The sequence below is a fragment of the Tetrao urogallus genome (assembly GCF_951394365.1).
Source record: "Tetrao urogallus genome assembly, chromosome: 2".
NCBI classification, from domain to species: Eukaryota; Metazoa; Chordata; class Aves; order Galliformes; family Phasianidae; genus Tetrao; species Tetrao urogallus.
In genome coordinates, this window is record NC_136814.1 from 30903486 (window position 1) to 31191843 (window position 288358).

The 288358-nt window shown below is 37.7% G+C and overlaps 2 protein-coding genes across 2 annotated transcripts; both read right to left on the minus strand.

Annotated features, from left to right (window-relative positions):
- Positions 1-23137: 23137 nt before the first annotated feature.
- On the minus strand, positions 23138-192824 carry BIRC6 (baculoviral IAP repeat containing 6; the record flags this gene model as incomplete). The annotated part of the gene is made up of 74 exons (XM_079532802.1): positions 23138-23314; positions 23846-23980; positions 27698-27886; positions 34662-34739; positions 36628-36789; positions 37400-37617; positions 38807-38917; positions 40431-40576; positions 48371-48581; positions 76741-76909; positions 78751-78915; positions 80583-80800; positions 83374-83674; positions 85249-85445; positions 86377-86550; positions 87780-87947; positions 90206-90337; positions 93609-93738; positions 95115-95258; positions 96174-96954; positions 98894-99115; positions 99613-99721; positions 100965-101221; positions 103086-103365; positions 104001-104201; positions 106735-106929; positions 107110-107206; positions 107688-107863; positions 110593-111155; positions 115728-115855; positions 116667-116800; positions 119799-119909; positions 120670-120796; positions 121950-122104; positions 122849-122965; positions 123689-123842; positions 124852-124985; positions 125322-125477; positions 125869-126052; positions 128878-129093; positions 130949-131080; positions 131687-131814; positions 132558-132695; positions 135289-135422; positions 136351-136570; positions 137423-137769; positions 138070-138278; positions 138466-138680; positions 139169-139268; positions 139673-139990; positions 140651-140838; positions 141315-141461; positions 142595-142728; positions 144103-144250; positions 146845-146942; positions 147209-147340; positions 147444-147605; positions 149780-149910; positions 150546-150724; positions 150988-151119; positions 152859-152990; positions 153681-153841; positions 157919-158144; positions 159238-159387; positions 165766-167154; positions 167867-167925; positions 169586-169746; positions 169837-170059; positions 171206-171288; positions 172391-172502; positions 174427-174620; positions 174960-175097; positions 177698-177879; positions 192569-192824. 74 exons carry the CDS (start codon positions 192822-192824, stop codon positions 23138-23140), a joined length of 14580 nt encoding a protein of 4859 aa, XP_079388928.1.
- A 3355-nt stretch (positions 192825-196179) lies between these two features.
- Positions 196180-207500, minus strand: YIPF4 (Yip1 domain family member 4; the record flags this gene model as incomplete). Its single annotated transcript, XM_079550053.1, has 6 exons — positions 196180-196317; positions 198566-198679; positions 200229-200306; positions 201985-202156; positions 204306-204459; positions 207404-207500. 6 exons carry the CDS (start codon positions 207498-207500, stop codon positions 196180-196182), a joined length of 753 nt encoding a protein of 250 aa, XP_079406179.1.
- Between the last annotated feature and the right edge of the window lie 80858 nt (positions 207501-288358).

Genomic DNA, 288358 nt, shown 5'->3' on the forward strand with positions numbered 1-288358 from the left:
GTGGAGGGAGTATTCATAGTTAAAATACCACTAGTTCCAATTGGCCTCTACCAGCCTAAAATTTGCATTAAATAAATTTTCATATTCTCCTCAGTTACTCTCTCCCTAAATCTTTGAAAGTACCAGCTTCTTTTGCTATCTCTCCCAGGAGGAATGAAAGCAAGGTGTACATTCTCTTTGAAAACCTTCTTCAAAATGCCTGTCAATGTTTACTATATATTTGTAAAGTGACACAGTGAAAGATTTATGTGATCATTAACAGAAGTAGGATGACTCATTTCCCTGTCCTTCATGACTGTTTTTGCTAAGCCTTTTGTTTCCCCTGGCTGCCTGAAGGAGAAATTCTGACAATGCTGGCATGTTCTGAACAGACTTCCAAGGAGCTGGAGGAAACTGACCCTTTTGTTTACAGTCCCCCAAAGTGACCTAAGGATTCTTCACATCTCATAAATTTTCTGTGTAGTAACAGTACCTGTGATGCCCTCGACATTTTTTCATTCCTTCTGCACTGTTGTACATTTGTGTCGCCCTCAACCTGTCCTCTTGACAAAGCAGTTGCTTTATAATTATTTTGCGTTTTGGAGGAAGATGTTGAATTGTTCATGTTAAATGAAAAAATGATTAAAGGCAAATGGCTAAACAAGAGGTTTTTTTGCTTAGTTTTTTGTTGTTTTGTCCTTATATAGACTTGTGTCTTGATTTTAGGAATTTTGTCTGAATTGCCTAAGGTTATATTGGCGAAGCAGTACCTGTAGCTTTACTGATAAAAAGTGGCCTGAAACAAATATGGATGCTTTACTAAGAATCAGGTGTTGGCTAAAATAGATATACAGTTGATGTAATGAATTTCGGGGGGGGGAGGAAGGGGTGAAGGAAAAAAACCCTAATCAGAAAGTTATTAGACACATGGAAGTCTATTAAGACCTGGAGAATACTTTCTGCTTTTTTGTGGATTCACACAAAGCAAAAAATATGTTGGTGGCCTGACATCCCAAAGTGGCTTTGAATTGTCTGAATCACAGAGCTACATCATGGTGACTCATTCTCATTGCACAGTGACATCCCTGCTGGGAAAGAACTGCTGTATCTATCTCCCTATTAGCAATTTCACTTTGTGCGTTTCTGCTTTTTTCTGCCACTGAAGTTTTTGTTTCTTCAGTTGTAGTCTGTCATTTATTTCTGTATTAGAAGCAAGTGCTTACTCCTCCAAATGGAAAAGGAATATAAAATCCTCTGCAGACTCCCTAGGAGTTTTGACAGAACTGAAGTCCTTCCCCCATCAATACACAAGAGGACAGAACATGCACCAGTTTCAAAGTTACAGTTTGCGTACAACTTACTTTCCTGTGCTTAACACCTAAGCCCTTCACAATGAAGATACTCATCTTTACAAAGCAAGTAAGTAAGCAGCCACTGAAAGAAAAACATTTCTAAAATTAGATAATCAGCTAGTGACATGAATTCTTCGCAGTCAGTTTCACCCAACTCAGAACTATCCTACCAAGGATGAAATGATATACTTCCATTGCTTTTCCCCCTTTGTAGATCAGTCCTAGAAAGAGTGAAGCAAGGAATGGCACTTGGAGAGTAGATGTTTCACTAACCGTATGTTCTTCTGGCCTCTTTGGTTATAGATGAGACACTGAGTTTTTAGGGCAGACTTCCAAATCTATGTGGGTGGAGGGAATGAAGGGGGAAAACAAAACATCCTTTTGTCCAGAAATTTTGATCCCCCGTCCCCTCCCCTCACAAGTACGCTCTTATCATCTTCTGTAACCTTGGTGACACAGTGGGTGATCTGTTCTTCTACTAAGTCATTAGAATTGTCACTCATTGCATTTTTCACAAGGACTTTTCAGGTATATTTTAGTATAACTGCCAAATTCTTGTCATCGCGCTCAGGCTAGGAGCACATGACTGTTCATCTCTGACAAAAGTCCTATAGGATTTGCTTCTGAAATTGAAAAGCTTGCACAAGATGAGAAGAGATTAGGCCAAAGAAACACAGTGATAGTACTCTCCTGAATAAAACATTCTTTCTTAGAATTTCAAGGGAATATCTGTTGGGTCTCTGCTATTATCTATGTCTTGATAATAATATTTCTCAGATCTTCTTGTACAGAATTCTTTTTTTAAAACTTCATGAACCAACGCATTACCTTTTCTTATCGAGAAAATTGAGGCTTAAGTTACGCGATGCAAGTTTTCCTCAAGAGTTGTCATTAAATGTGAGGCTGAGGGCCAATTCCCATGCTGCATGCTCTCATTTCAACCTCTAGTTCAGTTAAACTTTGTAAAACAGTATAGCTAGCTTTTTCCTTATTGGCAAATAATCCTTCTTAGAATCTATTTGCGAGTTTTTTTTTTCAATAAGAGCTTTTTGGAGAGGTGAAAATGCATTTAAATTTTACATTTAAGTAGTAGCATATTATTACAGAAATCAAGGGTGATAACCTACAATTTTCTCTACGAAATTAAATGAACATGGTATCACAGGGTATCTGAATGTTCAGAGATAAATTCAGATTTCTTGAGACTTCAGGACAGAATTTTTTATTTGATTGTTTTGTTAATTTGTGTGTGTGTGTGTTCCTGTTTTCTTTTGTTTTCTGACAGTGGCCAGAGTTAGAAAACCAGAAGATTACATCAATTTCTTAGGTTTATTTCTTCCATTAACCAGTGATTTTGAATTTGTCTCTGGTTTCTTTCTCAAGTTTTACTCTTTTCTGTATCAACTACTGTATAAGAAAAGATAGGACAGTATTTAGTCACAACAAACAGACATGAAAAACCTTAGGGAGTTCATAATGGTTTTCTCATACATAAAAGCTGCTGTAAGAGATAAACATTCAGGCTTTTGTGGTCTTCTGAAGGTAAGAATTTTGACTGTGCCTTGATGAAGCTTAGTCCTTGTAATGTCTTTTCTTGAGTTTTAATCTGAACCTGTATCAGTATTGAATGATTGCAGTCACATTTAGAGGCTATGAAATAAGGTTTGAAGCTCTACTGGTGTACAAATGGCTTCTGTGAGTAAGGTGCTTTACTGGTCTACTCTTTTGAAGGTGTAGTCAGGAAATTAGAGATGAGATCTCTCAACTGATGATGACCTGATAATAAGAGTGTGTTGTCTAAAATTCTATATTCTAGTTGCAGATTTTTTTTCAAATTATTTCAAAAATATTATTATATAAAAAGACAAATGATTCAAAGCATCCCTTAAATGTTTCTCAGAAAAAAAAGGCAGACAGAACAAACAACAAGATAATCATTCTCTCACTTCCCACTTTGCACACAGGCACAACCCCCAGATGAATCAAGTCATTGTGGAGACGACACCTGAGTGACCTTTAAAAGCCTAGGTAGAATGACAGCTTTGATTGGGAATCTCTTCTTTATTATTGGTGTATATTAAAGTTTTGTATTAGTCAGTCTTGATTACACTAGTTGCTTCATCTACTAAAATAATGTTTTATTACTTTTCTGTTAACTTAAACTGGTTTTTAACAACTGTATGTTGCTTTCCTTCTTTTCTATATGTAAGTTTATTTTATTTATAGCTCAACTTAGATTGCTGAGGCATTATTAAGACTTACTGGCACGGAGCCAGATTCTGATAGCATCACAGTGGTATAGGTCAAGACTTAATTTAGTCTGGCTTCTGATGTGAACAGATTCTCCTTAAATGTCATCTCTTTGTTCTTGACATAGAATAATTGCTATTTCTATTTACATCTCATTTTCAAGCTGTAACATTTCAGTGCTAGTACTGAAAAAAGATGGAAAGGCATAGGATAAAGATAGCATCCTTGCTGTTGAATTTTAATCAAAGAACAGAAGTAGGTGTTGGTGACTTGATTTTCATCTTTTTCTCTTAAAAATGAATAAAGAAAAGTAAGATAAGGTATTTATCTTCTATTAATTGCCTCCTTAGCTTAGCAATATAGGTTGGTGTAAACTTTAGTAGTATCAGTATTTATGTTTCTCTGCATGGCCATGGAAACAGATCTGGACAATCTCAAAAGACAAAAATACAAGAATAATGACTTAAATGAAAAATTACTTGGATCAAAATGTACTTCTATCAAACTTAGAGTTTATCACATAGTATTACACATGAGAAATAAACAATAAGTTGTTCTTCCCCTTTTCAACTGTTTCAAAATTTAGCTGTTATTTATCTTCATAGACTTTAAAGTAATCTTCAGCTTCTCTCAGCAGAATTGCTTCTTTTTCAAAGTAACATGCTTCAGTAAAATTGAATGACTTCACGTGCTTTCCTGATATAAGAAAAATCTTTTGTTTTGTTTTGTTTATCAATTAGCTCTTTAAAGCTGCATTCTTCTCCTGATAGTCTCTTCTGTGTAGCTTGACAAACAAGTTATGTGATTTAATGAATTTTGAAACTTTGGACAAGATGAAATGCATCCATGGACAAACATAAGTTTGAAGGGATCTGTGAATCACATTGCTTCTTGTTCTTTAGTTATGAGCCTCAGAGAAGAGTCTGGTTCCACATTTTCTATAAGTCTATTCTAGTTATTGGGAAAGGCTGCAGTTACTTCTCTTTTGCAGGCATAACAAGCATGGTGCCCTCAGCTTCCCCTTGTCTTTAACTCCTTTAGTCCTCCTCAATATACCTGTAACTACTTTAGTCGTCCTCAAGTAAAATCTCTCGTTAGTCTCCTCTCTTCTTCTCTTAGCAAGGGACCCAAAACTAGATTGTGCCTTAGATGCAGCTTTATTCTTATAAATGTATGTATGTTTCTATTAAAAGTAAATTGTAAAGAGTACATTACTAATATATTATTGTATTTGTGAAGCCCTCCAGTTTCCAACTTTATGAATCTACTTCAGAGATTTAGTATACAAAACCTGAGTTTTGCAGAGACTGTAAATCCTTGGTAGAGAAGTTATACCTAGCTTGCAGTCATAAATAATATTGTCTTGATCTTTTTGTTTTTAAGCATCTACTAGAATCAATAATTTTTCCATCTTTTTCTAGTTTCTTACTTTTCTTTTCAATAGTTTTTTCTTTGAAGTCTTTCTCTACAAAGGCATAAAATGTACACAATTCTCCCTCCCTCTTTCCATCCTCCCCTTTCCCCACATCTCCCCCAGCAGTCAAATTTCTGTTCTTTCCAGGTTTTCAGTCAGTTATTTGGGATGTCTGATGCTGATTTTGTTTAGTAGCATTTGTATCATCTTCTCCTTACTGCTTTGAGGTTTATATGCACAAAAACTTTAATGAGAATTTTTTAGGCATGTTAACATTTTGAATTATTTAAGCAGATGAAAAAGATCAATAGGTAAGGTCTTAAACATTCTTGATAGCCAGATGCTCCTGTATTTCATATGCAGAAATCTTTCAGCTGCTGCCAGGTTGACAAATGAACTGAGTTTTGAATGCGTCCCCTGTTTACTTTAATGACTAAGAGTTCAGGCATTCCAAACCCCTTGTTCTGTCTCTGTATTCAAGTACATAGGCCTAATAGCAGGCAAGCTTCATATTTATTAGTTATGTATGTAGTATGTCTCTAATTTAGAACAGTCAGAAATAATTAATTTTAAATGTTTGTAACTATATTCAGGCTTGAACTCCAAACACAGTATCTTTTAACTGCTTCAGTCTTGCACAGTTGCACCTGGGGGAAGAGCAGCTAATTTAAACAGATTTCCTTGGAACCATGGAATAGAAATACAATTCTTTATCGCCTTTGTTACCTAGAGTTACTTCTTGAATTTGCTATTAAGTTACTATAAATAAAACTTCAGCTTGTCTTGCCTCAGCTTGTACTGAGACAGCTCAGCTGGTTTTAGATATTACATTATTCTAGCCTTTGCAAATAAACTAAAAAAAACCCTGAAGCAATTACTATAATCTCAGCTGTTATTTATGGTAAGGACAGCTATTATAACACACATACACTCGTACTGTAGGAAACCTTCACACTCAGAATTTATGGAGTATCTGTTGTGACAATGTAAAGCCTCGATATCTCTGACACACTAGTTGATTGATAATGCAGTATAAAGGAGCAAAATTTAAATGACTTCATAATGGTATAATCACTATTTAAATAATTTATCTGAAATTCAAAACATTAGTTGTCAAGATTTTATTGTTGTGTAATCACTTAGGAATACAACAAGAGGGAAACACCATGAGTCTAAGAACAGCCAAAATCTCTGCCAAAGTATAGTTTGGAAAGGAGCCATTTAACCTCGGGGAAAAGATCCTGCCAGAAACTTGGACTAATAACAGTGTGTTCAGACTCACTGCCTAAATAAATAGACCTTATCGTTTATTGGATGATGATATATAAAAACATATTAAGAAATCCCAATAATGGGATAATACCAACATCTCAGACCTGTACAAGCTTGAAAATAAACAGCTCACCTAATATAAATGAGCACAAACAGTCTATCCCCATTTCTGTTCTTGCTAGCCTTATTTCTCAGGAAAATGTATTTATGCAGTCTTGTCTTGTTGACTCTCCCCATTTAGCATATTCAGAACCTACTGGCCTTGTTCAGAAAAACTTACAGGCATAACTTGTCTCTAAGGTCATTACACTTTTCGTGATTTTATGAAAATGGGGATAGGAGAAAAATATGACGCCTACAGTTGTGTTCTGCATGAGAACTTCTGTGGTATCGTATAAGAGAGAACAACCTGGGGTGCAGGAGAGATGAAGTAAAGAGCAGGAGAAACTCCAATTCAGTTCTGTGGTCAGCTGAGGTAAAAATCAGTGGGAATCCAGATCTCGCTAATCCTTGTGTTTGCAAAACTCCTGATTTAGTTTTATCACCAGAATCCTTAAAACTTCACTCGCATAACATAAATTTGAAAACTTTTTACTTTTCCCAGAATGCTTTTGCGTCCCTTAATTTCTCTTTGTATTATATGACTTTTTGCACTTAAATTTATTACTAGTTTTCCAGTGCCATAGTATTGTGTATTTCTAGGTTAAATTCTGCTTTGACTGGTGATACAAGTCACTGTCACAGTTCACCTTTAGTTCTGTATCACAATTAGTGTTATAATTTTTATCAATAAAAACGCGTGGCCTAGAATCTCCAGATTTCAGTTCTGAGGTAGAACTAATGACTCTAACTCACACTGATGTCTTCTAGGAAAGGATGAGGAAGATTGGATTCTTACGCACAGTGACTTGTCTGGCCCTAGGATTGTGGAATAACAATACACGTTGCTGTATGTGTTCCTGTTGCTGCATGCCTAGAATTATTCATCTGAATTTGCTATGAGGTCAAGAAAGTCTTTCCACCTTTAGTAGAGTCCATTAAATAGAGGGAACTTTGGGTCAGACTTGTTTCAGACTATCCAGTTTTTCTTTGCTTTCTTTGGCTTCTTTTGGAAAATGTTTCTCTAACAAACTTATTAATCCTACGTTTTGTGTTTTTTTTTTCTTCCTTAAGTTTTACATAATTTTAAATTCCCTCACTAGCCATCTGCATTCAGCTGTGGTAATTTAATCTATTTCTCTCTTTTCTTGTTTTAAATTTTAAGCCTTTTTTATCTTTATTTATTTGAATCTAAGAACATTCTACTTAAATGCTTTAGAGTTACATGATTGGCTCAGCTCATACCAGAAGGAAGCTGTCATACTTGTTTGACCCTCGTACGTTCTGGGGCATTGTACTGTCAGTTAACATCATTATCTTTTGAAGCTAAATTTCTAAAGACACATTTACGTTTCTCCATGTGTTTCTTTAATTAGACAGCCATCATCTGTCTTCAGGCAGCATGCTGAGTAAGAGACTTACTAGGATTTAGTTATGAACAGGTGGAATACATCCTCAAGAAATCCAGTTTTTGAAGTTTATTGCTTCATAGTGGTTGTCTTCATCACTGCTGAAACATGTTTAGCTCTTAGATGTGTGTCATAAATAATTAGTTTCACTCCGGTAAACCTGTTCTCTTTCTATTGAGGGCTATTTGCTTTGTAGAGATTTTGTGTGTCTGTCACTGTATTGCTTGTTGCCACCAATGTGGTCGAGTTTCCAAGATGGAGGATGTTGCTTTGGTTCAGGTACTAGCACAGTCTTGAACAGAAGTTTCTTAAGAAAATACCAGCCAGAGAGAAAGGAGTTAAAAAGGGGAAGGCTTTTTTTTTTTTTTTAGTGTTTTCTACATTGAATTAGATCTGCCAGAATCCTTGGATTGCAAAACTGATCATGATATTCTTTGGACATCTCTTTAATTTCTCCTGGGACACTTTGTACAATCTTAGTGAAACCTCTCTGTTAGCAGAGAGTAAGAGGAATTTAAGAGCAAGTTAGACTCGTACAAATTATCATTTAAGCAGTAAAAAAAAAAAAAAAAAAAAAAAAAAAAGTTGGGAGAAGTATGGGTTGTGGTCAGGTTCATCCTGCATGCTCATGGTGGTGCAGAAGGTCCAAGGTCAAGCCTGGAAGTCAGCTCAGGTCTTCAGCATGGAGACCAATGTGGCAACTCCTGGGCTCATGGATAAAGATGTGTGTGGAGACCCCAGCTGAGTCTGGTCAGGGTTGTTAAGGCCTGTTAGTGACTAAACAGCCTGACAGAAACTCTTTTGGTGTTTTACATGGGAATATAGAATGTTTAGAAGGTGAACCTAGAGATACTGAGGAGGGCTAATGCATTATGTGGCAGATAAAGTGTTCTCATAAACCAGCTATATAAATGGCTAAATCATGTCTGATTTTACTTTATTATTTCTAATTAAAGAATCTAAATGCTATGTAAATAATGGAGATCATGACAAATCTTCCATCTACGTACAGCCAGTATGTTGCAGGAGCTGTATAGTGGATACTGAAAATGGATGAGAAAGTATAGAAAAGTGGCATTACGAAGAAGCCTGGAAGGAGTGTCTTTCAGTTTGTCCATAATGCAGAGCAAAAGGTAGCATGAATGCGTTTGGGGAAGAAAGGGTAAATAAGTAGTAGAAGTAGATGTTATTAGCTGAGTGAAGGACTGGGATGCATCAAGTTATATATATGTATACTGAGAGCTCTAGTATCTTCTTACAGATTTAGAAGGTCTGATAGATATGTTACTGTTACTGACAAGAAAAATAATAATTAAGTGTAGTATTTTTTGCAGAGAGCCAGGTATCAACAAAAGCAGCCTGATAAGTTGTGGCAGTATTTATGGTTGAGGTTAAACATCTGGAGAAGATACTGACCCAGGCAGTATATTTACTTTTCTATTTTGAAGCTTACTTTGTTTCACTGGAATACAGTAAAGCCTTCCAAATGAAGCCTAGTCACACCCTATATACCCCTATGCACATCCAGCCTTATCCAGAAACGTTTAAGCAGATGACTGTGGTGGAATAAAGATCATTTTAGCCTCATAATTCAAGTACATCTACAAGCCATTTCAGAATTTAAATAAGGTGCCAGTCACAGGTGATAACATGCAGATAAGTGCACTGGTTAGAGCAGCTCCGCAGTGCAGACATTGGGGTGGCAGAAACAGAGGAAGGAGAAATTTTGCTTTAGCAGATGCTGCATACATTTGATGTGAAATTGTGTTAATGCTGGGAGCTTAAGAAAAAAAAACCTGTAATTGGTTTCAGCATGTAGTAGGCTGAGGGAATTAGAAAGAGTTTAATACACCCAGGGCTGACAGGCTTAATTTGTCAGCTTTTAGCAATAGGTTTACATGATAACGGGCCTCAGTACAAACGTTAAAAATATACTGCCTTTATCAATGTCAAGGAGTAAAGAAGTATAAATACCCAGTTTTCTTAAAGTAAAAGCAATACAGAGTTGTCATCTGCAATCTAGTCTTGAACTGAATGCAGTATACAAAATGTGAATACACCGCCTTCTTCATTTATGTTAGTTTCATCTCTATCATTTAAGCATCACGTTAGCATAGCTTTGGAATGAATGATTGTTTCCCAATTACTGAATTCTAGGTTACATTCCTCTCTTCAGAGGAGAAGAGAGGCAAAGAGCTTGAAAAATAGTTTATATATTTGTAGTGCAGTGAGAAGTGCAACAATGACAGCAGAGCAGCAAGGTCCCAGGCCACAGTGAATTACGATTCACTCAAACACACAAAAAAAAAACCCACAAAAAAACACAAAAGCAGAAGGCACAGAAATAAAGGAAAGAAGCTGCTTACCTTCAGAATGCCTCAAGCACACAAGAGTATCCAGAAAAATACCCTTGCCTCCACTGCCAGCCCTTAAATGAGGTCTGGGAAGGGATCCTGGCTCCACTCCTTCTGGTCATTCAGGGGCATTACATGCACCTGGGCTCCCCAGGTGCTCCATCACTGGTTCAAGCCATGACTTAGCATTTCCACTATGCTATTGGAAAAGATTTATTTAGGGTACTTTTTTAAAGAAAATAATGCAATTGTTACCATTAACCAAGAAAATCCTGTGGAAACTAAAAGAAGTAGATAGCATGAAGTAGATAGTAAACAATACTTACATTGTCTGAAGTGAAGGCCTTCACGTTAATGGAAGAGAACTTTTAAAGTAGTTACGCTTGAATGAGCAAGGAAAATATACAAGAGAAAAAATAATGCAAACTCTGGAAAAGTTGGTTACATTTCTTGCAGTGAGAGTGAAGTAAGTTAATGGAAAAATCTATAAATTGATAAAGGAAGTCACATGGAGAAACAGCACTTGAGAACAGCGCTTGAGTTAGTCTTAAATGCATCAGTAAGAGGAATTCATGTGTCTGAGTAACAGAATCGTAGAATTGTAGGGGTTGGAAAGGACCTATAGAGATCATCTAGTCCAGTCCACTGCTAAATCAGGTTCTGTACAGTAGATCTCACAGGAAGGCATCTGGACAGGTCTTGACTATCTCCAGAGAAGGAGACTCCCCAGTGTCTCTGGGCAACCTGTTCCAGTGCTCCGTAATTCTGACGGTAAAGAAAAAACTTCTTCCTTGTTTGAATGGAACTTATTCCATTCCAGTTCTTGCCCATTATCCCTTGTTCTATTGCTGCACACCACTGTTTCAGTGTCTTGGTCCACCCACTTCACTCCCCCACTTTGGATATTTACAAACAGTGATGAGATTCCCTCCTCAACCTTCTCTTCTCCAGGCTGAACAGTCCCAGGGGTCTCAGCTGTTCTTCATACAGGAAGTGCTCCAGTACACTAACTGTCTTTGTGGCCCTCCACTGGGCTCTCTAGAAGATCCTTATTTTTCAGATCTGATGATTTGTTGTGTCTCTTGAGAGTCAGCAGTAAAGACTCAGTTCAGGGGAATTATTCCAGCTAGATCCTGACTACTAGAGTCATTCTCAAGTAAGGGAGCATTCTCCAGGATTTCTTGGAATAGATGAGCAGCTACAGATTATCCAGAATACTAGATATTGCACATGAAATGATTTCCTTTCTTTTCTCCATTATCAGCATCAAGAAATTGATGCAGCATACTAGAATACCTCAGAAGGAAAGACACCATGTCACCCCTATGAAAACAAAGCAGAATTATTTGATTTTACTTTTCTGTCATGATCAGTGGGCTCTCATACACATACAACTATAGAAATACAAAGAGCGATGTACATGTCTTTCTTAGTGGTAGAAAAAATGATTTAAAAGATTCTATTTCCCTGAGTTGTCATTTTTGTTGTGGTCGTTGTTGTACCACGTGACAGCATGCAGACTCACGGAAAAAGGCATCTTTATCTTTCTTTCCTGTGAGTATTTAGGAAATGCTCTACTGATGATGGATGCATTGTTTTGGTGTTTTGTTTTTCCTGCACTATGTACTAAGGTTTTCCCGGTGCAAGGGCACGTTAGTGATACATCTTATCCAAATAGATGTTTTGGAGCATGTTTAGAGGAATCTAAAATTAGTCTACTTATCAAGCTGAATAAAAATAAATAAATGTCACTGCTGAAGAGATTACACTCAATACACTGAGAAACTCATTTCAAATTACCTAATAGATTTGTTAAAATCCATAAACAAACTATTGTTATGTTTTACAGAGACGCAAACTGCCATTTACGGTGTCAGTTTAAAAGTTAGGAAGGTGGAAGAGCTGATGCTGCACCTGTGTGAGCACCTGAGCTGGTCAAACACCTAACTGCACCAGAAAATAGGAGCTCTCACTGCCCTTCCCTCCTGCCATTCTTCCATCTACCTTGCCTTGCCCCTTCTGTGGTGATTGCTCTGATGCTGAGGAACATTTCCCTTAGCAGCTTCCAGGTCCTGACAGGTTTCTCTTTTACAGACAGTTTCTTGTTGGATTGGATGGCACTGTGATGGCAATGGTTGGAAATGGCAGCTCAGCTGTAGGAGCGCAGCTCTGAAGTGAGGAAAAGTGGACCTCTCCTGTTCCTGCAGCAGTGATTTGTTAGAATATTTCATGCCGTCTCACACCGCTATCCAGTGTGCTTCAGGTTGAAATGGATGATTAAGGCATCCAAATATCCATCTTGGTTAACAAGCTGCCAGAAGAACTGCCATGACAAAATAGCATCTCCTTGCAGTCAGGTACTGAAGTATAATTTAAACATGAAAATAAACAAATAATGAACAAATCTGTATTTAGTTAATTCTCTTTTACCCAGATTAGGTGTGCTGGACGATGGTATTTGTTTCTTTGAAATATCTAGTTTATAAGAGAAGATGTGCAAACCCTCTCTGCAAAAAGCTGGCTTTAAAGGAGCTGACTGGGAAGGAGAGAGAGCTACAATTACAGAGCTCATTAGAGTCTGTGTCACCATTGTAAGAGCTGGAAAAACTCTGGGGGTTATCCAGCTTTCTGTATTATCTGTATATGAAACAGTTCTTTTAAAGGAGATTTTCTTCTTTCTTTGCAGGCAATCTGTGTGGCTTGTAGCACACATCTCACTAGATCAACTATGTGTGGAAAGAAAAGAATTGCTGTTCTCTACGCAGCAGGGTTGTCATTATTGAGTGTACCCAGTGCTGCAGTAAAGAGTAGGGATTAAGCCTACCTGAAACAGTTTTTCATCTGTAGGTACTCAAATGAAAAAAAGGACAAATAGAAAAAAATAGTTGGAACTAAACCAAAATCAGTAATTTCTTCCAAAGCTTGACTTGGAGAGATCTGATGCAAAGAAATAGGGAGTAACAGCTTTGATTTTTTCTTTTTTTAATGTTTCATCTGAGGCTGTTCATTTTCCATGCTGGCAATATGTATATTTATTCTCCCATGCTGCCGTAGGACTCAGCAAATAGTCACATTTATGTTGAAGTATGAGGTGCAGTTCGATTTTTTTTTTTTTCTTTTTTTTTTTTTCTATTTGTTTTTGGTAGAGGAGTGGGGAATGAAATGCTGTTTTTCTCCATGTTTCTGCATCATTATTGAAACATTTCTGTGCATGCAGTCAAATCAGATGCAGATTTTTTGCAGTTTTTGAATCTACACTTAAATTTTTATCTGTGTTTTATGAGAGGCCACGGCCTAAAAAAAAGTGTTGATCCAAGTGTATGAGTCTGTGAGTACAAATGGTGAATGTGGAGTGCTGAATTATATCAAAAATAGTCCTTAAGCAGATGAATGATGTTAAAAAGCTTGCAAAGTTAAGGTTTTTTTTTTCTATTATCTCTTATACATTTCTGAAAATCTTGCTATTACCTAGAGCTGTATTTTTCTTTTAGAAAGATATTAGTTCTTATTGCTGCAATATTCAGATATATACATTTTCTCAGTCTATAAAAATGCTTTTGTGTAAATGTAGTATTTGGATCTATCTTAAGAAAATTAAAACCAAATCTTTCTTACCAACAGCTGCCATCAATCTTGCCCCTTGTTCCCTGACCCTCCCCGCTCTAACCTTTAGTGCTAAACAATGTTCCTAAAGGAAAATTTATTAGATCAGCTATTTAGACTCTCTGACATCATTCTGTCACGGCAATGGAATGATTTACATGGAAAAATGTATTACCTCTGCATTTAGACAAAATGAGTTTATTATGATTAATGGTTTTACTGCAACCATGACAGAAACTGGAACTGGCTGGACTTTTTAAAGTGCAACATGACCTTTGCTCTGTTTTCTTCCCTATTTTCTTCATCTATTTTAAAATGGTTTGGTTTTTGAGCAAATAAAAATGATCTAGTAATTGAAGTAAGCTATAAATGTAGAGTGTCCATAGTAACGCTGCAGTGTAGCTGGGACTAGAGACAAAAGGGAGAAGGCAATTAGCCTGAAGCAGAGTCCAAACTACCAAAACTGTAGGAGAGACATATTCCACTGACAGCTGCTGGGGAAACTTGATGCTTTGTTTGGGGAAGAGCAGTGATCACCTCCAGATGCCCCTTCACCTCCAGCTGCCCCTTCTGGTCATCATTTCTGTGATTCTATGATACAAGTGACTTTGGGCAGAAGACTTACTACACAGTATGGTTATATGAAGGGCAAAGTCATGTTAATTAAGGAAAGCATATATATGTGCCTTAAAATGACACTTTCAATGTCTCTACTGTCTTCATCCTGAACTGTCTTTTTCCTTAATGCAAGGATCTAAACTAGGATGAGAAAATAACGCTGGTTGAGGAACTCTGGAGGTATTTATAGACTGTCAATTTCTTGGTATTCTCCTGAAAATATTGGCTTCTATTTTATCTGTGCAAATAAATTTATGGCAGCTTTTTTCAACACATTGCTATGGGACTCATAGCCTGAAGATGAGAAGATGTTAACAATTATTATTTCTTGTTTGCTTAAATATGGTGAGTATAGGAGTGTTCACACATACAAAAATATTACTGCAGTTATAGTGGGTGAAGTATTTTGAAGCTGCACAGTGAGTATGCAGTAGTTTTCTTATTTATGGATTCGAAAAATATCGGTCTGTTTCGTAAGCTTTGTGAAGTGCTGGGTTTAGCAGCTTAGCACTGAAGACCACAGTTGTTTCAGTGGTGACACAAGAATCGTGTGATTGGTGATGGGTCTGTTGTTCAGGTTGGGTCAATTTCAAAGTGATTTTTGGTATTTCCACTGGGCGCTTTCCACATTGCTAAATGTGGAAATAAATGACACTAATGGAAACAAATAGGTAAGCCCAGTTTGATTAATGTTTTTGAATCTACACTTAAATTTTTATCTGTGTTTTATGAGAGGCCACGGCCTAAAAATTTCTACAGTTGGTACTTGTTATTTTACCCGGTTTATAGACAGGAATCACAAAAGACCTTCCTGCTTTTTCAGCTGCTAGTAAATTTCTTGATCTTTAATTAACATATTAAAATAACAAAAATATTTTCTTTTCCGTATGAACTAAAACTCAAAGGCCATTAAGGCAAAAAGTTTCGAACCATTTAAATACTTACATTTAGGAAAAATGTCATTTTCTCCAGAAGACCAACAGTATGAATTCAGTCTGATAAAAAGAAGCCAAAGGTTGAGGTAGACACTGCTGGCAATTCAGTCTGCATGGAAACCCTCTGTCACTCACAGGATGCAGTATTTGGTAGGAGGTGTAGAACAACTTGATCTGCCGTACAGATTCTGACCCCAAATTCTGACTGGTGGGGCTTGCAGGCTGCGATGAATACCAGGGCACTGACTGCTGTTCTGGTGTCTCAGTGAAGCTTTGATGCATAAAGCTCAGTATGCTGAAATGTGAAAAATGAGCTACCAGGGGAAAATGAAAACTGGATGAATTTACTGCCATGGTTTGTCCTCGGTGACACTGACTGGGCAACTGTGTTTGAAGGCACACTTGGCAATGTAAAATCACTTGCTGTTGGATTCTGAGCCTGAAAATGCATTAGCAAGTGAAAGAGTATTTTAAGTAATAATTAAAAACCCACTCAAACAAATTAGACTAACATTTTCAGGAAGACAGTGTTATCAGAAACTGTTTGTAACTACAAGGAGCCATAGCAACTGTTATTTTTATTCAGATGATTAATCCATGTCTTGCATTAGGCATACATAGAATCTTGAATAACATAGAATTCTGTTGTAGTTCTCTAAATTCAATCTTGAAATTTCAGCACTGTCTTTCATTGATTTCTGCTAGTAATATGGACTCCTGAGAGCTCTGAGAGATAGAACCATCTTTCCTGAATTGAACAGTTGTTAATCAGGAGCCATGTGCTGTCATTCTCCTCTTCTCTATTAAAATGGCTTGGCTTCTCCTCTGATACTGGTTATTGATGTTTAGTTCCCTGCCGTATGTCATTTGTTCATCTGGCCATTTGTTTTCTAACGTGAATGATTTCCTTAGAGGAACGGCTAGAAAAGAGCTGGAGGAGGTTTAACACATCAGTAGGCCGTGCAGATACAAACAGATATTTTGTTCTCTGGAGTACTTTTGCTTCAGTCTCTATTTGGTGCCATCAACAGCAATTGTTTGTGACTGAGCATGCACTTGTAGGTAGATATTTATTTTTAAGCTAGAGTGAAATCTGTATTGAGCTAAATCATCACTCAGATGTAATTTCCCCCCTCATCTTCCCTGTTGTCATACGGATGAGGTGGTCTCTCATCATGTTGCCAACATTTAAAGCCTCCCAGGGAGTCATATGACAGCAGGTGGTGTTTCGATGTCTGTGCGACCCAGCTGCACGCTCTGCTGCCTTTAGTGACCGTGAGGCAGACAGGAGATGTGTTGAATTGACTCTGGAAAGAGTTTTTCTTTTGCTAGTCTGCGGCTACTGTAAACACTCTGGGACTAATCCAGAATCCCACACAATGGCAAAATTCAGCCAGCCAGATGGTTGCATGATTTCTCTTGTGACTTCTGCTGATCTGGAGGCCAGCCCCTGTGAATTTTACATATCGTGATGAGTTTCACTGATTGAAACCGCCTCAAAACCCTGTTGAGATTTGCACTGACAGCCTGGCAGTAGAGAGGATCGGCCCAGTTGGCAGATCTACCATTTCCTTTTCAGCAATCCTGCTGTTGGCTATTAGTTTTTGTTCTGCCATGTCATATAATCACAGAATCATAGAACGGCCTGGGTTGAAAAGGACCAAAATGATAATGTCACTTCTGTCCCCTCTTGAATCACTGCCGCAGTTCATTGCCAGCAAACATTTGCAAGGTTTTTGGGACAGCCTGAACTGTAGCTACAGCCAGAATGAAGGCTGTGACTTGCATCCTGGAGAATGCTTCCTAACCATGTGCATAGGGATCTGGCTTCCTGACTTCCATAATGTGACGATGCCCATGCTTGGCTAGGCTGATTGTGTGTATGTAATGAATTAAGGCCTCGTTACTTTCTAAATAAACTGCACTTGTACCTCTCATGCAGTGTTAAAAGATGTGTCCTCATACTCAGCTTAGAACTGTGCTGCTCTGGGCTTCAGGCAGGACTGTTGTATGGCAGTGTGATGTCCAGCTCATTGCCACCTCCTTAGGACCTGTTTAAAATGGTAACTGTAGAAATAACATCATTATTGCTAGCAGTTTCAAAGGAGGATTGACAGACATGAAGTGTGCTGTCCTGGAAGTCGGCTTTGATACAGTTGTGGTTAACTTGCATAAGGAGAAAGGAGCTGGTGACTGAAAATAAGCTTTTAAACTTGTGGTGAAAGAACAGGACTTCTGGAAACTTCTAAACCATTACTTAGGAGTAAGTTAAAGAAGGCTGTTGCCTTCACCCTCATAGCCAACTTTCCCCTTCCAAATAACAAACTTGTTTAAGCATCTGAAAGGAAATGGAAAAGAGAAAAAAGGCTGTGTTTTGCTCTGGTAAATAAGAAAATATTTAATAAAACAATAGAGGTAGTCTATAATAATGACAAATAGTCTTTTTTTTGGTTTGTTTTTAAATCTGTGGTTTTAGTTTTCTTTAGTTTCCTGGTTGGAAAATACTTTTATTTTTTTTAAATGTATTCCTCAGTTTGCTATTGAGGAACTGGGATGTGGTTGCTTTATCCTAAGAGCTTTATGCAAAGAGTTTATGAACTGTTGAAGGCTTCGTGCATATGTATCTATGGGGGTGGGTCTGTGAGTGAGGAAGAGAATAATGACTGCAGATGAAGAACAAATGAAAAAAATGCATGAAGTGCATAAGCTGCAAGTATGGAGCACAGCACTGGAAACAGGAAAGCCTCCCAAAGGTTTTTAAAAATAACACTGTGAGTTATGATAATAAATATCCTGCATGGTCAGTGATACAGAATGGATACCTTTCCTTTCTGGACTGTTTACTAAACAAGCTTAAATACAAGATTTTGCTATATGAATTACAGAAACATTTCTACCTCCAGCATTAGCCCCCAGTTCAGAGTTTGGGGCCAGATGGGATATACGTGAGGGTGCCAAGGGAGCTGGTGAGCATAAATGCCAACCTACTTTCCAGCATCCATCAGTGGTCCCGGTTAACCGAAGAGGATCCAGATGACTGAAGGTTTGCTAATGTGATCCCTTCTATAAGAAGGGTTGTAACGATCCAGGGAACTACACGTCTGTCAGCCTGACCTTGCTGGCAAGGAAGGTTATGACATCTTGATCTTGAGTTGAGTGATCTATGACATCAAGATCATCTTCAGTGAGATCACACAGCATGTGCTGGACAACCATGGGATCAGGCCCAGCTAGCCCAGCTAGCCCGGGTTCACAAAAGGCAGGTCCTGCCTGACCAACCTCATCTCTTATGACTGGGTGACCAGCCTGGAGGCTGAAGGAAACGCTGTTGATGTAATGTATGTAGACTTTAGTAAAGCTTTTGACACTGTCTCCCACAGTATTCTGCTAGAGAAGCTGGCAGCCCTGGGGTTGGATAGATGCACTCTGCTGGACAAAGAATTGGCTACAGGGCTGGATCCAGAGAGGTGAATGGAGTGAAATCCAGCTGGTGATTGGTCATGAGTGTTGTTCCACAGGGGTTGGTATTAGGGCCTACCCTATCTTTATTGATCTGAATGAGGGCACTGAGTGCATCCTCATTAAGTTTGTAGATGACACCAAGTTGGGGGAAAGTCTCTATCCAGCTGAGGGCAGGAAGGCCCTACAGAGGGATCTGGACAGGCTGGATAGCTGGGATGAGGCCAGTGGGATGATGTTCAACAAAACGCAATGTCAGTCCTGCACTTTGGCCAAACAACCCCTGGCAATGCTACAAGCTTGAGAAAAAGAGTGGCTGGAAAGCTGCACAGAGGAAAAGGACCTGAGGGTGTTGGTTGATGCTTGGCTGAACATGAGCCAGCACTGTGCCTAGGTGGCCAAGAAGGCCAACAGCATCCTGGCTTGTATAATAAGTAGTGCAGCCAGTAGGAGCAGGGAGATAATCATCCCTTTGTACTCAGTTCTGGTGAGACTCAAATACAGTGTTCAGTTTTGGGCCATTCCCCTACAAGAAAGACACTAAGGGCCTGGAGCGTGTCCAGAGAAGGGCAATGAAACTGTGAGGGGTCTGGAGTACAAGTCATATGGGGAGTGGCTGAGGGAAATGGGATTGTTCAGCCTGGAAAAGAGAAGGCTTAGGGGAGACCTCATTGCTCTCTACAAGTCCCTGAAAGGAGGTTGCAGTGAGGTGGGGGTCAGCCTCTTCCCCCATGTAACAGCAGTAGGTCAGGAGGGTACCTCATGTTGTACCAGGGGAGGTTCAGGTTGGATATTAGGAAGAATTTATTCTCAGGAAGAGTGGAGATGCACTGGAATAGACTGCCCAGAGAGGTGGTGGAGTCACCATCCCTGGAGGTGTTTAAGGAAAGGGTAGATGTACTGAGGGCCATGGTTATTAGTGGTAGGTGGACAGTTGGAATAGATGATCTTAGTATTAAGAATCATTAAGGCTGGAAAAGACCTCTATCTACACAGCTGAGATCATATTATTAAACAATGCGGATAATATAGGTAATTTTCATGTAAAGAAGCAGTCAAGAGACGTAGGAAAAATTATCACCTGTAGACATGAGAGGTCACAATATGCAGAGCCATCTCAGTCAAGATAAAGCGCTGTGTACTGGGATTTGTTTTCTTTGAGCTGTTATTAAAAACAGGCAGTAGTGAGATTATTTTGGAGTTTTACTATAGTAACTCAGTGAGTAGATACTATAATTCCTCTACCTGTATTCCAAAAGAATAAAACAATGGCAACTGCAGGCTCTAGAGAACGAAATGTTTTTACTATTTATTAGTTTTAGAAAATGTTAAGCTTCTTTTACCTATTCAGCTTATTGTACTCCATAGAAAGCTCATGTTTCAATATAAATGCCAACATGCTCTACCTTATGTTAAGAATTTATGGGAAAAGAGAGAAAAAATAGAGCTTGGAAAACTGTTTTTCAAAAAGAAATGACTGCCTGACCTGACCTATTTATTCATATAACTATATACACATGTATATGATAATACGTTGAGAACATGGATTTGGAATGTCTTCTGTGCCTTATTCTTCAGGTTATGATAAGTATAAAAATGCATCACCTTTTCACTGAAAAATCCTTCTAATTTCTGTTTTCTAGATAAAGAGAGCTGACAGTCCAGAGAGATGTCCACATGATGGTGATTGGCTTCTGGGGAAACAAAGAAAGAAATAAAAGAACACTTGCAAAACACACAAATAGTAAGGCATTATGGAGGGAAAAAAATGGAAGACAAGTCAGAGAAACTCCAGGTAAATACCTAAGTCCTGCCTTAAATGTAGGTCAGCTAGATTTTTGTTCAGGTATTTACAGGTAAACAAGGTAAATTAAGTATAGTGTGGTTTACCTATCAATTTCTTTGCCACAGCATATAAAATAGAGCATTTGAGAGCATAAAATAGACCTCAAGGATCATGAATCTCCAACCCCCCTGCCACATGCAGGGCCACTGTTTTGTACAACTATGGTAGTTACAAATGAGCATTAATCCCTACATTTATGCACAGCTTCTACTGAAAGGAAATTTCAAAGGGAACTGATAAATCTTACGGAGGTAACATTCACATTTACATATGGTGAGTATTGCATCTACATTAGCAAAACAGAGTGACTGTTTATGTGTAGAGATTATTGTAATGACTGCTTTGCTCTCATGGAGCACAAGGTCTCATAGATGGCTGCCGAGCCATTCTTTGGTAGCAGGTGTAGATTGAAGCAATCAGAGAAAAACTTGGCATTCTTGTCTGTGAAGCTCCAGGAAATACTACTCACTACATGGGAACACAGTTGCAAGTTGTTAATGATGGAATCACTGCTTTAATTTGTATGATACTGCTCTGTGGTGCTCAAATTGGAGCAAGAAAAGTTGGTATGCATTTACAAATTAGACTTTAATATCCCAGGCAGCTGTTTGCATTTGCTTAATTTAACAGCAGTGACTTCACATTAGCATCATCGTGGTACCATAAATGCACTCTAAGATAAAATGATGCAGCCTTTTAAAGTCAGATAATGCAAGTTAGGTGCTTTGTATTTCAGGTGTGTTTTTTTGTGGATTTTTTTTTTTAAATGGTTAAAAAAATACATTTTTATGTATAAGGTGGATCTTTAGGTCTGATATGTTTCTTTTTGGTACAAGTACCAGGATTTTATAAAAATACTGTGCTCCTGTAGACAGATGGTTTAAACACTAAATTAAGAGCTTTAACAGAAATCACTAACTTAAATGTAGTTGCTACTTTGTGAGCAGTTCTGCTTTTGGAGCCTTTATGAGAATATCAGAGCTTTTTTTGTACAACAGTAAAAAGGTAAGTAAATACCCACCTAGAGAAACACAGTGCTGTTTTAACACAGATAACGATCTAAAACGTTGACTATGGCAGAAACTGTTTTGTACACTTACCTCTGTAACATTGGCACAGAGCTGCTTGCTTCCCTTTTTAAGGGTTTCCTGTAGTAGCACAGAAATGTGTAAACTGATGTTTTGAGAATTATGTAATGCCTGGATGGACCCTGGGATAACACAACGTATCAAAAGAACAGAAAATCTGTACTCTGGACAGAACTATCAATGCCTGTTCACCATCAGCATAAGAACACAACCTCAGTTGGTGCCACTTTTAATGATTAGGAATGATACACTGTAAAACAAGAAGTGAAAAAATTCCAGCGTGATACTTATAAACAAAGAACAAATAGAAAACAAAGTAGAGGATTTTCTTTTTTTTTTTAACCTCACTTGTAGTATTATCAATACAACAGATCATTTAGTCTGAGGTAATGCCACTATTATCTTTTTAGTCCTTCAAGGACTACTTAATGTAAAGTTCATTGCTATCACTTAATTTTTAAAAGCGAGACTTGATAATTAAATCATGGAAATCCCTTTTTAGGTAGAGACTTGTGGCTGCAAGAGTAAAATCAGAACTAAGCCTATGCATCAAGAACTACAGAACATTAAGTGTCCTACATGGCACATCAGTAGCCTGTCAGTACTTAAAGTAGTTATTATTATTATTATTATTATTATTATTATTATTATTATTATTATGTAAAAATCAGACATTTCAACAGAAAACAGACTTTGTTCCACAACAGCCCTTAAGAAATTTAGAACACTGTTAGCTTGCTTAAATTAGCTAAACAAAAGATGAATTCAGAAGTCCAGATTTTGGCATGAGGTAAAACCATGTGCATTTATTTCAACTGCATTTTAGAATTAGTAAGCATAAAATTAAATATGTTGACTGCAATGAATTCAGTCATACAAGTGCAAGCTTTCAGCTATAATGTATTTTATGGCAGTTTATTTAAAAAATGTACCAGTAAATCATAAAAGAGGGATCATGTCCATTTAACTTTTATTGAAGTATACAGGAGGTTTTCTTTAGAATCAAATATGAGCATGAATATATGGCCAAACGTAAAATCTATCAAATTCAGTGAAAATTTTCTGACTTTAAATAGTAGCTGTAAGAATGACCAATATATATTCTTTGTTACAACCGCCCTCACTCTACAAGTAAAAAAAAATAATAAACATTCAGTAAACATTCTTTCCTAAGGTAGTTTTCCCTTATATATCAGTGATTTATCCATTTCTTGTATACATAACTTTTTTAAACATACCAATCAGTGGTTCTCACAATTGAAAAATAAAAGCACAAAAAAGTTTACACTCTTGTACAGGTAAATAAAAGATCATCTTGAATTAAACTGTATATCCGTAAGGGCATAGTATAGTTTCAGTTTCATTGCCTATTACATAATTAGCTTCTTACATACAAATATTGACATATTTGGCTTGTGCTTCAAAGCCTTTGTGTCTAGAAAGTCCATGTCAATGCAACTCATAACTTGAAATCAGTGGGGATATCTTTACTGCTGCTGGGTTTCACCTGTTCGTGCAGCACAGTCTCTTCTGAACTCGTGGCACTGCATTTTTCCACGGAGTCATCAGCGTCTGGATCCAATCCTTCAGGACAGGGAAGTTTCAGAAGTTCTTCTCGCAGCTGAGCTGTATGACGCTAAATAGAAAGAAGTAGTCAGTGCTACAGACCAGAGCTAAAACATAAACTTCTCACAGTTCTAGGGAACAGAAGCCAACAAAGGGAGTAAGTAGCAAAGGTTTTAATGTCTTATTTCGCTGCCAGGATAAAGGTTTCTCACAGTTCACATTTAAGGACTGGTGCTTTCCTTTTAGTGACAGTAATTAGGTGCTACTAACGACAAACTAAAGGCAGTGCATAAAACTGTAGCAAACGAGTGCATCAGTGTAAATGCTGTGCTATTTCTTTTGCATTTGAGATGCATTTATGTTCTCTGATCATGACAGAAACTGTTATAACTGAAATTATATAAATATTTATGGAGAAATTGGCAAGACAAGAACTAAATAAAGATCTTACTTGTAGGAAAAAAACTGAAAAAGTGGCCTGCACTTACACTTCAGCTTTTGACAGTGGTGAAGCCTTGGTTTTCAGACATTGTTAATAGAAAACTCAGCTGTTGTACAATTTAATTGCTACTCGTCATTTCTGGATAAAAGCAAGTCTCACCTTGAGAGCCGCTGCATGATGGGACATAGTTCTGCCTACCCGTTTGTCACTGCTGTACTGTTGTATGTCTGCAATCCACTCCTCACACTGAGCCATGATCTCCACTCTTTTCAAGTAAAAATGTTTGTGGATGACCTGCAAGAAAATATTTGGGATGAAAAAACATGGGTTTTCATCTAAGAACCAATATACTTAAATAATACAAAACGTGCAAGAGCCCTGTGAGTCCAAATGGATAAGGAAAAAAAACCAAAACATTGTAAGGATAATTCAGCACCGAACAATGAGTTGTAAGATGGCAGAACAGCAAAGTGATAGCAGAATGTCAGATATTCTCCAGTCCAAAGGTGATCTTACCATGCAGGCACTATGTATGTGCACTTTCATTAACATATGTGCAAGGACACAAGATAAAATGTTAGGGTTTTCACTGTTGCTTTCACTGCCCTGTTTTATACTTCCCACCTATGCTTCTTCAATAAGTACCTTATCTTCTCTCGTTACTGACTGCTTGCTGGCTGAACAGAAAGCAGATGAGCAGAAACCCTTTGAGCAGTTTAAGCACAGAAAAATAATATGCTTCTGCATAGAGAAGAATTACCAGCTTGTAAGAAAGATAAACAATGAGAGTTACATTCTCTAGGCATGAGCAGCATCATTGAGGACACTATGATTCCCTATCAATAGTATTTGAGCTGCACCCATGTTGTGAGCCAGTATTTGATCACACAGAAACTTTGGTATTTCTAGGTGGAGTTTAAAAAAGAAACAAAATAATAAAAAAAACAACCCCTCCCCAAACTAAAACCTACCACCAACAGAGCATACAAAGTTATGAAACTCTAGTGTTGGCTTTGCCTTAAAAAGATTTTTAAAACTCTGCCTGGTGAAAGAAACAATAATATTACAGAATTTTTTATTGAGCACAGTGAGTTCTTGGCAACACTGCAATATAATTGAGAAAATAATCTCTCCCTCTAGAGGTTAGAGAATATAACTATTCGTCTAAGGAAAAACTGCATACTGAAAGCCTAATAGACTCCAATTCTGGATGCGTTCCTTATATCCATAATGGAGTTTGGGAGAACTCCCAGACTGGCAGTTTAGATCTCTTGGGTCTTCTTGTCATTTCAGACACAGAAGGGAAGACAGCCCAAGACAGAAGGTAGTGCGAGTGGAAGGATGTATATTCTTTCTTAGACTAAGCTTCCAGGTGTTAATGTATTGCTGAATTGTAATTGTTCCAATTATTCTTAACACAACCCTACAAAGTCCTACAGTTCATAACAGCAAGCTGTTCTCTCAGAGAAACGCTCAGATAATCTGCTCTGAGAACTTATTTTCATTTGGACAGGCTACAAACTGAATGTAGCATTCTTCCAATGAACTCAGCTACTGCATCAATGAAAAATGTAATGTTTCTCAGTGCATAATCTCCTTTTGTTTTTGTGCTATGTAAAGAATCATAAACGCCACTTTTCTCAGTGATAGGGGGTATATACTCAAACAAGCACAGAGGGAGTTCTCATAAGTTGGTAAAGCACTAGGTATGACCCCATGCTTAATCGTGTATGATTGCATTTTTAACACACATGCAAGCTATGTTAGCCTCAAACATCTCCTAGAAGCAAGATATCATAGCTTTAGATCTATTCTCACAGTCTTGAGGATTTAATTGTACTATCCTAAAAAATCCTAAAAGCATCTGGAGGAAAAAAAAAAATAACCGAGGAAAACACAGGGAAAAATGAAAATTGTACTTTGGGAAATGTGGGCAGTAATCTAAACCAGAACAAAATAGCTTTGAATCCAAAGCTCTTAAGTGCTAGCCAGCTCTCTTCTCTGCAGCAAAACTGTTATCTGCTCACAGATGGGAGTTTCAAATGTCCAAGATAGCACTGCAAACTGATATCTGCTTCTTAATGTTACTTCACATTTACATTTTGTGTGGTTTAGTTGAACTCAGTCCTAGTGACAAATATTGCATTTAGGAAGCTAGTAGCTTTATTGTTTTCAACATCTGTCTTCTGGTAATGACGTGCTAAGTCCCCTGGTCTCATGGAATGATTGTTTTTCCATTGAAACAACACTGTTTGGGTGCACTTTATTACTTTACCTTCCTGAAGAGCAGCAGGATGTCAGCTTACAAGCTTTTTTTCATAGAAAGCAGTAAAAACCTAAGCTACAAAATAATCATGTAACGTTCTTAAGATTCTTTTCAAAAGTGCTATAGCAGCAAACTGGGGTTCAGTAATCAAATCCTGTAAATTATATATCCTTAATTTCTATTTAGAGGAAGAGAAAGATGTAATGTTCTTGTCAGAGCTCACCAACTCATAACATCTTCATGTAACTTTAAGTGATGACAACTGGAGAAAATTTTTGCAAAAGTGCAATTGTTACATTTAAAAATAAGAAAGTACCTACTAGCAGAAGTTATTTGATTAGGTGTCATGGCACTATCATGGTCTTCAACTTACTGAGTAAAACATACAAGAAATGGCTTAGAATGACAACCATGTTTTTCTGCAATAATACAAAACACCACAGTATATAGCACATCATTTTCCATCTGTAAATGGACAGAACACTTCTTATACAGGTTAAATGTTCATGATTTCTCATTCTATAAGACACTGAGTAATTTAAGTGTGAAAAGCTTTCCGCATTCCAAAGGATGTTTTTATGGATTATAAGGAAGGGATAGGAGACTACCCGCCTACTCAGACGTCACACATACTAATGTGAATAATCCTAAAATAATTATACTTTTTTGGTATGTTAGCATGCAAACAATGGAAAGCACAGGTGATGCTACTACACAGTTTCACACCTCAACTTAGAAGTGGCAAGAATTTCCGTAGTCAAGAGCAAAATACATTTTTTTTCTAACCACTGTCTGGTAGCACTGTGCAAGGACTGTTTGATCAACCATTTTGCATTAGTAGTCATACAGATTCTCTTACTTCATGTAACTTCCATGTTTTTTCTTCTGGAGTTGTTTGCCATGCATGTTGAAACCCCAGCAACCTAAATGGACTCACTTCATGGATGGAATTGGGCGAGGGACAATGAGAGAGGGTCCCTAAAACCTAAGTTATTCTGTGATACTCTGAGTGAGTTTTATTCTATTTTTCAGGCAAGTAAAAAAATTAAACATTTTAGTTCTTTTCAAGGAAGTTTTTAAGGCAGTGTGAAAGGATGAAGGTTAGTACTGTTCTATCAACATCAAGACAGTTCTTTTCAAAGGCAAAAAATTAGGCATTTTTAAATGAATAACGTGAAGGCTGAAATTGGAAGTATTTTTCTAATTTGCACTGTTTTAGTGTATCCAAAACGTTTCCTAATAAATGCTTCACATTCATGTTTCATAGAAAAATACTTCATTGTTACCTAAGCTGATTAACAAAGACTGAACGTCCACTCTAGGGCTGATCAATAGCTGTCACTTGGATGTAAAAGACATCACCTGGCATTAAGAATGAGCCAACCTAGATGAAGCATTCTTTAATCAACCTGAACACCAAACCTGACTTATAGGTCATTTCCAGTTTGTTTATACAGCCCTTTTCCAGAAAGGGATCTGTGAAAGCCAGGTGCATTCTTGTTCTGTTCCGTTTCCAGAGTCAGCTGTGCCAGAGAATAAAAAGAATAAAGCAAAAACCAGACACCTCATGCAAGACATGCTTCCAAGTATTTGCATCACTCTCAACATTGCCACTGAACAGTGGAAAGAGTCACTGAACAGTGATCCTTAGTACTAAAAAGCAGTTGTGAACAGGAACATGTTTACAAGATGAGTTTCCTTGACTATTCTGACACGAAAAAGATATTTAGTTTCACAAAGCCCACCTCCTTAAAACATGGCGATGGATTTCTGATTTGTTCAAGCATTGCCCACTTGACTGTTGCCTGTCGTATATTTCCATCGTATTCTCTGGAGCTCTGGGTACCACTTGGAGTACCTCTTGATCGTTCATAACCAGGTTCATTAAAATATGGTTCTGCTACAAGTATAAGAGATTGGACAGATACTAATACCTGTTAAAAGAAAAAAATATATGTATTAGAACTGCTATTCATGTGCTTTTAAAAATATATGTAATTTTGCTTACTTGTATGTGAAAACACTCATGACAAAGCATTCTTATTTGCAGTACAGACTGTTTGCAAGTAGGGAATGTCAGTGTTTTTAAATGGAAACCATTACTACACATTATAAATATAATGCTTACTTTTCACAAATTTAGTTCAAACACATAGAAAATGTAAAAAAAAAAAAAAGTTAAATGTAAAAAAAAAAGTTAAAAATATATAAAAATAAGCAAAATAAAGCATTTAGAGCAACACATTTCTAATTGCAACCTTTTGCGAAAGAAAGCTAATTTATCAAGTTAAATCAAAGACTCTTGATCCTTTCTTACTACAAGCCTCAGAATGATACTGAGGTGCGAGGTATTGCTGCAGTAGATTAAAAAAAAAAAAAATAAAAGGTCTGTGCAAATGTTCTAGAACTGACTCTCTTCCCAGCCTAGATATAACTTAAAGCTTAGGAGTATCCCCTAATTTAGGAGTCTTGTTTGCGAATCTGTATGAAAGGAGTCACTCTTTTCCTTGGAACATGCAGAACATACAGTTTACATCAGATAGATACCGTGTCAGCAACAAAGAGCTGTTCTCTCAGAAGGCAGTGCCCCAACAACCAGGTAGTTGTGCTCTGTGCTTAGCAGCAGCACTCTCAAATTTTCTCTTGCAGCAACACGAGCAAATAAACGTTTCAGCTTTCCACACTCTCTCTGTCATGTTTATTGACTATAAAGACACAACGTCTGAACAGTAAGTTCTTTCAAAACAACGGCTAAGAAGGAGTTGAATGACCTAAGTTAATCTCACCGCCACCTCATGGAACCATATCCTTAGCTCTTTTGATGCCATGACACTCCCTATTTGTATACTTGATGTGCTCACACTGTAGTACAGACAAGCAATCTAGCCCAGCAAAGCCATGTCACGGTGGACAGAGCACATGCTTGTGTAGTGGGAAATGTAAACTAGAGTTCTCCAGTTTGAGGTGAGGTGGAAAATTAAATATTGCCTCCCTTCCCTGCCATGCATAGAAGAAGTAGCCATGGCTATCTTCCTTTACACTTAAAAGTAAAAATGCAGATAAATACATTAAAATATACAGAATGTTCTGCACAAATGGGATCTCAGCAAGAAAATAGTCATTCATAACACTACATGGGAAAAGAGTGATCTAATTCTGTTCCAACAGCTCAGATACCTAAGGAGTTGTAGTGATTTGTGGATTTCGTGGCCATTGCATGTGTCTGGAAATAATTCAGTTTTTGCTTTTTTGAATTTTATATTTTAAATATATAATTTCTAAATAGCTATGGTAGAGAAATTTGACTATATGCAGCACTGTACTTTCTAGGCCTTAATAAGCATTTGTTACAATGTATAACAATTGTAATGAGTAAAAAACTCTAAACTGATATTCCAGTTTAATTTGGGTCAGAAAAGTCAATTGCTGGAGTGTTTTTGGGTGGTCTGTTAATAGTTCCATCTCTGAGTCAGAAAAAAAACATGCAGTACTTAATTCTTTCCAAGCAATTTATTTCATCCTCCAGCTGTTTTCTATTTAATCTACAAAGTGTTTTTGTCTTGGGGGGAGAAATGACAGAACTTTTTCCAACAACTCCCTTACTACTTTCACAAACTTTAGCTCTAAAAAACTTTAGCATTTTGAACTTAAATGCTGTATGAAATTTCTAGCAACCAAATCTAATAAATTCGTATAAGAAAAAGTACTTCACTGAAAATTAGCTTTCTTAATACTTATCTACATCAATTTTATTGTTATAGTTCAAAACTTCATCTCTTGATTACAAAGTTGGATGTTGGGAAAGATATACCATGTAAAGAACTACAACTTAGACTTCCAAATCATATTTTTCGCTTGTAGAGAGCATTAACATCTCCAAGCATGAAAATTCCGCAGGCTCCCTGGGACGTTTATCCTAGTGTCATCCTCATAATGAAAAAGCTCTTCCTAATATTTTATCAACATTTCCCAAGTGCCATCTTATGTCATTAGATACTTGTCCTGTTGCTCTGCATCTTTAAGAGGTATCTGGCTCCATTTTCTTTATACCTTCCCCATCTCTCTGCCACTAGTTCCGCCACCTTTCTGCCCTATCTTGTAATCCGTATCTCACCTATTTGGCTATAAGGATACTGAAGGAGACTGGAGCAGAGGTTTTGCCAATGTCAAAGTAAACTATGTCTACTGCTCTCCCCTTGTGCAGAGACAGGTATCTCATTGTAGACATCTAGTTGGTTCATTAGGCTCTACCACCCCAGTACATCCATATTAACTACTGTCTTCAAAGTACTTGAAAATAGCTTTCAGGAAGATTTGTTTCATAATTCTCTCAAGGACTCCTGTGTTGCTGAGCAAGCTGTAAGCTCCCCAGACTGTCCTTCTTGCCTATCTTGACAATGGTGTGAGATTTGCCAGTCATCGGGAATCGGCCATGCTAGATGCGACTTCTCAAAGATGAGAGACGACAGATCTGCAACGGCACTGGCTAGCTCCCATGATGATTTGGTTCCATGATCTTGCAGGCCCAGTTACCTTGAATACTTATTTTCTCTGTTGAGGACAATTCCTCTTTCTCACAGACCGAGGGAAGTCATGGAAAAGGGCAGGCAAATTTTAGCCCTAAGGAATGATGAAGAGATTACCTCTGCTTTTTCCATGTCCTCTGTCACTACATTTTCTGATCCACTGAGCAGCAGGACCACAACTTCTCATTGTTTTCTTTTGCTGCCAACATACTTATAGGAAACCATTCTTGATCTTTAGTTCTCTTGTCATTTTCAACACCAGCTAAGCTTTGATTTTTCTGAGCCATTTGGCCAATGCCTTTATATTCCTTACATGAAGCCCATTCCCTCCTATACCTTCTGTGTACTTTCTTTTTGCAGTTGAGCTTAGGCAGGAGTTGTTTATTTACTCATGCTGGCTTTCTGCCACTCTTCTTTGATTTGACACATGGAATACATAATTGCTAAGCTTTTAGGGGACTAATCAACCAGCTCTCCAAAGCCAATTCCAGAACAAGTTGAAATTGCTTCTGCTGAAGAGTTTCAACTTAATATGCTGAAGCACAAAGTGCATAGTACTTTAGAATCTGGAACAGGAAATCTACCTTGTGCTATGAAGTAACAATTCCAAGGAACGAAATGAGAAAGTGCCATGGGAATCCTGAATAAATCATTGCAAGTTGTTATTTTGCATGATGTATGTGCTTATTGCTTAACACATTCCTATGGCAGAAAACTGAAAATGTTAAGGACTGTTTGGACAGTTATCATAACCTAGTATGTCCTGATAAATTCTGGGCTAATTTAATTTATCACTGATTGTCACTAAAGATAGCACAACTATAACTCCTCAGTTTTATTCCTCTACTCAGTTTTCTTGTAGAATTTAGGAATACCTTTACAGTTTTTCACTAGTATACATCAATTGTTCATCTCTTAGAATGTGGAGCTTTGTCATCACCATAAATAGCTTAAGATAAAGACATAATATGAATTCCAGTAGATGATGCCATCTTAAGAGTCTTCTTAAAATAAATAAATAAATAAATAAACCATCCAAGCCAGTCCATGTGGTACTAGGAATGAGCTGCACAAACAGCAACTCTTCAAGACAAGACCAAAAGGAATACTGGTTGGAAACAGCATTTTGAGTAATTTGCCAGTGTTTCTTTTCTAGTGTTCCAGGACTATCCAGAAGCCTTGAACAAAGTGAAATGACCTTTCAGAGCCACAAAAATATCACCTGTAACTCACCCTATATGATTTCCATAATTGATTACCAACACTCATGAATATGTAAGAAAATCAAGCACCAAAGCGAAGACTGGTGGTAGACTATAAATACAGCAGAATATGTTTCAGTTTTGAGCATCTCAAAGCCAGACTGAATTGACTCACTACAGAACACAAAGTCCAACTTCAGTATGTGCACCTCAAGCTCAATTTAAGAAACAAAACCTGAATATTCAATGAAATAATTCAAGAGAACACTTCCTGCTAGTGTAAAAGCCAGCCCTGCCCTCCTACTTTAGAGCCATTCTCCCTCTCTCTCCAAGGTGCCTCTTCTTTCTTTTTGTACCAGCACAAGTATCTTCTGCTGGAAATAGAAGATTTCTGAGAGAATAATTGTTTCTAGTTGGCTGTAGTTGGAGACCCAAGACATACAAAATGAGAATGGACACAAAATTACTTTCAGAACTGAAGACAAACCTGATTTCTCTGAATTCTCTAAGTAACTTAGCAAAGTACTTTTAGAGCTGTCCCAATTCAAGAGTAATTTCAATTAAGACTGTTTTGAAGTATGCAAAAACTTTATTAAAAAAATCCCAGGGTTTAAAAGTTAGTTTCTCATACCAAAATATTACATTACAGAGATAGTAAGGAAGGTAATTTGCACCACGCACATTCTGTCTGTGAAAGCTATCACAATTGGCACTATACTTTGTATTCATTTCCAAATGCTAATTATATGGCTCTGTGGAAAATTACAGCACCCACCAATATTGAAATCAGAGAGCTCACCTCTCCCAAACATTGTTTTTATAGAAAGGTATTATCTAGAACATCAAAACTTAAATGCACATGTAAGGTTTTTTCACACCCTATGCTGCTACCTCACTGCTAACCACAAGCCATTGTTCCTTATAAAAGCATTCAGTCAGAGCAGCCTTTCAAAACATTTTTATAAGGACTGTCTTTATTATATTGAATTTTACTGAAAGATCATACTACAACATGTAAAAAATCCAAGTGTATGGGGAAAGCATATCACATGTCTGAAAGCAGCTTGCTGGTTTTTTATGTATTGTTAGAATAAAAATAGTATCTTCCATTATTTTTACTATTTTAAACTTGGGTAACAACTCCATTGGCCACTTAGGAGAAAATTAAGGGAAGTCTAAAGGTCTAGATTTCTTCATATAATAAATGGGATGTTGCTTCACTTGACAACTATGTAAATCAAATGATTATGAGCCATTAAGATGATAGGTTGCCTGTACACAGCTGAATTAATCTTACTGGCAACTTACTTCTGCACAATCACACTGATAGAGTCTAACACTATGCAGCAGTTCCACTGAGTTTTAAGTAACTTGAAGTGGCTCATCATGCCGGGATTGCATAAAAAGGTACATATTGCATAACAAGGTACCATGCAACCAATTAATATGTACAATAGTTACATGGATCTTATCCACATCATCTTAAGTGGCACAGAAATCCCCACCATAAACTTTTGATCCTATTCACTTAATCACTTGTTGGATCTTTTAGCTTGGAAACTTTCCTCAAAAAAAAAAAAAAAAAAAAAATTCTGCCTGCAATCAAAAGCTTGTAGTTAAGGATCAAGTATGTTAATACTCCAGTTAACCTACAGAAATTAACCAGTAAGACTTGGCATTATGGAATGGTTTATAGCTGAAAAAAGTGAAGTGGTGAAAAAATCTGAGTAAGATAATCTCATAGGTAAGACTCTATGAGGATAGATCTCCACACTTACAAGAGCACCGAAGTACCAAAATAGACAACATGCTCTCAGGCTCCCTTAAAAGTTTAAGTTGGATGCTCTGATACCTTGAAGAAAAGGTGCCCATATGGACTGGGTTACAAGTGTTCAGTCCAGCCAGGTTCAATGTAATTTTCTTGATTTCCACATACAAGTCAAAAAATGTGGAATCAGTTGGAATTGTTTCTAGGCAATCTTTCGAAATCAATAAGATGTAACTCTTTTTGTATTTGACGGATCACACCTATTATGAAAGTTAACTAGTTTTAAGTCATCAGCTATTCATATTTAACTTCTGAGTAAAAGAGGTGAGGATTTGCCAGATAAGACAAGATTGGTTTTTTATTGTAAAGCTGCAACATTTTTCAAAAGTATAATTTGGATTTTTTTTTTTTAATTGCATTAAAGTGATCCTCACATAGGTGAGACAGCTTTTCTCAACCTTGCAGCATTTGCCAATACAAGAAAATATTTGAAGGAAGACAAGATCTGGGAGTTTTGTATTCTGTGAGTTTTCAGTCCAGCTTCTGACAAATTCAAGCAGTTATTTAACTCCATTGTAGCTGCTAAATATGACTGCCTGGGTATACGTAAACAAATATATGCTCCCAGTGCAACAAAAGGATGCATACATGTGAGACTAAAAAAAAATCAGCTTAAAGAGGCACTCCTCAAGAGAAACTGAGAATGGCTTGAGTGCTGGACATTCACAGCATATTAATTTCATCCTTACAATAACACTGAAGTAACAATCAACTGTTATGAACTCCCCCACAGCTCCTTCACCGTGCACTGAAAGACTCATATGTAGATACATCTACCTGCATTCATGAATCTGACCTGAGTTAATTCTCCCATGCTCTGAACTCCTCGGGAATCAGACTGATTGTTGCAGCTTTTTATCTTCTAAATAGCAACACTTACTAATACAGCTTCTCAATTGGACCCTGCTTACTGACCTAATACATAGGCGAACTAAATTCCAGCCTGTTTGCAAAATAATGCTTAGACATTTCAGATGAACAGGTTAGTACCAGTTACAGAACAGGAATGTCACAATAAGACATTTTATGGACGACTATTTTGTTTTTCCTTACTCAAGGAAGAAAATTCCAGAGTAAAATCACAAAGAGAAAGCCTTAAGACTGGCAGACTTACTACTCCGTGACAAACTAAAGAGAAACAAGAAATACTCACCTGCAAAAAACTTGATGTTTGAGGATTCCATTTCTCTTCTGGCCTCCCATGCCATGTGTTAAGAATGCTTAAGCATACCTGAGAAAGTCACATGATTAATACCACAGATAAATACTATAATAAATTTGCTTTGCTTGGGTAGAACAAAATGTTAGCTTCACATTAAGTTCCTTTTTTTTGGGCAAATTTTTGTGTAACTTCATTGCAAAAGACAAGTTTATTTCCCATGAAATTAATTTGAAATGAAAGTGGATAAAAGTAATGAGGATAAGGAAGAAGATCATATGCTGATAAAAGAACAAAACAAACGCATTACTTTCCTTCAAAGAAAACTTACGGATTCTAGTGGCTCCAAAAATGAATGAATCATTAATACCTGATTCTCTATTTTCTTCTTTAAATACTGTTCTAACACTTCTTGTTTTTAAAGAAAATCATTCTGACTAAGCATTTCAGAGGTGCTCTCTGTCACACTAACAAGGAATTGAAAACACTTATCAACTCTTATGACTTATCTGAATTTTTTGTAGTCAAGTGGATAGAGTTCTGGAACCTTATCATGATGAGAATGGAACAATCAGAGAAGGGAATGCAATGAGTCAAAATATAAGAAATCTAGATAAGAGTATTCACCGTGACTTAATGCTAAGCATGAGAAAAAGGACAGACATTCTCAAATTTGAATTACATTCAGTGTCTATGTTAAGAAAAAACTCTGTGTCTAGTACTGGAAAGGAACGTTACAGCTTCTGAAAACAGTAAGCAAGGGGAACCATGAAAGGCAGTGGAAAAAAGTTAAACCATTGGCCATAAACATCTTGCATTAAAGAAGTTGAGTGCCACTCTGGTACAATCAAAGCTTTTTTGTTGGTCTTCAGTGGAGATATACAGATAACCATTTTGGTTGTTCTACACAGAATTTCATATGTGCTTATTTTTGATATATGTGGAAGTTGCATCTCCCTGGCACACACCTGATTTTCTGTGACGTTTTTGGAACCTTCAGAATGAGGTATACCACAACATGGAGACTGGGGGCTAGGAAGAGCTCATCATTTGCTTCATCTTTTAATATAATTTCCAAAAGTTTTAGTATTTTTTAAAGCAAAATGGTTATTCAATCCTTTGTTTAGAGTTGCATTTGCTTTTATAAAGGATAATTTTTCTTCCCTTTAAGAAAAAGCACTTTTGCATGGAGAGAGAGACAAGGTATGGGCAAATGCAACTAGTTGCAACTGATATGAAACACACTTTGTCCATGGAAGGAATCCTGGATCACTTAGCTTAAATAGATCTCTGCCTGACTAATTTAGCAAGGAAAGTGGAAAAGAACATTTCTGCTGATCATTTGATTGTAAAAGGAGAAAAAAAAACAAACCAAGCACCTCTAAATTCAGGGAGTGTGCAATACCTCTCTCAGCTTTTTATACACACTTGAATATTTTAATTAAGAGTCAGTTATGAGCAAATTTTCTTAAGAAAATTTGGAAAAGAAATTGCTATACCACTGAGTAGCAGTAGAACTCAGTACTGTGCAACGTTATAGATGAAGACATGCAGGGTTTTCACGAAGTCATTGGACAAAGTGGTACATTCTTTTCACTAAGGTGCCTGTTAAGCTGCTGATGAACCCTTGCCCTTTTCTTAAACCTTGCTGGCCACGGCTGCATGACAGCAGGACCTGCCTCCACACACACACAATCACGGAGCATCTGAATGAGCAACCTACATTTGGACAAACTACCAGGTTTACCAAACCCAGAATACAAAACATACCACATTCTGGGGGCAAACATGACTGGAAGCAAAGTACTGAGTAAACGAGTACTTTGTAAAAGTACTTTGGCCTCCCATTCATAAACTGTTTAATCTTGGAAGATCAGAATCATCATGCTTAAGACACAAAACCACTAAAGAACTTAAATGGAGAAGTTTCGTCAGTTTCACAAGAGTAAAGTTGACCTACCTTGCCATCATTATAGAGATTTGGATTAAATCTCACACTGTGGCCTCCAGTTGTTTCCAGATTCACAAGTGGAGGGGAGTTAGGATAATCTTGTGGAAAATACACATCAAACTCAAAGCACCCATTTGCATAAGGGGTGTCTGCTGGACCAGTAATGAGAACCTACCAACGTTAAGAAAGCAAAAAGACAGTTTTCAGAAAGAAACCTTATATTTGTCATCCAGTTGAGATTTCTGCAAATTATGGGAATAATTTTTATTTCCAAACACAACTTATCAGAAATTATTATTAAATATCATCCTCACATACAGGCTATCAGTCTGTTCATTTCAGTAGTCTAGATAACTGAAGATCCCCTGCTAATGTCCATTTCTCCTTACAGATTACAAATGGAAAGCAAAACAGAAGGCGCTAACATGTCTGCCTTCTTGCTTCAGGACAAGAGGTGCTCAGTGTATTTCTCCATACCTACCATTTTTAACTGACTTAATAACGTAGTATACAAAGATACACTTTTGACTGCAATGGAGTAGCAAAACTACATTTTTCCTTTCAGAGTAGCTAAAGAACAAACCCTGTCCTATTAAGTCTACTTCACTAACAAAGTCCTCTATTGGCAGACGGATGCCCATCAAGTTCTTGAAAAATCATCAGACTAAAATACCACCAACTATATTAGTTTAGAAGTTGAGATAACAACTAAAGTACAAATGAAATACTTCTGTATCTTCTTATATACTGAGCTGAAAGAGGGAAATAAAAAAAACATTACCTTCATAATGTCAAGCCGCTCCTCATCACAACGTACAAAAACACTGGATGAAGATGAGAGAGGCAGTGATGTAGAAAGAGTCACAGCTTCTTGTGCAAGACGTCGAGCTCTGGCAGCACTGTTGGCATCACTTGCATTTTTTACCTGAGACATGTAGTGGTAATTTACTTTAAAAACCAATTTTCCATCATCATCTTCAGAAACCATTTCAAATGTATCTAGAAGAGAAAAAAAAAAAAAAAAGCCTCAGGAAAACAGTGAAGTTAATAACAGATCAGTCTTGGATGAAGATTCTGAGTTTTAAAATCAGGAAATGTGAATCAAGAAAATGTGCACCTTGGGAATTAACAGTGATCTCAAAAAACAAAGCATTACCAGTTTTGAGTCAAATGAACTCCTGCAGCAAATTTACAAGCTCTCATATGCAACTTGTCCAATGTATGCCACTTCTGATTTGGAAGGCTACCAGCTTCTCCAGGCCAGGAATACAATGGTATTTATGAATACATAATAATGCTACTAGTGCCAACAGCATTTAATTGTGTCGTGGTTGCAAATGTTATTAGAAGATCATACAAAATTACAGTGAGGTTAATTTTCTTTAGTCATTTAATATACAAAATCTGCAGCTTGGCTGACAGAATGAGAAGCTGCCATTACAAACTTTCCTACCTGCCTATTCCTGGCATACATGTGAGGCATACAACTCCACAAACACTTGTGAGGAAAATCCCTTACAAATACAGCAGCAAATAAATGTGACTGCAAATATTGTCACTGCAACTCAAAAAATATTCATAAATATGCGTCTGCAATAATTTTACAGCTCTATTTGGATAAGATGCTATTCTTTATGAATTTCTTCAAACACATTCTCTTATGGCCAAAATGAGCACTGATTCTCCCCGTTTTTTCCAAATGCAACATACTGAGTTTCACAAAGAAGCACAGAATAAAGTTTGCGACAGTTCCATTTTACTCTAACACGTTTTCTTCTGAATTCTATTCCATTTAAAAAATAAAAGCCATATTTTTAAAAAATGTACTTTTAATAAGGCTTGATAAAAGCTTTAAAAAAATTATTTTTATATATGAACTAATGTTGCAATAGAATCTGAGGACTGAAAATCTCACAAATCAGTACTGGAATGAAAATATGAACATCATATCTGAATTTTGTGACTGGTTCCATTCACGTAGTATACAGATAACGTAACACATTTCCTATTTGTTCAATGATCACATTAGCTGGCAGCCTGAGAATACCGACTTGTATAATTTTCCATGTATGAAAAGTATCATTTAAAAATACCTTAAAATTATTTCAAAATATAATTATGGTATCATTGCAACAGATTATTTCTTATGCACACGCTTTCTAAAGTACATTCACACTTCTCAACCTACCAAACTGGAGTTTTTTCATGACAGCCACATACTTTTCTTCAAGAGAGCGTAAAACAGACAATGGTTTGGGCTTCACAGCAGCTTTTTTGGAATATTCAGCCATCTTCTTTTCTGTTAAATAAAATGTGATGATTATTTGTAGTTAATGTAATTCTGGGGCAAATACACCAAACATTTGGGGATTATTTATCTTGAAATGACATTTTATGATTACAGTATCTGCAAAGAATTCTGAATACTGGGGATCACTCACAACATACAGATTTTTTTCACAGTATCACAGAATGGCTTGGATTGGAAGGAATCTCAAAGATCATCCAGTTCCAACTACCCTGCTGTGGGCAGAATTGTCAACCACTAGATCAGACTGCCCATCAAGCCCAGTCTTAGAGCATCCACAGCTTTTCTGGGCAGCCTGTGCCAGTTGCCTCACTACCCTCTGAGTGAAGAATTTCCTCCTAACATCTAACCTAAACTTCCCCTCTTTCAGTTTAAAGCCATTCCCCTTTGTCACTATCTACCTGTGTAAAGAATAAGCCTCCCTCCTGCTTGTAAGCTCCTTCCAATTACTGAAAGATCATGATGAGGTCTCCCTGAAGACTTCTCTTTCCCAAGCTAAACAATCCCAACTCCCTCACCTTTCATCATAGGAGAGAGATGCTCCAGCTACTATTTTTTTTTTCCTTTTCCAGGCAACAGTAGTAATTTAAGGCTTTTACACAGCAACTGGAGTATGGGGAAGGGTTGAGGTCATGGTTCCATGCTCAGCTATGCTGGTTTGCTGCCTCTTCTGTCTCATTTCTTATTCTGGGGGATGGAGAGCTTATGCTATCAGAAACACATTCTTAAAGTGCTGCCAGTTCTGTTCTGTTCCTTTGTCCCTAAGCACATTTCTCTCAAGAGATCTCTTCCAACAATTTCTTCAACAACCTGATGTTTGCTCTACTGAAGATCAGGGTCCTGACTCCAGTCTTTGCCAGGCCTACATTCCTTAAGATCACTAAATGGACCAGAGCATGGTTGCTGCAGGCCAGGCTGCCTCTGATCTTAACCTCTTTAGCCATCTCCACATTTCTCACTCTTACTTTTCATTATCCGAACAGCTAAATAAAGATGGTTATCTCAGCTCAGGAATAATTCAAGACCAGTGCTGCCATGAGTATTCTTTTATCCACTCTCCAATATCAGGAGCTGGTTATAAACTCCTTCACAAAACACATTCTCACTAATTACATCACTTCTCCTTAGTTTTCTTTACTAGACAATCAGGTGGTTGGTTGGCTATATGCGGTTCAATCCACAATTCAGATTTTTGTTCTGCCTATAAACATGCTAATTCACAAGGTTTAGCTTTAATAGCAAAGGCCTTGCTTCTATAGGTTATATCTCCTGTCTTCTAACAGGAAAAACAATGTACTACATAACGGTGCAGAAGGTTATGAGATGTCCTCTAACTCGATTTATTCTATATCCTGATTTTAGAATTTAAGACTAATGCAAAGCTCCAGACAGCTGCACTTGAAAATGTAGCCAGTCACTGCAGCTGGGGGGAAGTCTTTTCTCTTGCTTTTAAACCAATTTTAAATTATCTGTCAATGAACAAATAAAAGAATTTCTATTTTACCTTGGTTTGCCTGGCGTAAACTGGTGGTAGCAGCATAAACTATCTCAGCAGTCTTCTGGATGTCTGGTACCAAAAGTGTCAGTCCCTCTGGTTCTTGATCAGAAGTATCGGGCTTCACCCCTGCTTTAGCCTTGTCTTTTTTAGACCTGTGGATGTACAAACATATTTATATATTTTGATTGTGATAACTCAGTCCTTAGCAGCATACTCAATTACTGAAATGAAGAAGTGATATTTAATATTAACTATGCCTGTTTCAGAATTTAACACTTAAGAGCTGGAATAAATTTACATTGTTATACTGCAAAACTTAGAGATTCTAATGGTAACGAGCACTCCCTGCCCCATTCTCCCAGCTGTCTTCTGTAAATATTTTAATATCACTTACAGATTACCTTGAATTGGAAGGGATCTGTAAGGACCACTGAGTTCAAGTCCTCTTTCTCCTTTATGGCGGACTCTTCTTCAAATATCTCTATACCCACCAGAACACAGAACAACAACTGCAAATTCTCCAACCAGTATCACAAATGCAGAGTTCTGATGCAAGTCACATTAGCTCACTGAATGGAAGGATTTAGGATCCTTGTTCACTGAATGGATAGATTCAAAATCCTCATTCACTAAATGGAAGGATTCAGGGTCCCAGAAAGATCCTTCCTTTGCAATAGCCTATTATCTGAGGTCTGCACTGTGCTGAAGGTTACAACCTTGTGAGTCACCAGAGATGCTTCCCTGCAGAGGTGACGACACCCACAGAGACTCACTGCTCCTGCAGTAGATGATGGCATGGTGCATGTGTAGTGGAGGAAAGAATGCTGTACTGAAAAGATGGTTAATAAAAATGGACACTGACTCAGTTCCATACAGACTCCAAATGTAATCTGAACTGAGTGTTCAGCCTAACCTGCCCTTACAGGAGCAGCCTGGGAAACTACTCTGCATTGCATCACTTAAAATGAACAAAGTTATGGTGAAGATCTAAACAAGATAAACAGCGAAGAAGCAGCAGCTTTCTTTCCCACTACCATACCTAGAAGCAAAACAAAGCTACCTTAGCAAGAAGAATTAGCAATGTAATGCTTTGATGTTCCAAACATATATTTTGATAAATATCAGTTACAATACACTTTATTTTGAACTAGATGTAAATAATGCATAAATAACTAATCTCTAAAGTATTCAAAAGAGATGATTACATCAATAACAAAAGTCTTTGCACCATACCTTATAAAATAAAAACATCCCTGGAGCACATTAATAACAGAATTCATTACTGCAGCATGATACAGTTTCTGTGTTCCAGACTTGATCCAAAGTGATGTTAGCCCATTGATGACTTCAAGCAACTCTGAGCATTCAGATCCTCCAAGTCAGGAGGAACGCACTGAAGGCAAACAGCACAACTCAGAGTTTAAGAAACAGTTTAAAAAACAGCAGCTGCCTCTCCCATTTACACCATCTGAAGTCCTTATCACTGTCTTTTTCCTTGTGGAAATCTAAGCCAAGATTTTTTAAATAGCTCGTGTTAAGGTTTGATGTGTGTATTTGAGTTCATTAAACCCCGGTGATACCTGACATCTCAGACACGCTAGCAGGCAGCAGTTCCAGGAGAGGTGTACACAGTTAGCAGTGCTTGCTGTTGGTGTAGAACTCTTATACTCTTTACTACAAAATCTTGGAGAAAAATTTCTTTCCTCATTTTGCCTTCCTATCCTTACTTGATTCAAATCTATTGGTATCTAGATTAGAATATCAGCTTATTGTGATTAATCCTGCACAGTTGAGGCTGCTTCAGGACTACCTTATATACATATATTCAGTTATTTACACAATTACTTGGAGATATTAACAGTGATTTTTAGGTTTGCAGTTTATTTACAACCAACATATGGTAAATCAAACAATTCCCTAGTCTCCAGATGGGGAAGTCTGTCAAGGATTCCCCAGTGGTATAGACTTTCTGATATACACTGATTACAATTTTTGAAGTTCACAGAGTTTTGTCATCACTTGCCTCCTGAGACAGAAATGAATTTCATTGTCAGTGCACTATTATAGCTGACTTTTAGGTTATTTTACAGCAGAAGATCACAGCAGCCCTTTCAAAAATCACATCCTCATAAAATGGTTCATTATGACTATTTAATGAATGCAATTAAAAAATAGATTAGGTACACTAAAAGGTTAAATCTTGTATGGAAGCTCTGGAACTGCTGCTGGAGGTGTGCATCTGGTCCATGCACCCACCTTAGGTAACAACAAGAATGTTCACACTCCCTGGCGTGGAAAACCCAGGAACATAAACAATTTCCATCCTGAAATGGCTATAAAAGGCATGAAACAAATGTAATGTAAAGCTCAAAATGTGGAAAGTTGAATGGGGTTCACATACAGCTGATGAACGGGGGACTCAGTACACCCAGAAGTAAACACAGAACACCGGAGTACCTTGTGGCCTGCTGAGGCCTAGCGGTCTCCTGCATGGAGCCTGAGAAAGAAATACTTGTAACAAGAGTCTGTTGGGTTTGATGTTGGAGGTCAGAAGCAGGACTTTCAGGGCAGTGCCAACATTGCTCTCAGGACAAATTTACAGCAATACAGAAGACCATTTTTTGGTCCCTAAACCTATATCTTAATATAATCTCAAACACATGATATTATTTTGTGTCCTAACAAAAGAAACCCGCTTAGGTGAAGTATTCTCCCATCTGTGAGCATGTGTAATACGGGCAAAACAAATTATTAGCTGCAGAAACATCGTTCTCCCTTCTTGGTACCATCTCCACTCTATCCTGCTGCTGCAACTCTGCCAGGACTCAGAGCTGCCGCTCTCCATATCGTGTGTCATACACAGGTCTTAGAAGGCCAAAGAGATCCCAGCTGGGGAGGGAGTTGCTAAGAATTGCAGATGCTCTCCCAAAACTATGAATGAGGAGATCATACTGAAATTGAAGTGATAAATACAGCAGGATCCTTCCATCGTTCCTGCACTGTAGCAGCCTGCACATACATTTATGCACACATAAGAACTAGCAGCGTTACCACAATCCTGAGCTCTGAGTTTTTCAGTATTTCAAAGTATCCAAAGAACCAATAATACGAATAATAAACTAAGATAGAAAATACAATCATTTAACTGTTTTGAACTGTATCTTATCTATTTTTAGAAAACATTTAAATGTACAGTTATGCTGTACATTTCTTTCCACCAAGATTTTGTGTATGCAGCAAAATGCATCAATTAATTAATACAGGTCAAACCGTTGTTTAAATGTTACAATTTTCAGAGTCGAGCAAGAGCCAAATATTTAATTAGGACTTAGAAACTTGCCTTGCAGTTTTTCACCCACTGAAGGAAAAGTGGACAATATCCTGTCAACTCATATTTAAAAGGATGACAGTAACTAATACATTTGCTAGAGAAGACAGCAGTGTACATGCTAATAATTTAAGCCATTAATTTAGTTTGTGCTGGAAGATGACATCCTTCTTTTCACACCGTGCTAAATGAATAATGAATGATACACTCCCAAGGCAACTTTAATTTTTAAAGCCAATACTTAGAGTTACTCACTCATGCCAGGTACTTAGAGGTAAACGTGACAATATGGAATGATACATTTATCAAATTACTCACAAAATAAAAGCAGTGAACCATTCTGTACTGCAGAAATGTTGCTTGGAACAGAATTCTACTCCATTTTATACTCATAGACACTTTGTTGTGATTAAATTGCCATGAGATCGGTATCACCCAGCCCTAATGCCAGACACCAAATAGATGCACATTCCTTCCAGTAACCTACAGATTTTTAAACCAATATCCTGAAATGTGGCAAAACAAACAAGGGAACCTGCCTTTGCAAATAGAACTGAGAAAGCCTAGTAGCCTCCTCTGAGATGGCTCCGCACACTCATCCTCAGCTGCTTCAAGCACTGTATTTACAGACTGAGATTTCAACAAGGATTACAGGACTGCTCCCTGCCACCAATCATGAACCCTGAACATGAGAGCTCCCCAGAAAAAACTGGTAGTGGTTTTGTCTCTTAAAAAACAACAATTAAATAATTACACCCAAATTCTTGGGACTTGATTAGAAAGGAAACTGTTATTTGCAGAATGCACCGTTTCATTTAGAAGTTTGTAGAAGATCAGTCAATGCACTGAAAAGCTATAGCAGGGAAAATGCCGCAGGCTCAGCTGATTATATTCTAACTTCTCCGCACAACAAAAAAAACAAAGAGCTCTAACAGCAATGTGACAGGCAGGGTCAGATACTTTCAGAACATTCTGGAACTGTGCTGCATTAACTCTTAGCAGCAGAATGACAAATGACAGCAGTGTATAAGACTAAGCAATTCAGATCTCCCTGAAGCAGTTACCACTTGGGTGGCCTGGGTGTCATGGAAAGTAAAAGCATTTCTATTTAGGAATTTCTAGACATAGGCTTGCTATGTTCCACGTTACACAAATCAGCCATCAGGTTATTTTGTCTAACTGAAGCATTTGCCACAGACTTCATGAAGTAAATGGCTGTTCGTACATGCCTGCTTTGCTGCACAGAGTTCTCTGCAGCAGAGGACAGGAGAAGAACAAATGTCTCAAACTCACCTTCGGGACAACCCTCTCCAAAGCACTGCAGTTAGTGATGGCTTTGCCTCCCTATCAGAGTGGCTGATTCCTAAACATCTTCTCCATTATCCAGAAGGTTCTTGACTTTTCAATTCAGTATTATGGCATTTGAAGATAATGAAACTGAATGCTAACTGGAACCAAAAACCAAACTGTTCACTTTGAATTTTGGATGGAAGTCATGTTCCAACATGGAAGCGACATTTGGTAGACATGCAAGTAGAACTGCTGTTCAGTTAAAGGAAAATGTTGTCTTTGAAAGCAGCTCCCATAATTATGTTGTTCTTATGGCATTTGACCTAAGAAGGGCAACAGATTGTCCCATTTAAGTAATTCATGCCAACACTTGCTTATATTGCTGGCAAACCTTCAGCTAAAAGGCTGAGAACGAAAACCTTCCACTCCAATGATTCCAGGCTGTCCAGGCTGTTGGTATTTTCATTCCAGTTTATATACAGCTATACAGCTTTAAAGACAAACAGTATTATGCTTAAACCAATGAGCAAAAGGCATATAGATAATATAACTGAACCAATTACAATTTAAAAAAAAAATCATCAATTATTAATACTGACAATAATTCTATGCCCAAAGAATTATTCTTCATTTTCAGATCCTAAGATGACACTAAAGAACTATTAGTACCATGTTTTATTTTATCAAAATGAAAAAGAGTTTATGAGAGTAATGGTCAAGTGCTATTCTCACAGAGAATCTTTTTAGACTTCAACTTAGGGAAATAACATGAGAAGGCACAGGTTTCCATGCCCATTATATCTGAGACTACCCAACAGATGCCCAGACTAACAAAACAAGAAAGTATTTATACTGGAAATGAATTACACAGAAGCCAAATACAATTTTCTTTCCTATTTTAAGAGGATTACATAGACTCTGATCTTCCTACGACTGCCACAAAAGTGGGAAGTTCTTGGACAGGTATCGAACAAAAAGTAATATTACTCTCTTTCTCTTGTATTAAGTCAGCAAGAAAATCACACTGTGGTACTACATGCTTGATGCAAGACTAGAAAGCTAAGTCAAAAAGGAGAAGAGAAATTCACAAGAAATTAAGCCCATCAGCAACTACTAGAAATTATTCCAAATAATAGGATTCCTGCTCAAAATTTCAGGTACTAATTGGCATGTGTTCTCAGTTTACAATGGGAGAAAAATATTTTACATACACCTTTTTCAGATATTGTATTTATCTCTGTCTCATGATATTTCAGCATATGCCTAGGGAGGTCATTTCATTTTTTCAGGCAAATATGAATATTGTTTCTTAATGAGCCAACTTCATATTGGAAGCAATTGATGAACCTAAGAAACTTCTTAACTGCTGGTGGCAGAAAATTATGAAGAGATTAAGAATGGGAATCTGAACTGCAGCATTTGCCTTTCAGTTCTCTCACTTCCTTCAGTCAGGGCATAAAAAGCTGATTCAACCATCAAAAAAAACCCCCATACTCAAATCTTCAGCTCTGGAAACCGGAAAGGCTGGAGACATCCCGAAAGAGATGAAAAGTTGGTTGTGAAATCTGTACCAAGTCCAGCACCTGCCAGAGGCACAAGGGATTGGGAAGCATGCAGGAGCTCCTTGCTTCTGTGAGTGCCAGTCCAGTGACTGTTCCCTTCAAGCAACAAACACATGCAGCACCAACTTATTTGGTCCACTGATTTAAACGAAGTCTTCTCACACTTGTCGCTTGCCTGGTGAGCCATAACAAAAGTGCAACCTTTCATGTAAATCAACAGTTAGGTTCAGTGACAGCAGAATTTCAGAAGATAAGCCAGAATTCTGCAGAGTGTGAGAATCAAAGATCAAATTCATCTGATCACTCAGAATTGCTCTGAGAAGATGGCTTGGTCTTTGAAACAGAACAGCCAGAAACCGCAAAGAACCAAAAGACAAAACTAAGTTGTTCGGGCTGTTAGAATTATACAAAATGGCATTATATTTATCCAAAACATGCAGTTTTTCTTTGTCAAAAGAGTGAATTCAGAAAGGGAAAAACAATTTAGCAATACAGGTACTGGTTGTTACTGAACAGAACAGGAAAAAGACTGCTGGTCTAAACCTTACTGTTGTTAAGATCCATGGCCCAACCAGCCTGGGACAGATAATAGGACAAGAATACTAGGTCTGATAAAGCAAAACTGGCATGTAACCATAGAGTAGAACCGTGGAGCAGAATCATCAAGGAAAAATGCAGCTACCAATTAGCCTGAGTTCCCACATTTTGTGGAAAAATCTGTATTTATTACTGGCTTTTTAAAAAGGCAATAATAAAGGGAGGTACCAAGAGACTGGTCTTACTGAAACAAGCTGTCATTTATGACTTGGCTGCATAACTGTCCTTAAGAAGTCCCCTGAACTCTGTATGGTGCACAGAACAAGCCTGTATGGCTTTATACTGCAAGCCTCATGCAGCCGGATAGCATCACTGCAGAGAAGCGATATTTGGACACTTTTCCATTTGTTTGTTAATGGCTCTGTCAGACTGCAGGAGTGTTTGACAAGAACTGTCAAGTGTGGAGTTTCTTGGAAAAGGGTAGAAGACCTTGAAACCTGGCACAGACAGCTTCAGGGCATTCATTTGTAATTTCAAATCATCTTCAGCATACCAGCTCACCTCTAAAGCTCATGTTAATGGAAAGATTAACTGTTGTAGAATAACCATGTGCAGAAGCATTCTTTACATACGTAGTGCCAACAGATAATGCTAGTCAAAAACCTTCAGCTATCTTAGGCTTGCAGTACACAGAATTCTCACTACAAATAACAGCTAAGTCTTATGCCTTCTTAATCTTATGCTTCGTGACAGAACCCAAAAAGGCTTCTCTAGTAACCAGTTAGCCTCTGACAGACAATCCCCTGAGGAATCCTTACTCAACGGGTATCCACTGAGGAATCCTTACTCAATGGATAAAGGAGCACAGTAGCACATACAAGAAACCTGGGATATTTCAGGTAAAAAATATCATCTCGTTTAATCCTCCTCAATCCCACCCTTTACAGAATGGGCATGTTTAAATAGCTTCCAAGGATGCTCCTGCTTTCAGACTGACAGCAGGAAATGTAAAGTCCTCGCTGAAAAAAGAAATTTGAAATTTGAAGCTCCTAGACTCTTAAGCAGCAGTCCTCTTTCCAAAAAAAGTATGAAACCCACCAACTTATTTGTGTCATGGAAAACAAATTCTAGTAAGTAACATAATAAATTAGAATATATACATAGTAAAGACAAAGGTATGTTCTCAGTCTGGACAGTGGCATAACGGCTGTGATAATGAGAACAATTACCTCAATCGGTTGGTATAGGTATCTACACAGGTCTTCATTTTAGCTAACAAGGTCCCAACAGAAGCTTGTGACTCCAACTGTTCTTCTTCCTCTTCGCTATTTTCTCCGGACAGAGGAAGCAGTAATGGCACCATTGACGTGCAAGATGCGATAGCACGGAGTAATTCCAACAGGGCTCGGTAGAGAGGGACGTGTCGGGCCATATCCAAAACTAGGAGGAAAAACAATTCACATTTATTACTAAAACTATATAAAACTAATTAAAATGTTAATGACAGTTATATAACATGGTATTTTGTAACAGCCATTTAAAATTTATGTTAAGTTTTAATTGACTTCTCCGGAATAAATTGGGAAGATACCTAGAAAACAAAGGTTAGCAAAAGACACAAGAGGACAAAAGAAAAAGTGCTAATGAGTACACAGTAGATTACCACACCAACAATTCTTTTCTGGAAGCTTATTACACAAACCTGGCTCATGGTGTATGCTGGCAGAGATGGCAAACAAATATCTATAGGGGAGAAACTCTAACCTTTTACTCCCAGACAAAGTGAAAAGCTATATAGTGTAGCACTGCAGCATTTGGCATTCTAATAGCATAAGCATTAATAAAGAAGGACTTAAGTATCATCCATTTTTATCTATAGTTACATTCTCCTTTGGGAAAATTTGTCTGCATTACTGCAGGAATATTTATAGTCATGAAATAAATTTACCTGCTCAGAGGTCTAGCTTTTCTCCTTTCCAATTAACATCATCTTAAAAAACAATTATGCATTCTTCAGAGCATGCACTATTTGAAAAGGATGCATATTTTATCTGCACACTTGTGAACTACAAACCAAAACGATGAACAAGAATATCTACTAGAAGGCAAAGTTTACAGTTCTAGTGTTGCTCCAATTGATAAGAGTAACCGAGGCAGTACATAGCTATCAGTTCTTCTAAGTAGGAGAGACATGCAGAGACACTCATGATTCTAATGGATTCTCTAGCACCACATTGTTTGTTTTTCTTTTCCACTTGCCTGGACAAATATGCAATGGATGTCATTTCAACTGACTTTATATCATTAATAGAAATCCTGAAAATGTAGCAATACTCAGATACTTTGACACAGCTGCTTCCTCTGTCCCCAGGACATACTATTTTTAACCTAACTGCAGAAAAAAAGCCATTGCTCTAGTTCAAAGTGTTTACAAATGACTGAGTTTGATAAAATACATTTCTGCTTTTTCCAACACACACACACAAAAATTAACTGACAACTTGCATTAGGACAGAATGAAGCACAGAATAACTCTTTAATGTTTCATTTAGCACATCTCACCCTCCAAGCTACAGCATATCACAAACTCTCACGTCCCATTACCAATCCCTTAGCACTAAATGCAGCATGATGGCTCAGGATAAATAGCCAACTAAAATTCAATGAGCAAGTTTATCCAAGTTTTCAGCTGGACGTCTCTCTTCTTTGATCAAAAGTTTGCCATTTGTATTTTGAAACTACTGAAACACCCCAAACACTTAACTGGGCAAAATTTTTTTTGGTTGAACAGGAGGAGGATTTACTGAAACAAAGCATTAATCTGTCAGGTCTGGTATCACAGCTCTGAAAACACCTTGTGCTTAAACATATCATATTTAAATCAAACCCCAATGAATTTAAACATTGGCATTTGAAAAAATCACCTTCCTATTTGCCATAAAATATATATAAAACACACATTCATTCCTTATGCTCACAGCCTACTCTGCAGTGAATAAAGACTGCTCCACTGAAAAATCCCTCAAACGTGTAAAATGCTCAGTAAAGCAACAAGAACAGGTCTGAGGTGAAGAGGTCTGTGAAGGGCTGGTACATCTGGGCTCCTGGAGAAAAAGCGTGAGGGGAAAACAAAGAGATGAGATAAAATGCCCTGGTGTATCCCTCCTCAAAGTCCACCTCCAGCCTGCAGTGCTGAAACCAAACAGCAGTCTGCTGTGAGACAGCTGGGGAAAGGATAAATGCCAACCCTTTGATAGCCACAGCAGTTCACTCCTGGAAAGCTTTGCTCTTTCTTTAATTTAACCAACAAATTTTCACAAGGCCAGAAAACATCATTTCAAATCCTTCAGTGCCTGTTTGCCCTCTCCTCCTTGGCTGGATGGAGAGCTACGTTCAAATTCACTGCTGTGAGAGAAACTGAACTGACATTAACTTTAACACACAAATGTCTTCTAGGAAGAAAGGACAGAATTTATGTTTTTATCAGGTTCAACTAACTTACACTGCTTTGCAATTGTTCCCTTGTGAAGCAAATGAAAACATTTGCTTGGTTTCAATTTAAACACTCTACTTTTAGGGAACAGCTACCATTTTTTAGTTTTATTTTTTACTTTCATGTTTATCACTGTTTTTAAAATACTGCCTTCTAGACTCTTCTATCTCAATTCCTTGTTCTCATTGTGTCTTACTCTACTTTTGTTCATTATACTTAGTAAAGATTATGATCTGTGCAAGTATGCTTGTCCAAAATACCAGAAAAGAATTCCCTGTAGTCCCCAGTGTAAAACCAGAGAGGAAAATTTTCTCTCTTCAGAACTGGATATCTGGGTAAGTATAAAACTTGCTGTAAAGAGCTCAAAATCGGCAAACTGCTGTTTATTATATTTATTGGGCAGTTCTTCTATTCCTTGTGCCTCGTTCACTTACAATTGAAAGAAGATGCCAAACTGACTGCAGCATCTGTTTTCTGAAATAAGATGACTCAAGCATTTTAACAATCTCGACATTGACTTAGAATTAGAAGTTCCCAAGTGGACTATGCTCCATTTTTAAGTCACCATGCTTAAGCCACTAGGAGTACACAATGCTTCTCTGTAAAGGAGCCACCTGGCCCAGCTCTGCTGCTGTGTCCACCCTCTGCTGCCTGGACCAGCAACATGCACTCATGTGGCCCCAGAATCTCCCAGCAGTGACACAGAGCACAGCAAAGCCTCTATGGTCAGCCTGGAGCACCCGGGCTCCAGCATCATCTTCACTGCTCCTAGAGTTTGCAACATACTAAGTTAGCTGGGATCCATGAGATACATGTCTTTCCTTTAGATATCATTAGCTGTGTAGATGGGAGAGTACTTCAGAAATACAAATTATATGGCTCTTTAAAAAAAAAAAAAAAAAAAAAAGAAAGTCATTTAGATCCTGTATTTAAGTCCTTTGAGGGAACCAAAATTAAAAGGAATCAGATTTTCTCCATGTAGTATTGTGGAGAAAAACATACAATGCAAATCTGAAAATTAAGAAATCCCATTTCCATCAAATAGATGCAATGGTACCTTTAGACTTCCATCCTTATGTACCTGTACCTCTCTGTCCATAATCACAGCAATTTGGCTTTTAAGCAAATATAAACACCAGTGAAGAACAAGTATTACAAGTAAGCTGCTGCTGTTGCAGCATGCTGTACCTTGGGAACACATGGAACTTCTCTTCTGTATTACTGAATTGGGCAATACAAGTTTACAGTAACATTTTATTGATGTTAAATACAGCATCTTCTTGTGTTGGATTTTCTTTTCTACATATCAGAAAATAAAAATAAGTAGTTTTGATCTCAGAGATGCTATAATTTGAATAGTATTAGTACATCTTAAATATATCAGAATTATTTTTATATGGTGCTTCAGTTGTATAAGGCAGCACAAACAGCATTTAAGTTACATGGGCACATACACGAGGATACCAAACAGCAAATACACTGCATTCCTAAGAAAATGATAACAGGAGATTGAAATTCTTGGCTTGGTAATAAATGACAGATGGATACATTACCCAGGATTCTCTGCTATTCCAGCACCAAAAATATTATCCAATAATCACAAATATCTGTTAGTCTCCTGCTGCAGTATTTGCAATTTTGAAAGGCAAAGAAGCCTAAAAACAGGTCAAAAATGGCAATTCATAAAACCAAGCTTCCCTCGTACCTCAGCAGTGAGCAGTTCTGACTGGGGGCTGGTGGAGGGGTGAAGAAACTGAAGTGATTTTAAGAAGTCTCCACTGTCAGAAGGTACTGAGCATCTGTCTTTGGAAAACGCCCATCTTTCACAAATACCAAAAGGTTGTGAGATATGAAAGCACCTACCACATCGCTGAAGAGTTCTCAACACAATCCAACTATTCCTGGAAAATAACTGACTTAGGTTCAAAAAAACCTGTGTGTGATTTTAAGAGATTTGGATTGCCTTCCACATGTATTTATGCATCACTGATACAGCTCTACTTCTTAAAAGACCTAAGTCTACCCATATGCAATTATGACCTCAATATATGAAAAAGCACACGAGGACAGGTAGCTTCATAGGATCGAGGTATTGCCTCAAATTATGTAAGTATCTGTAACAAGGTAATGCCCCTGTGGCTCTAATGCATTTGCTTTCTTTTAATATTACACAATATTCAAACAAAGAATAGCCAGGCCTAATGGCCCATTAAATAGATAATACTGAGCAGCAATAAATTTTTCTGCAATTCATTTAACAACCTCAGTACAACTTAACTGGGTATGAGTAAGATTATAAAGCTTATTTCCATTGTAATGGACATTTAAAACATAATACAAAGAATAAACATATTTACTTTATAATAAAAGAAATGATTAGTATAGTACATGCACTATATTAAAAATGTTCACACTTTACAGTAGATTGAAAAAATAGAGAATAATTTCTAAGAAAATGATGACAAGTTGTGCTTTATAGGGATCTAATGTGAACGTATTCCCACTGCGATTCTCACTATGACTAAAACAGGAATTTCTACCCCAAAGTGCCTGTAAGGGTAATGTAAAACAAGGCAAAACAGACGCCTGTGGAACAACCACCACCTAAACAAAACCAAAACCCCTCCAAACTGGTTTTAAGTGCATCACATGATGTACACATTTCTGGCTTCTGTAGCACAAGGAAAGTATATCCTGTTGCCACTGCTGAAGGAAACAAGGCTGTGCTGGCACCAGGCACTCTTTCCAACTTCCTGCAGTTCCTACAGCAGCCATGAGCATACAGCCATGTTTAAAAGGAAACAACAGAAAGGAAAAGGGCATTCTGTACAGAATGCACAGACTAGAAACAAGAAATATGAGGTTAAACCTAAAATTCCTGCAAGTAGTATGGCTTGCATTTAATAGACCAAGAGAGGAGAAAAAACAGATTAAAACTTGAACAAAACGACTTTTATAATCCATGATAAATTTGAATTCTGATTTTTACAGTAATGTTCTCATCTCCCATGCCAAGAACTTTGCTTCTTTCATGGGGCACTTTCCAGAGACCCAAAAACCTCCTCTGTGTCTCATTTCCTCATTTGATTTGGATCTACTTTTCCCCTAAATGATAAAAAAAATTAGACTTCACATCTTCCTAGAAAGACAGAAAGTATTTGTTCTTTACCTTCCTGTCCAGAAACAAAAACTCTGCCTCCATTTCAACTAATATGAAAGAAAGGTACCAATATTTACACAGAACAACTCTATTATCACTCTTCTATTTACATCAGGCATAAAGGCTCAAGGTTTGCTACACTGTATTCAAATCTTCCTGGCAAAAACAAAAGAATCCAATTACCAACAAAACCAAACAACCCAACCACAGAACACTTTTGCACTCGAAGAAACAGATTTTTTTTTTTTTTTTTTAAACAGTAACAAAGTTAAAAAGACATTGGTCTCCTCAATTTAAAAAGATAGAAGTAAATAAGGTTATTGTCATTTCTCTTATTGAAAACCTCGAAGCTCAATGTTAAGATCATAACTGCGGTACAACACACATCTGCCACTGATGTATTTTTATTAACCTTCACATCACTTAGAGATTCTCTCAACTTTATACCATTCCTAAAATATGCCTTATAATTACTGAGGGTGCGCTTAGCAGTTATTCACAAACCTAAAATGCATAGCTGTGTTTAAATTAAGTTTTTCAGGATCTCCTTCTCCTATTAAAGATTTTCAGCAGCAAAAAAATGCCACTCCTCAAAAAAGCCACACAAAAAACCACTGATTTTGTATTTTCAGTTCAAACTGTCATACAGCCTTGCAATCACAGAACTGCCAGACATGCATGTCAGACACGGTGCTTCCAGGAGGGCCCCACTTCCTTTTCCTACAGATTTTACAAGTGCAGGTCCTCCTCATCCCCCTTTGCTGCATCTTTTCAAACATACAATCTATGAATGCAGTCCATGCTGCAGGCAATAGTGTCAGTTCCACGTACATCATGCTCTGCTGCCTCTTCATTTTCTGTTTCACAAGCAACCCAGGGCAAGCCTCTTTTATAATAGGCCTAATTAGCACCCTATGTTCTGTTACATTTTGACAGAAAAAAAGATTGCCTGCAGAATATTTCAAAATCAGATATCTTAAAGGAAACATTAACCTTAGGGCAAAAATAAAAGCTTTCTAAACATTGTCATCTTGTAATCATTTAATTACTCTTATTTTTCTTTGCTTTTCCACGTAGAAGAATGGCATAAACATTTTCATGGTACCATTTTTGATCATCAGAAAAAAAAAAAAAAGGGCATCAGGAGAGATGAGTCCCTTTGCAGCAGCAGGAGGGGGAGAAGCCTCATGCTGGAAACTCAGCTCAGGAGTTACAAACCCTCTATCAGAGCACAGTGAAACAACGCAGTAATGGTGGGTCTCCTAACATATGGAGGCTCCAAGTTCATGATGATGATTATTATTCAAATTCAGCCTTCTTCAAAGCACCTTGTTCCTATGGGGTCAGCAGTAGCAGTCAAAAAAAGAAAAACAAAAAAAAAGAAAAAAAAAAGAAAAGAAAAAAAAGAAAATAAACCAAATATGAGAAAATTGAAAGAAATCAGAAATTACTTATTGAAATTGCATTCAAACAGTAGTGTGACTTCAACAGATGTGCATTTCTCCATTGCCTCAAAAGACAGCATGGAACTGGAAAAGGGATAAAAGGCAACTGAAAAACTGAAGGTGCAGCAGGAGAGCTTCTGCACTACCTTAAATGAAATGAAGACCTTGCAGCCCCAGAGACTAAAGAAGCAAATGATAAAGTTTTTCAAAAGTATCAGTGGTAAAGAAAACGTGAATAGGACCAATCTACACATCGAAAGAACTTGGCATGCCATGAGAAGGCTGCAGATTGTAAAAGAACATCAGGATGTGTTACACAACGCTTCACAGTTAGGCTTTGTAAGAGCTGAGCAGTAAATGCTGGGGCAGAAATATTATTACAGGTTTAGAAGTAATTGGGTAAATTCATGTAAGAATGTAAGAACAGGGCACCGAGGACTCATAAATGAGGTGACACAAGCCCTGGCCACACAACGGCATTAGCAGCACAGCAGTTACAGGTCAGCTCCACTGCTATGCTCTCCCACGGGCAACTGTTACTGCCCACTACCGGTGATAAAAGCACCGGGCCGACAAGCATGGTCTGCCCCAGCATCGCAGCGCTCACACGCCTGCTCTGGGAAACTAGCAAAAAATAACAGGTTCACTGCTGCAGGAAAGGGAAGTTGTGCATTTCAACTCCAAGAAGCAAGATGTATTGTGCAAGCTAGTTGGTCTGTCGATCATCTGGAGTCTGGGCAGGAATGCTACTCAGAGGGCAGCCCAATGCTCTTAAGTTCTGCTTCATTTATTTTTAAAGCATAATTGATTCTGGTGAAGATAGATTTTTTCAGGAAGGTTTTATTTACAAATGAAATTGAATAACATTATTCACTTAAAAATCTTGATATGAATACATCAATGAACGCAGAAAACAAACCTTTGCCAGAAAAGCACGAGGCATTGTTGCATGAAGCCAGTGCGTACAGCTGAGCAAACGCAACTGACAATTTCCTGTTTTGAAAGGGCAAGATATGGCAGACATACAAGGGATACACAACAGATATGAAAGACATACAAGGGAAGCAGCTTTGTAAGCATGATTACCAGAACCACGCGTGGTCCACAACATTAGAAATAGTGCTATTTCCATGTCACACTCATGTCCCTGGGAACAGAATCAATGACAGACACCGTTCTCTGCTATTAGTTAATACTCCAAATAATCATGAATAGGTAGTCAGGTAATAAAGAGAAGTTTCTTGGAGGCAACAAGAACCATCAAATAAGAATAATTAATGAGAACTAAAAATGAAAAATGTCATATTCACTTTTTCTGGTCTTTTTCTGTTTCTGTTTAAATGGTCCAGCAAGTATCAGTGTAGAAAGGATTTAACCAGAGTACTGCACAGAGGAAATTCATACTGCTAATGGATCCAGTCCCACTGCACTTCCAAAAATCTCCCCTCCCAAAGGTCCACGCACTTCCCCCAGTACCAATTCTTTAAAACAATAAAACATGCAGAAAAGTAAGTAACTGATAAGGCTGTAACCAAATGATGTTTACATCCAAACCTAAAAAACAAGTATAAGGAAGCATCACGGTAAAGTTACAGAATCAATATAAAATGATACAAACACAGATAAAGCAAGGAAATACAGGGAAGAAAAAAGAAGAAAATTATACAAAAGACATTCAGAGAATGCATGAGAATTAGGTTTTTATAGCTGGACAGAGGATGAAAGAAGTTTCATTATTAATAGAAAGGCTGCTCCAAAAGTAATGCCTTCCATGTTATTACATTGGCCCACTATGTCAGAAGCTGCTGCTGGTGGTGTGGCTGTAGAGGTTGAACCTTCCCAGCAATATTCAGTTACATTTTGTTGCCATGTGACAGACTGCAGCAGAGGGACAGTCAGACATGATGTGCACATGAACTACAGGCATGTCAATGAATTTCTCTGTTGGGAAAAATGGTGCCCACTGACATTCATCAAGGCTTGCTGAAAGTTTACAGAGACCAAACAGTGGATGTGAGCAGTGAGGTGGTGGGTCGTGTTTCAGCAGTGGTGACAGCGACACAAAAGACACACTGCGTTCCAGATGGCCATGTACAGTTGTCACACTGTAAAATGAAGACTGTCTCAATCAGCTCAGCTGTGCAAACTGGTGGACTATGACCTGGGAACTGTGTACGCAACTGAATATCACCTCCAATGCACTGCAAATGACAGTGGCAACACTGGAATATCTCAAAGTTGGCACCAGATGTGTCCCACAGATGCTCACATAGGAACAGAAAGCACATCATATCCAAGTTTGTCAAGACCTACTTACAATGCTGAAGGTGACAGTTTCTTGGATCCTATCATTACCAATGATGAGACTTGGTGTCACCACTAGGAGCTGAAGTCAAATCAGCAGTGCATGGAGTGGCAACATGTGAACTCCCCATCAAAGAAGTTCAAGACACAGCCCCTCAGCGGGTAAAGTGATGTGCAATGTTGTGTGAGCTAGGAAAGGACTAGGGTCCTTCCAGATTTCCTGAAACCTGGTCAAAGCATCAACTCTGACTGCTGCATTACAACACTGACTAAGCTGAAGTCTCCAACTTCTAGAGTCAGACAAGACAAGATGACAACCTTTATCTTCCAACATAGTAATGCCAGGCCCCATACCAGCTTGCACACTGTGGAGCATGATGCCTGTTTTGGCTGAACTGTCCTACCACAACCATTTTAAGTCCAAATTTGGCACCTTCTGACTTCCCCCTGTGTGGTCTGGTGAAAGATGGACTGCATGGGCAACGTTTTCCTAGCAACTGTCACAGCAGCGGTGAAAGTGGGTCACCTTTGCTGGTGCAAATTTTGATAAGGGCGGCATGCATTCTCTTGTCTATGGCTGGCAAAAATGCATGGCTATTAGTGGTGACAGTGTTAAAAAAGAATGAGTTGTGTTTGTGAATGTGCTCTATCAAAACAGTGTTACTGTGTTCTTTGTATCTGTTGTAGTTCCATGTAAATAAATAGGTGGCACTACTTCTCTTTGCTATGGCATTTAATATGAAAAGAAAATTTCTATTTGAAGTAGATTTAATGAAATTAATCTAATATTAGTTGTAAGCTAAAAATGTCAAATAAATCATCCTCCTAACTGAGAAAGTAAGAAAAATATTCTCCTTAAGAGAAATTCCATTAGTTAAATGGCTGTGGACAAAAATTTTATTGAAAAATAAAATCAAATAGAATCAGGTGCAAGCTTGCATATTGCTATACGTTAAGTGTGCTTACTTTTGGATATGACCAAATTCTTAGATTTACACAGCAACTCTATTTGTCGGCCCATTCATTTGTTGCACACTCACATAGGCATGCTCTAAGTGGATTACTAGAAATCAGAATACATATTTACCCCCTTTTGAATTTCTAAACCATAAAGTATAATTGAAGCTAATTCTCAAGTGCAGGCACTCCACAGAGGTTAAAGGAAATGTATCCCTGCTCTGTGAACACAAAGCAGGATTTTTAAGGAAGTTAATCTGGCTTTCATCATCTCAGCATTGGGAGGGGGAACAATGATTTCACTATTTTTGGCAGGAGGAGTGGGCAAGCAGCCACCTTGCAATGGTCCTCAGCAAGTCATGTTACCCCTTCCAGCCCATAAAACAGTCACTAGTATTTTAAGGCAAGACGGGAATTGAAAATAAGATGGAAATCTGCCATTTCATAGCACATGCTGCAGAAATCAACGTAGAAATTCAAAATTAGATAATGAAGGATTACTTTTTTTTTTTTTTTTTTTTTTTTTTTTTTTTTAAACCATTACTTCAGTAGATGGAAAAAGGCCAAGACTTAGGCTTTTACTTCAAACTCCACACTATCAGCAAAGGACACTCACATTACTATTTGAGTGAATGGACGTGCTTTCACTGTGCTTCAGGGCAAACTTTCCTTTTGTGAGCACACCTACAATACCACACAGAGTCAAGTGACAGAAAGAAGACTATTTTACAAATCTCATTCTGTCTTAAATACCTAACTATTTTGCCTGGTCAACATGACAAATGTACATATGCAAGACAGAACCTTTACCACTTCAGTGTATTTTCTGTTGAACAGCTGATTATTTAAACATCAACGTGGGGTTTTGGTATAAATGGCGCAGGCTGTGGAGAAATTGAAGCCTAACAGCCTTCCTGAACCTACATTATATGAAAGGCAATCCCCTGCACTCAACACATGTTGAGTACCCTAGAGTGCAAGCAGCCATGCGGTAAAATTATCGACCAGCATGTCTGAGCATCATGTATGATGGAAAGAATCATCTCCACACCACAGACATGCAGAACAGGAAAGTTTACAATGCCAGGCAAGCTCCTGTACCACTTCTTAAAATCTGTCATCCACTAGCCCGAGATTAATGCATATCAACAAACTCAAAAAAAAACAGTGCACTGTTTTTAAATGAGTGGTACTAGTGAAGCTGTGCTCTTAAGAGGACAAGAAAATAGAAATACTATTAAAAAACTAGGGTTTGTGTTCTGCAATAAGCTCTTTCCAGACTAACATCTTCAACTGCAGAGACCTGTTTTCTTGTGACCTGCACTCAAAACTCCAAATGCAAAAAAGGAAATATTACAAAAGCATCTGCATAAGAATATGGGATATGCTAGTTTTAACCTTTTATTTTCAAAAGGAAGAGAGAAAACAAGAACACACACACAAAGCAACAGATGAGACAGTGAGACTGCCAAGAATAATCAAGACCTATCACACCATCTAACAAATGAGAGTTCCAAATGATGAAAATTAAAGGCAGTGCTCAATGTTCCATTAAGCTTCTCTTCAAATTCATTCTGATCGTCATGACTCCTAACTGTTATGAAATTTGATCCAGAAGTACAGGGAGCTCCTCCTCAGGAAAGCTGGAGTAAATTATCTAAAACTAATCATGGCAACCTTCTCTGTATATATTTCTTCTTTGCACAAGAAACTCTTAGCATCTTATACAATTACGCAATGTGTCTAAGTCACTAATAGAGGAAAAAGAAAAAAAACACATTGAAAATGCATTATTTACTATTGTAAACTTTTAGGAATCTCTTATGCGCAATAAAATGTTCATGCCCAGCAGTTACAGTACCACTAGCAACAAGGAGCAGTATGGGATAAGAATAGAAGGGCATCAATGTTTCTACAATGTGATATGGAATTACAGGACAGCCAGTGTTAATGTCCTATTATGCTATGATATCATATTCTCTTTTCAAAAAGCTCTGATGCTGTTGGTTATTAATCTGTGAGTGCGTTTGGATCATCTGGTAGATTGCAGAAATCTATTCCGGACACCCACCAGCTATCCAACTACATTTATTAAATCCACATGAAACCATTTGAGATGTACAGTCTAAAGTAAAAATAAGAGAAAATGTGAGTTCCAATAATATTTACCATGGAAATTTTCAAAGATGCAATGTGGTACCTCAAATTTCAAAAGGCCTGTGAAGTGTCTTTACCAACTACGCTGTGAGAGAAAGCTAATTTAGCAGTTAGAGGCTCCCAGTTTGATCCTATTAGCAGAGACGAACCTACCAATTTTGGCTGCCAATTAATGAAATGGGAAACAAACAAACAAACTCCAGGATGAAATACTCATGGACCTTAGCAGTAAGATAACATTGACCAGCAAAGCTTATGTTTAAGCTCTCTTTTCTTTAAAGAAGGCAGAAGCTTTACTGCCATATCCCTTGAACAGTCACACGGCCAAAACCAAATCCTTTTAAAGACAACAGCCCTCACTACCTTTTCTTCTGAAGTAAACAATTAGAAACAAAACCACAGAAACTAACTTCAGTAATAAAATGAATACCAGCTGCATCTCATATATGATGTTAGCTTCTACAAATCCTTGTATATCAAGGAAGCTTATTAAAAAAGATATCTCATCTTTGGAAGGCAAAAGGCAAACACTGCAGTTTAGTTTCCTTTTACATAAAACATATTGCACAGCCGAGTGCAAGGCATCAAAGTCTGCCAGAAAAATATACTTCATGTCAGTACTGGAAGACTGATGTTCAAGCAGATCCAAAGGGGATACCATAAAACAACAGGTTCTTGGCAGACTGATACAGACAGATAAGCAGTCTGTTGCTCCTGCTTCAAAGCAATCATACTATCCTGTAACCACAGAGGTCCAGAACTTCATATTGGTCTTGAGATAAGAAAACAACCTAGTTTCCTTATGCTTTCAAGATAGCCCTGTAAAGAACTTCTGGGGACTCAGTCATAATTTTGGAAAAGTATCTGTAACTTAAAGCTCATATAAACAAACGGACAAAAATATTCCACTCGTTATTCCAGAGATCTGTCCTTCTGAAAAGTACTCCACAGAAATCCAGCAGTACATAGGTGAGCAAAAGCAGAAGGAAGAACAAAGTGTGATGTGAGAAGCCTCACTTAAATCTAGCCCTAACCCTTCTTATCTCTCTCCTGATACTTTTTCAGGTATATTGCCTAAAAAATTCCCTTCCTTATGGGAAATTTACTGCAATCAAGTGAGTGGAGCTAGAGATTGCATGTTAAAGCATGCTCTGTATATGCAGCTCCAAAAGTCATCAGCAGCTGTGTAAATCAGTGAAGAGCTCTCCAGTTAATGGTCTGATGCTCAAAAGCAATCTAAAACAATGTGGAGTACAGAAACAGATGAAGACTGAAGTAGAAGATAAAACCTCTTTGAGAGGTTTTTTGCAAACTAATAACTTGTTGGAGAAAAATAGTTTGTGTGCTTTTGGGAGGTAGAAAATTTTAGTCTAAGTGTCTTATCCGACAGATAATCCAGTATCTAGTTAGAAAAGAAACTCAGGTTGCCTGGTCTTTAATTCTCAAATACCTCAGTAGGGTAATGTTTCAATGCATACTTCATAACAATTCCCTGTAAATTAAAATAACATTCTGCTACAGAGTCAAGTTAGATGTACAAGTTCACAATGAGTTCTTTCGTACACCTTCAATATTATTAAGCACATGTAGATAATCAGTTTTAATATTTTTTTAAAAATCTGTTCATTTAGTTGTTGTACTACAAAAACATCACTAGGAAATACTTCAATACCTTAAACGCTTTTAAAGTATGATAAGCACATCCTCATTCTTTTTGCAATAGAAAATAAAAGACTTCACAAGGAGAATGTCATGGTCTTGCTCCAAAACCATTTCAAAGTAAAGATAAGAAATCAGAAGAAAGTCACAGCAAAAGGTACTAGGATGACAGTTCCTTCTCTGTATTTAAATAAAAGCAGTCATCTGGACTCACTCATACGCACAGAATTTGTTCTTTCTCATCAAGCAAGATGCTTTAAAATCTTTGAAGAAAACGGAATTTGTTTTAGTTCTGTTGTTCACCAAGAGCCACTTTCCTGGACTAGGATCAATGCTCACTACTTTGCCTCTCCAGGCTTGCCCAGGAGAAGGATCCAATATTTGCTTAACAGATAACTCTACCACAATAAAACTTACGAACATGACAGCTCAGAAATTTGATAGTTGAAATTCTCCATCCTCCAGAAGCGTGCAGCTTACATTCAAACCAACTTGAAGAATTAGTCCCGGATACCTTTGGAAGAAAACCTCTTGAGCTATAAAGAATGGCACTGAATCATCACTGAAGCATTTTAAAAATTACCAATCACTTTTCAGAGGTACAACACTCATACAAGAGATTCTCTTTGATACCACAGCAAAAGTAAAAAATGAAGATGCCTGACATCCTATGTGAGACTGCCAAAAGCAATAGCCTTTTTTCCATCATTCCATTCCACGACATACAGTAAGTGACCACAGTTGGAGTCAGCAAGATTCAGCCACCAGCTCCCGAGTAACTTCCATTCATCAAGAGAGCTTAAAATAATTCCCTCCAAGCCAGTATGGGACACATCACTCAACATCCTCCAAAGGCACGCTGAGCTCAGCTATCAAACTTGCCAGTTTTCTTGATTAAATACTGGTATGCATTCCAACCACATGCACAGACAACAAAGCAGTGGTTGATCCTGACTGGTGCTAATGGAAGCTGGCAACAAAAGCAGTGTGGCAGAAAAACTGATATTACTCTCTATGTCAAACTACTCTGGGTGGCACTGATAAAGCTTAAACTGCTTTCTTAATATAGAACTACTATGGAGCAAGTGTGAGGGACTGGAACATGACAGGTGGGGAAAAGCTAGTTCCATAGCTCTGAGACAATTGTGCATGATTGAAGTTCCACAATCAGAAGGAAAATTCTTACAACATGTAGATACGTAGCTTAAGTGTCAACATCATTCGAACAAGGCTGAGGTGATACACATCAAGAGCTATGAATGACAACAGTAAGAAATCTAAAAGTAACTTAAGCTTTTTTTCCTGCAACAGACAGCAAAATAAAGACTTTGAAATATGTCTCAGACTAACCATGCCATCACTGCGGACTCAAAGGCATCACACATTACCTATGTCAGAAAAAATAAGTAAGGCGCTCATATGCTCATAACCAACTCTCACTCTCACTCTCCCTCCCCCCCCAACAAAAAACAGTGTTTAGATCTCATGAGAATCTCATGAGATCCGTGTTTAGATCTCATGACAATAAAATACCAAAAGCCTTAGAAAGGAGGAGGAAAGGGCATGGACATCTGCTTCTTGGTTACACTAAGCAAACTGGTTCATCTTTATCACTGCATCTCCCAACAGACACAGCTTTTCTCTATCGTACTGCAATTCAAACTGAAACAGTGTCAGATCTCAAACAGATGTTTGTGGAAGTTGTCACAGAAGAAAACTAGAATGTATAACCTACAGGATGCACTTTCCTGCATTTTAGGGAAAATGCAGAACAAATACAAGGGAAAATAATCTTCATACATAAATGATGTATGAGTGATCCTCTGGATCTCATTACAGTGTCTTAAATAGATTTTTAAGTCTAGACAATCCTTTATGCTTTTCTGCATATTATCCCCTTCAAATCTTTATTTACATTCTCCTTTAACGTGCAATCTTCTCCAGAGCATTCATTCTCTATAGGGCATGAACACCTCACTCAGAATGTGCAGATTTTAACAAAAATATAACACACACGATAATGTTAGGGTACATTAAAATCAAAATTATATACATTCATAAAAACGCATGAGGAAAAAAAATAAAACTTACACCTTGGCTAAGAGTAGTTGTCTGTTTTGTAAGTGTGATGCTATGGGTATAACACATTACTCACAGCTGTAGCACAAAGCAGCATAATGATCATTTACGGACTGAAACTGTATATCACTGTATTTATACCACTGAGTCTTTGCAAGATAACTTGGCAACTCTTGCTTGAAATATGAATATCTGTAAAATATGACATATATTTGTATTGGTCAGGACTATTTCCATGCAATACAAATGCTCAGACACCAGCAGTAATGAACAGAATGACCTCTAATCAACAGAAATTGCTCGCTCTGCTCTTGGGATTCTACACAAATTAGTTGCCAATGACTTGCCAAAGTCTTACTAAATGCTTGAAAGGTTGGCCTAGATGGAAAAAATGGAATTACACTTAGTGCATTTCTGGATACCAAAACCAAATAGCACATAACCTTTTCACATCCACAACAAAACAAGTGCTTTTATTACTGATGTGTATAAGATGTGCCAACTCTAAGACTATTTTATGCAAAATATAAAATATCTCCCTAATTTTTCATACAAAACATTATGCAGAAATCAAGGTCTTTTCAAAATGACCCCATATTATTCACTTAAGATGTAAAAATGTGAAAAATCTCACATGGAATTTTCTCTTCATATTGAAGATGTGTTGTGGTTATAAAGGAGTTTGGTATTAGTAAATATCAACTTCCACCCAACACAGATGAGCTCCTCAAGCTTCCAGTAATTAAGAAATGTTAGGATTGACAATCTTTTTATTTTTTTCTTCTCCCCTACAGACAAGAACTCTTCTCCACCGCCGCTGCCCCATCCCTGTCACTGTGCTGCGCTCGGTGTGTTCTCCAAACTTCAGCACACCTGCCCAGCCGCACATACTAATGCAGAGGAAGGATGGATTATCAAACCAAGGCTGATGCAAAGGGCGGATCTGAATCATGGCGTGCAAGAGCTGTTGCTCCCCCTCCATTGTGTGCAGAGGGAGCCCCAAGAGATTTGTTTCCCTGGGTTCATGTAGCTCCTGTACTATCAGCTGCTCACGTGGCTCATGACAGCAGGCTGATGCAAGAGCTCAACCACAGCTATAACCAGGCCAAGAAATACTTAGCAGGTCCTTTTGCTGCTCTCTGTGGGTACATCTTAATTAGCCATCTATTTGTAGTGCAGCTGCTAAATTTACTTTATTGTCACCATTTATACTCAACAACACTGCAAGAAATTCTTCTGCTGGCCTTGAATCCTTTAAATCAAGTTGCGTTAAATCGACAAGGTGATGGATTCTTACCCTCCAAGTACATCATTTATCGTTAAATAGAAGACACACATTGCACAATTTATCTCCTTTCACAAAGAGTTCAGGTTTTAACATGTGAGGGTTAATATGGTATGATGGCTTGAATATTAGGTTACCATTAAGTGGGAACGGTCAGAATACACAGGTGACATTTTTCCCATCTCTGTATCCAAGCAGATCTAAACAAACAGAACTTTGTTTGAGATGCATCGACAGGAAACCATTCCAAGAAAACTGAAGTTGCAGCAGCCTTTTCAGAACACAGAGAGCTTAAAGTGAAAGCCTGCATTTCACACTATAATATATTTTAGGGAAGCAGTGCTGGACAGATTAAAACTAATTCTTTGTACCATTCTTCTAGAGCCAAACAACTGCACCGAGTCAACACTAAGCTCAGCATAAGGACAAATCAAGTACCAGCACCATACACAGTGCACTGTACTTCAAACATGGCAGTCACCACTGAATAATGCACACTGAAAATACTGGGTGTTGCCAATCATCTATGAAGTCAAAAAAAATGTACTTTAACACTTCAGAAAAATGAGACAAAATACTTAATGTGTAAAACAATTTTAAATTTGAAGTATTTAAAGTGATGATTTTACCCTCTTGCTTTCTTTAAACACTTCACAAAAAGATTATTGAAAAATGAATTTCAAGCAACTCATTGTTACTTCTGAACTATGCTGTTCTAGAAAGTGGTGGAGGTTTCTCATTGTCGTCGGTTTTCCTCTGAAGAGGTTGGGAAGAAGCGAGCTGCCCCCTCCCCTGCACTGGCACAGGCAGAAAACACCTCTGTCATCTACCTAGGAGGAATCAGGGGCACTGCCTCCTCTGAAAGGCAAACAGGAATATTTTTCTCTAAGTCTGTGCTTTCACTAATTACACCCTAACCTGCATTCCTCTGGTGGTGAGTACAAAAACGTTATGAGCGTCAGTATTTCCCTTAGAAACGATTGCCTGTCAAACAAAGCATAAAAAGACAACAGGCAGAAACACAGTTTCAGCTCGAATGCCTTAATGCCACCACTTGTCTCGCAGCACTCCATCAGCACCCCCTGAAGTACAGTTAGCCGCACTCCTCCCCACGCCGCACACTTTCTCTGCTGTTGCGAGATGAAAATGTGCCCGGCCTGACAATGAAGCAGCGGAGCCATCGCACATTGTTATGCAACTCGCTGTCTGCAAGGGTGGTTCGTAGCTCCTTCTTTATTCAGCAAGTGCCAAGTGCATGTTTAATCAATGTCACAGCTCGCCACAGTGTGCGACTGGAGCCGCCGTCATTCCTCCCCTCAGATCTGTCTGCCTAAGTCCTGCAGTGCTCCGAAGAATACCTTGGAATTATTTCCAGAGCCTCTGAGCGCAGGTGTGTGGCAGCGCTGACACGGCCGCAAGCAGCACAGACTTCCTTGCATCCCTCCTCAGTCTGGACTAAAATTACGGAGCGTGGCTGCACGTAGTTCTCTGCATTTGGAATTACGGCACGTCAACGTGAGAAAGCCTCTTCAGGCGGCTGCCACAGAGCGTAAATCACAGGCTGGTGGTGGTGGTGGTGGTGGGGGGGTTGGAAATCTTAATAAATAACTAAATATCATTGAATAAAACAGGAGCTGCTCATTTTTTTTTTTCCAAGGCAAAACCAAACGGCATACATTTTGTTGCTCTACATCATCCAAGGAAAAAAAAATCCTCATTTTAATGAGAATTAGTCAACAGCAAGGATCATTACCAGAAGGGTTTTTCGACTACCCTCAATGCTGGTGGATCACCGAGGGAAGCTTCTGTAATGTTATTTCCCTCACCGTTAAACTTCTTCATCAAGGAACTGTCCGTGCTCGTGCTGGGTCTATCTGAGCGAGGAGAGCAGCCCCTTCATGAAGATAAAAGCCTGGCTTACCACCGAATCGACGAGTAAGAAGCATGTCTGATGACATTTTATTCCTGATGCAATGTAGGGTAAGAAACATCATCTTATTTTACCTTTCTGGGAGACGTGCTCTGAGCTGATGGCTTTAATTAGACTCAGCAAAATACATTCATCATCAATGATTAAAGATGCTTGCCAAGAGAGAAAAATGCTGTAGCACTATAAAATGTGACTGCAAATCTTCAATAAATGTAGGTTATCTGAACTAGTAAAAAGCCCAATCAAATTTCAGTTTAAGACATGAAATTTCTGATCGATACGGCTAAAACAGCATAGCAGATTATGTACGATATAAACATCCCAGCCACCAGAGAACATAATCTTATAGGGAATGTGTTTCTAGAAGATATTAGGCTGTAAATTAAGAGTGCAAGAACAGCTAAGTAATAGAGACAGGCTGTCAACCTCACTTTTGCAACAAAAATAGGTAATAAATCATACATATGTCTGTAAGTCTCTATCTCAAGTCTTTAAACTGCACAGAACGTTGCTGCTATGAAAGCACTGCTGTCCTTTGGCATACTGCAGCAATAAGCATCCAGAATAGTAATAACCTTTATATTTGGAGAGACAGACATCTTCTGTTCAATGTTTACTGTTGCATGTATGTCCAAAAGCTGATGTATTAAACAAGTAAAAGGATGAGATCTCACCTGCAATCGCCTACTTACAGCTCACTGCTCAAAAAAAAAAGACTGCTATACTGTGTTAAGGAGGCACATTATCCATGCTGGGCAACAGCAGACATGAACATTTTCAACTGTTTCTGTACTGTGACAGTTAAATTATTTAACAGCCGCTGAAAATTCACCGAATCTCTCCGGGCATTTCAGAGCATTTGACAATGCCTCCATACCTGCGTTCGTCAATTTGATGTTACATGAGGAAACAAATTAGCTGGCTTTAGACACATTTTACATTTCTTTTATAATAAGGCACATTAATTAAGTTTGAAGCATCAAGCTGTTTTTCACTCCTTCTATCCAATCTGCATCTATTTCTACCATCTACATGTTCATACAAAAAGAAAAGATGAATACAACTCAATAAATGTAGAAATGAGAAAAAAAAATTGTAAAGCACAGAACTACATTTAAAAAGATGAGAGCTTGCACATTTGTCAGACCAGATTTACCATTTGCTTTCTTTCCTCTAGCTAGCTGCCAGAATACTGGTGAAGAAATTTGCAGGAAAAATGGGGACCTCTGCCATCACAACACTGGAGGATGTAAAAAGGCGAGAGGAGAAGGAGGAGAAAGAAGAATCTATTCTAGCACTGCTTGGAATTATTGGAACTGTGCTCAATTTATTCGTTATTGTTTTTGTGTACATCTACACTACACTTTGATGGCATTTTTGAACACCAATTGCATAGCACACAGTGCAAAGACCAGCGATGGTAAGGATGATTTCTAAATTTAAAGCAAGAAAACTCACAGTCTGAAAAGATTATCAGAAACATTCCAGAGCGAAGTGTCTGGCTAAGGGCACTGCAACAACTGCTAAATGCATCTGTGAGCCCAGGTAGGGTGCTACATTATGTAAATCAAGACAGACAATATTCAGTTTCTCATGGATGAGAGATTAAACCCAAATAATGTAACCTGAGGTGGCACTGTTTTATTGACAACAAATGTGCAAGGCACAAAAAATAAAAACAGAAAAACAGTGAAAACAACCAGAACACAGAAAGAGATTACTAAATACATGAAGATATATATAAGCAAGTCCCATGATGCTTATTGTAGTTTTGTGCAGTCTGTCTGTTCATAGCTGAGACCAGAAAACAGACAAAAGGGTTTTATGTCTAGATCACCGTAATTTAGGCTTAAAATCTAAACAGATGTGCAATAAGTGTGGAAAAAGGAACAGTGTTATACCAAAAATTGTAATATTCTAAGTAAAATTTTAACTATTGACTGACTATATTCTGCAGCATTTTTGTTAGTATTGTGGAAAGCTGAAAAAACTTAGGTTCTATTGCCTTTACTGAATCTGTATTTGAAATCATGCTATACTGACAATGTGCTTTTCTAATTAAAACTCCTTTTAAGTGGTGTGAAAAAATAAATGAGAGTTTTAGTACTTCTTTTAAGAAATATTAAAAATTACAATACTTTGACACGTATTCTCCAAAGGAAAAATAAATACCAGAAACTACATTTTCCATATTACCATCTTCAGAATGTGTTTAGTGCAAGTAAAATACAACTTCATAGTTTTACCTGATGCTTATTTTCAGGTAAGATAAAAAAGAATGCATGGTGTTGTATGGAAAATAGCTTCAATATCATTTCCCAGAAGAATATAATCTCTCTGGACCAAGTCCTTAAACTGTTTTCATGTATGCTTTTTTAATTTTATTTTTATGTATGTTTTTGAATTTAATCCAAATCTGCAGACAATCTAAGGTTATCAAAGTTTCTTTTATACATGAATATACTCTATGTATTTCTTCTAAAAGAAAAGCTACTATTGAGAGCTGAGGATTAAAAACCATAATTGAGAAAACTCATGTACAAATAGAAAGAAGGGGTGTGGAACTGATTTTAAAAAGTACCATTCTGAGTATTACATGGGCCACATGAAGAACAGGATGGCTGTGTTTCTGAAAATCAGCATGGCAGAACTACACACAGTCCCTCCATAAAATAACAGCAAATAGCAGAACCTCATGTAGATCAGCTCATTACTGTACAGAACCTCCTAACTGCTTAACCAAGGGAGCCTTCAAAAGTCATGTCTTAACAATATGTACATAAAACAAGGTCAGGGATCTACGATAGAAAGAATTTGGCACTGATATTTCAATCAGTTACAGAAATGACACTGTGAGGCAGTGATTTACAGAAGAAAGAGGTGGAAGATGGCATATTCTGATTTTGCTACTCTGAGTCAATACCGGCTAATCTAGAAGAAATGATAAATGGAGCTGAGGCTGCACTGGAAGAAAACATGCAGACAAGAAAACTTACCCACTATCTGTATTCTATAGCAATTCTCTGGTATTGTATACTAATTTTCAGAGCATTCTGTAAGGCTCAGCTGTATTGAAAAGAAATCATGTAGCTTATTCATTTCTACTTAGGACTATAGGACGTAGTCAGTACTTTCTTTCTTTCTTTCAATGTATTACTTATATTAGTATATTTATGGGCATCATCACATTAATCTCATAAAACATAGTTATGTGATGGGGCTTAAATTAACAAGTTACATGAACCTGGAAACTAACAGAAAGGAAAATTCAGATAGAAACTGTTTATTTTGATCCTGAAATTATTTTAAGCTTGTCAATTCTGTGAAATCAATAAACACTTTCATTTCATGTCATTTCAGTGCATAACTATCTTCTCCAAACCGTGACTTGACCAGTACACCAACGCTGGGGTGTGATACCACACTTTTCACTTTGTAAGGCACTTCAACAGCACATTAGGTAAAGAGCACGCCCAAAGTTAGAACCATCCATGGAGGAGGTCCAGCATCATTCCTTTACCAGTGAACGAGTTCATTAACATTAATGAAAACTAGAGGCATTTTTAAGCTTGGATAATTGTATACTGTCTACCTAAACTGCCATTGAACTTCCTGGTTTTTAATACCATACAGGCTTTGACTTTCTGAAAGAAGTAACTGGGTAATTTTATCACAAAGATTGCCCCAGCATGAGTTGTATTTCGTTCCAAAAAAGAAGTCTGATATCCTCTCTTAAATGACAATATTTTCATCTCCGTGCTCAAGCAGACTTAGATCTAACTTTACTTAACTAGCTCCAATCCAATAGAGCCAGCGTTTACACCTTTAATCAAATATATGCATAAGAATTTCAAACAAAGAATTTAACAGCAACACCTCTTACTATTTATAGTTAAAAATCTATGGAAAAGCAGAGTTTCATGACGACTCAATGTTGACACTGCAGTAGTACCTTCAGCAGTGGAGGAATAAAGATGTTAGCACACAGTGTAATGAACTCATTGTACCAACTTCTGAGACCCATACGGGAACACAAGATTCCAGAAGTATTCAGCCTTCTCAGTCCAGTAGAAATGGACTGCTCTTAAAACAGCAAAGCAACACCACAGAGTGCCTAGAGGAGACGTATGATCAATAGAAAATAAACGCTTCAGTAAAAAGCTGGTATAGTTCAAGCTCTGAGATGAGGAAGGCAGGCCTGAAATAGATAAAGCCTCAAAGATCTATCAAGAGGCAGAAAAAAACTCAGTATGATCACCTTCAGATTTGTCCACAGTATGTACCGCATACAAAAATTTCCAGAAGAGGTACTTGGCAGCAGGCTGGAACAATCCAACTGCTAATGAACCCACATATCCAGGATGTCCCCAAACTTGATAAATAACAAAATACGCATTTAAAGCAAAAATTGGATTGTTACAAAGTACAACATCCTGCACACACAATGCCTTTAGTAAAGCCCTCCCACAGAAACACATCATTTGTTTTCTGCAGTCAAATCCAAGGAAGACTGGATCTAACACCACAAGCTATGCCGACCACATAACATGGATTCTCTCTTCACCAAAGGAGGGGGGTGACTAAAAGAGCCAAGAGGTAAGCATGCAAAGAAGTGGCTGCAAGATGTCAGCTCAAATCACATCACCATCTGCTTCCTGTATGCCTGGGAATTCAAGCAAAGAATTCAGGTACAATTCTGTGACTTGCCATGAAGTTTGTCTTCCAGGAAACAGGTGGAAATAAATCTCTCTCCCGGGTTTAAACAAGGTTATGTCATCTCAGGACTTCTTAGGTATTAGTTTAGGAACCATCTAGAACAGCTGCATTTTTAAGGAAGAACCACCTACCTATTGTAGAGCTTTCTTCTCTCCTTCTTATTAAATATTGGCTTTTGTTAGTTTTCATGAGCCTAGGTCTCCCAGTCAAGTAACTTATTTTATCAGCAAAATCTGACCTTCTAGATAGCCATGTACTCCTGTTAGTACCTGATGATTGTGTTTGTTGGGAACTTCTTGTTGGAAGCAAATTTTATTGTGGTACACTGCTGAAGGAGAAAAATTTTCCACGTATTTGAGAGATTCTTAAAAATAAATTAGAATTTCAAATTAAACATGCTGTATGAAAGACAACAGAAAAGAGGTTTTCCATGACAGCTTTTGGCACAAAATACATATAAGTGCCCAGTAATGAATACATGTTAGATGTTCCATGGCACAGAGGTTAAGAATTATATCAGTTTTACAAACATAAACATGAATTCTTTAGGAATAAACACAAATGTAATAGGAAAATCTCACCGTGCTACAAACTTATTTTTGTTTATAAAATGAAATACAACAAAGTCATAGTAATGCCAAAACAAGATATGACACAAAGATGGGAAAAATATTCAAGAAACAGGGAGAATTACAGTAGATATTGCTCCTTCTGCCTAGTGCTGAGATCTCTTGTATAATATGCAGAAGTCCTTCATAGACAGATAAACCTTCCTTCTTGACACGAAAAAAAACAATTGCAGAAATTAATGGAAGTAGTCAGTTTGCAGTTTTCAAGGGCTTTACAATCACCTTACTCTGAAGCAGATGAAGCTGCAGAATGTGACAGAGTGATTTGGTTTGTAAAGATCTGCTTCAAGGTGAGGTTTCAAAACCATGTGAGCACTATTCAGCTGATTAATGTTACTTTAATCTAGAACAACCCAGATAAAAATCCAGACTGCATACGTTTCAGGGAAATTGAGTGGTAATGGCAAAACATATTCAAAGCAACAAAAACCCTCGATACGTTTCTAAGCACAATAAAGGTAAATTTTATATTCTGGTACTGAGCTGTTCAAGAATTTTGCAGGATGTAGCATACCTGCACCTACCGAAACATGTCTAAATAATACACAAAATTCTCACTAATACCAAAATGCCCATCATATTGTTTGGCTATGGTGACATCAGCCTAATGTGCAATAGTGGGACAAAGAAAAGCCAGCATTTCACTCGTGTATACTTCTTTATAGAAAATGTTCTCCACATAATTTTACATGTATGGCAGAGATAATAAGTGAAGATCATTTATTTAAATGATTTACAGTGAAATCTGTAATCTGGCAAGAGAATAAAGGTTACTCTTATGCTGGAGGTATTAACTACTTCCAATATTACCCATTCAGGTTTCAGAAAGTTACAGAGATACTGAAATTTGCTATTTTCTGTCAGCATTTTGCTCAGAACAGCTTGTTACTGATGAGGTGCCAGAACCTGGGAATACTCTATTAGCATTCTGTATGCCGTGTTCTAATTTCTCAGTCCAGTATGTTACAGGAAAAATACAGTCAGTTGCTTCTTTTACATGAAAGTACATTTGATAGCAGAAGTTACACCCATTTGAAAACTGGAAGACTGTGCTCATGAGCTTTACCAATAATACTGTTCCTTTTCCTACCTCTACCGGGTAAGCATTCAGTCCTACTGGAATAAAGATAAGAATTTAGCCTAGAGAACTTTGAAATTAGAAGGTCTAAGATGAAAGAGTCAAGTCTGTTCTACTACATTGCTCTGGTCTTTGAGGTTTAATTAAAGAAAATAAACCATCAAAGTTACCAACCATAAATACATTGCTTAAGGTAATTTTTCCATCTTATGAGCATTGTACCAGAGCTCAACATTGCTCCAAAGCATCCAAACTTCCACCTCTCTTGTAACAGCCAGGTTCAGTGGTGTTTCCTGACAGTCTGCTGGTGATACTAAGAACCCCAGCACCACCTGCAACTCATACACATTGATGTGAGCATTGTCTGCTTTTGCACTAAACAGTAATTACTGCATTGGAGTTATGCCTGGCTATCATTAAGACAAACTGTTTTCAGGGACTGCTTTTAAATTAAATGCATCTGACTCAAATATTCATGATGCAAACACACTCTTTCCAGAATTCATGCCTACTCACACATCATCCTCTCACACTGGTGTCTTATTATGTTTCCAAAGACAAGCTTGACTGATACAAGCCTGCACAGCTTTATTTCTTATTAATGAAAAACATTGTTAATTACAGTTCTAAGTATACATTTCTGAACAAATACAGCAGGAAGCACTTAAGACTGTATTGCTCAGATCAATGTATTCAGCAGTGATCACAATCTTTGAGTTCTAAATTCCAATGAAAGTAACAATCTTTGTGAATTTGGAATTAGGAGAGTAGGTAACAGCTTTTCTCTAAAAAGAAAGGTTTTGCTGTGCTTTAATAGAGTTTATCGGTTGCTTTATGAGCTACTCACACATTTATGAATAGTATTTGTTTTGTTCCCACTTGACTAATTGCTAATTCAGAACTGTAACATTTGAGTATCCTCTGACAATCGTGATAGCAGTAGTCCAGCAAAGGAAAAGATACCTAAAATTCATATTTTCCACTGAGGGTGTTCTTTTCTTTGTACTTAGGGAAAACAAATTGTCCCTGAAAGTCAAACTTGTCTAAACTTCTCTGTACTAGCCACATATCTCATCTCTTCTATCACTATCTGACTGTTCTTCTCCAGTTAAAGGTGACTTACACAGACAGATATGTTTTCCAATAGAAAACAGCAAAAAGCAATTTCAACAGCTGTGAATCATTTATAACTCTGAACCAACAGCTTCATCCTCTAGATAAAAGGGCATTTTTGCCAGGTTTTTCAGTGACTTTTCCCTTCTACCTCAACAACAGAAGAATTTATGAAGGTCTGTTAGAGAGACTGCTTTTCTTCATTGTTTTACTTCATCTTTTTAAAAATCCCTTTACATTAGATTTTCATTTGCAGCAATGAGCCTACCATATAAGCCGGTTCATCTTCCTGACTGCAATATGTGCAAAACAGGATCAACAAATTCATTACAAAATTGAGAGAGGTGTCTACAGCCTGGCAAGGGACAGCTTTGTATTTTTATTTTTTATTGTAAGGCCCCTGTAGGCTTGTTGAACTACTTTTCTTCCATCATATAAGATTATGTAATGCCTAGACTGAAAGAGCCACGTTTTTGTTTTAGTTCTGGGTAGTTTTGTAGACACTTAAGACACAGATGATTTCTCTTTAAACTCTGGAGACAAAATGTATCACACAATTCACCAAGCAGCTATGACACTGAAGAAATTCACATCATACATAATACAACTGGCATCCAAAAGAGCTACAGTGATGTGATTACATATTTATCTGTTACTTCAACAAGGCAAATCAGGCCCCAAACCAAATCATTTAGATTTGGAACAATATATTCTGCTGTTTACAGATTAAATCCATCTTTACAAAGCATCTGAATGAAAATCCAGCCTAAGGCAAAGCCTATGTTCCAAAGCATAAGGGTAAAATTTATCTGAAAAAAACACATCTACCAATAACTTCATACTAACACCTGTCATCTAGTGAGACTGAACATTGATCACAAACCCAATCTGATGTTTTTACCATTATTTCCACACAGGCATTTGCTTAGCTCACTGCTTGAAACTTTCTTGGATAACTGCAGTGTTGTCTGAATGAAAACCATCAAAACATCTCTCAGTAGTATTGCAGCAACACATAACTCATTTGTTTTTTCTTAAAAAAGCAACTCTGATGATTTCATTGTTCCATTTTTTTAAAAAATGTTGCAATTTACTTAAGAGGCTGAGTTTTGCATTTCCTAAATGCAAAAGTAAAAGTTCTGCTCAAAGTAAACACAGAACAGCTCTAGAACTTAGTAGTTGCAACACGTGTCTACTTCAGGCATATACTTGTTCAATTTTCTTAGAAAATTAATTATTTTCTTCACAGAAAGATTCCTGGTCTCCATGGATCTTTTATGTAATCAGTAGAATTTTTCAGATGGAAATATGATATTCATGTTAATTTCAACAGCTTAAGAACTCAATTTCAAATTTAAAGATTCTAAAGCAATTAAGTTTGAGCACTAAGAACAAAAGAGTATTTCGGTGAATGCTGTTATTTAGTTTTCTAAGGCTGAAGTGAATAAACATTCAATAGTATAGTTCTAAAACAGCAAACATATTGAAGGTAGCCAGAACAAGCCATTATCGATAGATACAGCACTGTTTTCTTATTCTGCTTATTTGACAGAGTTCAGTACCTTGGATCTAGAAGGAAAGAATGGCACGTTACCTGAATCATTGCGGAGGTATGATGACATTGCTGGAATGAGGCAAGACTGACTGAGGAGCTCCAGGAGAACGGACGGCAAAGCGCTGCTGTTCTGTCCTCTACCCTCATGGCTAGTCTGAGGGTCTCCATTTGATGCACTCCCTGCAGGATTTATGTAACTGGCAAGAACCTGAAATGAAGAAAAGTATTTAACCAAAACCGATTCATTTTAGGCAAAAGAACTTTGGTTTTCCTCCTTAAGGAATATCCCATAATACTTTGCAAGGTACTTTGCCAATTCATTACTTATGTTTATTTCAGCAGTCCCAAAGATATCTCAGAAGTTTTATTCAGTTCCTAGATTATCATCACAATTTTGGCAAACGATAAAATTAACTATTTTAACTCTGAATGACTTCAAGAAATCAACTAATGTGAACATAGATAAGACTGCTAGAATTACTCAAAAGAGGAGATTGCAAGCTCACCGCTGAGATATGCTGCTGATCAATCCCATTCCCTTTAGAACAGCCAATAGCTAAAAAATATCATTTTTTTTAATGCAAATGTTGTAAAACTATTTGTGATCTACTTTTGGATGGAACTTTCAGTTGCACATGAGGTAACTTGTGATGAGCACGTCAGTAACCCTGAACAACTGCTCACGTGTGTGCTTGTGCTTCAGTAACCAAGGAGCAACACTATACTAAGAAAAGGTGGGAAGCCACCATGGGCCATGCCAACTACAGCTATTGCTGAGTTCACAGGCCCTTAATGGATGCTGAAGACCTTCTTTCGTTCTCCTTCTTCCCTCTAACCCCACTACCCACTGTATTTTGCTGCAGCATCTTATTTTACCAGCGCTCCATACAACAGAACTTTCCAAAACAGTCCTTCCAGAGAACTGATCGTAAAACTGACTGACATCTTTAGCAAAATGCTGAAGGGTTTTTTTTATTTCTTCCTCCAATCGCTGACTGCTCAATGCAAACGTCTCCTTTCCTCATGACTTTTGACAGTTATAACTAAACCTCTGCATGGCATAACACAGAATATTGCCTGGAAGCCTTGCCAAGAGTCATTCAGGTGCTTTGAACTCTTCTGCACTTCAGAGAATTGTTTCAGATTTGTTTTGCTTCTGTAAGAGGATGTGATACTTGTGCCTTATAATCTACAGTGACAGAAATAACTGATTACATCAAATTGATATCTTCATCAGCAAGGGCATGGACATTTTCAGAATTCGACCTCATTACCCAGCTGTAATGTTAGTTAACACATTTGAGCTGACAGTTCTGTGAATGAAATTTTTGATGACTAGAATGTTTCTCATTTTACACTGCTCTAAGATAACTGGGGTTGGCTGCATTTCACAATCAGACTTAAAAGGCCTAACTGAATGGGACTATCTTGTCCTTAATATAAGGTATTTGAAAAGCATTGGTAGTATTGAGATCTAGATGCTCACTGTTGATGTAATATTGCTATTTAAGAGACACAATCAAGATGCCATTATCCATATGTCTGAGTGAGATTTTGTTTTGCTGGTATACAACACATTCATGGACACTTTACTAACAGCTTTGGACACTTTCTTAAAGCAGAGAAAAAACAGTGAAAAATGAATAGGTAACATGACTTTTGCATAAAAAATGTCTACTTACTTATCCCTTTTCCTTGATGGACAGTCTTTACTTTTGACTGAATGCCACAGAGATGTATGACAGCTCCAGGGAAATATACCAGAAAACATTTTGGTTTACAGTCTATTCAGAACTGTCACCTACGCTTACCCCGTGTCCTTTTTATGCAGTAGCCTAGTGAAGCTTGAAAACTGCCTCACTCAAAATATATTTAATTTTTCATGTACAGAGACATATACACAGTTGTAAACGGTTTTGTTTTGGTTCTCTTTTTGCCCAAAATACCATAATTACTGTTCTATCAGACTAAATTAGAAATTCTGTTTTTGTTTCCTAGGCCCTAATATTTCAATCACTTGTGATTAATCAAAATTTCATCATTACACACCTGTAGAAGGCAGGTCACATGCTCTTCTTCTAGCCTTTGCTTAGTCAAAGCTTGCTCAACATCCCATCCTGAAGCTGTGGAGCCCGTTCCAAAGCCTGTACCCTTAGCCCAGTACAACTGCTGTTCTTCTGTTGAAGCACTGTTGTGTGTACTTGACACTTGTGGCTAAATTATAGGAAAAAAAAATCATAATAATTTCAAAATTTTTACCTTACCAACCAATTATCTAAAAAGCCTTTATTCTCCAGAATAATGTAATCTCAGTTTATTAATATAATCAAGATATTAAGATCCAAGTGAACTCAGAAGCTGTGAATAGGAATACTCCTGCCACAAAATTCCAGTACAGGTCAGCACTACATTGCTGCAAGTGATTATTGGGTTTAACTAAAACTGCAAGTCCATTTTTGTTCTCATTTAAAATACTGTTACTGTTTAAATGATGAAAGACATTAAAATGTTACGTAACCAATATTACGCTAAACAATAAGTCTCTGAAATTATTACTATTTAACTCCTAGTCAAGTTGAATAACAATTAGAAGAAGGAATGGAAGGAAGGAATATAGGGGCCTCTGCCTCTCCTCCACCCCTCACACACTTTGCTGTCCAAACTCTTGAGGATCTTTGTAACCCTCCTTTGGATGTTTACGTCCTTTTCGTGCTGTGGCACCCAAACTGCACCCCAGTGCTGGAGGTGAGGTGATGAAACAGCTGTGCGATTACTGTCATGAAGACACTGCCACACATGAACGCTCAGAAGGATTTCATGAAAAATTAAAGGCAAATTCCTTGCCATGGAGATACAAGCTTTGGTGAAGAGTCTGGTGGATCTCCTATTTCAAGTTTCCACCTATCACTTGGATAGCTATGAATTGTGTGAAACAACCTGTTTTAGGGGTCATGGAACAGCTCAACCTGAGATCAGAATTAATGGCTGCACCTTCTATTCAAAGGTACTGTAATGTTAAGACATTCATTCATCATCAGTCTGATACTCAATTAGATGCAGAATATCTCAGATCCCCTTCAAAATTAACTAGCCAATAAAGTGAACTATACTTCTGTAGTTTTCTCTCTTATTTCCTCAACCCCCTCATCAGTATCAGAAGCTGCCAAAATATGGGCAGCCGTATATTCAGCAGCAGTTAGCCATATTTAGCCACCAGGACTTTTTCCACACAAGTCTCTGCTGCCATACTGTAAGAGAGGGAAAGCCATCAACTAATTTTAAGCATGTTTTGAGGCAGCCTCACGCAGAAATGGCACCTCATAATCCTAAAAAAAAGTCAGTTGATGCACATTCTGAATATAGGGTAGTCTAAGGTAAGCGCCTTGAAAAAGTTTTATTTTGGAGATCCACTTGGGATCCTGGAAAGTGTAGAAATATTAGATTTAAAGATTGCTCCACTAATTCATTAATTTTCACAACTCATTTACATTTATAAGCTTTTAAGAGGAAATAATTTGCAGTTAGTAGAGTTTAGATGATGAATGCTAAATAAGGTAATGAGGTCATGCTAATGAATGATAATTAATAAAGAAAGAACAACCCTCCATTATCATGCCTCTCATACACTGAAAAAAATGATCCTGTGAAAGAAACTGATTACACCTTAATGCTTCATGATAAGCCTTCTTTGTTGGTTAAATTTTATGATTACTATGCTTATATGCAACAAGCAAGTATAATTACTTCAGTATTTTATAATTATTTTTCTTCTTCATTCAAATGCCAGCTGTGTAGAAATTAAATTTTAATGAAAGTGGTGAATTATTTTCTTTTTTATAGCAAAAACTGTTACTTTGCAATTATTCTGCTACTAAACTTACCTCTGCCTGGTTGGGACTAGCATTGGGAACTCTTGGTGCATGGTGGCTTAGAGCAGACAGACAAGCAAGGATAAGATGTATAGCTCCAATTTCCAGTGCCATTCGCCTAAGCAGCACTCCATCATCAGTAGTCAATGGCGTAGTGCTGAACAAAGTGCGCAACACATGGAAGGGAAGGGTTGGAAGCACATTTGCTGAAGGAGACTGCAAGATATGACCTGGATTAAAAAAAATAATAAAAGTCACATTTTCTTTCTGTAGTTCAGTACTGTCTGTTAATCTTTGCAGCGATTTGCACAACACAACAATACAGAAATATACTAAGGACCTAAGCATTCCACTATGGTAAGCTATCTAATATTAAATGTCTCTTAAGAACATTTTTTCAGAAGAATATTTCTTTATTTCCATTATGGACTTCGTTAAAATCAAAAGTTAGAATATTTGATTCACCATTCCCAGGGAGGAAAATTAACTCTTTAATAATCATGTGTGTTCTCTGTATTTAACTACACTGCAGGTTATACTTCTAAATAAAAGAGAAAGATGCTGGTTCAGACTAATTCTTTCTTTCCAAACCTTGCAAGCAGAATGAGTTAAAGCACACAGATGGTCAACAAACAGCAGCTCAGCTGACAAGCAGCTGTAATGTATCAAGATGTGTTTTTTGCTTTTTATACTCGTGACCAAATTATGAATTAAACCACTGCACAATCCAAGTTGTGATGTGACTCAAGTTGAATATGTGGTGAAATACTTGCATGATTTTAATTACATGAGCTGCATGCTTACATTTTGTAGATCTATCTAAAAAATTTAACCTGTCTGTATTACAAGCAAATATTACTTCTTTTAAAAACATTACAAATAATGGAACGACCTCCAAATGCAACAGATGTATTTGGGAACTGTCTCAATTTTTTTTGTGTGTATTTAACAATGCATTTCACATTATGTCTACAGTGTATATGTAAAACACAGATATTTAAACACTGAAAATATTTCTAAATAGCCAACTTTGTTCAGAAGTTTTCTTCTCATTTTAAAGACGTTTATATTATTTTCTCCCTCAAGAGTCTATCAGCTATATCATCCAGAAGAGTTATTGAAGTACATTACAAATCTGGCTATGTATTTGTATGTATACATATCTAAACAAATGCACCAGTTTGTGTCTATTTGCTACTCTTTGTAAAGAAAAAAGAAGGATGCAAAACATTATTTGACCTGGGTCTTCCTACATAAAATTAGCCTGACAGTTTTCCACAACTGCAGGTGTACCCAAATGACAATGGAGAAAAGATAAAACTAAAAAGAAATCTAAACATGTGCCCAAGATCTACCTTCACAGACAAATCAACCCACATTTAACATATAAACCCTGAATTTTTAAGTGCAGATCTCCATATTTTGTGAGAAGGATTATAGGGGTATTAAAAGATGTATTTACAAAAGGAAAGGAAAACATTAATACTTTATACAGAGAACTAGTGTAAACTACTGCAAACTGATACTGTGTTTGATAAAGAGCTGAATTCACCCTTTTAGCTAAGAGAATGAAGAAACTGACTATTTAGTCCAGCAAAACCATAGGCTAAAAGGAAATACAATTCCAGTCATCAAGTACATGAGAAAGAAGAGTTATCCACAAAGAATAATGCAGGTACAATGATAACTGGGCACAAAACTGGATAGGAGTAATTTTAGGCTGAAAATGAAAGACAGCTCCCATCTATCAGGAAAATGGTGTTCTGGAACTGTATTCCAATAGCGATAGTAGATGCGCTCAAGAAGAAAGAAAAGCAATCAAAAAAGGTCAAGTTTTGTGTTGGCCTCTTTCTCTATACAAAATGCATCTATAATTGTTTGCAAAAGCGAAGGACTGAAATCAACTCAAGAGAACAAAAATCAGAGTTAAGTGTATGCAGTCTTCTAGTTAATTACTATTTAAATCAGGTTGGAGTAATCAGCCAGTAAACTGCATAGCTGTTTGTTAAGCAGTGTACTCCTCTCTACTGTCCTGTATCTAAATATACAAGAATTCAAATATAAAACAGAAAGGACAGTAAGCAAGACTTATACTGCTGAACTGAAACAAAATGCAGGTGGTTAACATATGGAAAAACAGAACTGTTTGCAAAGGCATAATGAAAGAAGTCTGAAAGTACTAGCATCTTTTGTTTTGAAAAAACACTGAGAAATAATCAATACTAGAACTATATGCATTATTTGAGGTTGGAAAGACACTGACGACAAAGAATTTGTATGCTCATTTGTTCATTTGTCTAAGAATTGTCCCTTTATTCCTATGAACTCACACTATTACAACAGAGTTCGCTCTTAGCTAATTGGTTGCAATAATCTTTAAATTATCCCCTCTTCTTCTACTGCAATCTCAAAGAGTTTATCCTACGTCTGCTTTAGCTTTGCTTCTATCTATGCTACTTTGAATTTGGCTGCAGGGATACCCAACATTTCCTCAACTAGTTGAGCACATCCTACTACCCAAGACAGTTCTGTCCAAGTGCACTGGCATTTTAACAATGTCATTTCTAAGTTCAATCAGTTGTTTTACAATTACTCTAGCATCCAGATGTAAGCATATGAACACTGATGATTGTCACGAAACTTCATGAGGAAGAATTTCATATTCAGAGATGAGATTATGACAGTGCTAGCAAATTGCACAAACCATTTCTAACTTCCTGCTACGCATATTACAGTATAAATAATTTTAAGTAAAATGATCTAGCTGTGGTCTACAAAGAAACATAGTAATTGCAGCACATACTTCCTTCACCATCATCTGTAACTCCCAACACCAATCTCAACAGACACTGAGCATGTTTCCGTTCTTTTAGCAGCACCTCAGCATAGCCCGGGAGACGAAGAAATAAACCAAAGGCAGCCAAAGAATGAGCAGGTATGGGAGACATAGTCTGAACTGTTGACTTGATCGGTGGAGGTTCTGCAGCAATTGTTTCTGGCGCTTCGTACACCAATTCTCCTGATTGTTCAATAGTAACCCATTCAAACTGATCACTGTCCTTCTGCTTTTCCTGTGTGGTTGATGTAACAACTGGAGTGCTCACCTTAAACAAGAACAAGAATTAAAAGAGCTGATAGCCATACAGCCAATTAGGATCTGAAGGACACAAAATCTTAATATGAAAGACCTTTAAAATTCACATTAAATATACTACTATTAACAGATGCATGGAACAGGGACTACCAAAAACACAGGGTCATATGAACCCAGTACAGTCACTCATGTCTTTCTAAATTTAACATCACAGAAGCTTCAAGCTTTTATAATATTTAAATACAATGACAAGTATCAGTAAAATAAAGCAAGATATGAGTAAAATTAAAAGCAAGAGTCTAAAGAATTCAAGAGTCTTTACCATGAATCTTCTATTTAGCATTACTATACTTGCTTTGTTTTTACAATCACATAATTCTTATTCTGTATTTAAATTTAAACGTACCACAAATAAGAAAAACATATTTCAAGAAAATAACTTCCCAGAACTTCCAGAAGACTTCAAAGAAGGGAAAAAATGGATCAAATTTCTTATCGCCATAAGCTGACTTTTACCTGTTGCAGTATTACACAGATCTGTCTTTTATCAATGCAGACTACATGCTATTTCACAGTATCTCCAAATTCCATAATCACCTATGCAAATACATTTCCTTAACTTTGAGATGTTCTACAGGCTTCATGCGATCTCTCTAAAACATTTTCAGACAAACTATACTTCCATGTAACGTGCTGCCAGTACCGAATGTGTTCTTCCTGAATTGCGCTGCTATTTACCAATGACTCACACTAATCACCCTGATCTCATGACAGGCTATCCACTCCTGCCATAATTTTGCAGTCAAGGTACTCAGCAGCACCCTTCAGTCATGATCAACCTATTTCACAGGGAACAGATATTCACAATTTTTATTAGGTATATCAGTTAAAAAAATGTTAAGAAACACAACCAACCAAATAATTCTGGGGCTATTTCTGATTTTATTTCATAATAAGGACCTGCATACCAAGAAAAGCAGCCAAAGAATTCCACACAAACACAACTGCTGACATTTTCAAAAAGCCTATCCACAGAAATTCTATATGTAATTATGATACTCAGAGATGCACACATGTACAAATAAATAACATATTTACTATGAAATTCATGTGCTATTATTATAAAATTGATTCAGATAAGGTTATTTATAATTATAATATATAAAATAAAATTATATAGTCCACACTGAAGATGGCATTTCACTTAACCACAAAAAATGATCACTGAGAAAAATTAAATGATATGTAAGTATGGCTTTATAGCACAACAGCAACTCTTTGCTACCATACCCTCCCAAATATCTTAGGAGTTAACAGAGGTAAGGCAAGAAGAATACTGAATTCCTGCTTTTGTTTTACAAGAACATGGCTATTCAAGCAAACTGTAAGGTGTCTAGGAAAACAGCATGTACAACTGTACTGCTGAGGAGTCATGCACTTGTGTATTTTAAAGTTGTTTCCTCTCCTGGCTGAGATTTCAAAACAGAGATTTCAAACTCAACCATACAGAAATATGAGGAAAATACTGTTCTTGAACAAATAAAAATTATTAGCATGCTTTTCCAGACTGATTTTTTCACTTACTTGCTGAATTACATCAGGATAAAGCATAGGGAGTCTCTCCGCAATTAGGGCCAATCCACCCATCCCTGCAAAAACTTGCAGTGGAGACTGAATGGGACATGTTTCAAGAAGTGATTCATCTAACACTGCATCCATGCACTCATCCCCAGGACTGATGGCTTCATCTTCAGGACAAGGACCCAGTAAATCTGTATGTTCTACAAAAACAGAAAGGTAAAACAAGTTAATAGGTCATCATCAATACTGTGCATTTTTTCCTCCTTCTCAGATAAAAAACTACATCAAAAGTAGGGTTTCCTTTTACAGCAAAAGCTGAGTCAAGAACTGAAATGAAGGTTAGGTTAGGTTGTGGTTGGACTCGATGATCTTTAAGGTCTTTTCCAACCTGAGGAATTCTATGATTCTGTGAATGAGTACAAGAATATCAAAATAAAATAAAAATATTAGTACCTTTTGGCAATTATAGCAAACTCATGTCATAAATATGGATAATTTATGCAGATTAATATGCTAATTATTACAATACACATAATGCAATTGTTTGAATATACATTTTTTACTGAAAATTAATCAGATTCTTCTTTAGGCTTTGTCTTTTTTAGAAAGAGATTGATCTATCTAACGAGTTTTTACAAAAGCCTCTGTCCTAAAATAGCTGCATGATTAACTTTGTAGTTCCATGCTGTGCAGGCAGGTTGGTGATCACATCACCTTGGCTAAATTTCAAGGTCCCATTCCTCTAACCCCTTCCTTAAATAAACAATAACAAAATATTTCCAATCAGATTCCTGAGATGCAGATTTTCCCTCTTTTTTCCCCCCTTCACTGTAACTAGAACATAGCAAGCAATAAGAAAAATCCCTAACAAGAAGCAGACTATATTAGGTGATTTTAAAAAATGTTCTTAAAAGCTGAAGTTATGAGACACGCTCAGATGGGCTTGATAATAATTCCCATTTTCCATGAAGCATGTTAAGTACGCAGGCTACTGTAACAACATTTTTCACAGGTGTCTGTAAGTGCTCCTGCATTACTTAATCTGCCCTGGCTATTAGCCCAAACACACACTACTGAGAGCTGGCATTATAAAGCCTTATAAAAAGGGAAAAAAAATCCCACAAAACTCACCTTTTTCTGTATGAAGACGTTTAAATGAGTCTGTTTTTGATAAGCTTGGATCTGAGATTACTTTGGATCCAAGCTTAACTGTCAAATCTATCGATCGGTATCCTTGAGGGAGTTTACGGTCATACAGGAGAGTCAGAAGCTGGGCAAGAGTCATTTCAGCGGGTAATGGCTGGCCTAAACAACAATGGCATTGAGTCAGAGTGGAACGTTATGAGAGGGTTATCGTAACATAAATGTCCATGCGCTGTTCTTCTGCTGCAGAAGCCAAGCATACTAAATACTAAGTGGCTCTAAACCAAGGCCTTACTTCCAGTGCATATTCTCTTGGGAATTCCCTACAGCAGCTCTGTGTCAAAAGCCCAAAGCACTTGACATATTTAACAAATGGCTAAGGTTGTAATTTGATGTGCATTTCAATTGGGTACTGCCTTGCCCTCTACTATCAAATCCAATTGATTACATTGTGGTGGCATAAAAGAATATGACAAGAGGATAAAAAGGCTGAAGTGGAAGAATCTGTAAAATAAAGAAACCTGCAGTTCCTTTTCAGCACTACAAACCCCAGGCCCACCTCAATACACCAATTTCAAGACACAACAACTCAAGAAAAAGTGAATGGCAGTGCAGGGAGTAATTTTCTCAGCAACAGTGTAGAAATGAAATGCACATGCAGCTACAGCCCAAATCGATCACTCATATCTGGACTTCAGCCACCGTGCTTAGGAAGAATACGTTATTCCTTGAAATTACAAGTTACTCAAGGCAGAACAAATTTTCCTGGTAATTATTAGACGTAAAGGAAAATGTTTTAGAATTAGATGATTTAATATACTTAGCCAACTAATTTCATTTTGACAGTACTTGGCCAATTAACAGAAGTCCTGGTAAGGTTTTCTATGGCAATCCATCTCATCAACAGAGGATGGCGTCTAATGAAATGAATGCTAATTCTTGCTTCACTTACACAATGGCAAGACAGTCTTCCACTATTTTCCATCACTGATTCTGCACTTGTGTACATGCATGACAACTGTTAGGTGCATGAGAAGTGTCATCAATGAGACCATTACACAAATACAGAACGGTCTATAGCACAATTAGAGGACAGTCAAATTTTTAACAGATATGTACTGAAGAAAGCATTAAGGGCAAAAATATCTTTGATTAGAGATCTGACATTTCTTAATTCCATCAGTTGCTTCCTTTTTCTTTCTTGGTCAAGTTACGAAGATACTATGAGGCTTCATTTCCACTTGAAAGCAGTCTTCAGCCCAAAAGTGCTCTACTCATTATGTGAGTAAATAAACAAAAACTTATGTCATCATCGTATTGTCTTTCTAAAGAAATAACAGCTAACGAAAAAGGTCATTTTTTTTAAGCTTAAAGAGAGTTATTAAAGTTACCTGGTAGAAGTTTATGGTAGAGATGGAAAACTGGAACGCTAATAGTCTTGCTGGAAGATTCTGCTCCTGAGGAAGAGGTACCTACTTTATCTGCCATCACTCTTCCTCGTCTTGATGGTGGACGTGGAGGGGTAGATGAAACAGCTCTTTTTGACTGAGATTTCAAACCTGGTACAGAGATAATAATAATAATAAAATTATTATAGCATTTAATAATTTCAGATAGCTAAGTTGCAGTGTAGCCAATCCTTTCAATTGTTGCAAAAAAAGTCATACTGGAAAATACAACTAATAAATATCAGAACAGCATTCACATATAAAATACATTTGAATTTAATCCCAGTATTTTTCAAAGTTGTGCATCCTCCTAAGTCCCAAGTAAAAAACAAGCTGTAACCGTAAATTATTACTTTGATTTTGCTCTTAAACAGTTAAAGAGCCTGTCTATCAGGGGGACTGTCCTAGTTTTATCAGTATTCCATATGATGACATAATGATATGGTTTTTCTTTCCTTCTCCCTGAAAGGGGAAGAAAAGCCCCCCCTTTCCCTGTTGCACTTGATAACATGACAGGGACCTATAGTAAATCTTTTTAAGGTTGTTTTTTCAAACTAAAATCAAGTAAGGTAAAAAATTTCTACATCGACAGATATTTCAATGCACAGTCCAAGATAAACATCTGACTTACCAGGTGACTTCAGCTACAGTACTGACATTAGAACAAGTGATGAAAAGCACCTTTAAATGTACTTTTAAAACTGCTTTAGTCAGAACCTTGTTAAGATCTACGTGAAAATTAAAGGGTTTAATAGGTACACGAAAGCTTACTAAGCTTATGTGTCAAAACTGCCACATTTTGAGACAGTCAATGATAAAATATACTGAAACTGGATTAATAACATGTTGTGCCAATTGTATAGAAGGCCAAGAAGTCAGCAGATCTACACAGGAATATATGTGCAACTACTGCATCATAATCAGCCAAGAGCAGCTGTAAAAGGAACATTATCCTGACCAGAAACGTTATAATATACTACGACTCCACCTTCTTAGTAGGATAAGCTACAATACTCAGCTAATTTCAGTCTACTAACATAGTCTTTCTCAAGAAGATCAGGTTCCAAATAACATCTCCTCTCTCTAACAATTTCACCAATAGGGAACAGGTAAAATAGTGACTGCATGAGTATGAGGAAACAAAAAAAAATGTACAAAAAAGAATATAACAAGACACAGACAAAAGACTCCATGAGAAGACAGTTAAAAACAAATGTAAATTAAATCTACATTATAGCTGTTTTACTTAAATGGAAGAAACACAAGCTAGAAGGAAGAACTTAAATCTTTCTTTTTGAACAGGAAATTGATTATATGAAGCAGCACGACCAGAGATGCACGTGGGATGAGACACAGCTAACTACACTATGACCTACTTTCAGTGCTAATATGTTGTTTTCTTCCTAGTTTCTTTGTTCATGCTTTAACCCTTCACTTAAATGTCTTGTGTTTTAGATCATATCCTGCCTAAGTGGCAGCTATTGCAAAAATCTCTCTCTCTCTCAAAAAAAAAAGATTCTACAATTAACGATAAGCTGTATTGTTTTAAATGTATACCAAGATCCATGAAACTGCTGCCCTACTGAACAGCTGAATTTAGAATTACTGCTATATCTAAAATCTTACAATTAAAAGCTTAAGAAACACTGCTGCCAGAAGTCAAAGAAAATCAGCCTCTTCGTCATGCCTCACGAAGTGTAAATGAAATTGAGAATGCTCAATGAGGGCAGAAACCTAGATAAGAGTAGTCTGAAGTTCAATAACCTCTCACACACTAGAACCCCAAAAAGAAAGACCAACGATCTCTACAGCCATCACCTGAACTGTAATGTTGTACCACTGCAAGATTACCTTACTCAAACTATAGCCTCTGTAGCAGTGGAGCAATACCCTTCATTTGTGCTTTGCAAGTGGAATAATCTGGTTTTATTCTGACAGTTTTAAATATGTGAAGTACAGGAATACTTTCATTTCCAAAACATAATGTAGAAGTAGGTGATTAAACTCTGAAGCACTAGCCAATGCAAAAAGGCAGAGGAATTAATACTCAACCTATAATAACAGCAGGCAAATACTAATATCTTAGCACATAATCTAAACTCTGAGTGTGCATCTACAACACACTAGCCACAGCACCCACAACAGACAGCCAACTTTAGGTACAATTTACCAGAATCTATCAGCAGATAGTAGAGACTAGTTCAATCTGGATCTGATCTTTGCTGCTTAGCAGCCAGTTAGGTTAACTGGGCATTACAATCCTATCTAAAGATCATTAATAATTAAATGAATAACTGTAAATTTGATTTCCCTCCCTCACTCCTTTAATGTCTGAAAGATAATTTTTCAGAAGATGAACAAAAACATACCAGAAGCAACAACAACACTGTAATTGTCCTGGAATCCATTTTCTGCCTTAACTTTTTCTTTTTCTTCATAGTTCTTCTTTTCTTTATCTTCTTTTTGTTCATTAATTAGCTTAGCTGTGATACTGGGTGTATCTATACAGGAAAAAAAAAAAATCAAAAAAGGAGAGAATTTTATTTTAATATAACACATTGATTTCATTGGCAGTTTCTAGTTTGTTAACACGACTATATTTGAACTATTTCTGTGGCTTAGATTTCCATCCCAGGCAACAATATTCTTATAAATATTTAAGAATGTAAGTATTACAAGTGCAATCTCCCCTCCCTAGAATCTGCCCTTTAACAATTTAAAACTATTACAACCTAAATCTGTTACATGATAAGTCAAGTATACTTATGTTAAAACACAACTGCAACAATAAAAAAAAAAAAGAGATTAGAAAAAGACAAGACAAGCAAGTGAGTGAGAATCAAATCAAACCTAAGGAAAACAAGAAATGTATTTACTTATTTTTAAAGGATATCTACAGACTTACTTATATTGTTGTATTTAAGCCTAAGCATCTAGATAGCAGTTTCAGATCTGGTGAAATTATGAGATGCATAAAGAACACATCCAAAACTTGTGCATTTGCTTTAGTGAATACTTACTGCAGTACAATAATTTCAGTTTGATCATTAGTGTAGATCAAAGACATCAGCAAGCAGCTTAAAAAATTGTTTATTGTTCATTTCAATGGATTATTTTACACTTTGTAAACCACTGGTATCAAAATTTTTAAATCATTCTCCAGTTTCCTTGGAGAAGATACATAGTGTGAAAATACTGTTACTCATGACCTAAAATATATTTACATTTATTTATGTACATACCTGTGTGTATATTTATTTATAGACGTGTATTTCAGACTTGGTGTGGATATCCTCATTAGCACTTTTAAAATCCACATCAGTATTATTTATATACTAATCAGTAGTTTGGTCTCATGGGCTGAATGCCCATTTATTGGTGGACAATATAAACTTCATTAATAAAACTACTGAAGATGCTTAAGACAACACATTTTTATTACTCAGATAATATCCACATTTGTCATTCAGTCTTTCTGACAGGTCATGATCAGCAAATTAAAACTAATGTGGATGAAATACAGAACAACTGATACTCATTCTAGACTATTCCATCTGCCATGACACTGCATACTTTCTTCCTCTGGTGAAGGGATGTGAGCAGCAAATTTAGCAATGCACTTACATTTATGCAATTACACCATACTTTCTTGTTTTTTTCTTTTTTAAGGCAGTGAGAAAAAATATTAGATCAACACTCTTATTTTATATACAGAAAGTATGAAATGATCAATGTGAGATCTTAATGTAACAGAAGACCTTCAAAGAATAGCTAAGAAAGAAAAAAGAAATTAATCCACGGACCAGTCTTCAAAACAGGATCTTCAAAACTTCCTACTGTTGCAGTGGTAGCAGCCTGTTTTTCCTTTGCCACTACCAATCCACCCCATCTCTCCCCTCCTTTCACCCTAAACATACAGTTCTTTCCTTGTATATTAGTTGTCTCCACTATCCTAACCATGAACTTCACGGAAAGATACACAGGAATCACGAAGCTTTTAATATCATCAGAAAAATCACAACAGATACAGGAGGGAAGCGTAAAACAACATGAACCTTTCCAGAACTCTAATTCTCTCAATTTAAAATGAAACAATTCTGTAGCATAAAGCGAAGTTATGATGTGCTAGGAAGCCAGCATTTGATCCATTTCATTATGTGCATTATTGTACATCACATCAACACATTCCCTTCCCCAGACCCTATTAGCAGTGGCTATCAAGCTGAGCACAATACACCGAGGCAGCTGATCAGTACAGGTTATGTCACTGCTCAACAACTGGTCTTCACCTCATGTGCATCAACTGTTTCTCTCATTAAAGTATTTCTGACCATAAATGGCAGAAGGAACTTGGAAGCTCTTGGACAGACATTCCACACATGATCATGTCTGCACACTAAGTTAGTAAAGACTTCTATACAAAACAGCATAGTATTCCGTAGTAAATAAACTTCAAGCATTTTTCTAGGCTTCACTGATTTTAATTAACATTCCAAAGCACATGCTGTTTTTATCAAGCACCATTACTGTACTTCTATCACTTCATTAGATAACATAGTTATTGTCCAAATGCAGTTATTAATTATGTAAATGCATAGATTTTAACTAGATATTAAAAGGCAACAGTTCTTCTGAACTCTACGAAGAACTGCTTAAGAAATTAAATTTGATCCTACAGTCAAAAAAAGTTAATGCATATGTATAAGGATTACATACCCAACCAGGTACGTATGCAAGCCCTTCACAGTGTACATCCGCAGTATGGCAAAATCTTAACAACTGTGATCATTCTTTTACTTTGATTTGCTATTATTGACGACATCGTAAGGTTAAAGTGGAATTACTGGTGTTCCCCTTCCATCACTCTGTTTCTTTTCTTTGAATTCTACATGCTTGATATTGATTTTTTTAAGGTAACATATTTTGCTCTATTTTTTACCTGAAGTGAATCAACTTGATGATTTCACCTAGAGAGTTCTGGCACAAACTCAATACCTTTAGGACAATCTCTACATTTTGAAAAAGATTAACCATAATCTTAAACATGCAGGTCGATTTTCTGAAGTATTAATTGAATATCAAGGTGAGATTCATTTTAAGGTTAAGGCATCTCCCATTCATGTACTGAATCTCATATCATGGCCTATGGAGGCCTAATCAAAGCCCCCCACAGATTCATTTCTCCACATAAATTCAAGTAGTGTAACGAAATATTTCATTTCATAAAAATAAATGAAAGTCATGCCTTATAATTTGAAAATTAATCTCTACAAGCAAATTAAGCTTTCCAATCTCCATGTAGTACGTAAACTGAAGTGCCTGCATAGTATGCAAATGTGTGTTCAAAGAAATTGGATCATTAGTGCTCTTCTCATAGCAACACCATTGAGATAACCATTTAAGTTTCAGGATATGAAAGTGACATTACTGGGATTTAAGTGAAAGGGTATTCTGAAGATCAATATTTGCAGTATGACTTGAGAGATTTAAGAATACATGAGTACTTAAAAACAAAACAACAACAACAAAAAAAAACACAACAAAACTGCCACCCTCCCCTCTGTAATGGTATCTTAATTGGAGTTTAATGGAAGGAAAAAATAGTATACAACCAGCAAAGTGCATTTTAAATAGAACATGCAAGGTATATTCAAAAGATTGTAATTTAAACCTCTGTATCAACAAGTACCTAGGAACACTGCAAATATACAGGTATGAAAAAAAAGGAAATATGAACTATCTTAAAAATAAAACAAACTGTTGTAAACTTGCCTGACACACGATCGAGAACTTCAGCTAGAGTTGTTGAGACAGGTAAATGAAGAGTACGAAATTTGTGCCCAGCTCCATACATTGGATGTTGAATTACATGACTAGTAGCATTAATTCTACCTTTGTACAGCTGAAAGATAAAAAGTTAACATGCTTCTAAGATTCAGAAATAAGTTAAAACACTAAGTTTCTATAAATATATCTTAGCAAAATAAAATTTAACTGTTATGTGTGTTTAAAATGAAAACTTACCCTTCAACTTTAGAGGGTCAAATTGCGGTAAGATGCTACTTCTCTCAAGTCCTGACTTGTGAATAAAGTTCTTCTACTCAGTGCATTTACTTTTTATGATGGATAACTAAGTCTTTATTAGTTCAAATATTTCAAGTATTTTAGTATCACATATTTTAGCCTGATCCGTGTTCATACTTTTATATTGTTCTTTGCTTGCAATAACTTTACAAACTTTTCTGCACAAAGAGCTATTGCTCCCTTTTCCAAACCATCAGGAAAACTGTTTACTAATATTTATACATAGAACCAATTTAATACTTCATAACAATGGAAAACTGACTTAAATATAAAGTTTTCCTAAGAACTTCAGAAATAAAGTGGGGATCCAACACATTAAAGATTAATCTGCTACATATATTAGAAATATACTCTGCATATTCAGATCACTTTTCAGTCTTCTCTTCAGGTGTGAAAGGAGGAATCTTCTACCCACTAAGAACAGCCAGACTGTTTCTTCAGATGAAACTGAATTACCTGGCAACTTGTTTTTAAGAACTTGTTTCAGTCTCAACTTATTCAGTAACTCTGCAAAAATCTGTTCTATGTAAACCATCTTATTAGAAAACTGATACTACCTTGATGATACCAAAAGCCATATTAAGAATTGATCCCAGCCAGGTTGAAACAAAACATTTAAACATCTTTGTACTAAAACTTATGTGCTCTCCCTTTTCCATTTAACACTATCTAGCTTCCCTGTCATATATAAAAGCACAGCAGTTCAGTCACCAATTGTAACTCTGTTCTGGTGAAGAAGTGTAAATGCATAAAGTTGCTTTACAGATCAGTTCAAAAATTTTTTAGTGATGTTACGGCTAACGTTGAAGGATCTCTGCCAGTTTTGGAGCATCAAAATTCAGACAGTTCCTCAACAAAATTTAAAGTGAAGAACTGATGCAAGGACTAGAAGTTACATCTATGTTTGTTGCTAATATTTAAGAATACTATTAAAAGGTCTTATGGAAGCATAAGATAAATTTCAGTTTTCTATTCTGTCAGAACATAAATGTTTTCAGCAAGATGGCTTTCTCTCAAAACAATGCCTTGAAATTTCTTTTAAAATGCTGAATTACAATTCACCTAAACATTACTTTCCAGATACATACAGAAGGAAAAGCTGCTGCCTGACCTTTCAAAGTTGAATATACATTGATTTTGGTGGGGGGGTTAAATTTGAGCCATGTTGCCCAAGTAGATAGCAAAAACTCTTACTGGACATGGGGACTGAAGAAACAAAGTCACTTTCTCATCCTCGAGCATTAGCTGCAAAAAAAGCCTCCGAATAAATCCTGAAATGTTTCCAGAGGTCGGGAGGTTCCCACGTTGAGGAGAAGACTGGAACAATTCACAGAGAACCTGGGAATACAAAATTACATCATATTTTAAACATTTCTATATTTAGGTCTCCAAAATACAGCTCTATATAGCCATAATAAGCAATGCCTAAGATCTACCTTCAGCTATCATTCAAATCAGATCAGAAATGAGCACCACTGAAGAAACTATCAACAGAAAAAAATTTAAAAATGCATAAAATACTGAATACAGCAAAGTAATTGTAAACATGTAGAGTACTAAGAAAAATAAAAGCTGAAGAAGCAGCATTCAGAAAAATAACTTTTGAATTCCTAAAGCAAGATCTTCCTATTCTATAGCAAAGCGTCAGAGAAATGTGCTGACTTATTTTTTACTCAAGTTAACTGTTCCTGGGGCACGGACATTCTTAATAGTGAAAGAAAAAAATCATTTTAACTGTACTTTCATTCAGCTAGGTCTGAAAGGTTAACAACTGTGAGGAAATTAGCTGAATTTGCATTAGAATAGTGAACTGTTCTGTAATATTCCACATATTCCTGGATACCATACACGTCTGTGTAAACAAACAGCAATTTTTCTTCAATTTCCTAATTTAAAATACGTGAATGGAGCTTCATTTTCAAATCCCACTTCAAAAGAGTTTAAACCTATGTACTTAAATACAGTATTGTGGATTAAGGTCTGAAGTGTCTTGTTCAGGCCATACATCTTGATACAGCCAAGTGGAATACAAATCCATACACAGCACTGAACGGCCATGTCCAAATATTCTTATAGTTTTCTAAGTCTGACCAACACGCTAACAGTTTCAACACAAAACTCTCCCAGTTGATGACAACTTACAAAACAAATACCTTAAAGAAAGAAGGAAAAAAAGAAGTTTCAGAATTAGAAACTACGCAAATTTTGACACATTAACAAAGAAATGACAATCTCATTTATTTTCTGTCTCACCTGTGCCATAAGCCTCTGGTTATTAGGATGGCAAGAAATGCACTGTAAGAAGAAAGCAACTGTCGCATTTTCAATTGCTGTCCGCTGCTGAGTGGTCAACCCTGCTGTTACAGTTGAAGAAAGCAAGCTGGATCTTGCACTTGTCTGTTGTGCAGTCACATTGTGTCCTCCAGAAGTAGCACCAGAATGGCACAACAGAAATAAAAGTGCTGTCCACAGCGGATTGACTTCAGAACCACCCAACCAGTCCTTCATTATATGGCTGTTGCCAACTTCCGTCAAAAACCTGAGAACAGGAGCAACCAGGTCTGCTGTGATAGGCATTTTATTAAAGTGCTGTGGGACATGGTGCCTCCTGAGTCTATCCTGGGTGATATCTGTTGATTGTGCATTGCAGTCCGAGCTAGAAGTATGGTTAAAGCAAAAACTAGCAAGACTTCTTACAAGCAGTGAAGGCAAACCTGAGTCCAATAACTGCTTGATAGCTTCAGGAGACTGAGATGAGGCAGCAAGAGTAGCCAGGTGAGACTCTGTTAGTGCAAGGGGCGCTTGTGCGTTTTTAGAGTCATCTGTTAAAGACGAAGTGAGGTCCTGCTTTTTGCTGTCATCAGTCATGGACAGTCTGTGTTGACACTGCATTGGAGGAGGAGTGATACCCATCCATCCCATAAGTAAGGAAAAGTAATTTGGGTGGATGTGGCACATTGAGCAAAGCAAGCTATCAACTGCTTTCTTCAAAACCATGTTGCAGGGAAGAGACATGGACCAGTTAAACAGTGATCTGTAGAAGACAAAAATAATATCAAAACATAGATAGCTTGCCACTCATATTCTATTTATCATTTTATACATCATCTTTATATTAACTATTAACTATTCTAGAAACTATTGTAAAACTGAGCTGAGTTTGACAGCCGCTTTTGGATCACTGTATTAGCAGGACATTCATTACACAAAATGCATGCCTCATCCCTGTATCTGAATTCATTTCATCACACTGTATTAAAAATAGCTTAGAGGTCACTCTTGCTGGGATGTTGCCATCAAAGACAGGATTTCTGTCTTTGGACAGCTGTCAATTTACACATTTTTGAGATAACTGCAACGTCTCTGTGCTTAGTACTCCTCAAGATGCAGCTACTAGAATGGCACACATTTTCCACAAAGTACTCTTATTTAGTCCTTTGCTTTTCTCTCCTCCCCCCACCCACCTTTTTTTAAACATTTCTTTTATTAGAATTCTAACTGAAGATGTTACACAGAAAATGAAAGCAGGAAGAATCTCACTGGTTGAATGACACTATTCTTACTATCCTTAGGACACAGGCTAAAAACAAATACCTTTAAGCTCACTTCTATTCAAATAATATCACATCAAAAGCACCTGAATGCAAAAGCTAATTTTGCTCCAATTATTTAGCTTATACTTGCAAACTGGTATTTATAAATTAGTGAAAATATTATACTTCACCTACTTGTAGCAAGCAGGTACGAAGAAATATTTTAAAAAGCAGTTTTCTGAATTGCATTTGAGTTACTATGACTTATCATATCATATACAAGATACCGTACACAAGATACATAATCTTGAACTCTAAACATACACATTAATGCACACTTTGTGGCACTGTGATGTTAGTATTTTAATAATTTGAATGTATCATCCCATATCACATTTCTATTTAGAAGATTAGAATTGTTTTTCCCTCCTCTGGATGGAGGTATTACTTTATATTTAGTTGAAGAGAATTGAAGACTCCAAAAAAGAATGTAGATCTAACAAATGTTAGTTTCAATGCTGGCTGATTAAAAACTGCTCCTAGACAGAACACTAACTATGACTTCTGAAAAGTTCCCAAACTTTGAGTGGCAAGTGTTTTTTAAAATCAATATATAACAGCACACAAACTCTTCACCAACTATAAATTCAACATAATCCTTCCACCAGGATTTTCTAGATAAGTTTATTGTCTGTAGAAAAATAAAACTCTTTTCCAATAAGATATTAAAAATAACTAAGGAATAAATTAGTATCTACTGGTAAAAACAGAAGTAGTGAAATCAAACATGGGAATGACTGGAAAATACGTCCAGAGGAAAAGTGACGTGTCACATGAAGAACAACTTAAGAGTTATAGTTAGAATCAACGAAATTATTTCAAAAGTTGAAATATCAAAGAAGATGAAAACAGTGGAGATGTTATTTTTCTTAGAAGAATTATTTTTCCTATGTTTAACAAAAATCCTTCTCTACTCATTTAAAAATATATAATATAATTTGCTCCAGATGTTGGCTGATATGAATTATAGTTTTACTTGGCAGGAAGTAAAGGAACAGGACTATACTGCAACATGCATACTAAAACTAGGTACAACAGTTTTATTAGCATTTCTTCATTTCATCCTATCCAACAGACAGGAATTCAATTGTTAATCCCACTTCCATATTGGTGCAAATCCAATTGGATTATTCAGTTAAAGAAATCTATTTTATTATCTCTCTTTCTTCTCAAATGTTATAATTCTTAATATGTGCCTGTTTATATACATGTTTAGATCTAAAAGCCACCTGTTTAGATATCTTTTTTAGTATTCACTCTTTCAACTAGCATCAGGGATGTCCATTTCCACTATTTATTCCACTTCAAGCCGTATTATTTCAGAACAAAATAATTTAGTTAGAAAAGTATGTAGTACAATACTTTGTTTGCTTTACTTACTCGAAGAGCTCTCTGTCCAGCAATGCTGGTAAATCATATTCAACAAGCAGTTCATAGCTATGCCACAGAATCGCTGCTACACAATGCAAGTGGGAAGGAGATGGCATCAAAAGACCATACTCTCTTGTTGAGCTATTTGGACAAATGTAGCTGACCCGGCCACTTTTTTTCATAGCTGCAACTCTCGCAGAATCACTGACCCATTTTAACAGTGCTTGAATCCTGGAAGGCAAGATGATGTAGTACATTACAAAGGGTCAAAGAAACATTCAAAAACAAGTTAACTTGCTCTCTCCGAGTAGGTTGATTTAGGCATTTATCACTTTCTTTGAAGCAGAGATCAAGAATGAGCTCAAACTCAGTTTTCAAGACTTAAATCACTAACAGCGCAAAAGAAATTAAAAACACATATCATCTTTGACAGTCAAATGTAAGTTTTCTTACTACAGAAAAGGAAAACATAGAAGGTAACTAAGTTCTAAGTATTTGAGAGAAAATTCAGGTGAACACTAAGAGTTTTCTCACTTTCCTAAGACCAAATAAGAGAGGGGAAGCCTTCTCTGTAAAGTATGGAAAGAGCTGGAACGGACAGCTGAAAGGCTTCTTTAGATTTAGGTGCTTCCAGTCTGTATTAAAAATCAGATTTTAAAAGGCTCTGCTTTCGTGTCACTATTTAGCGAACTATACGCACTCTCACAGGATAATCCAAATAACATTACCTATCTTTTGTTCCAGGATCTTGAGTTGTTCCCAGCTGATAAAGAATGTCTATTGTGGAGTCAGAAGAGAGACCATTTAATCTTCCAAACAGTAAAGGGCTATTCAGATCTTGCCGCATTCAAAAAAAAAAAAAAAAAAAAAAAAAAAGACAAGAAATGGGGGGTTTGGGAGGAAGTGGGAGAGGGGAAAACAACAGAAGTACTTACATACATATTTTTTAAAAGTACTCACAAAACTGTTAAAGGATTGCAATGTTAACACTGAACTGAGCTTTGCCATTAACATATGCAGGCTAAGACATCACTATCATGATATTCCACACTTAATATGTTCAATATAATGTCCTGCCTTACTATAGAAGAAAAAAATTAATTGCAACATTCATCAGACAGAAGACTTGCAGATTTAACTAGTAGGATTTTCCTCAACGTATCCCAAAAGGCATAGAATCCAGTCACAGAATCAAGAACATGACTAATTACAATAGAGCTGTCAAGCCTCACGCATCTGAGAAGCAAATGTTTGGTTCTATGTGGAAGCTCATTTAATTCCAATTTTCCCCAACATGACCCTAGCCCAGGAATTCCTTGGATTATTTCCAACTCATTTTCTCCATTCTATATTCCCCATCTCCTGTCCTTTAGTAAACTACTCTCCTATTTAACAGCATTCCAATAAAGGATAATGTGCTACTCTGTCACATTAACTCATGGTGAAGTATCACAGAAGGCATTTTGTAAAGATGTTTTCTGTTAGAATCAGCAACTTCAAAACAGCACAAATAACAGTTAGATCTCTTTTACTGGAAAGCCACTAAACAGCAAAGCAAAGTGATATAGAATCGTAAACATGCAAAAACCCCACAGTACATTGACTGAAGAGCTGCTGCTATGGGACAGATCAGTTGCTGAATAATTGCCTCATTTAGTGCTATTCAAATTTTACTCTATCCTACAGCTTATTACAGATCAAACATTACCATACTTACTATCCTTAGAACTACTCTGAGGTATTCTTTATGTTGAAACATCCACACTGCGTACAGGTATACACACAGCTGCACTTAGGATATACTGCACAGCCTACTTTTGTGACTTCACAACATTTCCCTTATTGTATATTCTGCACAAATCAAAACAGTGCTGGTTGCACTATTTTACTATTTTAGAGCTACTCAAACACAAAGCTCTGCCATGCCCAAAAACATAATGGCAAGATAAACAATGCTGCCATGAAAAAACAGCAAGTATTGGCAAGCAGAATTCAAACTCTGAAAGTAACATGCAAATACTAAATTTGTAATACAAGTAACTTTTAAAGCAACAATTGAAAAGAAAGACAGTGCACTCACCTGCAGGGTCGCTTCCTGATGCTGAGCAGTTTCTGAGAAGAATGTCAATCAATTTGAGGCCTATTCTGGTGGACTGCAGCCCAATTTTTACAAGCACAGCCTCAATATTTGGAGAATGCATACCACAGTATGGTGACATGAGTAATGCAGCACATGTCTGCAACAGATTAGCAGTGGGTGCTGCAGCACTAGCCATCATTCCTTCTAAATCACTTATATGAGTGAGGCAGTGGTGCAATAATCTTAACCATCCAATACTGAAAAAAAGGAAAAGAGGAAAATGAGCAAAACGTGTCATTTCCTCATTCTATTTTTCATCTTGTATTAGATTCTATGACAAGTATTGCAGAAAACTTCTGTGACACCATCAGGCAATCTGAGAAAAGTAAATTGAAATAACTCCATCTAAGAGTACAATGTAACATACATTAGTGTTACTGTTGCAATTACTACTTTGAGTTCCTAAGAAAGGCAGGATTCATGGGTAATGGTAGTATTTTTATGGTTTTGGTTTTTTTTTTTTAGCATTATATTATCATGTACAGGGACAAACCACACTTTTTTCTAGCTCTGAAGAACTCCTTACAGCCTGCAATAAATGCATATGTAATGGCAAAAGTCATATAAATATGAAAGATGAAATAGCACATCTCCTCACTTGGACACAAATGGATTGACACACAAGGTCAAGATCCTGCAGTAATAGTTGGCAACTACTTATTATACATTTCTCCTAAAAATAAGAGCTTTTGAGAGGATTAATAGTTTGCAAAGGCAGGGCTAGCTGTGCACCTTTTTAGGATCATTCACAACCTACAATGAAAATCAGTGAGCACAGAGTCCCACCTGACATAAAAACCACAGGAAAACTACAGAAATTAAATTTGTTTCTCATTGCATTTCTTCCCCAAGTTCTCTTTTGAACAATATTGCTCACTATTCCTTTTAATAATAACAAGTAATCCTAATGCAATCTAAATTGTACATGAAATAAATAACACCATTTCATTAACAAGTTTTCATGCTTAATTTTGCCCACTTTTTGAGATGGGGAGGCAGTCAAACTATGGGAAGCTTGTAAGATATATCTTACACAAAGTTTGCATTTTTATTTTAGGAAAAAAATATTCCAAAATATTTATCATGAAAATAATAAATTCTCAGCTATGTCTAAACCAAAATTATACTGAAGTTTATTTAACGTATCTATCAAATTACTGCCATGAGTCTTTTGAGATACTTATCAAAATAAGCTGAAAACTACAGTAAAACATTTCAAGATGTTCAGAACGTGCACTCACACTCTCTTTAGTAGTAATTGTTTTTGTTTAACTTGTAGCTAACTTTTTCTGAAGTACAAATATAAAAGAAGAATAATTTGTCTATGAAAATCGGTTTTGCTGCTATTCAAGATCATGGATCAGTTTCAGTTACACAGCTTCTATAAAATATACGCCAGACAGCATGCATGGTTCTCAGAATTCCCATACTTTCAAGTTTTGTTTTTTTCTCAAAGGCATAAAATACTTAAAAATTTTCCTCATATCTCCTTTTCAAACTTAAAAACAACAAGATTCAAAGCTGAAACATTCCAAAGTCATGAATTTTAATCATTAAGTAAGTTAAATTTCAATCAAATCAATAACCTAAAATATTTACCTGTAAATGATTAAATTCAGGTTGAAAAATATTGAGGTTGTCCTTAAATGTCTGCTTTTATTTTAAAAGTAAGTATGAAATTCAAAATCACACGTAAGCCAATCAAAGCTTTTGAAAAGAGTTCTTGCTTATATGCCAGAATCACAACATTCAGTTCCTATTTCTCAATTGTTTGTAAATAGAAATATTGGATACAACTTCCACAAAGCATTCTGTTGTTCTATTTCTGCTTCAACACTTATGTAAGTTTCCTGACTTTAGAAGAGGTAAGAAATATGCTGCTACTTAAATATTTTTTGGACAACTGTCTATAATTACGAACACCAAATGTAAGTTTTAATGCTTTCACATCCTTTGTTTTTGTTCACCACTACAAAGATGAAACGTTTTCATTTTACACATACAGAAAAAGAACGCTACGAACCATGCTCTAGTCTCTGTCAACTGATACTAGAAGCTTACCTTGTTTTAGAGACCTGATCCTCAGAAGGAAGGAATGGATTATTGACTGTTGCAGATGAGGTGTTTCCAAAAGCTGTGAGGCCCAACAGTTTGATTTGAGAGAGGCCTAACGTACTGGCATCCCGTGGACGATGGAGACGAAGACAGACAGCTGATGCAACTTCAGCTTTTACAAGCTGTATTTTTATGTATGTGAGACCGCTTGTGATAACAGGAGTTGACAAAGGTAACATATTGACACCATCTGCACTTATTTCAACAGATACTGACGAAGGGCAAGCTACGGAGCAAGGTAAGAAGGTTTAATACCATTTAAAAGCCTGTACTGGTTTGAATTTTAAGCATTAAACATGTATTCATTTTAAGGATAAAGATGATGAAAATGAACTTAAGCAAACACTACTGCAAAACCACAGCTATAGTATGTGTCCTGTGTGATAACACACGGTGAAACGCATCAGCATTCGGATACATGGGTTATGCAGCTTATTCCAAGGACGTGAGATGAAGAAAAGTCCTGTCAGTATAAATATCACTTTTTTTTCTTTTTTGGGCTGTGGCAATAAGAGCTAAGGAAAATAAGAAAATTTCTCTCTCATGCTTCATTGCAACTCCTATACAACTCCATTTTGCCTGAAGGCTTGTGACCAACATCACATTCTCTTAAATTTTGAGAAGTTTGAGAAGTTTTCTGGCATACTGATGTTAATGCCACGAGACATGCACTATGATACATGAAATCAATCAGAATCAGAGCCTTCAACTATTAAGAGAAGCTGAACTAGGAAGCTTTTTAACTCATTTATTGGCATTCTTCATACAGTGTATCTGCTTTCGTTCTTCTGATGTTGTTTCTGACACTGCTAAACCTTACTCATTAACTTTCAAATCAGTGGTGTCAGCAAATGTACTTACTTGCAAGGGAGGCCAGATGAGGCTGGATGTGTATCTCTTTGAGCAGCACTGCTGCAGGAAGATGAATTGTGAGATCACACCAAGCCTCCTCAGGTAAAAATATGTATGACCACGCAGCAGATCGAGCTCTTCTATGTGGAGGAGTAGCCTGTAACAGTACTTCAGCAGGTTGGGCAGTAGGGCTGCTTGAGGTGATGGAACCTACAAAAAACAGCAGTATCAACATTATTTATAAATATTTATTAATTAAATCCAGATTAATTTACCACCTGAATTATGAAAAACAATTTTTAATATCTGTTTTGTTTATTCACACATTCCATATATAATCATAATAACTGCTGACATATTTTAATTTTCAAGTGTTTTATATAGTTTGCCTATCTACATGAATGTGCATGTGCTTGAATGTTTGCTAGAGTATATCTGCTATCAAACCCCTGAACTTTTCATCAAGATTTAATTACAGAAGCAAGCCAATCAAAAGGTCCAGGTTGAACAGTATAACTTGAACTCCGTTCATTCATAGTAAACCTAATGAAAATTTTAAAGGTTTCAATATTAAAATGGTAAGAAATGTCTTTATAATAATAATCTGCAAACATTTTTTCTGAAAAAGTTTTGTTTAATATGAGAACCCTTTTTCTAAATTTAGACACCAAATCCAAAAGCCTATAACTGTATCAACAATCTACTTTTCAAATCTTAGAATGACTCAAGAACAAAGTAAAAAGACCCAGACTATGCCATCTCTAGCAAGATGTATGGCTCAGCAAGACTGGACATGTGCTGTTCCAACTACAAATACATGAGGTGTTTTAATTTTGAGCAGCTCCATCTGCATCCTATGACTGACTGCCTATTCTTAGTTAGAGGTGAATTCCTAAAGTACACATTCTGACACATTTTCATCACAAATGAATTCAGTTTGTGCCTGAGATAATATCACCCAATGAGAATCAAAGTGTAGAAAGTGAAGTCCATCGGAAGGTACACTTTAAAAGAACGCTCTCAATAGGAAATGAAATATTAAGATAGATAAACTCAAAGCAGAACACCAATAACTGCAGCACTTTCCAAGGCTGAAGATGAAACACGCAAGAAACCACTGTGATATGTTTAGGATTTTCACTACTGAAAGTGACTACGTACCAACATCTGCAGGTTTCTCAAATTTATCTCTTCAGAATTTGTGAATAGTGAAGTAGATTAAGAATGGTTCCACATTCTGATAAATAAACCTTTTGTTTTCTTCCTAATGTCATTTTATTTGATTATTTTAAATTTGAATGAAAGGACTGAAAGGAACTTCTTTCTTGTCCTACAGTATTTCCAAAGCTTTTTAAAAAATAATCTGTTCTTCACTCATGACAATAAGATACAGGGCATACGCATTTGTCAGCTACACTGGGCTAATGAGCACCAACATGAATCAAGACATTAGTAGTGGAAGAAAGAAAACCTCAGCAAAATATTAGAGTGCATTTACACATTAAAACTCACGCATTTTAATATGTGGTAGCCATTATATTGATACCAAAAAAGCACTGCAATTCTAACAAACGTTCATGCAGGTAGCATTGATGCATCTAGGTACAAGCATGAGAACACTATCAGCAAGAATAGCCCAATGCTCCAGTATCTGCTGTGGTCTGACTTAGCTCTGGCTCATTCTGAGTGAAATGCTATGAAATGCTTCTGTAACAGCTGGATTAAATCTGTTGTGCATTAAGTGCAGCCAGTGAGTCTCAATGGATTACCGCAGAAACTGGTCTGGAACTGTGTATTCAAACAACCCAGGGGAGGAAGGGACTTACCTTGATTCAATGACTACATCACATACTGACCATTTCCTTTCCTTCCATCCCCCAACCAAGCTCTTATTAACATGGAGGAGGAGTTCACCAAGCAATTTCTTTTCTCACTCAGCAACATCTTGAAACACTAGTACCCTCTCTGTTTAGAAGGTGTGGTAGTACTTCAATATTTGACACAGTACCTCTTGTTAAGAACATGATGTGTACTACTGGACAGTCAGCTGAATATGAGCCACCACTGTGCCCAGGTGGCCAGGAAGGCCAATGGCATGGTGTGGTGAACAGGACTAGGGAAGTCATCCTGCCCCTGCACTCGACATTGGTGAGGCCTCACCTCAAGTACTGTGTTCAGTTTTGGGCACCTCAGTACAGAAAGGACATTGAGGTGCTGGAGCAGGTCCAAAGAAGGGCAACAAGGCTTGTGAAGGGCTTGGAGAACATGCCCTATGAAGAGAGACTGAAGGAATAGGGGATGTTCTATCTGGGGAAAAGGAGGCTGAGGGGAGACCTTATTGCTCTCTTCTAATAACTGAAAGGTGTTTACAGTGAGAGCAGGGTTGGTCTCTTCTCGCTGGTGACAGGATGAGGGGAAATGGCCTCAAGTTGCGCCACAGTAAGTTTAGGTTGGATATCAGGAGAAACTTCTTCACAGAAAGGGTTGTTAAGCACTGGAATAGGCTCCCCAGGGAGGTGGTAGAGTCACCATCCCTGGATGCGTTTAAAATCTGTTTGGATGTGGTGCTCAGGGTCACGATTTAGTGGAGGGTTGTTAGTTAGGGTAGTATGGTTAGGTCATGGTTAGACTCTATGATCTTTAAGGTCTTTTCCAACCTAAGTGATTCTATGATTCTATAACTCTATGATGCAGATTCAAATGGCCACTGGATATTAAGGTGAGAGAAGGTTGTATTACTTACCCAAGGGTGCGAAATTGTGAATTCCCTCTGCATTATCAGGTTCAGAAGCTAGCACTCTGGCTTTCAAACTACTGTCTGTTGCTTTGGTGGGACCAGAATCAAGGAATTTCATAATAGTTGAAACCATACTTCTTGCTGTGTTAACAATAGCTCTTGTGCTCGTTACCATGTTGTTACAAATAAGCTGAACACCACCTATGCATAATTGGGATGGGAAAAAAAACAAAACCTGTTCAGAAGCCTGTGATAGATTCTAAGCAAATAAACACATATTTAATAAATTTGCTTCTCTAGACATCTGTCTGTATTCCTGAAGTGCCATAAAATCTACAATAAATCTTCTACTTGAAGCACTCAAAGAAAACACATTCTTACCCATGTCATGAAAAGCCTTCAGTGCCTCGCTTGTGTCCAAGACTCGTAAAATGAACCAGAGGAGTGGTTCAGACAACTGACAAGTGGCAAGAGAACCCTAAAAGAAAGTTAAGAAATACAATTTCATACAGAATTAGAAATTAGAATAAGAAATCCCACCACAGTCAACCTCTCTACCACAAAATAGCAGCATCATCCTCCAGAAGGTTCACTCCTACACAGGAGAAGCCTTTGTAGTAAGGAAAAGATTAAATGACAAGGTAAGTAGCTGAAGGGAATTAAGAATATTGAGCATTATATATACACAGTAATACAAACACAATAAATGTATTTCCCACTTGAACACAATGAAACATTCAATTCACTTTTAGCCAGGAATATTTACAGGAACACCAAAATATCCTTAGAGAAACTCCTTAACTCTCTCCCCCTTCAGAATGATGGAGACTTCCTATCTTCTGCACCACAGTTATGTCAGAAAAATATTAAAATCAGTCAGTTTACTGACATGACTACAGCTTACTGTATCAACCAAAATGTAATCATCTTGAAGAACAGCAAAGTTAAAGGGAACCTACCTGTCTTCCCATATACCCACAAGCCATGTAAGTAAGAATTGGCTGAAGCATCACTTGCACCGTTGTTGCTTTCTTACTAAGTGTTGTCAGGATAGTGAACAATCCATCTCCAACTGATATTGCATCTAAGCCACCATGAAAGTTTTCATGTTTAGTGAGATGTAAGCCACTTGCACCTTAGTGAAAACAGGAACAGTTCAAGGTTCAGAAGCTGAGACCTAACAAATTGTTACAGCATAGAGGAGAACTCAAGGATATTTAAATTTCATTTCAGCTAAATATTGGCATGGATTTTACAAGGACAATTTTCATATAAATTACCATTAGTTCTTTGCTTAACATCTGCATCTCTATTGGAAATACCTCTCTTTGAACTTTTCTTCCCAGTGTTACAGTTCAGGATTTATTCAGTAATATTGATTACATATTTGCTGAAAAGGAGGAAGGAAAGCAGTAGAATTTTCTTCCCTAAGAGAAACTACCTCTGTAAAAATTACTGCCTCCCTGAGCATATGACATCAATTTGAGCTTTTAAAAGTGGTTTTAGATTGGAGTTGGGGAAACGGATTTCATTTCCCTTCCATTTACAGGAACTGGAATTATACTCACAGAAAATAATATAAAGAATGTGTTTAAGTGATCTTTGCAATATGCCTTAGAGAAACATTTTGGCAAGAGAATTGACAGCTATAGTACTTTAATCACCTTTAAGTTGTCAAGAAAGAAAATACTGGTAAGCTTTGAAAGCATGGAGACAGACAGAAGTCTCTTAGGACTCGATCTCTGTGGTGTCTAGAAAAGTTAAAAATAAATGACAGTCGAAGAAGGTGTTGCAAAGATTTTAGATTTTGAGGCATGGGAAAGGAAGGGTAGGATGGGAATACTACTACTTATGTGATTTTCATAGCCTGTCAATGAGAAAGCATAAAATCCTAATGAAATGCAAAGACAAAACTCACAAACATTTTAACTTCATGTGACAAAAGAGTTACAGAAGGCTATCCTGGTTCTTGATCTACTGGCTTTCAAGGTACAGTAAATCAACATTATTAGCAGAAATTCTGACACAAGAGCCATTACTTACTAGTGCACATCTGCTTAAGTCTTACGGTTTATCTTTCCTGGGTAGCCAGCATTCCGCGCTACCCACTACATGTTTACTACTAAATGCTGGTAATTGATTTTTGGATCATACATATCCTTGGCAGCAATCTTAGAGAAACGTTCTGTTCAAAGAAGTTGTCTGGAAAGAGCTAAATGCAGATTTTCTTGAAGGAACTAAAACCACAAAGAACTGTGTTACATCTTCCCAAAACACTCACACAAATTAGTTTCAGTAACCTACATCAAAAGACCCTGGGGCAAACAATCCATTGAAGGGAGCCAGTTGGCCCAGTGCTCTGAATTCTATGAAAAACACTGAAATAATGCTGTCTTTCCAAACTGATTTCTTAAAAAATACAAAATATTTGCTAGACACAAAATGATGGTTCAGAAAGACATAAAAGTTGAGGAGAGTGTTTGAATTTCACCCCCCAAAAACATGTACTCAAAACAATCAACCATGCATAGAACAAACTACTTTCAATGTTCCTTCGTATTGCATTTGTGATACAACACCAACTATCCAGAGTGAAGGCTGAAGCATTTAAGAATTAATTTCAGGAAGATTCCAACAATGCACTTCAGGCTGTTCAAGTCCTGCCTGCTGTTTGACTACTGGGGATTGCTACTTTCTCAGTTGCTCTTATAACACATGGACCACTTGTCAGACATTCACAGATTCTCATCCAAAGAACACACTGTTTTCTGACACCACTTTGGTTAAACACTTTCACATCCACTTAAGACAAATCAGCACAGAAGACAACAGAGAAACTTTCTTGGAAATAAGAGAAACACTATAGAGTACAAAATTTCACAATTATTTTTGTATCTGAAATGAAGTGCATGGTTCAAGCCTATTTTTCTGTAAACTGTTCTTTTACTTTTACACACACATTACCATTCATGTAGTATTTCATCTGGTAGTTCAAGCTGTGCAAATAAACTGTAGGTTATCTTCGCAACTCAAAAGCAAGTCTCAAAGATATCTACTTGGAGAAAACACACCCTAGACACATCTCCAACAAACAGCAACTTTTCTGTTTGAAGTATCTTTGGCAATCCACACTTCTTAGTAACAGGAAGAATTCCCAGAGATATATTACTAGAACCCTAAATAGTATGCTGCTAAGGAGACTTCTGGAAAAAAAATAGGGGAATGGAAAAGTGCCTGCATTTTTGCAATGGCACAGTTGTAAGTCTTCTCTTCCAAAAGTAATTCAAAAAAGAAAAATATTGCTATATGAAGTGAACTATCAAGGTAACATGCCTGTAGTACAAACTGAAGACGAATTCTAATCCATGTATGGAGACATATAAAGGCAAAGACTGAAATACAGGAAATTCCTTTTAAACATAACAAACTGTATTTTTCTTCAAAGATAACTGAACACTGGTATAGACTTCCCAGAGCAGTTGTGGAGCCTCCACTCTTGAAGAATTAAAAAATCCACTGGACAAGGTACTGAGGAACCTACTCTCTGCATCGGGATTTCCTTGTAAAGGGAGGTTTAACCAGGCAATCTCCAGAGGTCCCTTCCGACATCAATCCTTCTGAATTTGCTGAATCCCAGAATTACAAATGCCAAACGCTCCCATTTGGCTTTAATCACCGTCTCCCACCTTACAGTGTTTTTGTCCCCACCTTACATCACTTGCTGTCCTTCTCACTTTTCTATCAGCTTCTCTTTTTCTGTCTTTTTTGACACATTTTGTATGTCTGTGCCAATGCATTAGTTTGTAGAAGTTTAAAGTATTTACCACCACAAAAGACCTTCCCTTTTAATTAAGAAATACCTACCAATAATCATTGCCATAGCACTGCTGTTACACTGGCCAAGGGCAGACAAAATCTGGCTCATAATTTGTTGGTTGGCTAACACCAAGTCCGCAACATACGCAGTTGATCCTTGAATACTAGGATTGTTTCCATTGCCATCTTTGCCTCCTGAAACCTTTTCTTCATCAGACACACTGTCTGTGGTGCTGCTTGCTACTGGTACACGGGCACTATATTCTCGGTTACTGGAAAGTGGCAGTTGAACTAAAATGTTCACCAGTTTTAACAAATCAAACATAAGTTGATCCCTTGTCATTTCTCCGCAAACAGCCTTGGCATCACCTGGACGGATAATGTTGGCAAAAAGTCCTCCAAAGCATGCTCTAGCACCCACAGAGCTGTCTGAGCCGCTGCGAGACATCACTTTGTCCGAACATGTAATGTAATGATGCACAAGGAAGGTTATAGACTCAATCACTGCAGAAATGGTGCTAACTGACACAACTTCAAAATTCTGTTCCAGGGTAAATTCCAAGAGTTTCACTTGTGCATCCAAAGGCCCTTGGCCTGTCTGAAAAGCACCTCTGGAAAGAAAAAGGAAAAAAAAAGATATTTCATTATTCAATATTAACAAGATAGGTAATTTTTTGTTGTTGTTTCCTTGAGATTTAAGAATCAAAAAGCACGCCAGACTTCCAATAAAAAAATAGCCATTTCCAGAAATGCAATTTGAAGCATAATTTGATCTTTCACATAGGTTAAGTATTCATAATTTTTAACTACCAACGATTACAGAGTCAGTGGAATTTCTTCATGCTTTAACTTTTCTGATACTACAAACAACAAAAGCTTCTTTTCCGAAAGTTTGAAATCTAGTTAGATCTTTGTTTCACTTTTTTTTCTTTTTAACTAAGCAGTTAACTTCGTGAGTATGTATTTCAGATACAGTCCTGTTCATTTGCTGTGGGTGAAAAGTTTCATGAACTTGCAGGGAAATTGCATGGGAAGAAGCAGTCTAATACTATAGTATCATCAGGATTTTTTCCTTAATTCTAACAGGAAAATTCAACAGGATTTGTCCCTCTGTAAATTCCTCTGTAAATTTTTTTCCTCCAAAGTAGAGAGAAGAATGGTTAGTTTTAAGCTTTCTAAATAGTAACTATACGTAAAACGATGAGAAGATACTCAAATTGTCACAGGTAGGTGCTTACAGGTTGATTACTTGACGGATCTCTTCTGGCACTAAACTTATTTTCCCGTTTGAATCATAGAATCACAGAATGGCCTGGGTTGAAAAGGACCAAATGATCAAGTAGTTTAAACCTCCTGCTATGTGCAGGGCCACCAACCACAAGACCAGGCTGCCCAGAGCCACATCCAGCCTGGCCTTGAATGCCTACAGGGATGGGGCATCCACAACCTCCTTGGGCAGCCTGTTCCAGTGCATCACCACCCTCTGTGTGGAAAACTTCCTCTTAATGTCTAACTAAACCTCCCTGTCTCAGTTTCAAACCATTCCCACTTGTTCTATCACTATCCAACCTTGTAAGCAGACATACCCCCTCCTGTTTATAAGCTCCTTTCAAATATTGGAAGGCCACAATGAAGTCTCCCTGGTGCTTTCTCTTCTCCAAGCTAAACAAGCCCAGTTCCCTCAACCTTTCTTCATACGAGAGGTGCTCCAGCCCTCTGATCATCTTAGTGACCCTCCTCTGTGCTTTCACACATTTACCAGTAGATTGTAAAATGAACTTTCTCAATCAAGTGTATTTAAAATAAAGCTGGTTCTAATTCTCTAAGCGTGGTTTGGTTAGTAACTTGAAACATTTCTCTATATCTTTTGACGCTGAGTAGTCAATCCCACTATAACATTACATGCAGAACAAAATATTTTCTGTAAACAGATTTGAAGAAAATATTTGCCATTTAAGTAATTCTAACAGTAATATACTGCTTTTTTTTTTTTTGCTTTTATTTTATTTTTTTTTTTTTTTATTACAATCAATCTTACAATTTGGTCAGACAAGGTACAGTTCAATAACTGCCTGGGGATCTACAAATAGTCATCAAAGCTCTTTTTTAGTGCTTTGCTTCCATGTTACATTTCAGTCCTACTTTTAATTTGTCTTAAAAAAAATCTTAACACAACTCAAAAGCTATCATTTCAATGTCTTAATCAGCTTATTTCAAGTATATTATAACATGTAAGTATGCATTCTAAGATTCATTATGAATTAACGATTTTATAGAATAATTAAATTTCTTGTATGAGTAATAGTCCAGTAACATAACCTAGTGAACGTCACCCATCCATTTCAAGTTAATGACGTAAAATTTCTTAGAGAAAGCTGAAATAGTTTTCTGTAAGATTAAAGGATAGATAACACCAAAGTGCCACCTACTGGAGAAGAGGGAAACAAGAAAATGAGGAAGTCCTTCCCTCATTACATTAAACCTTTGTCTGGAGATGTGTAGAACATCTGTATCAGTGGTAAAACATAATTCCTAATGCATTTCAGGCCAAACAACTGCCACATGACTAGTTTATTGCTGTACACACAACGGTCTTGGGCCCACTGACTGAGCCTTCAAGAAGCAGAACTGCTAAGCACAAGGTAAAATCTCCTCGCTGTTGCACAGACAGTGGTACTCCTCCACACAACTGAAAAGACACTACATCAATAGAGAAGAGCAGGACAGAGGAGATTTTTTCAATGTGGAGAAGAGGAAGCAAGAAAAGGGACACAGTGCTAACTTCCCCAGTGCTATGCCACCAACAACCTGACCAGGCATGAAGATGGCCACGCTAAGAACTTGTCCCATAGCAATAGGTAAGACAGATGCATAAGACAGATCACAAGCACATTTCCCTTCTCTTTCTAAAAGCAAAAGCTGAAAGCCACAAATGGAAAACCACAGATCTAAATAGTCCTTACATATTTTTGTATCCATGTAAAGAAATGTTAGAGTGGTATCACTCATGATTACTCAACATGGATATCCCCAAACCTGAACTTTGAACTAAGCAGCAGAGCTAAAATAACATGAAGTTATAGGAAAAAAAAACCAAACCACACAGGAACAATCAAATGAAAACCAAAAAAACAAAAAAAATCCCAACAACTCAATTACAAAGGGAGGCAGAACATTCAGGAATAAACCCTTCATTCACAAACTAACATACGATGCAAACAGCAGGCATTGCTGGTGTTAAAAGGCCCTTGAGAACCTTCAGAAGCTAGTAAAGCTAGTGAAATGACATTAAAATGTCAGCGACGAATGACTTGCCTAAATGACCATCCTTTTTAAAGCCAGCTTCAGATACTGATGAAATCCATACAGTGTAAGCCATAAAAATACTTGGTTCATTTTCCACATTAGCAGAGTTTGAGATTGTGTTTGAAATGCTGAAACCTTTTCAAAACTGATATGTAAAGTTCCAAAAACAACATTATTATTTTGAAAGCAAGAAAGAAGTAGTAACAAAAAGATGCCTTCACCTTTTCTTAGTTACGATAACTTAATTGCAGGGAAGGAGACCTTATTAACAGCAACAGAAGTTCCAAGCATGAACATTCCTGGATCTAAAGAACCTTTTACTGACGATCAGGGACCATGGCTGCATTTAAAATGCAGAAACACTACCAGATCATTTGGTGTCTTACGACTTTCTACTGTTTGCTGGAGATGAAACCAGAATTGGGTAGTCTGGTAATATATTCAAAATGTGGTAATTCTTTTATTTACTGGATGCAACTAGTTATTTTAAAGGAATAGCACACAGATGTAAGCATTTCTGCAGGCACAGTTAGACGAATCAGACCATTGCTTGTTGACAAGAAACGGTACCGCAGAAGGAGTACAATACACTTGGTCATGAATTCAGATCTTGCAGTAAGGTTTAAAGAGACTTTGAATCCAGAAAAAGCAGATAAATGAGTAAGAAAAAGACAGGCCATCCAAGAAGCTGAGAATTGCAACAGATTTGGAAATTAGTGGTTAATGCTCCATATGGCCTCAGCACAGCTGCTTGGAGACTGCAGAACTTTCACTGTATGTTCTATTGAGACAATAAGAAAGAAGAAAAATATGCTTTCTTTATAAGAAGAGAAATATGCTTAAAAGTTCTGCCTTCTATGTGTTCCCTACTAACTTAAGCAGAAGCCTACAATTCACCTTCAGATTTCCTTTTGTTCTGTCTGTCCTTGAGTTTGTAGAACACAGAGAAAGAATAAAGCGAAAGGAAAGTAGAGACAAAAAGCATTATGCAAAGTCTTATTTTCATATGACTGAGGTTGTAAAAAATTTGGTGTTCAAAAGATGGTAGCAAAAATACATTTCTTCTCCAATGACATTATAAGAAAATGAAAATGCAATAAAACATACAATCTGTAGTTTTACTCTCCTTTGGTAAGCTCCTTGTTTTCTTCTATTCTAGTCAACTTTATGGTTGGTTTTTCACAGTTTTGATTTGAATGGAGCTGATTTAGTATTTTATGGGTAAGAACTTTAAGTAATGGATACAGCTGTAATTAACTGTTTGTATTAATTCCATTTGTTTGCATGTGTATATACAAAAGCATGCATATTTGCCTACATATCCTGGACTTCTGCATCCTTAACGTATGCATACATTATCACACTACTTCTGAAGTGATCTGTATTCTAAACAATCAAAATCATTAATGTTCTTGATAGCATTTTCATGAAATAAATACGATTATGCAATCACACATTTCATCCTACTTACATTATAAAAGCAATCTACAAATAATTTGCTTTACCTTTGGTTAATTCAGGCCTTTCAGGATGCTTTTGCCTTTTCAGTGGGTAAACTCATCAACAGTGCCTTTATTTTAGGAATTCCTCTAACCCTAAAGAATGCCTACATCTTAGCCCATGATAAAATGACACTCCAACCAACTCCTCATTGCTTATATTCACTGTCCCTTGCATAAAGATGGCTGGCTGCGTGTGCATTCCAGGTGCACTTTTCCACATGCTAGAAACTGCCTGGGTGCAACTAGTAATGCTGTGATCTCAATCCATACACAACCTGACAGTAGGACAAGAGAGGGAATCTACACATTTTGGTTGTGACTCACAAACAGATTTTAAAGACAAAGAGGGTAGGAAAACAAAGGGCTAAGATTTACCTTTCTGTTGAAAGAATATGTATTAATTTCAATAAAAATTCACTAAACATTTGAGGACAAGTTGATGAAAGGTGCACTTGTAATCGAGTAAGAAATTCTTGCATAGCTTGCGTAGCAGTTGGCCCAACCTAGGGGGAAAAGAATTTTAATAAGTATATACAAAATTGAAATGTCTTCAAGACCAGGAAGTCGTTCCCAACATGAAAAACATCTTCTAAGAATAGATAAGTATTACATAACTTAACTTGCGTTCTGAAAAATTTTAGAGTTTTCTACTCCAGACCAACTTTTACCATGTGTTTTTCTACCATTATCCATGAGTAAAAAGCAAGAATTCAATTCTTTGCCTAACACTTGTTAGGTGTTTCTGAGAATCCTGTCAAGTATTACATAAGAATAAGTTAAATTTGGCTTTTTTTTTTTTTAATCTCCATTCACAAATGTTTTGAAGACCACAAAGAGCAGAAAATTAGTTGAAATTAGGAAACACATTAGAAATCACATTGATTCAAAGAACAGGCAAAAAAGAGAAGCACAAAACACTCTTCTAAATTCAAAAATTGTTAGATATTTGATCTTCATTGTCTTTTTTATCCTAATCCAGCATGAATTCCGTAAGCAAACTGAACTCTGCAAGTTTTCTATGCACACTACTAAAAAATTTTAACATAGAACACACTAACCAAGAAATCACATCCTCCCTAGAGCAACTTGTCCACATAAACGTAAAAAGGAAAGTTCACTATTCATAGCACATCATCAACATGAACTTCCCACCAGCTGTTCACCAGAGCTAACAACAACAACAACAAAAAAAAAAAAAAAAAAAGGAAAAACAATAAGCTAAGGATATAATACAACACAGATGACACACATTTCTGTCATGTTTATTTAAATGTTATTATGAAGGGTTATTCTGTTATTTTAATTGCTACTTACCTGTGGACTGTGTTGATTTGTTCCATGAGGATTTGTGCCAGAAAGAAATTTCACTAATACATGAATGAGGTTTGGATCTGACACCAACAGTTGGGCTGTACTTTCCTGAGCTCCAATGGCACTGCTTGGACCAGCTTAAAAATAAATGCATGAAAATTAAATCTCTCATCTTAAACATGTAATGTAAATACAACATTTATACTGTATATCTACTACATTTACTTCATTATGCATAAATATTCAGAAGTAGAATTAAGTACCAGAAGTTGCTTACTGAGGACTACAATTTGGAGTAATAAGTTTTCCATCAAGTACAGCTACAACCCTCCCAAATATTCCACTAGTATCTCAGCTTGCTAAGGTAAAATTCACAAATGTAGAGTTTTAGTTTTGTAGAAACAATATCTACACAGATTTTAACTCTTTTCTTTTTCTTTGCTAGTCTTCTCTGTAGTAAGGCTTTCACACATCTCTCAGTTTGCCAGAGACCATGTGTTCTATTATCATGCATGCAATCAAGATATTTTTTTTTGTGGCACATTCACCGACTTCACATCACTGATTAACACTGCAGGGAGCTTAACAGATAAGGGCTTTGAGGACAAGAAGTTAAAATATAATACATCCTTTAATGATCACGCAAGCAAGCTTTATTAAACATGTAGTTTTAACCATTCAGTTGTGGTATATAAAATCAGCACAAAACACAGCTTTTGAGAAGCACAGCTTATACCTATCCAAATTAAGATCAAGTTATAACACGCTAAAGCTGTCATCTCCTTCAGACTGTCTCATAGTATGTGAAAGAAAGACTGAATCAAGAGGAAATGGTGCTCAGGTACAAGAGTTTGACTGACATCTTTTTGCACCTCAAGATAAGATACCCAATTAGGGGAGATGCAAAAAGAATCAAATTCTAAACTAGTTACTGGTCATTCTGTTTGTATCAGTACTCATCATTCAAAAAAATTCCTTAAATTGAACAATAAGAAACCAAACAGGAAGGAAACATCTAAGTTTCATCAACATCTTAGTGATACTAAGTCTTCCCCTTACCAAATGCCATTTTGTTTTCTAACAATAAATAGATTTACTCCTTTAGATGATAGCAGAAAACTCATGCTGAAAGCATTTCTTGTATAGCTACACAAATAATTTTGCAATGATTTACCAATACTAGATTTAGAACAAGTAGGCTTGGTTATAGTTGATGGAAGACGGAACGGCAATAGCTAGAATTAAATAAAAGCAATAGAGCCTCTCAAGGCATTCCAGTTCCATTCTATTACAGACATTAAGGCTGTTGCAGTTTACATCTGACAGTGCAAAAATTAAAAAGCTAGGCCTTGTTTGGATGAAGGACAAGCCTGTAAGAGAAGCTAAGTGCACACTTCCACTGATTGTCTGAAAGGAAAACCAAATTTTTCAGAACAGAGAAATCTTCCACTGCAGGATGGGCCTTGGAAATACCAGCCTTGGTGAACTAATCAAGTTTATTTTCCCCCATCTTGAACTGCACCTGTGAATACTTACTGAGGCGAAATACACAACACATTAGTTCTACCCCTGAGAAAACTAGGTATATTGGTTGTAGGTGGGTATTTTATTGGTTGGTTATTTTTTGGGGGTGAAATTTCTAAGTCTGCCATAATTGAAGTAAAAAATGAAAATGAATACCCAGATGACAAAAGGTATTAACTTAGTAAGGTCACACCCCTTATATTTATACACGAACCTGTTTCCTCGAACATTTTGCTGATCTAGTGTGTATCTGCAAAACTGAAACTTCAGTTTTTCCAGAAGTACCCCAAATTATTTTAAAAGAAGTGTATATAAGCTCAGAAAATGTTCAAATAATATTTATTTGAAGAAGGAACGTTTGTGTTTTCCTGCATTGTTAAATGGCACCTTCAGAGAATAACCTATGAAGTCTACAGTCAGTGTGACAAGCAACACTTCTATTCTGTGGGGTTTCAAAAGGACATGTGAGTGGAGCATGAATACCTCTTGTGAAAGAAACAGATCAGTAAACGTATTACAAAAATGATATTACAAACAACAGCTGCCTACATTAGAGCAACTGAAACTCCGAAATTTTTCTTAGGGAGGCATCACTTTCACCCAGCAGAAGGAGTTTCAGAAGTTTTTCATGATATCGTTAAATAATACCAAGAAAAAAGTGAAAATCTGAAGGAAAAAAACGTGTTCCGAAGGCAAGGATTTCAAAGAGCTTATATAGGGAAAAAAAGAGTTTCAAGGGCAGATTACAGAAAACAGCTCAGAACAGTTGTGTCACCACAAAATAGCAAATTATTTCAGGAAAGTATGATCCTCCATTACTCTGGATTTCATCTGTTATTATTGCATTTAGTCATACGGTTGGTGTCAAAACAGAATTTAAAAAGTTCTGATATGGCCTAAATACGTACATTTTCAGAGATTTCAGTCTCCAATTTCACAAACTACTCAGCATCTTCTTTAGGCTTAAGGACAAGGCCACAAAAGCAGTCCCCATGACAGCTGCCCTATTACTATCATAGCTGTTTAGAAGCTAAATTTCTTCATTGAAAATTGCATCCTTTAATGTCTCTACTTGACTTGTGGCAAAATTTCCTTCACAAGGGGAGATTATCATTACCGTCTTACAGAGCCATACAGAGAATGCACGATAATCTCACATACATAGGAAAGTGAAATGAAGTGGATGGATTTTTTTTTTTTTTAATAAATTTAGCTTCTAGGGGCTTATCTTCAGAGAGCTTAACATAAGCAGTGACTGGAGTCTGCATATTTATGAAAATATTCTTATTGCATCAGAAAAAACATGAATTCCTCTTATATTGCCTTAATCCTCACTCTCTGCTACCTCTTCCCATAATACAAAGCTACCTCTCAAGGATCTTTAGCTACTCCTCAGATTTGCTTTTCAGAAGATGATGCTAAGCTCTTTTTTTTTTTAAATGACACTGATTTCAAGGTACAGGCAGTGCATAGAGCTCACTCTCTACAGCCTCTTTGTTGGAAAATCAAAGTAATTCTACGACAAAGGGAATATTTTAGTAACATTTAAGATTGAAATCAACACTTACTTGTACACTGTAAAAAATGGTGACAAAACACTCCACAACTTACCATTAAACTGCATATTTGTCATGAGAGTTAGGCTATGAAGCACAAGGCACCATGTTCGGAGTAAGGTGTTAGGATACCATGCCAGAACTGACAGGAAGCTAGTTACTGAAGCTGTCAAGAAAAACACATTTTCCCAAGTATTAATCTTCAGAATGTTACAAGAAGTTTCTCATTTTGAATGTAAGTTGCTACATTACTTGTTTATTGTTTGTTGTGTTTTCTTTGTTTTGACAACTACTGTTCTAGGCAACTAGGAAAAGATGCCATCACCAATGCACCACAGGAACTGGCCCACAGAACTTCCTATAGTCTCAACCCATGTCTTCTCAGAAAAAAAAAAAAAAGATGCAAAGAAACATTTTATTTAAAACAGTCTCCATGAAACTCAACAAGTTCATTATACTTCATTACTTTATAAAAAGAAATAATTAGACACATCTTTCTCCTAGGTCAGCAGTCTAACGCCAAAAAGTAGTAGGGCTTCCCCATGCCTATCCTCTATGCCTTGGACAGTAATAATAAACAAATCACAGAATGGTGTACCAGGAAAAGAAATTTATCAAAGAAGCGCATAAATATGCACAGTTCAGAAGTATATTTTAAAGAGCCTTTTAGCAGTAACAATGAATTAAGAACCACACATTTTATAATGTAATTTAGGTCAAGATTACAGAAATTCAAGGAACAATTCCTTATTAATTACTATTAGCTACACATTTTTCATGCCACGTAGATAGTGAGACCAAGAGCTCTCTAGCAACACAGAGATCACTCATTCCATCACTGATCTTAATAAGAACAAATAAATATTGAGTACTTAAGAAAACCTTTCACACCTGAAAGTTAATATTTCCTATTTAATATATTTTACCTTGATTCAAGGAAATTACAGGTATTCGATTAGCATTATAAAGGAAAATATCAGCGCCACTGTCTTTACTTCCAGAGGAGCTAGAATTCAGGCTTAATGTGAGCCATAACTGCAAAAGGGATTCAAGCTGCAAAAAGGAAAAAAAAAAAACATCAAATTCCTGTGCATTTCCAGAGCAGCAAAGCATAAAGAGTTTTCATTTTAAGTCATATCTACATCTTCAGTTGACCCTGTTTCACCAATAATGTACACACACTTACTCTCCGCTCCTTCCTTTACTGAGATTTTAGGATGTTGATAAATAAAATATTCAAATAAAGTTTATCATAACTAGAAAATGCTTTTTTATGTTTGTTTTTTTTTGTTCTTGTTGTTTTTTGTTTTTTTTTTTTGTTTTTTGTAATGGGCCCCCTCAAAATACAGTTAAGTTTCTCTTAAGATGTTTCTTCAAACTGTTGGAAAAGTAGCTGTACGTATTGCTCAGAAATCAGAGTATCATCATCTTTCTACTGAAACACTGGTTTGCATGTAAACTTTCAGAATTTCAAAATTTAGCCAAGAGATATTTAATGTACAACTGAAAAAATTCAGAAAGAATTCACAGAAGCAGAAACTAATGGAAAATCTCCTTTACTATCAGAGAGACTCAAACACATATTCTGAATGACTCCCTGAAGAAACTAAATAGTTGATGTTCTGAGGAAGCATCAAGGTGCTTTACCTAACAAACTCTATTTTGAATAGAATATTTGAATGGTCAGCTATCCAATTAAAACAAAAGGGCAGATACCTAAGAACTTATATAAAAAAGGAATGTATTGTGTGTTATATATTAAGAAAAGCATTTTTAAACTAATGATTTTTCAAAAAGCATACATCTCGTTTTAACATTTTGGATCACAGGATCGTTCCAACCTTATTCTATTGAAGAGCCAGCTAAGACACAAACTTGGCTGCTCAGAGGGTTGTCCAGATGGGTCTTGAAAACCTCCACAGATGGCAAATATTATAATAACAGTAATTGGGTAACAAACTTGTTTTAAAACACAAAAAATAGATGCCTATCTACTTTCCTACTCTAAGAAGAAATTTCCTATTTGCTAAAAGCTTTCAGCAGCTAATCTATTACATTATTGGTACTGTTGCCCATGACAACCTGTGTGCACAAAATACATAACCTAACAGGTTAGCTGCATCCTGAACAATACAAATACAGGAAGAAAACTTTCAGACTGAGAGAGAAATACTATTAAAACATTTCAATGTTCACAATTCTATACCTGAACATGGTGGACTTGTAGCATCGAGAAGAGTTTGTTGAAGCATGCGCTCAGCATAGGTATAGATGACAACTGTACAATCAGCTGGGCATTTTGGTTAGCAGCATGCAATCCCCTTAGCAACGAATCATCTGTTCCAGTAGGAGACTGGGTTACTATATGAAACAAAACAAAGAAGTATCCCCACCTCAGTGGATTATTTTGGAAAAATTGGTAAAGGCAACTACAAACTTATTTCTTCTTATTTCACATTTAAGGAAAACATGCTTATGTTATAATTTACAAGATCACTTCACTGTGGTGCTCATCTTTACTGGACTATTAACTATGCTACTGTGAAAGGCACACTGGAAGGTAACAAATCATCTTCACAAAAACTATTTGGAAAGTTAGCCAAATTCACACCCTTGTTAAAGATGTATTTTTGGAATTTCCTGATAAAACTAAATCAGCAACATGGGTATTTTGACAACATAAGCTTATTGCACAGTCAAATTCAAAATACTATTAAGTATTTTCACTTTTATCACTGAATAGGTGAAACAACTACAAAGCAGCTTTCAAATAGCTTACATTTCACAGTGAATGTAATAATAAAGCCTCACAAAAATAGGAAGCAATATTTAGATGCTTACAGATGAGAAAACAAAAGTAATTCTTCCATTGTGTTATTATGTACTGTAAATGGAATCCTGCCTATTTGAGCAACTTCAAAAAATGTTTTAAATCTATGTATACAAATTTAAAAATTTGAAGAAAGGAAATCTCAAAAGCACAGCCTAACAATGTCATTAAAGCAAAATTCAACTTCTTCTAAGCTGCTAAGCGACTGCAGAAAAAACAGTATAATGTTCAAGTGGTCATTACATGAAGAGAATAATTTAACAATATATAATTACATGTAGGAGATGTGTTTGTCAGTGCTTGTAGAATGGAATCAGCCTCCAGAGTGGACATCATTTTCAGCATCAATTCAGCCTGCTGTTCAAGTCCAACTTCTAGACGTGCATCTAATGCTACACAAGGCAAGAGAGTCAAACTGAATTATATCCAAGACAATTACAGTCAGCTACGATTAATTATCTGTGCAAGCAATTTAGATATACAGTCCACACTAAACTTGAAACAAATCTCAGTATATCTGACGTAAAAGTGAATATTCCTATATGATGCCAGCAAAATGAAGAAACTTATACTACGAACTGACCACAAAATCCTCATGGATGTAAAATACATAATTAATAGAAAGAGAAATTTTTCATGAAATGCACACATTTCTTTTTACAGTCACCTTAATATCACATACAACAAAATCTGCATGTTTAAGCCTGCAGTAAAAGTAATTGCTCAAACAGCAACCAAAGGAATTACGGCAGGGAAGAGATTTATAAAATCACTCCTGCTTAGAAGTAGTACTTCAAAATGAACAAGTATGCCACCTCATTCCTCTTTGGAATAGGAACAACTAAGCAAAATATTATCCACTTAAGAAAGAGCTTCCAATGTTCCAAACTGACCATAAAGATGTCTTTGAAAATTTCAGAAAATACGACTTTGTGCCATGTTAGACACAGTTTTCAATAAAAACCTCACACTTTCTCAGTAGTCACAGAAAAAGCTTGGTATGTAGAAAATTTATTTCCATTTCAAGCAGGCAGATATTTCTAACACTAACTCGATATACTGAAAAGTAGCATACAGTATCACCAAACAGATAACCTCCAGGGTTCACTGCTTACCTTGAGAAACAGACACACTCACAGTCTGTGATCCGTTTTTCTCTGTAGCTACTGGTGGTTTTGCAACAGGAATTCCAACACCTCCAATGTAAGGATTGTAATTGTAGGTACCATAATCAGCACCCCAGTAATCATACCACGTGCTGCTTATAGGCTTAAAAAGCAAATGAAAAAGGAAAAAATAACAGCAATTCTTTTGACTGTCCAAGAAAAAGATAAATTTGTAATGAGTAACAACAAAGATGGAAATTACAAGAAATTAAAACCAGAAGATAGCTTTAAAAAATTTTTTGTTGTCGCAATTTTTTGTTGCCGTACAAACTACTCTTTCCTTAGTGATCGCAAAAATCCAGTAATTTAATTGTCTCTAAGACCGAAGAAACCAGTTTAAAATCAGATTTTACTCATACACTCGCATTATATTGCAAACTTGGTAGCGGAGTTGCAACACTGGTATTTTGAGAAGTTGTTAATCAAGATATAATACTATATTATTAATATGACAGACTATTATAGAACCCTTGTGGTCTTGGTGAGGCTCAGGGGCTATTTGAACTGAGTTCTGCAAAACAAAAAGTTGAATAATCTCTACTGAAAAGTCATAATTAAAGGCACTAAGAAAGCATATGGATGACAAGAAAAAGAGAAAACAGTAATAAAAGACTGCAAGAAGGGAAATTGTGTAAGACGATGCTTTTAATGGAAGGTCTATCAATTAGCAATCCTACATAAACACAAAAAGCAGAACAAATCTGAAGGAACGAGGAAGAGTTTTTCTTGCTACGTTTTTTTTGACAATACGAAGATATTTGTGATATCTTTTACATATATATATATATAAATTATATATATATATATATAAAATCAGGAAGATATCTGTGGATGAAGGGGACTGGAGGATAATGCCATGTTCAATTACAACAGATGAAGGCAGGAGACAAAAAAACTAAGCAATGACTGGAAGATTTTGATGAAGGGAAATTTGAAGAAAAAAATCTCTACACGATAGGTAATCAGGTGAAGAACATGAGAAAAATATAGAAAAAATAAGAAAAACAGTACTGTCTGAACAAGTGGGGCAAAAAATAATTCAGTTTAATTCAAATGAGGCCCAAAGCTTAAGTCAACATTGAAAAGTATAGGGAATCTCAGGTGCATCATACCTTGAAAACTTTGGCTGCAAGAGGATCTTTTTCCAAATCAATATCCAAAGGATCAATATCAACCTCCATCAGGTCTTGCAGCAATTCAAGGTCAATGTCTTTATCTTTTTCCAAAGACGACAGGGGTGGAGCACCTTTGAATGTTTACAACTACTTTAATATTACCAAGTACAGTTTATGAAACAAGGATAATATCATATAATTCACAGGTAATGCCAAAGCTTTTAATACACACAGGTCTTAGTGGAAACATATAAAACGTGCTTTGTTGAAATAATGAGAAAAATAATCATTTTTTATTAATCAGACATACTAAGATCAAGAATTACACACATTTTTCCTTTATTTTCAGAAACTACTTATTCTATCATAAAAAAATCTTTACAGATTTTTTGACAGATTAATCACAGAGCAGGTTGTTTATTATTTCTCAGCAGGCAATATACACCAAAGATCACAGAGTGATTTACCTGTGATGTCGTGTGTCAAAGGCTCATCTATTGTTTCCACTAATTGAACTGTGGGTGGTTGAAGAGAGTCATCAGAATCCCCAGCTGAAGCGCCAGCATCTTCTCCCAAAGCACCTTCTTCCATAGCTTCAGCCGCTATAGGTGCCAGCAGTTCTCCTATACGTGGCATCAAGCAGACAACTTCATTTCAAACTTCATTCCAGTTACAATTCAACATCTCAGTTTCTAAGCCAACTGGTTTTTTTCCACCTAACTCTAAATTCTTATAGTGCTCACTTTTCCTAAAAGGAAGAGTGCTGTTTTTCAAATAATTGGGATCAAATATATACACTTGACTTTTTAGTGCAGAAGGAATCCTCAGGATTTAATTAATTAATATGAAATATTTCAGTGCACTTATTGCAATCTAATCTCAATTTGCTTGTGAAGCATATGAGTTGTTTTTTTTCCCAACAGTTGGCAGACTCTAAAATGACAACTCAAAAAGCTTCAAGAAAACAAGTTTTAGCATAAGCTAAAGCCTAAAGACTATGAACTTAAAACAAACCTGCTAGAATATCTTGCAGCATACAAGTCAGAGAATACTGAGCCCATGCTCCTCCCCAAGAGATGTCTCCTCTGTTAAAGTCAGTTCCAACAAGAAGGAGCAGCAATCTTTCCAACTGAGTTTCATTTACAATCTCACATAAATGAATTGTTGGTCTTGTAGCATTTGCAATTCTAGCAAGAACCTAAAAAAAGATAGAAAGATATAATTGCAATGAATCTCCCCTACTCCTCCCTCTCAAAAGAATTAAGTTATCAAAATTAAGACTAAATTTTTTTACTATTCTTGTACACCTAAATATTGACTACTCAAGCATCAGCTTTCGCAAAAATGAAACACAATTCAACCATGAAATTTACTTGTCCACTTTACTACTAGAGATTTTCACTCTCTGTCAGTGAAACTGCCTATCATTTCTGGCTCAGAGGAAAACACTGTGGTCCTCATTCTCCTTCAGTTTAGTTCAAGAACGTTAAGAAAAAAAAAAAAAAAGTCTTAGGAAATTGTGATTAGAAACGCTTTTATAGCAATGTAAAGCTACAAAAATATCTCCCAACACCTTAAAAATGCCTTGCTCAGCCCTCCAGGGCTGAGTAATTTTGGAAAATGGAAAAACCGAATGGGAGTACTACCTCCATTCCTCAATCATGTTTAAGATTATCCATATTAAGATTATGGATCAACTATAAATACTCATATCTTCATGACAACAGCTTTGAAGAGTACACTATATAGCACAATAAAATAGTATTTAGAAAGCAAAATCCTATTCACACAACCTTTGGAGAGTCCACAGCATTTTATTCAAAAAGACAAAAACCCCAAATTTATTGGATGGAATATATCCAGAAAAGAAGTATGCACCAAATATAAATGAAGCAGCAACTGCCTTGTCATAGAGTTTAAATTTAATACTATGTTGGTATTAAATTCAGAACGTTGTAATCAACAAGGCAAAATTACCTGGTGGTCTGAAATAACTACAGATTAAGAGAAGTTTTTACTTTTAAGTAGCATTTATCTAATTACTGACACAAGTTCCAAGAAAAAAAAGTTACAAGTTCTTGGTAGCGGTGATGGTCAAAGATGCAGCAGTTTGTAAACTGAAGAGAGTTATCAGAAATACTATGGGAAATGGTTTTAAACTAAAACATGGAACGTTTAGATCAGATTGAAGGTAGAAATTCTTCACTATGAGGATGGTGGGGCACCAGAACGGGAAGATGCCCCATCCCTGTTCAAGCCCAAGGTGGATGGGGCCCTGTGGAACCTGATCTAATGGGTGGTATCCCTGCACGTGACAAGAGGGATTGCTCCTTAAAGCTCTCTTCCAACCCAAACTACTGTATGATTCCATGAAATAATACTCAACAATGATGGCAGAGCTGAGTGCAGTATCTACTCCATTCAGTGTAGTTGCTTTTCTGGAAGCAACACTTTAAATTCATAGCTGCAGAACTAGAAAATTCTAAAGACTAGTACTTGGAGTGCTAAGGAGTGAACAGTTACTAGAATGTCAAACACTAGAATGTTTAGAAAAAAGGAAGCTTCAATTCCACTCACAAAACAAAATAACCAGAGCAATGATTATGCTGATATTGGATTAATTTTTGTTTTTTAAGGGCTTTTTTTTTTTTTTTGTGGAGGTTTCTTTAGCTTCTTCAGCAATAAATTTACCCTCCAACAATCAGCCTCAGTCTTACTTTTCATTCCCATTTGGCCTCAGTTTTTCAGATTATGTAACATCTAAAATCCTACATATGCTCTATTACTAGCATGGGGATTTTGATTTTTTTCCTTTAATTTTCTGGTTTACTCTTCAAAAATACATTTGCACAACTCAAATCAGCTTTCTGAAACCCCTAATCCAAAATCTTAGTGGAAATACAGACAACAGTGATGCAACTGTAAGAAGAGCAATATGAGTCAACAGTATTCCCGCTTCCTGTCCTGATGGAACGATGGCTACTTCTTTCAAGAAGCATGCACAAGAAATCTAGCTTTCAGAACAAGTTTCTCTGAATCACTGAAGGTGATTTTCTGTGCCTACAAGATGAAATCTATAAATGAACAGGAAAGACCTCTGGTCTGGAGAGATACTCCATCACAGCTACTATTAATAATCCAGTAAGTGAAAAAAGAATTTTTGCTAGTTTCACCGTTCTGATAAATTGCATTTGTTTTCTGGGAAGTTAAAAACAAAACAAACCAATGAAACATAACAAAAAACAAACAAATAAAAAACCCTCAAGCACTTCCAACTAGCAAGATATGACAACTCATGTCAACTCAAATCTCAGATTATACAGGTCCAAAAAATACTTGCGAACTATCAAGAAACAATTAGGAAATACACGTAACACAGAATAAATTTCTCTTAAAGATCCACTTCAGAGTAAAACCAAAATTAATATGCCTAATAGTCATTACAATAAATATTTTAATGGATCCTTCAGAAATTACACATTTCTACAGCTGAACTCAAAAGCTGTAAGCACATTCTTTCAGACACCTTTATGCAAAATGGTTAAAAAGAACAGTCTCCAAACTACATAGAAAAACTCCTAGAGCTATCAATGAAGCAAACTGCCGTAGTTACTCGGAATCATGCATTCAGGCTAATGGAAAAGACCTTTAACTATTTAATATAGTGACAGCAGAATAGTTTACTCATTTTTAATACCATGAAGATATGTAATAGCTTTAACTTCCATGAACATTAGATTTCAGTTACCAAAAAAATAGGGATTTTTACTATATTAAATGTTACAACTCCGCACATGTACTTACACAACAAGATTTTTTGAAGTTACTCTTTCTAGGTGATTTTGAAGCATCATAATGTCAGTTTCACAAAAGGTGGCAGATAAAAAAAACCTACCTCACCACAAATTACCAGAAATTCTAATGTTACAGTTAACTTTTATCATTAATCAATCAGAAAGAAATAATAGAAAATTAATCCTACGTGGTATCCATTGCAACTATAGAATTTCATATGCTATTTACCTTACAAACAAACAGAAGTAAATCTGCATGACAAGTAAAGTCCATAGACAAAAGGAAGAGTGCCAGCTTCTGTACTACAGAAATACAACGTTCATGTGCCAGTGTAAAGGGAAGTGGCTCAATTTCTGGAGTTTCCTTTGTAGCTGATACTTCTGTATCCAAAGTAGAACGAGGCCATTCTGCAGTCCGACGCAAACGTATTAAATCCTTGAAGTGCTATAGAAATCAAATTTGAAACAACAGTTACATATTTTAAGACTAAGCTCTGGATCTCTTCCAACCAAAAATCTGAGGCAGCAATAACAGTGGAGTCTAGGAATATATGAGAATCTGGAATGGAATTAAGGCTTTATTGGCAGAAATTTATTTTGGCAGCGTATTGTCTCAAGTGACTGAGTAATAACCAAGTTATTCAGTTCCGCACAAGTGCCATTTAAGTCTTAATGTTTGCAATAAAACATATCAAGGGTATGTATTTCATAAGCTTCTTTCTCGTTTCCATCACCTGCATATAAAACTATTGTTAGCATGAAGTGAATTGCAGACAGAAATATTGAAATTTACCCTTAAAATAAGACTGCTTACTTTCAGTTCATCACATTAGAAGAATCCTCAACGACATCCAACATTCTTAATACTTACAGATTATGAAGCATCCATTAAACACTACAAACTAAATTAATCCAATACTCGATCAGGGCTTTAAACTACAAACTTTTTTATATAGGTGCTACCAATTCAGTGGAGAAACGTGCTTTTAACAATTCTACCATTCACCAAAGGCACTCATTTAGCAGTTCAAATGATTGTATAATCTACAAAAGGAGTCTAAAATAAGGTAAAGCAACAGCCTCTTAACATCTTCTAGATACTGAAACAGACCAAAGAATTAATTAATAAAACAAAAGGTTTCAGTTTTCTCCAAAATGCAATAAATATTTTAGGTTACACACAGCTTGTCATAACTGGAAGTGATTAGTAGGTGAAGTAGTAAAAACCACATGAAATGCAGCTATCCAATGTACAATAATACCATAACAAGATGTTAAGATATTTCACTATAAATTTTTAAGTTCAACATGCGTTTTTGGATGCAACATGGCTGCTATAAAGTGAAACTTAAATAGCTACACAGCATATTTCAGCCAGTGAATCATTAAAAGATATCTCAAGGGGGTCACTGCTGAGCAGACCTGCTGTAACAGTCCTCCCAATATAACATGTTGGAATAAAGCAGAGGATAGTGCAGGAAAGAACAGCTCATGACAAGCAGAGTTGGTGAAAACACACGGCTTTATTTTTTAGGCTAGTGTTTAAACTAACCGGTTGCTTTTTTTGTAGTTCTGGAAATTGTTTTAAGATTTTTCTTCAGAATGCCTCTAAATTCCAATATTCCATTAATCTTGTTTTACAATCCTACTCTCAGTCATACATGAACATTAATAATTTACATCAGTACAACTGTAACTAAACAGGAATAATATAGAGATGCTTGATTTTGGTAGCTAGTAACACAGGCTTTCTTTTTTTCATGTGTACTTTCAAGAAAAGTCCACAATGCCAACTTGAGAGATCTCTAAGTTTTAGCGTCTTATCTCATAATCAAGTTAACTACTATCACATTCACTTTCAGTATCTAGGGCCTGTTGTAATATGCCATAATTTACATGATACTTTAAGGAAGTTATATTTCTTATTCTGGGAAGCTGCTCAGATGCATGATTATTTTCTTCTTACTCAACCAGGACCACATTCAGAAGAGTACTGTATGTAACAAGCAGGCATATAAAATGTTATTTCAAATTTCTATTGGTCTGTGTTACCCACCGTTCAATGATATGACTAGTGTTCCCAAAGCTACAGGATTACCAGTCAAAATGTGGAAGGGTAAACCAATTTTCCCAGTGTAAGAAATTTCCAGATGGCTGCTGTACTAGCATCAAAGAATCCTTGATAGCAGGCATGATGAAAAACATTAGAGTTTGTTTAACATTGGACAAACACTACTTTGCAGGAATAGCTCTTTTCATGCATAGAACAAGAAGTCAATTACAATTTCAGAGCATCATACCTTGGAAGTAGCCTGCTTTAGTTTTGCCTGTTCTACTAAAAGTTTGTATGATGATCCTTTGTTGCTTTGTATTTTCTCTTTTTCCATCTGTTCCACCAAAGCCTTCTGCTTTGCTTTTAATAAGTTAAGTTGCTAAAAGAAAATGTTAATAGGAAAAAAATGAAAATTTAAGCAATAAGATGTTAAAAGGATCCATACTTTCATATGATATCAAGCTTCAGTTCAACCTGTAACCTGAGTTTTTTAAAATACAGTTGTATTAACAGCTATAACTTAGACACCTTCAGGGGCCACCAGTCTCCACACAAAGTTTAAGAAAAAAAACTAACAACAACAAAACAGTATTTTTTAAAGCTCAAGACAACCATGCTCAGAGTAATAAAAACCACATGGCTGTATTTAGAAATGAAAATTTCATATCTTAAGAATGACGTACTGTTATTTAACAGCTTAGGAGCTCCCTGATGTACTCAGATTTACACTTCTGTGTAAATTTCACTTATTATCCTATGTAGGTAAAAGAGCCCAACAGTACATTCCAACATTTGTTCTTCCAACAGATGCCATGCCCCGCACTTTGAGACAAACATCAAAGAAAACAGGCAGCCTGCAGCTACAGAATTAGACTACACGAAAGCACAGCTGAATGAGTCCCAAGGCCAAAGCTGTTTGCTCAAGAAATGAAATATGTTATACAGTATCTTCTGTGAAAATAGCCACTACCGTGTCAGAAGTCACCTGTTTATGATGAACAAGCTGTTTTCTGATCTTTCGTGAATACAGTCTATCTAGGCTACTGTTGCCTTTAGTAGATCTGCTCAAACTCTGGGTATGAAGGCTATTATTTATAAAACTCCATTGGTTTCCTAATGGAAACAGAGAAAAGACATTAGTCACATTAAGCTTCATTTAACTCCAAAGAAAAACATCTATACGGCAAGGGTTAGCAACTCGAAATATTAAATAAATGAGCAAAATGCAATTCTTTTTGTGAAAGGCTGATGGTAATATTTCTGCACAATTTTCAAATGCTCATTCTTATTATTTTTAAAATATATGGAGGTAAGAATGATTGTTGTAACTAAATAAAATAACTGAAGAGCAGTGGTAAAAAAAAAAAAGAAAAAGAAAAAGCTTTCCATTTTTCATTTTCAGAAAAGCTGTTAAAAGAAAACAGCTATTTTTATACTCAAAAATAAAGTAGTACTAAAAAATGAATTTAAATGTACCAAATATATATACTACAACAAATAACAAAACAGGCATGAAGCCACACTACTGTATTTTTTCACAATGCAAGCATTTTGTCTCAACATGGCAGACTCTCAATTGCCCAGTCTAGGAGTTACAGAATAATATACAGACATTTTACAAAATAAAATCATGGTTATAATTATCACTTACAAAAAATCTCATTTCTAAAAATAAAAAAAAATTAAAAAAAAAGGAAGCAAAGAAGGAGACAACAGTACAAATAAAGCGATCAACAATTCATTTAAAAATCTCATTTTTCAAATGAATCAAAGATGTATTTTAAGTATATGAGCAGCTCCAAAACAAATACCCACAGAAACAAGCTTTGTTATGTAATTAAATTAGTATTGCACACCTGTCAAAAAACGTTCCCTCTCTTTTCCATTCAGAGGTTTCTTGGCTGTGGCTGCTTCATCTTCAACAGTAGCTACATAATCCAGTAGTCTGGATACCAGCATTACAACCCAACTGATCATGGGAATATCTAACACTCCTTAAAAAGAAAGATTTGAGTGCCTTAATAGCTTGGAAACCATAACAAGATAATAATAATAAAAAAATTGTTATTTTGTTATATAAAAAAATATGTTTATTTTATTAAAATAAAAAAATTAGGAACTATACGGCACACATTTCACTAGTTTACAAGTATGTCTTTTGTTTCTCTTTTTCCTTTTTTCCCCCCCAATGGCAAATAACCTAAGCACTTATAAACATGAGAAGAAATCAAACATTTGGTGTAGAAGTCAGGCACAAAAGCAAACATCCCATTTCTCTTAAGCTGATAAAGTCAGAAGTGAAAAAGCTTCATCTCTACTGTTTACGGTAAAAATTAAGCGGGATTAAAAAAAATAATAAATTCTATGCTGAAGTTTCTAAATACCAAACACAGAGTGACAGCTGCTTGTATTAAAGCACATAAGTCAGATGTCTAATTCCAAAGTGTGAAATTCCTCTGTCACCAAGGGCTCTTACAAGGCCATCATAACTGTGCATTCGCACAGCTTCATTTTCACTCCTTTAAAATATATTTTCACATAGCCATTCAAACCATGATCAGAAAAGCCAAGACTGAATTCAGACTAGATGAACCATGCTGGTGACACTGATGGCTTGCTATCACCTATTGCAGTCTCACTCTAAATGCAATACAGACAGAGATAAAATGTATCTTACAAACCACGCAAGAAAATCTTGTGTTTAAGATTGTGTTTAAGATTTAAGATCTTGTGTTTAAGTAAATGAATCTAAATGAACAGTTCTAAAATGGACTCCTAAGTACACAATAAAAATCAGGAACCTTGCAATTAATGACCACTGGATCACTGTCATTATGCAAACTGCACTCTTTTATATAATATAAATAGCACAAACTTAGCAATACTAGAGGTTACATCCACATTTTCATATCTGTGCACAATGTTGAGCTGTATTTAGCCATGCTACACTTTTCAAGCACTAATCCTGAATTAAGCTGTAGTCAACTGAAACTATTGTTCATTTCAGCTCAAACAAGAACTCTAAGTCTTAAAAACACCATGCCCAAAATCACATCTTGTTGCTGGTAGCCAAAGCAATCAGGTGGAGGCCCTGAATATTCACCCTAGTCTCCTCTCCCATGCTGGCTGAAATCAGCCCACTTCAAATAGGCAGAGGAACAGGAGTCCTTCCATCACCTCTGCAGGAACTGTAGACTAAACTGCAAGGATAGAAATGAGTAGCATTGGTGACTGTTTTGATTTGCAAAACAAAAAGAAAGGAACCTGCTGGAGAGTGAAGTATATGATTTTTCACATTTCTGTTTGTACAAACATATTTCTTTATCTTCTGTCTCTTTAAAAAAAAAAACAGAATTTTCAGCTTTTCTCCCTCCCTCCAAGTGTCTTTCGTTTATTCGTTTTCCTCCTCTGCCTGAAATTTCACAAATCCACAATGTTCACATCTTGCTTTCATTTTCTGTTGTTTTCTGACTCTTTCCCCACTAAGTTTTTGCCCCTTTCACTCTTAGTTATGCGTGATAGTTCTCAAACAGCAATTTCTTCTTCCATACCTGAGGCTTCCATCACACATAACAGTGCCCTAGCACTTACCTGTACTGTCCAGGAGGAAGTAAGCTGGAAGACCAGCAAATAAAGCTCTGAAGTATCAGTTACTTCTGCTTCCTAAAGTCCTCCGTGAGGACAACTAGTAAGGCAAGAGCTATGAAAGGAATTGGCAGCTGTGGGGAGAGTGCAAACAGAGGTAGAGGAGATGTAAGGTTGGGTTTCCCTCAGACTAGTTAGAGACTACAGCAGGATATGGCCAAAATAGAGAAAGTACATGGCAGACCAAGAAGAAGCAACAAATAGGACAGCCTGACACCAGCTTGAGGCTTGTTTATGACAGGAGACAAGGAAAAAGAGTCTCAGCTGGTGTTTACCAAGTTTACAAGGTCAAGAATTTTAAGCAGCAAATCATCTGCAATGCTCTGCTACATGTACATAATCTATGAAGTAGCCTAGACTTTGGTGTCTTTAAAACCAAGCATTTTCTTCAGGCTTAGAGTAGTAAAGAAAATACTCAAAAATCAAATTTAGAGAATAAAATTTCAGTAATTTTTAGGGTCAAGAAAATGTAAAATCCTTGTGGTTACAAAACAAAACAAAAACCCCAATGCAGCTTCCAGAAACTAAAAGGACACATCTAGCAAAGTTGTCTTCGTGGCCATGTTGTGGCCACTTTTAACAGTTGAAACTTAAAAAGAATCTTATGAGCAAAACCACACACCTCTTTCCAAAAGGCTAAAATCCAAAGTAATTCACTGGAGTAATTAGAGCTATGTACACCTTGGGCATTCCTTCCACTTTTAGCTAAAATTTTAAAGGGCTTCTTAGCTGAAAATAGATTTTGTTCAAGTTTACTGGGGAAAAACACCTCTTAGAACCTAAAGAACAAGAATTTTTAGCACATTTTAAAAGACATTTGTGTTTCAGAAATATAATAAACAAAAGCAACTTCTTTTAATACACCAATAACTATGAGCTAATCTTTCAATTTTCTAGCACACAGTGAATATGAAAATATAGTTTCCCAAATTAGAGGGCTACCTTCAGTTCTTCTGTGCACAGGTAAATGAGGTTGCAGTGGTGACAGAAGGTTATCCAGGAGATTAAGTAAACTTTCTAAAACACCACTGTTGCTAAGCGATCTTTGTCCAATGCAAGAAAGTAACATGAAGACCCTAAAAATAAAATTAAATATTTAAGACTTTATTTCCTTTTCAAATTCTGTAATATTATGAAAAATCCCTTATAGATCACTAGTCCCCTAAGCTTTCAACTGAGATACAAGCAGATTGCTAGAGAAAGCAACACTGGCCCAGCAAGTGGACTAGATTTCAAGATCTGCTGTCAAAAAGGATAATGCAGTATTTTAGATTGCACATTTTCTCTTTCACCCTCATGAGGTCAGCAGTTACATACAGAGCATCCCGCTCTGTACATCTTCTGAAAAAAGACTTTATCTGTTTAATTTCTTATCCCATATGATATACTGAATAGTAGGAACAGATAATTAAATCCACATATTGTTATACCCTTGTATTAATTCATCTGTAAGAAGTATGATAATCTAAATGACTAAAGAAGGCAGAAAGCCACAGAAGAGCAAATAAGTTAGATTAAAATAACATGAGAACTAACACATTTAACATTTGTTATTCAGCTTTACACTTGATTGCTCTTATTTTAGAGAAGACTGCTGCATTAAATGCAAACTGTGCTTTCCAGCCTCATTCATAATGCCAAATGCATTAGAAGAGCAGTCCTGTGATGAAGGTGTATTAAAGCCTGATAAAGCAAAAGGCAATTTAGAACACTGGAAATCAATCCAGATATGTAAAGAACACTGACAGAAATATCTTCCTAATCACTTCTAAGTAAGGAAAAACAGCACCTTATTGTGGTATAAGTATAAAACATACGCAAAAAAAACTCTACAGATCGACATGCATCATTTGCAGTGCTCTTAGAACTATTTTTTGTACCAGTGGGACAGAGAGATATGCATTATTTGGTCACATCTCTGTCAAGTGATATGTTTAATTACGAACCGTGGAATTACTTAGATGTGATCCACAGATCATACATTAATATAGACTCAGACCTTACCTGTCTTGTGGGAATATAAGAAGTTGCTCTGAATTGTATAATTCCTGCAGTACATTTGAGAGAAACTGACCCCACCACCTTTCTCCTCCACACAGCTGAACAAGCAGAAGACCAGTATGCAATCGGATTTTTGGAGTCCCACTGATACACAGGTGTTTAAACAATTCTTCACAAGCTTGAGCATGAAAAGTACTTTGTAGAACCACAGGAACAGAATGCCCTTTTAAGAAAAGAGAATAAGCAACTGTGTTTAAGGGCAGCATATGATACTATTACAACCAAGATGGGATGATGGGAAGAAAGAGTTCCTAAGAAGTTTCTAAATTAATGATGAGGAGACCAATTGACGTGGGAGAGCAGAAAGAGAGGGGAGTATCTAGGGAAATGGTAATTTGCAGGAAAACCCTAAAGACCAGGCCATGTAGAGAACACCAAATCATGAAGCAAAATCTAACTCTTATTATGATTAAGAACAAACCAGCACAGAGAACTGCAAGACAGACAGGCCTGTCTATTTAGAAAACAAAGTTCCACACTCACTAGTGGCTTTTTGTTGTCGTTGGATTTTTTTGTTTGTTTGTTTTCATTTTGATTCTCCAATAACTCTTTCAGTGTTAAGCTTAGGAAATAAAAATCCTTACTGGGTACTAAAAATCAGTTACTAAGTATAGATACTGCTTTTATGTTTTTACCTCAGCCTGGGCAGTCTTCTGTTACTTAAACAACTTGAACCAGCCCCTAGGAGGCTCAGAGGGGTATCTTAATGAAGGAAAATGCAACCAGGATCAGGGAAAAGGGGGAAGGACCTCGATATATCCTCTTGCATCTTTTTTGGAAGCAGGAAGTGGTTAGGTCAGCTTGGTACAATTGGTCAAGCTGTATGCTGTATGTTTCTCAATATTAAACCCATAATAAAACTATCAGAATATAATTTCAAGCAGGGGAGCTGAAACTAGATGATCACTGTGGTCCTCTTCAACCCAGGCCATTTTATGATTCTATGAATATACAGATCAAGAAAAAGAAAAACTTGCAAACTGTTTCCACAAACATGACAAAACCAAGTACTAACCATTGGAAGAATGAAGCAAACTAAGCAAAGTATCCAGCAAATATCTAATGATAGTGCGCAATTGTTCTGTTGATGACATCTGAATCAACTCTTTTGGATCCGATTGTTCCTTCAGTGTTTTCCTGCTTGCACCTAAAGCTACTTTGAGCCTCTGAACGGCATGGTGAGCCAGATTGAGTTGAAGCTGTAGTTGAATGCAGTCCTGGTAAGCTGAAAATACTTTGCTATCTTCTTCTACTGCCTTGTCTGGCTTTCGTAAAAAGTACTGGGCGTTGTTAGCACTATTGAGTGGTGGTAGATCAATACTCTGCAGAAGGATTTCTAGCCGATGACAGGCCAAATTGTACCTAGAAGGAAACATTCCAGCACAATTCAATAGATATTAATAAGGGGCAATACATCTGACAATCGCCTTGCCAAAAGGAGACTTCTGGTCCACTCTGAATGCACTCTTACAACAGATATTAAAAAAAATAAATACAGTACACTCTATGTTAGTACTATAGACATACTTGCTGTAACAACACTAAAGCAAAGGTAGAGTTTTCTTTTATCTGAAGAATATCACAGGAAGAAAAAGGACACGGTAGGATTATTCCAGTGTTTGAAGTTGAAGGAACTAGTAAATGAACATATTTTTTTCTAACCTGCATTGTATATCCTCTTGCAACGCAACCATCATTGCTAAATGTTGGTCAATTTCTGGTTGATTTGCAGCTTCACCTTCTCCTCTGAGGGGATCATGCATTAATTTCAGCTCATTTTCAAAGGGCAAGATATACGTATGGCCATAATAAAATCCTAACGGAATTTTTGCTCTGGCATTTGTACTACCATATCGGCCAATAACAGTGATCTGAAAGAGAATACAACAGTACTATAGTATAATTGTATAAAAATAGGCTAAATAAATCCAAAGTAAAGAGTTCATAAAACAGCATACAGTCAACTGAAGTTAGATCTGAAGAAGATTTAAGGGAAATCCACATACTAATGACGGTCAAGAGTTTAAAAGAGACGGTGTGCAGTACATCTCCTCTTACCTTCATAAATCTGCAAACTGGTGGTGGCAACAAGTCATGTAAAATCAGTGAGTGTGTGCTAATATCAGTAGCCACTACCAATCGCCTTCCATCTACCTCTTCTCCTAAGGTCCAGATGTCAATTGACAAAGAAGCCAAATCTCCACAAGTGGGTATCAATACATCTGTCAGCAATATAGGCCTTCCAAAATCTAAGGTCACAAATCTTCTTGCTCCTATGGGAAAAGCACAGGATTGCCTAGATAGAATACCAGTGCACGCTAATCAGTGAAGAGATGTTACTCCTCAAACAACAAATCTTGTTTCTATATTGTTCAAAAAGGTGTATATTTGAGGTTCAGCATAACAGCACAGACTCAAAATCTCTCAACCTAGCTTGTACTCATTAAAAGAAAATTGGGGGTTCTACTTGATATATGCTTAATATATGCTAATATATACATTACTTCATAAGCGATGCTCAGTATGAAGACCCAACATACATTATTCCCTCTGTGCATCTCCCAAAGATTTTTCGACTTGGTAAACATCACTGAATGTTGGGGCTTAAACTTCCAGAAAAAAATGGGAACGCACATTCAAATTTCTTTCCTTTAGAAAAACAAGTAAAACTGCAGCTAAGTAACTGATTGAAGACCTTAGAAAATATTTAACCTGTTAGAAAACACTTATTAGAACATCATTATTAAAACTTCGGTTTTACCTGAGTGCATTCGCTCTATAATAATTGACTGATGAGGTGGAGGTTGAAGAAAATGTGAAGCATGAGATATTGCAAGAGCAAGACCAGATCCAAGCGGATTCTGAAGAAGGGGAAAACAAAATTATAACTAAATCATTAGTGTGCGCATTTGCAATAATCTACACTTCATGAGAAACTCTAAGAAAACCTCTTACAATTTAAAGACATCCAAATACCTCCCCTCCATTGATATTTGAGCATGCAGCACCAAAATGTATTAACTACAAGGTTCTAATTACTAATAACTCATTATACTGTTAAACTAGCTCCAAATTAAAAAAATAATTTGAGGTATGTAACTGTAATTTGCGTTCATAAAGTCTTTTTCATCATACAGTCTAAACTCAGTGATAGTTTTCACATCTCATTCAAATCGACAGGTGCCTACTAGCACTCAAGTACAAATTAGATCCTGATACGACTAACATCATTTCATTTCTGCAAAAAGAAAACAAAAATAATTACCGTTCTAGATTTGCTTGCATTTTTGTTATGTGCAGCAAGGTTAACTGTTGGGGGATCAATGACTGAGCCAGGGAAAAGCTGAGCAAGCTCTGCACTGATAACAGCAGAAACTGCCTCATTAGGTGGAGTCAAAGGAGGAGTCATGAACAGAGGAGTTGTTTTTGGTGTGGGTGGAATTACATCTGAAGGATGAATGAAGAACCCCGGGGCTGCTACTGGATTAGAAGGCACAGAGTTGTGAACGGGACCAACTGCTGATGCTGCTGCTGCTGCTGCTGCTGCTGTTGTCTGATGTAATTTTGCTTCCAGCTTAGCTTTCTGTGGGGAAAATTAAAATAACATATGTAGGAGATTACTGCTTGTGAACACAGGCATAGTACTGAACAAGCAGCTCAGCTTTAATTATTAGCTAGATTTAAGAAATTCACAACTTCCACATAAGCATGAGAGCTATCTACTATAAGATGAAAAATGAAACTGTACTCAGTTTGACTTCCCTTGCTGAGGAACACGAGCAAATGAGTAGTTAATTTGAGTAATCAAAAGAAATAATTAAAAAAACCTAGAACTGAACAACAGAGCAGAGTCAACAGTGTCAACACAAACTGCATTCTGATAATGGCTTTATCACTGGTACTTCCCCACATCTGCAGCAGTGTTTTTCATTTCAGTGGGCTTTCTTAATTTCATAGATTGATGTTCCTAGGTATTAAGATTCAGTTTTGATAATAAATTCCCCACTCTCAAAATATACAAAAAACAAGTCTGAAGACCAAAACAACAGGAAGAAACTCAGTATTCTGCCTAATGAGAGGGAATCTTCGGTCCCGAGCTGTTCCTTCCTCAAATGTACTATGGAAAAAAGAAGGAAAAAATAAAAATAAAAATAAAAAAGGAAAAGTGACTAGCTCTGCAATTATTTTCCTCAGCTTCTGAAGTTTAGAGACAGCATTAAAAAATAGCCAAATAGCCTCCAACCTGTTGCTGAAGCTTCAAAAGCTGCTGCTGTTTCTCTTGCAGCACCTGGAGCTGTTGCTCGGCTGAGGCCATTGCATGAGAGAGAGACTGCAAAGCTACCTGGGCTGCTGAACTCAGTGCTGTCGAGGCTTCCCCAACCGTTCCAGATGAGAGACCACCAACTGCTGGGGTAACCCCAAAAGTACTCACTGGCATGGAACAAAGAAAAAACAAACAAAAACAAAGTCATGTATGTAGAACAGAAAAGATAATAAACATCTCAAGCTCCTTAGTAATTATTAAGAGCAACATAAGAACAAAGTAAGTTTTTTTTATTGACTTCTTACAAAGTAACATGATGTTGAATTGCAAAGCATATGGTTATAGACTGTGCACAGTGTACATGCAACATTTACATTATAGAAGATCCTCCTACAGCCTTCAATGCATTTGCCACATTAAGCTGCAAGGCACACATGCAAATTTTATGTTACACTCATACACACAAAATTTGAAATCTATTTTGCTAAAGTCTATGAATAAACTGATGTAGTCATTTAAAAAAAAAAAAAAACACTTAAAAACCACAGACAAACAATTTGTGAAACAGCTGCTCACTAAGTCGAATTAAAGATCTCATACTGTAGAATTATGCTAAGTAGAAAAAATGAAAAATTGTATATACCAGTAAACGTACTTGCATCGTCCCTTTCTATTCTAGTTCCATCACTTGTTGAAACACATGTAAAGTGCAGAGGTTCAACTTCCAAAAGCCCAGTAAGGGAGGTAAAACTTCCTTCAGCAGCTGCACAGCTACTTATTTTCCCATTTCCTGAAAGAGAAATAATTACTTGCTCCATCATCTAATAATCTCTTGACGACAACACTGCAAGTTCCAAAGAGTTGAAGGGAACAGCTGAATTTAATGATTTTACTATTTTATAGCTTCATGCTGTGGAACAAACACCACAGCTCTATCACATCTGCAATATGTACAGATGCGAGCATATTTTAAAATGGATAATGCTGCCAAATTTGAACACAGCATCTTAAGTGAAAATATCAAGTGCAAAAATATCATGTGCAAAAGCATAATGCAAAATTTAACTTCCTCAATTCCAGAAAAATCATATGCAGATGTTTTATTATTTCTATCATATCAGAAAGCTTCAAAAATACATTGATGTACCTGGAAAGAAAGACAGGAAAATAGCAGACTGATAAAGATCATACACTAAATTTGTATAAAAATCAAGGCTTTTATTCAAAATATTAAACATTATATGGTGTAGTACTGAGGGAGCATTGGAAAGATGGCCTACAAAAGCAACCAAGAAAAGGAAAACAGTCACTATAATTGATGAAATATGTTTGCTATGAAAACAATTTCCAGAGAGGTAAATATATTCTTCTCAGGACATTCCAAGGCCTAAACATTTCCCCTTACAAAATGACCTGAGATACAGAAACAAGAATATTAAGAATATTTAAGGTATTTTTTAGTGTCTTTGAAACAACAACAACAAAATCTCATGAGATCTGTAATATTTAATTAAAGGGAATCGTCTGGCTGCTTCCTGAGTTTTGAACAATCCATTTATGTTTCTCTGCATTGGAGACCGCTGCAAGTCTGGATGAATAATAGACAGATACCTCAGACAAGCCGCTAAATTGAAGTGACAAATTATTTCCTTGATTACTCTGACACACTGAATGGTGTCAGCCTCTCTGCTTAATATCTAGCTTTCTCTTTGCTCTTTACATGAGCAGAAAAGAGACTTTCACCTTTCCTTACGGCCCGCAGGAATTGTAGGAGATCTCATGAAACAAGAGAATCTCTTGAACTTCATTGCGTACAACTACAAAACATACCGAAAGTATAAAATCCCAACTTATCTAAAAAAATCAGCACAGTAAACAGAATTACCAACTTTTCTGTAAAAGATTACTGTTAAACATATGTACCTGACAGAACATCAGACAAATCAATTTCATCGGATTGAACGCCAATGCTGCTGTTGTATACATTTCTACAAGAGGAGCCACTTATTTCCAAATCAAAGAGAACTGGATCAAAAGGTGAACTATATAATCCATATCTGCAAACACAGTAAGACAAATAGCAGTATTCAAACAATAAGAATTGATATCAATTTATTTAGAGAAAAAGGGCAAATATTACATGTAGAATTTGTTACATTTCAAACCACTCTCCTCAATCAACTGACATATCTCAAAAATTACCATTTGCTACTCTTTCACTAAAACCACTTAAGAGATGTATTCAAACAGCTTATGTTGCTAATTAAGGAACTGTTACCATGTAGTTTTGGAGATTTAATATTGCTTTGGAAATATGACATATAATCATACTCAGATATGAAAACTAGAACTGTAAACCTAAAACAATTAGAGCAATATGCATGTCTGCACACAATGAATTAGACATTTATCTGAAGTCAATTAAAATTAAGTACTCTTTTCAAAAATATCAAAATAAATTCCAATTCAACTTGTTCTTCCAGCTGAAGTCAGAAGAAAAAGGGAAATGCTACTAGGAATATCAATCAATACCTGCCAGTACTTTAAATATCTTAGGAGAATCAAATCTCATTGCTTTTTTCTCTGAAAGTACCATAGGGAATTAAGACAATCACTCAGGTAACAAGATGGACCCAAGCCAATTAGGCTTTTATATGTGAAGAGAAAGGAAAATAACGTAGTAAAAAAAATAATCAGTAGTGTTTGTACCAATATCTTCAACAAAAACAAGTGGCAAAAGGAGAAAAAAAATGTGAACTGGGCCAAACTATTAAGCAAAATTAGAAAAGCAGGCTGGAAAAGCTGTATAACAGCAGCATGCTCCCATCATCATAATACGGCTTTGGAAAATGCTGCAAAGCCACCAGAGATCTCCTTTAGATACAGCAGGTAAACCCAAAGTTAACAAAGACAATCGGTTCAACATCTAAAAGATGGAAAATTATAGCCATAAACTATACTGCTGTGTAATTTAGAATAAGAATGTGCATTACCAATGAATTACTCCAAGTGTTTACACTTAAAATGTGACATGCAGTAGCAATTCTTTAAACATATGGTCAGCGTGCAGGCAGCCTACAATTTTATGAAGCATTACGCAAAACAAAAACTGGTAAGTATTTTTTATTCCCTCCCATACTCAAAAGAGATGATGCTTTGTCAATCCTTACACTAAACAGCTGAAATACTATTTAAGGATGGCACAACTTCAAACATCATTTACACACTTGCTGACCTGAAGCGTACTGTAAATTGCATGACAGTAATTTAATTCACCGTTACCTTTGCAACAATTTCTCAGAGCTGTATCATATTAGTGCTTGCTCAAATACTGCAAAACGGATTTTTATTTTAAACAGCCAACAATTTTCAGAACATCAGACAGTTTGCATTTTTGTCTTTACATTTACAACAACTACTGCTCTTAGTACCTTGTTTGTAGTAATGCTTCCATAGGTGTCAGGCGATCCTGCAGCTGTCGGGACACAGCAGTTAACAGTGATGCACAAGCTGTACTACATCCTGCCAAATCTTCATCCTTTACATAATTCAGCAATACAAAATACCAATACACCGATCCTGCATTAAAAATATAAAATGAAATTAATTCCAAGTGAAATGTCATGTGAATATTTCATTAAAAAGGTCTATTAAGAATATAATCAATGGAAGTGATAAATCATGACAACACAGAACAGCTCAAGTGGGAAGGAACCTCAAGGATCACTGATTTCCAATCCTCGTGTCACAGACAGTTGCCAACTGCTAGGTCAAGTAGTAGGTCAGGCTGCCCAGGGCCCCAACCAACCTGTCCTTGAACAGCTCAGGGATGGGGCACTCAACCTCTCTAGGCAACCTGCTCCAGCACCTCAACACATTCTCAGTTAAAAACTTGCCCCTGACATTTAACCTAAATCTTCTCTCTTTCAGTTTAAAACTATTCCTCCTTGGCCTATCAGTATCTACCCGGGCAAAAGATTGATTTCTCTCCTATTTATAATTTGCCTTTAAATATTGGAAAGCTTTAATGAGGTCTCCTCTCAGTCTTCTCCAGACTGAACAAGCCCAGCTCCTTCAGTTGGTTTTCATAAGAGAGGTGCTCCAGCCCCTTGATTACCTCTGTGGCCCTCCAACAAACAAACTAATGAATTACTAAACACAAATGAGGAAGTGCTCTTATTCTCCCCTCACCCACTGATGTTTTTCTCGTGGTTTTTTTGAGGGGCAGAGGTAGGGGGCAAGAGGAGTAATATTAATGTAGAATCATTCTGTAATCATGCTTCCACAAATACTTCTTTTTTTTTTTATATATATATATATATATATATATATACTGTACTTTTTTTTTTTTTTTTTTTTTTTTTTTTTTTTTTTTTCTCCCTCGCAGCCCACACAGTGTGGAGGATTCTAGATGAAAAAAATTTTGGTCACAACAACCCCAGGCAACCCTACATGCTTGGGGAGGTGTGGCTAGAAAGTTGCCTGATGGAAACGGACAGTGGTGTTCTGACGGACAGCTGGCTGAACATGAGCCAGCAGTGTGCCCTGGTGGCCAAGAAGGCCAATGGCATCCTGGCTTGTATCAGGAATGGTGTGGTGAGCAGGACTAGGGAAGTCATCCTGTCCCTGTACTTGGCGTTGGTGAGGCCTCACCTTAAGTACTGTGTTCAGTTTTGGGCACCTCAGTACAGAAAGGATGTGGAGGTACTGGAGCAGGTCCAGAGAAGGGCAATGAGGCTTGTGAAGGGCTTGGAAAATCAGCCCTGTAAGGAGAGGCTGAGGGAGCTGGGGCTGTTCAGTCTGGGGAAGAGGCGGCTGAGGGGAGACCTTATTGCTCTCTTCCAGTACGTGAAAGGTGCTTACAGTGAGAGCAGGGTTGGTCTCTTCTCACTGGTGACAGGTGACAAGATGAGGGGAAATGGCCTCAAGTTGCGCCAGGGTACGTTTAGGTTAGACATAAGGAAACACTTCTTTACAAAAAGGGTGGTTAAACATTGGAATAGGCTCCCCAGGGAGGTGGTTGAGTCACCGACCCTGAATGTGTTTAAGAGCCTTTTGGATGTGGTGCTCAGAGATACCATTTAGCAGAGGATTGCTAGAGTTAGGGTACTATGGTTAGGCTGCGGTTGGACTTGAAGATCCTTGAGGTCCCTTCCAACCTGAGTAACTCTATGATTCTATGATTCTCTTACTGGCTACTTTATAATGGAATAAAGTTAAGCTCCAAAGAGAAAATTTTGAACATACTTCTTCCATTACTTCTGCACTCTGTTTTTACTAAACACAACCAAAATGCTCTTGCCACTCCAAATTGCTAGATTAAAGGTTCCAATTCCTCCTGAGTCAACTCTCATTCTAGATTCAGCTCTTTCCTTTTATCCTGTTTTTGGCTGCTGCCTCTTTTTTCTGTATTTGCTGCAGGTACTTCTTCTTACAGATAATTTTGGAAGCACAGTGCACTGCTTCTGTGTGAAAACAGAATTTTTACCTTTCTCCTTTCCTCTTCCCTCCCCTGTGCATTCAATATCCTCTGTAGCAGTGTGTTAAATGTTTTAACTTCATTAACACAGCAAGCATTTTGGACTGAAAAGTAATTTTCCTTCAAAGTCCCTTGGTGATGCCAAGCAAGAAGCAATTAAGCATCATACTGTGAAAAACACAAAACAGGCCTCACTAACCCAAATATGAGTGTAGTGCTTGACGTCATCTTCCTATTCTATCAGGCAATAAGGTGCTAAGAGACCAATACTCATTCTCATCTGTATTGCAGAATTTAATTTAGTTCAAAATTTCCTTTTGGTTCAAAAGTAACAGAAGTGAGCTGCTCTAACTGAACACTGCTTAGATTGCCAGACTCCTTGGAATGAATAAATTAACTAATTTTCAAAAATAAGAGACAATACTGACCATCACTTACGGCAAAAGAACCTGTGATTGCTGAACATTTTCAAAAAGTCATGCAAAACTTACATGAGGTCTCCTAAAACTTTATTGCCTCAGCATTATAAGGAAGGTAATTTGCTTAAACTTCTACCGTCCACCACTGGACCAGACCACACCACGAAGCAATCAGTACTAACAATTACAGAATTCCTATTCTACAAGACAGTCTAACAAAAAACATGACAAACAAAGGTACTGTTTTTGCATGACAATAAACATTGTATACATACCACCTGTTGCAGCAGCAGGTAGAAGAGGCATATTGTCAAGTAAAGCTTTTAGGAGAACTGATCCAAAACCCTGCTGACTTGGGTCACACCTGCCATTGCTACAAAGAAACACACAGCCAGACACTTTAAGGTTTAACAAAGTAAAAAGGAAACATGAGATCTCCTCCAGAAGATGAAGTAGAAAACTGGATGTCCTTCACAGCCATTTCCTAACATATTTTTCCTCAGCAGAACATCTTCTAGATCAACTTGTTCATATATTTAAACAATAACCAAACCCTATCAACACAATTCAGATTGCATGCAGAACACCCAAATACACATTTACAAAAAGCATATCCACCTAAAATAACACTGCACTCACCTGATGCACAGTGCAAGAAACCGTGCACATTTGTGAGCTATGCTCCGTCCAGCTTCAAAGAAACAAACACGTATTATATCAGATACACATCTGCGTGTTTTGGAAAGCAAGCTGTCGCTTCCTTCCTTTGAGCTGCAAAAACAAGGTGCATGCCTTACATAATCACATAAAACTGTTCTAATAGAGAAGATACTGACAAACATCTACACTAGTTTAGGCACAAATTCTCTCTTACCTGCCAGGTCCATTTGAATATACTCCTGCTAGCCAACAAAGCGTGTCTAGCACAAGACTCTGAGCATGTTCGGTAGTCAAATCATCATCTGTCTTTTTGCAAAGAGTAGTGAGCAGCTTCTCATGGAACTCTGAGAACTGTAACATGGCACACCGCTGAACTCTGGGGAATGGAGGAGATTAAAAAAAAAAAACACAATTATTCAGTATGGTCACTCCCCTATTCTCCTTCTAGTTTTGTAACCTGTCTTAAGGAAAAAAAAAGATGCCTTGATGACAGTTAAAGCAGTACATGCATACATGACATCTTCCCTAGACGTTTAGATGATAAGGGATATAGTTTAGCAGGAAATATTGGGGAACGGTTGGACTAGATGATTTTGGACATTTTTTCCAACCTTGGTGACTCTGATTCCCGATATTTCTATTGGCTCAATTATTGTAGATTTAATTATTAATTATTGTAGATTTATTTTTTCCCCCTGTATTAACTCATTTATTAAGTTGTAAACCTAAGCAAACTTTGATTGACTACAACATTCTTTCACAGCTACTTGCACATATCTACTAATTCCAGCACATTAAAGAACCTGTTGCTAATTTATTCAGGATCCCCCTTACTTCATAGTTCTGACAAAAGCCATAATCAGAAAGCCATCACCAGAAGTTTTCTGGAAAATCAAAAACAATGTTGTGCTGGTAGATTAGTAATATCAACAGGCTTACAAGTCCATGGTCACTTTGAACCATTTTCAGAGCCGTTCTTATTACCATATGCCTGTCCTTATGTTCTGAAGCATTTCACAATATGAAATTTCACTTCCACTAGAAATTCATCTCCTTCATCCTGGAGGACTCCTAAAATTCTTTGGTGAACACAAACCAGTCCTAAGCAATACTACTGTTTGCCTTGTTAGATCTGCAGCCTATTACAATTAATTACATTTTAGATTGGTCTTCTAAAACATTATCCATGCTAGAAATTCACATGCTTTAGATTTCTTTGTATCCTCCACCATAAACACTGATGTAGACAATTCATTCTTTGTTCTGAATGCTTTATCTATATCTGATCATCAACTGAACCTACAATCCAAGTGACAAGATTTCTGCTCCTGATGCTTAAAGTAAAATTTTTACTATAGCATACTATATACACTATGCTATTACTTAATTTTGCTCCTCATTCTTCAAATACATTCTGTTTTTGCTTATTTTAATGTAAACACACATCCTGTCTGAGTCCTTCTGTTATTTTCTTCAGGATGGGATATCATATATTTTGAACATTACCTTTTTATTTCAAGTAATTTATCTTTTTGTTTAAGACAGAAGATAAGGGAATAGCTGTCAATCTTTCTTCATAAGCAGCGCGTACTGGCCTCATGCTTTCGCTATCATGCTCTTCAGCAGTTTTAACTGCTGGCTGAAGGGATTTAAGTTTTCTCGGGTGCCCCTTAAATCTTCTTTTCAACAAATCTCAGTGAAGGCTGTACTCTTTCTTTATAACAAGCACCCCTGTGGAAGACTTCTTAACCTTTGTTGCTCCTCCAAAGATGTTCCTCCAAATACTCAAGTGTTCTGCAGCTGCTGTTACCAAATGACTAAGTTTTGAATCAGATCCTCCATCCCAACTTAAGGGTTTATTTCTTTTCTTGCATTTTCATTGACCATCTTTCCCAATAAACACTCATCAACTGTGTCCAAAAATATCATCTATGTTATATCCTAATGAGACACTTCTCTAAACAACTTACAGCAAATGAAGTCATTTTTATTTCCTGGCCTTGCAGCCTCTTTGATTACATTACAGCCCCTTACATTTAGTGCCACCATTGTGGCGAGGCAGTTGGCAATACAGATTAAATACTGTATCATTTATACAGCATTACATTTGTAGTACCAATCCACAGAGACTTTATCTTCCATTTGAGTAATAATAATAACCAAATTTGATTCTGTACTTTTTGACACATATTTTGTGCTAAAAGAAACAAGAAAACATGTAGAAATACAAAGGAAAAAATATCTCTTTAAATGTCTGACTAAGTATTTTATCTAAAGTATCAAGAAAAATTGCTACTATTTACTTTTCTCTTTACAAGTAGGTCAAGAAATCACTCAGAACATAGCTACATGCATTAAGGATTATATATGTTCTTCTACTTACACAGCACAGCGCCCTCAAAATAAATGACTTACTGGACTTCTCAGATAAAACGTATTTATGAAGTGACAACTTCAAACAGCGATTTGTGCTGCGATATTTCAAGGAAGCACTTCATGAAGGCTCTAACTGAAACCAATACTTCTTATAAATATAAAACATCCACTAACCTTTCCTTTGAAATTGAAGTTTTTTTAAATCTTCGAATTGTTACAGAGACTTCTTGAAGTAAGTCACAACCTCTAAGATTGTCTGATTTTCTTGAAGAGTTACCGGCTTCAATTTTGCTAGACGGTTTTTCCTGATGTTTAGAGAGGAGGAGAGGGGAATTAAAGGATTTCAGAAATTGCACTGTTTTTGATTGTTGCATCTATGTACTCTGTTCAGAACAAAGCGCATACAGCTAAGCAAAATCTCTCACTATAAGCACTGAAATACTTACAGCTTGTTAGCAACAGCACTGGGACAAGTCAAGATTTTTTAAGCTAAAAAATGTATTTTGATATGCTATACTAAAGTGGACTACTTATATGCAGAGCATCAATTTAGCATTGTTTGTAGTTTATCATGTTCTAACCATTCTAATAAGAGGTACATCACATCATCCAATCTTCCAACTGCAACAATCAAGAGTAAAAACACATACAAATCCTCATAAAAGGACAAGGTTGATCAGCTACTAAAAATCACTCACGAAAACAGAAGTTTCAGATTCAAACGCTCACAACAGGAACTAAACTTTCACAGAAGAAATAACTTTCAAGAAACAACTCTACAACTCTGATTCCTGAAAGCATTAATGCAACATAAACTCTTTAAAAAAAGTTATTTGTCACGGATCTTAGTTCTCTAAAGAGCTGGGTTTTTTTCTCCGGTGATCTAAACCATACCAGTTCTACAACTTTAACACAGATGTCTTTCTTGGCTATTCAGTACCTTGCCTGCTGCAACTTTTGCCAATAATGAAGCAAGCGAATGGCCCTTGTTTGTCTGTGGTTTTAGAGACGGTATTCTAACAACTGGTCTAATGCCACCATTGCAGATTTCTTCTGTTCCTCTGTCATTCACTGCTTTAACATGAATTAAAAATGAACGGTACTTGCCACCGGCCATGCCTGGAAGTGAAGAAAAAAAAGAAAGAGGCTGAAGAATACATATAAGTCACAAGGGCAAGGTGTAACATCTTTCAGACATACAGCGTACACAAGCAGAGCTCAACCACATTAACTGTTATTTTAACATCACTAGTCACTATTGTGTTACATGTAGCAAAATTTATCAACATGAAGATAAATTCAAACCAAAGTCTGACAGCAAAAGTACAAGATGCAATTCAGACATGCATACTTCATGTGAACAGCACAGTAAAGTGTTTTACCTTTAACAAGCTTTGGACTTGTTAGTGTCAACATTCCAGCGTGTCCTGACAGATCAAGTCCAGTAGCCAACCATACTGGACCACAGAGTATATCCTCCTTATGTTCCTCCAAAAATGGACACAACCTAAGACCTTAAAAAATATGAATAATACGGATCTGAACTACAAATCTTAAAGTCATAAAATCACCTGCAGGGGTTAAAAATACACTGTGTCAAAGAGATCACTAAACACACATAAACTGAACACTGAAAGAATGATAAGCTACTTTAGGTTCACTTGTAGCCATTTTCCAATAAAATCAACAAAGGTAACTGACAGTTTTCAAATAACTTTCAGTTATATGAATAATATATTTGTGGAGAAGGACTTCGGAGTGCTAGTAGGTGAAAAGCTCAACATGAGCCAGCAGTGTGTCCTTGAAGGTCAGAAAGCCAACCATACCCTGGGCTGCATCTAAAGAAGCATGGCCAGCATATTAAAGAAGGTGATTCTCTCTATTCTTGTGAGACCTCACATCAACTCTGGAGCCCAAACACAGAAAACAAGTGGATCTGTTACAGCAGTTTCAGAGGAGGGCCGAAGAGGTGATTAGAGACAGCTGGAGCACCTCTCCTTTGAGAAAAGACTGAGAAAGTTGTGGTTATTTAGCCTACAGATTTGAAGGTTCTGGAAAGACCTTATAGCTACCTTTTAGTATTTAAAGGGGTCTTACAAGAGGCTCTTCATCAGAAAATGTAGAGACAGAACAAGAGGTAATGGTTTGAAGCCCCCCCATCCCTGGAGGTGTTCGTGGCCAGGTTTGATGTGGCTTTGGGCAATGATCCAGCAGGCAGCCACCCAGTCCACAGCAGGCTGGTCTTTTAGATTCCCTTTCAACCTAAATTGTTCTGTGATTCTATGACAATATGTACACTGACCATCTTAGAACCACAAAATACATAACTAATAAAATGATGAACCAACGCATTCTGAGCCACAACCCCCACTAGGTCTTATTAAAAAAAAGTTAAAAAAATCAATTTGACCAATTTATCTATCTCATAGCACACTGAAATCCTCCTTCACTCATCTTTCTGACAGTTCATAAGCATGAAACAGCTTTTCTTTTCACCACATTTTCACTTTTTCTTCTAACTCTCCTTTGATTTCTCTTTCCCTACCCTGTGCAACATCTGCCTTGGAATCATGCCCTAGATAACACTGATCACATAAAAGGTAAGGAAGACTGATGAACAGACCAACAAAAAGAATCTAAGTTCTCAGCCTGAATCACTCCAACTATTAATTTTTCCTGTTAGGAATTAGTAGCTCTCTTCAGTCAGATTCAATTTGATTGCTGAGTCTTTCTAGCACCTTTTGTGGAAGAGCACTGGTTAACAAAAATTATTTTAAAAAATTATATGACTATAAAAAAAGGCAGATCAAGTCTGATAATGGATGAAAAGTAACTGACTGGTTATGAACTCTTAACAAGCTGTTTATTATTTTTCCTGGTTTGCAGTTAGCAATTTCTTAAAAAAGCTAAGAACTCAAAACAATTGTTTTAGAACTAGGTAAGGAAACCATGTAAAGTATTTCAGGAATACAGTAATTGTTTAAGTTAGGAAAGTATTTAAATTCAAATAAGTACTAATCTGTTTTGAAACATGATAAGCCTTCAGCACAATCAGTTTATCCATCTATTTTGACTTTTAACTCCTACAGTAAAACAGCAGTGAGAAAGGCATCACTGAGCAGGATTAAGAAATGAGACTGTCTCAAATGGCTGAGTAATATTAATGGAGAAATTCCAGTATATATTCAAAACAGAAGTTTAAAAAAGCTAGCTTACATTTTAAATAAACTGTAACAAGATAAATGAAACTTACACTGTGGTTCCTCTACATCCATATACTGCATTTCTTCACTGAATTCAACCAGTCCTGGCTTTCCATTTCTCTCAGTTTCAACATTATGAGCTGGAGATAGAGGAAATGTGATCTGTCTATCTACTGCTGCTTCTGGAGAATGAAAAACAGCATAATTTATAAACATTGCTTCAGGCTCACAAAAAACGGAAGCAGTAGTTTTCATTGAAAATGTATCAGCTTTCTACATTTTTTCATATTAAGATTGCAATTGCAGTAAACATTAAAAAATATTTCTTTGAATGACCATCCAAGTATCTCCACCTAGCAATCAACTGAAGATTACTCCTAAGTAATTAGATTTCAGAACTGAAATTTTAATGAGCTAAAATAATTGTTTTTCACACTGAACATCAAGATATTATTTTGACAATGCTTAAATACAGTTCTTTTTCCAATTAAATGGTTCTTACAAAGCATAGATGAGAAGACACGTGAATTGTTTCAACTGTTGACCTTCAGTATGAATAACTATTGACAGCAATTTTGCTTTTGTTTGATGACTACAGGATTCAAACAACACAGAATAAGAATTTGGTTCAAACTTTCTGAACCATCACTTTTTATGTGCACAAAATCAGGATTCTGAAACTGTTTATCAAGTTTGCTTTCCCAATTTACTTTCTAACATGTTAAGTGAAAAAAATGAACATGATCCTGAGAAATAGAATAAAAATAAGTAGAAAATGAAAACATTTACATAATTTCAACCAAGTCTTCTAACATACCTCAGAGAGAACACTGATTTTGAAGAAAAAAAAGATACCTCAAGTCCTTTCTTACCATTGACTTTTCCTAAGCCTGGAGCTTTATTTTTCAGCAAAGTCACTTGAATCTGGGGAATGTTCGTGATGTTTGAGTTCAAAACAAATTTGAAGTCCACATGTCCAACCATACAAGCTTTTGGAAGAACCAGCTCAAAGACATGTTCATCCCAGCTGTTGCTGCAAAGAAAAAAGGAAAACAAAGATAAATTATTAAGGTTCAGATCACTTAGGGAGCATTATCTAATGCATTCTCCATCTATGCATATGTTCCTTAAAAAAAAAAAAGAAAAAAATCTTTCACATTAGTTGATATACACGTTCATTTCTGAAGTAGAAGGAATTCAACCTTGCTCAAAATTGATTTTGTAAAGAACAATTTAAAAGCCAATTGACTGGGGGGGAGTCAATGACTGAATAAAAACAGTAGTGAAGATTCCACATTATCTTCATTACAGTACTGCTTCCGTACTACTATAAATATCAGTTTCATTTCTAGCAAAAAAAACCCCAACATGCTAAAAAAGGATTTTCCAATTGCTGAACTGTATGAAAGCATGATAGTAACTGTCTTGCAACCTTGTAAGCTGGTCTTCTGCACTGTTAACTGTTAAACAGTGTTGCTTTACAGCACTAGAACAGCCACATTCAGGAAGCTCAAAGTATTAGTTTCAAAAAAAAAATATATATATATATACATTTCATATACTTGGTAATTTATACAGGATGAGAAGTGCTTCTTACCACAGGCACACCCTGCGCTGAGTAAAATGGGTGCAGCTTTCTTTTAACGAGTCACATTTTCCTTTAAAAGCCAATTTTGTTTTATACTGAAATTATAAACTAAGGAGAAGTTTCACAGCTTGATACAAAAGGGTTTGCAATAAATACTTTAAACTGAAGAAAAGAGCAATTCAAATAAACTAACTGTGAGTGAATTGTCATATTATTTAAGTTAATAGCTCTTTCAGATCAATTTATCAGTAAACAATTTTTTAAAAAAATGTAAGAGGTGTTCTCTTTCAAAGAACACAGTGTTCCTAAAATGAATCTACACATTAAGTTAAATCATCAGAAGACACTAATGAGCAAATTCTGAGGCAACAGATAGGTAAAGTAATCCAGTTTTTTTCTGCTGCAATAAACCAGATTCGTCCTTCAAACTCATTTTGTATATCGCGGGAGTTTAGAATTAACCACAGAATTTGAGAATGGTTTAATTTTCTCTTCATTGACTATTTAAGAAGTTAACCATCTGCCTTTTAAAGCATTTGTTTCCACCTCAGCAGCCCCAGATTCACTTGAGGCCTTTGATGAAGAAGAGAGAATTCAGGAGCTTTGCTGCAATGGCAGCAATTAACAGCCTGTCCAGGAAAAGCAGGGCTGCCAAACTATCAAGTAGGTATAATGGCAGCACTGTTCATGCTGCAGTAGAAAAATTCTAGGCCAAGAGGAAACTAGAAGTCAAGAAGTTTAAAAAGCATTTGCAATTCAGACACAGCACAGTACAAAGCACACCATTATACGCCTCTAGTTATTTACTGCTGATCTCACAGAAAACCAGTAACAGAATTTGGAAGTTCCCTCCTGCTTTCAGAAAAAAAAGCAGTACTGAAAATTATTTACTTTGGGAGGTGGTGAAAGATGGACAGAAGAAAGCTTGAGGTTTTGATTTAAGAAGCAACAGTGAAAAATTTTCAGCTAACAAGTATAAATAGATAAATGAAATAATGAAAATGTATTCCAGAAGCCCAGGGAAAAGATTTACCAAAAATAATACTAAAACCTTGTCAGAATCACTCATGCCTTTCCTGGGTCTCGTAGGACATTTCGCCCTATTCAAAACAGAAGGTGTGAAGGTGGGTTTTTGTTTGTTTTTGTTATGTTTGGATATTGCTATAGACACTGTGCAAAACATGAAGTGAACGAGACATTCAAAGGAGCAAACCTTCAGAAACACTAAATAATCTGTTCATCCAGTTGAAGCAAAAGTAACACGCAGGCTGGTTTACAGTGGTCTGCTATGACTGTATGCTGGAAAACACACACTGTCATACTAAGTTAGAGCTGTGAATGGTTTACTCTATAATTTACTTTTTGAGACAGAAGTCAGTAATAGATGCTCCAAAGGAACTTTTAAGTATCTAGCAGGTATACGTGTTATAACGGCCCTACAAGAAGGCCCCATATTCATCTCCAGTACTGAAGAGATTTTACCTGTGGCGATGAATAGTCTGGTTACAGTGTAAGTGAAAAGCTCCCCTTTCATCAGTTTCTGAACTCTCTAAAATCCTTCTAATATTACAGTGTCATTTTAAAAAAGAACACACAAGAAAGACTATGTTCTAAATGCAAGTTTACCATCATTCTCACAGCTACAAAATATTTTCCAGCACCTCAATGTTTCATCTTTCATGACAACTGAACTTGGAGCTGCACATCCATTTCCAGAGATTGAACGCTGGGAAGAACATGAATATCTAGCTTTTCTTTTATTCCCTTATTTTTGAAGTATGTCTGTGTAAGATGAATACATACAGTATCTCCTAATGAAGTCTGAGAAGAAGACTAGATGTCACTATTTAACAAAATACATAAGGAATTCTTTTCAAAAAAGATTCACTCAACACCTAAGCTCAATTTGTCATTGATGATGTTTATATGATTATTCATTGGTAAAACACTCTGCTTCTTTGATTTTCCTTCTCATGCTGCTTTTTAAAAATAACAATAACTGACAAAGTTTAAAGTGCAACATAGTGAGCTCCCCTGAAATGCATCTACAACATTATTTCCTTGTAGCTATTTATTAAACACATGAATTACTGTATCAAATTGCACTACTCATCCATCTAACCTTGTAATCCTGCTTTTCGATAAGAATTGGCATAAGACACAAGGAAGAGATAAAAGAAACTTCATTTTATAAACCAAGAAAATAATCCAGAAATGAACAAGTTTCTCCCAGGCAACTTTTAATTATGAACCTCAATCTTAAAAATCTAGATTTTATTCTACAAACAAATGGACAGCAATTTGTCTAAATGTCATTAACATCTGTTAAAGGTATATATTTATTTCTTTACGTTCCTATTTTACTTTGCAGCACGTATAAATCTTTTCCTGTAATTAAGTAAATATTAATAAGCTAACGGTCCAATTTAGAGCTATTACCTTCAATGTTTTGTTTTTCATAACTATTTGATAGCTTTTTACTTTTTCACCTGTTGCTGAACGCACTAGTTATTACTAGAAGTTATTTTCTAGGAAACCTCCTTTTCACTTGGCATAAACAGAATACTTCACTTACGCAAAGCAAAATCACAAGATAAAAACAGCTTTCAAAGCCTTTTTTAACCACAGCTTATGAATATTTAAGTTAAAGCAAATTCAGCTCATTCTAGGTGTCAGCCCTGGAATGCCTGCCTCCTTACCTTCCAGGCCTGTTTTACCATCTCAAACGTGCCATGAACATATGCTACCTTTCACTTATTTATACATCTTTTTTCCCCTCCACATATGACCTCCAGTCCCCCTACTGTGATTTGGCTTCTTTGTTTTCAGCCTATTGGTGTTTAGATTCTGCATTAATATCAAAAACTCACACATCACTTTGATGAATGTGTAACAGCTGGAGCCAAAAAACCTTGCAGTACCGTATTCTACACTTTCATTACAAAAATACCAACCAACCACCAAAACACCACACTACACAACTTACAGCTATACTCTGTAACTCCCAAAGAATTCCAAGTTCAAAAGCCAAGAGTAAAAAGAAGTAAATAAATAAATAAATAAAAATCAAGTTTGCACAGATACTGTGTCAGCATACTTCCCATCAAAGAAAATTTTGCCTAAGTTTCAGCACAGTAAAGGTTCTCTGTTGGCTCAAGTAAACGTCTCACATATAAACCAATTTTATTGACAGAAACATACATAAATCCAGGTTCATCATTTGCAAGCAATTTGAAAAAATAGCTAAAAATAGCAAGAGGATTCTTTTCTAATAGAAAAAGAAGAATATCTAATTCTGACAAATATACCCATCTAATAAAAAATAATCATGAAATAGAAAAATACATGAATACACTACAATAACTATGCCATGAAGAGTTGCCTTGCAACCCGTAAAATAAGGACCAGACTCTATGAAAGCGCATGTTCTTAAACTTGCAGTTTAAAAACAGTGAAGTCACTCAAAATTTGTGTTGACAGCATCTACGCACAGAATTCTTTTTGAACCACTATTCTACTTACCTGTCTGTCTGTAGCTTCCAAGTTCGAGTGTGCTGAGCTGCATCTCCATGGTGCTGCTGGTGCAAATGCTGAGGATGCCTCCTTTGCTGCTGTTCTTGCTGGACTTCAACCCAACAGGGAGGGACAGTGGCTGAGAATCGTGGTGTCAAGGTCTCAAAACGGGTCAGTTCTACCAGAGATGTCAGTGTTTCAAGGGAAAATGGCTGGTCCACCAAAAGATCAACTCCTGAATAATTACAGAACATAAATATTTACTACACAGATTATTTTTTTCTCCTCAAAACATCCTATAAACATATTTACATTAAAATCAAACTGCTACATATAAAGTTAGCTACGTGTGACACAAAGATAAGCTAAAAAAAAAAAAGGCTATGAGGACATTGAGATACAACTAGAACCATCACAATGAAGAAGCTAGCCAGTTACATTTTAAGTTGTGTAATGCCAATTAAAACATTTTTTACACACTTCTGGACTCAGAGTAAAGAAAATGAAAATTTTATATTCCAACAGGCACATGGCATTAGTATGAAATGTTAACATTTTATCACAGTTGTTTAAAACATTATTTTGGCACACCCTTATCAACGCAGACTTGTTTTACGGTGGTTTATTAGAATGTTTTTGAAGCTCTCAGTTTACCTTAACAGAAGGATACATGAAAAACAAGCATGTTATATGCAATGCTATATGCAACTTAAAAGACATTGGGCCTAGACAAATATTTTGTCTCCATATGCAAGTCCTGTTCTGAAGAAACAGGTTTACAGGATATTCATCAAAAAAGTACTGACAAATAAAATATCTCAGGAAGACAAATCATTACAAAGCAAACATTACAAAGGAGCACTTAAGACAGTCTTCTTTAGACACAGAGGTTGAAAACTTCACAGAAAGTAAGGAATGCATCATATCAATTTTCACAGATTTTTAACATTTTCTCTTACAAGTTAAAAAAAAAAAGTTTTAGTTGTAAAGAAAAAAGCACCAACAAAACAAATACCACACCCTCAGCACTAAGTCTGAACCATGCTACATTGCAAAGAAAGTCAGAGCAAAATCAGGTTACCAACAATACCACATCCTCCAGCTTGAGAGAGAACATAAGCAATTCTTTCAGAAAAGTGATGAAACTCAAGATGACAGACTCAGAGTCAGGCAGAAAACTCACTCTTATTGTAACAATTATTACTTTTGCTTTTTCCATCTATGAGGCAGGAAAATGCTGAAGAGATTAAAGATGGCTCAGAAACTTGATTTTAATAATACAAACATCTTAATGTACAGCTAGACACATTTAAACATGAACCATTTACCTGTAATGCCTGGACTAGAAGGGTTAGATAATGGCTTGATGCCTTCTGACGACTGCTCTACACTTTTAGAAAGGGATCCATCTACAAGTATATCAGTTTCATCTATGTCATCACATGTTCCTCCAATCTGAAGGAAATGAAGTTCTCCACCTAAAATCATCAAAGTCGATGAAAGAAGTTTAGACAGGCATACAGTTACACTCAACTAACAAGACAGCCTTCTTGTTAAAGTGCTACACAGTTATTACTGTAATTATTGAATCTGGTATTTCATTTTGCTTTACTACTACAAAAAAAGCAGAAGAACTACAAAAATACTAACTCCACTTGTGAAGAGCATGAAAGGAAAGAAAATACTAGGGGAGAGAAAAACAGAAGATAATTAACCAAACAAGCCCCAGCAGACACCTCAAATTATATCCATTGTTACACTTTCTGTAACTCAAATTATGCTTTAAACAGAAAGTATTCCATCACGTCAACTGACAGCATACTACCTTGTTGGTACATGTTGCATTAATTTCCGTTCAAAGTTCAGTAGCCGAGAAATGAAAAAATTATTTTCCTACTCAGCTCTCCTAACTAAAGAGCTCTTTGCATTGTACTATTAGAATAACAACACTGATTTGGTCAACAGTCAAAACAGTAATTCCAAATCTTTCAACAGACAAAATGTTTTGCTAGAGACTTGAAACTGTTTGAGGGAGTTGCCTTGAATGAATTCACCGCCAAGTGATGCACACAGACAAATTCTGTCATTTATCAAGAAATCAGTGAGAAGAAATGTTCAATTTCACATAGCATTGGGGAAAGAGTGTTACCAGATACAGTAGTTGCAAAATCCTAATAAGTAGGACTTAAATAGAAAGAAAATTCCTGGCAGGCCTTCTACACTTTTTTCTGAAAACTGACTGCAGAATGCTGTTCAGCTCTTACATTGTTATGAAAAACCTTAATAGGCAAATTATCCAGATAGACTAAAACAAACCAACTTGAGATAACATAGGTAATAAAATCCAAAATAAAAGCATAATTGGCAGGTACACTGAGGGAATGTGGGGAAATAAAACACACAGATGGAAAGGCACAGAGAGATGGTGTATTTCAGGAAGACCAAAAAAACGGCTTAATAAAATTGTTGTTTTAACAAAATTGTTGTTGTTAAATTCTTGTTGTTTTAACAAAACAGAATTTAAAGAGGAATATAATAACTTGGATGACCAAAAAGAAGAAATCTTTCAACACAAAGAATCAGTGCAGAATGTCATGGGAAAATCCATACTGAGTCCAAGCAATGCTGCGTGAACACAGAGTTTCCTGGTGTTTGAAGAGATGTAAGATTCACTATTTTTCTTTCTTAGAACATTCATTATTTTTCTTCTTAGAACAACTATTTTATTGGGCCTTTCCTACTGAGATCCAGTAAGAAGCCCCCACGCACTTACCCTGCTGCATAACAGTACATTAGTAATAGATGCCAAGAGTCAGCAAAGAAAGAATAGTTCTAGTAAATACTTAAAAGCTTGTTTCCTTGATAGCTCACAAACTAGCAACCTTCTTAAATAACAAGGATTAGAAACATATTATTTAATGTAGACCTTAACAGCTTAATTTGTCGGTACATCAAAACACGCTTTCTTTCCCATTATGTTTACAGCTCAAAGATCATTTATCAGAAAGATCTCGGTGAACAAACCTGAGAATCTCTTGTCCTGGAAATAATTAAGCACACTGCAATGCAAGGAAAGTTAACAGATTGGCTTGGCCATCTGCCATTTTATGTCTCAGAGCAGGAGAAAGGCTGAAGAACTTAGGAAGGCTGTGGGTTTTTCTAAGGGAGTTGTGTCAAGGTTCTCTTATTCTGTAGTTGGTTTGGTTTATTCTGTTTTGTTTTAAACAAAGAAATAATTCTGGATTTGATCATTTGATTTTCAAAGAGGCTTCTGTCACTACAGCAGAGTACTGTTAATTAACAGCAAGCAAAAAACTGCCTTACACTTTTATCCATGTAGAAGATTCCTGCATTCTTAAAAGACATATGCTTCCAAGAAAAAATTCTGTGCTGAGATATCTTACTTCCTCATATTTGTTTTCAAAAAGCTTCTGTAAAGAAGTTTATCATGAACATCAGTAACGCAATATTAGCCCATAAAACAATTAAGTGCTCATGCAAACTTCCCGAAACTCTGCAGGCGGCTTTGCTTCTGTATCACAGAAGCAGCAAATACTCTCACAGAACATTCAAAGATGCCCTTTTGATGATGCAGAGTTACCTAGTTTCTATAGTCAAGTGTCAGGAAAAAGCCTGAGCAAATTTCTCTTTTTGTTTTGTTCTTACTGGCTCAGTGCATATACTACCAGGCTCTAACATTGACTCACATGGTATTCTCTAGCTGTAGTAGTGAGCACGATATGCAGTAGTTTAACTCAAGATGCTGCTTTTATCACTTTTTGGCAGAGATGACAAATGATTCTGTTGCTAGCAAGAAGATACAAAAGCTTACACTGACTTACTCAGTGAGCACCAAGGAGAATAAGTGGAAAAATATTATCATTATACTTCCAGAAAGTAACAGGTAAGACATTCAAAACATAGCTTATTTAATTCCAAATTATATTTTAAATCTGTATTTTGCTTGGACTCAGGAACCTGGTGGATTATATAAACACAATGTAAAAACCATAAATCCATTCAAATAAATCCCAACCTTCCTCCAAGCAAAACAGTGATCAGCTCCAGGAAAGCAGCACTGACACAAGATAGAGAACACACCAGAGACAAGGCTTTTAGAGTCAAAGCCAATCTGGTGGAGCATTCAACACCCAGAATGTATCTTGCATTCTGGAAGGAATTCAGACTAGTGACACAATCATTGACAGCTGCCACAACACGAGCACAGAATCAAACAATACTCAAATAGATACAGGAATTAAAAAAAAACTAAGCTGAACCACAGGAAACTTGCCACTAAACTTCCAGTCCCCCTCGTACCTTCACTGGGCAGCATAGAAAGGATTAGCTTGAAAAATACTAGGTTCAGAACCCTTCAAAAATTTGCCCAGGAAATCTTACTAAAAGCCTCACTCCAGAAGAATGTTCTCTATTCTTGGAAATCTAAGCTGTTAAATTCCATCCTGGTTTATGAAAAAAACAGAATGCAATTAAACAGGGAGAAGTGAGAGTTACTACTTCTAGCAAGAAATAATTAAATGCACTATTATGGGATGAAGAAAAAATCAGCTAGCCAGCAGTTCTGCAGAAGAGAGTCTCGTGAGTCATAATATAAATCTAACTCAGTTTCCTGCCTACAAGTGCAAACATCTTAGTATGTATATGCACACAAAGAACGTACAAAGTGCAGTTACTAAGGAATTATCTTCTATTCAATAACATTTGTGTCTGCTTTTGGGTCAAGAAATGTGGACTGGTTTGAGAATGTCTTACGGGAAGGCAGAGTGATGTGTTTTTCTTCTTTGTTTTTTTTTCTTTCAAAGCCCTAGAGGAAAGTTTAAAGAATTGGAGATATTTGGTTTATGAAAACAAGTCATTGGAAGAAGACAATATCTGCCTTTTTCTTTTTTTTTTTTTTTTTTTTTTTTTTTTTTTTTTTCCCCTATAGCAGCCTTTGCCATGTCCACAAAGGACACAACAACAGATTTCAACCAGCAAAGATTATGCAGATGAAACCAGAAAAAAAAATTATCACCAATGATAGGGTTTATCAGAAGAAATTTTGTGAACAGACTGATAATGACACCCATGTTGAAAAACTCTAAGAATAGGCTGATCTCCCTCTGAAATACTAAATGTAATTGATCCTGACTTGAAGATGATTTTTTAGGATTAATTTGGCTGCAGCAAACAACTCAGCCCCTCCTCATCCCCATTTAGAACCCAAGGACTATGTAGGCAGCTTCTTTCTATTTTTGTTTTCAATGTTCTGTTGAAATTGATTAATACTCTCCATTAAACTCAAGAGCAAGAAATGTGTTGTAATTGAGAGGCACAAGATTTAGTGGCATTAATTCCCAAAAGTGTGAAAGCATCATCCAGTTCTGTCAGGCTTGCAACAAGAAATCCTAGTACAGACAACTCACTTTTGACAAGATCAAAAGTCAGTCTGAAAAAAACCAGAACCCACTAATTCCCTCTCAAAGAGAAATCACACCAAAATAACCTGTTACAGTGTAACACCATAGGTAATGTTTTGGCAAGACTACATACATGAGAAATCTAAATGCAAAAGTGCTTATAAATGAATGTGTAACAGATTTGTAAGAGTGGTTACATACAGTGTTTGTGGTCTTCTTTCATAGCTTCTAACTCTGAATGATTTAGAAAAAGACAGTAACCAACTGAACTGGTGTGATACCAACCAGAGCCTAACTTGGCCAAGGGAAGAGAGGAAAACAGAATATCAAGAAATTAAAGTCTATATTTTTCGTTGACAGAACTGGAACCAAGAATATATCCCCTCCCAGAGGTCAACTACAGGCAATCCTTGACAAAACAGACAGAAGCATTTTAGGCTGACACCTACACGCACTGTTTTTCAACTGTGATAAGAATAAATATTCCCAATTACAGACATGGATGACGCAGGTCTAAAACATATTTATGTATAAACACTCAAAGCCTTTAACGCTCATTCACACAGAGGAAACATTTCTCTTCGGTTATATCTTAAAGATGCCTACAGACAAAACGGTATGATACACTGAAGACAGACAGTATGTCAACAAGCACCAGCAACAGAAAGAGTTGACTATTCTGCACCCAGAACTTTGAGAACTCAAAGTATGTCTTTGCCTCTTCCCATCATCTGAGCAACTGAGAATACGCTGCTCACCCTCTGGTCTTGAAGAGTTCATAAATCAGAGAATATCATGATTTGGAAGAGACCCTCAAGGATAATCAAATCCAACTCCTGGTTTCACACAAGATGACCCAAAATTCAAACCACACATCTGCCCTGGGGAGCCAGTGCCTGACCACCTTCTGGTGAAGTCTTATTCTAAACCCCAACCTGACCTCCCCCATGCCCCCAATGCAGTTCCATGCGTTCCCTCAGCCCTGTCTGCTGTCAGCAGAGCTCAGCGCTGCCCCTCGTGTCCCTGTGAGAGCTGCAGCCATCATCAGGCCTTCCCTCAGCTCTTCTGCTCTGGGCTCAGCAAACTGAGGGGTCTCAGCTGCTCTTCGGCCATCTCACCCTCCAGACCCTTCATCACCCTCATAGTCCCCTCTAATAGTTTTATCTTTCTGATACTGCGGTACCTAAAACTGTTTTTCAACAGCATTCAAGCATTTCCACTGCACAGAAGCTCCAAACATTTTACTGAATATTTTTACCTATGCCACTGCACTGCAAGCTATTTGCTGGGATTAACATTCAAAAAATCAGTGAATGGCTCCACTCCCCTTTCAACACAAATCCTCATTACACTGTCAGTCTGCAGGGATCACCCTATACACAGCGATTAAAACCGAAGAGCAAAGACTGCAAAGGGATTTTGGAAGAAGTCTAAGAAAACAGTGTTTAAGAAATAAATAATTAAGAAAAACACCTTCTCAGTCACCTGACAGATAAGCAAGAAATTTTAACCTTCTTACATTAGAAAGATTAAGGATAGCCATGAGTGAACACAACAGAAATTAGGGGAATTCTATGCAAATGTAGAGCAAATTATACAACGAAAAGGTTATATCAATAGCAAAGCTTTCTCATTTTCTTTTTCTTTTCGTATTTCTGGATTTTATGCAGTACAGTTATATAAAAAAACATTTAAGATACATTCATTCCTTAAAAAGCCTCAAATTTCAGCATAAAACACTTGGACTCCAAAGCTTCAGTGCATCTGCTATAAAATCCTGGAACTCAGACTACTAAACTAGATATTTTTTATGGCTTTGGACCTGATTTCTCAGAAGTGAGAAAAACTATAGCAATAGAAGTGCCTGAACTGTTAAATATGAACAGAAATACACTGTGTTTCTTAAAAAATATTTAACAATGCTGGATGGATGGTCTAGCTCTCACAGTCAAGGCAGAGTAATCCCAATTACAAAAAGGCCTAAGCAGAACCAGCAGTCCTGTGAGAAAGTAAATAATCTCAACTGATAACTGGTGAAGGTACAAAAGCATCACCTTCTCTGCTCTCTTGAGTATCTACAATTATAGACAGAAGACATTATTCTGAAACAGAGAAATCTAGTATAGAAATAGTTACACATAAGAATTACTTTTGGGATTTTTTTCTGTCTGGGATTTAAGCAAATCTGTGACACTACAACAAGAAGTTCACCAATATACTGGACATAACCAAAAGTAATTCTCATTTTAGAGATTAAAATCCACATTTGGCAGAAGGAATCAACTGGAACCCATGCTCTCTAATACAAAAGTAAACAGCATATAAATTAAAAGGCATTTGCCAATTGCTATTTTGAGATTTATATTGTAACATCCTATACTACAATACAACTACAGTGAAATAAACATTAAGAAAACAGCTTTAAAAAAGTCTTACCTTTGGTGCACGCACATAATCTGTCTGTGCCCGAACAGTATATCACCGAGACAAACATATCTGGTTCCTCAGTGCCCTCTTTTTTAGGTGGCTCCACTTTGGCCAGAATTTCAAAGTTCGAAAGATCTAGTATTTTTACATATCCTCCCTGAGTAGTTATTACCAGGTGCCCAAGAGTAGAGATCTCAGATCTTCTCTCTCTCCCACTGCCATTTTTAGAAGTTAATTGTATTTCCTCTACAGGTTCTTCACAGTCATCCTCTCGATTATCCAATATATCTGGTGGGAGTAAAATCATTGAGGTAATTGTGTCCTGGGGGTCTTTGATATGCTGGATTTTTACCGGTTCCTCCTCTAAAGTAACTATTCTAGTGGCATAATTCATTTTATAAAGCACTAGGTATCCACCACTAACACTTCTCTGTTCAGGCTGAATTATTAAAGGAGTTGTTACATCTGCTGGTGGCTCATGTTGGATTACATCGATACTTGTGCCATTCACTACAGCAAGACTTGATTCTATTTCACCCTTCCTTCTATTACATAGTGCTGAGTTTAATTTATTTAAATTATTCAAGGCCTCTACTTGATTTATTGCACTCAGAGATTCGACAGGACAAGTCCGAAGTCCTACTAATAAATGAACTCCATCTGCACAAGGAGTGATTGAATCTACACACAGGTTCTCCTCCTCTGCAAACTTTGGCAGACGCAGGCACTGAACCAATGTCCCAGGCTTGGGAACCATGGAGCTCCACTTGTCCGAGTCTGGAGAAGTTAGGTTGGCTGCAGCATCTGCAAACTGCTGAATATAAGTCACAGGGGGATCCTGTAACAGCAACTGTTCTTGACTGTCCAGCTCCATTTCAATGATCTGTGGAACCGTGAAACCATCTTCATGTATACTTTTACTTATAAAGTTCACCTGTGAAAAAAGTTTTCCTCTTTCATCAGACTCCTTAATGCTGTATAGCAGCAATACAGGTAAAGTCCTCCTTACCAGAGGGGAATTCAGTTCAGAAATAGTGCAGGATTCATTGTCAGTTGATCCCTGTTCTGAGACACTCTCACCTCGAGTCCTGCTTAAGCCATCCAGTGACCGCTGAGAGTTACTGCTAACAGGAGAGGTAGCAGGTGATTTGTATGTTAATAGACCTCCAGCTAATAAACAAGGAAAGGGAATGTTGTGTTGCTCCACGTGTTTTTCCTTCATCTTTTCACTCTTACAGTTGGCCAAACAGGGGTTTGCCCCAAGTTCTTCTAGATCCTTAACCGTGTCTTCTAGAACATTTGCAACAATTTCCCACTGAAGTTTTTCAGGCTGCTGGAGAATGCTGAGAGCTGTTATATCGAGGTTGACTTCCATCGTTTCTTTTTGCGATGTATGCCCTTCAAAGCAGAAATTTTTAATATATGTTCAAAAACGAAAAAAGGTATTGCAGTATTACATATGTTACACACTCTCATGATTAAGAGAAAGTTACTGCTCCAGACTCAGTATGTTCCAACGTTCTGTTTGTCCAGGACTTAACAGTCATGAAACAATAGAAAAGGCCTAGAAACATTCCCTCAACACGAGCTCTTGTGTGTATGCACATCCTATTTTTCCTCCCCTGTTGCTCTCAATTCAGAGGAGCAAACTGATTATGAAAAGCAAGCACGTAAATCTTCCCTCTCATAAAAATTTCTGCTTAGACCTCTAAGAAGATAACACAGAAATACTATGCATAGCACTGTTCTGCTTACATCTGAAACCTTTGTTGAGAAAGAGAAAAAAGCTAATTTTTATCAAAGACCATATACAGAAGGAAATTAGATACAGAACTCTCTCTAGCAATCCCCTGAATTTAAAGGGCTTTTGACAGCTGTCATTTGTTCTTTTTCTCAGTAAGTTTCTTTAACAGTTTTTCTTTTCTCTTATGTGTACTCTTTCCACCACATGAATGACAACTATTGCCACTGCTTTCTAGGTCAATTTTTTTTCTTTTTTCCTCCTAATACCATGAATACAATATCCTCTGCTTTGGACAGGGTTTAAGAGCCTAAGAACAACAGTTTCCTTCCTGACCTCTACATAATACACGGATCAAATATAACCTACCTGTTACAGATTCTGATCTGGAATGCTCTTCACTGTCTGAATCATCCAGTAGGTCATCACTGAAAAAAAAAAACCCAACCATACGTATAAATGTCACCATGTACACTGCTTGCATTCCTATTATTCAATAAATCAAATTAGTTTAAAAAAGTATCAAATCTTTGCTATTACCCTGTATTTTTTTAGTCACCATCTGTATCTACTGATGAATTCGTAACAGACGCCATCATAGTGATTTTGTCAACAGACATTGAGCCAGTAGAGCAAATTCTGCTTTTAACTAGTCTCATTCTGCTATTGAATTCCCAACAACTCAGACATAAAATAAATGAAAACGAAAACCAGTTCTCAGAAATCTTTAGGAAGGAAAAACTTCCTAAAAACTGATGACACCCTCTTTAAAGTTCTTCAAAACAGTCTCTGAAAGGTGGAGCTGTCAGACTGGTTTTCAATTCTACTTCAATTCAACACAATCTTGCATCTAACACAGAAACTGTCACAATTCAGGATAGTCCTGTTCCAGTCATGTGTAATGTCTTCCTCTCACAGCACTGCAGTTACCAACATCATCCTCCCATGATTCAAAATAACTGAATAAGTTCTAAATTTTTCAAAAGAAGAATAAGCACAAAAGACATAAACAAAAACACTCCCTTCAGGAAATCGGATACAATCTTCACGTTGCTTTTAAAAATACTACCAGATGAGTCGTGTTTTCATAAAGGCAGATTCTGTTCAAGATCATTCTTCATGAGAAACAGGTTGTTTAGTAGTTCTAACAATATACAAAGCTTTACACATTTGGCTTTTCTAATAGAAGAAACAATTCCCTATTACAGGACCTTTAAATACAGAAAGAACAGTAGTGTCTTCGTACCTTTGGATTTAATAACTCCCAGTACCAAGATAGATCTCCACATTTAAACAAACTGGACACCTTCTCCTCTGGCCCAAGATAAAAGTCTTTTCTTTTGACTCAAACCTGATCAACCTTTATTTCACCAGACAAGAGCAACAATTCAATTGTTTGTCATCCACCCTCCTCTTGGGTGGGAAATGCACAGCAAGCTTCAAATGCATTAAGTAGAACAGAAGACACTTAGTCTTGAGCAGCATCACTGTATTATTTTGTGTGAGCTTTAATGAGAAAGGAGTTTCTAGTAACATACTGTAAGCAGCATAAATGAAGGAGTACTACTTACACTCATATGGCACTTTCTAAGCATCAGTATATTCTTTCACTTATTTAAAAGTTAGTCACAAATGAAAATAACTCCTACCACAGCCACAAGACTTATGACTGACATAAACAAAAATTAAGTAGATGCAATCAGAGAAAACACACTTTCTAGAAATCTAAATAATCTTCATTTTCCAACCTGAAACACATAATCCATAATTAAAACGAAAAGGCATTTCCAAACTTGTATTCCTTGCTTTTTTCCAGCTTCAGAACACCAGCATAGAATAGCAATGAGATTAGGTATTTCTTTGTTAGTGGAGAATGAAAAACTGAAACAACAGGACTAAAATGGAACTGGCTTTCATTTCATTTTCATTTTATACATATATATATGTATATGTATAATATATATATATATATATTTTTTTTTTTAAGCAATGCATTGAGTGAACAGTCATTTACAAAAAACTATCTCCATGAAAACACTCGTACTGATCTCATGTTTCAAAAAACATGAACTTAACAAAATGACATACCTGTCTCCTTCTAATTTTGGTATATCTGAGCAGCTAGATGAATCTTCTAGCCATGCTAGTGTTGGTCTCCTTGAGTCAACCCCTGAGCTCTGTTCTCCCGATAACATAAGTTGTTGCACAATAGCTGGATCATATGCATTGATCTCAAATTTCAAGTGGACCTGAGAAATAAGAAAAAGCAGAAGAGGCCTTAACTTATATCAAGATGCTTAAATCACAAGTAACTAGTTAATAATTCTTTTATTGTATACCTTCATAAGTTTGGAAACATCCCATATGCAGATCTTTCCTCGCTTTGTCGCGGCAGCTAGAAAATGAGGGCAACTTCCAGATCCAAAGCAGGCTATTCTGTCAGTGCCATCTGTGCAGGGAAATTGTGCTGGACTTGTTGCCAGTGTGACTGAAAGAGGTACATTCTGAGTGTGCTCACCCTTGACAAACGGGCAGTTTGGGGAATGTCTCTCATGTTCAGACCTTTTCACATTAAAAACAGACATATCAAAAATGATTTCTCACATCAAAAATACACACATCTTACACAAACTCACATCATGAAGTGAAGCTGAAAGTGAACCATTTCTGAAACTGAACGCTTCTGCAGATGGCTATATAAGATCATTCAGAAGTTGCTAAAACAGCTTTCCCTACAATTTCTCTACAGTAGACTTGATTAAAGTCTTTGATCATTTGCTGGATAGTCAAATTCAAACTGAGGAAGCTGTCCATCATTTAAAAAAATCTATCCATTTTATTGATAAAAAAAAAAGTTCTACAGGCAATAGCCCATTATGATATCACGAAGAAAAAAGGCATACTTTAGATTACCGTGAGTTATTGCTAGATTATTATAAGTAGCTTTAGTAAGAAGTAACAGTGTCCTATCTTTAGTTTTAAATCCACAAAGAAACTGAAACTTAATGACACACTGACCTAGAAGCATAAAAAAAACAGGAAGCATCTAAACTTGACAGAAGCAGAGAAATGGCAAAGAGCAATTACACAATTGCAAAATATCTGGAAACGAATGAGGAGAAGGAGATGAGGAACTGTGAAGGTAAGGCTAAAAAGAAAAGGCAAGCCAGAAATTCGTTTTGTTCAAATAATGATCATAAATTAACAGCCAAGATAGTAATTATACTAATGACCCTTTGAAAACCAAAATACGGTTCTGCATTTCTGTCACTATGTACAATTTTGATTGACTCACGAAATTAGTAATGGCTCTTGAATTTGACATAAAAGGCAAATACATACTACACAGGCTCCTCAGTTCAAGGACTTATGTTTATATCACAATCATACAGAAGACTGAGATCAGAACCCTACAAAGAAATGTTGGCCGTCATCTTTGTCAGAAAATAACTAAAAAGAAACAGCAAAACCAGATTTAAGAAATAAAACCAACTACATTTCTTGCTTTTACTATTAGACAGAAATTTGACAAAGTACAAGGAATTATTCTGTGATTTGTTCCATGGAATCATTCTGGAAATCCATTCTCATCAGTAATTATTCCTAAACTCACCAGAAATCCTATCAAGGTACTTGGATTTTAGCCTCTGAAGATTTCTGATCTCTTCAGCACAGACCTAAATCTATTCAAAATACCATTAAACTTACCAAGGTTCATCTGTAGGCTCCCAGCATACCAAACATACACTACAGGTAAAGCACATGGCTCTGTCATCTCCTGATGAAGCAGGCTATAAATATAAAAAGAAACAACTGAAATTCATGTAGCTATACAACATGAAACACTAATTAGGTGATTAAGTAACTCTCCTTCTAGTGGCATAGGAAAGCACCACATCAGATGCATTAAAAGCTACATACTAAAGTAATACATTACTAAATACATTAAATATACTAAAATATACTAAATACATTAAATACATAGCAATACATTACTAAAGTATGTAAGGGGCAATATTTCACATTAGAAAAACCAACCATGATACACCACATTTCTATAGAAGAGATCTAGAATCAATGCCTGTACAAACTACTGGATAAAAATCACACAGAAATAGAACTCAAGTGAACAGCATTACTACTAAGACTTTTATTTCTATGGAAAAAGCTCACAAAGTTTAAAAAAAAGTCAGAATCTCAGCTGAATTTAGCTACATGCTTGTAAAATCCTTATGTCAAATCCTGACACATACTGCCTAGCCATCACTATGTAAATCCATTCCATAAACAATTATTTTATAGTAAAAATGATTCCAAAGAATGAAAAATTGAAATAGGAAAGAGTAGTGCACTAGAATGTTGAGGTTGTATCTACTTACTACACAACAATTTAGTAATGTGATCTAGGACTGCTGTGTGTTACTCTACAGTTTCTTTAAATCACACTAGGAAGGAGTAATTAAAAAAACTCTGATGTCAAGTTGTTTTTTTTTTTTTTTGCTTTACTTGTATATACTTGTATTGTAAAAACTAATGATATTTACACAATAATCTAGTGAGGAGGAAAAGAGATGCTAACTCTTTAACTGCCAAGTTACTTTTTACTTGAGAGATTTACTTGATATTTAGAATTACCTTATAATCATGCTTAGTTTAGAACAATGTTTTTAGTGATCTTACAAAAAAGAAGTAAACTCAAGGTGTGCAAAAAAGAAAGGAATTTAAAAAAAAAAAAAAAAAAAAAAACAACACGAAAAGAGTTGAATGGCTTTTTTTTTTTCCATTATGCTTTCTGCATCGTTACAGGAATTGATTAAAAGAAAAAAAAAACAAAAGGCATTTTTTCAAACCCTCACCTAGGAGACAAATACTAAAAACAACAAAACCTTTTACCTGGTGGTAGAATCCAGCTTGAGCCATAGGATCTGGCTGTGCCCACCTATAACCCACATGAGGCCATGAAGTGAATGTCTCTCTCCTGTTAGCTTCACTATACATCAAAGACCTAAACGGGCAAAAATTCTACATTATCCAAAACTAGAATCACCTAGAATCGTAAAAACAGACAAAAAAAGCCCCCTACAAACTAAAATTAAACTCATTATGACATATTTTTCAATAATTTAGATACTGCTAGAAATAACAGATTGTTACCTATAACTTATATTTAACATTATTGATGAAGGTCATAGAAACATTACAAAGTTCTGACACTTGAAGGCCTAAAGTGTGTCAGCAAAAGAACATAAGCAGTGCACAACAACATACAGGCCTTAAAAGCAAACAACTAAGTAAGCTCCCATGTAGCCTATTTGGTCTAACTGCAGCAAAGCATCCAGAGCTCCTCTGCATTTAGGGTTGAGAACCTAGACTAATAGAACTGTTGAAGGGGTTTCTTTTACAACTACTGCAGAAATTTTGGTGTTAACTAACTGAACATATATGAATACTCATGTTTAAAAATATCCCAGAGGGATATTTTAAGCTTGACTGAGAATATGGTGTGAACCCCTTGACACGTTACTCACTGCATGCTGTAATACTTGAAAATTATAAACTACTAAACCACAAAATCTGAAATCCTCCATAAATGCAACACCTACAAGGAAAATACACATCTCTTTTTGCCACTTTCCTTGTTTAATTTCAGTAATTAATTCTCTAGTTTGAAATACAGCACAACTATCATCATTTCTTTTTCCTCAACAAACGTATTCCAGTATCATCCCACATTTCACCATCCTGCACAGAAAGGTGCATACAGCTGGAAGAATTACTGCTGCTCAATGGAAAAGTGCCTCACATCTTGCTGCTTTTTCCCCCCAGCATCAGAAGTTTTTGCTGTCTTTAGAGAGAATGGACATATTAAACATTTCCTATGAAGGAAGTAAACTATTCTTGCAACACGCTGTAAGGGCTGCCTTAACTTCATATTTTACCGTTTTCAAAAATACAATGTGGCAAGTTACAGTCAAATGCGAAGGTTTGAGGAGTGGAAGTATGAGATTCAATCACTGAAAGAAATGTTAACATAGTTTCAAAATGCTATTCATATAGAAACTTTCAAGAAGGCACTCATCTATAAACTTTGAAGATTCGCCAACATTTTAACGAGTCGGCTTCTGAAGGTTAAAACAATAGGTTACTCACTTACTTACACATCATCACTAAGATCAGAAAGAGATGAAGCAACAGTCTATGAGGTAAATTTTCTCTGATCCCAAACATAGCAGCAGACTAGAGAGTTCAGAAGTAGCATTTATACTCAAAGGTAACAACTTCCTAAACTTTATCCTCTAAAAGACAAAGCATGGGCATAACTCCTTCCTGCATGAAGGAAAAGGAATTGATTTCATAATGTAGCATAGTGGGAATGCTCTAACTCTGGTAGATAAATTTGTTCACTGTGTTCAAAAGCAGCTTACATAAGCTCTTAAAGCTACGTGGTTTCTGAACATCTTAACATTGCTGTGTCAGTAAAATTTACACTAAATACTAGATTGAGTAGAGTTGATAACTCAAATAATCAGTCATGAGCACTCGACTGTGCAGACACAGCAATAATCAAATGTTACGAAAAGTAAAATGTGGGTGAACACATATTAACATGTTACAATACCACCTACAGAACTAAATTTAGGGCTGCAACCGGTATCTCTCTGAAAGCAAAGCAACTTCATCCAACTAGAACTAAAGCAGCATTGCAAACAGAACTCTCTTTTGGCAACCATAAATGTTTCTCTAAGTTTACCAATAGGTACAGTACACTGTACCTGAAATAATTTAATAGCTGTATGTGTAATAGCAACAAGGTACAGAACAGGATTAATTCCATGTTTTTCCCTTCAGCAAAGAAATTAAGATTATTTAGGAGCTTATTCTAATCCAACTAAAGGGTCAAATTCATCACTGATTTTATCTTAATGTACCTGTCCACAGACCGACCAGGTCCCACACCAAGTTCTGGTCGCGCGCTGGGTAAGAGGTAAGATAACCTATCCATCACAGAGGATGCTACAGGTAAGGCAGCAATATTTTGATTTATCTTCTTGAGTTCATTTACAATGGCACTGGCGACAGACTTCAAAACATGATGAGGAAGGTGGAACGTAACCGTTGCCCACTAAATGGAGAGAAAAAGTGCCTAGGTAAATATATTTTAAGATTCTGACTGCTGAACAACAAATAGCTCACAAAGATTTCAGAAGCAAAAGAAAATGCATCTGTTGCAATCTTTCTTGATTTCAATCAATTTAAGCAGTAATACAGGAATGGACACAAAAACAATACAGACACAATGCAAGGAAATATAATATCTTCAAAATTTTAATAGATAATAGATTTTGTCCTCTGCAAATGAAAACCATCACACTAAGTTAAGCATTTTGCATGCTTCAATAACAGTAGCTAAGCAAATTAAAGTTAAGAATCCATGTTAGACAGTACAGAAACAAATTCTTACCTTTGCAACTTTATGATTTGCTGCTGTTTCATGTGAGGTATTTTTTAAACCATCCTTCAGTTGTGTGATGAATAAGTCATATCCCTCTGTGCTAGAAACATCTACTTTTTCTATGCAAGCAGATAACAGCTGCTGAGCCTAAAATGCAGATGCACAAGAAGACAGTTAGCATCCACGCTGAATAGCTACAGAAAGGAATTACAACTGTTTCATCATTCTGGGAAACATATACTGGCGTACCCAGTTTATCTTACACTGTATCAGCACAACTCCTACAGAAGACACGGAGTTGAGCAAGTAGTTCCAAATTTTATTCTGCAGTCCAACCAATGGAAAAATCTCTGCGGCAATGTTAGTAATTATTACAAGTTCCCTCAGGTACAATATTAACAAACATTAAACAAGTCAGTCATACAGTTAACATATGACATATTAAAGCCAAGCAAAACAGATGACATCTATTGCCTAGAGAAATTTTCAACTCGGAAATAAAGCGCCCAGAAAAAGCACATTCTAAACATCCATTTATACAATTTTTTTCTTCCATTCCCACCTGTTTCTAGTTTGCACCACATCATATCACAGGTAAGAATCAAAGGCATACCTCGTGCACCAAGCACAGAGCATTCCATACTTGTTCTTAAGTAGGCTACATCTGAACAATGTTCCATTAAATATTTCAAGTTACAAACAAAAGGAAATACTTCCAAAGGACAACTGCCAGCCTTGACTTTAAACAGCCAGGAATTACAGAACGGTCAAATGGCCACCTGGTTACATGCTTGGGGAGCTCAGGGGAGACAATAAGAAGCCAAATCAGTCCCTTAGCTAAGGCCGTATTTGTTGCTCAGGTTTCCATAAAGTATTATGCACAACTCACATTTCAAAAGTCTCTCACAGACAATGTAAGATCAACAGACACATTGTTCATAATTTTGTAGAGCTGTAGGAGGAAGCAAATCCAGCATAAAGGCACTAAAACAACTTGTCAGTGCTGCCTATTAGAAATGTACACACACTGCTGGCAGACTAACCATACAAAAAAAAGTACTTAAGAGCAAAGATTTGCAGAGAAATTTTAGAGACTAATAAAAAAATTTTGAATCAAAATTCCTGATACACTTCTATGATGTCTGTTTCAATATCTGCTAAAACCTTCTCAAGTCTGGGTAACTCCTGTTTAAAGCTAAAAATAAGATTTGAATATTGCTAACGATATTCCTTCCATCTCACTGATCTGGCCCTCAACTCCTCCAGTCTAATCCCAACGACTGTCTTTGGATCCAGTGGAATATTTAGCTAAAAAAACTGACATGATCTTATAGTTTGTACTTGTATTAAACCATCTGAGAATACAAACCAATGACAGCAAAACTGTCATTGGCCTGGAAATGCTACCCTGTCAGCCCTCCTGGTCAGCCACACACCTCAAGGACTTCATAGCTACCCACAAATGATCTAAAACTGACACCAGGGTCAGAAAGCCCAGAAAACCAGAAACCTGAAAACCTCTCTGTAAAGATGTCTGTGAAGTGACAGTTTATTGCTATTACTCCTGCTTAAGACAAGCAGTTCAAAAAACCACCAGTAAACCACACAACCTACATTCACACAGTTATCTGAAATCATTGTTCAAGATAAGTTTTTGTATAATTTAGAGCAAATTTATTTCCTCTATAAACTGGGAAGTCCACTTTTCTCAAAGTGCTTTAAAGCTCTAGAATCTGGATTCAGCAGTCCACTCTTCTTCTTCTTGTTTTTTTAATGTATGCACTGCCCTAAATACTAGCAATGGCAGATGCTCTATGTTCTTCCCAAACAAATCATTAATCTTGCTTGTAATTGAAACTGCTGTGTAGTTTTATCTCCCTTATGTCACAGTCACCACACACAGGTGAAAACTACTGTCTTCACCAAGAGTGTATCTCATAGCAGGGTGTATGGGAACTGTTGAGTCACGGCCTGAACCTCTGATTGAGCACCTGGGGAAAGGACCTGGTCAGCCCTGGGAGCACAGGCGAAGGCAATTCAGCTGTGTGACCAGAAGGGGTGGAGCCTGGCTGCACCTCTCCTAGACCTCATTTAAGGGCTGACTGCCACAGGGGAAGGACCTCATTCCGGAGATCCCTCTCTGGTGGAGCTTTCTCCTTTGAACCTGGAATCTTCTGATTCAGGTAAGCAGTCTTCTTCCCTTCCTTTATAGCACCTTTTTATTGTGCCGATCCTCCCATCATATTGATCTGCCCAACTGCTACAAAGGTAAAATAGGAAAACACTAATGTACCTGCTATCTCATTTAAGAGATGTTATGCTGGCTGAATAAAACCCTGAGCATTAGATTCCAAGCAAAAAGGTACACGTTTTTACCCCTTAAAGTGATAATAAGTGCTTGGTTATATTGTCTCTCTTTTTCCACTGAAAGCCATAGGTATAAAGCAAAACAAGGATGCCCAGCAGCATCAACTTCCAAAGATCCCACTCATAAGCACTGACAAAGCTCTGGAATCATATTCTTACTTCTTGTCACTGACATTCCAAAATAATGTGCTCCTGATAAAGGAAGCTATCATTTGTTTGAGATACAAGTAATTACAGTAAGTTAGTGCTACGTAAAGGCTAGTAACTAAGAAACTTTTTCATTACATGCAGTTAACGTCACACTAGAAACTGGAGAACAAACATCTGGTTTCAGTATTTCTGACAGTTATTTACATACACTACTTTTTCCTGTACCTTACCTCTGTAACAGGCAATTCAAGCTGAACCACATCATCTTGTTTTGAAACAGGTGTTTGCAGAGCTGTGTCTAGCAATAAGATGCCATTGAGATCTTTTCTACATCCTACTGCATAATCATCCACAAAGATCACCTTGTCCACAGCAGAAATATACTGACACTTCACCCGTCCACCTGGTTTAGCTATAAAGGGAAAGACAAAAAAATTATATTAGAAAACAGCTTTTATTTTAAAGAAGATATTTGTTCTTGAAAGTAACATAAGAGTTCAGCAAAATCTGTTCTCCGAGATGGTCAAGTAGTAGCTTATTAGCTACAATAACTTTCATCACATCTGCTCTATTTTGTACTTAAAAAACCAGAAGATCCATTTTAAGAGCTGTAATGGAAGCCATCATTCACGTCTTATTCCAACCAGAAGGCCTAAGCCAGTGCTTTCAAGTCTAAGACATCTGATGTACATGATATCAATAATAAGAATTAAAATATACCAGCATGAGAAGTAGGACACAACTGTTGAACTATCATTAGGACCAATTAGTATTCATTAAGTAAAAAAATACTCAAACCTCTGAGAACTAAGCACAGCAAATGCTGTGTGCCAATGCCATTCTAGCCCACACCTTCCAGCACTGCCACTGCCCAGCAGATCAATCCCTCAGCACAACAGCTGGACTGAACAGGAGCGTGGGTGAGGAGAAGGAACTCTGGAGTACTTACATGCTGCCTGCACCTGTACGTTGTCAGAGATAAGAAAGAGAGGTTCCTTGAGATGCTAAGGTAGCTTACTTCTGTTCTGCACTACCCATATCATGCCAGTAACAGGTCAGAGGTTTGCTGGGAGTGGCAAAAGTGGCTGCAGATCAGTAAGCACAGCCTGTGGCAATGGGCATTATCCCAAGAAACATTTAAATACCCGATGTTATTACGTGTGCAAGGCTGGACAGGTACTAAAACCAAAACCATGTAATATCTACGTAGAATGCAAAGTGCTTTAACTCATAAAAATGTAAGCTGCTGCTACATAAACAGACTTTAAGCATGCTGAAGTATAAGGACACATCATGCCAAGGGCAAGTTGAAACCATCCCATGGTCAATACGGGTCTGTTTTTGCTGCACAGAAACAAGGGTTTCCTTAAATTCTGCACTAATCGAGTCTTGACCCTGTTCTCCTCTTTCTTCGGATGCTATGTGCTGTTTCTAATTACAGAGAATTAAAAACTGTCATCTAGGTAGCTGGCATGGAGATAAAGATAGCTACATAATTCCCACATTCTCATCTTCACAGTTTGGTGTAGACGAAAGCAAATTAAAACTTTTCAGAACAGAGGGCATATCAACCTGACCACACTGCATCCTCTCTCAGAAACTCAGCTCAAGAATAGTTGTCAGCTGCCCTTCTCATCAAATCTTTTGAAACAATGACTCATACTCTCATTCCAGTACATAAACCTTTGTCTGCACGAAGTATACCGCAACTGTAACCATCACTGTACAAGCCACAAATAGTTCAAGAGCAACAAAATCACTTCATAACTGAGAAGCCCTTGGTTCTATCTCACCAGAAAGGGCCCTCTGAACAGCACTTCAACCACTTTCACACTGGTTTTTGCCAACAGGCTGGACTTCCTCACCTAGGAATTTCTGCAGCCAACACAAATGCAGGCAAGGAAGTAAGTCATCCAACAGAAAAAAAAATAACGGTTTTTACAAAAAGGCATTTATTTTTTTTAACTTCTTTACAAACATAAGTGGTAACAATGTACAGGAAAGTATCACGTAAATAAAATGAAAAGTATCTGATGTGCTAAACTAGAAGTCACAGTAGATTAACACAGTTTGCAGTCTCTTCAGTGTGATCCAAGTGATGGATTCTGACACCATAGGACCCTTTTTTAATCTATCGCTCCTCTTCTCCTCCTTCCCAGAAGATAAGTGGCTCACCTTTCCAGGCAGTGCCAACAGAGTGAACATTTCTTTTGCACCTTTCTTATTTCCTGTCAGCCACATGAGAAGGTTCATGCTCCATTCAGCAGCCTGTCGGAGCCTTGGTTCTGTATGTCTTTCAAAGACAGATCACTCTTATTTTTTTCATTTTTGTAGAGACAGTAAAAGAAATCTCATGTCTGATCCACAAGTTGGCTAACAAATACCCCCTGTGTTATCAGTCCTAATTTTAAAAGGCCATGCAGTAGGTAATCTGTGTCTACTCAACATACTATTTTTGCTCTGTTACAAAAGTTATGACAACAGCACAAAAAAAATACATTGCCCAACAGCTACAATTCTCACAGGGCTTCTTATACTGTGGTTGCCAGAAAGATCTGGCTAAGCTATCTCTTAAAAAAAAACAGTTTCTAAGCTGATGGAACTCCAAGAAAAATATTTCATCAATATTTAGCATTGTTTCAACAGCCAGAGAAACATGTTCTGCAAACAACTGGTTTGCAATTTGCATAGCCTCTGAACTGCTGACAAGCTATTCTGCAAACAGAGCAGATTAATTCTGAAGTTCAAAGAACACATTTCAAGATGATTCCACTACTAGTCACAAAGTGGATCACAGTTCACATACTGCTGGTTGCACTGTTTACAGCAGTTAGTTGAGAACCAGGAAACAAGAGAATTTATACATCACCAGCATAGAAAAAAATGCTTATAGAAGTTTACTCATCCTCAAAGCATCTGCAGAAGGGTCATTTCTAACTTGGGACTGATATTTCACTATGTACCAAAGGACTCCAACCAGTATCCGTTGGCAAACCTACTGGTGCCACTACACATAAACTAGCTCTCCACTCTGGCTATGCTCACTGGCATTAAGTAGTGAAACATTTCTTCATAAGCCACAGCTCAAAAGTTCCATGTAAATTCATTAATGACTTGAGATAGATCACCAAAACTCAACTTTTATCCTCATTTTAGCTCCCATTCATTCAGCTATGATATACTCCGGGTGGTAACAGGAGAAATGGCCAAAGATTTTAACAATTTTGCTTTCCAGTCTTAACCACAAGTAAATCACAGCCCCTCCCAACTCTGCTTATCTGTCTAGGATTACAAACAAAATAAATCACAACAAAATCATTCAGTCTTTTGTCAGTTCCTATAAGGAAACCTGGCATGCTGGAATTGAGAGCCCAACATGTGGTATATGTCATCTACTAAATCATTACAGGCAGTAACCTGAGAAGCTGAAACAAAATCAAATTAACATCAGATTGTAGAAATGAATAATTTGAGAAAAGGAACGTTCTCCCTGCACCTTCTTTACGTCAAGCAATACAGAACAAGGACTACCAATTTCCTGTGATCAAAATCTGACCTACAAAACGAAAAGAAAAAAAAAAAAAAGAGAAAACAAGTTTGCTTGTAGAATATATCAAGATCTCAATGCATTTATTGTGACCCCTGTTTACAGTCATTATGATGAACCAAACCAATTACAGATATGGCCTTACTTTTACAGGAGTAGAACTAAAAGCCTTGTCTGAATTTTACTGCTCAAGGAAGCCAGAGCTCAAAAGAAAGTGGCTGTTCCATGAATACTCAGGGCCACCATCAGGAAGAGATGTAGGATAATGTTGGCAGTAATATATTTTACCTTTTCTATTATTACCAAGAAGTTAAAATGTCTTGAAAACTACTGACCAATGTGACTGCACTACAATATATTGTAGCTAGTAATTCTCATGCTAAGAAGCTCCCAATGTAAAACAAAAACCATCAAATAATTCCTAAGTTAGTAAATTAGGCCTTATCCTATAGCTATCTATAGCTAAAGTGAGAGCAGTAAATGTATGCATCATAGCACTAATTCCATAATGCCAATATCCAAGACCAATCAGACCTAAAGAAATATCCATCATTTCTATCTACAAATGCAATTAGGCCTGTATTATTATTATAAAGCTGTATTTCTAGAGAAATAGAGCTCCCATCAGCTGAGTAAAGCAACACACTTTATGTGCACTGACACCACTTTCTCCACTTTTAATGAAAACTGAAACATAACAGTATCTCAGTACTCTTTCAAAATCCGACAACCATGGGAAGCTAAGTGAATTAAGTTTCAGGAGTCTAAAAGCTTTAATTGTCCTCTTAACATTTTATCCTTAGATCTGAACATCTTCAGCTACTTAAAACAACAGAATCCAAAAAACTAAGAGAAGGGAAGAGATTGGTACAAAGGCAGAAGAGCAGCCCCTGATTCGCTCCAAGGATCACCTCAGCAAAGCACTCTGCTGCCACTATGGAGATGCTCCATGGCCCCTTCTCTTGTGAAGCAAGAACATCCTCAAACTTGGGTGGAAAGAAATCTACTGGATGTAAACAAGTTCAATTTGCATGAATGAAGTAGACCTACTTGATCCTACATGTTTCCTTCACGAGCAACAATTTCACTTTTAAATGACACCATGTATGACACCTCCATGCAACTCATCAGCTGCAATAGCAGACCAAACTGACTGAACAAATCAAAGCCACTTTCAGAGCTGAAACAGGAAAGAAAACTAAAATTGCTCTCTAAACAGCAAGACTGTTAAAGAAGGCAGAAGTACGAAGCTTCACATCGCGAAGTGCCTTCACTTAATTTGCAATTTTGACTAAATCCAATACTGGCAAATAACAATCAAAAATAAGACGTAATTTATAGTTTGTATTTCCCTTCACCAACAAGTAGTACTGAATTGTTTCAGTATCAGTTTTACTGTATGATAGCTGGCTCGAATAATTATTGCTAAAGTAGTGTAGGAAGATGTACTCCCTGGGCTAAAACATGGGACAGCACTATGTGTTACGAACAAAAAGTGTCCTGATCAAGCAACTCATAACAAGAAGCTAACATTAACACTTACAGAGTTTCAGAACAAACAAAAACCCACTGAGATCAGAGCAGATCACAACTCTCAAACACTAAGCTTGCAGACACGGGGTTCTTTGGTCCTCTACAGATCTAAAGCAGAAGACTGAATCAGAAGGAAGACCCTGGAGAACTCTCTGTGCCCATGTTCCTCATGTTGTTTCAGACCTCAGTCTATCTAAATGCTTTCACTGCCTTATCCACTACACAGAATGCAATCACTCACAGGATTTTGTACCATTGCACCAAAGAAACAACTATGAAAGATGTTACAAGGTGGTCTACACTCCTTTGTAGAAACTCAGGTAAGCTGTGACAGTTTCAGTCCCTGCAGCTCTCCTGGAAACGTATCACAGGCAACAGTGCATTCTTCAGTTTTTTTCCTCAAAAAGAAAAAAAACAAAAAACAAACAAACAAACAAAAAAAAACCCACAAAACCATGGATTTTCAGGAAAGATGTCTTTCAGAAATTTCAGTCAAGTTCACCCACGATGTATCTCCAGTTGCAGCTGTTTTTAAATTCCACACTTGATGGGCAGGAACCAGTTTAAGGGTTAGGGTTTTTTTGGTTTGTTTGTTTTTTTTTTTTTTTTCTTTTTTTTTAAACCCCTTTCCTCATCCAAGCCCCAAAATTATAAGGCGCTTCCAAATTACCAACCTGGCAGAAACAACGAGTTCTCAAAAGCAGAGGGATGGACTAAAACAAGGTGAATGAAAAAACTGGCTGGACTGTTTGGCCCAAAGTCGGTGGTTAATGATTCAACACGTAACTGGCAGTTATGGGTGACATTCAGGAAAGGCTGATAGGGCTTGCGATCTCCACCAGAGACCTGGAGAACGGGACAGAATGCACATTCAGCAAGACTGTGGGTGACATCAAATAAGAGGAGGGAGGTAACAAAAAGCAACTGACACATTAAAGGGCGGGGATGCCATTTATATAAACCTCCAAAAGGCCAGAGAAATGGCTAGAGATAAACCTTCTAAGTTCAACAATGTCAAGGTCTTACGGCTGTTACAGAATATAACTCCACGCATCAACAGAAGGTGGGGAACAAATGTCTAGGTGGCAGCCCTAAAGAAAGAACCTGGTGATCCTGATGGACAGGCTTGTATGGCAAGTGTTGAATCATGGCCTGAACCTCTGATTGATCACCTGAGGCAAGGACCCAGTCAGTCCTGGGAGCACAAGTGAAGGCAATTCAACTGTGCGACCAGAAGGGGTGGAGCCTGGCTGCACCTCTCCTGGACCTCATTTAAGGGCTGACTGACACTGGGGAAGGATCTCTTTCTAAATCACCTCTTTTGGAGTTTTCTACTGCAAGCCTAGGACACAGGTAAGCATTTCATTTTTGATTGTTTCTTCCCACCACAATAATCTTTCTAACTATAAACCTGTAAAATACCACCCTAACCACACCATTCTTCTCACTGTACATTTGTTAATTGTACAAGGCTGAATGAGAGTCGGAACACATCCTCACCAACAAACTCACCACACAAGAGTCACACAGATAAGTTCAGGGAAAAAGCATGATTTTTCTCTGCTAGACAATTTTACAGCCACATGCAGGATTCCACATCCAGCTTTGGCTGCCCACTTGAGACAGGGCACTTGCAAAGGTCTGGCAAAGTGGCACTAAGGTGGCCAGGGAGCTGGAATACGCAACATATGAGAAGAGGTGAAGGGAACTGCCTTGTTTGGGCTGGAGAAAAAATGGTTCAGGAGTAAATCTAAGCCTTCTGTTCCTGCAGCAGTAGTTCAACAGTTACATTAGATGACCGAGTTATTATTTATCTCGATTATGTTACTTCTGAGGAAATGTAACACTGTATAAGGCAGCAACCATACAGAAACCCCAAATCCAAGACAGTGATCTAGATCAAGTGCTTAGCAGCTAACGAAAGGGCGCGTATACATCAGTACTTCCTGTAACACTCAGCCCTGGGTAATTTTTGTTCAGGGACCTTCTGAACAAACGTCATTTCTGTTCCATATGATGACCTTCCATTGTGTTTTTTCTTCCATCAATTTGTTCAGTGCCATTATAAGTTCACTACTACCTTCAGTAGGCAGCCATTGCATTTGTTACTATTTCTCGCAGTTATTTTAAACTAGGCATCTCCTCATTTCTTCTGATGCCTCCAGTCATGAACTGCAAGCTACATTTCATTCCAAATATTTCTCACAAATCCCAAATTTGGCAAACCTCTTCCAGAGCCTTACCTTTCCACTCCCCATCTTTTTTTTTCCATTTTGAATACTTTTGGGCCAGTAGATTGTGTTGAAAGCACAAGCCACTGCACACCTTAACTTTGTAGTTCTGTCACACTCTTTAGAGGATGGAAGTATCAAAATGGCACAAATGAAAGCACTGCGGACTTGAATTCTCAGACTGTTTTTGGAGGACTCGTCTAGTAATTACTTACACAATCACTACTGAGCATTCAGCTGGTATCTCATATTTCTAGCACAACTCCAAGATCTCATTCTGTCATTATGAGTCAGTTCAGAATCCAGTATTACTGGGCTCCAACTCCACCAAATTCTTGCAAGGGCTTCAAATTAATTAAATGTATTCTCAAAGAGTTCATCTCCAAATAACTGCTTCCACATAGCAAAGCTGAAGTAGAAAAGACCAGATCCATTACTGTTTAAGATACATTTAAAAGAGAAACAACTCTTCAGGATGCCTTCTGATATTCTACAAAAAGACAGCAAAATTGAAGAAACTTGTACATTTAAGAAAACTACTTGCAGCATAAGAAGTTCAACTTATGTAGTCACCACACCTAAATACTAAATTGTGTTGCTGTAAGGAGATATTCACAAAAGCTAACTTCATCCTTTAAGGCTGCCAGGCTCCCTCAATACGTAGTGGGTAGAAGGTTCCTCCAGAAGTTCAGACTAGGAACTTCTTTTTATTAAGTAGAGAGGAAATCTATGGTTAGTTATTGAAAAATGTTATGCATGTTAATTTTGACTTACCAAAGCTATAGAAAACAGGACAGAAAAAAGTCCACTATTAAAAGAAAGTCTGTCTAGCAGCATGGCGTGCCCTCATTTCCAATACAACATGGATGCAGGATCCAGCAGAAGTCAACTCAATTTTCCACAATTTCTTCTGGATCTCCAACAAAGTCTCCCCCACCTTTCCATTGCTGCCATCTGTCCAGCCTCCCCCTTCTCTAACCCCTCCCAGCCCTCTTCCCACCATTACCCAGCCAATTTACCACATTTCTCACTGCCATCCTTCACCCTTCCAGCTCACCCTTCCTGTATGCAGCTTTTCCTCATAGCCTCCATGGCCTGCTGCTCAGTCAACAGCGTTCATCAAACTCTTCTAGAGCTGCCAAATATTCAGTGGGATCCTGCTTCACTTAGGCTAGGAAAGTGCAACGGACCACACAGCTTTCCTCCCATGAACTGTACAGTAGACAGAAGAACTGCCTGGCAGACACCATGCTATGCAATCCTTCAGAAACCAGCACAAGGCAGGATATGCATTTTCATGAAGGACACTCGTTCTCAAGACTACCAAACTGATAAGCAAATTCCCTTCTCCTCATAGTAACAAGTAAAAAATATCAGTAAAACATTTGCTGAATAGCTTTAGCAAATACCCCAATAATTTCTGAAATGCAATGATTATAATTACATGACAAATTGTAAGTTGTTATTTCCAAACCTTTACACTTTTCATGTAGGCAGTAAAACAAAAGCTTTCTTTTTTTCCCCCGTTCCTATCAGCACAGTGCCCTTTGCCCTAATATACAGACAAATCTTCAAATACATTTTGCATGCACCAGACCTCCTGTCTATTTTCTGACTGGCAGTATGCACTGGGTCTTTAGCAAATCTTGACAGCCTTCCAAAAGGCAGCAAAGGAAACAGGCAGCATGAAAACCAATAATTGGTTCCACAGAAACCAAAAGAAGATCTAAGTATTGGTATCCACACGCACGCCCCAAATGAAGAACTGAGAGCAATAGCTGCACTTTCTACAACTGTCCACTTGGCAATAAGTGCTCCTCTGGTGACTGCAAGCAGCCACTGCAATTAAGGCAGCATTAACTATTTAAAGGACAGCTTTCTAACAGCAGAAAGCAATACTGTGGCATCAGTAAAGAAGCAGCAGGAAAGCACAGTGGTCCATGTGCAAAATTTTTTTATTTAAAAACAAAGCAGCTCCAGAGCCATGGGGAAGAGACAACAAGCAATTGCTATCTCATAACAGGACTTAGCACACTTTGAGACACTCAGAAGTTGTCCTGGAGTCTGCCTGGTTGTAAACCTTATCTCCACTTCCAAGATGTCCTAAAGAAGCATTTTTTTAAGGATGTCCTACTGTTCAGAGAAAATTAAAAGAACCTTTATAGTAGCCAGGATGAACAATTTTGTTTCCTGATTTGAAAGTATTTGGGAAGAAAACCTGAAAGACCAGATAATACCACACACATACACACAAACTCAACAAATACAATCACTATTAAGACCTCAAGAGAAACAACTACAATGAAACTTCAGTCTAGGTCATTTTTTCTTATACTCTGTCTACAGAAAACCCAGATGTTGCATTTCACTTAAGCTCAAGTGATCAATTGCAATACAACGCAATAGCAAACACTGTTACTAACTGTATTACTAAGGACTTTGAAAGGGGTTCTACAGAGCCAGCTAAAATACAGAGGGCTGCTCAAAAGGACCAATTATAGTACAAGAGAGTGTATACAGATACAAATCATTGAACATCATGATGTTCAGAAGAGGAAACAAACTCACAAACTGGCCAATCCAAAGCAAAAACCTTCCTCATACACTCCCATTACTGAAGAGTCAAACGGAGATTTATCTGCTTAGTTCAAGTCCAGAATATGATGGAAGAAAGCAGTTATCTCAACCAGAACATATTTATCTCTACATTTGGTGTAATACAGTCTACAACATGACTGGGAGCTGCACTGAAGGGTTTGTCACATAAGCATGTCAAAAGCTGTCTTGACCAAAGATGGCTGACAATCAGTACTGCGGCTGAAAAGTGCCTTATCACATCCATCACAAGTACCTCAGCTACCTGCGAGATGCAATATAGCAGGAAGGCAAAGCTCAAATCCCCGCTGCAGAGCAAAGCACTTCCCTTTCAGGTCAGTTAGGAGCATTTCAAGATGCACCTTCCTGTCTGCAGAAGACTTTTTCAAGTTCCATTTGCACAGGGAAGGGAAATTTCTCATTTTCTGACATTAAAGGATTCTGAAATTTTCACTCATCCAGCACTATGGTTGTGATGGCAGCCATGAATCCATCAGTCAAGATACGAATGATCTGTCAATAAAAAAACATTTTTATGTTTTGCCTGGCAACACAGCATACACGTCCATCTCTGTTTGCCGTCACTTCTGGATCCCTGCAATAAACAGTAATGTAAAAACTCCTTTAAAAGCCTATGAAAAAGAACTGATATTTTATTTTAGCTTCTGCAGAATATAATGCAGATGCGTTTCCACAGAGCCTGGAAGTATCATTTAACAGCATCTTGATAGGCTGGCAAGATGCACACTGAAAGGGGATATGGGACACACGTTGATACATCTAGCAGACAAATGGAGCACACAGTAGTTACAATCTTCTCTGGTATTAAACACAACTCAAATCTGACAATTCTCCTACAGTTTCATTGGGTTTTGTTAGCACTTAAGACTTCTCATGAATGGCCTTCAGATCAATAAATCAATTGAATGATCTCACTGAGGAACACTTTTCCCAGATTAGTGTTGTCATCCAGGTCCAAGTATATTCAAAAGCAAGACATTGTCAAATACCTAGCAATATTGTACTGTAATCAGATTTGATTTTTTTATCTTGTAATTAAACAAATGATACAAAGGTTTGAATCGACTCTAATGAAGGGAAATTACTTGAGCAGTATTACTGCAGTGATCTTGAAACAGATGGAACTGCTGCTACTGCCCTTCATGCATTTCAAGCCTAGAAATGGATGGCAGAGAATCCCAACTGCATCTTCCAGATGATTACACAAAATGCAAACTCCACCCATGACTTCCAAGCTGCAGAAGAGAATCTTTTCTTCTTGCACCACGCAGAAATGCAAAAAATAAAAATGAAAAGGTATCCGAGGACAACTTGCTGCCACAGGTGACCCTCCTGGGCTGGGATCTCTTTCTTTCTAAATTCTTCTGCTGGAGGAACAGGAACACGAGGGCCTCTGGCGATAATTCAGGATCTCTGTTTCCCTTGCAGGAACTGGTGTATGCATACAATGAACAGACAACTTTCTATATTAAGCACTTGGATTCAGAGGTCTGTACTTTGATTACCGTTACGGCGTCTATAGTCATCTTAAAGACTCTAGCAAGCAAACAAAAATATTTTAGCAAATGAGACTCTGATGTCATTGCTATGTCAATTTCCTCTAGAAAAAAACTACAGAAGCATTTAAGATGGTCAGTGTCCCTCACACAGTACATCCTGGTTCCCTTCTGTGTTCCCGGTCAAGCTTCCCTGCAAATTGCAGCACTCTCTCAGTTCACACAGTTTTCTTATTTCATTTGTGAATAAAAGGATCTGACAAATCAAATATCATACGAACACGAAGAGAGCCACCTGAAATTGGAGAATTTTATTTTGCCTGGGGGAAGGCTTTTTAAGTTTTCTTATTCAAGATAGAGGAAAAGGTTCTTTCTTAGCACTGCATCTGGAAACCATTGAATGAATGAACCAATGAATTCATCTTCTTTGGATACCACTATTCAGCTTGAAACTGGCACACAAGTACTGAAACGCCTAAACAGGAATAAGGTACTTGACAGACCTGTGTGACAGACTCCTACTAGTCCCTACAAAGTGACCACTACTAACAAGCCTACAGAAATGCTCAACTGCCAGCAATCATAGGAACCGTTCTTGCATTTGCCTGCAGGTCACTCTGAAGTGATGGTGTTCACTTAAGAGAATAGAAAGAACAATCCTGAACAGGTAAGACAAAGGTTCACACTAAATGCTCACTTCATTTTCCCCTTACCAATGACACTCTTTTTCATTATCAAACCCTGAGCTGTTGCAACCGATCTCTGGCTGTCTTGAATACACCTACAGAGCCCACACAGGGAACAGACTTAAACAGTAGAAAATGATTGCACACATTCAGGAGGCAAATCTTAGAAGATCCAGTGTTGCATCCCAAAGAAGCATGGGATGGGAGCGAAAAGCCTAAGCATTCCTCATGGAATTCCTGCAATTTGGGCTCAGAACAACAACCCCCAGATCATCAGATAAATTAGACCAATTATGTTGACATCAGAAACTGAAGCACAAAGGCCACAGACCACATCCAAACCTCCGGAAGCATGAAGACATGATCTATAACTGAACTGCCTTCTGGCTGTGAATCTTTTATCTTGTTCTTTTAATACATCAATGACAGCAATCCGCATATACGTTGTGATCAATGCAGGCTCCACTGCTCTACTGATTTTAGTATTCCACAGCTTCAATCTTTTCACTAAGAAGGAGCTCAAAGCTTAATATCTTCTTGCAGCAAACCATGGATGAAAACAATACCAGAGTTTGGTGATATTTCATTTTATTGCATTTTTATTTCTTTCCCTTGTTAAGGGATCCTTTTTCTTCCTCTGCTTTCTAGAGAGAAAGGCTGGTATGGTTTTGTTTGGTTGTTTTTTTTTATCCCCACAGATAACAAGCAAAATGCAAAAGCATTTCTGTCCAACGCAAACCTCTTGGCAGGGCAAAAGGCCTGCAGCCCAGTCACCAAGGAGGACAGCAGCCTCTCCAGAGAAGCAGTTTTAATTCCTAGAGACTCTATTTTTAGGCGTGGCACCAGAAGTCCCTGTAGCAACAATATACTTTGACTTGTCATTTATGTCAGGGGAGCACACAGGGACAGAGCCGGCCTGCAGGTCTGCGTGTCCAGCTACCAACATCTGACACTCCAAGAGTTTGTCCTGCACACAGTAAGCAGACATCACTTCTCCTCTTTCCAAAGAAAGGCTGACAACAACAATCAGCACAGTCAACAGCAGCCTCAACAGCCACCAACTGCTGAGATGTACCCCGTTTCTGTCAGCCACGTCAGTCTCAATCCGTAATACAAGTTCACTTGTATTTTCTTCAAATTAGTGCAGGTTATAAATTTAAACAGAACCATCAGCCATCTGGGAGCAGACGATATTTGGTCACACTGCAAGCAGCTCTGTTGTTTGATGTGAGGGATGAGAATCCATCTTTTGCAGTCATTCCCGTGTCGCAGAGAAGACTGACACTACCGGAAGCACACACGGCTGAACGTATGTAACACAGGCAGAGCAGTAAGTTATTTTTAAATAGTTACTATGGAGGGGAAAATTGCCATTAGCATTTTGAATACTAAATCAAATCCCCTGCAAGAATTTTATCATAGAAAAATGAAAAAAAAACAAAACTCCACAAACCCAAACCTCAGACTTTGATTTAGAGTTCACTTCTGCTCGTGATCATTAAACATTTCCTAATACAGGCAGCCAATTACAAATCAAGTCCTCCATTTATGCCTACTTCCCCCACAACTCAGAAGCAAGCCTCAAATTGTGGTAACTATTTGAAGAAGAGAAATGAAAGTTATTAATGTAGAAGCATTTGAGAAGTAAGGTAGAAGAAAGGATACTTTAGAAGCAGTGATTTGAATTCTGAACAAAGTGGGGAACACCACACAAGAGTCTCACTTTCAATACAAGCAAGGTACAACAAAAGCAGCTGACAACTTCTGAATCCCACAGAAATTATTTCTTCTTCAACCACTTATGAGTTTATAATGCACCTAACTTCGAATCGTGAGAGGAAATCATGTTCTTTTGTTTTGTTCTCTTTAACCTGGCACTATAATACAGTTGCTGGTTTTCAAGGTAAAAGTACATATATTACTCAGACTGTGTCATGTCCGTACAATTGCTGACATTGCTAGGCTACATGCAGGTGACAACTGTCAATCCTTCACTCACACCACTCAGCAAAGCCGGATCCACTTCACAACATGTAACTCTACAACAATAAGGAGAAACAAAGTGCAAAACACACAACAAGTGAGAACACAAATTTCTAATCCAAGGTCTGCTCTCACAACATACAAAAAACCACCCTGCAATATTCTGACAAGTGTCACAGCCTAAGAACAAATGCACAAACTAGGGGGAAAAAAAAGCCTGAGTTGCACAAGGAACTTCTCCTACAGATCTAGTTTTTAAATAGAGTAAAAGACATCAGTGGGCAACAGAGATCACTGCTTTGTAGTTACCGACGTGCTGCAGCCTGAGCCAGCGTGTAACTGTGTCTCTCTACCACAGGATCACTGAACAGTTTAAGCTGGAAAAGGCCACTAAGATGGACTAGTCTGACCATTGCAGCAAAGACATTACTACCAGCTCCAAAGACAGCCGTGACGCTCAGCAGCCTGGAGAACAATTCAAACGTACATTCAAAACGCACTACCAAAAAACTTTTAGAACGACTTCAATCTTCAATAATTCTTCGCGACAAGACAAATCACACCCTTGAGAAAGCCTTCTTGACGAACCCGGCTGAAGGCTCAGTACTCGCACGCATTACAGTATCACCCATCGACAGCAACGAGAACTACGCCCATCCAAGCACAACACGCTCGAAGGCTCAAATTTACGCTGCCGACACTGAAAAACCGAAGCGGCAAAACGCCGCCCTACGCGGCCCTTTCTTCCTCTATCCGCGCTTCAGCCCGCAGCGGCCACGCCGCTCCGCGTTACGGAACGCGGCTATCCCGCCGCTGCCCACGCGAACGCGTCCGCCGGAGAGAGCAGGAACGGCTCCGGCTCGCAAACGCGGAGAGGCGCCGAGGAGCCGGGTACGTCCCTCGGCGCTGCCCCGGGGCCGGCCGACCCCCGCCCGAAGGCCGCCCCTCCCTCCGCCACGGCGCACGGCACAGCGGCCGCCGCCTCTCCCCGCCGCGGGGCCGCGCTCACCGTTGAGGGCCGAGGCCTGCAGCGTGGCCCCCGAGGTGCCGTCGATGACTTTGATGGCGCCGCGCGCGGTCACGGCCAGGATGGCGTTGAGCGCCGGGTGGTAGCACAGGCTGCACAGCCCGTCGGCGTCGCAGCGCAGGCAGCCGTCCCGCAGCAGCAGCCACTCGCAGGAGCCCGGCCCGGCCGACGCCGGCCCCGGTCCGGGCCCAGCGGGCGCCGCCGCCGCCGCGGAGCAGGAGGCCGCCGCCGCCGCCATGTTGCCGGCCGCCGCCGCCCTCAGGACAAGAGGCCCGGGGCCGCTCAGTGACAGGCCCGGCCGCCGCCGCCAGTCACCATCCGGGTCCGGGGAGAGGGGGAAAGGGAGAGCGCCAGCGTGAGACGGAAGTGACGCAATCGCGCCGGACGCGGAACCGAGCGCGGGCCCGAGAGCGGGAGGAGGGAACGAGCGGCCGCCCGTCACACAGAATGGCGGGCGGCAGGGAAGCGAGGGGCGGAGCTGGGCCGCGCGCGCGGCTTCCCAAGGGCGCGAGCCTCCCGCGCGCTGCCCCGCTCGCTCGCGCGCAGGGCTGCGCCCCCGGCGGCAGGGCGGCGGCCGCGTCTGGAGCCGCCCCTCGTTCCGTGCCCTCGCTGCCGCGCAGTTAAGCGCTCCGGGTAAAAGTTAGGCCCGCGCGGTGCGCGCTCTTCTTGCGCCGGGAGAATGGTGCGGGAATTCCCGGGGGAGTCCGCCCGGCGACGGCAGCAGGAGGACGCCGACGTGTTAACGGGCTTCAGAAATGACGGGTTTTGTGCTGCCGTAGGCCGCGGCTGCTCTGAGCAACCGCGGGATTCGGCGGGAGCGTCTTTATCGAAGGATTCAGATTAGCAGAAGTTAATAGCGGGAAAGTGTCCGTGTCTCCGAAGCAGACCAAGGGCTTCATGTAATTTCCAAGTAGGTGTGCAGCCGCGAACTGCCCGGTATCCGTACGGCAAAGAGCACGTGGTGATCGTGCATCTCCATCTTGATGTAAGGTGCTCCATCTTGGTGGCCCACGTTGCTGGTAGATACCGGGCGTCAACACGTGACAAATAAAAGCTGTGTCTTTATCATGCCCGGCATTTATTTATTGTCACAAAGCTTGGGATGGATGACAGGGATAGGAATAGAGATGTACCTTAATAAATATACATGAAATAAACAAGCTTAATTAAAAACTCTCATAAAATACATCTTGCACTTACACATACCTTATCTAAAAATAAGTTTATTGAATGCAAAGTTATTACAAACTATGAGAACCGTTTGAGCTGTCTGTACATATTTTTGCACAGCATATGCAAAAGGTGACCCTAAAGATGCAGAGTAACAGGTGCAAATCTGCAATTGCGTACAAAATATGTACTGTTGTGCATATTGACATTGCATATTACATGTGCCCCATCTGTCAAAAGGAACATTTCAGTTGCAGCTATCAGTTTCACAGAACGCTAATACAGAGGAAATGAAGATATTTCAAGACAAAATAGAACGTTATTGCATCCTCAATGTTTATAGTCATTTCAGATGCACAGGTCTGTTATGAACACCAACAGAACAGCTATGCAAAGAGAAGGTGAGCCTAAACCCTCTGACAGCACAGTAAACTACGTGCATCCTTACCTCTCATGTTTGCAGTGGCATTAAATGTGAACTCTCAGTGTTTGTCTGGAGTCTTACAGCCTGATACTCCTGATTAAGAAACACAGCCATGAAAGAGGTAAGACCAGATTATTTTTCAAAATAAAGCTAGTGTGCATCACTAACTTTTTTTTTTTTTTTTTTTTTTTTTTTAAAGTGGGGAATGAGTATTCTTAAAATATTCCAGATAAGAACTAAGCTGCCAGCATATACATACGACTACAGCAATTCCACCAAAACTTCCACAGAAGTCAAAAATTAGGTGAAAAGTCAGTCACTCCACCAGGTTTTGTCCTTTAATGTATTACAAGACAGAATATTATGTTACAGTTTTACGTCCAATATCAACTTTCAGTAGTTTTGTTTCCAACCAACACAAGCATCAGCCAGAGAAGCAGTCCAAGTAAGCTAAAGGGCCACAGTAGAATTGGAATTTACATTTGTATTTTGCATCAACAACGAGCGGTAAAAATAAGTTGCTAAACTGGCAAGTTATGCCATTGAAAAAGCTGAGAAACTTCTCACAAGGAAATACATCCATTACGGATCAAAGATAGCCCTTGCTATTCCCTTCCATGGGTGACTTTTATTTCCCACGTTGGGATGGGGGAAAAAAAAAAAAAAAAGGCTAGGGAAATGCTTCCCCCAACCAAAGATTAAAATAATAAAAGATACTTGAGATCTATTTGGTAATGCTAAATACTGAAGGTTGCAAACAACAAAGTACCATGCAAAGTGAATTTCAGTGGAGTTTTCTTGAGAAGAAACGTTACCTTTAGGACTATTACATAAGCAATCAACACAGTACACAGGAAATATTTAATGTCATCACCTTCTTACATAATCCTTGGATAGTCAAAATTAGCAAGACTGTTACTGAGGCTGTAGTTCTAGCTCTTCTAGTGGGGGTGTGGGGGAGAGAATCTGACCTTACAAATATTGTTACTTTTTGTAAGGAATCAACCTTGGGAAAAAAGAAAAATGCAGGTTAAATGTCATTACTATTTAAAAAAAAAAAAAAAAAAATAGAGCAAGATGTTATAAAATATACTTAGGGAAGCATTCCTTTTATTTTGTCATCATAAAACACTGTTTCAAGAGCACACAAATTGGATTTTTTTCCCCCCTCTGACACTAAACTAGCACTACAGTTGAGGCAGGTGTTCACCTGTTTCTTTCTAAATTTAAAACTGGAGTAAATTAACTTGAGTCTCTAAAGAAGCAATTTAATGTTTCCTGTTACACAGTAAGTGTCTTGCTCCTTCGGTCAGAGATGGTAAATGAAGACCTTAAATACTTGCATTTTCAAATTTTGAAAACCCAATACACATCCTTAACCAAGGAGTACGTATGCTACACGCAAGTCATAGATACAAAATACACAATATATACATATTTTGGAAACAAATTGGAATTTATAAAAACTCAAGAGCCAAATGAAAGTAATTGAGGCACTAAATTATAAGTAGTATCTTCATGTCTTCATTATACAGGCTATTCTGTGAACAATAAGGACTGTTTAATAAATATATATATTATCTACAGAATTTGCTGTGCCAAAAAAAGCCAGCTGTTTAAGCTCAAAAGAAAAAATTGCACTTTGAGATTGTTACAATTAACTTATTTTTCTCCTCTAATATAGTAATCTGGTCCTAGTGCTTTTGGCACAGGTATAGAGTTGTGGTTTTGCTACACTTTTTTTTTTTATAAAACACAAGGTCTTTTATTTTGTTCATTAAAATCTGAAGAGTCTTAAACAAACCTAGAACTTTGATACAAATCTATATAGCTACAATTACTTCATTAAATAATATACACAAATATGCTCTTCAATCTTAAAACATCTTGACAACTGGATACAAAACAGTCACTTGTATTATTTCCAGCCTCCTTAATCTTACACATCATCAGTCTGCAAGTGAAGAAAACATGGGTTTTGGCCACATCTTTCACTAGATCACACCCCAGTGTATAAGGACAGGAAATAAATGTATAATAAAAAGATGGGATAAATTAGAAGGGGCTTCTTGGTCTTGAATTCTTCTCCGACTAGTAAAGATGCAGCGCTGTATGCAGCCCAAAAGACTCCAAACAGCTGAAATAGAAAACAAACAGTCTTCATATAGCTGATGCCATAAGAAAATTGCTCAAAATTAAAAAAAACAAACAAACAAAAAAACAATAGTTACTTTCAACATAATTAGAAATGTACAACTTTGTGTGGAAGAAAGAAAATAATAAAGCAAACCTCACAAGCAATACTTCTGACCCTGACTTCTGACTTCATGAAATAACACGCTATGGATAATCATTTAAGTCTAGAAAAGTATTTAATACAGGTGTGTTATGTTAGACTAAGACAACATTTCTACTGAGACAAGCAGCTAACTCACAGTAAGTTTCCTCTAACATAAGACGCATGGATAATACAAGATGTAAGTTTCTTCAACTCAAAAAACACTGAATTTTTCTCTGAAGAAAAAAGTTGCTATGCTTGACTTCTACCTATGAGATATACCAGACGGTTAAAAATTGCCCTTTTTTACTTCAGGATTTGTCTGACTCACAAGCTTTACTTTAATTATGGGCCCCCAACTTAAAGTAACTGAAACATTCTGTTCCTAGTCCTTTCAGGTGCAATGAGAAACTTCCCAAAATAGAATCTGTGTCAAAGACTTGATTGCTTCCTCAGTTAATAACTAACCATTTCAAAAGACTGGTAGAAAGTATCACTATGTGTAAATATTCACTATGTTACATGCAGTTAGTCTACCTACTTTTTAAAACTTCATTTTTCAAAGTCTTCAGGTCAGCGAATTTGACTCAAGTCTCAAGTTAATAAGGTTACAGCAAAAAATAATGGGACATCTTTTATCCTCAAGCAACAACTTGAATACTAATGACAAAGGAAAAGCACTCATTTCCTGCAAGCAGCAAGGCCAAAGGTCTGTTCAGTGAAGGGCAGACGCAACAGAATCCCAGTAAAGAATTTTTCCCACAGCGCTGTCAGAGAAGCTCAGGATGCTTGATGGATGGTGGGACTGGTTCAACTGCCATTGCTAAGAACAAACCAACCCCAGCTGCATATTAGTGGTTAAGGTGCCTGAACTTGGACTGTGGAGATGAACAAGAAGGAAAGTAATAGTAATAATAATAACATATATATATATAATTATTAGATATATATTTATGAAATTATCTCAGGATTGTGACTAAATTCTCTGATACATTAAGAAAACTGCAGCAAAAATCCCCAAACCAATCAAGGTGCTTAAGTAGTTTGCTGACTGTACCTGGAAGACAACTGAGTAATGCTGTTTCCCTATTTAAGTTCCCCAGCTTTAAGACTGAGGAACGTGTGTCCCCAGAGCTCCTAAGCCATAGGAAGTAGTACTTGTTAGTGTAGGTAGTTTTGGCCCCCGTGGAGCTTGTCCTGCATTTTCACACCTGACCATCCAAAGGTAGGAAACTTGTAGAGGTTTGCCCTGAAGTTAATGTAAGGTTATTAGCAATCAGGTAACAGACGTTTCATTAACTACTTGTATTTATTTTTAAGTTACATATTAGTTAAATGCCAAGTTAATAATTTGCTTTCTGAATGTATCCCCTAATAGCAATTGCAAGTTATCAAATCACAAGCAGAGCTGCTGTTCTGGTTTATCATACTGTTAGTTGTATTTCAATTATATTGTAAACCAACAAGTCAATAGGACAGAAATTAATCAAATCATCAGAGCAAGATCTCAAAAAGTTTTCTCAGTCAGCACCAGAAGTTTAGCAATGACTTCGAAAGCTAACTATAAGAGTTGTATTAAGTGTTCAAGAACATCATGCACTTCTAGGATCTATCAGGGAACGATGCTAATTTCATCAAACGTGTCCGACAGCAGGTAGTATCAAGGACATTATTTCTGCTTTGTGCCTCACATTCTACTTCCGTACAGCAATAACTAAAACTTGATGATGGGGGAAGGGATAGAACAGCTCATTTTCAGATACTTCATTCTGATTTTTAATTATGCATCCTTCTTTAAAAATGACAGTCCTATTTGATTTTCAATGCAACTAATATAACATGGCAAAATACTTAAACAGAAGCTAAGCTTATAAAAACAGGTGGTTTCATATTTCCGGAGACTGTATGTTCCCAAATAGTCAAAAGAAACATTTAAAACAGAATTTGCTTAGCAGCCATAACCAAAAGAACCACAGAGTTCAGGTTATATTTCTAAGTATTTTAACAGGTGTTGTCCTGTATGGACTTCAAGTGTTCATACTTCAAGTGTTAGCAAAGTGATACAGAACAACAGTAAACAATTCTCGGTACATGTTACTGAACTTACTTTTATTAAGGTAGAAACCACTTCAAATGATCCAACCACCAAAAGTACAGGAGCTATGACAATGAGGGGAAGCAAGGAATATCCTATCACACCAAGAACTTGGCCATAAGCAACCTGGAATTTTCAAGCGCATAAAAACAAGCTTTAGTACAAAATTACTTCTATCACACAATCTTTTCCAGTTTTTTAACAGTATGAGTAACCATAAAAACGTGTTGACAATTCATGAATTTTTTGCCAAAGGAAGATTGCTAGCATGCAAACTGTTTTTTCTATTCAATCCTCTAGAATTTTGTAGTTAATCTTCCTACAAAACATAACTTGCTTTAAAAACCAAAATTAAAATAATTTCAGATGATAAAGGGAAGCATTTAGATCAAGATCTAGAACCTGATATACTCTGACTAGCTTGAACAGATTTGTTCAAGGTACTTCCACAACTGCTATTAGCTTCCTGGAATTAAAACGTTTGATTTTTCCCTATTGCAGCTGGAAATATCCCTTGGCTCACTTAGACTTGCTGGATTTAACTTAGGAAAAATAGCAGCAAGACAAGCAACTGTCTTTAAGCAACCTCATGTGGCAGTAAGTCCTCCACAATCAACTCCGAAGAGCTACAGTGATCCCCCTCCCCTTTCTCACCAGTTAATACATTCTGGTAATTTTACATTTTAAGCCACAAAACCTGCAGACTTAAAGGCATCTGGATTACGCTTGTATGCTAAAATACCACACGATCACATTCCTAAAAGCTTTTTCTTTCCAAGTACTTTTCAGACAAGAACCCTCTAGCAATTATGATTAAAAGGAAAACCTTAAAAGGAAAAAAAATAACAAAGACCACCACCAAACCACTATCAGAAAATGCATAGTAAAAATATAGAACTTACTTATCAGTGATACTAACAAGACAATTAATGCATTTTAAACTGCAATACCATTTTCACAAGCTTCTGTCCTCGCGACTGTTCCACAGTAGCTGCTTGTGGGCTTTGCTGTAAGCCATGATACTGTTTACACCTGAATCACTCAGTGACTCAGTTTTTAAACACAGCTTTAACAGCTATGCCAACCCTGCTGATGCAAGCAACTGGAGGGAGGGATGTAGGCCAGAACTTCAATTGGCTTTGCAGCTGAAGTACCATACGCTGACTTTCATCCCTTAATGGGTTTGAACTCCATCAGGCCAAGGATGAAAGCAAACACAGTAGGTGCTCTGTACGAAAGGTTGCTACACAACTGCTGCCAGCCCACTTTCAAAAAAGTGAGATAAATGGCCCCATTTAGCTCAGTGCCTGAAAAAACGGAAAGCATTTAAAAAAAAAAAAAAAAAACCTGACCTCAAGAAAGGATTTCAGCTCTGGATCAGAGGCACACACAACAAGCTCTGAGATTTGTGGTAAGAATTTGCAGATAGTTTAACACATCCAGCAATCCATGCACTGCATAGCAAGAGCAGCTGCCCACTTCTAGACTTTAGATTCTACTTTGGTGACCAAGAACCTGAAATCTATGCACTGAAGTTTTCAATTTCACTCATTCTTAGGTGGCTACAATGTGAAAAGTCAAGCACTAAGAAAAGCCAGCTATTAGTGAAAAACATAGCCAAGATATTTTGAAATTCCCTCCCTCTACCAACTTTCCATATATTAGAGGTACTTACTTCTCCTCCAAGAACCCTGGCCAGTAAAAAAATTGTCAAGGATCCAAATATCCAGATAGTTATAATCCAAGAAACAACCTTAAAATGGAAAGAACAATTAATTGACATTACTCTTCTTCACTGTAAGGAAAGACAAATCATAAATCACCTCATTGCACTCAAGAGTTTTATTACACAAAATTAAGTTCTGAATTGCAGCAAGTTTAGTTTTATTCAGTACCACAACAGAGCTTGAAAATAAAATTCAGATGTTACATTCACAAAATCACAGTAATGTAAGTTCGATGAAGAAGGGATGCTTAAACAGTGTTTTGTAAGTACTATGCTGTGCCATCAGAGTAGGAAGAGGTTAGCTAAAAAGTAAAGCTAAGATCACTCTATTGAAATATCTTCATTTATTCAAAAATTTGGCTCAGGTTTTTTGTTTGCTTGGTTTGGTTTTGATTTTTTTTTTTTTCCTCCTTAAATCAACCCAACCAGTACAAAAAGTTGAGATTCTCCTTCCATTGTCTGTAAAGACACAACTTAATTCTTTCCTCAGACCAGGAATACCTCAGAAGGCACAAGACTTTAATTCTTGATAAAACATTATGATTACAATTTAAGAAACAGATTCAGAATCCTGGAGAAAAAAAAAAAAAAAGTAATTATTTTCCTCCTTCTTTCATTGTTTCAGAAGTCTTAAAATCACACTCCAGCTCAACAGAACCTTCAAAGTAAGTTAGGTGTTCCTGGGGTTCAGTAGATACACAAACAACAGCAGCAAACTGATCCACTGTGGGATTGAGGGATGGTCCCTGCTTTGTCTAGAAAACAGCTAAGTGGTGCACCCAGAAGATTTGAATCCTATGGTGTTTTGGTCTACTCACTTCAAGTCTCACAGAAACATGACAGGAGGAAATCTTTATCGCTGTTTGGTATATCACATGGAGGCCAGAGGCCACAGAGAGCCTCTCTTACCTTTCACAAAAATCCTAGCACATACTCTGGTACTTTACATATATGCCTTATTGCTATTCTATGCTGTAATTAAAATATCTGTAACTACACACATAATCAAAGATCTCCCATAGGGGGATGCTAGGCTCACACTCAAATTGTGGCTGTAAATTATAGTTTCTTCTATTTCAATTTGAATGTGAGCTTAACTGTGTTTAGAGAAGCCAAGTAAATCTGCACAGTATCTTCAAATAACTATTCAGTTTTGAGTTCGAAAAGAATTATAGGCAAATTCTATTAACCAGAGGAAAGTTATTGTAACTGAGCATAGAGGACAAAAGAGTAATGTGCACTAATGAAGACTAAACATACCAGAAAAGCGTTGTAATACATCACAGATTAAACAAAGAGCTTAACCTGCTGGGAAATTAGAATTCATGACATCTACACAAAAGTTCTTTGGTATTCCTTTTAGTAATAGAATGCAAGTTATCAAAAGGTTACAACTAAAACGGAAAGATTCACTAACGACTGTAAATGTATTAGCTTGATCTATTTCCTCTAGAAACCACATCTTTCTTTCATTTTATTATATAAAAAAGCCTGACATCTTAATAAAGATTTACCTTTCTGTAGGTTATTTAATAAACTTCTTTGTGCTATCTTTCTACATTGTAAGTCAAAAAACTATATTTAGAATGCCCTACATTAATATGTGAAGAAGAGACTTTCTGCTTACATAAGAATGCAAATTGCTTAGCAATAATGTCCCCAAATTTAGTCCCAATTTCTTTTTAAGCAGAAGGTTTGTACATACCTTAAATTGTCCATATAATGAAATCATTGAGAAGAAGAGGACAACTGCCAGAGGACCCCAGAAGTCTGGATTGTCTCGCACTACCTGCCTATTAAACCCAAGAGACGGCATAGGCATCAACACACATCGGATTTTGTAGTAAATATCCTTCAGATCAATGTCGAGTTCTTCCCTGAAATTGGAAAGCAAGGGAGCGTTACAATACAGCACAGAAATGAAACAGATCATAACAATTAAGTTCCTGGACTAAGAGAAGGTTTACAGAGCAGGTCTCCTATCACCATAAGGCTTTCTGTAGCCATGACTGGCAATGGAACAATTTGTCCAGAGAAAAACAACGCCGTATCTTCATCACACATTCAATAACCAGTATGACACGGACATATTTTATTCTACAAAAATCAATTACACGCCTGAGAATAGAAAACATCCACAGCACATCTTAATAGCCTACGTTAAGACAGGAGATCTATTTTCTGGCATACAGGAATGTGTAACATTTATAAAACTGGAAACAGAAGTCAAAGATGTACTCAGCAGTAGGACGTCTGCGTGTTCTTATGCTGAAGTTTGCCATGAGCACATCTGTTATGGAATAATTTTGTTTCAAATCCTAAAGAAATATTTTAGTTACATTCACTAATCCCATACCATTCAAAATATATCTCATCAGATCAACAGAAAATAAAGCAGCAGCAAGAAATAAATACGAAGACAATTCATCACAATTTCTCCTTCAAAAAGGAAGTACTGTTCACTGATTCTCTTAAGCCCATTTCAGGATTGCTGTTACTGAGGCTGTGTCACAATTTTTGTTTCTAACCTGTGCCTAAATAACAAAAATTGTTCATCAACACAACCCTGAATAAAGGAGTGGACCAAAAGCATCCATTTTTCTCCATTTTAAAGCAGTGTTATATTTCTCCTTTGTTTATTTAATATGTGTATATTCCACTCTGACAGTTGCATAACAGAAATATTTCCTTTGTGGACTTCTTTGTCACTTCTTAAGGCTTCTGATAGTGTTTCAAGTAAAAAAGTTCCCACAGCGCTGACAGTTACCTCACTGAAGAGATGATAGCTGTAACAGGAGACAAGTGCCAAAAGCACAGCAGTCTAGTGAGGGGAAAGAAACAATCCAATTGTTGGACAAAATGCTCGTGTGACAGCGCTGCATCAGAGAACTTATCTTTGCTGTCTGCTATTCTTTAAATCCATAGAAGCATTCAGATTAGAACGCTTCATAACACACATTCTGGGAATAATCAGAACTGCATAAAAGCTGCAACATGAAATCAGACTGAGTTTCCCTGTTAGGAGGCTGGTATTTGTCCTCTTTGCTACAAAATTATTCCTGGCTTGTTCTCCTCACTTCCAAGAATAGGCTTCTTAGAACACAGAGCTGTCTTTGAATCACAAGCTTGATTTTTTTGTGTGTGGTATACAACTTTGCACAAAAGAGGGAATTCATCTGTTGTCACCTCAGTATGCCATTCTATTTCTTAATTAAAATTACAGGTTTACAGAACAGACTCAGACATACAGGTGCTACTTCTGCGCATTTCAAGTACTTTTCAAATAACAATTTCATTATTAAGCACTCCAGGCACCTGTTTTCTCTCAGAGCTCTTATTTCAGCTCTTCAGAGTACTTTCCTTCTCACTCCATTTTTAAAAGCATCATAATCTTTAAACAGGAAAACTTTGAGACAACAAGAATGATGTTGCTTAGGTGGAGAACACAGACTAAGACCCAGTCAGCCCCCCTCAGAGTAATAACCTTCAGATAACCTTCAGCTTTCTTCTGACAATCACGTTCCTGTGAACAGAACAAGTGATGCAGACATCAGCAGTTTCAAAGACATTTTTGTCTTTCAACAGTAATCTCCCTTAAGAGAACTTCATAAGGCAGCATCAGAGAATATAAAGTTTCTGCTAGCTTACTTGCAACTGTGCTGCAGAACACAGTCTAGTTTTTCAAACCATGACAAGATCAACAGATAAGAATACAAAAGCCATTAAATTTCTATTCTTATAACATAATGAAATTTTGATTTTATTTCCTCCTCCCTTCCTCTCCCACAGTGAATGACAAGTCTCTTTCATAGCTAAAGAAACAAACAAATAATAAAAATAAACAAAACCCACCATAACAAAAACCAGCATTTTCACTCCTGCACCAAAAGAGACCAATTGGATGAGCAATTTGTCAAACAGAATTTTAGCCACAGCAGAAGACTAGCAGGCAGTTTGAGGACTTACAAGTTCTTTGTTTTCCCTAGGCAGCTAACAAAGAGATATCCACAAACAATTAGTACATACAGGAGTGGCTTGTTATCTTCTGGGTCATCGTCTTCCACCTCCAGAAGCCAGCCATACCCCCTCTGCCTCAAGAATGTAGTTGCAGATGATTCTTTGATGAATTCTCCTCCAAGATTTAGCTTAACATCTGGAGCTGTTATGGACCCACTAGGATCTTGGAGAAAAAAGGAGAGGAAAAGATAAGTTTTTATTCTGCCAAAATACATTTGATTTCAAAATCACTGCAAAATAAATAAATATGTACAAAAGCTACATGTGCAGGTCATCACCACGGAATAGTCAAAGTCATACACCAACAGTTACATGATCTGAAAGGGTACTTCTGGTTTTATGCAGTAGTAACAAAGTTGTTTTAGGACTCCAATTAGCAAGTTCTAGCTTCTAGATAGCAGACCATGCTGCAATTCCTGCTTTATGACTAATCATTTGGAGGTATAAAGGAGTTAAATCATACCATAAAGGAGTTAAAAACATACCGTAAAGTACCATAAACTGTGGATTATTTATCATTTTCTGCTGACCACATTATCTCTTTTAGAGCCCATTCCTGCACAGTGGCATTGTTTCACCCAAGCTATTCTCTGCTTGCATCCAACTTCACACAGAAGGAAAACATTTGTAGCTTTTCTCATTTGTAACCTGCTTTTAACACAGTGGAAAACATTAGGAGAAAGAATACTGCCAGAGTTCCCCAGGTTCTGTTCAATAATGAGATACAAGGAATGCTCTTTAACATGCTAACATCTTGCTCTACCACAGTACTAAACACAAACATAAGCAACTGTTGCACTTTTCAGCTGAGTCAAAGTCAGCAATATTAATTTTATTCACTTTTTTGTCAGTTATATACCAGGGAAAAAGACAAAATAGTAATGAAAATACACTAAGCAGCCTGAAGTAATAAAAAAGCATTAGTTTATGATAAGAGTACACATTCCAAGAATTTGGGAATTTACTTTCTGCATAAAAACAGAACACAGCAACAAGTCAGTTCTTTGCATGAACCTTATAACAAAAGTTTTGAGAGGCAAAAACTCCCCTCCCATCCAACATCATCTTGCTTCACCAAAGAAAACCTTGTTTTGCAGTTGTATTGTTGTGTGCATTTACACACAAGCGCACGTATGAATTTCCCTGAACACTCAGCTACAGCGAGTGCTTCTGAAATGTTTCTGCAACACATACTGACACAAGCCACGTCACATTTGTGGGTTACGTTTGACACCCCTATCCAAAAGCAACATGGTTTTGGAGAATTTAGATTCTTCCAATGACAGGACATCCTACTGTGTTCAGTCAGCATTTACTGAATCATTTGCTCTACGCTCAGTATCACAATTAATTTAACAGGATTCGCTGTCCTAAATCAGCTTGCTAGGGCACTCCAGCTTAAATTTAAGCTTCCCCATTACTGCTTTTCAATCATTTCATAATTGTGATAGCTAACCATCCACTGCTTTGATTCCAAGAACATCATCCCCACAGGATCCTCATAAAGTAACTTAAAGAAGAAACTTCTCTTTGCTCCTGTACCCATACGCACATTAATATCATTCCCATCAGATGCAAGCAAAGCCGTCTTCAGAGGAGAAGGGAGGAGGAAAGATTGATTCTTAAAGCCTGAACTTCAAGGCAGAGAAAGGCTCACAAGTCTTCTATTATCAGTTGGACCTTTCTGTCATTTTAAAGTTATTGGTTTGTCTATAACACAGCACTGCTTTGCAAGGAGGATCCTTGTCATACTTTGTGCACAACTGTGCCTGCCAAAACAAGACACTAACAGTCCGATCAGCCACGGATTTGATTTATCTGTTCTCAGTGACCGGTGACAACCCATCTTGAGGATAGAAATCTTCTACATGAATCTTATTTACCAATGTTCCTTTTAGCAGAAGATGATTACAGAATACCTACAACCGCATTACAGATCATGAAACCAGTTAACGTGATTTTAAGTCTGTTTTGAAGATGATATCTCAGATGGGACAAAGCTGAAGAAACCAAGGAAAAAAATCTGCTACTGTGTCTTCTTTAGTCTGCTCTGTAATGGCAGAAAAGTTAATAGCAGGCCACCTGAACACTGAAAAACCTGACAGGAATTCATGTTTCTGGTGTTCGCTAATGAGAGCCCGGATATTTTCACCACCACTGTCACAGGCCATAACGCTGCAGACTACACACAGCTACACTCAAACAGGGATGAGATCACACCTTGCTTGCGCCCACAGAGAACGCAGAGCCAAACCCTGTTCAACACATCCTACAGGACAGGCGCTTACTATGGCTCAGGTCCAGCAGAGTACTAACATAGCTCTCAGCAAATACTTCCAGGGAGAATTCCGAGAGTCTTCTTCTGGAGGCACCTAGCTCCCTTCTCAGGCCATGGTGGAAAAGGAGAAGGAAATGAAAATAAAACAACGTGGAGTGTACCTGTCAATTAACATTCCCTGTCAGAAGGACTGACAAGTTCACCAAAGAACAGAGCTAAGCATTCTGTAGTGGCATTTCACTTCAATTCTTCATTTCCAGGTTCGAGAGCCAGGACGTACATCGTTCCCAACCCGATCCACAACTATTGGGTAACTACACAGATGGAGCAGAAAGCTGGTTATTTAAATGGCTACAGTCCCAAGGGTCGTTCTCCATCAAAATAACGTAGCACAACGTTGACTCTTCCACAGCGCCGAGACTTAAGCCCTCACGGCATGACCATACGGCAGGTACGCAGTCTGCACAGCAGGTAGGCCTCACCTCGCCCCTCACCTACACACGGTCCCCGCTTAACCCCTCATCACCGTACGAAACAGCCCCGAGCGTAGCTACGCCGGGTGCCAGCAGGCAGCGCGGCTTAACGGACAGCGAGCCGCCGGCGCCGGGGGTGGGAGGGCGCCGAGGACAGCGCCCGCCGCGGTTACGTCAGGGCACGGAGCAGCCCGCCGGCCCTGCCACGCACACACCGCCACGGCGCCGCCTCAGCGCCCCGCGCCCTGCCGGCGCGCTGGGGAGAAGGCCGGTGCCCCCGCCGCGGGGGCGAGAGCCGCCCGCAGCCCTCGGGCCGGGCCGAGGCCCTCGCTCGGCGGGAGCGGCCCCTCGCTCACCTTCGGCGTCGGCCGAGGAGACGAAAGTGAAGTCCCCGTTGTTGGGCGCGAAGAGCGGCGGCGGCTGCGGCGGCTGCTGAGGGCCCGGGGGCTGCATTTCCCCGCCCTCCGCGGGGCCGCGGGCCGGAGCGAGCGGCGAGGGGCGGGCGGCGAGGCCTGAACCTGCCTGGGGCCTCCGGGCGGCGGCCGCGGCGCTGAGCGGCGCCCAAGGGCCACGGCGCAGCCGCCTCACGGGGCGGCACCGAGCACCTCGCCCGCCCGCCGCTCGGCGGCGATTGGCCGCCGCAGGGCCCGCCCTCTCTCCGTCCCAACGAGTGGGCGGTGCGGCTCCGGCGCAGCGCGGCCGCCGATTGGTCAGTGCGCGGAGCTAACGCCCACCGGGCCGGGTCGGCGTTCGGCCCGCGGCGGTCGCCGCCTCCACGCCGTCAGACGCGCGGCGCCGTTGCGGCCGTTGAGTGCCGTGGGGCGGTGCGCGGCATCGAAGCAACGCCTCAGCGCCGTACATGCCCGGCGAGCACGGGGCCTCGGGCGGAGAGTTGCTCCGGTTGGTCGCGTTAGCGGTCAAACAAAAGTTGAAGCTTATTAAGGAGGGCGTTATCCAGATGGACGGACGTGCAGCATGGACCGCCTCGCTGGGATGTCTGTGTCACTGTTTGATCGCTCTCAGGCTTGAGAAGTTTCTCATAATGCCGTGTCTGAACCTCCCCTACAAATATGTTTGTATTATACATTGAAAAAGCGTAGGAAGAATAAATGCTCTAGCAGAGTAATTTGGAGAAGGAATTTTGTTTCCCACGTATATTCCACTATATTCCATTGCAGGAAATCACTGCAAATTCCTTTGCAAATAACTTGGAACAAGTAAAAGCCAAACTGATTTTTACAGAGAGAGTGTGATGGGGAAGTTTGTTTTTTTTTTTTTTTTTTTTTTTTTTTCCTCGTATCACAAGATAACCAGTTTGGATTTATAAAGGACCAAAAAAAAAAAAAAAAAAAAAAAAGAAAATTTGAACTCAGAATCACAGAATGACCAGGATTGGAAGGGACCTCAAGGATCATGAATCTTCAATTCCCCTGACAACATGCAGGGCCACCAACCTCCCCATTTAATACTAGGCCAGGTGCCCAGGGCCCCATCCGACCTGGCCTTGAACACCTCCAGGTACGGGGCATCCACAGCCTCTCTGTGCAGCCTGTTCCAGCACCTCACCACTCTCATAGTAAAGAACTTCCCCTGACATCCAATATAAATCTTCCCTCCTTCAACTTAAAACCATTTTCCCTTGTCCTGTTGTTATCAGGTTCTCTTTCAACACGTTTCAGTGGTTGTTTCCTTGCAGCAGCAGAAAAAAAAGTCATCACAGTTGTACAGGACTTTTTTTTTTTTTTTTTAATTATTCAAAAACCTTCCTAATAATACAGAATAGCACAATGGATTTGTGTAATTTTATTCCCTGTTGAAGTAGTTGAGTAATTGAGCAATCTGGTAATTTTCTTAACAGTGATGTGGCATTCGTTTGCTGCAAGACCTTTGTCATAGGTTTCCTTTCCATTTCTGATGTCTCTCTACTCAGTTACAGCTCCCCTTGCATTCAGCTGCAGGGCTGCGCTTGTGCCGCTGCCTGTTGTTGCTGGGATATCTCTGATATTTTGGAAGCTGTGCCCTCCCCAGCACGTCTGTCATTGGACAAATTTAGTTTCGATGTTAAGCACTAAGCCATAACAACAGAGAACAAAAGGTCCAAGAATAGCTTGTGCTAAAGGCAACATTTTCATTTGCTTCATTGTTAATTTTTACTTGCTGGGTCTCAGAACCTTGGAGGAGCTTGGTAATGGTCTCCTAGCAAGAGCAGAAATGTTGCAGTGTAAGAGCAAGACTTGAGGGTGAATGGGACAAAACGAACATGCGTCTCGCTCATGAGCAGCTTCTCGGGGCCGCGGGCAGGTTTTCAAGCCACGCAGAACCGCTGCTCCCTTTGCCCCGTCTTGCGAGGGCAGAGGAACAACACTCCCGGCCGCCAGCAGGGGGCGCGCCCTCACTGCTGTTGCCGGGGGGGTTCAGCGCCTCCGGGGGGCGCTCGTGTCTACGGGTAGGAAGAGTATTTAGTAACGGGACCGGTGATCCTGGACTGAAGGCTTCTGAGAACTGGTTATGTGCTGGAGCTTGTTTTATGTCAAGGAACGCTTTTATCTCCATCAATTTTCGGCAACAGAAAGATATTGTACAACATACTCTTGAAGCAATCGGGATGGTAGGTAACCGTACCAGAAGGAAACTTGCAGAAGGAGAAACTTACTGATAATGTGGAGTAAAGCACTATGCCAATTTGCTGCTCGTTGAGGGTCTTTTTTTAATTTATCAGCAAGCTGCTGTGGATGCGTTATTTTCTTTCTGAGCACTATTTTACCTCTTGAATTTGTAAAGAAGAAAGTTCAGAGAGACTTTGACTTCATTTTACAGTACCCGGTTTTCCCCAAGAAATCTCAGATGCCTTTGTCAGGCAGTAGGGAATTTCAACCATTTATTTTAAGTGTCTCTTTGAACAAAGAAAAGAAAAGCCTGGGTGACATTTGCTTAAAATAAGCTTAAAAAAAAAGGTGTAATATTTACAGTGATACTTCTGCAGGAGCCAATTCACATTAGTCTTTCAGACGTGAGGAGCAGCTGAGGTCCCTGGGTTTGCTCTGCCCAGAGCAGAGTAGCAGTGCGGATGCAGCTCCTCACAGGAGCCGAGGGGCAGCGCTGAGCTCTGCTCTTTGGTGACCATCTCCACTAACTTAACGTGGTGTATGAATCTGGTGAGGATTTTTTTGCCACTGAACTTACTGATGGAATAAAGATCCTTGTGTCATGGTTTTATGATTTTTGGTCATCAGTATTCCACACCATAACATCATGTAATGCACTGGGGGTGGGGTTTGATATCTGCCGAATGTTCGTCCGACGGAGAAGAACTGCATTTCCCCAGGAGGCTTTGCGGTCAGCAAGGGGATATAACTCCATGCAAGGTCACCTGATCCTTCTTCTTCGCCTGCGCTTCGCTGTCTGCGCTTCGCTATCTGCGCTTCGCTGCCTGCGCTTCGCCATCTGCACTTTGCCTTATGGGGGTGGTTACAGCAGTGGGAGCAAAATAATTGGCAAAGAAAGGGCAAGCCTATTTGGGCTGCTGACCTATGGAAAGATATTGCTACCCGAACAAAAAATATGGTTATAAAGGTGCGAAATTGGTGTCCGGCGGAGAGTAGTCTGAATTAGGTTGTGCGGCACTGCCAGTATCGTAGGATATTTGTAAACTCTGAGCTTTACTATTTTGCCGTCTGTACTTCAGTCACTCAACTGGACTGCACTTCTCACCCCAGCATTGTGGTGAGGTCTATACAATTCAAACAGATTTTCTCTCTCTCTCTCATTGTATTTTACTAATACTATATTTAGTAAAATCATTTGTTCCACCTCAGATTAGTGCTGTTGTTTTCAAGTATTTTGGGGTCCCCTGCTTCCCCTTTCCCAGAGGCGCGGATCCGCAGATCCCTCCGCCCTGCTGGTCACGGAACTGGGCCGGACCAGCCCATAAACCGTTGACACCTTGATAATGCTGAAGGGCTTGTACTTGAAAACATAAGTATGGATAAGGATGATACAACAGAAGAGGTAATTTCCCCTCTGCTATTTCACACCATAATCAAGCATATAATGTTAGGAATCTGAAGGTTTTAACAAGTTGATCTGAAGTTTGTACACTATTTGGACTTGGAAATATTATCATATAGTTTAGAGAAGTTATTTCTTACACATTTCCACTGAGGTCTTGCTATCTTGTTTTTGCTGGTTGTCATGAAGCATTGGAGTGCTCCTTTCAAGTTGGTAATGCATACTGTGGTCAAACAAACCTAGCATACCAATCCCAGGTCCAGCTAATCTGCACGAAGCTTATGTCAGGAGGTTGTAAAGACAATACCACTGCTTTTCATGGCCTGTTGTTGACAGTCTGCATGGTCAGTCACTGGATGCCAAGGTCTGAAGTTTGAGTAACATTTGCCAGGGCCACGCAACACAGTATCTGAAGTGGAGATGGCAATTCATACATCTACTAATGTTCTCTTTGTGGTAACAGAATGCTTCTTCTTTATTTGTTCCACAAGAAATCATGTTTGATCTTCTATGAATTACCTTCTCTGGGCTGAGGGGCAGTTTATATTGATTACATGACATAGTAACAGAGTAAGAGGCAGTGTTTATAATTTTCTGCAAACAAAAGCTATCATATATATGATGGTATTCAAATATAGATAACTGTGGTAAGCCAGGCAGTAGGCATCTAATCCTGTCCAGCCATTTGCTGTAAGCAAAACATTATAAACATATCAGAAGTACACACCTAACAGTGTGACCTGTTGTGTTTTTTGTTTGTTTGTATGTTTTCATTTCATTTCATTCATAGCTGAAGGTATGAGCAATTTGAGAAAAATACGTTTATTATACATAACTCATCTGACATCTGTTGGTGATGGACAAATCTACATTACTAGATCAATTTCTGATGAACAGAGTGGCTGACAGTTAAGACATGATATCAAACCTGGAACATCCATTAGACCTCATAACCAGTAGAATGTGGACAGGTGTTTGAAGTAACCAGGGTATCTTCAAAGCAGTTCAGTTTCAATGTAAAGATATTTACAAAAACACAGGTTTAGAAAGAAGCTAACAGAAAATTGTTAATAGCTGTTTCTGAAGCTGAAAAACAAAGCCTAGCAGTCCAAACAGGAAGCTTTGTAAGAACAAGATCTTGGAGAAATGGTAATAAAATTCAGGAATGAAGATGAGTGATCCTTTTTTGAAGATAATTGCAATTAAGGAACCTTAGGGAGAAGCTCAGAGCAAACCAGGATCTTGGATGAGATATTAAGAAATGGGAATCTCCAACAAAACATTCGGCTGCTGACATCTTGAAATAATAGGACTAAGCTGGAAACCTGAGCCATAGAGACTGTTGAGGAGTAAGATTTGGTTACAGCTTAGAAACAGACCAGATGAAGGCTTTTGTCTGATATTATGCAAAAAACCATAGAGCTGTGCTGAGCACTGAGGCAATCAGCTATAACTGGGATATATACTTGTAGAAAGGGAAAGGAGAATAAAAGGAAAAAAAAAACAAGTCAATGAAGTCACAAAAATGAACAAGTCACATTTTTCAGAGAGTTTGGGACAAGTTTAGTGTGACAGTGCTATCCAACTGAACTGCATCCTTCATTTGTTTTTTTACACCAATGCTATTCAGCCTTACCCTTCCAGCTTGAAAACTCTTCTGTTTTCAATGAGAAAAACAAAAACGAGGAGAAAATAAACGCAGATAATTTAATTATTGTAATTAAAGGACTCCCTCTTCTCCCCAGTGTGTTGTGTTGTCTTATATCCCAGAGTCACATTTCCAGAGAGAATGCTTTGCCTTCACCTTGTGCTGATATAAATAAGTGCATACAGTACAGAGTAATAGAAAACTGGGCACAACAAATGTGGAAGATCCTGTTGTACAGAGAACTGGAGTGTGCTCCTTATCTTTTGAGATCGGGAAGGAATACCAAATGTAGTCCCTTTATTTTTGGTATGTTGTGGTCAGGTCTTTGTTAGTACTGTTGCCAGGGGGTCAAAAAGCAAGCAGCCAATGAGAAAAGGCTTAACCACTTTCAAGAATGAGTACCTGAGCCTTTGGAAGACAATTTCGAAGAGGAACCAAAAGTAGTTGTAACCTCTTGGTAGTCTCAGTCCAAGTGGAAGCAAGGCCAAAGAAGTTAAATAAGTTATTCCAAACACAGTGGAATCAGTGATTAGGCTTTCATATTGCTGTGATGCTTTCATTGCTAAAACAATACTTTTTCTACACAGTATTTTAAAAGAAAAATATTAACCAGCAGCGCCCTCCTTGCCATTCTATAAAGCAAAGAAGCCTAAGACATATATAAATCTGAGTTCTCACAGTCCCTCAGTTGTACTCCTCAGTTTTTGTTCATAATATGTTTGTTCATATTCTGTTTTGTACGTGCTTTTAGTAAGCACAGTAGTGCTGCCTGTAAACATGAACATTTTTAGGTTTGTTTTTACAGTCTATCCCTTTCCTTCCTAAGGGTCTGGTGATTAACAAGCGGAGTTATAATGCTATTGCTACACATTCACAACTTAGGGATAAAAAGATGCTGATGAGATACTTAAAATGTCAAAACATAGATATATAGAAGGCAGGAAACTGCACCCTACAGAAGATCATTGTTTGTTGTTACAATACTGTATAGTGTATGCCTTCAATGATTTACGAACGATCATTTAATCTGCCTTCCCAGCCCTCTGGACCTGAATTAGTCCCTTGATAGCTCTGATTAACTTGGCCCCCTTCAGTCATATAATGCTGTTTTTGCTTGTAGATAAGCAGCTTTTGGTTCGTTGTATTTGGACTGTTTCCCACAAGTGGTATAAATGTGCCCTTAATGCTTCTTACAAGTTTTTTAATAAGATTAGAAGGATGATTGTAATATTTGTAGATTACTATCCAGTATACTGCTAATCCATTATGGCTGTGAGGAAAGGGAAGTACATAGCATGGATTTGAGCATAAATCTCAAACAGTAGCACTTGTTAACTTTCAGCAGCTTATGTATTTTATTGTGCTCATTGCTAATTAAAATTCTTACACAAAAAGCTTGTTTCACCCTAGGCTTGACCTGCCTCATATGATGCACGGAGGTGGCAGTTTCCTTGAATTAGGGTAGTTTGGGCATGTGACAAGTATTCTCTGATCACCTTCCTTACTGTGAGTCTCTAATAACTAGTTAGCACGCAAGAAGAGCATTAACTTCCTTATTGTGTTACTTCTCTTGTGTGAAAATATAATGGGTTCCAGAGGAAGGAAAATAAGATTGGGACTATTTCTAGCTGTAGAGATTCCCTCATATACAGGCAGCAAACCTTTAACTTTACTCCCTAGTATTTGCTTTCATTTTCCTTTGGCTTTACTCCCTTCTGGTCCTTTTCCCTTTTTACTCTGTGACTCTCCTCTGAGACCCTTTTTTTTTTTTTTTATTAAATTCAAAGAGATTTATAGCTACCTATATGGAGACTTATTTTGGATGAGAAATTAGAATGATCGTGTTTCTTTTATGGCAGTTGCATCCGCTCCAATTCTTTCAACACTAGGATCTCAAAAATTACCTTGAGATTTGGATCAAATGGTGCCACTTGTCAAAAGGAAGAAAATAGCACTAAGAATATGTTTGTTGCTGTTAAAGCTCAGAAAAAGTTGTTATAACTACAAAACTGTGATAGAGAAAACAGAAAGGTTATTCTTTTTCAAGCCCATGAATATCCCGGTGTCTAGAGAGAAATCTCATTGATCTGGAGATGTTTGCAGAAAACTAGCTACTTCCAGGCCTATCACTGTTTCATGGTATGTGAATGTGTCAGGAGCTCAACTCACAATCCCAACCTTGACTGCTGTAGTGTATTTGAAGTCATAGGCATATGCATTCCCCAGACCAGAAGGATTTTTTCACTGGCAGATTTGCAGAAATATGACTCATTTGGACCAACACAGCTAAGCAGTTACCCACAATTATGCTACACTGATGTCACCAGGACTTTCTCTTGAAACATCAGTAGAGCTTGGCCTTCAGGGCTTTTTCACTTCCTCTGCATCTTGAACATGCACTGTCTTGTCTTTTGCAGTGTAACAGTGCTAGTCTGTGCTAGCACAGAAGCGCCCTTAAACTCTTGTACTCCTTCTGCTGACCATAGGAACATGAGAATAACCCCTGTGATTTTGGTGCAAAAATTAAACAAAAATTTTGCATTAAATTGAATTACTGAGCTGCTATTCTCCATAAATGATCAATGACTCTAGTGCTGTTAGATTAGTAATCTAACAAATTAGATTAGTTATTAGATTGTTAGATTAGTAATCCTCAACACTTCAAGTAGGAAATTTTTCATTTATGTTAAATGAAGCAGTAGATTTTTTTATTTTTTTTTTAATTAAACCTGGCACTGAGTTTCCACTTGGAAGCCTAACCTTGCTCCCACAAAAAAATAAAAAATAAAAATCCACAGTAGAATTTCTATCTACATTTCAAAGGTAGAGGAAAGCCAACTTTGCTCTTGAAAACATGAAGTGATCTTCACACATTATCAACTGTAAAAGCAGATTTCCTAGCCAGAAAGCTAGAATAAAGATGGAGGAACAAAATGAATTCAAAACATCCCATTTCCTGCCCTAAAGACAAAATAGTTTTCCCGACAACTCTCAGCAGAAGTTTTGTGACAAATGAAAATAGTGGATTATTTGAATTATACTCAAGCCAACAGCATTTTATTTAGCAAGGAAATTAAGAAAACATTGCATTAACTTTGTGGTAGTGTGGGAAGCTGGAAAAATCAAGAACTGTGGTGTTTAATTTTCGTAAAGGAATTTTCCAGAGGAAAGTGCAAAATGCAAGCTAAGAAGATGGAGACTTGTGAAATTTGTATTATTCTTTGTTTTGTGTAATTAGTGTTGTATATTTCTGTTTTATTTTAGTTTAGGAGATTCAATTAAATGCATAAAATAGAGCTGGATACTGACTCGTATTTCCATCAATGAAGGGCATACATGAGAATTTTCTGACCCTGGTGTCCTGTGAACTGGCTAATTTAATGGGCTGATCCAGTACTCCAAATGAATTATAGGTCAGTCTGTTATATTTGTTAAGAAACACTGGGAGTCACTGTGTCTCTACAAATGCAGCTAAAATGAGCTTGCTTTATTAAATAAACAAATGCATCTGTATTTCATATAATGCATACAATTATTGTGTCTTTGAATGGAACTGTCAGTTTGCTTATTCTCCTGTGTATATGAAAATCTTTTAAAATGTCTTGTAAATCAAACAGTCAGTGATCAGAAAACCAAGCAGGAGGTTGCCCTGGGGAAAAAGAGATACTTACTCATTTGCTTTGTATAGATCTGTAACTGTGATTGCTCAAAACAGCATGAATGCAGATCATTTTATGTTTCTTTGTTTGCAATGTGTTGGCTACAAAAAAAAAGAAAGAGAAGAAAGAAATAGCTACCAGCTATTATCCAACCTCTGTGGGCGTTATATCATTGAAACCTCATACCTTACTGCAATTGGAGGCCATTCTCCTTTAAAAGATTCATGGAAGCTATAAATATCAACTGCAGGATGGAATTTGGCTTGTAAACAATGCATGCTCCAGAATGCAGATCTTTCTCAAGCAAACATTTTAAAAAGATTGATTGCTGCCCAGAACAGCTCAAAATTGGATTTCCAAACCTCTCTTTCACTGACAGCTTTCATTCTGACCTAGACAGCAAAGGCTAGAAAGACTTTTAGGCTTCAGAGTCCTTAGTACACATTATGTACCTCTAAATAACACAAATTCTCTGGGTTTCACAACACAGAGTGGGGATATCACTGACAGCTAACTTGTCCTGTAAGGCTCACTCCTGATCCCTCGCAACAGCACCAGCCCAGTATGGAGCAGAGCGATGCTAAGATCTCCAAGCTGGTGCAGAGGACCTGTTATGGGTCTGCCAGTGGGTAGAGTAGAAACAAAAAGGGATGGTGTTGTCAGAAGAAGCAACCCATGTCCTGCTAACCAGCATCCTTTAAAGTCCTGCTCACTGGAGGGTCCAAGCATGTAGGTAGCCTCTCACCATCTTTCTCAAGTGATTCTGCTGTGTACTCACGAGCCACATTTCTGCCAGGCTCAGATGAAAAACATGGTGATAGTCTCCTATCCTTTATGGACTTAGCACCAGATTGAGCAGAAAGTGTGAAGTGTGGCAAGTTCTGCTGAGGGTACAAGATGCAGTGTATCTTTTGCTTTGCTTTTGTGGTTGCCACAGAGCAAGGGAAGTACTGGTGAAGTGCCTTTTTATTTCGGGTCCAATGTGTGTGGTGCGTCCGGTTGCTGGACTGAAGCATTAATAGTTGTTATGGGCAGTTATGGGTATCAGCTACAATATTGTGATAGATCAGGCACAGCAAGAGGCAGGATGGTCAGCATCCTGAAGAAAGAAGCAGTAAGTAACTGAATTACTGTGAGACATGTATTTTGTCTACTGAAGTGTGATCATACATTAGAAACATTCTCTGATGATATGACAGAACAAGTATCTGCTTAGCTCTGTGCATCTGCAGATACCTGAGTTGTTGCACAGACTGAAGCTGTGGCTAGGATTGCCTAAAACTTAGCTTTTTTTTTTTTTGTAGTTTGAGATATGAATAATTGCCCCTCTGATTTGGAATGGAAACTACAGTCATTGTCATCCTCCAGAAATTTCTCGTCGCCTCTCCATGTGACATTTTTTCAAAGCACAGCTGAGCAGACTTATCTCCTGGGGACTCCTCAGTGCAGCCGTGGCCACGGCCCCAAGGACTGACACGGCACGCAGCTCTCTGGCATCTGGCCCAGAGCACTCAAATGCCCCTGTCTGCTGGGGGCTGGCAGGGCTGGCTCCCTGGCTCCGAACCCCAGATCTGGCAGCAGAAAAAGTGCAGTGTCTACATTTGGCATCCAGTCCTGCTGCAGGGAGACTGGAAGCCTTTGCAGTCCCTGCTTGAACTTGAGAGCATGAAGCTCTCTGTGCTGCTGAGGACCGTGACACAGGCTGAAGGTTAATGAGGAGGGATGCCTCCAGCTCTGCAAGCAGAAGACCTCTCACCTCCAGCTCACCTGACAGCAGGTGTTGGTGTTGATGCTCTGTGTGTTCTGTAAAAGCACATGGCAGACACCACCCACCTGTCTGGTCCACAGATTTGATCTCTCAAACCCCAATTCAAGTCAATACTGGTGGGAGCAAGACTGATGAAGATTTCTCCTCCCACATCTTCAGTGGCAGTATCCTCATCCTTCCTGACTTTGGGCAGAGCGAGGTGCTGTTTGCTCCTTTCTCTTTCCCAAGTAGGTTGTGCAGGGGCAGAAAAGAGACGATCATCTTGGCAGTCAGGTTGGAGCCTGAGGTGCTGGGTCATTCCTGCTCTATCTGTAGCAGGAGGCCCAAGCGGCAGGCCCTCCTCATTCCCTGCAGAAGCTCTCATCAGATGCTGTAGCCAAGAAGTGGGGCTGGGAAGACAGCAACCAATGAGAGCCAATACTTCTGAGTATTTTCTCAAGTGCACTCTTCAGAAAACCACCTTTCCTTTCAAAAAATGTAAACTCTGGAGCTTCAGCTCCTTCTAGCTCAACTTTAAGCTTTGCCAGAACTGGCCAGAGCTTCAGACTTTGGAAACACTTCCTGGGCAGATTTCTCTATGTGAACTCTCAGAAAATCAGGCAAGTTTTTAAGGGTAATATAGCTGTGACTTGAGACCATTTCGTTGAAGCCAAGCTATTTCCAAAGAATATGTTGTCTTTGACAGGTCAGCATTTTCCAGTGACATTACATTTTGTCCTAGAATTCCTGAATAGCCCCAGTCAGGTCTTTGTTCTGGTTCTGTGACAGGAATTAGATCATCATATAGTCCTGCCAGAGAGCACACACACTTTTGTAAAAGGACCTTTCTCAAGCTGTGAGAAGGCTTTGCAAAAGGTCTTGCCACTACTTAAAACTGCCCTTTGCATTTCAAAATTCCCCTTCCTTGAAGGGAAAATCACAGGATGCTGAAAAAGAGAAACTCCAAAGACATACATTTATAGTGAGATCACTCATTCGAATACAGTAAACTGCAAGTGTTGATGAAATTTATGGACTGGAAGGATAAGATGGTTTCATTGAGCCAAATAACAAGAAACCGGTGTGTTTACAAACTTTCAGCCCCATTCTGCAAATGTAAAAGCAACATCTGTAGATGCATATGTTTTAGTTGACGGCAAATAGATGCAATAAGGTGGGAAAAGACAGGATTAATAAGAATTTACTGAAATTCACCTCCTGTGATGTGATTAAACTGACATGTCCCCAGATATCCAGCAGAGATACCTGCAATATTGCTAAGGCGGTCTTCACCAGGAACATCTTTCTTTGAATATTTAGAGTCTTTGTGCAGGATTACCTGTTTGGCTACACATGCTGTTATCAACTGCATTTATTTTCCATTTCATCTTTTAATCATATGGTTCAAAATAAATTCAGTTTTCTACCCCTAGATTCTTCATTTCATAAGCTAAGAATATTAATGACAGAGCAAGGGAGTGCCTTCTGGCTTTTTTTTTCTTCCTGTATTTCATTCTTAAACTATTTTTTATTGTGGTACTCGGCACATGATCCTAATGCTGCAGTCCTTAGTGATAGGATCACCGCTGAGACCATACACACAGAGCCTCTCAAGTTTTGCCATTTTGCACTGAGTCTCTGAGTGATGTAAAATCACTGAATCATCCTCTTGCCTTTACACTTCAGGTGGCTGGTAAATTCAGATTCAAATATCATGATCCAAATTGGCCTCAGTAACGCTTAGTTCAAGAATCAAAGTAATCAAAACATGCAGCTATTTACTTTTCAAAATTACTCCTGATTTGCCTCATTGGTGAGAAAATAAGAAGTACACCAGAGAGAGGGAGGCAAAATATTCCAGAAATGTCACACAAGAATTTGTTGCCATTAGACTTCACTTGATAGTCACCAAGATTTGTCTTCAAAGCAAGACTGAATGCAAACTCAGCCATAATACAGGTTCAGTCCCCAAATTTTCCTGTTCATTCTTCACCAACATTAAACACAGTGACAGCTGCAGAAGCCCAATGTGCTCTAAAGAAACTTGTCAAAATAAGCATACTTTTTATCACTTGAGACAATAAACAAACAGAACAGCAATCACTCATAGGCTGGTGTGTCTTAGGATAGTAGGTGAGTTGAACTGAAAATACTCACTTCTACTGACCTTAAAGTGAGCTTCCCTCGAGGATGGGCAGATGGGGTTACCTTTCCCCGTCTGTAAGGTTTGGGGCAGTGGCCCAGCTCCTGCTGGATCTGGCATTTAGAGGCCCACCTCTTAATCAGAACCCAGGAAAGCAAACATGAATAAGGATTTCCTTTCCCCGGCCTTTTGTGCAGAGATGTATGATTGGTTCTGAGCTTATGCTTGGGTTACACTTGGGCCTGGCTGTACAGCTTTGAGATGCAGGATTTACAACAAACTTCTTTACCGGTCACTGAGGAGCCTCTAGAATACACAGCATGTGAGGAGCTTATTGCTTGAGTTTTACGAGGCTAATGCAAATAAAACTCTTTGAATAATAACGCTATCTCTTGAACTCAATAAACCTAGAGGACTTTTAGATACAATTATAATGGTGCACAAGCCAGAAGTATTATTAAAACTGATCCATCTCAATGCTGTTTTAGCCTGGGAAACTTGCAGCTGGTTTATGTCAAGGTTACTGTGGCTGCAACATCCTGATGAAACCAATTTAAACCTCCTTTATTCATTTTTCTACTGTGTTGTAGCTGTCATCGGTGCACAGACCCAGTCTAACCTCAAGAGTCTCAAGAGTATCTTCAAAAGATAAAGGTAAACTTAGTTTGTAGGTTTTGGTTAAACAGACAGAAATCTCAACGTAAATTCATAGGATTGCCATAGAAATTAGTGTGCTTGTTTGTTTGTTTCTGGATAAAAAATTGATTAATTAGACAGTGAATTAAATAATTCAGAGGGCGAGTATGGATGAATGCTTAACTCTGAAGTAGTAAGCTTGTTCTATTTATAGAATAGTTTTCTTTTTTTTTTCTCTCCTTCTTTCTGTATGTGTTTTAATAATTTACTTATTCATTAATAAAGTATTAAGCAAGGTCAGAAATCTCATTGCCCTGTTCTGTGCCGTCATGTAGAAAATTTAAGAGATTTACTTCTGAAATTGATGAAGGGGGCACAGAGAAAAGCTGATAACTTTGAGGACAGAGGTAATGATACCAACATGTTGGCATGTATGAACAGTCCTGTGACTGATTTACCAAGTGCAGTGTGACGACACCATTGGATGACTGACAGGTTTGTTTAAGAATCTGGGATGATGCTACATAATTATCCTTCTGTCTAGAAATAAATGGACAAGTTGCATGTTGATGCAATTAAATAGTTCACAGAAAGGAGTATTTCACTGGAAGAAAGCGTAGTTGCATTGCAGAGAATCCCATCTGAATCAGGCAACATGTTGATGGGTTCATGACCTCGGATGAAAGTAGGACATGGATAGAATCTCTCTTCATATTTGAAAGAGACGCAAAAAGGCAGACTGCTATGGCAAGATACTAAGGCAGCTGAGAAGACAACAACAAGATCTCAAGAGCAACGGTAGAAAGTCTGGAATGGAAAATAAAGAGGTAAGTATTTTGAAGGTAAAATGGAGTTGTAACGTATGTTGCCCTTGATACCAATGAATGTTATATCAGTGCCAGTGAGATCACTGATAGGTATCCGTGAGTGATTTGGCCTCCATACACACTTTAAGCTTTCATTGCCTGTCATTCAGACTCCCTTCAGCAACAGTTTTAGCTCACTCAGCCAAAACGTGGTCAAATACTATTTAGCAAAAAGAAGATGAGGTGGCTCCAAACTCTAACATATGCACCAGTTGCCACAAAATGAGATATGGAGAGGTGAGCAGACAACACAGTACATGGCACAGTGTCAGAGGAAAAGGAACAGTTCAGGAGGAATCTCCTTGTGGTTGAAAATAAACCACTGATTGTAATACATCTACATTTAAAATCTACTGAAGCAAAATTTTAGGCAGCAGTAAGTCTCCAAAATCTAATTCAGTAACAGTTGGTTAGAAAAAAAAAAAAAAAAAAAAAAAGAACACCTATGTAAAAATGAGACATCTTGTTGAAAAAATACCTACAAGAGCAACTAAAAGAGTGAATGTCTGCAGTTGACATGAAGGCTACTTATTGACAAAATGTCAAAGCTCAGAGTAATTGTATCATTTCATTCACACAGACTTTCAAAATCACAGCAAAATCTGCTCTATGTCCCGATCAGTCGATTTTTGTGATTCAGTATCAGGTTAATGGAAGATACTTGAAGTAAGAAGACAGTTTTCAAATATCTGAGGCTACATCAAAAGGAGGAAAATGGAAAATAATAAAAACCCTGGAACTCTGGCAGGTTAAATGTAAATGCAGGTTGGAAAAGAACTTGATGAATAACTTGAAAAAGACATAAAATGTCATAATAAATTCTTTTTCAAACAGATGAGGAATGAAAGTCAGCCAGAAAGTTTGCAGGGTAATAAATGGCCAAGCATAAAAGGGAATACTCAGAGAACATAAGGTCATAAGGAAATGGTAAACAATTTTTTTTGTAGTTGTGCTCTCTCTGGAGGCTTAGGAATATTTCCCCCTCAGACTTCTTCTTCCTGGTGGTTGTATCTGAAGATGTGTCATGACTGAATTGTCAGTGGAAGTGGAACCACCAACCAAATGAACCGTAACAAATCACCGTGTCCAGACCTTGTTCATAGTTGAATTGCAATGGAAAGCAAGTCTGAAATGTCTGAACTATTAACTGCTCTGTATAATGTCTTGTTTAAAACCATCTAGGTACCAGGTGAACAGAATTTGACAAATCTGTCAGAAATAAGAATTCAAAACCATTGAAAACTCCAGTTAAGCCAGTAAAAAGAGGGACAGAAAATAAAATTAGTGAACTGGAAGAGGGGTTTAAAAGTGAAGTGGCAAAATTTGCTGATGGTACTGTATTGTCCAGGGTAAAAAGAAAGTTGACTCTGAAGATTTGCAGGAGATCCTTGTGATGCTAAGGGAGTAATAAAACAACAAATGAAACTGGAGGCATAAATGTAAAGTAATGCCAGTGGGAGAAACAATCTTATATACATGTTAAACTTGGAAATAGTTTCTATCGCTCAGAGGAGATATTCTGAAAGATCAGTCTTTAGTAATGAGCAATTACGGTGCTAAAATGCTGAGGACTTTTTGGAAAAGAGTATTGTATGAATCCATAGTGGACTCTCATCCCCAGCCATTTATTGTAAAAATAGAAAAGATAAAGAGAAGGACAAGACTGTACCAAAGAAATGTCAATAGATATTTGCCCTGTTCTTATACTTGTTTGTCCCTTGTCACTGCCAGAAAAGGATTTCCTTCCAGAGTGTAACTGAGCTGCTGCTCTGGAGGTGGTGAAAGACAGCAACATGGCAATTCAGAGTGAAACAGCACCATCGCAAGCGGCACTCTGTGCCAGCCTGTGAGATGCATAGTCAGGAATGAAGATCTTGGCAAATGGGAAAAGACAAAATATCGTATTGACTGACTAAAGGCTATTTCCCTGACTCCGTTTGACTTTGCCAGGTAAAACAGAAGAAGATAGTAGTTCGACTAATTAGCTGTTATCTACCAGTAGTGAAAATAACATTCTTCTCTTTCTGCCTCTTTCTGTTCTCCAGCTATTTCTTCAGTTATTGTTTCTGCTTAAGAAGATGCGTTCCTTGCATGAACGACCAGTTGACAAAGCAGAGTGAAAATGGACATCTGAACAACTTTTAGGTGCAGAATGATACATCACAGAATTGATACATTCTCAGCTTTGCTCCAGGGCCTTAGGAGAAGGATGATATTCTCATACTGTAAGAAAAATTAATTTCAGTCCTCTTCTTTCCATGCTTTGAGTTTATTTGTTAAAGACTCTTATCATGTCAGCAAAATATACAAGGACCTGGAACTGAACCACTGTAGCAAGAGCTTCCCAAGAAAGTTTGGGATAAACAGATAAGTTTAGTTTCTGTTGAACTTCAAGCGCAAGTCATTCTGGTTAAACACATATCTCCGTAGAGAAAACATCCCTTTTAAGGCAGAACAATATTAGATTACAGGGTATGCGACACCATTTTTCCACATTCCAGTTTAACATTCACACAAGCTCTTCCTCACAGATGTGACATTTTGTGTGACACTTAATGCATGTCATGCACTGGCCTGAAGGCAGTAGGTGAAAGTGACATGGCATTTAAATAAAATGTTCCCAACAGGGCTGTCGTGATCTGCAATCACACAAAAATCTCTACCATTTAATTGTAGTGGCTTGGTTAAAGATCTGTACCCTGCCCAAGGGCATAAAGCAGTGACCTAAAGTCTTAATTAACATTTCACTTGAAATAAAATAAAACAAAGGAAATATGCCACAGCAATAATATTTGGAAGATCTGCTGAGTGGCAAAACAAACACTGCCTCTATTTATCTAGCTGTCAATCCATGGAGAGCACTAAGCAGTTTCTAATACCGGAGTGGACAGGCCTATGAGCATCTTTGGGATCGTTGGGACTTAACCCTCATAAACAAAAATGTAATGGGAAGATTCAAGATCAAAATCTTGTTGTCTTTAACTTGTAATTACAGCCAACACTGAGTAAATAATAATTTTTCTTTCCTTGTCCAGTGGCAATCGGTCTTACTTATTTCAGGAATTTCAGCTATGCTTGATTTTAATTTAATATCTGAAACAATACTAAGAAAACTAAGTAACTAAGAAAAAATCCTGCACTAAGAAAACATTTTTGTATATTTGCATATTTTAAAAAGGAACTTACAAACAAGCTGGACTGGTTTAAACAAGTGCATTTTAATGCATGCATGATGTATAATTGGTAGTGGAGACAGGATGTGGATGACAGATATTTCCATCTGCAGATGTGAAGAATAGGCTTGGGAGCCACACACAGCTGTCTGCATAGTGACCAGGTGTTAAGATGCTGATTCTTTCACACAAAAAGACTGGAAGAAGCCACTGCTGTTCATAACAACTTCCCCTGCAGGTACATAAATTCAGGTCAGGACTACACAGCTGTTCTTTCATTTTGTGTGTCCTTGTACTGTACTTAGCACACACTCTCACATTTTCAGCAAATAAGCTGGGAGTGCTGCAGATGTTTCAGTCACAACAAGCCTGCTTCACTTGCCATGTACACCACTGAACACTGAACAGAAATATTGCTGGACAAAGCCATAGGTAAAACTCTTAAGATTCAGTGCAGCGCTTAGCAGCAGTGAAAATAAATCCACAGTATATAAATAGAAGCACTGCCTATAATCTGGCAGAAAGAATGTTTGAATGATTTCTGGTTGACAGCAGTATGCAAACATGAAAAATATGCACAAAGATTAATATTAAGGGACTAGCGTGAGGGGAAAAAGCGACTGGTGCCTGAGCACACATTCTGGGGTTATAGAAAGGCTAAGTGAGCAAACGGCCTGGTTTTTGGAGGGAAGCTGCATGAAGCAATGATTTCCTTCTCATTTAAATCCATGTGCAAAAGAAAGATGATCCAGAAACAAAGGATAATGCAATTAGTATTGAAAACCTAATGCAATCAACGCTGCCTGTAAAATCAGTGTGCTTTTGATGAAACTCTTATACATCTAGAGTAGTGAAAAGAAACAGGAATGATTGGGGGAAATATTCTGAAGGTGACATCGTTATCTGTTTGGGATGGTTAAAGAAATAGTGAGAAAACAGCTAGGAGCCAGGGGCTGTAACACTGCAGAATGTCTATTTTTTACATTTTGCATCTCCTCAGGCTTCTCATTAGAACCGCATCACTGGTCTGAAACAGTAGGAGTCTGCAGGATAAATGTACTGTAAGAAACACATTTGCATCCAACAGTTCAAAAGCCTCAGTAAAAATGGCAAAGCTTAATCTGTCCTCTGTGGGCTGTAGCAGCAGACAGTATGGGTGGGGCCTCAGTGCAAGTCTTGGCTGAATATTTTTTTTAGGGAGCTTGAATAAAGATATTTATTCTTGGAAGAAAATAAGTCAATTATTTTCTATGGCAACTGGAAAATAAACACACAAATTGGCAGCAAAATATCTATCTCCTGTTTAAAGAAAAAAAAATAACAACCAACTAAAAGGTTACTCAGTAATATTCGTTGCTCAACTATTTATTCAGTTAAATTCCATGTTGGTTTCTACAGCCATAGGGAGCATGGCCCTCACTGGGAGCTGGCGGGACAAGACCTGAACACTGCCTGGAAGCTGAGCTCCAGCCCCAGCCTGACCCAGAGCCTCTGGCAGTGGCGAACAGGAGCCTCACCAAGATGCACGCACAGACTGGGATGCGAATGCAGAGTATGCATTCCTTGCAGAAGGAATGCATCCCTTCCAGAAGGAGACATGGGTGCATCATCTGTATATGAATTGAACTTATATCCAAACTGCTATCCTTAACTGCTGTAATCCAAGTTACAAACTGAATAAGGTAGACATCTTAAAAGATGTCAATGTTAGTGGGTTGCTGAGCTCATAGGGAAGGTGTTTCTTTGCTTACCTCCCTTGTCTCTGCAGAAACTAGCCCTGCTTGCTTTCAACAGAGCAGCCAGTCTGAAGTTCATTCACTTTTCTTACGCTTTCTGTAGATAGGTTGCTTCTTCCAAAAGAAATCTGCCTTCCCTACCATCTTTTTTCCCTTTAGAAGGAGGCTGCCTTGGTCTCTCCCTGACTATTCAGGACTGTTAGCTGTGCATCTCCACATTGATCTCTTGCCCTCTGTTGACACTGAGAAATTTGCTAAAGGATTAATTTTTAGAAGACATGTAACATATAGCATTATGGTTTATATTTGTCAGCTGAGACTCACATTCTTATTTCTGACACAAATTTTGAGCAGCTCAATGGATCTGAGTTGCAGGATTCACTTCAAATGTAGAGTCAGTTTATGTCAGTTGCCAGTGTGTTGACTGAACTAAAACAGATTAAACTTTACAGTGGCGCAGCCAATATGGGAAGCCCACCCTTGTTCTTGGGAGGGAGGGGGCTTGAGAGTTATCAGAGTTATTTCAAAACAGTGGGATCAAAATGAAGAACTATAAACTGATTTTATAAAATAATAGCATCTTTGATTACCACAGAATAGGGAAAGCAGTAGTGAGGAAGTAGGCACACCACTGGCAGGTAAAAATACAAAACTTTTCAAGAATATCTGAACATTCCCTATGATTGGGCAGAAAAACATCCTACTGCTATTAGCAGCATGTTTTGATCAAAGCAGCTGTTCAAACGTCAGGATCTCCTCAGATCTGAAATTGGGAAGAAAACCAGATGTGGATTCAATCATATATCTTTTACACAACTTGACTTACAGGAATGTACAAATCCTGCTTCTGTGACTACAGTATATAATCAAACAACCTGACAGCTTCTTCACTTACTCTTTCAAGACTGTTTCTGCCAGAATCTTAATCCAAGAGTCACCTCCAGGCTTCCCACAAGCCTGCACAGCAGAGTTGCTTAGACTGCCGAAGCTGCTTTTTCTCTCTTTCAGTGTGTGGTCTCACTCCTCCTCTACCCAAGCCACATCACACAAGCAAACAGGCACAGCAATGTGTGTGCACACACAGACACACACTTTTTCAGGAACCTCATGCAGCCAAAGTATCTCTGCTCAGAGCATTCAAATTCCTGAGTAGCTATGTCTCGCCTTTATTTTGTGCTGATTTCCTAAGAATTTAAGAGTCCTGGGGACTCTTAAAAGAAGTGAAAGTACAATCTTGATCCAGAGACTGTAGCATTAGTTGTCCTCATCCCTAAAAGTAGGCAGATATGGGTTCTCAAATGATTTTTCTTCTATCTAATGAATGTGCAGTGGGAAACAGACTTCTCTTTTCCATCAGAGTGCTGTAAGGAAGAGGGCAATCTCCTTGCTCATCCTAAGTGAAGGGGCATGATTCCCTCTCAAGCTCCAGGCCCAACCCAGCAGCTCAGCTCCTTGCTTACAAACGTGATGTGTGAGGCCTCAGCTCTCAGATACGGTCTGTGAAAGGCCATAGGCAAAGAAGCGCAAAGAGCTAGATAAGAACATAGCTAAATTCCCAGGCTGAATTACTTCCAAACAGGTATAGTATCTACATTTAGGTGTCTAATTACTCATCTCTAAGTACTTCTAAGATTCAGTGCTCTGAGGTATTAGTTTTTTCTGGACCTCCTTCTTAAAATTCCTGCCTATATGCAGCTAAAAATTAGACTGTTTTTTTTTTTTTTTTTTCAATGGCTTTGGTTCTGATTTTCTGTTTCAGTCAGGCTTGAGCAGTTTACCTCAGAGATATGAATCTTCATGCTTCCACTGTAAATGAATCTGCATTGGGCCCTGAAGGTGTGAATCCCTGGCACATAGCTCTGGTAGGCTCTTTCTCTTAGATAATTTTAGGTATGTAGAGATGCCAAAGAGTACGTGGGTTTGGAGTGCAAGACTGCTTGTATGCACAGTAAATACCACATGAACGTTTACTGGTACAAAACACCTCTGTTAACAGAGACTGTGCATGAAACTTTTTTTTCAAATATCTCCTTCTTTCCTGAAAAAAGGAATTTTGTTAACAACAGGAGTTTCACTCTTCTCCTTTCTTACTTTTACCATCAAAGCTTCCATATGCCCCTGATCTCTATTTTCCATTTGTGGAACTCACCAGAAATGATTTTGTTCCCAGAGACAACACTACACAGATTTGCTTAAATTGGACCTAAGTGGAGAGAGAGAAAAAAAGAAAGCCTAACTATATCCCATTCAAACTGTGGATTCTTTACGCTTTACAGGCAAAACTTTCTTGGGTAGGAAAATAAATAGAGAGTTCTTCTCTTCCTAGCTTGCATTCTTTGTTACTTCAACACCACTCCACCACCGCCCACCAGAGCAGTAATATGGTGGTGTCTGAGGAGTCTGAGAGCAGCTGCGGCACTGCAGAGGGCAATGAGTTGCACTACATGTGGAAGAAATAGGATACAGGAACTGATGGAAGGAAGGAGAGGAGCTAAGCCTCTCCTGACCAGCACAGTTGTGCAGAGCCGGGGGTCAGCCAGTGACCATGTCCAGACCATCCCAGCGTTGGCTGTGGACTGAGTGATGGGAACAGAAGGGAGACTAGTCCTCTTTTCCTTGCACTATGTCTTCCCAAGATGCTGTTTCTTTTTAAAGGTGTAAAATGGCCTTCAAGCAGTGATAAAATTATGCTTGAGAGAGAATATTTCATATTAACTAAACATTGGTTTGGTTTTTTGCACATGAAATGTAGAATTCAATTTGGAAGTGTGCCCTGCAAGTTCCTGGAGATCTCAAGTACTGGAGAGTTAGTTACTTCTCTGAAATTCACCCTGCAGACTGGTGTGAAAAGCTTTAAACATCTATACATATCACCTTATAAGGTATTTTTTAAAATTCCAAAACAATGAATGTAGATTTTCAATCACACTAGCAAGTAATGACCACACAATGGTAATGAAAGGCATTTGAGAATTACAATGCGAGTGACCACTAAATCTATTTTTGGTCAGTGTATTTATATTATTGAATAACTAACTTCCCTCATTTGCTTTGTGTCCTGATTTGTGGACCATCCACACTGCTAAATGATAGCTTGTTCCCAGCAGCTCCTTAATTCCTTCCAGAGAAAAACTGAGATGTACTGTTGGATCTTGTGGTGCCAAGTGAAAACCAGGGCAAAACAAATGTTATGTACTGCACGTGCCAGTAATCTATTCAGGAATAAGTCTACTCTCATCTCCAAAGAAACTGATGAAAAGCCGTGCTGGTGCTGGTGTAGGGTATGAGCAAGACACTAACTGGTATTTGGAAATGTAGACAGAAGGAAGAGGGGCAAGACAGCATGTACATTTTGGTGATATACAGTAGTCTGTCATCCATCAGAAAAGATTTTCTGAGAACAGTACTACAGGGTTATGTTTTCATTGGGTGAAATGAGCAGTTAGATTTCTATTTATTTGGATACCCTGATACTTGATGAGATACTAGAAACCTCAGGAAATTAAAACGAGCAATATGCTTAGAGTAAGCACTATCTATTTGTAAGTCCTCCTATCAGTTTCTTCCCAAGATATTGAGAGAAGAGGCTGTACAGGTGGCCAAGAGGGGCAATGAGTTTTGGCTTTATGCTGCACATGAGGCCCTGTCTTGAAGAAGGCAGAGACAACTGAGCAAATCATTTAAACTTTAAAGGGAGCAAGACGATGTTCAATGGTCTTATTAAATTCCAGCCTTAAAAGTACAGTGGATAGAAAAGCCTTTTTGCTGGTAAACGTGTCCACATTTTTTGCAGGCTCATACAGATGAAATCTAAATCCTAAACTTTGGAAACTTGTCATTACCCAGTGCAGATAGGGTGTACTGACACAAGCAAGAAACTCCACATACAAGAAAAAAAATGCAATGGTAAGAGAGGAAACTGAAATACTTAAGAAAACAGTAATTTTAAATAAAAGAAAGTCACTTAAATACAAGTAAGTTGTCTTCAGGAGACTGGAGAGTTAACTCATTTACAGACAATCTTACATTTTCAAAAATAAATTTTCTAACCCATGAGAGCACTGAGTTGTGGAGATTAATCTCTTATCTATATCTTGATGTTTTGAAAATTCAGAGCTTTCTCAGACTAACAGAATGATTTCCCAGCGGCTCTGAAATACTGTAACGTCATCCAGAGTTCCTACATGAGCTTTTTCTTTGGAGTCTCTAGGATAAATTCATAAATTCTACAACAGAATTGACGTTTGTGTCTGCTAAGACAGGAGATGTTGATATGACACAGTTTTTTTAGAATCATTACTAGATGTAGCAAATACAGAGGAGACATTAGAGAAAGAATCAACCTTAAATACTACTCACAGCAACTTATTATGAGGTTCTATCTACCACATGGGAAAAATGCCCTTTTACTGCTAGTGATTTCACGTCTATAATGAAAACAGTAAAATAGCCAAATTTGTTGTTGTTGTAAGGCAGCTTCCAAGTATGCTCTAGATAGCAACCAGAGACTGAAACCATGCCAGAAAAAATGGATGAAGCACACAATTTGGTAAAAGAAGACAATACTTCTCAATGTATTCCCAAAGTCCTTTAATAATTTTTAAGACTGAAAATGGAATAGCTAATTTCTTCCAGAAATTTGTTTGTGGTTAAGATTCATGCCGTTCACTTCTGCAAAGTGGTGGAAAAATGAAGATGTAAGATAAGACATAAGCTTAAAATGCTTTGAGCAAAACTGAATTCTCGTAAAACATGCTCACATTTGAATGTAGAATCTTCTGGCTGGTTTCATAGAATCATAGAATCATAGAATGGCTTGGATTGGATTGGAAGGCACCTCAAAAATCATCTAGTTCCAACCCCCTTGCTGTAGGCAGGCTTGCCATTCACCAGATCAGACTGCTCAGTTTTGATTTGATCAAAACTTCCTCCTAGTTCAGTGCATGGAAGCAAGAGAATAATGGACGAGAGTCAGTCAGAGGCAATCATCAGAGGTTGCATATTGGCAAGTTCTAACTTGTTAGTGGAACAGGAGTCCCTGGTGTGTTCTTCTGTTGTAACAGAGTGCTGCAAACTTTTCCTATCTTGAATGATTGTGTGATTTAATATGCTGGAGTTATAAAGCATGTGCTCAGGTGTTCCATTTGATAATTATCAATGCATTTCTCACTGTCCACTTCTTTGGCAGGAAAAACATTGAAGTACATATCTGGGCAGGAGAAGTAACAACTCTGACATTGCTAAATTCATCCTTGTAACCCTAGAAATGATGACAGTAAGAACATTTGTATGTATTCATGATACCTTCTTGCCTCTTGGATCAATCCTCAGAGACATAATTCGCAATGAAAAGGCATTCTTTAAGAAGTAAACAACAAAATATCTGAAACCCATAAGGCCATTATGGAGCTTACATGGTCTAATTACTTCTCCTGTACCAATTCTCTACTTGCTTGTTTATAATGCTGGAGGATGTTTCTAGATTCCAGGGGCATGGCTGGGTAAACAAATAGCTAGCACTTACATAGGGTTAACAGGGCTACTGGAAGCCAGGAAGAATATCTTGGGAAGAACATAATGAATGGCCTGTAAGACATGAACCAACAAAGTAGCTGAATGGAACATCAGCTGAATCTGTTCTTTCCCCGTGATTACTGACAAATTAAAGCGTTCTGTACACCTTTAGTTCCTGTGGATTTCTGTATTTCTGAATTTCTGACTACAGACATGAAACAACACTGAGAAAGGTTTAATTTAACAATAACTATAAGCACATATAATCTATTTATGAAAGATGGATAAATCTTCTGCTCTTGTCTAATTTCTAGTTTCGCCTCCTCAGCTATTAGATGAGAGATACTTTATGGCACAGAATTGTAAGAAATACATGCAAATGTTATGAAAGAACTCTGAGGTTTTATGTTGATGATCTCACACGTATGTTGTTCATAAATTCTTAATCCCACCCCTTCATACATTTACAGGGCTAATAATTAGAAATCACATATCAATTTTTTCCTGTGGGACTTTTATTTCATTCAGCATGGTGCATCATTAGAACTGTCAGTGACTTCCCTAAAAACCTCATTAGAACCTTGCTGGCCTTGCAAGACCTGAACCTATTGAAAAGAAGCTCATTTTTCCTGATTTTTCTCAGCAGCAGTCTTCTAAACCTTTAGAGAATTGGGCTTCTGAAGCCCAGAGTGGGGCCAAAATCTTTTTTGGCTGTCTTCAATTTACATCTAATTAAGTCTATGAGTAAGCAAACTCATAGACTGCTGTAAATTCCGTGCTCTCTGAGACTTTCAGTTGCCACAGATTGTTGAAACCACTGCTGAGCTATATCATCTTCAATAAAATGCACCTCCTAAAATCTACTGGTAGCAGTTTTCAGCACAGATTATAGTTGGCCCTCCATAATACACTGTCAGCACTAACTTATTGGCATTGTTGGGATCTCCTTTGTGCTGCTGCTTCGCTGTTTTAATTATATGGCAGCAGTGTTAGGACTATTCATATTAAGATTCCATACTAATGCATATCACCATACTGTGAATATACCACTCACTTATATGCAAATTTAGAGGCAAAGCCCATATAATACTTCTTTCCTTGCCTCTGATTGGAAATCTAGTTAAAAGGATTCAACCCCAATAAAACTAGTAAGATGATCAGTGCTCTCAATTCTCAATTATTTTAACAGTCCTGCAGTAGTTGTTGCTCCCCTGAGTTCCCTTGAGTTTCTCAAATGCTCTGGCAAGCATATTTAAAAACTGCAGATTTTTCTTACTAGGGAAAAAAAAAGGAAAGAAATTTTCTAGCATTCCAGTTTTGAGGTAAAAGCTTTAAGATGGAAACTTTTATGTTGACAGCAAGAAACAATTAAAGAGAACCAGAAATCTTTAATTTTTTGTTGTTGTTGATGTTCAAAATTTTATTTCAAAGCCAGTGTAAAGTTTGGGAGATGTGGCTTACTTTTTATGAGAATGTTCAATGCACAACTTTTTACTGTGAAACATAAAATACTGTATGATAGATATTTAGTCTAAAAGCAGAAGAAAAAAAAGTGCTTAAAGAAAGTGGCAAAAGAACTTGAAAATGCTACTGCAAGTTAGGAAAAAGAAGTCATCCTTGAAGAACCAGGTGAAAAAACCCTTTCATCATATTATTCAGGAAGCAAGATTAGGATAACTGCAACATCTGCTGTGTGCTCATATTGGTTTTGATCCCAAACAAACTCTTCTGTGCAGCTACATGGGAAAGAATCCACAGTGTGGTAGGTAGCAGATTTTGAAAATGTCAAGATTTTGCTGACTCCTCTTGTATTTATTTTGTTTTCTTTCTATGCAACGTCACTGAACAAAATGATGAATGGCAGCAACTTACGTCCTACATTTAACTTTCATAAAGCTGTTGACTGTACAAGTGTTCGACGGATACTGGAGACTCACAGATTCCTTGCTAAGTTATCTAATTTTTTTTCGTAATCCTAAATTCGTCACTGCAGCCAAGAACTAATTTCACAGCTTAGTGTCCTCAGACAAGAGCATGCATGTTACTTCATGGTCCTTAATCCTGTCACTGACTTGTACTGTGTGACAGCAAAATCCTCTGGATACGTCTGGATGTCTAAAGAGACAATCTCATTTTTTCTCTAAGAAACAAAGCTTTAAGGATCTCAAAGCTTTTAGAAACCTGGGGGCAGCAAGTGAAGGGTTTAAGACCAGAGCGTCTTTCCAGAAGCTCCCTGGGCTTCAGTAGCAAGCCACTCCATAAATCAACATTTTTGGACAACCCAAAGGCTGAAGAAAAATAGTGATCTGGAAGGATCTACTGCCACATGACCATGACAGAAAGAGCACCATTACAGAGACCCTGCCAAAGGTTAAGATTAATTGGTGGACAGGAACATCTGTCTTATCCAGAGAGCAAATTAGTTAGATTGGATTAATGTACTGTCCAAGGGATGTATAATTATCACCTTCCCATCCAAAAAAAGAAAATGGCAAGACATCTTTTCTGGTAGCAAAAACAATAAACAACAAACATGAATGAAATTACTTCTTGAAAATATTGTTATGTTGACAGTCTCTCTGCTCTCTGCTCTGATGTTGTTTATACCTGCTGGGTCTCTCTGTCACCTGTATTACTACCATTTCAAACTGAAATTTGCAAGTAATAGAATGCACAATAACACCGTTTTGTTTCTTCAGATATTGTGTATGATAGAATAATTAAATTCTTAACCAGCTTATTTATCTCATAAATTCTCCTCCCTGCAATACTGTATGAGAGTCAGGAAATGGACTCTTTTGTATGTATTTACTAGCAGCTCTCAGAAACAGGGTACTGTTTTTATAGCAAAGTCAGAACATCAGTGAGAAAGGCATGGACCTCTCCAAGCAATTTCTCTTCTCTGCAATCGTACAGCTAGAACTTGTCAAAGGCTGTTGCCAGAGCAACAGAAACCTCTCACTAAATATCATTTCTGATGTGAGACAGCTGTACCTCAAGGAAATATGAAGGCAACTATTTTGAAATGGTGGGCGTCAAAGTAAGCTGTTAAGAAAATGCAGTACTACAATAAACAATCTTAAAAAATCAGTTTTGTGATCTCATCTTTCATAATGCTGCCTTCCTAATAACTAGAAAAATAAGCTATAAAATAGTGTTTATGAGGAGGTTTTTAGGATAAACTCAGTCCTTTTCTCCAAAGATGAAAAGAAGCTCTTGATATTATAAGATTAATGACTCAGCTGCAGGATGAGTTCAAAGGACTGGCTGCGAAGTGTCATGCTGTAGTCATCAGTTCTCTGTGTCTGACCAGGGAGAAGGAGGAAAGAATCCAAGCTGTGCAGAGCCAGAAGGACAGCAGGAGTAAAATGGCTTTTGGTTCTTGAGGTTGAAAACAATGACTATGCTTCACTGTTGTACAATAGGTGCTGAAAATTAACACATTCGTGCAGCTTTCTTTTACCATTTGACTTAGCATGCACAGCAGATCTTCAGTGCAGTAGCAATTCCCTTTCAGTACTGAGTTAGTAAAGGAACATTCAAGCTTATAATGGTTTTAAAAAAGTGACTGAGGACTGTCTAAAAAGAAGTCTCTTATTCATAATAATTACACCTTACACTCAGTTGACTATTTATTTATTCTTATAATTTTTATCGAGGCTCAATTTCAAGTTGAGATTCATCAAGCAGATGTTCTTTCAGGCACAGAACATATGTAAGCTGAGTTATAGCACAAATATGTCAAGTGAATGTCACTGCTCTGTTTTCTCAGAGATGGAAAATGGTAAAGAAAAGATGTGTTGCTTATGAATGTCACTCATACCTATTATCATCCTTGTCTCAGATGTGAAAAGAAATGAAGAGTGGTGGGATTAGAAAGTGAACACCGACTTTTGCATATTTATTTCTCACTGGGGATGTCAAACTGCAAGGTGCTGAGCACTCTGTCCCTTATTAGACTAGCCCTGTTCATTTCTGTGAACCTATAAATTTATGTCAGAGTATAAGCCTCTCTGAAAACAAGGTCAGTAAGAGCTTCTGCGGACTTTCATCCTTATCAGATTAATCCATCTAACCCACATTTTATGCTCTCCATTTATGACTGTTTTATGAAGGTTCTCACCTTCTAAATGGATATTTTTTCCTTTAAAGTACACCAATGAGGACCTGTCCAAGATCTTTGACACTTGCGTTTTCTGCATGAGGTGTACTGTTCCTGATATCCTACTTACCTTCTTCAGGAATTAAGGAAAGAAATTTTCACTTTTGCATAAAATGTAGTTTAGTATAGGCTATTGAGAGTAATTACAGGGCTGTGAGCTATTTCCGTGTGAATCAATTTAATGTCACACAGTTTATACATCTTCTAAATATACTGCTAGCAATGTTTGGACACAACTGTAACTATAGAACAGATTGTATTTCAAAATGTCAGGAATCTAGCTACGAATATTTTTCTAAATGATGTTTCAGCTGTCTGGCTTCCAGGAGCTCCAATACTGGAACACTTAAATGAGAGCAAAATAAGAACATATTTATTTACTGAAACGATTGTTTCTAGAAATATATTTGAGGAATCCTTGTCATTAATGTTGCTTCTGTACTCACAACTGTCAAGATTGGAACTATGATCACACTATTGCTTGTTGGTATTATGCTATTATAAATCAAATGCTTATTACACATACATTTGGTAAAGAAGAAACCATATCTACCCTCAGTTTGTCACTTTCCTCCATTTCTGCAAATGAAGATCTATCCACTGGTAATAAGCTTGCTTTGTTTGAAAACTTCATTTGAATTTCAGAAGTAACTGCTCTTATCCACAAGTGTTTATTTTGCTTCTGGCTTCACAACTGAATCATCTATAAAAATGGTGTAATAATACAGACGCTCCTTCTAAATTACAAAAAGTACCTCTGCCCTTTGATCTCATTCTTTCCATGGATCCAGTGCAGCTATTTACTCATACACTATCTCCTTACCTCAGACAGGAAGATGATCCTTTGGCAGATTCAGACTCCCACATATACAAAGGCCAGAAATGAGAATACCAGCAGAACGTACATGGAGCTCCAGCAGCATTTCATAAATCTTCATCACAGAAGGGGAGATACTCCTGTCTTTTAAGTAGTTCTGAGAACAACTGCTGAGACAAGAAGCAAGAATTTCCAGAGTCTGAATGCAAACCTTGTGTGTCTAGCAAGTATTTTGAGATAAGCTCCTGCAGTACCTTTAAAATGTCAGAGAATTAAATGGGAATTTGACTGATGACTCCAGTGAAGATGTGGTTTTACTCCTGTCTTAGTAGGCTGAGCCAGTGAGCACTCTGATGGCTGTCAGGGAGATCAAGGTCCTACACAAAAGGACCCTTGAATAATGTCTTCTGTCTTCATGAGGTCCTTCAGACAATATGACTGAGTGGAGAGGGGAGAAAATGAAGGCTTGCATGATTTCCCACATTTTTTCTCCTAGTGGAGCTGGACTAAAGAATCTCAGTTTGAGACCCTTAATTATTAAAACCCTCGGTAGTCCTTCCCCCGTTCTCTCATGACTCCTTCCTGTACCCCAACATTTTTTTTTCACTTAAAAATCCATTTGATATCTGAGTGCTGAGCCATGGCCCTAAGTTGTAATTTTCCCAACAGGTTATGAAGTCCTATTTGTTGTTATTGGTTATTGCTTTCTGGATGTTCTTTCACTTTAAACAGTATAAAAGCAAGCAGTGTAATTTCTTCTGTCTTTGAAACGCAAGAGAGAAAAGTTGTTTTTTTTTTTTAATTTGTGAGATCTTAATCATAAATTGGTTTCTTGGACAGAAATATTCACTTGGCATTAAGCAACAATAAAAGCCTTTGCTTTCACTTCAGACTGCCTTAGAACATTTCAAAGGCTACAGGAAATATTCTTTCTATGATTTACGCTCTATCTTAATTGTGCAGCAGTATTTCCAAAACAGTATTGAAGGATGTTCTTTTGTGGGTAGCTAAGAACAAAAAAATCTTGTTTAATTTTTGAGCTGTGTATATTTTCTTGGCAAAGAATAATGTGAGAGATGGATAAAAGATAGCTTTTTTGCTCCAAGGAAAGGCTTCGCTCTAGCAGACTGAATTTTGTTACCAATGCAAACCTATTACAGATTGCATTGAATTTGAAGGAGAGAAAACTAGGAAAATTGATATTTCCCTGGCTACTTCCCAGAGACTTTTGGTTTGACTGTTTTTTAATACATATTTGTCATGCAAGGCATCTGAGTTTTTGTCCTCTGTTTCTCATTTTTGGAAGTAAATCAATATCAGGGCTGAACACAACTTTGCATGGAAAATGGAAGGAGTGAACAAGAAATAATTTTGTTGACCCTATCTTCTCCTGATATGTCTGCTGTTTTATGTTTCCTTTCTTGTACTACTGCAACCCTGGGTGTGGGAATAGAAACAAGATTTTTTCTAGAAGCCTGACAAAAAATACAGATCATCTAAACACCTCCTCCATCAAACTCAACATTAAATAGTATGTAGAACCAACCTTCCTTCCTTCCTTTTTTCTTTCCTTCCTTCCTTCCTTCTGTTCTTCCTTCCTTCTTTCCTTTCTTCCTTCCTTTCTTCCTTCCTGGTACCTAGATTTATGCAAACAGATATTTTCTTCTTACTGCAGGCACTGAATTTGGCTCTCTGCTTAACTGATGGTAAAATTCACATGATATGTCATACAGTAGTGCCACTGTCCTTATGGTTTTTTTAATTTTCTTTCAGCATTATTCTTTCTTTCTGACACCTCCTGTAGAGATTATATGCTGATCTGAAGTGCAAGTTTGCTTAAAAATAATTACAACAAATGAAATACTATACATTTTTATACTGCAAAGCCTATTCACATTTTAATGGCTTATTTTTGCAATTAAAATTCCATCACTTCCTAATAATTGCCCATTATTTGCACTCAGCATATTAGACTAAAATGGAGTTCCTTTTATGATGATGTCTGGTCCCTGATGATGCTCAGTGCATCCTGTCCAGAAGGGCACAGATAACTTCCACTCACTGATAGTCACAGTTGTTGGTAGATGCTACATACATACAAATGCATCCTGTTGTCATCAGGATTACTTTTATCTCAAAATAAGTTGGTTCCTTTGCCACAGCTCTCCACTTCCCAGAATGTGCAAAATGGTTTTTCACCGCTTCTATGTTAGCAACAGACCCTCACTCACATGCATCTCTGTGTCATTCGGTGGAATATTACTTTAGATCTGTAGACACTATCCATGTGAAAACCGGTTCACTTTCTGGTTACAAAGCTTTCTACAGAAGCTGATGCTGACCATACATGAAGTAGCTGAGATGGTGGCAAAAAACTTTCACTCGTCATATATTGTACTTGGTTGCAAAGAGGCTGTTTTCCTCCCTTGAGAGTTCGACTGTAGTCTTTTCACACGTCTACTGCAAACTTCTGGCAGACTCTCAATGCTGATGGGCTACAGCCACCATAGGCACAGTCAGAAAACGAAGAGATATGGTACGTGATAAAAGATACATCTTTCTAAACCTATTGATCATGCAAGATGCTATATTTCCACCTTAAAATGAATCCTGGGAAGCAAAACACTATTATGTTTGTTGTCTGTCCTTTTCCTTTCTTTTGTCTCTATTTGGCTCTCGTGAAAAAAATAGGTGATATTTAAAACAAAGTGTAACATTTACAACTGAAATGTAGGTTTGTGCTTCCAAACACACTTTTAAAGATGTCCAACTCTATTTACGTTTATGTAACTTCAACTTACTGTCCAAAGAAGATTTTAAATGTTTTCAGTCAAGGTCTGCTTTTTTAGCTTAGACAAGTTGGAAACATTGTCCTCTCCAAAACAAACTTATTTTTTCAAAATTTGACCTACCTTTAAAAATTTCCAAATAAGCAGCTATTTGTCCTGTTTCTGGTTTCAATCAAAACTAAAATAAACACATCCATATTTCAAAATGCTCTAGTTGCTAAATATTCCTTGTCCGTATTAAGTCAAAGCAACGATGCAAACCAGAGCCTGAAGTAGCCAGAATTGTTCGTGCCCATGTAAATCAAAATTGGCAAGGTTTGCAGAGTTCTAGCTTTTGGTTTGCCCTGGACTTCTCAATATTGCAAAACAGACTTCTTAGCTAGGAATCTTAAAGATGCTCAGAGAATTAAACATTTAGAGAAAAGAAAGGCTGTGCAAATATTTACTTATTATACTACTTTGGTACTTTCAGATCCAGGACTTCAAACTATAGATATACTTAAGTTTACTGGGAGTAATTCCACTGAATTCAGTAGAAAAACTCATTGACTTAAAGTTAGACACAGATGTGTTTGCAGACTGAAACTTTATATCTTATATGACTGGTATTAAATTCACCTTCCAACTGTAGCTTCAAAGTTCATTTCATAATGGAACTCTGGGGAAACAGGCTTAGAAATAGTGTATGGCTCTGAGAAAATATTTTGAGTTCATAAATAATATGATAGAGGATATTTTCAAACTTTGGAATAACTTTTCAATTGAGACAAGTCTAAAGACTAAAAGAAACACAAAGCTTGATTTAAACATCGGAATATATTGCTGGAGGGAAGAGAATATACATTTTCAATTTTATGAATTAGGTTTTGCTGAATTATCTCATTTACTGCCATATTTTTTGCATTTGCAAGGGTATTATTTTACAAAACATAAGAAGAGAAAGGACATTTCATGCCTAAGGTGGATTCTAATGTTCTGTGAATATGCATTGTATAGGTCTCTTATCTGACATTTAGGTATGATCACATTCTATGTAAGTAAGTGAGAGAACTCAGTACAACAGGCTCAGCAAATCCTTGTTTTTGCCCTTTGCACTGTAACTGTGACACAAAGTGAAAATATCTGTCTGCAAAACTCTACCACTTCACACTGCTGCCTGCCCTTGGTAGAAATGATTGAATGTGGTGCAGGGTAATAATACATAGGGCTCAGCGTGCTTCCCAATGAAACAAATCAGTGCTCATAAAGTCGTGTTGAACAGTGAGGGTGAGAGGCCCATAGTCCCCTCTTTGTGCTGTAAGTGTAAGCAGGATCTGATCTGGAACTTGCAATATGGTGCTGAGAGCTGAAGGAGGTGCCTGAGGAAGAGAGAAAAACCACAGGGAAATGACAGCAAAGCTTTCTTTTATAGAACAGAGAGTTACAGGCCTGCTGCAAGAGAGAGTGTAGCACTGAGATTGTTGGGCAGTACAAGCGTTTGTGAAGGCAAGACATGGTACAACTTACATGGTAGTAAGTCATCTTTAAGTAAGTTTTTGGTTTTTGTATTTGTATTTTTTGAAACCTGATTTCTCATTTTAGGAAGCAATTAAATTTAAACTTTTGGGACATTTCTACGAGGCCAAGAGAAACATCCTTGTGTAGTTCTACATAGTTCTAAAGAACCCAAAAACTGAACCTCTCACTTGAAGAAGTACTTTCCTTTCACTTGAGGAATTATTTGTGTAAAAGCCATACGGAGAAAGAAAACTAACAGGATATAGGATTTCCTAAAGACTGTTATGGAAATTCCAAATGAAAAAATAGTATCTGCAATCAAAAAAGATGTTCTCTATAGATTTCATTAAACAATGCTGAGAGGATTGCAGAGAAGGATGATCATTCTACACTGTATCCTCTTATGCTGCTCTATAAGAACCATTGGCATAAGCAATCTAGTCAGAATACTAAAGGTCTTTTAATATGGTCAAGACTTTATGTTTAGGAGATAAGATTTTCTAGTGAAAGTTTCAAGGCAAACAGAAGTTCCAGATGGTACACACAGACTAAAATGTCTGTGCTTCTCTGAGTGAGGACTGCCTGAGCAATACAAAAGAGGTCATATAAGTTTTGCTGTAGTACCCCTTTCCAAGTACAAGAGGTACTCTGATGTCAGAAGGAATAAGTTCAAAGGCTGCTGAATCCTGTGCCATTCTTAAGAAATTACAGACTCTGCTGTCTACTATAACCAAACACTTCTCTAGCCTCTGGGGTGTCACAGGAAGGTACAAAGCTTGTTTAATGTTACCTTCCTTCCTAAAATGCCAAATGCTGTACAGCTATATTTCTATGCCATGATCATATCTCTTGACCATGTATCTGAGAGAGAAAGAAGCTGGACTTTCAGTTGACACAGATATACAGGATGTTTGCTTACCATTCTCCGTGTCACTTCACTGAAGTGAATTTGCAAGTTGTCTCCCAATCTATTCATCTCTTGCTCAATCAAACCTCTGTACACTGAATTTAGGAACTTTCTTCCTAGTGAAGAATGAGTTCGTGACCAGGATTTAGGAAACTGAGGCCTATACAGTTACTTCTTTAGTAAGCACGTTCACTTATCATTACTGTTTGACTTCCTTGATAGAGTTTGTAAGATTTATACGCCTTCTATCTATTACATATGCATTCATAGCTAAATGCACAAACACTAGTCAATAAGTTATGAGTGGAAGGTACTTCATTTTACCTTCTAAAGGTGATATACAATTAAAGATCTGTCATTATGGATCAACTTTTCTTGTATTAAAGATTTGGTCCAATTCACTCATCTTCTGATGCTAATGGTTAATTATCATTCCAGGCATAATGCCAGTGAAATCTGTAGAGTTCCATCTCTGATTAAGTCATCCCTACACTATTTTGTTTTAAAGGATTTGCAGAAGCAAAAGCCTCTGAATTAGGGAGCCAGTATGTTATAGGCTATGTCTACATTAACAAGCAGAGCAATATAACTGGAGAGGGTTGGTAAAACAAACAGAGGCATAGGACCTCCATGCTATGTGTTTTAGGAGTTTTACTTCAGACTAGCGTCTGTGTGATCCCATGGACTGAATACTTGTTAGCAGTTAGAATGCATTAGATGAGCTCTTGGGGAAACTCCCAATTACATTTCATCTGGAAGGATGCAGTTTTGAATATTCCAGAACTTCTCCATTATACATGCCAGAGTGCAGAGATCTATCGGGAGATCCATACACAGATATATTCCTGCTTTAAACTTAAATGCCAAAACAGATTAAACTTCTGTAGAGTTGTAGAAGAGCAGGCTTGATCACTCACACTTTACTCTGCTGTGTTGTTTAAGAGATACAAGACACATTTCTGTGACCTAATTCAATCTGAAAGCACATTTTGAGTCCCAACACCATGGTGTCCCATAGCATGAGGCTCCATTTTCTCATTAGTGCTCATTCTTTACTGGTTTGTCCAGTCTTATCTCAAGAATCTCTGCACTGTCGTACTTCCCATATTGACATGCCCCTCAGGTAGCGTCTAAACAGAGTGATACTGCCAGAATAAGAACACTAATTAACGTATAGGTGGCAGTCAGGTTATGAGAGAGACATCACCGAGTTTTACAGGAGTTCATGATCAAGTCATCAGTTGAACTTCTGACTCCAACTCCTTAAACACAAACCTGTATTTCTCTTTAATACAAGTAGTGTGAATTGTGACTCATTACAGTAACGACAAATACACTTATTGCAGTCATGTAATTAGTCTATTTTCTAGTTAGCAAGAATTTGTAAGTGATAAAGTTATAGGCAACAAATACCAAATAAATGAGTAGCTGTCTAACTTATCTTACAAAAGAAGAGATGTCAAAATACTTTGCAATTAGTTTCCTCAGCTTTGGTTTGCTTTAAGAAGCTTGAAAGGGTTTTTATGTTAAACACTACAAACAAGCAGTGTTTACAGAGAAGAATCAATATTTTACTTTCAACCAGCTGATTATTTTACATTAGACCAAACAGAAAATAAAAAGGCTTTTGGGATCGGACCATCTTCTCCAAGTTGCTACAGGCATAGTTTTAAGCCCCAAATTTTCCTTTCCATGACATTATAAAAACTTTACAGAAACAGAATTCCTTCAGATTTCATGGGTAAAACTCTGCTTAGTGGGCACTTAATTTGATTCATCCTATACATGTTTAGTGCCTATATTTCAGAGAAAGAATACCAATGATTCTACCATGGTTTTTATGAGCTATGAGATTGTGTGGAGCACAGAAGTAGGTGATCTTTTCTGTCAGAGAACTCAGAAACAAAGCTGTTGTTTCAGAACTGTAAGAATCTAAAGGTTAATAGATTATTTATGACAGACAGACCAATGCATGAGTTAAAATAAACAGAGATATAATAAACCTTGATAGAACAGATTATTGTCAGGTGCTCTTGCCTGAAAACACACCGTTTGGATAAAGATTATTTTTTTTCATATAAAGAGTGATGTGTCCATGTTTGTGTCTTTCTGAAGATAAGTAAGAAGAAGAAAAGTGAGAAAAGAGAGAAGAGAGGAAGAGAGGAAGACAGGAAGACAGGAAGAGGAAAAAAGAGGAAGAAGTCAGGGCAACAGTGAAGAAATATCCTGCTATTGCACTCTGATCACATACGAAAGCCATCATGTTAATAAGTAAAAAATTCCCATTGTAGACCATGGTAAATGACTGCTATGTGATTCATATTTAGTAGAAGATATAAATAATAGTGTAGACATGCAATAATATTGCAACTAAATAATGGGTGGAAATCAACTCTACAGCAAATATGTCTTACAAGATGAAACATTTGGGAAACATAATCTGAAACGCTGAATTCAACAGGAGTGAACCACGCTGAAAATGAAAAAGAACTAGCTGCAAGGAAACAGTAATGATAAAAGGACTTCTCTAATGAAAAGATACATTCTTTGTGTCACCAGAAACTTGTGTTACCAGAGACCAGTGTCTTACACAGAAGTGTAAAGGGAGAATGCAGCAGGACCAAAGTGAGGAGAATCTTGTGAAGACTGACTTAATGAGGTGCCTTTATGGGGTACATCTACTCATCTGTCTACCATATTAACAAAGTACAGCAGTAGCCTAAGTTATTGAAAGACTAGAAAACTCTAAGACTAAGGTATCCCCTTATTTAAAGTCTTAGGAAATCAACAAGACCAGTATCATGAGCAAGCCAGGCACTATTAGATTTTAAGGAGCATTTCTAAGTGAAACTTAGATTTCTCCAGGCAATGTGCTTCACTGAATCATTGAACTTGGACTCAGAAATACTACTGATAATTTTTCCAACATCCTGCCCCCAAAAATCTTGATTGTGCTCCTGCCTCTTTGTACGTTCGTTCCTTCTCTTTCTTATTTATTTAATTTGGAAATCCTTCAGTATAGAAAATTAGCCAAGGACAAAGAGACATGGTTTTGGATGGAATTTCTAGGTGCAGTTAGCCCACAGCAGTAAATCTTGAACATAAAATTTAAATATATATTCACAATGTAGGCTACTTATTATCAGTCAAGTCTAAACTCCATTCCTATCACTTTGGCTCTTTTGGTTTTAGTCACATGAATACAGTTTGAGAAATGTTATGTTCATCTCAGAGGGATATTATTATTATTATTATTTTAGCTGGATTTGAATAAAACATTGTAACTGCTCTAATTTGCCACAGATGCAATTTTTCACTATAATTTTGCCTAATATTCTATTCTAAGTTCTCTTATGTAAACTAATTAGTATTCTAGATGCAGTGCAATGCTGATACTTATGCAGGATGCAAACTCACCCAGGAAGTTTACAGAGTGCAAGATTCTATTAGGAATGTCCCTAAAATATTCTGTTAATGCAATTCAATTAAACAATTTTAAACAAAATTATCATGTGGTCTTGGACAGCTGTGGTTAGCACAACACATAAAATACTGAATTCTAAGGAAGATCTTGTTTTGTCAGATAGAAGCACAAAGCATGAATTTCCACAGAGGAAAGATTATGGGAGATTAATCTTTCAGAGCTACAAGATGACATATGAAGTCAGCATGAAGACTAGCATATGTACTGTATGCAATGCAAAAGAAAAGAATTTCTTCATAAGTCTGTGCTTTGTTCCTCAAAAACCATTCCTTCTATAAAATATTTTTGCAGTTTTTCTATCAAACAAATTCAAGAAACCTAGCACAACTGGCATTTGCAATACAATTCACCATCGACAGTCACCTAATCAAATGGTAGATACTTGAAGATGTTTTTACTAGAGATCTTATGTCACATTGAAATTGTATAATCTGGATGATGACGCAAAATTAAAAAGTCAGACAATATTCTTAGTTATATTTGCAATTTCAGTGAGTTCTTCTCATAGTTGCTTAAGTGTAAAGCACACTAGACCACCTAGTCTCCTTGCTTCACTTTGGGGCTCACACTCCACCAAAACCTCATTTGGTTTTAGGTCTATCTTCTCTACCTCTGAACGACACCCACATTCTCATACACCCTTCTGCACTAACTTTTCCTCTGACCCAACTCTCTCCATCTAATCCAAATTATGAGCTAATCTCCACCTTGTCTTCTATCATTTCTGATTTCCACTTAAACAAAACATTTCCTAAAATGAATCGTGGGGGAAGCATCCTTCAAGCCATGGAAAAAGGCTGGCAGAGCATCAAAGGACTCCAAACTATTGTATATGGTGAGTAGTCTATTCTAGCGCTCAATTGTTTTACATTTGGGAAGTATTCCCTTTTGTTTAACCTGAATTTCCCTTGCCGGAGATAAGCACATTGTATTTTTAACAACCAATGAAGACAGTAATCTGTTCCACTCTTTTCACAGCAGTCTCTCAGTACCTAAAGATTGGTCTCATGTCTACCCTTGGTTCTCTTTTTTCTACACTAAAAAATTATCTTTTCAATCTTGGAGGTCAGATTATCTAGACTATTGATCATTTTGCTGCTTTCCTCTTGTTCATAGCTTTCTTAAAATGGGCTTCCCAAACCAGAGCATAATGTTGCAGATGAAGTTTTTTCAGAGCTAACTGGGGGAATTCAGATGAATACTTCTAAGCTGTGTTGTAAACACATTTTTATGTGTTTTATGATCTAAATCTCCTTGCCCTTTTGCTCAGAAATGCCATCTCATTGTTTGTTCTTCATCAACACAAGGCTGCCTTTGAGGAATTCTTTTGTCTTTCCTTTGTAGAAGCCTTATCAGGACCAGAACCAGAGATAGTAGCAGAGGGGCATAGATGGGTCTGTGTGGTTGGACTGATGTCCTTTCAGAAGACACTGCTTCATGATTTAAGCACACAGAAAAAACACTGTAGAAAATACACTTCATTCTCCTGGCCTACCTAGCCATAGCTGATCATATTTGAAAAAGCAGTGCTGCTCTATCACGAGTGCTCATAACCTAAGAGTCCTTCAGTACTCTTCCTTCACAGTTGTATTGATCCTAGCCAGAAGACCATTGCACATCATGGAGTTGGTGAACCATCAGAGCAGGTTCAGGTCTGTGTTATGTTGCATATAGAGCATGGTCTTCAGGCCCGTGCTCAGTTTGTCTGTACAGCACATGCTCCTTGCATGCAAGATAAACACAGCCGTCTAACTGCAAAAGAGGAACTCGCATGCAGCTCCTGACTTGCAGCTGGCGATGATGCCACATGCATGGCCCTGCCTTTTTCTAAAGCTGCAAGTTCTCATGTGAACATCCTTGTTATTTGACAGTAAAAATGATGAACTGTTTTATTTTAAGAAATTAATGTAGGAGCTTGAATGACTGAAATGGGAACACCTTTCCATGGACAGGATTTATGCAATGTGCTTTGTCCTGACTGTAGGCCTGTTCAATATTGCACAGCTTGGGTTCCCTGCATGTGCAGTGAGATAACGTTACCTACACCATTCAATAAATGACATTTTAAGAAATATTTTCCAGTGTCTGAGTGCCTTTCTTAATGGAATCTGAGCAAATTAGCATCTTCTACCACAGAACACCAGCCACTGAGACACTGTCCAAGTATAAGGCAATTCTTTCCCATGCAGAGGCTCAACGTCTCTTACTGAGTTTTCTAGCTTCCCAGCTGGCCTCACAGTGCATGATTCCCCCTTTTCATCACTGCAAAACACAGGTGCTAAGTTATTAGTCCTTCATCTATCCATTTTTCCTCATCACTCTGATAACATCGGCTTCATTCTTCATATGACTCCTTCCACATGTAAAACCGTGCTAATGATAAGCCAAAAAGCAGCAGCCTTGAGTCATCCCTAGCGGCTACATTTACACCTCCTCAGAGGAGCAGTCTGGGGAGTGGCTGTGAGCACGCCTTGACCTGCCTGCGTCTTCCTGACTGGGACAACATGTGGACACCTGCAGTCAGCCAGCAGCCAGCCTGTCGAGATTTGTTGGCGTGGTAGTGCACAGGGTATGCTAGGGCACACTAGAGCTTGCAGGCTCTGTGGATACCGTCATATCTGGGGCTGTGCATTCAGGGTCATTTCCTGCATCCACAGTGAATCTGGTCTTGGAGACAGCCTCAGTGCTCTGCCACACAGACAGCATGGATTTTTTTTTCTCCAGTCAGGACAAATTGTTTCCTCATGGCATTTGAGTGTGCTGCTATAACTCATTTTGAAGTCTATCTGAGCAATGATTCAGACCCAGTTCACTTCCAGTTCTTGGTGTGAAGGATTGGGTAACCATAGAAACAAAAAGCTATATAGATTAACTAAAATACAGACCAGAGATGTACTTTAAATCAGCACTTTGTCTTCTTCCTATTTTTCTGCATAACTATCTTCCAAAAAATAATTCTTTCTTTGATGTAAGAAAGTTCTAAATCTCTGAAGGTTTTATTTAAGGTCAGTTCTCAGTTTTTGAATGGAATACGTGTATTAAGTTTCTATATCTTCGTCCTCACAGATGGTGCTTGCAGTAGAGCAAGCAATGCTGGTCTGAAGACCAAGGAAGGTAATAGCATAAGGTCTGACACTGGCAGGAGAAAATAAATTAAATCCTCACTGAAACACCAAAATAATTTCAGAAATGGGAACAAATGAAAAAAATATCATTGTACATTTAATGGTTCTTTGGCTTTCTTAAAAAATTGAATAACTAACGCAACTTCTTTATGTGCACATTGAGTTTACATATATAAGTTTGAAAAGGATCTCTTGGACTTGGCTGTGCAGTATAGGAGAACTTGTGTAGAACTCAGAAGTGAAGAGTTAGTGTTAAACATGGTGTGGCCTACTTTTCTCCAGATGTAAAAAAATTGCTCTGCCAGATACTTCTTTCCATCTTTTACTGCCATTTTGAGGCTACCTCTCAGTATAGGAATAGCCCAGATAGAGGAGCAAACTAAAACATTTATTTACTGTTTCTTATTTACAAATCCTCAGAGACAGCAGAATGTTCTCTGCCTTGAGTTACAATTTTTCCTCTTCACATATTATAGGGGATTTCCCAGTTCTTTTTGTGTTTTCTTATCACTGGTTTCAGAATCTCCTAATCTTACTATTGAAGTAAAGGCCATTAAATTTCAAATGTATGAGAAATACACTAGGGTGCCTAAGTTCTTTGCTACAATTATGTGCATGTATAATGTGTCCCCACTGGACTTGCTCTTTCATTTGTGTTGACAGAATAAAGAAATTGAGCAACTCATTTGCAATCTTTAAACTGCTCAGCTTTATATCTGTACTGATAATGAGTGTCCAAAAGACAAGGATTTGATGGATTGTTTACAAAAGCAAGGAGACCTTTCTCTGTGCCCAGAACTCCAGATTAGAAAATATGCTCACCTTCCGCAGAGAGGCAGGATCAGATTTATTGTGCACTTACTTAGCCTGTTGCTAAAATAACTCACCCTACCTTACTATAAGGTGCATTAGGAAATGGTTAAAATAGTCAAAAATAATTAAAACCGATGGGAAGATTGTCTATAGACCTGCTTAACATGAACCATGAAATAGAAGTGGCAGACGCAGAGGACTCTATTTCAGTCATTCACTTCAATATAAAATTGCGCTCACAAGCAGAACATGTGAATGAGCCAAGTTCCTTCAGCCTTCTTCCTTGTGGGTTTGGGAAATTGCAGGGTTCTTTGTTTCCAAAAAACTATGCTAAGATCTGCTTCATAAAAGTATTTTTTCATTTTTTATCCTATTAATCGCTTTCACTGCTCCTTTAAACTCCTGCGACCCCCACAAACAACTAGCTAATTGAGCTTCCAAAGCTGGAATAAATGAGTGGAAGGATCCTTCAGTGGCTTCTTGAAGTTTGCTTTAAATATGTTGCAGAATGGCCCCTCAGCCTTGCCTTCCTTCTGAGGCTTCTCAGAAGATCTCTCCTTAACAGTATCTATCAAATTCTGGAAGGGGAGGTAATGTATATTGTGAAGGAGAGAAAGAAGGTAAGAGGCAGGAGAAGAATGACAAGAAAATAAGATCCAGGAGGATTGGACAGGCAAAGATTACGCATAGAGAGATTCCTTTAAGCAATCAAACTCATGTTTTGGGATTATGCACTGCAAAATAATACCCATGTCTTTTATCTTTCCACTAAAGTAATGAAGATAACAACTGACAGAGATTAGAGTTTTAAATCTTTTTCTACCTCCACAGTGAATTGTCGACCTCTCTTTTTGATGGTCCTTTTAAAGAGTAAGGTAATATTTACTGAGAGTCTAAGTATCCAGGGCCTGGGTGAACGGGGCCTGGAGCAACCTCATCTAGTAGCATGGCAGGGGGTTGGAACTAGGTGATTTTTAAGGTCCCTTCCAATTCAAATTATTCTGTGATTCTATGATACTGAGAGAGATATAGGCAATATTTTTCACATAGAAAATTTTTCCTGAAATGAATTAAGACTACAAGCATCTTGCAGAACATTAATTGGTATGACAGTCACCTATTTGCAAACACATTTGCTCATGATTCATGCTGATTTCAGGCTTGAGGACACAATGCGGGGTAGAAGGAAGCCTTTTTCCAAGCTGTTGTTTCACAGTCTGTGGTCAGTACCAACAATTATGTGCCTGTCAAACTTCTGCATGAATCAAGCATGATCAGGAGACGCTCATGATCCTTTCTGTCTAAGTATGAAAACTGTGTTCTTAATTGCTAATATGCCTTTCTCAGAGAGTCCACAAGCTGGGGCTCAGGAGACAGAAGAGACATTACTGGAGCCACAGTATGATTTAAGACTTAGAGAAACAACCAAGACTTGTCAGAAACAACAAAGCATTTGCTGGGCAAAGGGAAAATAATATTGAGAAAAGAAAGATGCAAAAAAAGAAAAATAGGAAGAAAAAGTAAGTCATGAATCTTCATGTGAGTAAAGAAGAGCGACCGAAGGTCCAAGCTTCTGGGTGTTACTGAAAGCTTTCCTAATGACTGTCCTAGCCTGTCTTGGATTGTATCTATGTACGCTCCCAGTGGTATAATTCCCATTGTACCACTTACCTGTATTATAAGCATGCCAAAGGATTTAAATAGTTGCAAGGAGAGTTTCTGATGTGTGCCACTTATTTTCATTATGAGAGATTAGATGTTGCCCAGAAAATACTTCCTTCAGACACTGTCTCTGGAAGTGCTCTGTGATCATGTCAGGCTCACAGAAAGACTAGCTCCATGGCCCATCATTTCAACAGCTTTGTGGTTAAGGCACTCTGCAGTTTTTTCTTATCTCTGTTACTGATGTCTGACAAAACACAAATTTCTCAGTGACTTAGCCCCTCATTTATAGAATGGAAACGTTCCTGACAAATGTACTAGGAAAATCAGCTTGTTTGTGATGTCCTCGCAAAGTCCATGTGGTGTTGTACTTAGGGGAAAAAATATTTAACATAAGCAACAACTTTTTGACACTAACAAAACAGATTCTCATCCCTCTGTGCCTTCACCCAGCACCTACATTTCTTATTACTAACGCTGAAAAATATCTAAAATTTCAAAAAAGTGCATTAGAAAAAACCTGGACAAGATTAACACATACCAGAGGCTAAAGTAATACTCAAATTATCTTGCTGGAAAAGAAAAAATAAACACAATTATCTGAATAAAACCAGAACTTGCAATACTTAGATAGGAGGCATACCAATTTGGATTTGAATGAGTTACCAATTCAGCGCTCGTATATCTACTTAAGCTGTCAAAACATTACATGCTGTGGAATATATTATATATATTAGATGGGTCAGATTTAGGCCACTTCCTTCCCACATATGAAATAGGAGGTGGTTAAGTAATGCCTGGATTTTAAGCTTGTTCGTGGCCTCCCATAATCCTATTCTCAAGTCATGTAGTAGGAGCCAGAAGAGGAACAGAAGGAATCAGAAGGAGCAGTTTATATGCTTTCTTATAACTGCCTATCACCCTGATTTTCACAATGCTTTCCTCTGACAGAAGCCCTGACAACCAAGCGTGATATACAGCAGATGACTTAATCACTTGACCACATCTCATACTCCAGATGTTGCCACGAGGTTCTCATGGACTTGCTACAAGTTGTTGCAGTCTCTCTGCTGCTCTGTGACCCAACGTGTTATAAGTGTGAAGTGGATCTGTAGTCTGCAGACCAGCTGGCTCCTGCACGTGGTATTGTGAAGCAAATGAAAGTTATGTCTCAGCGGAGCTCAGATACACCCTACTGTGCTGGACCAGTATTCTCCATCCACCAGTGGCAGTAGGAAATGATGTCTGGAGAGAGTGTGTGCTCTTGGCCACTATCCCAATACTACTGCTCCTGTGTCCTCAGTCACTGATTAAGCAATTCCTGACTGATTTTTTCAGGCAGATCCAAATGCTTTTAGCACCTGCTACCTACCTCCAAAATTTATGGCAATAAATTTTAGAACTTGACTGCCTGCTGTGTGAGAAAATAAATACCTCCATCTGTTTTAAACTCATTTTTCTACTAGTTTTACTGGGTGACACCTAGTTTTATTACTGAAGGATTTGGTGGATTAACAGCTCTTCATTCACTTCACTGAGTGCCTTCACTTTTCTTAGTGAGCATTCTCCACTCAAAATTGAGGATTTTGACTTTCAAGTTTCTTTCTGTAATGCAGCTACTTCATACTCTCTACCATTTCTTATCTTTCTCTACACCTTTTCTAATTTGACTGTAGCTCTGCAATGTGAGAACAAACTGCACACTATGCTCAAGATGTGAGTGAGTACAAGATTTTGTACTGCAGCAAAATGATGCTTTCTATTATGATCTCAATGCCCTTTCTGATCATGCTTAACCGGTTTTGGGGGGTATTTTCACAGCTATTTTATCATAAGGATTTCACAGCATAGCCAGTGATGACTGCAAGATCTCTTCCCTGAGCTGTAACTGCCACTTTCAAGCTCAGCATCCTCTTTTTCTCCAAGGTGAAAGACTTCACATTTTTTATACTGAAGCTAATTGGTCTTTTTTTTTTTTCTTTTTTTTTTTCTTTTTTTCCCACTCCTTCATCTTTGTGAGATCTTTCTGGAAAACAAGCTCACCAAAAGGCACATTCCTCAACTGCAAATGCAGCGGCATGAGATCCTTCATGTGTCTGAACTGCTTCCAGCACAGAAAACGCTTTGCAAATTCTCCACAAAGAACACTCAGAATATCACTCCTACCTTAACAGCAGCTTTCAGGGGCTGGGAAACTGAAATATATGCATGTTTGGTTGGGATTGTTGTATTTTTATTATGGTAAAACCATTCTTCAGCCATTTCTGTAATGACTAAAATAAAAATTGCATTTGCATTTAAGTAGTTATGAATTCACCTTTCAAATAAAAAAAAAAAAAAAATTGAAGTTTGCTTGCCTGAACAGCTGTGAGAACTTTGCGGTCTACTGAGGAGTTCACATACCTTCTCCTTCACTGCCTTCTATGCACTGACAGCTGGTCTGTCAGCTCCTTTGACCATTCAGTTTGTTTATTCTGTCCTTTGGGATCCATCTTTCATGTCAGGCTATCTACAGGGGCATCAAAAACACTAATCCCCTTGCTACATTCATGAAAACAGAAAGTTACAGCAGGCAAACTTCAGATCCTATCATTGCTTTAACATTGCTTTAACTGCACCACGTAGGCAAATTAATTTAATCTCTTATCACAAAGCCAGACTATCTCACTGTTTTCAAAATTTCCCTAATATGAGACTAAGTTAGTAATGACAAGTAGAAAAGAAAGATATGCCGTGGCCAAGGAAAGACTCTATTCTGAAGGTAAAGAGAATGTCAGAATAAGAGATTTGTGTTAGTCTGTAAGAATGGTGCAAAAAGCTTTCTCTGGTCAGAGAAGTGAACACTCTTGAGTCTAGGAGCTAAAGTCATAGTACACAAGCCAGCTCGTTTAGTGCTGCATGAAACTTGCATCCACCTGCTTCCAGGGCAAGTGCCCTTAGGCAAACAGCGTCAGACTCTTGCAGGACAGCAATAACTTAATCTGAGTTCCTGACAGCCACAAATGAGAAGTGGCTGGGGTTGCTCAGACTGAAAAAGAGAAGGCTTCTCGGGGATCTTCTCTGTGCATGCAATCATACAGTGGTGGAGCGTAAAGAAGAGAGAGCCCTGACCTCTCAGAGGTGCCCAGTGAAAGGACAAGATGCAATGGATACATGTTGGAATACAGGAAACTCTGTTTAAACATAAGGAAAATCTTTATAGGTTGCTGAGGCAAGTTGTGGAGTCCGACATTAGAAATAATTCAAAACCCAACTGGACACAAACCAAATCAACCCTGCTCAGCTCTGAGAAGGACCAGACCGTCGGCTCCTTCCAACCTTCTGTGTGTTTTTGTGTGAACAGCCACAGGTTTGAAAATACTAATCACACTGTTCTGCTTTCTTGCAGATTTACCACAGGATACAAGAGTTTGAATGCAACTCTCAAGCATGTGTGTTTGGAGTAGGATTGGTTTATACTTTGACAGCTCAGAAGAAGAACAATAAACTGTAAAGACAGTCATATAATTTATGTTTGGACATCTGGCTCTGTCATGTGCTGTAAGGCTGATTCTCAATGGGGAAGCAAAGAGGCAAAATTCACCTGAACCAGCAGGATAACAAAGAATATGACTCAGAACAGAACTTGTGTCTATATTTGCATGCCGCTTTTAGCGGAGCTTGCTTAAACACTGCCAAATGAGGACTAAAAGCCACTGATACTGACAGGCACTTCACCTCTACAGGGCTACCTACATAATTGCACTAATAACTTTTAAGAGATTTATTCCCCTCTTGAGGTATGCATTTTTCCCTGGTGTTTTAGCAAAGCCTATGACAGACATTATGATGTGTTAAGTGAACTGCTAAAGATCCAAAATAGTTCCAGATAACAAAGAACACTTTTTCTTCAGCACGCTTTAGAGGAGTAAAATAAATATATCTGGCAATTTAAGAGCACCAGCTGAAGTGTTTATGAAGTTGTACATGAGCTATTTGATTGTAACAGTGTTTAATTTTAATTTAGTGGTCTTATTCACAACCTTCTTGTATTTTTTATGACTTGTTTCTTATGAGACTGAGCAGTTCACAGTGCTGTGACACTGAGTTACAACATCACGCAACAAACTGAGATCTACCTTTTGTTGCTTTATTTGATGGGCCATTTTCTTAGCCAGTTCTAGGAATCATTTTTCACAAGTACAGACAAGTATCGGCCTTATTCACCCACCTTAGAGAAGAACAGAAACTGACCGAGGGAAGTTCCTCTGAGGGGACTGCAATTGCAAACCATAGCCATTAGCTGTTCACTTCCAGAAGAATGCAGAGATGTAACTATTGTACAGATATTGCTAATATACATACCAGAGCTTACTCCTCTCATCAAATAGCCTTGAAAACAGTTGTCCGTCTTGCATGGCCAAGGTTAGATGAGTTCAGCACCTGTTGCAGCAAAATGTGATAAGTGTTGAGCATGTTTTCCTAAAGCAGGTGTTGAACTCCCTTGACCCTATTTACATCAGCTGGACAAATGGTCTGCTGTTCTTCCTCAACAAAGGGTGCGTGTGTGATCTTGACATACAGTTGTTTCCATGATTTTAAGAAAGCTGAAGAGTAATGCTGTTTGCAGCTTAAAAATTGAGAACCATTTTGATAAAGTAGGAATCAGCCTGAACACCTTCTCCAAGTTGAACTTTAAAAGGGTTGTGATTGATTAATTTAGATTATTAATTTAGATGATGCCTTTTACAAGAAAACCAGCTCCTATTCTCTCTGCTGAAGCTCTTTTTATCAGCCATCTGGAAACCCATGGCTGACCTCTCCCTTAAATATCTCCAGATGCACTTGTTTTTCAACCTCAATTCCTTTTGAAATCTTTGGCACCCTAACCTCTGTAACACCACTCAGCACAAAGATACTGCTTTCTATAACAGTTGTTTCTTGGACATTTATATTGGACAGGCTTCTTTTATTTCATACCAGTTCCTTCAGGAAGTGTAAGAGAATTTTCCCACTTTATAATGTGTTGGTAGTGCAATAATAGCATACTGAGTTAGAAGGTGTATCAGGGTATATGTTTTCCTTTTTATATAGGCTTTAATTGCTCCCAAGATAATTGTGTCACCCTTTCCACAGAGAGAAGATACCATTTTTTATAATGTCTTTCAATGGAAGTTAGTAACTCTGTTGTTCACAAAATAGCTGCTCAGCTCAATATGCCAGTTACCCCACCTGTTTACAGAGTACAGAATTATACTGGAGCAAAGAAAACAAACAAACAAAAATTTCAAAAGCCCACAGTTGTGTATAAACATAAAGCAGTAATTCTTTCACCTGTTTTCAAATCATTAAAATACATTAGCATTTACAAGCAAGTTTGAAGTTAGACGAGCTGTAAAGTGCACAGCAGTGTATAATAATGTTCACATACAGACATATTAAAAATACGGCTAAAGACAAATGCTCCTAAGATATTAAAAGAACAGAAATCCTGTTCCCAAAGCAAACAGTATTTTATGGAGTATAGCTAATTAATGCTCTCTTATTCTTGTGTTCTCCTTGCCCCTAACTTGTCACTTGAGATACACGGGAAAGTAATTTTAATTTCATTGATTAATTTTCATGAATACCCACTGTGAGCCATTATCTAAAAATGAGTTCCTTCATAAAATAGATTATCATGAGCAGGGAATTACTACTGTATTTTTCAGCAAGATGGGGAATTGAAGTTAGCTCAATGTGTGGTCTCTCTCTCTCTTCATAGGGCTTACCAAGATGTGTGTCATGTGAAACACTGGAATTATTTCCTACTTTGTCTGAATACAGAAATGGGGGTTTCTATTCTCAGTTCCAAGTTTGGGGACTGAAATACCCTTTTCTGACACTGGCTGTGTGATTTCAATCATGTATCTTAGTTCTGTGTTTGTAAATGGTGTATAGAATGTAGAGCAGAAAAAATAATAAATAAAGCCCTACATAGACTGTAATACACTGACTGCAGTCTTTGCAAGCAGGCTTGTAAGACTGACAACTGTACGCCCAATTTTAAATGTGTGCATACTGATATAATGTCTGTCTATTTCTGTCATAATCAGGGGAGTAAAATGAACTGTCATCAACATTTTCATTTTCTTGGTTTTATAAACACAATAAAACACTTTAACCTTGTTTTTCTCTCTGAGTATTTTTTAACTATTGCTAACTATTGTCTCAACCTAAGATGTTATGGTTGACATCTTACCATACCGTGGTAAGAAAAAAATTCAGATGACAATGAGGACTTCTCCAGGCTTTTTAAGAAGTCTTCTGTACTGTTCTGTTCCCACAAATGGTTGCTGCTGATTACATTCACAGCAGTGCAGGGTGTGCAGGGGCTGAATGGAGGTATTTATTTGTCAGACGATTCTTTCTTCTGCCTCCCTTTGCATCAGCTGGCACACACAATTGGTAGACGTAGAAACTTGTCTGCCTTAGCCAGAGTGCTCCCAGCTTTGCAGGAGTAAATCCAGTATGGCATATACAAATTACTACCTGCTTACTTTTAGTGTTAACACTCATGGAATGGAAAATGCTACAACACTGCCCAAATAAAGACGTAGATATTGCTCTAGATTTTGCTCTTATTTTTTCTTTCTGGCAACAGAACTGTTTCAAAAGGAAGCTAATTTCTTCCTTATGTTGTAGAACTAATTATGAGTAAATCATTTGCAATGAGACTACAAAAGAAACGCACTGTATCTCTTAATGTGGTAGACGCTGTTAATTTGTCAGGCAAGCTAGCTACTTTCTTTCCTGGGAAGGACTCTTTTCCTTGGCTGTTTTTATACTCACACAGTGGTTCCCACACATATCGTAGTCTTCTTACTGTAGGAGGCGGACCACTGCACAAGTAGTCACAACACTCACCCTCCTCGTCATCTCCTACCAGGGCAGTATGCCCTGGTCCTATCCTTGCTGCCCATCCTTCTCAGTTCAGGCCCACCACCTGCACTCCCAGGGAGCAGCACCTCATGTCTGAGGTCAGGTTGGCATCATCGGCAGAGCGCGTGAGCACCTCATGCATTATATGGCAAATACTTTACTTGATAGAAAGGATAATAGTTATATATTCCTGCAAAGATATCTTTGTAGACTTTATGTGATGTGGGTGCATTTTCACCATGGAACCACCAAACCTATGGTCAGGTGGGACAGAACAGCAGAGCCATCAGACCAGCAAGAAGTAGGTAGTAGATCTTTTTGGTGAGAGCAGGAGTTCCATTCTGATATTGCATCCTCCAATGTTAAGGGCAGTTCACTGACATGTTAGTGAAGGTCTCTGTCATATATCAGTCCTTCAAGGAGCTGAGCCTATTCTTTACTCCCCAGAAGGTCAGCACTGAGCTTCTTCTTTCATTTCACAGAAAATAGTTTGGTTTTTTTTATGACCAGGTCACACTTAGAGTTCCTCCTGGTTTCTCTGAGATAAAGTTCAGCTTCTATTCTACTTGAAAAATTAATCTATGGTTTTTTTTTCTGCCTGAACTATTCCTGTATATTTTTCAAAAATCTTGATGGGATGAAATAAGCAGAATTTTGTTCTTGTCTTTTGAAATTTTTGTCTGAAGGCTCGTAAAAGGGTCAGCCATCTCCATGCAGACTGTGTTAGTGGGTCACAGATGATGTTAAAACCTGTTAAGCATCAGCAAGTCAGGGTAGCGTGGTGTGATCTGAACCTCCATTACAGCTCAGATGGTACTAGTGACCTCTCTGTGGGATGTTTTCATCTCTGTGAACTGCAGCGCTGCCATCTGGACTTCATTCACTCTCTCTTTAATTGCACTCCACAAATATAGATACTTTTAGGCTATGAGACTGCTCTGTCCTGAAAAAAAAGAGTCTTTCTGTCGTGGTTGATTTAAGGGACACCAGGGCACTTCTCCAGCTCTTCTGTGCTAAATTGGAGGTACTGCTTGAAGTCACATGCTCTGTAAATATGTTGTAGATAAGCACTCAGAGAAAAAGAGAGATTGCTGTCTTTTGGTAATTGGAATTTGTTCAAGCTGTGTTTTCTGTGGGTATACTTTCAACGTACTCCCCAACCTCTATCTCTCCTGAGTCCCTGAAAATGTGCAGGATTTATGAAGCCAAGAAGAGCTTGGGGCCTTAGCACCACTTAGAAGCAAAGCCTTGCTTCTGGGGAGGACAGATGAAGGGGTGGAGGTGCTGAGAGCTGCTGCAGGAGCTGTCAGAATGAGAAGATATGCTTTGCTGTTCCAAGTAGCACATGCACAGCGTATCCTGACGAAGCGCAGCTATCAATGAGTAGCTTCCCTGTTCTGGAAAAAGAGCCCAGTGCCAGGAAGCTGATGTTGTAGACATCCCAGCTGTGCTCCTCAGGGTTCTGTGCTGTTGCCAGAAGTGTTCCTGGAATGACTACGAGATGTCATGGAGCTCCCTCCATCAGGAGAGCCATCAATACCAGTGCAAATCACTCCAAGAGCTTGCCAGCCTCTTTACTGCTCTGCAGTCTGAAATTACTCCAGCCTGACTATGTGAAGCTTCCCTTAGCTTTCATCTTGCAATTTAACATTTTGTCCCATTATGGCATTATTATGAAGCCACAGCTTTTGTGTTTAGCTTGCTTTAAGTATTTTGTTCAGTAGTACACTTAATGAATATTGGCTACCTTTGAACTAAAGGTTTATTTAAATAACAGGTACAAAAGTCTTTTGAAAATATAGGAAAAAGTACTTAAAGGGAAATAAGCAGACTTCTGCTCAGAAAGAAAATAAGGGATAAATAAAGCAGCTGAAACAAAATTCTTGCACAAATATACAACATCAAGTGTTTGCTTTATTACTATTACATAAAGGGCTTATAAAGTAAGCCTCAGTCAGAACTTCAGCCAGTACAAATGTTGGGCTGCAGCAACTGAATTTCTGGCCTAGGAGAGCAAGTCTAGGGAAGGCAGAAAACATTTTCCATCTACTAACTTTCTACACAACTCCTACTACTCTCACCATTTAAGCTAATAGAGCACCTGGCCCCTTCTGAAACTCCATCTTATTAGAAACACATTGACTCCAATGGCTGCCTGGGAAGCCAAGAATCACATTAGTCTTGAGGGTATCTCATCTGACATCAGTGAGATCAGACTTTGGCTTTGATCCTCCAAACAGCACACAATTTTTACACAGGAATTATATGAAAATCAACCTTCAGCACTGCAATAGTTCTATTGTGTTTGGAGAAAGAATGTTTCCATTTGTTCAAAGCTTCTCTTAATAGCATCCTTCTCAGCTGTCCATACATGAAAAGCTTTTTCTTCATTGGAATAGAAGAATGGAAAATTAGAGTTGCTTCTTCTTCAGTCTTGGGAAGAAGATGTCACTGATAGCTCACACCAGTTACTACTCTTCTGGACCAGGCAGCAGCAAGCCGCTTAAGAACAAGGCAAGCCCACATTCCCCAAAATATCTGTGGGGGGGAGCACAAAAATAGTCAGTCTTTCTTGGTAGTGGCTGAACTCTCCTTTTATAGCAGCTGACAGGGCCTTCCCACTACACACTGTCATCAGTGTCATCGACTGGAGAAAAGAAGAATGGAAACTTGCTATGTGTTATTTGGTTTGCACGTTCTGACTTTGTTTTGGTTTTGGCTTCTGAATAGAAATAAGAAGACAGAAAAAATATCATGTTTAAAGGACAGAAAGTATAAGAAATGAGAAAACGATGGAAAAAAATAATTGTGTAGATAATGATTGGGTAAATCTACTCCCTCCTTTTGTTCTTTTTAAATTTAATCTGAAGATCTTTCAGAGAAACTTAAGCATTTTTATGAACAGCTTTAAGATGAGGCAAAGAATTGCTTTTAGTAGATTACTTCATTACGGCTAATTTTTCATTTTAGCTGGATTCCAGATGAGGAATTATTTTTGTATTTATAACATTTTAATGTTGTTTTTCTAATTCTCTGAGGCATCGAAGTGCCTATACTGCATTATTTGTCTCCTGCACTATGCCAGAATTCCAGTCTTTATGCGTCAGAGCTTTCAGTTGCAGACCCTATTTTTAATACAGATGTATTTGTGATGTTTGCACTTTGGAAAGATGGCTCTGATGACAAATAGTTATAACTTAGTTGCCAAACTGAATTTCCCTCAAAACATCAAAATCTTCTCAAATGCCCTGAACGTGGCTAATTTGCCTCTTTACAAAATTTAGGCTGTTACTCTCAACAGATTAAACCAGAGATTTCTATCTGAAACACAGGATAAAACACATTCTTCTCCCTGTATTTGTAGCTGGACATCCCTCTCCCTGTATTTGTAGTTCTGCATGTGTGTGTGCATGCATATATATGTATAGCTTATACAAAAGCTACTCAGTTTTTCACAGCAAAGTCTCTTTAAAAACTATAACATGTTTGTTGCTCTTTAGAACAGGGGAGAGATTTTCAGGGAGCTTGTGCAAGTTGCGTTTACGTAATTATCAAAAATCAGCTTTTTGGAATATTTCTTGTGCGATAAGAGTTGTTTGGAAAGTAGTTTTATGTCTGTAAGGAGTAGGTTTTTATTTAACCTTTCTTTTCAATGCCATTTCCTAAAAGGAAAAATAAACAAGGACACATTGTTATAGTTGATAATGTTATTTATGACGGAGCTTTTGAAAACATTTTCATAAATAGTTGACTAATTTGACAAAGATTTAGATCCTGCATTCTAACTTGAGTTTATTCTAGTGATCTTATCTATAAATGATTAGCAGGTTTATGGGATAGGAAAAAGTGAAATTTTCTTTGGTTTTCTTTACAAATCATGCCCAGAACATGTTCTTTGGCATTCTGAAAACTAAAATAGAACAAGAATGTGTTTCTTAATATGAAATATTAATCTAAATTGGAGCATGTTCACCCTCTGGGGGTTCTGTTCTGATTTTCAGCGATTGCCAAATATCTTTGTAGATGAATGATTTGGTGAGCGGTCTACCCAGCACTCGGCAGTAAAAGCACTAGAAATATGCTGTAGCATAACATCACAGAGATGGGACTTTGCCAGTAAGACATGAACACAAATTGCAAATAAGAAAAAAATATATTTTTCCCTTTTCTTTGAAGGCTGTAAGTTATTAAGAAGCTTTCCCCCCACCACCACGTGCCATCTGAAACGCAGGCAAACATTCTCAAATAAAATGAAAAGCGGTTTTATCTTGTCTAAATGCTGTAAATTTGGTGCAACATCCTTTATTGCCTTCTCTTCTTTCTTTATGATTTTGGAAATGGAAAACTGAGAGATTTACATAGCCGAACATCTGCCTGCAAAGCCTGGGGCAAGGAGCTCGTTAGTGTACTAATACTCTTCTCACAAGGCAGTCGCTTTAAAAAGTCATCCATAGATATAGAGCCAAGCTCATTTTTAAAAGCAGCAGATTCAGTTTCTGTTTGGCTCAAGAAATTGGTACTATTAAAGAAACAAGTGCTACTTTAAACTCAGACATTAAAAGTTTGACTCTTAGTAGTATCAATAGCTTTAGATAACAGCTGAAAAAAAAAAGTAAAATTTATGTTTATCTTACATGTGTACTCTGTAGAATAGATAAACTATAGGTTAGGTGCTTATTCACACATTTGGGAGGATGCTTCTCCTACTCCTTTGGCTTTACAAAGCAGTTAGCAGAAGTCCCTCTTAGGTCTTTTTAAACGTTATAAGTGGTCTTATATTATGGCACTGAGAAGGGGAGCAGTTTACATACTTGTCTTCAAATTCTATGACAATGTATTTCCTTCTATTTATTAAATTTTAAAAGCAGAATTCCTTTTTTAATTGTGAAAAGCTTGTGGGAGTGTACAGTGACAATTATTGTGGTCTTCCAGTATTTGAAGGGAACATATAAACAGGAGGGGAAACAGCAGTTTATGAGGCTGGATAGTGATAGGGCAAGGGGGAATGGTTTTAAACTGAGACAGGGGAAGTTTAGGTTAGATATAAGGAGGAAGTTTTTCACTCAGAGGGTGGTGATGCACTGGAACAGGTTGCCCAAGGAGGTTGTGGATGCCCCATCCCTGGAGGTATTCAAGGCCAGGCTGGATGTGGCTCTGGGCAGCCTGGTCTGGTGGCTGGGGACTCTGCACATAGCAGGGGGTTGAAACGGAATGATCACTGTGGGCTTTTTCAACCTAGGCCACTCTGTGATTCTATGAATTACTGCAGCTGTACATGGAACATAAGGAACAGCTCTGAGTGAAATTGTTGACATAAGTCTTAGTAGGTGCTAACCCTTTTAGGCTTAGTGAAATTATGAGATATCTAAATGTTAAAAGATAATCTAAAAAAAAGTATGCTATGATTTTAGCATTTCATCATGCTTGAATTTGAAAAAACATGCTGATGTCTGCCACTTTATGTCTACGATATAAGTTGCCTTAAGGTCTTACAGGAGACTTCTAAATGCTAGTCCAAAAATCTGATTTCTTGTTGGAAATAATGAAAAAATCAGTATGTATGAATGCAGATGAGAACACAGATGCCTTTATCTTTTCTGAGTTGAGTGAAGAAAGGCTCAGATGTTGAATGAGGTAATTTTGGCAATTCCATGAAGGTTTGCAGTACACAGGCAGATCTGTCAGAGGCAGTGCCCTTGGAAATAATCCTGGAGGAATAACTGATAAGAAATGAATATCCAAGAAGCACTAGAAATGACCAGCAAAGCAAACAAATAATTGAAATCCTGCCATCACTGTATCACTTGCTTATATATGGATTAAATCTGTTTAGCACCAAAGTTATTAGGTCTACAAGTTGCAGAGAAGCTGAGACCACTTTATTTGCATGTTATCAGTACAACTCCATTTTAATTTGCTAAGAATGCACATTGGGATACCACTTCAATATGTGCAAAATAAGATACTAACTGCAGGGCTTTATGGTTTGGAGTCCTGCAGTTTATGGGCTCTATTAATTTCTTTGTGGGTTGACAAATGACTTGGTGTGGAGCAAGTTCTAATAGCAGAGGCTCCTCAGACTGCATTCTGTCATTCTCCTACCAACTCTTCAGTGTTTTTTATTCCTATTTACCAGTTTGGTTAAAGTCAACTATGATTTTAATGTTAAACAAATCACAAATTACTTTACAGATCCAGTACTTCCTGGTACAGGAAGAACATTTCTGTTTCTGCTGGCAAGACCTGCAATGGCACTTCATGGTTTTGGTGGGTTTCCCATTGGTAAAGAAAAGCTGCTTAGTTTTGAAACCATGTATAATGCTGGTGGTATATAATAATACTTGTTTGTAAACAGCCACAAGAAAAGCAGATAAAAATTAAACTGTATCAACAGCTGTAAAAATATTTTTCTTGTTCCATCACACTGATTTTCAGTTCTGCCTTTTCATTACTCTTACACACCATCCCTAAAAGGTTTCAGTTGCATGAAGTATACATCAGGCTTGCTGCAGTGATGCAGTCTGGCTATAAGATACCTCCCCAAGGTTGTGCAGCCCTGCTCACTGGACACTGACTAACATTACAGAAGTTTTCTGCTGCACGTGGCCAGGCTTTCACCACTCACCTTTGTCAATAAAGATGCGACTCTTTGTGGACTAAGCCTTTTCAATACATTTCCCTACAGTTGCTGCATATAAAAAGCTGAGAATGGAATTTTCTGACCAACGAAAAATATTTGGCTGACCTAAAAAAACGCTGGAAAGGAATTTGCTCCAACTTTCTCCCCTCACAGTATATATACAGAGTATTAATCTTCAGACAGGCAGAGGATGATAACTGGTGTGAGCAGGCATGTGCTACAGTCAACAAAGATATAATTCCATTCCAGTTCTAACATTTAAAAACATTATACCTTCCAAATGTCATCAATCAAGTACTTGTTTAGGAAATACCAAATTAGTTGTTATTGCTAGAAGGCTATTGATAGATTTTTATATTTAGGGGAACTATTCCACCGTTCTTTTTTGTTCAGACTTGATTGCTAACCATTATCTTTTCAATAGGAATGTTACAAAAGGCTTGTTCAGCAATTCTCTATCTTCAGACTTGAGGCAGAAGGGAACCATCTGCTGAACATAAAGTCCTTGGCACGACCGTGATCCTACAGGCAGCTGCTCTCCCATCCGTGAAAGAGGGAGCTGGTTTCAGGGCCTATGCTTTCCTTTCAAATTATTTGGAGTTAATGTGGTTCATACCAATGGCTGGGGATGTTTTGGCATGGAAATAATCTAATTAAGGTTTGATCACTAACTGGATAATTCTGTGGTTTACTAAATGGTCCACTGGGGGAAAAAAAAACAAACACAAATGTGTTTCATACCTAGAAAGAATGAGTAACAGTATTAGAGAAAAACATGATTCTCTAAAAAGGAACTAAATTTTTTAATTCTACCTTGCTGAGTTATTCAGTGTGCTCAGTACATCTTAGTAAGGAGAGGAGAAGGAGAGATTTGAGCCTGTTTTCCCTCAGACCTGATCTACAGTATATATATATACCCAGCTTATAATCATTTTCTTTCATTTGTCATTTTATAGTTTACTTTTTACAGATAATGATATGTTTGCACCGATTAGGTTTCAGGCAACTTCACTGCACATTTTGTGGCTCTTACACTGTAAGTATCCTGCAGTAAGTACCACACATTTGCACATTAGAGGGAAGAACATATTAAATACAAATAAAGCACGACCATTTGAAAGTGTGGTCCCATCTATGAATAGCAGAAAATTCTGTGAAAATCTGAATAAATTTGTTGAGTGCAATAGGCATGTGTGAGCAGCTAGCTAACTGCTTCACAAAATGGCTGCTCCACTCAACTAATTGGAAATTGCAATGATTTTTTCTGAACATGTCTGACACCTGTTTCAAGTTACAATTTTTTGGTCTTACTGCAGTGGTGAGAATACAGCGGGGCACAGATTACATCCTGTTTTTCTGTATCAGTGCTTCAGTTCGGTTTTACGCTTAACAGTTTCATTCAACGTCTGCTATGTAGAGAACTTGAGGGACCTGAATATATAGTGAATATACTTAGTTCTTTACAGAAACACTTTAATCTTATTTAATTTAAACGTTATGTTTTCTTATCTTGCTCTGGGATCAAGCCGCTGTTTAGGAAAGACTTGCAGCATTCCTCTAAAATGTATAGAAAGGAAAAAAAAAACACCGAATTTCTAACCTCATGCAAAGCAGTTTTCCTGGGGTAGTGAATCCAACTAATAGCAAAATCATAATCGGAAGCAGTGAAGACATCTGCTTAAATCTCAAGGCTATATACTAAGACACTTTTGTCCCTCAAGCCAGTTTGTTCATCTGTAACACTGAGGATAACAGTGCAAAGCAAGGATTATATTGTGCCTTATATCCCATCATGTGAATGTGTCAATTAATACTGCTGTGTGTTCATATGTTTGGTGAGTGGCTTTCTGAATGAGTGGCTCAGTGTTCTATTCACAGACGAAGTGTCAGTCACTACATTTACAGGACTAAAGATGATTAGGAGGCAAAATGAAAAATTTTTAATACATTTGGATGCATTCATATTGAACCTTCAGTGTATTTGTGCACAATGCAATCTTCTTTGGAGGAACCAACATGGGTATCCAGAAGTAGATTATCTTTGCAGCAGGATGTACTGTGGTAAAAACAGATGCTTTGCTATTTCTGTAATATGCAAACAGTGAACACTTTTGCAAAAGGAAAGAATATGGAGCCTCATCTCTTTCTGCTAGCTTGTGTGGCTTGAGATGAACAAGTCTTTTGGGTTTTGGATTTTTTTGTTTTATTTTTGTAACCTATGCTTTTCTACTGCTTCACTGACTTTTTCTGCCTACAATTTGCCCCAATAATTTCACATCTCTACTTTTCATCAGCGTTCCTCAGATGTTTTTCTCATTCTGTTTCTATTTCTTTTTGCTTTCATCAGCAGGGCATATGAGCAACCTCTCCCTTCCTTACTCATTCCCCATACTTACGGACATTTGATCAATCTCTAACCTCCCATTCTTGTCTGTACTTCCTCTTGCTTTCCATTATATCACTTCTCACTTTCATATCTCTACACCCTTCCTATGTCTTTTTCTGGTTTTACTGTCTTTGAAGCCCTCTTCTTTCTCTGAAATAGTGAGTACTTTGTTTCTTGTTTTCAGTTTCCTATTCCTCGTCTAACATTGTTTCCATGGTTCTTCCTTCTCTTAAGCCTGTTTTAAGGCCTGCTCGGTTCTGTTCTTCCTTGTAATCGCTTGTGGTCCTCCATTCCATCCTCTGTCAAAAAGCTGTATATCTCATGCTTTCATTTGTGTGACAGTAATCTCCTGTCAGTCCTGGTCATGTGTTATGTACTCTTACAATCAGGACATGTGGAAAATGAGAGATTTTGAAGAGATTGCTGCAACTCCATTCTGAGAGCAGGTGGTGGAAAGAAAGAGCAAAGCTCCACCAGTGAATAAGATCTCTGGGTTGGATGTGACATTTTCATTTAAAACCATTCAGTTAAAAGGAACATGAACACCTCCCATGAATGCATTGGTGTGTTAAAGCTGTATTTCCCTGTCCTGAACAGTCTAGTTAATGGGTCAGTAATAAAGAATGTCCTAGGCCACCAACCTCACTCTGAGCCTGAAATACTTCAGAACAAAATCTAGGCCATGTGCAGACAGAAACAGCACAGTAGTTGTCCTTGTGCTTCCTACCCAATGATTGTGGCTTGTGACTGTTTAGTCTGATAGGCTTTTGAAAAATAAGTTGACAGATTTCTCTAATGAGAGCAAATATTAAACTACTGATTCTGACAAGCAATTTAAAATATATATAATCTGGCAGTCCTTAATGAAAGCAATTCAAGGAATACTGACATCTTGATGAAGCACCTAAATTTAATACTTAGAAGGGATGACAATCAGAAGGCAGATCATCCTTGCCTTCTGTACTATTATACCAACTCACACACCACATTCCATCCACTGATAAGCCAGTCTTAGTGTGTGAAGTTTCCTGTCTCTTGATAAAAGCTTTTGCCTTAAATACAATATATCTAGTTTTTAATTACTATATTTTAAAGAGTAATACTTTTTCTCTTCATTGAGGAATGTATTTCTGTGATGACAGATCTTGTACAGAGAAAAGCAAAACTTCAAGTAGTCTCAGCTGAAGATTTCCTTGTATCAATTAATAGGGACAAAATATTCTGACACATCCAACAGAAAGCTGGAATTTATAAGATTTGGAAATATTGTTATCAATATTCTGCAGTAAGTGAAACTGTTGCTTGTTTTCTGCGTCCTCAAAATATATTCAAACACAACCTGCCATTTACAACAGCAGATTTCAGTTATCCTAGCAAGAGAGACTGTTTTTCAGCTGATGGGAGCTTCAAAAGGTGAAACATTCCCCTGCTTTTCACGACTGCCAGAACTGCTCTTCTCTGAATCCGTTTGCTGGCTGAAGTTCCTGTTCTAACAGATCTACGGACCATATTATGAGAAGAAGGGTCAGATAGCAGTGATACATATTTCTGTGACTATAAGATTGTAACCCGGTGAGCTAGACCTTGTGTAGTTGCCAGATACAGGAAACTTTATTCTGCTTTCATTTTTGTTTCATTTAATTCTTCCCTCTGGTTTCTAATGTAATCAGCATTGCTTTCTTTAATATGATTGTATTCAAGAATTGTTACTGAAACTGGCTGCTCCAAAGAGATGTAAATGAACTTCTGACCTCTGGGGGTGAAAGAGAGAGGTGAAAGAAGAGAGGCAAAAGGCACTTGGCCTGGCGCACTCACAAAAGATATGAAGTCAGAATGTTGCCAGGATTTTGGCTAGATAGTTGGCACATCAAATAAGTCCAAAAGGTGGACTTATGTCAGTCCATGTCAGTCACGGAGCCAAATACTGGCAGGTGCCAAGAAGAATTGGCTTTTACAGTGTCAACAATTCTGCTTTTACTTTGTAAAATCATCTGCCCCCTGCTGTCCTGCAAATAGTGTTCTTAAAAGCTAATTTTCAAATGACAGGAGGAATCACACCTGGAAGTGGTAGTTGAAATAAAATGTTTTACTAAATTTGTATACACTTAGTTGGAACAGATGCTTTATTGAAAAAGCTTTTATAGAATCAGTTCATGATAGTTCATGGAAAGGTCTAGGGCTTAATTAGGACAGTAGTTACAATTTTTCCTTAATGAGCTGTATTTGGCCACTGCCGTGGATTTATATGGAGTTTAACCAGGTGTTAATATACAAGAAGCACTAAACTTTTTTTTTTCATAGAAACATTGCCAAACAAAAATTTTAAGATCAATAAATTAAATTCGAGATTATTAATATTATTTCCTTTAGCACTTCATTCTGAAGCTGATGCTATTTTTTGCATGGGTTTCAGTGCCAGGTCTGGGAAACCCTACAGACTTCCAGTTGTGTATGTGAAAGTCAGCAATAAAATATAATTTCCTGGATAAGTTAGGGACCTGCGGGGCAGCAGGCTTCCTGATACTGGAAGGTCACGTGTCATTTAATTTATGTTATGGCAGCTGCACTGTCCCTTCAAAATGCTTTGAAATCCAGGTGAACATGCAGATTCCTGGTTATTCAGAATTACTAAAACCTTTAAAACTTCCTAGCAGTAGGTGTTTTGCAGTGAGCATTGGTTTATATGAAGGAAAGCCAGTCTATGACATCCTTCCCTGGTACCCCTGCCCCATGTTTGATTGCCTATGAGAGAGTTCTACCAGAAACTGGATAGAGTTCCACTCAGCATAGTGCAAGGATTTTAACCATTTTCACAGGGATTTCCCCAAAGTAAAATACAATCCTTACTGTTGTTTGATATTTACATTCAGAGGTACTATCTTCGCAAGAAAATGATTTTTCTCTATAGCCTGAGACATGAACTCAAACTGATATAATGAAAACTTGTATTTTTCTATGTAAATGTATGTGTATCTACGTATCTATGTAAATGTTCTATGTGTATGTATTTTACATTTTACCTGTCCAGTATCCCTCAAGAGTTTGAACTACACCACTGTGTGTTCAGTTCAGCCCAGGCAGCCTCCAGTCCTGATGTCACTGATGTCTCACATAGCATTGTGTGATAAATTTAAAAAGGAGTTCTTGTATATCCTGCATCCAAAGGGATTAATGGTAACATTATGAAAGATTTGAGAAAGTAATGGCTATTTGAATGGGAAATGAATCTTAAGCATTCTTCTAAAGCGTGTAAAGTTAGATATTTTCCTTTGTCTAATCAGGAAAGGTTTTTTTTTTTCAAGGCATCTGTATGTCTTAACACATGGAGTAGGTTCCTAAGACATTCCTGGTATTGTAAACACACTTCCAATGAAATCAGTCTTCAGAAACTAGAAAGGGAGAGCTAGAAGAAATCTCTTAAAACATGAAGTAGTACTAAAGAATGTGTGAAACTTGGCTTGTCCTTTCTTGGTTATCTTAGGTAAAATATAGAACTTCATAGGTCAACTTAGTTTTTCTCTGCGCCTTGATGTTCTCAACTCCATAGAGGCTGCTGATCTTGCTCAATCAATTCAGAAGAATGTTGGAAGGAGAACCTCCACTTGCTTTGTAGAGCAAGGATCCTGAGAATATATATTTTCCTAATTCAGTTATGAGCAGAGCTCAGGAAACTGGAGAAGAGAGCCATCAATCATTAGATGCTTTAATAATCACCTGGTTTCGTGTAACCTGGAAAATCTTCTGTTTGCAATAGGGTAAGAGAGAAGGAGGAAGCAGGTTTGTATGAGTTATTATGGACATGAGCTTTCTTCACTTGCACACAGCTTTTTCAGGGACTGAAGGAGATTCACTTATTCTGGCCTGTTCTGTTCCTATTTAAAGTTAAGCTGATTTTTGGGGATAACTAGGGCAATCTCCTGGGGGCGTTATACCTGGAGGAAAAGCAGGAAGGAGCTGAAGACACCGGTAGATAAAAGAGACTTCATCTCTACCCCTTTTCCAGGTAGAGGCAGCTCTCTCCCTATAGCTATCATAGAAGAGCCTATCATTCGCATGAATAGAGGTCACACTCTTGAAACCTGACATCTTTATTTTTGTAAGTTTGATCTGCAGCCTTCATCTCAGTTCATGTACAGAAAACATGACCCTTAAAGCCTTTCAAACTAATACACAGAGCAGTAATATTTGGACAGCAGCATAACTGGAGAAATGGCCAACAAAACATGTCAGTAAGAGAACTCTAGCATATTTCCTATTTCAACAGTATGTAATTTGAGTGTTTTTGCTCTCGAGTGCCTTCATATTATGCCGATTTCAAGAGATTAGAGTCTAGGCTAAGTAATCTCCATGAACAGATATACAGTGGATCTCTGTTTTACTTGGAATAAGTTTTATATATGCACTGATTGCTTGCTGCCTGAAAGAGCTATTCAGCTGGCAATAAAAATTGTGGTTTTAACATGAGAATGTTCCTGTGGCATTGTTTCACATAACAGTGATTGTATCTGAAACTTTAGATTCTCTTTGGACACTTCAGCTGTGATGTGGTTTGAAGCAGAGTGCTCAAGACTCTCTTTGATTCCCTACCAAGGGAGAAATGAAATATTATTTCATGTTTTCAGTGTCCAGAGATGTCTGTGTTACTTTCTCTGCAGGATTGCCTCGCTACGTTGCAGGTACATTACCTTCCTGGTAAGTAATGAGGATTAATGTACATTTCTGGTGCAGGAATCCAAATTCAAAGAGTCAAATTTACAAGTTTGGACTCAGTCTAAATCACTCACTGGAAAACATTTTTCTTTACAGACAGAGTAGTGATTAAGCTTAGTAAAAGTCTTTTATTAATCCCGTTTCATGTACTGACTCAAAATGTAACCATGGGCATATGCCAAGATCTCATCTGCTTCAAGTAATGCAGCTAGAAATTAGGTACAAAATAAGCATTGTGGACTGCTGTATTCCATATTGAGCCTAAGTGTTCTTAGAAAAAGTTAAAATTCTACAAAAAATTTAGACAAAATAGCAGTGTATAACCAAAAAAATAAGTTTATGTGCACTGGTGAATTACTGCACTCCTTACGAGGTAATGCTGTCTGCCAGTAGAAGAAAGTCAGTCATTAATTTACATGAGCATCTAGAACTGGAAAAGGCCTAATGAAAAATGTAAAGAATGACTCCGGATTTTATGATTTGTCCATCTGTTCCAGGTAATAAAATAAATCCATAATTTAATTATTCTGACAAATAGATGCATTACTGATTCAGGGAGACCAGTGTGATACAATTGTTGCTACGTTCAAAGGCAGTGAGCATTTTGCTGATCATCTTATTCATTGTTCATCACTGACACAAATTATCTTGAGTTTAGCTAATGGGGAATTTTCCAGTAAATAACTAGGCTTCACCTCAATGTAGTTGGTACTTTATATTGAAGGAATTTCTGGTATGTATTTTTAGCTGAATTTTTACACTTACTCTGCATTCCAATTAGACATTTTTGAGTAACATATGAGCTGCAGTTGGAAAACAGAATGATCTTGTTTTTTTAAAATACAGTGAAAAATACAGAGCTGCTCCATTTCTGACAATTCTTATGTGTTTTAGGCAAAGTTTCTTTTAGAGCTTTGTCTAAGTTCTATAGAGTTTGGCCTAGTTTTCCTGACTTTAGTAAGAACAACAACATAACTGTGGTCTTTTCTTAGCCTGTCACAACACAACTCACCTCTTTAAACACAGACCTACAATGTCAACTTCAGCATCCTCTAAGAGTATTGACTTTAGCTTTGCTTAGCTAAGAACATTATAAAAACAAAAGTGCAGATAGATGGAAAAAACACAGAGACTTTAGAATGAAAAGGTTCAGTTGTTTAAAAATTGGTTGGCTCCTCTGTGACCATTTTTTAAAAAATTAAGCTGTATTTTTAAAAATAAAATAGCTCCACTGTACAACTTGTGCTTTCTTCCAACAGAATGGTGTTGTGTTGAATTTCAAGGCTGACCCTGGAAGGCATCATAGGTGGCAAAGCAAAGATCAAGGCCAATGTCAAATTTTTCTAATTTATATTTCTCCAATGCTTTCAGAGTCTGGAGGCAAGACAAAGTCCGACTGGATTGAGGGTATTATATTCCCACAAATGTCTCATGAAGAAATTTCTTGGGACCAAAGAAATCATACAAGGAAAAATCCCTTATTCTTTTTGGCTTAGTGTAGGATATGCATATGTGAAGTGTAAGGCAGGCGAGGCTTTTCAACATCTCTTGTTTCAGAGTGATATTTGTGACTGTGACAGGTATCCCTGAATAATGAAGTTGCTATCAGCAAATGACCCTCTTCCCCAGGATCACAAGAATACCACTACACAGTGCTGAAAGAAGAAAATCAGGTTGTATTTCACGTAAAAAGAGAATGAAAGCTGGAAATGGTTTCATATTTTCCCCCATATTTTCTTTTCCATTCTCAGTCATATCTGCATGGCTGATGGTTAACAGGGTGCTTTCCTTGTACGTGTTGAAGCATTTGTTTTTGCTTCCTCACTACTTTCCATAGCAACACAATGTCTCTGTTTAAGATCCAGTGCGTATGAGCAAACAGAAAAGCCTTTAAGAAGCAGTCTGTGAAAGAAGCTAAATTAAACTTAACTATTCAACTGCACAGTCAGTATTTATTCTGATCTTGTGAAACGTCTTGCTGAGAGCCAGAATGCCCTCAATCTTTATGTTCAGAAAGGGCCATATTGGACCAGATCCTCTGTCACCTTAACACAGAAAGCTCTGGCAGGACTGGGTAATGGATTTCTATAGTGGAACTCAAAAGCAGATCAGGGATGACATGATACATCCCCTGCTATATCCTTTCTGTTCTTCTCTCTCCCGGTTCCTTCAAGCTGAGGAACTTTCTTGACTAGAGGAGGTGTCAGTGCTTTTCTCTAGATGCAGGTTTTTACAGACTTTGCAAAGTTAGACTGTAAAGAATTCTATTCATTTCACTAAGGCAAGAGAAAAATCATAGTCTCTCTGGTTGCACATTGCACTCAAGGAACAAAAAAAACCACAAATCCGAAGTGAGAATCAGGGACTGCTTGAAAAGTCCAAATAATTTGCTGAACTTTTAAAATCCACAGAATGAGTACAAAAGCATATAGTTTTTTAAAATGCACTGTGAAGAGCATTTTGTTCGAAAGAATTGAAAGAACAAGTGAAGTTAAGACTCAAGCCAGGCAATAGAAGATGAAGTACTCTAGAGACATGCTCAGCACAGGGGAAAAGCCTAAAAAGCATTGGTAAGAGCACACATAAAAAAACCCTGTTTGTGCTCCACCCTGGAAACAGAAGAATGCACAGGTATTGCTCCTGCTATGGCAGCATTTTGTAGAAGCAGTAGTCATTTACATGCAGAAATTTCTTAGAATTCTTTTCTCTACCATATGCTACATTACCAATCTGGTGACAGCAGCAGTAGCTATGAACAACGGAAATAGATAACAAGCATTAACTGGGCAGATTTTCCAGTTATTGCAGCAGATTTTTAATCAAACAGACCATTCACCAGCACAGCCAATTCTCTTAACTGTTACTGTGAGCCCTGCCATATATAAGGAGCGCTTTAAGACCTTAAATTCTTGAGTCATTTGATATAACATGGTATCTGCACTTTTATGTTTCTTTCTCTTATGTTTGTATCTCTCTGGACTGCACAAAAAATCTTGAAAGCATGAAACTTGAGAATGTAACTGAGCAAATAAAAATAATTACCAGATTTAACTCTAATAATTACCAAGTCTAGCCCAGTTGACATGAATCTTGACTTTGGAGCCTGCCAACACCATCCAGAGTTGTTTGGCTTGCTGCAAGATCCTCCATACAGCATCAGCCTGGCCTTTCTCTGCAGTATCTGCCCAGCCAAAGATGCTGCCATGACTTTGACAATGGAAAACATCCTCAAGTTACCATGTATTTACTGCTCAATTTACTCAATAAAAAATAGCCAGTGCTTTGAAAATGCCATTTAAAATAAATGTTAGTTAATCTCTGACTGCTCACCAGCAGCTCTTGGATTTATGATGTTCATTTTCCATTCAACAGAGATAAATCTGGACTTAAAGAATAATGCCCCAGTATTTCTTTTTTTAAAAATTGTTAGAAACCATATGGAGCTGGTTTGCAAATACTACTGAAACATGCACTGTGAGAGCAGCAGCAGTCTGGTGAAAAGGGCACAGAGTACATCAGGAAATAAGGAAGGGGAAAGACTCAAGTTTACAAATAAAAGCCTGTCTTTTTGTCAACCTTATCTAAACTGGAAAAAGAATGCTATTCTCTGTTATTTCTGATTTTATTCAACATTGTTTTCATTGTTTATTTCATTGTAAGGCCAACATAGTGGGGCAGCATCCATTTTACACGTGACTTGGAGCTACACAGAATAATTTCAGAAAGGAATTGTAATTAGGATTTTCCCTCTGCTACACCAAAATTGCTATCATAGACACTTCTAAATGTGATTAATCACTTTCTTTTTATATCCCAATATCTCAAGCAAATGTGAATGATTTTTTGTTGTTTTGCTTTTTGACTTCAAAAACATGAAGTGAGTAGATGCAGCAGAATGATATGGAATAAGTGATGGCACAAAACAGATCTGGGAGATGATACAAAATGCCTGAAAATGCAAATCTTCAATTTAAACACACAGCAGCAACAAAAGAAAGCCAAGAAGATCAACAAAACACATTAGGATCGGTAAGGAAAATTTCTGTTTTTCTCTGCCTGATCTGATGGTTTGGCTTATACACAGTTGCAGCAGAAAGCTGTTACACCACAGGGCATTGGGGCAGCACTCACTGACGCCATTGCAGGTGAACACCCGCAGCATTTAAAGAAGGTGAGGAAAAGGGGAATATAGCCTGAATTTTTAAAAAAATTGTAAAAAATAAGTCATTAAAACTCTTACCGTCAGAATGTCCTGCAGCAGCTCCTGCTTCTCCTGAGGTTTCCAGGCTCCCGGCCTTTTCCTTGTCCTTCAGCCCCTGCTCCTTGCCTGAAGCGGGCAAGGCCCCAGAGTGGGGCAGCTCCAGCCCTAAGATCCCAGCGTCCTGGCGGTGTGGCTCCGTTGTCCCTTCTGCAGTGCCCTGTTAGCCAGGCAGCTTCAGAGCCCCCGCTGCTTCGCCTCAGTGCTCTGGAATGAACGAGAGGGAGCCGCATGCCCCACACTGAGCCATTGCTGCAGGAGACCTCACAGGGATCCCTCAGCTCCCTGTGCACTTGCTGCCGGCCGGCCTCACACCAACTGCCGTCCTCTGGATCTGGGACGGGTTTTTCATTTCCAGGTATTACCAGTATTTATGACTTTATCTAAAACTTAAGAATACGATTTCGAAAGGCTCGGCAGGCTGACCTAAATCTCATTGTTGCTAAAGGGAGTGCGTGTGTCTGCCCTCAGAATGGTGCTGACAGAGCCCTTCCACTAGCTGTAGCAGAAAATAAATATAAATAAATGAATAAATAAATAACCTCAGAAACCCAAGGGTATCAGAAGGGCACTGTCAGTCAATTCCCTCTGTCACTGGTAGGTGCCTGTGGAGTGCTGCTGCCATGTTGGGGCCTACCTCCTGCTACACCCTCCTGCAGCCAGCACTGCCACCCCCCTGCTCACGATGGCTATCAGCAGCAAGTCTCCTCCTTTCCTTGACAAAAATATTCTTCTGTGTAAGCCAATGCACTCACACAAATGCCTGTAACGTTTCTGAAGTGGGATGTAAATGTATGTCTTAAAAATCACATGTAAAATCATGAGAAAAGGCTTTTGAAAAGAAAACATTACAATCTGGATATGGATTGATCTAATAATATCTTCCTGTTGGCATAATCTTGGAGCGTTCTGTTGAGTGTGATTAAATTTAGAAATAAAGAAAAAAATATTTGCATGCTTCTCTTGGAAAACTGGAGAGAGCCCATCTATTACTATCTAACTTTAATCCTGTCCCTCTTCCCACCCAGAAACAGAATAGTTTTTGTCAGTGCTGATGGTAGATTGAACAGTTTTTAGTATCAAGACATATGCATGAGAAAACTCAATGGCTGAAGATTACTTCAGCACATTTTAAGCAGGAAAAAAAAATTAACACCAAGGGAAATTGCTAGAGCAGTTCACCAGAGGTATGGAAAATTCAGCAGGTTTTGCACTCCTTAAATTTGAATTAGCTGTCTTTATAAGAATATGTTTTCTAGTGGAGTTTTTTGAGGAAAATTGCTACATAGGATAGGCAGGGTGTCAGGTCAGGCCAGGCCATTATGACCATCCTTTTTTACTACAAACCATGATTGCTTTTCTCATTAGCTAGTAGGCCATGGATCAATAGCCTTCCAGAAAAGCAGAATATTTTCTAACAAAGCTGAATTGAAACCTGAAGCTGGAGTATTCCTTTCCTGATAACTCAGAGATATAAATGTTCTGAGACCCTTCAGAGAGCTGTGTGTTTGTAAGTCTATAGTTAACTTCATGGCAAATATCATATCACACAACTAGTGATTTTAGAGAAAATAAAGTACCCAGAGCAAGGCAAGTAGTATACAGTCATGCATCTTTGTTTTCCTATTTCATTTATCAGCCATTTACAAAGTTTATTTGGAAAATGTTTTTTTTCAATATTGGCAATTTCCCCAATGAGCAATGAAACAGATGTCATTGATTTTAATTTCACTAAGTGTGCTCACTGTAATTATCCCCTACCAGAGTCTATATTTCAAAAAAAGAGATTAGAAACCTAACTTTAAAACAAAATTAAAAGTGTTGAATCACATTACCACCTGACTTGAATAGCTTCACTTGATATGGGATACTTATTTTCTTTAAAGCCCAGCTAACAATAAATATTTTGAAGGATAATTTGGTAGAAAAGAGATAGAAGAAAATAATAAGCTGCAAATGGCAATATGTAATGTAAGACTACAGGACTGCTTAGAAACAGTAATGCAGTTAAATCAATATTCTGGCATCAGTGCTATACATTTCAAGATGACAACTTTTGCTATTTTCCAGACTCCTTCACCTTATAGCTCCCATTAATTACATTCATTTGTCAGCTGGCAGTACAAACAGGGTACAAATGTTTAGTCTGCTGCTAGTGTTAATATCTAAGAGTTGCAGTAGACAGAAGGTTTCCAGAGCTCTGCCCTGTAACCATCTCATGAAGTTGTTTAGCTCTGATATTTGCTAGCACTACTAGCTTGTTTTCTTTTTTCCAAATAGTAACAGACGAAAATATTTCAAGGTAACACTATCTTGGTTGCATTTTTAACAAAACTGTTCTATAGCAAAGCAGAAATTCCACTTCGGTATCAGTTTTAGAGGTGTTTACATGCAAATTAAATTTTAGTATTCAGTTTTAGGGCCAGACTTACTTAGGTAGTGACATATTTGCATAAGCCATCCTGTGTTCCCACATCATGAACAGCAGTGTGGGAAGAGGCAGAGGTAACTTTGTGTCTATAAAGCCTGCATGTTGTGTAGGACTTCTCAGGCAGAGACACAATAGAAGAAAGAGGTGAGAAGCATGCTGAGTGTTAATGCAGTGCTCTCACCAAATGAAACAAACCCGATCCTAGGCACTGGATCACTCAGTCCCTTGTCGGGGTGGAGAATGAGCCAGAGTATAAATATATATATGCAAAAGAGCATTGCATTAAGCCCGGCATTGAAGCCAGGCTTTCTCACTACCATGTAAGCCAGCCAGCATCATGCATAATCAAGACTCTGTCTAGAGATAGCATATCATTCCTCTTCTGAAGTAATCATTTATTACCACATTGCAGCACAAGGCAACAACTAGGACCCTGTGTCAAAATTCCTATGCTTGCTTTGCTAGAAAGTACTCTCAGCCAATTTAATCACATTATTGGGACTCCTCAGACTGGAGTTGTTCTATGAGCAATAGCCTCAATTGCTCTTACTGTTGCTTCATGTAGAGCTTTTTTTCTTTAAACCAGCTGAGAAGTTATGAATATGTACAGGTAGCATTCAGCCCTGTTCATCAAAGGTTTTCCCAGAGCTCAACAGTGTGAATTTTTTTTATTTATACTTGCTTCTCAGGCTTTTTTTGCACTGCAGCTGCAGAAAAGCTGTAATTCAATGACCCACTAATATTTTCCACATAAAAAGCCAGCAACGTATTGCATAATTCGTCACGTTGCAGTAGGCTGGCATGGATGTAACTGACAGATCTCGGATACCTGGTCGTCAGTGTTTTATGTATATGTTTATTTTTATCTATCATCAGTAGATTTTCATGTATTTGAAATTAAACACATGTAAATATGTGTAGGATTGTTGTCCAATAAAGCTATAGGCTCTGTACAAAAGAAAGAATGTAAGTGGCCTCTGCTCTCTAGCCTTGTGGAAATACATACTTCACCTTGTTTGTAAGAACTACTATAGACAGCAGTAACTCCAAGTTACTTGATGCTATTTGTTAATGGAATGTCCTGAAGATCTCTATCTTCCGTGTTGTTGCTTCCAGCTCTTGCTGAGGCAGCCTGCAGGTTTATACAGCTGAACTTTCCTCATTTATTTTATACAGATTCTTTTTGTCAATATAAACACAGATCAAAGCTAAAATGTTTTAAAACTGAAGTTAGAGACAAAAGACAGCAGCTGATCCTCATAGGGAGGGCTCCAGGTCAAAGAGACTGGGGAATTTTTTCCCTGTCTTTCAAAGGCTGTTGCTAAGGAGACTTCAGTGAGGCTGTGGGATGGACCTGTTGATATACATGCAATATTTCTGCTCTTAAGGCAAAAGAGAAGCACAAGCTGTGGAGTCTTTTCAGGACAGAGCATAGAAACCCATTTAGGATATCCTTTTCAATTACTACACTTGTTCCTACTGACAAAAGTTGGCAGCATCACCTTTTTTGCTCCTTCATTCACAGTCATATTCATTGCAGATGGGAAGGAAATTGATAAGGAGATGAATCCTTCCTACCAGCAGAAATCTGAGGAAAGCACAAGCTTCTCAGAGGAATGGCTCTCTAGCTAGGCATAAACCTACCATTTCAGGTTCAGCAATCATAATTCTAAACTTGGCACCATCTGTATATTCTCTAGCAGTGTTCTCTAACAATAACAGTAGTAGAGATGAACCTGGCTTGCTTTACCCAAATAGTGCTACCGCATTATTAAGTAGTGTCAATGGTATTTCTAAGTAATTGGCTTATTTTAGAGTTATGAATTACTATTTTTGCATTTAACCTTTCAGCATTCCCAGCTTTGATAATTTTGAGCTTCTTTGTAGTGACTTTTGTACCAGTAGATTTGACATTCACATCAGTTGTGCAACAGCAACAGGAAAACTGAGGTCACAAGTCCTCCATTGTCCAATCTATTGTTTCCCTGTGATGATCTCTCTGCAAGATAAATTAATCTTGAAAGGCATTTCTTAAAAAGGAAGAGAGAGAAGTTTCCACTGAAAGATTATTAAAATCAAAAGGTCATTCAAATCTGATATACTTAAGGAGTTTTGCTGTTGTTACATTACTGTTTTGATTAAAGGTGTACTTTTTTTTTTTACCAAAATAGTAACATACAGGAAAGGCTGCTGGGTGAACACCCGTATGTAAATGCAAGACATTGAAATGGCTATTACAGCTCCTGTAATAAGAAGTTGTGTTTGGATAAGCACATTCAACTGCACTGAGGGAACTCAGTAAAACTAGCAGCAGTAAAACTAGTATAGATAGATCCCTCTAGAAATGGCTCATCTAGGGATAATAAACACTAAGTCCCTTTCCCCGTTCTCTGAACTTAACTTTACATAATAGTAGTACAGTGAAGACATTGTGATCTTCATGCTCTTGCCAAACAAAGCAAAGGTGATAACAGTAGTATGTTGTATTTGTTAGTTGGCACCTGCTCTTTTAAATCAGTGATGTAAAGTGGCTTGCAATATATATTGGAATGTCATGGATCTTTCATGTTTAAGGAAAATCTAAACACGTTATGCAGGTGAACATCAAAAGAGGATCTAGGAAGTCTTATTTATTTCTTTTCAGTTAATTTAAGCTATTTTCTTTCATCGTAATCATGGAATCATGGAATAATTTGGGTTGGAAAGGACCTTAAAGATCACTTAGTTCCAATGCTCTTTCCATGAGTGGGAAACCCTTTCACTAGATCAGGTGCCCAGGGCTCCATCAAATCTGACCTTGAACACTCTCAAGGATGTGGCAATAACAGCTTCTCTGGGCAATCTGTTCCAGTGCCTCACCATCCTAGGAATGAAGAAATAATAACAGACACATTGATACTCGGTTATTCTTCAGAACTCAATCCACAGAGAAGTAAAAGTATGGCAAGAAAATGTAGAACCAATGTGCTTTATTTCAATCATCTATTTATAATTCTTTGTAGAGAGATTAAAGTACCTGCTCTAAATAACCAGTTATTTTTTAAACAAGTGCATTTATTTACATGTATTCATATTTACATCTTACATAAATTTACACCAGTTTATTACTTCTCTTAGAGAAATGTTGGCATTATTAATCTTTTCTCTAAACAGGAAGCATAAGCTATTTGATTCCTTGTTGGTTTTTTTGCTTTGCTTCCTTGATTTTTTTCCTTTGCACTCTTGTAACTTGAGGGAAGGGAACAGAAATATTTAAGATGGAACAAGAAGGATGCCAAACTGTGAAAAATGTACCTCCTCCCTACCACCTATATTCCTCCCTCTGAGGAGCAAATTCCAAAGTAGGCAGGTGAGTGAGAGCTGAAAAAGCCTCATTTCTTCCAGTGTGGATGTGGCCAGTTTCCCAAGCTCCAAAACTGCAGCAAGAGCCCCAGGAAAAACCCTTCAAATGACCTAATGTGACAAAGTTTGCATGTCTTTTGTCTCTTGAAAAACAAGAGGTAATTTTCTTCTTTCTTTTCTCGTTACTTTTTATTTTGGGGAAGATATAATCACGTTCTGCAGTACATTGTATTTTTATGGAGCATTGTTTCATAAAATCATCACCTCCTCAAGACTGAGTTAGGAGGAAAGAATGAAATTTCATTGTAATGTCACTTAGATCTATCACCAGTCAGCTCTGGTTTCTTCTCACTTAATTACTCATCTCATCCTAAACTATTTATATCTTAGAAATGCTTTATTTTTCCCACTCTGAAAGAATGCAACTATAACAAATTGAAAACAAAAGGAAAAACACAAAGTTGCCTCAAAAAGACTGAGCATGGAGTTGTTCTTCTGAAAACCCTTGAGCTTCCTGATAAATTACGAATACTTAGCATAGAACAAGGCCTAAATCATCAGAGATTAAACTGCAGACTTTTTTTTTGCTGAACCTATTTCCTTTTTAAATGCTTATAGTGAAAGCACTGTTTTGTTCACAATGCATTAATTCTTAGTGCTTGTAAAAATTATTTTGGGAGGTATTATATTTTAAATACTAGTTTCCAGTACTTTTTCCACATTACTTCTTTGCTTGTGGGTCTGTGCCTGCAGCCAGTACTATATAACAATGGCTTCATTTCTTTCAAAGTTTCAAAGATACATTTCACATTCTGAGAGTGTTATTCAATTCCCTTAATATGGTAATACTAAATCAAATTGAACCATTAAGTTGTTTCCCACACGTTTAAATTTCCTAACACCTTAGCTATTCTTGTATTCTAAATGTGTGGGGAGCATTCTTTGCTAACACGTGATTTCAGCTAAGCTGTGACAGTTTTCAGCAGCCGAAGACTTCTTGCTCAGTTGTCACATAGTGCTATAATTCAGCTTCCCTGCAATAATATTTGCATTACAACCATTGAAATCCATTAAAAAATAAACCTTGTGCGAAATTTTTGTCTTTACTAAAAAGGATAGCAAACAGAAGCAGTGATGCTATATCTTGTGCTTAATATGCTGGCTATCCTGGGCCCCAGGAAAGTCACTGGGCATTTTGCCATTGATTTAAATGACACCAGGACTTCACTTTGGTTTCAAAACAAGTTCTGGTTTGTTGTTGCTGTTTGTTTCTCCACTTCACAACAGCATGAGATTTTTTTTTTTTTTTTTTCTCAGAAAACAAGGATCAACTCAATACAGCATATCCCTGTACCCCTATACACTATGTATCCCCACATACACTGTTTCTAGAACAGTGAGGGCCACCTCTGTGGGATGCTTCCATTTCCCCACGTCCTGAAGAAGACTCTCATGGTGGTTTAGCTGAACCAGATTCCAGACTTACCAGACCCTTGGGACCCCATATATTGTCAATATAGTGCTGGAAACTTCATGAAGAGATTTCAGCCACCGCAAATGCGCAGTTCAGACCCTCCCTTTTACGTCATGAGGATTTACTGGTGGCAGCATCTCTGTGCTTTGTAACAGAGCCGCAGAAAACTGCAGGAGGGTATGTGTCAAGGCAGTATACAGTACTAACGGAGGGTGGATAGTAGTATTATTTGGGTCTTTGAGGTCTTCTCTTCAAATGCGCACAGCACAGTTCTCCAGCTTTCTGTCAAAAAATCAGCTGCTGGTTAGAACAGCCAGCTGGAAGTGATGGGGACACAAAGATAGCCTTGTAGCAGGAGAGAATTACTCAGGCAAAGCACCAAAATCACACGCACGCTCAACAACTCTTGGATTCTTTCAAGTATTTCAGTGCTAATAGATATCCAATAACGTCCGCTTATGCCTAAAACTGAACTTCCCTGTCAGAAGTAGGCCTGAACACAGTGACCTCTAAGTTCAAGAATTCAGGACAATGTTACTGTAACACTCATCCAGCAATAAATCCACACATAGCAGTGCAGCCTCTAACAGGTTCACAGAATAGGAGAGTTTCTTCTTATCAACAGTAGATGCACATTTCACTTACCTGCTTTGCTGCATGTAGCAGCTTCTCATTCCATGCAGGACAGATGAAATCCTTAATGCTGATCAAGACCCTAGACTCTAGCAGGCTCTTCCACTACAAATTGTAAAGTTCAAGCTCTAGTGAAATCACTTTTTGGAAACTGCACAATCATCCACATACGGAAAGGTGGAACTTGAACTGAATATTTGCAGAAAAGAGCTGGAAGGGTCATTAAGGAATGAAAGGCCTTTTACGAGATTTAAATAGAGTAGTCTACCAAAACAAAGATGAGATGAATGCTGTCAACAAAGACACTGGTAAAGAAGGATAAACATTGGGAAGAAAAGTCATTTAGGGTAAGAAGCAACACTAGCAAAAGAGTACAAACAGACTTTTAATAGTTTTGGATTGAGAAAGCAAGAAGATTGCTGCAAGAATGAAATGCTGGTGTTATAGAAGCAGCAGAGGAAGCAAATGCATTTAAGATGGACTTTGACATATCTGTAAAACAGACTGCATAATGTGACTAGCTGTGATCTGAGAGATTGGTCTTGATATACTCAGTGCAGTTTTACCTTTTTAAGACCTAGTCTACAAACAAACTTGTACTGAAATAACTCCATCCATTGCCTCTCCAGCTGTGACTAGGACCTTAACTCAGCAGCTGCATTCCACAAGAACAATGAAATGAGTCCAGGCTCCCTCATGAGCAAGAGAGACAGGGACTTGGCTTTCCTACATTTGGAATGTGTTTCTTGCAGAACTAAGGATAATTTTCAGATCTCATTGCATTCATGACTATATATAAAAATAATTTTCTCGATTTCCTACAGCAAGATTTATGGGTGCATAGGCACATTCAGATTTCAATGATTTTTAACTTATTCCTTTAAATGGGGAAAGGGAGCAAGCAGGGAATAAGCGAGGTTGAGATTTTCGTTTCTGCTATCTGATGATCATTTTTAATACTGCTTGTGAGAAATGTAAATTTAATTCAGGATTGTTCACCATTTCCTTAGAGCAGTTTCTTCTAAGATGTGTCCATTTTAGGAACTCAGAGAAGTTACTTCAGAGCTTCTTGAAGTTTTGCTGAGCCACGTTAATAAAGAACATGGTAAAAAGAGAATTTGCCTTTATGGGTGAGCAAGCTAATGAATGTTCCCAGAATTCCTTTTTGTTATACAACACGCAGAGCCGGTACATAATTATTCAGACTCTTCTCGTTCCTCATATTCCCATTAAATTTATTCTGAGCATCTACTCATAAGAGATGAAAAGAATGTCTAAAGACGACCTATCTTCTTCCTACCCTGCTGCCAAAGAGAGACTCAGAGGTGCAAACTGGGTTACAGCATCTCCACGCAACTCAGAGAGGACTTCCTTGGCTGTGTGCACTTTCTTAATATGACTGACAGCTCCTCAGAGTTTTTAAATAGCCCAGCTAAAGTAAAGCATTAGGGCTTCGATCCATACAATCACATTTAGATTTGCTGATTTTAAATTCCTCACTGTATTTTGCCTGATGAGAAGAAACTTGATCTAGTACAGTAAATACTTGCAGGCAGACTATAAAAGTGACAGTTATCCTCTCTTTTAGCATACTCAGCTTGTGGGTAATCTTATTCAAAGATCTGATTTATTTATAAAACACAATAAAAAGAGAGATCTCTGGTGTAAAGCAGTTACTATAGGGAGGATTTGAGCCATTTGGATCTAGCACTGCAAATAAGAGAAGGGAAAAACAAACATATAAATGGGTGAGAACTGGAGTACTGTGTCCAGTTCTGGGCTCCTGAGTACAAAAAAGGCAGGGATCTCTTGGAAAGAATCCAGTGAAGGGCCACAAATATGGTGAAGGGCCTGGAGCATCTCCCCTATGAGGAAAGGCTGAGTGAACTGGGTCTGTTTAGCCTTGAGAAAAGAAGACTGAGAGGGGACCTGATCCAGGTCTGTAAATATCTAAGGTGTGGGGGGCAGAGTGGTTAGGCCAGACTGTTTTCAGCAGTGTGTGGAGACAGGACAAGGGGAAACAGCCAGAAACTGCAGCATAGGAAGTTCTGCACAAATGTGCACAAGAACTTCTTTACAGTGAGGGTGACGGAGCACTGGAACAGGCTGCCCAGGGAGGTGGTGGAGTCTCCTTCTCTGGAGATGTTCAAGACCCACTTGGACACCTACTTGTGTGACCGGGTGTAGGGAGCCTGCTTTGGCAGGGGGGTTGGACTCGATGATCTCTGGAGGTCCCTTCCAACCCCTACAATTCTGCGATTCTATGAGATTGAAAAGATTTATGAGAGCATCTTGAAATTCCCTCAGGATAAACATGAGGAATAAGAAACCATAGAAAACAAGTGGTGAATATATGTTCAATAGATATCTGCTTGTTTCTGAAGAATACCAAATTACGTTGTTCCAGTGTAGTCCGGTTACATGTTATGGTTACACTTCAGATCTGTGGTCTAAACTGGGCTGAATGTGAAGATTTAGGGTCATGTATCAGTGGAAATTTAACTGGTATTTGTGTGAAGGACTTCCCAACTCATTTTTCATTTTTGCAGACATCTGTAACCTCTAGAATGGTTACTAGGTGATGGCCAGAAGAAAGACTCTTGGTACTTTGCTGGAGCCTTTTTGCCTAGGGCTGGTAGGAAGAAGAAGGAGCCAAACCCAGAATTACTGGGGCATTACAAACTCACACATCCTGCTATAGAGAATTCCATTTTCTGTTTGTTTTCTGACAACCACTTCGATCAAAAGAGAATTTTAATGTAAAAATTCTTTCATTCTACAGATACTAAACTCTACTACACTATAAAAATGGTCTGAAGATATATTGACAAGAAAGCTTCATGGAGTACCACGGACTTCATTTATCCTCAGGTCAGTTCTACAGTTTTCAGCTTATTGAACAGTTTTACGGTTCAGAAGTCCTAATTGGTGGTATGTAAATCTCTAGAATAATACATGTAAATTGTTGCAGTTATGTGGATGGATCTGAGATACCTCTTTGGTTCTTTCTTGCCTTTCCTTTGTCTAACCTACATACTATGGAGTATGCAAAACATATATAAAATCCTATTTAAAGCACTTGCACTGTGCTTACACTTTGTGGGAAGAAGGAAACCTACAAAAACTGTTTCATTTTTTGTTTTTCAAGACATTCTTTTACAGCTGAAGTGATGAATTTTTGGTTTATTCAGTTAGAATATCTAAGCAGATTTTGCAGTGACACAGTTTTCTAACTGTGAAAAAAATTCTTATATTTTTGAACTCTCTTACATTATATGTACACTTGTAACTAGAAAAACACTTTAATTGTGCAGGAAAACAAATTCAGAAGAAAGGTGGATTTAATCAGGAAATGTGATTGTATGAATCATTACATGCAGTTTTGAAATAAAATGTTGAGGTTCAATATTTCAGATTAATTCACATAGTTCCTACTTTGATTCCACCATGTACAGACTTTTAATATCCATAAAGAAAAAGATCTGGCTGATCTGAAAAGCTGGCATGTACCAGATAATAATTTTAATTTTAAATAATTTTGGTAGAAAATACAATGAATATCAATGAACAGGTACAGAAAGCAAATATCAACACATACCAACATCCCTTGAGTGAAGACTAATGGAAGTTTGTCATATCAATAGATTTTCCCCTAAAAGGAAATAGTGTACCGAATCAAAAAAATAGCCATACACAAGTCCAATTTTACATATCTCTGCCTGATGATGACAAACTTTTTATGAGATAGTTTAAGTGATGTCTTTAAGACATTTCCTAAAAAGGAAGAGATAGAATTGTCCACAGAGGATTAATAGATGTGTTAAGAGATAATGAACAAACAGTCCAAAATTGGACTGCATAGTATTTAAGTGTTTGAACTTAGCACACATCTGAAACTCAAACACAGAGTCAAATTCAAGATAAATTTATACAACTTACTTCACCTGACTTCATACGCTGCAGTGTGGGACACAACTTAGTGAACAATGAGCTTGGCTTTTTTTAATGTTTGCCAGACATTTGATGAAAGTAAATAACTAAGGAGCAGAAAAAGACCCTTGTATTACGTTTGTGTGCATCAAATGCAGAAAAGACTGTAGCATGAAAGGAAACTTTTTTTTAGACATGAGAATTTCCCCCCTCTCCTGAGG